At 44.6% G+C, this 273,003-nt stretch overlaps 2 protein-coding genes across 2 annotated transcripts; one reads left to right on the top strand and one right to left on the bottom strand.

Moving 5' to 3' along the window:
- Positions 1-46,547: 46,547 nt before the first annotated feature.
- Positions 46,548-197,333, top strand: LOC121276826 (coiled-coil domain-containing protein 152-like). Its single transcript, XM_041185369.1, has 11 exons — positions 46,548-46,682; positions 50,381-50,398; positions 76,372-76,518; positions 84,383-84,488; positions 121,352-121,420; positions 134,973-135,037; positions 144,424-144,526; positions 158,217-158,344; positions 164,502-164,591; positions 187,074-187,189; positions 197,192-197,333. The coding sequence occupies exons 1-11, from the start codon at positions 46,548-46,550 to the stop codon at positions 197,331-197,333; spliced, it is 1,119 nt and encodes a 372-aa protein (XP_041041303.1).
- Positions 197,334-199,376: 2,043 nt separating this feature from the next.
- LOC121277347 (selenoprotein P) lies at positions 199,377-209,528 on the bottom strand. The gene is made up of 5 exons (XM_041186711.1): positions 209,430-209,528; positions 206,886-207,097; positions 203,682-203,894; positions 201,624-201,741; positions 199,377-200,875 (listed from the first exon to the last, which is right to left on the bottom strand). The coding sequence occupies exons 2-5, from the start codon at positions 207,077-207,079 to the stop codon at positions 200,564-200,566; spliced, it is 837 nt and encodes a 278-aa protein (XP_041042645.1). The 5' UTR covers positions 207,080-207,097; positions 209,430-209,528; the 3' UTR covers positions 199,377-200,563.
- Between the last annotated feature and the right edge of the window lie 63,475 nt (positions 209,529-273,003).

Genomic DNA, 273,003 nt, shown 5'->3' with positions numbered 1-273,003 from the left:
TGGTTGCACTGCTGGACCCTCACTTGGTACAGCAACAATGGCCTCACCGTCACAACAAGGCCAGTCCAGATCCCCTGCTGGCCAGCTGGATGGCTGTGTTTTCAAAGTCCATGAGGACCTTGATTTCAGGCATTCCTCCACCAGTCTGCGACCTCTCGCTGTTGTTGTGTGCCAGCTTGTCCTGCATGAATTGAGATGGAGGGAGTGTAAGCAGTTCGCCTGCCAGGCCAGATGAGAAGCATTCCTGGCATGTGCGAGTGGTGAGTGGTCCCATGGATGGGATGAGGGCAATGATGGTGTGTGAAATAGAGTGAATTGTGATGTCCTTTGAACTGGCAGTGAGTGAGTGCCCTGTGGATGTGTGATGGGTTTGTGAGTGTGTGAGTTGAGAGTGTGAGAAGAGTGACGTACCCTGGCGGAACGGAGGAGATCATTCATCCTTTTGCGGCACTGGGTGGCTGTTCTCATTTGAAGGGCATTGGCGCTGACCACAGCTGCCACCACCTCACAACTCTGGTTGGTCACACCGCTGCCCATCCTGTGGTCAGAGTGGGGGCAGAAGACATCGTGACGGGCCTCCACGCCACCCAAAATGCATTTCAGTGACACGTCACTAAACCTGGGGGCTGCAGCATTTTTGCCTTTTGTGGACATCTTCCTTGCAGCAGCTGTGGGCTGGACTTTAAATATAGCGCCCGGCATGATGAAGCAGCAAGATGACGGTGTGGCAGGTGAACTAGAGCCCACCCACCATCAAAACTGCATGTTTCCTGGGAATGCATGATGTCATGAAGCTATTAATGTAAATATTAGTTGAAAATATTTTTCTTTTAAAATAGAGGTTTAGTCTGTGTCTTAATTGGATTAGAGCTGACTAGTCTGGGTGCTTTGATGTGTACTAGTTTTGATACGTAAGAGAGTTAGAGTGTATTTGCACTTTGCGAATAGACAATTCAAGAAGTGGGGTGAAAACTGACACCTATCTAGCAAATACCAAGCAATATGCTTATATTACTAACAAAATTGGTACAAGGGGTTTTATTGTAGAAGTGTTGGAGTTTAAAGAGGCTGGTGATACAATGAAAATTTACATTCAATGATCAGTGGTAGGTATAACTTCAGCAGTTTTATGTGTGCAGGGCAGAGGCAATGTAACATCAGAAGGCAACGGTAAGCCTCCAGCTGTCTCCACTGGAATCAAAGTGAAAAGAACCTCATTTTGAATCCATAAGGTGAAAATCCTTTACAAAAACAGAATTACCTGGAAAAACTCAGCAGGTCTGGCAGCATCGGCGGAGAAGAAAAGAGTTGACGTTTCGAGTCCTCATGACCCTTCCACAGAACTGAGCGAATATAAGGAGAGGGGTGAAATATAAGCTGGTTTATGGTGAGGTGGGGGTGGAGAAGTTGTGGGGGGGTGGTGTGGTTGTAGGGACAAGCAAGCAGTGATAGGAGCAGATAATCAAAAGATGTCACAGACAAAAGAACACAGAGGTGTTGAAGGTTGTGATATTATCTAAACAAATGTGCTAATTAAGAATGGATGGTAGGGTACTCAAGGTACAGCTCTAGTGGGGGTGGGGTGGAAAGACTAGCGGGGCATAAAAGATTTAAAAATAATGGAAATAGGTGGGAAAAGAGAAATCCATATAAATTATTGGAAAAAACAAAAGGAAGGGGGAAGAAACAGAAAGGGGGTGAGGATGGAGGAGGGAGTTCAAGATCTAAAGTTGTTGAATTCAATATTCAGTCCAGAAGGCTGTGAAGTGCCTAGTAGGAAGATGAGGTGCTTTTCCTCCAGTTTGCGTTGGGCTTCACTGGAACAATGCAGCAAGCCAAGGACAGACATGTGGGCAAGAGAGCAGGGTGGAGTGTTAAAATGGCAAGCGACAGGGAGGTTTGGGTCATTCTTGTGGACAGACCGCAGAAAATACTTTGCCTGGTGTTTGATTCAGTCTATGGGTTGCTATTGCCATAATGGAGATTAGTTTGGGAATTTGTTAAAAGTTATGATACTAGTAATTTGAAGCCACGTGTCTATATATTTTAATCTGTGTAAATTAATAAAATGTTTTATTTAGTTTAATGTAAAATCTTGAGAACTGGTGGTCTGATTCCTGAATTTAGAGTCGCATCTCAAACATAACACTTAAAATGATAGATTATGACAGTTGTTTAAAGTTTCCCTCTGGCATTTTTAAATAACTCCGTTTTACCAACTGCATTGGTCATAACAATGATTAATGAGGCAGGTTTGGGACGATGCAATGTGAAAAGCTGCCAATGCAGCCAGCGGGTAAAACATAGTTTTTCCTGCCCATTACCACACTTTGTGCAAATCTAGGTCGATTCTGCCCACTGTGTTAAGTCTCAGTGAATGGCTTAGTTAATTGCCTAAACTATTCCCTAATTTTCCTTAAACAGAAGGTGGGAAGGCTTCTAACTTTTGAGCTCACTTGCCTTCCATTATCTCGGAATCGGTCGAATGAGGTCAGGGCCTGACCTCATGTCATCACAGCCGATTTAATGTCCAATCAGGAGGGACATCCTTCCACCTCCAAATTGTAAAATTTTGCCTTATGAGTAACCAAACTGAAACTCAAGGTTCTTCAAATACTCTGCTGTAGGAACTAGCTACCTTCTGAATGAAACAAATTAACATCAAGACCTTCATTATAGATCAATGGCAGCACTTTTACAGTTCCTGTGTTATTGATCAGCAGAGTAATCAATATTAGAGAAAAGATGAGGGCCATAATATCATCAAGAATCCATTCAGATGGTTAGGTCTATAATACCCCACTTCCGCTGGTACCTTGTCAACAAGATTTCTGTAAAAGAGAACAGAAGAATCTGACTCCAGAAACAAAGAATATTGGGGCATTTTTATAATGCCATCAAAATTAGAACATAATATCATAGGTTCTATGGTCTCAAAGTTCCTTGCGAACATTGAATACAGCTGTAAAGCTGACAGGTGTTAGGCATGATGAGAGATGTGTGAGTGCAAATTCTGTGCTGGAAGTGTACAATCCAGGATATTGATGAAGGCTCCTGTACAGGCACCCGGGCACACCTGAAACAGGCGTTGCGATCTTTGCCGCTGCAAAAAGGTGATCCAACACCCTTCAGCCTCCAAAATGCATTAGAGACTTACTTCAGCATGTGCCATTCTGGCGACTGTCCTCTGACAGGCACATTTTTATTTTTCTACTTTCCATAGATTGCAGGGTATTTCTGGCCACCACACAATTTTTTTTTATTCGTTCATGTGATGTTGGCATCGCTGGCTAGGCCAGCATTTATTGCTCATCCCTAATTGCCCTTGTTCAGAGGCTATTTAAGAGTCAACCTTAAGCTGTGGGTCTGGAGTCACATGTGGGCCAGAATAGGTAAGGGCAGCGGATAATTCCTGCCGCCACACCTCATTTCCAATTGTCTTGCTCTCTGACCACATCCCGGATCAAAAAACTGTATCTGGGGCCACTATCAGAGAGCCTCCACACGACCAGTGAAGTCTTGAAAAATATGGGCTCCTGCACTATATTAGGTGAACATCTTGTATACAGTTAAGCTCATCGACTTCTGCATCTTTTGAAAGGCATTACAGCTGTCATCTTGTTAATTGTAGAGATGGGTTTCATCATGGGGACATAGGATTTAGGAGCAGGAGTAGGCCATTCAGCCCTTCAAGCCTGATACGCCGTTTAATAAGATCATGGCTGAACTGGTTGTGATCTATGCTCCAATTTTCCATCTGCCCCCACATAACCCTTAGCTCCCTTGTCTTTCAAAAATCTGTCTAACTCTGCCTTGAATAAGTTCAATGATCCAGCCTCCACTGATTTCCGGTAAAGTCCACAGAATAATGACCCTTTGAAAGAAAAAAATTCTCTCATCTTCGTCTTAAACAGTAGATCTCTTATTCTTAACCTGTGTTCCTTGCTTCTATTCTCTCCCACAAGTGGAAACATCCTCCCGGTATCCACGCTATCAAATCCCCTCAGGATCTTAAATGCTTCAATATGATCACCTTTCATTCTTCTAAACTCCAATGGATATAGCCCCCACCTTTTCAACCTTTCATCATAAGGTAAGCCCCTCATCCCAGGAATGAGTCGAGTGAACCTAATGTCAATAAAATCTTTCTGTTAAAATTACTGATCCTTAGTTTAGATAAACATATAAGAATTTTTAGGAATTAAAAAAAACAATAGGCCTAATAAAATCAACCCTTACTGACAGAAAACATCCCCTGCTTCTCTTCATATCAGATCTTTCAATTTTCAGAAATAGTACATGCTGTACAATTGTCCGATGCGAAAATAACCTCCTTGATTTCAGCTCCTCTCTATGACTGGCTGACGAGAGAACTTTTATAATAGCAAGAAAAGTTCCATGACCAAATAGAAGTTTTCAAGATAATGAGTGGTTTCATAGAATAAATAGAGAAAAATTATTCTCTTTTGAAAATGGGTCAATAACTAGATGCCAAATTATTGGAAAACAATGTTCAGGAAAGGTGAAAAGAACTTTCTTGTCAGGATCAAGCAAATTGAAAAGACACTTGAGGGTGAGGAATTTGTAGGGCTGAGGACAAAAACAGAGGGTGGGCGGAATGGGGCAAATAAGGTGGGGCTAAGGGGGAGGCAATGGTGTAATGCTAATGTTGCCAGACAAGTAATTCAGCAGAATCACAGATTCACACAGTGCAGAAGAGGCCCATCAGCCCATCGAGTCTGCACTGACACGAGAAAAGCACCTGACCTACCTACCTTATCCCATTTACCAGCACTTGGCCCACAGCCTTGAATGTTATGACGTGCCAAGTGCTCATCCGGTTACTTTTTAAATGATGTGAGGCCACCTGCCTCCACCACTCTCCCAGGCAGTGCATTCCAGACTGTCACCACCCTCTGGGTAAAAAGGCTTTTCCTCACATCCCCCCTAAACCTCCTGCCCCTCACTTTGAATTTATGACTCCTTGTGACTGACCCTTCAACTAAGGGGAACAGCTGTTCCCTATCCACCCTGTCCATGCCCCTCAAATTCTTGTACACCTCAGTCAGGTCTCCCCTCAGTCTTCTCTGCTCCAACGAAAATAACCCAAGTCTACCCAACCTCTCTTCATAACTTAAATGTTTCATCCCAGGCAACATCCTGGTGAATCTCCTCTGCACCCCCTCCAGTGCAATCACATCCTTCCTATATTGTGGCGACCAGAACTGCACACAGTACTCCAGCTGTGGCCTCACCAAGGTTCCCTACAACTCCAACATGGCCTCCCTTCTTTTGTAATTTATGCCTCGATTGATAAAGGCAAGTGTCCCATATGCCTTTTTCACCACCCCACTAACATGCCCGTCCATCTTCAGAGATCTATGGACACACATGCCAAGGTCCCTTTGTTCCTCAGAACTTCCTAGTGTCATGCCGTTCATTGAATACTTCCTTGTCAAATTATTCCTTCCAAAGTGTATCACCTCATACTTTTTAGGGTTAAATTCCATCTGCCACTTATCTGGCCATTTGACCATCCCATCTATATATTCCTGTAGCCCAAGACACTCAGCCTCACTGTTAACCACTCAGACAATCTTTGTGTCATCCGCAAATTAACGAATCCTACCTCCCACATAGGCATCTATGTCGTTTATATAAATGACAAATAATAGGGAACACAGCACAGATCCCTGTGGTACGCCACTGGACACTGGCTTCCAGTCACTAAAGCATCCTTCTGTCATCACCCTCTGCCTCCTACAACTAAGCCAATTCTGAATCCACCTTATCAAATTACCCTGTATCCCATGTGCATTTGCCTTCTTTATAAATCTCCAATGTGGGACCTTGTCAAAGGCTTTGCTGAAATCCACATGAACTACATCAACTGCACTACCCTCATCTACACACCTGGTCACCTCCTCAAAAAATTCAATCAAACTTGTTAGGCATGACCTCCCTCTGACAGAGCCATGCTGACTATCCCTGATCAAACCTTGTCTCTCCAAATGGAGATAGATTCTCTCCAATAGTTTCCCTACCACTGACGTGAGACTCACTGGCCTGTAATTCCCTGGCTTATCTCTACAACCCTTCTTAAATAATGCAACCACATTAGATGTTCTCCAGTCCTCTGGCACCTCCCCCATGGCCAGAGAGGAATTAAAAATTTGGGTCAGAGCCCCCGCGATCTCCTCCCTTGCCTCCCTCAGCACTCTGGGACACAAATCATCCAGACCAGGAGATTTGTCCACTTTTAAACCTGCCAACACCTCCAATACCTTGTCACTCCTTGTATCAAGTTGCTTAAGAACCTCACAGTCTCTCTCCAAGAGTTCAATATTTTCATCTTCATTCTCTTGGGTGAAGACGAACGTGAAGTATTCATTCAACACTCTAGCGATATCCTCTGGCTCCACCCATAGGTTGCCCCCTTGGTCCCTAATGGGCCCTACTCTTTCTCTGGTTATCTTCTTCCTATTGATATACTTATAGAATATCTTGGGATTTTCCCTACTTTTACCAGCCAGAGCTTTCTCATATCCCTTCTTTGCTCTCCTAATTGCTTTCTTACGCTCCACCCTGCACTTTCTGTACTCCACTAATGCCTCCGCTGATTTGCTTCCCTTGGACCTGCTAAAAGCCTCTCTTTTCCTTCTCATCGTAACCTGAATGTCTCTGGTCATCAGAGATAAAAACAAAAAACTGCTGGAAATTCAAAACAAAAACAGAATTACCTGGAAAAACTCAGCAGGTCTGGCAGCATCGGCGGAGAAGAGCAAAGTTGACGTTTCGAGTCCTCATGACCCTTCAACAGAACTGAAGTGTCTGTTGAAGGGTCATGAGAACTCAAAATGTCAACTTTGGTCTTCTCCGCCGATGCTGCCAGACCTGCTGAGTTTTTCCAGGTATTTCTGTTTTTGTCTCTGGTAATCCATGGTTCTCTGGGCTTGTTACTCCTTATCACCCTGGAGGGAACATGTTGAGCCTGTACCCTCCCCATTTCCTTTCTGAGCACCCCATACTGCTGCTCTATAGATTTCCCCACAAGTAGCTGTTCCCAGACTACCTTGGCTAGATCCTGCCTTGTTTTATTAAAATCCATTCTCCCCCAATCCAAAACATTTTTTGTAACTTGTCTATCTCTTTGCCCATAACAAACTTAAATTGTACCATGTTGTGGTCACTATCACTAAAATGCTCCCCGACCACCACCTCAGCCACCTGTCTGGAGTCATTTCCCAGAATTAGGTCCAGCACTGACCTAATTCCACTTGGTGGAATTTAAAAATTCAATTCATAAATCTGCATTTAAAAGCTAGTCTCAGTGATGGTGACCATAAAGTTCCTGTGGACTGTTGTAAAAATCCACTTGTTTCACTAATGTCCTTCAGAGAAGGAAACGACTATCCCTTCCTGGACTGGTCTGCATTTAACTCCAAACCCACAGCAATGTGGTTCACTCTTGACTGCTACTCAGTTCATGGGCAATTAGGAATGGACAACAAATGCTTGCCTTTCCAATAACGCCCACATCGCACAAAATAATAAGGAAAAAGTTACAGTTGGGACAGAGTTGCTCTCAGAGTCTTCAACATTGACTCCTGACCATATTAAGTATCATGGCATCAAGTCAATCATGGGAAAGGAAACCTTCTGCTGATTACCACTTACTGCCCCCACACAGCTGAAACAGTACTCCTCCATGTTGAACATCACTTGGATGAAGCACTGAGGGTGGCAAGTGTGCAGAATGTACTCTGGGTGGGGGACTATAATGTCCATCACCAACAGTGGCTCAGTAGCACCACTACTTACCGAACTGGCTGAGTCATGACGGACCTAGCTGCTAGATTGGGTCTGTAGCAGGTGATGAAGGAACCAACAAGAGGGAAAAACATACTTGACCTTATCCTCATCAACCTGCCTGCCGCAGATGCATCTGTCCATGACAGTATTGGTAGGAGTGATCACCGCACAGTCATTGTGCAGATGAAGTCCCGCCTTCACGTTGAGGATACCCTCCATCATCTTGTGTGGCACTACCACCATGCTAAATCAGTTAGATTTGAAACAGATCTAGCAACTCAAAACTGGGAATCAATGAGGCATTGTGGGCCATCAGCATCAGCAGAATTGTATTCAACCAAAATCTGTAGCCTCATGGTCTGGCATTTCCCCCACTTTATCACTACCATCAGGCAGTATCCAGTGTCTTCAGACGTTTCTTGATAACATGTGGAGTGAATCACATTGGCTGAAGACTGGCATCTGTGATGCTGGGAGCCTCAGGAGGAGGCCGAGATGGATCATCCAGCCACACCTCTGGCTGAAGATCTTCGCAAATGCTTCAGCCTTATCTTTTGTACTGTTGTGCTCAGCTCCCACACCATGAAGGATGGACATATTTGTGAAGCCTTCTCCTCCTGTTAGTTGTTTAATTGTCCACCACAATTCAGCACTGGATGTGGTAGGACTGCAGATCTTAGATGGTCCAAATTTCAATCCAAGGCACACATCATCCTGGATTGGAACGATAATCGCCATTCCTTCACTGTTGCTGGGTCAAAATACTGGAATGGTCTGCACTGAGTGCTGTCTTAGGCTGCATTTGAGTGCTTCAGTTGGAGTTTGGTGAGTGAGGGAGTTTTAAGGGTTAATTTCTATCTACAGTTTGGTCTTTATTTAATTAAGCATTTAATTAAAAGTTGATCTTTGAGCTGGGAGAAGGTGAGTTTTAGTCCAGCTTTAAAACAGGACTCATTCAGGCTCTGCTTGCAGCTAGTTAATTGAATAGTTAGCTTAGACAGGTTTTGAGAAGCTAGATTCAGGGAGCATAAACCAGGCCATCTACAGTGCTGCCTTGTCTGTACTGGAGTGCTGCCTTGGGCTGCATTTGAGTGCTTCAGTTGTAGTTTGGTGAGTGAGGGAGTTCCCTGAAGAGAGAAGGAGGTGATCCTTTCATTTTCTACCTTTCCTCAGAAAGAAGAGCAGCGGCCTTGGTAAGTAGTGCTTAGTGAGTATTTCTACTGTCCTTAATATTCCCTAAACTAGAGGAAGTAAAAGTAAAGGGAGTAATTTAAGGGTAAGTCATGGCAGGGTAGCTGGGTCACATGGAATGCTCCTCCTGGTTGATGTGGGAAGTCAGGAACACTTCTGGTGTCCATTGTGACGTGTGCTGGAGGTGTCTTCTGCTGCAGCTACTTAAAATCTGTGTTTCGGATCTGGACCAGCAGCTGGAGTCACTGGGGAGCATCTGCAGTGGATAACATGTACAGTGAGGTTGTCACACCGCAAGTAAAGAGTGCACAGGCAGATAGGGAATGGGTGACCGCCAGGCAGAGTAAAGGCACAAGTAGTACAGACTCACTGGGTCCATCCCTAACATATTTTCCATTTTGGATGCTGCTAGTGGAGATGGTTTCTCAGGGAAGGCAGCGAGAGCCAAGTCCGTGGCACCACAAGTGGCTCAGCTGCACAGCGGGGGTGAAAAAAGAATGGGAGAGCAATATTGATAGGGGATTCTATCGTAAGGAGAAAAGATAGATGTTTCTGCGGCTACAGGCGTGACACCAGGATGGTATGTTGCCTCCCTGGTGCCAGGGTCAGGAATGTCACTGAGTGGCTACAGGACATTCTGAAGGGGGAGGGTGAACAGCCAGAGGTCGTGGTCCATATCAGTAACAATAGCATAGGTAAAAAGAGGGATGAGGTCCTGCAAGCAGAATATAGGAAGCTAGGAAATAAATTAAAAAGCAGGACCTCAAAGGTTGTAATCTCAGGATTACTCCTAGTGCCATGTGCTAGCGAGATCAGGAATAGGAGAATAGATTGGATGAATGTGTGGCTGGAGAAATGGTGTAAGGGCGAGAGATTTAGATTCCTGAGGCATTGGGACCGATTCTGGGGATGATGGGACCTGTAAACAGAGAGGGATGTGGGCTTTGCTGGCTGGGCCAGCATTTATTGCCCATCCCTAGTTGCCCTTCAGAAGGTGATGGTGAGCTGCCTTCTTGAATGCCTGCAGTCCATGTGGTGTAGGTACACCCACAGTGCTGTTAGGGAGTTCCAGGATTTTGACCCAGTGACAGTGAAGGAACGGCGATATATTTCCAAGTCAGGGTGGTGAGTAGCTTGGAGGGGAACCTCCAGATGGTGGTGTTCCCATGTGTCTGTTGCCCTTGTCATTCTAGGTGGTAGTGGTCGTGGGTTTGGAAGGTGCTATCTAAGGACCCTTGGTAAATTTCTGCAGTGCACCTTGTAAGTGGTGCACATTGCTGTTAGTGTGCGTCAGTGATGGAGGGAGTGAATGTTTGTGGATGTGATGCCAATCAAGTGAGCTGCTTTGTCCTGGATGGTGTCCAGCTTGTTCAGTGTTGTAGGAGCTGCTCTCATCCATGCAAGTGGGGAGTATTCTATCACACTCCTGACATGTGCCTTGTAGATGGTAGTCAGGCTTTGGGGAGTCAGGAAGTGAGTTACTTGTCGCACGATTCCTAGCCTCTGACGTGCTCTTGTAGCCACAGTATCTGTATGGATAGTCCAGTTCAGTTTCTGGTCAATGGTAACCCCCAGGATGTTAATAGTGGGGGATTCAGTGATGGTAATGCCATTGAACATCAAGGGACGATGGTTGGATTCTCTCTTGGTGGCCATTGCCTGACACTAGTGTGGCGTGAATGTTACTTGCTACTTGTCAGCCCAAGCCTGGATATTTTCCAGTTCTTGTTGCATTTGAACATAGACTGCTTCAGTATCTGAGGAGTCTCGATTGGTACTGAACATTGTGCAATTATCAGCGAACATCCCCACTTCTGACCTTATGAAGGAAGGAAGGTCATTGATGAAGCAGCTGAAGATGGTTGAGCCGAGGACACTACCCTGAGGAACTCCTGCAGTGATGTCCTGGAATTGGAGTGCCTGACATCCAACAAACACCTTCCTTTGTGCTAGGTATGACTCCAAGAAGCAGAGAGCTTTCCCCCTGTTCCCCATTGACCCCAGTTTTGCTAGGGCTCCTTGATGCCATGCTTGGTCAAATACTGCCTTGATGTCAAGGGCAGTCACTCTCACTTCACCTCGGGAGTTCAGCTATTTTGTCCATGTTTGAACCAAAGTTATAATGAGGTCAGGAGCTGAGTGGTCCTGGCGGAACCCAAACTGGGCATCAGTGAGCAGGTTATTGCTTAACAAGTGCCACATGGTAGCACTGTTGATGACCTCTTCCATTACTTAACTGATGAGCAAGAGTAGACTGATGGGGCGGTAATTGGTCGGGTTGGATTTGTTCTGTTTTTTGTGTACAGGACATACCTGGGCAATTTGCCACATAGATGGGTAGATGCCAGTGTTGTAGCTGTACTGGAATAGCTTGGTTAGAAGCACAGCAAGTTCTGGAGCAGGGTCCTTTAGGGAACAGTGACCATAACATGATAGAATTCTTCCTTTGGTTGGAAAGTGAAGAAGTCTAATCTGAAACTGGGGTCCTAAATCTAAACAAAGGAAACTATTAAGTATGAGGCATGAGTTGGCTAAGATAGATTGGGGGGCTTCATTAAACTGCATGACAGCAGATAGGCAATAGCTAATATTTAAGGAACAAATGTTCGCATCGCAACAGTTATATATTCCTTTCTGGCGCAAAAACATAACAGGAAAAGGGATCCAACCATGGCTCACAAAATAAATTAGGGATAGTGTTAAATCCAAAGAAGAGTCATAAAAAGGTGGTAGAAAAAGTAGCAAGCCTGACGATTGGAAGCAGTTTAGAATTCAGCAAAGGAGAACCAAGAGATTGATTAAGAGAGGAAAAATAGAGTATGAGAGTAAACTTGCAAGGAACATAAAAGAGGACTTTAAAAGCATCTATAAATATGTAAGAAGAGAAAGATGGGTGAAGACAAATGTGGGTCCCTTACAGTCCGAAACAGGAGAATTTACAATAGTAACAAGGAAATGGCAGAGCAATTAAACAACTACTTTAATTCTGTCTTCACGGAGGACGACACAAATAACTTCCCAGAAATACTAGGGAACCGAGGGTCTAGTGAGAAGGAGAAATTGAAGGGAATTAATATTACTAAAAAACACAGTGCTGGAGAAATTAATGGGACTGAAAGCTAATAAATCCCCAGGGCCTGATAATCTACGTCCCAGGATACTAAAGGAAGTGGCCATGAAAATAGCGGATGCATTGGTTGTCATCCTCCAAAATTCTGTAGATTCTGGAAGAGTCCTGCAGATTGGAGGGTGGCAAATGTAACCCCACTATTTAAAAAAGGAAGGAGGGAGAAAACAGTGAATCGCAGAACCGTTAGCCTAGGGAAAATTATAGTGCCCATTATAAAGGATGTGCTAACAGGGTACTTAGAAAATATCAATGGGATTGCACAGTTAACATGGGCTTATGACAGGGAAATCATGTTTGACAAACCTACTGGAGTTCTTTGAAGACTTAACTAGCAGAATGGATAAGGGATATGGTGTATCTGGATTTTCAGAAAGCATTTGATAAAGTCCCACATGAAAGGTTAGTGTGTAAAATTAAAGCACATGTGATTGTGGATAATATGTTGGCATGGATTGAAAATTGGTTAGCAGACAGGAAACAGAGCAGGGGTAAATGGGTCTTTTTTGGAATGGCAGGCGATGACTAGTGGGGTACCCTCAGGGATCAGTGCTTGGGCCCCAGCTATTCACAATATACATCAATGATTTGGATGAGGGAATCAAATGTAATATTTCCAAGTTTACTGATGACACAAACTAGGTGGGAATGTGAGTGGTGAGAAGGATGGTAAGAGGCTTCAAGGCGAGTTAGACAAGTTGAGTGAGTGGACAAATATATGGCAGATACAGTGTAACATGGATATGTGTGAAGTTATCTACTTTTGTAGGAAAAACAGAATGGCAGAGTAGTATTTAAATGGCGATAGATTGGGAAATGTTGAGGTACAAAGGGATCTGGGTGTCCTTGCACACCAATCACTGAAAGCCAGCATGCAGGTGCAGCAAGCAGTTAAGAAGGCAAATGGTATGTTGGTCTTCTTTGCAAGAGGACTTGAGTACAGGAGCAAGGATGTCTTACTGTAGCTGTACAGGGCCTTGGTGAGATCACACCTGGAGTACTGTGTGCCATTTTGGTCTCCTTACCTAAGAAAGGATATACTTGCCATAGAGGGAGTGCAGCGAAGGTTCATCAGACTCATTCCTGGGATGGCAGGATTGTCGTTTGTGGAAATATTGAGTTGAATAGGCCTGTATTCAGTGGAGTTTAGAAGAATGAGAGGGGATCTTATTGAAACTTATAAAATTCTGACAGGACTGGATACAGGGATGATGTTTCCTCTGTCTGGGGGTCCTAGTCCAAGGGGTCACAATCTCAGGATACAGGGAAGGCCATTTAGGACTGAGATGAGGAGAAACTTCTTCACTCAGAGTGTGGTGAACCTGTGGAATTCTCTACCACAGAGGGCTGTGGAGGCCAAATCACTGAATATATTTAAGAAGGAAATAGAGAGATTTCTAGATTCTAAAGGCGTCAAGGGGTATGGGGAGAAAGTGGGGGAATCACGTTGAGATAGAGGATCAACCATGATCATGTTGAATAGCGGAGCAGACTCGAAGGGCTGAATGACCTACTCCTGCTTCTATTTTCTATGTTTCTAACTCCCTTCCTAACAGCACTGTGAGTGTACCTCAGTTCAAGAATGCACTACCTTCTTAAGGGCAATTAGCAATGCTCAATAAATGTTGGCTTAGTCAGCAGTGCTCACATCCCATAAAAGAATTTTTAAAAGTGGCAACTTATCAAATGCCTTTTGGAAATCCAAATACACTATGGCCAGAATCCTTGGGTCGGCAAGTGGGGGCGGGGTCCGCTCACCGATGCGTCAAATGACATTCAGGTCTTGAGTCAGCTGCGCACCCACCGAACTGTCAAAGGCCTATCAAGGCCATTTAAACAGCAATTAAACTAATTATCTGAGCTGCCCATCCAACCTTAAGGTTGGTGGGCAAGCAAAGAGCCCAGTCGGCCTTCGCATTTATCATGAAACCTCATCCACGGTCGGGATAAGATTTCATGAAGGTTTTTAAAGTTTAAGAAAAATTTTCAATAAAATTCATTGACATGTCCCAGCTCAGGTAAAACATTTTTGGTTTCTTTATTGAAATTTTCAATAATCAAACTAATCTCCCTGAGGCAGCCCACACAGAGAACACCCAACGCTTCCGGGTGCATGTCACGCTGGGCGGGCCTCAATTGGCCAGCCCACTTAAAATGGTGGTGCGCAGCCAATCATGGGCGGCAATCAGCTGTGCGCGCAACTGCGTCCACTCCCATCCAACCCCCACGATTGGGAGAAAATTCTCCCAGATACGTATTGGTTTCGCTTTATCCACCATTCCTGTTACAACCTCAAAGAACTGTAATAAATTTGTCAAACTTGACTTCCCTTTCACAAACTTGTGTTGACTCTGCCTGATTGTATTATGATTTTCTAAATGTCTTGCTACTACTTCCTTAATAATGCATTTTAGCATTTTCCCAATGACAGATGTTAGGCTAACTGGCCTGTAGTTTCCTGTTTTCTGTCTCCCTTCTTTCTTAAACAGAAGTGTTACATTTGGGATTTTCTAATCCCCTAGAACCTTGCCAGAATCCAGGGAGTTTGGCAGATTACAACTAGAGTTGCGGCCCTAGGATTCAGGCCATCAGGTCCAAAAGGACTTGTCAGCCTTTGGTTGCATTAGATTTTGCAGTACTTTTTCTCTAGTGATTGTGATTAAAGCAAATTTGGAAATATTACATTTGGCTCCAACATCAGAATCATTAATATAGATTTTGAACAACTGTGGCCCATGCGCTGATCTTTGCGGTACCCCACTAGTAACAGACTGTCATCCTGAGAATGACCTGTTTATTCCTATTCTCTGTTTTCTGTCCATTAACCTAATTCTCAATCCATACCAGTGTATTACCCCCAATCCCACGTGCTCTAATTTTGTTTACTAACCTCCTGTGCGGGACCTTATCAATAGCCTTCTGAATATCCAAGTACACACATCCACTGGTTCTCCTTTACCTATGCTACAGGTAACATACTCAAAAAACTTCAACAGGTTTGTCAAACATGATTTTCTTTTCATAAATCCATGTTGACTCTGCCTAATCATATCATCATTTCCCAAGCCTCTAGTTATCAAATCCTTTACAATAGATTCTAACATATTCCCTACTTTTGAAGTCAGGCAGGTCTGTAGTTCTCTATAATCTCTCTCCTTTCTTCTTAAATGGTGGAGTTACATTTGCTACTTTCCAGTCTGCAGGAATCTTTTCAGAATCTATAGAATTTTAAAAGATAACCACCAACACATCCACTATCTCTATAGATGCCTCCTTCAACACTCTGGGATGTAGCTCATCTAGTCCAGGGGATTTATCAATCTTCAATCCAATTAATTTTTCGATTACTGCCTCTTTATTGATACTAATTTCTTTCAGCTCCTTATTTTCACAAATCTCTTGGTTCCCAAGTATTTATGGGAGGTTTTCTGTGTCTTCCTCTGTGAAGACAGACACAAAGGGCAGAATTTTATGGACCCTATGGAACGGATATTCCGTTCCCGCCGAAGTTAATGGCGTTTTGAACAGCTTGTTGCATTTTATGGCCCTGTCACCGCTGCGATGTCGCCGTAAAATTCTGCCCAAGGTAATTGTTTGGTTTTGCCACCATTTCCTTTTTCTCCATTATAAATTCTCCTGTGTTACAACCACAACAGATGTTATTCGCTGAACAAGCCAAATCCCAGAAGGAAACTTGTCTTACTGATCATCACTTTTTTTTTTGTATATTGAAACGCGGGGAAAACTACTAATTCCAGAAGCATAGAACCCAAGTAACAATTTTAGGATTTTAAAATTAGAAGATTTATTAACAAGAAGAAAAAAACTTAAGCTCACAAAATTAAAATTACACAGTTAAACAGTCTTACAAAACATTCCCCAAAAAACCCACTTGGTCAGAACACACAAGTAAACAACTTGCCAGCAGCTCCCTTACAGATTTTAATCATAAAAATTCTGTAATCCAAGGCAAAAACTGCTGTCACTTTAGTAAAGAATACCACACGACTCTCACTGACTTTCACTTTGGAACCGAAGGAAGTTCAGAAACAGACTGCTTTCTGAAAACAAGGACCTTTCTGGCTTGAAACTGGATGGTTGCTTCAAATTCACAACTTTTCTCAGCCTCAGGACATCTCCCCAGACAGCCAACAACTCAACATCTTTCCTTAAATATCCTTTTCCCCTTTGATCTTAGACTTCATTGTTCTCAACACCTCTTTGAACTCAATTTTTCCAAAATATAAAAATCTTTCAAGTCTTCCTATCGCCTCCACTTTTGGGTAAAATAAAATTTAATAACCTTCTCTTATTTACGATGAAACCTTTGTAAGTTGTAAAAGTCCCTTGTCACTTCTAAACATCCATTGAAACTTAACAGCTGAAAAGCCAAGTTTCTACTTAACTTACAATGCAAATGTCAAATCCAACCTATTTACTCGTACATTCAACTTCACCATAGCCTCTCATTATAAATGCATGCATTTAGTCCCTTACCCTTGATCTCTCTGCTCCCACCGATAAACCGTCTTTACTAACCTTCCCCCAGATTAATTACACATCCTTCTTTACAGAATACCACCATTTTCCCAAAAATCTTTTTTAAAAATCCATCTTCACACCTGTCTCCACTTGAAATGGACTCACATTTGTCCTTGCTAACCTTTTCCTCTTCACATGCCCAATGACGCTTTCACAGTCCACCTTTATGCTTCTCATTAGTTTGCATTATATTCCCTTTTCCCTTTCTTTATCAGTTTCTTGGCCCTCCTTTGCTGGATTCTAAATTGCTCCAAATCCTTGAGATTACCACTTTTTCTGGCAGCTTTATAATCTACTTCCTTCAACTAAATGTAATCTTTAACTTCTTTTGCTAGCTATGGTTGACTCACCTTTTCTGCTGGGTTTTTGTGTCTTAGAGGAATGCATATTTGTTGTAGATCACATAATACTTATTTAAATACTAGCCATTGCCTGTCTACCATTAAATTTTTTGTGTATTTCCCAATCCACCACAGCCAACTTGTCCCTCATACCTTCATAGTTTCCTTCGTTCAGGGTTAAGACAGTAGTTTCAGAATGAACTAATCACTTTCAAACTTAATGTAAAATTCTATTATATTATGGTCACCATTTCTTAAATGCTCATTTACCGCAAGATTATTAATTAGCCCTTTCTCATTACATAATATTAAATCTAAAATATCCAAATCCCTAGTTGGTTCTTCGGCATACTGCTCCAGAAACCCAACTTGTACACACTCCAGGAATTCATCCTCCACAGCTTTGGTGCTAATTAACTTTGCCCAGTCTGTTTGTAAATTGAAGTCGCCCATTATTACTGTATTTCCCATTTTACAGGCAGCCCTAATTTCCTGATTTACACTGTGTCGAACATTACCACTAGTTTGGTAGCCTGTAAACAACTCCCACCAACGTTTGCTGCCCTTTGCTGTTTCTTAGCTCCCGCCCAAACTGATTCTACATTTTGGTCTTTTGATCTAAGATCCTCTCCCTGTAATATAATTATCTCATCCCTTAATTAACAGCACTACCCCACCTCCTTTTCCTTTTTGCTTACCCTTCATAAATGACAGATATCCTTGAATATTCAGTTCCCAGTCTCGGTCACCCTGTAACCATGTCTCCATAATGGCAACAAAATCATACCCATTTATCTTCATTTGTGCCTTTAAATCATCAATATTATTGCAAATGCAGCATGCATTCACTTAGAGTGCTCTTAACTTTGTCTTTTTAACATTATTCTGCATTCTGATCTTTTTTGATGCTGGCCTTCGCTTCACTTGCCTTCTGATTTTGTTTACTGCTTTTCTGCTTCCCTCCAATCTAAGCTCCCTCTCAGTTGCCCATCTGGCGTCGTGCTGGGATCTAGTCTGCACTGTGGTCTGCTTCACACTGGGTGCTGCTCCGCGCTGGGAGCTGCTTCACACTGGGGTCTGCTCGGGTCTGGTGGATTGCTCCGCACTGGGTGCTGATCTGCACTAGGGTCTACTCTGCATTGGATGCCGATCTTCAGTGGATTCTACCCTGCAGTGGGGGCCACTCCATGCTGGGTTCCAATCTTCACTGGAGTTTGCTCTGCACTGGGGGCTGCTCTGCACATTTTTAAAAATATCATTCATGGGATGTCGGCGTTGCTAGCCAGGCCCAGCATTTATTACCCTTCCCTAGTTGCCCTAGTTCAGAGGGCATTTAAGAGTCAACCACATTGCTGTCTGGTGTCACATTTAGGCCAGACCAGGTAAGGACAACAGATTTCCTTCCCTAAAGGACGTTAGTGAACCAGATGGGATTTTATGACAAGCGACAATGGTTTCATGGTCATCATTAGACTTTCAATTCCAGATTTTTATTGAATTCAAATTCCACCATCTGCCATGGCGGGATTCGAACCAGGGTCCCCAGAGTATTACCCTGGGTCTCTGGATTCCAAGTCCAGTGACAATACTACTGCGCCATCGCCTCCCCCAGTCCATCTTCACTGGGTGCCAATCCACACTGGGGTCTACTCCGCACTGGGGTCTGCTCCACACTAGGGTCTGTTCCACACTGGGGTCTGCTCCACACTGGGGTCTACTCGGCACTGGAGTCTGCTCCACACTGGGGTCTACTCCGCACCGGGATCTGCTCCGCACTGGGTGCTGATCCACCCTGGGGTCTGCTCCGCACTGGGTGCCGATCCACACTGGGGTCTACTCGGCACTGGGTGCTGATCCACACTGGGGTCTACTCCGCACCGGGATCTGCTCCGCACTGGGTGTTGATCCACACTGGGGTCTGCTCCGCACTGGGGTCTGCTCCACACTGGAATCTGCTCTGCACTGGGTCCTGATCCACACTGGGGTCTACTCGGCACTGGGTGTTGATCCACACTGGGGTCAGCTCCGCACTGGGGTCTGCTCCGCACTGGGTGTTGATCCACACTGGGGTCTGCTCTGCACTGGGTCCTGATCCACACTGGGGTCTACTCGGCACTGGGTGTTGATCCATACTGGGGTCTGCTCCGCACTGGGGTCTGCTCCGCACTGGGATCTGCTCTGCACTGGGTCCTGATCCACACTGGGATCTACTCGGCGCTGGGTGTTGATCCACACTGGGGTCTGCTCCGCACTGGGGTCTGCTCTGCACTGGGGTCTGCTCCGCACTGGTATCTGCTCCGCACTGGGGTCTGCTCCGCACTGGTATCTGCTCCGCACTGGGGTCTGCTCTGCACTGGGGTCTGCTCCGCACTGGTATCTGCTCCGCACTGGGGTCTGCTCCGCACTGGGATCTGCTCCGCACTGGGTGTTGATCCACACTGGGGTCTACTCGGCACTGGGTGTTGATCCACACTGGGATCTGCTCCGCACTGGGTGTTGATCCACACTGGGGTCTACTCGGCACTGGGTGTTGATCCACACTGGGGTCTACTCGGCACTGGGTGTTGATCCACACTGGGGTCTACTCGGCACTGGGTGCTGATCCACACTGGGATCTGCTCCACACCGGGGTCTGCTCCGCACTGGGTGCCGATCCACCCTGGGGTCTGCTCCACACTGGGTGCTGCTCCGCACTGGGTGCCGATCCACCCTGGGGTCTGCTCCACACTGGGTGCTGCTCCGCACTGGGTGCTGCTCCGCACTGGGTGCCGATCCACACCGGGGTCTGCTCCACACTGGGTGCTGCTCCGCACTGGGTGCTGATCCACACTGGGTGCCGATCCACACTGGGGTCTGCTCCACACTGGGTGCTGCTCCGCACTGGGATCTGCTCCACACTGGGTGCTGCTCCGCACTGGGTGCTGCTCCACACTGGGTGCTGCTCCGCACTGGGTGCCGATCCACACCGGGGTCTGCTCCACACTGGGGTCAGGTCTGCACTGGGGGTGGCTCCGTGCTGGGGATCAATGTCAGATATATTTTGGCTTTCATCGGAGATTTTATCTTCTTCTAATTTTCTTTGAGTTTCTTCAGGTGGGCTGAAGTGTTGGAGCAAGGACATTACAGAACCAGAGCAGTGGGGTAGAAGGAGCAGCCGTTGGTCTCCCAGACAGTTTGAATCCGGCCGGCTCCATCTCAGCCCGGGATTGGGGGGGGGGGGGAGGTGGTGTGTGGTAAGCTTGGGGAAGGTCTGTGCATCAGATTATTTTCTGTTATTGATTATTCTACAGCGCAGGGAATAATAATACAACATAAACCATGAATATTAATATTAACGTTTCTCAGAGATTGTATCGATAGTTTCATTTACATTATTCCATGCCCAGACACTCCCATTCCCCGGTTTGGTTTGCTCCAAACTTCGGTTATTTTTGGCGGGAAGAACTTTACACGCGAGAGAAAACCCGAGATAAAGAGAAAACCCGGGATAGAGAGAGTGAGAAAACCCGAGATAAAGAGAAAACCCGGGATAGAGAGAGTGAGAAAACCCGACATAAAGAGAAAACCCGGGATAGAGAGAGTGAGAAAACCCGAGATAAAGAGAAAACCCGGGATAGAGAGAGTGAGAAAACCCGAGATAAAGAGAAAACCCGGGATAGGGAGAGAAAACCCGAGATAAAGAGAAAACCCGGGATAGAGAGAGTGAGAAAACCCGAGATAAAGAGAAAACCCGGGATAGGGAGAGAAAACCCGAGATAAAGAGAAAACCCGGGATAGAGAGAGTGAGAAAACCCGAGATAAAGAGAAAACCCGGGATAGAGAGAGTGAGAAAACCCGGGATAGAGAGAGACCCGGGATAGAGAGAGTGAGAAAACCCGAGATAGAGAGTGAGAAAACCCGGGAAAGAGAGAAAATCTAGGATAGAGAGAGTGAGAAAACCCGGGATAGAGAGAAAACCCAGGATAGAGAGAAAATCCAGGATAGAGAGTGAGAAAACCCGAGATAGAGAGAAACCCGGGATAGAGAGAAAACCCGGGATAAAGAGAAAAGCTGGGATAGACAGAGTGCAAAAATTGGGGATAGAGAGAATGAGAAAACCCGGGATAGAGAGAAACCCGGTATAGAGAGAAAACCCAAGATAGAGAGTGTGAGAAAACCCAGGATGGAGAGAAAACCCGGGATCGAGAGAGTGAGAAAACCCGGGATAAAGAGAAAACCCGGGATAGAGAGTGAGAAAACCCCAGTGAGAGAGAATACTCCGGATGGAGAGAAAACCCGGGATAGAGAGAGTGAGTAAACCCAGAATAGAGAGAATGAGATAACCCAGATGGAGAAAAAATCTGGGAAATAGAGAGTAAGAAAACCGGGTATAGAGAGAAAATCCGGAATAGAGTGAGAAAACCAGGGATAGAGAGAAAACCTGGGATAAAGAGAAAATCCGGGATGGAGAGAGTGAGAAGACCCGGGATAGAGAGAAAATCTGGGATGGAGAGAAAATCCAGGATAGAGAGAAAACACAGGATAGAGAGAAAACCGGGGATAGAGAGAGTGAGAAAACCCAGGATAGACAGAGTGAGTTAACCCGAATGGAGAGAAAACCTGGGAAATAGAGAGTAAGAAAACCTGGGATGGAGACAAAACCCTGGATAGAGGGGGTGAAAAAAACTGGGACACAGAGAGAGAAAACCTGGGATAGAGAGGATGAGACAACCCGGGATAGAAAGAGTGAGAAACCCAGGATAGAGAGGATAAGAATACTTGGGATAGAGAGAAAACCCAGAATAGAGAGAAGTGAAAAACCCCTCGATAGAGAGAAAATCCATGAAAGTGAGAAAATTGGGATAGCAAGAGTGAGAAAACCCAGGATAGAGAGAGAGAAACAAAACCTGGAAAATTGAGAGAGAGAAAACCCGGGATGGGGAGAGAGAGCGAAACCCATGAGAGAGAGAGAAAACCCAAGACAGAGGGAGAAAGGGAAAACCTGGGACAGAGAGAGAAAACCGAGAGAGAGAGAAAGAAAACCCAGGATAGAGAGAGAGAAAACTGGGATAGAGACAGAGAGAGAGAGAGGGATAAAACCCAGACCAAAGACAGAAACATAGAGAAAACCCGGGACAGAGAGAGTGTGAGAGAGAGAGAGAGACAAAAAAATCCAGGATGGAGAGAGAGAAAAACCCAGGATAGAGAGGGAAAAAAAGCTGGGATATTGAGATTAACCTGGGGTAGATGGTGGCACAGTGGTCATGTAACTTGACTAGGAATCCAGAAGCCCAGGCTAATTCTTTGATGTCATGGGTCTAAATCCCACCATGGCAGCTGGTGGAATTTAAATTCAATTAACAAATCTGGAGTTATAATAACAATGACACATAATTAATTGTCATAAAACCCATTTTGTTTACTAATGCTCTTTAGGGAAGGAAACCTGCCACCCATTCTGGCCTACATGTGACTCCAGATCCACAATAATGTGGTTGACTCTTAACTTCTTTCTGAACTGCTCTAACAAGCCACCAGTTCAAGGGTAATTAGGGATGGGCAACAAATGCTGGCTGTGCTGGCGATGCACACATCCCATGAAGGAATAGCGAGAGTAAGCCAAATATCCTTGGGATGCAGGGAGGGAGGGAGAAAGTATCCTGATGGGCATCAGAGAGAGTTAGAGATCAAAAAAATGGACATTCCTCGGAAGTAAAAGGTAGAAAGCTATCCTGATGGGCTACAAAGGCTGTTAAAATGCCATCTCTTGGGTGGAGTTAGAGATGGATAAATTACCCCTGAGGAGAGAGAGGGAGTAGCTGATAGAATTTATACTTAATGGGAGATAGTTGAAAAAATATCACCCAGCGAACATATACTTAGTTGTTCTTATTTTCTTAACAAATTCAAGAAATTAGTTCAGTGTAACTCAGAAAAAAAAATTACAGATCTCTTGAGGATTAAACTAAGAAATAATTTCAGGATTTTGTAACAGCCGAGCAACTAAAACAAGAAAATGAAGAAAGTAACTCATGCAGCAAATCTGGATAAACTGGTAGAAAACTTTGCCCTTCTGGAACAGGTAAGCAGATGAGGAAAGTTAAAGGTTAACACTAGGGAGCTAGGAAATATGGTGCAAACCCAGAATGAGTTCAAGTTTCATCTTTTCCTCAAGCAGAGAAAAACTAGAGAATAGATCTTGCGGAAATATTTAAAATGAATCAGTTGATGGATAAACACAAGTTGGGTTTTCTCAACATATGGAGAGAGAATCCTTTCTTAAATGTAACAGATTTCCATTTTTCCATTTTCATTCTTCAAGACTGGCAGTTCGACATACCCAAAACTGGACCAGATGGTTAGTCATCCGAGCAACGAGGCTTGTGACGTGTCATTTATGTGTAACCATTCGAGCATAGCTCTCAGCTAATTAATTAATCCTGGTATTCCATTTTAGTTTGATCACCTCAAAGAGCTGATGGTTAAATTTCCTTCTCCCGGCCTCCCAACATGTTCACACATGCATCCATTTTAACACTCGATTTTTAGATGTGTTGGGGCCTCAATAATATCTAAATATTGGGGCCCAATGACATCAGTCAGACCTGATGTAATTTTAACTGCCAATGGCAGCAGTGATGCCCATTTTCAGACCAGTGAGAAAGACCTGGCAGGAGAAAGGTCCTAGACCAGAAGATGCAATGGTACGTTGAGGTTTTAACATTTGTTTCTTTGGTGGGCTAGGCATAAACCTACAAGGAAACCTTGGATCTCTGTTATCATTGTTGGTGATCTTAGATCAGGTTGTCCTTGGTTAGGATTGATATAAATTGCTGGAGGCAAGGCTGTTGGTAAACTTTAACCTTTGATTGAACATTATCACAGAATCTTTACAGTGCAGAAAAAGGCCATTCAGTCCATCAAGCCTGCATTAGTTCTCTGAAAGAGCATTCTACCTAGTCCCATTCCCCTGTTTTATCAATGTTTTCCTGCACATTCTTTCTTTCAGAGAGCATGAATGCCTTGATCGAACCTGCCTCCCCCACCCTCTCAGGAATTTCATTCCAGATCCAACAAAAAAACTTTTCCTCACATCACTTTTACTCCTTTTGACAATTATTTTGAATCTGTGCCCTCTAGTTTTTGATGCTCCCTTGAGTGGGAATAGTTTCTCACTATTTATCCTGTCCACCCTGCCACGACTCACTAGGGATAGTGTGCTGCAATATCAAGTCCCACTACTCACCGAGCCATGACAAGTGTGAAAAAAAGTTCGATCAACCTACCCAATTGTTTATCTTAGGTTAACAGATTACAAGCACCAGCTTTGTAAACTTAGTAAGTAAATAACTGCTTATTGAACAAATTGTCTTTAAACAGTAGCAAAACAAAGAAATATGAACTGCTAATTTCTAACTCTGTAACCTAAACCCCTTCTTAAAACCCTATACACACACACAAGACAGACAAAAACATGGATTTTAAGGGTGGGATAAAACAGTTCAATAAAATCAATTCCAGAGTACAGGATTTGAAGGGTTGCTTTTGACCAATGTCTTCCAAATTCCTTTCCATTCTTGGTTGATGACATGAGGTAGTCTTCCAGCAATTTCAGTATTTAGTTCACTGGTTAAGCACTTGCCTTTTAATGTCTCTAACAGTGACTTTCCCCTTTGCCTCTTAACAGGGGTTTTCAGAGAGAGGGAGAGAGAGCAGTTTATAGCGATATGAGGAGAAAAAGCCAGCTAGTTATTTTTGTAGAATTACGAGAATCTTCTACACACAGGGCAAAGAGGTTTGAGGTCTTTTTCCTTTCAGGCTAGGAGCTATTCTGCTGCACTGGTCTCACACAAATCCTGGTCACCTGGTCAGGAGCCAATTAAAACATTGTTGCCAGGCAGTTCCCCATTAGACCAGACTCCTCCTCTACACCATCCTGTCTTTCATGGCACACTTTGTTCCAGGACAGCAACATTATATATATCCCTGACACTGTTCCAGTAGACATGGTTTTCAAACTGCAGTCATTGTTATTTTAATCCACGGAAATAAAATGATATGTTCTTTACTATACCCCTCATGATCTAGAACACCTCTATCAAGCCTTCCCTTAGCCTTCTTTTCTCTAAGGAAAACAGTCACAACCTCCCAACCTATCCTCATAGCTACAGTTCTTCACCCCTGGAATAATTCTTCTGAATCTCCTTTGTACTTTCTCCAATGCCTTCACATCCTTCCTCAAATATGGTGCCCAGAACTGGATGCAGTACTCCAGATGAAGCCTAACTATTGTCTTATACAAATTCAACATGACCTCCTTATCTTGTACTTAAAGTTCGTATTAATAAAGCCTAAGATACTATGTGCTTTATTAACTGCTCTCTCAACCTGCCCTGCCACCTTCAATAACTTATGTAAATATACATGGAGGTCCCTCTGTGCCTGCACCTCCTTTGGGGTTTCTGCCTTTATTTAATACTGTCTTTCCATATTCTTCTTGCCAAAATGAATCATCTCACACACTTCTGCATTGAATTTCATCAGCCACTTGTCTGCCCAATCTACCAACATGTCTATGTTCTTTTGAAGTTCAAGACTATCCTCATCACAACGTTGACAACGTTTCTAATTTTCATATTGTTAGGAACTAGAGATAATTTAATTAAGTTGTATTGGTATTTGTGGGTGTTAGGAATGAGTTTAGCTTTAAGTTTAAGTTTGATTTGTGTTTCTGTATTGGTGTTTTAAGAAAGGGGGGAACTTAAGTTTTATTTTCACTTTAAAAGATTCTTGCATTTATCATGAAGATATTAATGTATATAATGTTATTGAAAATTATTTTAAATTGGACTTGTAATAGGGGCTGTGTCTGTGTGTGTGAGTGTGCGTGTCTTAATTGGATTAAAGCCAGCTAATCTGGGTGCTTTGATGTATAGTAGTTTGGAGATGTTAAACAATAAATTAGAGGGTACATTTGCATTTTGTTGAATGAACCAGTCAAAGACTGGGGGTGAAATCTTGAATCTATCTGAGAGATACCAAGTAATATGTTTATATTACTAATAAAATTGGTGCTATGAAAGGGGTTTTATTGTTGGAAGAGGTGGAGTTCAAAGGCCCTGGTGATACAATGAGAACTTGCATTCAAAGGGAAGGCTAGGTATATACAGAAGGAGATTTGTGTGTGTAGATCAGAGGCATATAATATATAAGCAGCCTGTAAGCCTTACAACTGTCTGCAAAGGCAACAAATTGCAAGGGACCTCATTTTGAATTTGTAAGATAAAATGTGCTTTGCTTGGTGTCTGTTTAAGCCTATGGGTTATTGTTGCCTTGGTGAAGATTTAGGAGTGATTAATTTGGGGATTTGTTTAAAAGTTATTATGGTAGCAATTTGTAGACATGTGTATGTGTTTAATTCATTGTTAAATTAATAAATGTTTAATTTATATAAAAAACCTCTGGTGGCTTGGTGATTTCATTTCTGAATTCAGAGCTGCATCTCAAACATAATAATTGAAAATGTAGGTTATGATTGTTGTTTAAAGTTCCCTCTAGGATTTTAAGTAGCTCAGCTTTTACCAACTGCTGTGTTATAACACATTCTAATGAGATTTTATGACTCTTGAAGGGGAGTTAAAACAAACACAAGGTAGAAAAAACTGTGCTGTTACCTAGCAACAGGAGGCTTACACAGGGGAAAAGCAGAGCAGCAGTTTTTTTAGTTCAGTTGGAACCAGGAGAGGCTGGACACAGCAGAGGAAACTGCAGAGACAGCAGATTTCCCATAAGAAAAGGAGACGTCCCAGAAAGCAGGGAACAGGTTGTTAAGAACTAGAGACAGTTTAAGTAAATTCGATTTGTGTTTGTGGGTGTTAGGAATGAAGTTTAATATGTGTCTCTGTATTGGTATGTTAAGAAAAGGGGAAAGTTAAGTTTTAGCTTCACTTTAAAAGGTGTCTGCATTTTAATTAGATTTAATGACTATTGAAGGGAAGGTAAAACAAACACAAGGTAGAAAAAACTGGATGTTGCCTAGCAACAGGAGGCCCACACGGAGGAACCAAAAGCAGTTTGAGTGCAGTTGGCCAGTGTGCTCTAAAGTTGAAAGGAGTTGCCAGCAGAAGCAGTATAGGAGAGGGACCAATAACAAGTCCCAAACTAAAGTTGAAGCTCTGGAGAAGAGCCATCGGGACTCGAAACATTAACTCTGTCTTTCTCTCCAGATGCTGTCAGACCTGCTGAGTTTTTCCAGCAATTTTTGTTTTTGTTTCAGATTTCCAGCATCTGCAGTATTTTGCTATTACCATAAAGTTGAAAGGAGTTGCCAGGAGAAGCTGGACAAGAGGGAGCTGCAGGAAGCAGGTTTCCCCAAGAACAGAAGAGGGGTCCCAAGAAGACCTTCTAGTCAAAGGAAAGTCAGGCAGTGAAGTTAAAAGGGGCAGAGAGAAAGGCTCCAAGTTTAAAGGGAGAAGCTGCAGGATGCAGATTTAAAGCATTATAGGCTTGCAGGAAGCCTGAAAATCTAAGGAGACAGCTGAAGGTCTGTAACTCTTTGCTATGGGCATGTGAAGCAGTGGTGTTCTGTTGGCACGGCTGAATCAGTGAGAGGGATTGCGTGGAAGGAAGCTTGAATGCATGTGGTGATCCATGAGAACTCGAAACCCTGGAGGTGGACCCCAGTGGAAGGAGTCTTTGAAAAAGTATTGGTTGGGGAAAAGATTCCAAAGCAAGTTCTTCGAGAGTAGAGATTGGATGCCCTTGTGTGAAAGACGGAGTTCAGTGAGATTGATTGGCTCATGGTGTGACAAGTGTGTGGGAGAGTTGATGAGAGATTCATGGCATCTGTTTGGGGTGACATCTGTCACTTGATTTCAGAGTGTGGTGTGCCTGACCACAGGTCACTTATTGGTTTACATGGACTGTGTACTTACTGTGAGCCTTAGAGTATAAGATGACTTTTGTAACCTGTGTTATCTTTAGGAATCTGAATACATCTGTAAAGGTATAGGTGTGCGTGCTGGAGTATTGTTATATAGTTCATCTTTTGTTTTTTTTATTCATTGATGGGATTTGGGCTTCGCTGGCAGGGCCAGTATTTATTTCCCATCCCTAGTTTCCCTTGAGAAGGTGGTGGTAAGCTGCCTTCTTGAAACGCTGCAGTCCATGTGACGTAGGTATACCCACAGTGCTGTTCCAGGATTTTGACCAGCAACAGTGAAGGAATAGCAATATATTTCCAAGTCAGGATGGTGAGTGGCTTGGAGGGGAACTTCCAGGTGGTGGTGTTCCCATCTATCTGCTGCCCTTGTCCTTCTAGATGGCAGTGGTTGTGGGTTTGGAAGGTGCTGTCTAAGGAGCCTTGGTGAATTCTTGCAGTGCATCTTGTAGACGGTGCACACTACTGCTACTGTGCGTTGGTGGTGGAGGGAGTTAATGTTTGTGGATGTGATGCCAGTGAAGCGGGCTGCTTTGTCCTGGATGGTGCCAAGCTTCTTAAGTGTTGTAGAGCTGCACTCATCCAGTCAAGTGGGGAGTTTTCCAACGCTCCTGACTTGTGCCTTGTAGATGATGGACATGATTTGGGGAGTCAGGAGGTGAGTTACTTGTTGCAGGATTCCTAGCCTCTGTCCTGCTCTAGTATTTATATGGCTAGTCCTGTCCAGTTCAGTTTCTGGTCAATGGTAACCCCCAGAATGCTAATAGTGAGGGATGCAGTGATGATAATGCCATTGAACATCAAGGGGCGATGGTTAGATTCTCTCATGTTGGAAATGGTCATTGCCTGGCACTTGTGTGGCACGAATGTTACTTGCCACTTGACAGCCCAAGCCTGGATATTGTTCAGGTCTTGATGTATTTGGACATGGATTGCTTTATTATGTGAGGAGTCACGAATGGTGCTGAACATTGTGCAATCATCAGCGAACATCCCCACTTCTGATCTTATATGGAAGGAAGGTAATTGATGAAGCAGCTGAAGATGGTTGGACCGAGGACATTACCCTGAGGAACTCCTGCAGTGATTTCCTGGAGCTGAGATGACTGACCTCCAGTAACCACAACCATCTTCCTTTGTGTTAGGTACCACTGCAACCAGTTGAGAGTTTTTCCCTTGATTCCCATTGACTCCAGTTTTGCTAGTGCTCCTTGATGCCATGTTCAGTCAAATGCAGCCTTGATGTCAAGGGCAATCACTCTCACCTCACGTTGGGAGTTCAGCTCTTTTGTCCATGTTTGAACCAAGGTTATAATGAGGTCAGGAGCTGAGTGTCCCTGGCGGAACCCAAACTGGGCATCAATGAGCAGGTTGTTGCTAAGCAAGTGCCACTTGATAGCATTGTTGATGACCCCTTCCATCACTTTACTGATGATGAAGAGTGGACTGATGGGGCAGTAATTGACTGGGTTGAATTTGTCCTGCTTTTTGTGTATAGGACATACCTGGTCAATTTTCCACATAGTCAGCTAGATGCCAGTGCTGTAGCTGTACTAGAACAGCTTGGTTAGGGGTGCGGCAAGTTCTGGAGCACAAGTCTTCAGTACTATTTCCGGCATATTGTCAGGGCCCATAGCCTTTGCAGTGTCCAGTGCCTTCAGACATTTCTTGATATCACGTGGAGTGAATCGAATTGGCCGAAGGCTGCATTTGTGATGCTGGGTACCTCAGGAGCAGCCCGAGGTCCCCAGCATGTTAAAATTCATCAGCTGGCTCTGGTGACTCTGTTCAGTAACTTCCCTCCACATTTCTAAACAAAAAATAAAAGTTATTATCTGCAAATCTTATCTTACAAGTCTTATCTGCAAATTTTGAATTATACCAACTCTGAACATACTATCTTTCAGCATAATCTGTTGTCATGTGATCTATATTACTGATGATGTAGATTGTCTATTTACACATTTAGCATTTTTACACCTCCCCCCAAATCTCTATTAAATACATTATTTACATTATTCCGACATCTCCTTCAAGTCTCTGGCATCATCCCTAGTTCACAGAGATAAGCTTTGTGGTGTGGTTTTACCAATCTCTCCAACCTTATTCTCAGCTCTCTCAAAAGATATATAGGATTCAAGTTCTCCATGTTTTCTCTTAAACTCGGTAGAGTGGTATGTGAATCATCAGAGACTCCCGGCTCTCTGTTCAAGTTGTCTTCCTGATGTTCTGGGTAACTTATCCATTCCATTGATGGTCTTCTCCTTGTGGATACAACTGTGCTTCTGTCTCTTCCTCTGATTCCATTTTCAGTCTACAAGATAAGATCACGGAATAGTGTTTTTCCCAAAACCTGGCCTTCGTGATTCTGGTCACGAATCCATACTAATTCACCTGCTGGATTTCTGGTAAATTAACCACTCTATAGCATTGATTATAGTTTCTGGTTTGATTTGCGTGTTACCCATCCTCTTTTTCTCTTACTCTCTATATCTGTTGCTTGGACATGCCATCAATGTGTGAGGAAGAACAGGAAGTTGAGTCCGCAGTCATCTTTCCATTAGACATTCGGATGGAGCCAGACCATTCTGGAATGGTGTGAAACAGCAGTGGCTCAACAGTGCCAAGTTAATATTATCATTTTTCTTCAACAAAGCCTTTACCGTACTTACTCCTCTTGTATCTGGGTGAACTAGTTGTGTGGACAAATCTGTAAGTTTCTGTGAATCACAGAATTGTTATGGCACAGAACTGCTGAAAACATTCATTTTGCAAACTGTGGGATATTGTCTGAAATGACTGGATCTAAAATGCCATGTGGAGCGAAAATCGCTTTTAGTAATTTAATGACAACTTCCGAGATGGAACCTTGAAGACATTTAATCTCAATCCATCTGGAGTAATAGTCAAAAACAATGAGGAATGCCTTCCACTTGAGCTCAAAGATCTATTCTGAGGAGTTCCCACGGCCTGGATGGAAATGAGGATACCATTAGTGGTACAATAGGTGTTGCAGTTTGAAATCCCTAATGCAGTTTGAATTTCCCCTAATGATTTTGAGATCCCTGGGCACTGAATGAAATTTTGCGCTCTGTCATGACACATTACATTGCCCAAATGTATTCTCTGAAGAATCTCAAGTCTGAGGACTCCAGGTATGACCAATCTTTCATCATAAAGCAGCAAGTCATTCACAGTACTAAGATGTCTTCATTGCTTGAAGCATTGCTTCAGGATGAGATTATTTGGACCATATTCTGGCCATCCATTGATGCAGTATTCCTGACTTTTTGCACATTCCTCATATCCCTTTTGTGCCTTTTGAGTTTCGTCTAGCCTCTGTGTTGTTGCAGATAGAAATTTTGTGGTCAGCGAGGTATAGGACTCAACATCTTCAATGAAATTTATGTCCTCTTGTTCAGGCTTTTCAACAGGAAAGCTTGAAACGCATCTGCTGTTGTTTGCTGTTTTCATTTGCCCTATTCGATTGTGGCATTGAATCTCATCAGTCTCAACTGAAATCTCTGGACTCATGGTGGCATCTTTGCTAACTCTTTAGCATTTAATAAAGAGACCAATGGATGTGGTCTGTCTCAATGGTACACCTTAGGCTAAGACGTGGTCAGCAAACTTCTCACAGGGCTGTTTTGCTGCTAATGCCTCTTTTTCGAATACAGCGTAGCTTTGTTCCATTTCAAGCAATGATCGAGATGTATTCTACATTGGTCTACATTTACCATCCTCTGAATTTGAAAGAGTACTGCTCCTAGTCCAGTCGGTGATGCATCTGCAGCAACTATCATTGGCAGTTCTGGATCATAGTGAGCCACTATGTTTGGTGAAATGAACATCTCTTTTATCTTATGGAATGAAATTTGTTGATGTTCTTCCCAACACCATGCTTGGTCTTGCCTAGGCAATTGTTGCAGTAGTTAATTTACATGTGTCAGCACCTTTAATTCAAATTCACGCATTTGAGGAACCTTTTACTAGGGTCATTATTGATTGTGTAGGATCCCTCCCTAAGACTAAAAGTGGAAATCAGTACTTACTGACAATAATGGATGTGTCTACAAGGTTTCCTAAAGCGATACCTTTGAGAAATATTACAACAAAGAGAATTGTGGAAGAGTTTACTAAATGTTTTACAAGATATGGTTTACCAAAAGAAATACAATCAGATCAGGGCTCAAAGTGCATGGGTGGAATTTTCCAAGCCTGCTGGCGGTGGGCGTGATAGGTGGCGCGCGTGGAAAGTATGGCACAACCTGCTTCACGATGGCTTGAAGGCAGGTCGTGATCATCCGCTCAGCTCGCTGATGGTGGGCCACATTTCCTGCCATCAGTTGGCAGGGAGCTAGTTTTAATACATTAGCATATAATTAAAAGACCATCCCGCCAGGCTCTTGGAACTCCACCGTATCGTCCATTCACGTGTTTCACAACAGCACTTGGTGGCCTTCACTTTGGGGGAACAGAGGTGAGTGAGCAGCAGCATTCTCCACAGCTTGCCCATTGCTTACAGGCGTCAGGGGTACCGGGTGGCAGGGCAACTGATGTCTGGCCCTAGAGGTGACTGCTGAGGGGTGGGGATAGTATTCGGGAGCAAGTACTGACCAGCCTCAGAGGTGACTGCTGAGGGGGAACGGTGTTTGGGGGCAAGTGCTGATCAGCCTCGGCGGTGACTGCTGAGGGATGGGGGGAGGGGAGGATGTCAATTGTTGCCCTGGCGCTGCATCCTGCACATAGGCAATCAAGGTGGGGGGGCAGTGTAAGCAAGGGGAGTAACCATGCATTAGGGACACCTGTGTAAACTGACGATGCCCCTGCAGCTAAGACAGATCAGGCGCAGCCACAGTGATATGATTGGGGTTAGGCTCCTAGCCTGCCCACCCATGCAAGCAACCCTGAGGCAGCAGAGGGCCAGCAGGTGCTCCATACCTTACCTGCCCCCCGCCCCAATCACACCCCCCACCCACACAGATTTTGAATCTGCCACCACTTTAATGGACCGTGGAGCAAGTGACTGCACATGTTGTACAATCTCCTCGCCATTGCTGGCCATGTAACAGTCACTGCTGGAAGTGGTTCCTTGCAATCTCAGCATCCTGATTTGGACCAGTTTCCCCCATGTCGCAGGTTAACAGGACAGCCATGCAGCGCATTCATCTCTGGCTATCTGAGGGGTGACCAGCACTCTCTGGGAAGCATTAAGGGGCAGTCATACAGGGCCAAGAAAGGTGCTTAGTACAGCCATGATAACCACGTCTCTCTCTCTTTCATGCTGCAGGAGGAGCACCTCAGGACCTTGGATCTTGGTGACCTAGCTTGTATGCCTGATGGCCTACAGAGATCATAGAAGATGGAGGAGAGAATGACTGAGACTCCTGGATGTGCAAAGGCAGGAGCAGCAACCTCACGAAGAAGGGGCAGCAGGTTATCCTGCACACGGGGCAGCAGGTTATCCTGCACACGGTGCCCAGGAGCGATAGTGAGCCATGGCTGGTCGGCGTCTAGCGACACCCAGGGTCTATAGACGCGGCCTGCCATTCCTGCAAATGACTGCGCATTCTAGAGGCCTGGTGGCTCACATCTGCCACTTACTGCAATACTTGGCGCTGAGGGGATATGGAGGGCATCCACTGCCATTGGCTGTGAAAGTGACTGTGGTGCTCAATTTCTATGCCAGTGGCTCCTTTCAGGGCTCCACAGGTGATCTCTGTGGGATTTCACAATCCGCCACCCACAAATGCATCCATGAGGTCACGGATGCCATCTTCTCCATGGCACACAACTTTGTGCATTTCGCCTGGGACTGGGACAGCCAGGATGCAAAGGCCATTGGATTTGCCCTGATCTCGGGATTCCCACAGGTGCAGAGTGTGATTTACTGCACTCGTGGCACTCAGGTCTCCATTGCTATACTCAGTGGACTTCAACTGCAAGGCTTCCACTCACTGAACGTGCTGTTGGTATCTGACCACCAGAAACCCATCCTGCAGGTATGCACATAGTTTCCAATGAGTGTGCAGGACGCCTACATCCTGAGTCATTTGCAGATCCCTGCAGTCTTCCAGGGTCCACAGAGGCTGCAGGGTTGGATCCTTAGGGACAAGGGCTACCTGCAGAGGCCGTGGCGGCTGACACCCATGCGGCAGCCTCAGACTGCAGCAGAGCGACGCTATAATGAAGTTCATGCAGCAGCTCACAGCTTGATGGAGGAGACCATTGGGTTGCTGAAGATACGGTTCTGGAGCCTGGACCAGTCTGGTGGAGCCCTGCAATACAGTCCGCAGAGTGTGTCATGCATCGTCGTCATCTGCTGCGCCCTTTACAACCTGGTGCTGCAACGGGGAGAAGAGCTGGCTGAGGAGCAGATGGAGGAGCTGCACATCTCCGATGAGGACGCCACCGACATGGATGAGGCCCTCGCACTGGCTAGACGAGGCAGGCTCACTCGGGAGGCCCACACAGCTGCCAGATTTGTGGAGGATGATGATGACATGCAATGAGGTGTCCCCATAGATCCCCACATCACAGTTGTGAACGTTTGACTCCAGTCTGGCTTTTTGCAGCGCCAATACCCTCTGTGAGAATGCTCCTGTCATGGAGATGCAGCGGAGGCCCTAATATTTGCTCAATCACGGGAGGATGATGACAACATGCAGTGAGGACACTTCATAGATCTTCACATAATCTCTGAGAATGTCTGACTCTTGTCTGGCCAAGGGCAGCTCGTCTGTGGTCCCTGATCAGGGCCATCTCAGAGATGTAGCCAAGAAACTTTAGACACATCTGATACTGTGTCCGCCTTCAGCACCTCAGCCCATCAGGAGCTGGTACACAGCATCACTGGTCACAGATGCTGGTGTGATAGGGGCCAGCCCCACCTTGAAGGTGCTGAGAGCACACAGAGAGTATGACAGAACTCTCTGGGGCCTGCCTACTACATTCTGGCAGCAATGACCAGCACCGCCAAGGTGCAGGCATCAGTAATGTTTCCAGGGAGTGTGAGGCTGGACCATCACTGTGATCTGAAGGCTGTACAGAGGACATGGAAGAGACCCTGAACTGAGACACCTGCCTTTTATCTTGTGCTGAAAGGTTTCACATCTGAGTGACAAGAACACTGCTCATCAAAACAAGGAGCCACAGGCAGGGTGACATTCTTAGCAGTTTATTGACAACAGTGAACAGTGTGTACAAGTGATTAACACCCGTGGCCAAGCTGTACAAACACTTTTACCTAACATTCCTAACCCTGCCGCTACATCTTGGTGCTCCCCGGACATCCACTGCATAGGTGGAGGCAGCCTGCTGACTGTGACGCCCTTGGTGGGCATCCTCTGGAGGTTCGAGACTTGGAGAGCCCCTGGCCTGCTTTCAGGATCTTGCTGTGTGGCAGTGGCACCCTCTTTAGCCTGTGAAGCTGGATCTGCGGAGATCACAGGAAGATGGGATTCGGATGGGCCGGTCACTCCCAGAGTCATCTGGGTGGATGGCCCCGGAGCGTGCACCTGCTGAGCCTCCTCCCTACGGGTGCCCAACGGCCCCTGGCTGACTCTGTGAGCAGAAGGGGTAGCTGGAATGAGATCGAGCTGCTCAGCACCCCTCTTGCATACACACTGTTGGAGGCCAACTATGGCATCAGCGATGTAGTTAAGCCCACGCAGCAGTGCAGGAGTGATGTCCTGGACCAAGGTCTCCATAGCAGCCACAATCCTGCCAGGATTCACCTTGGTGCATTGCAATGCCGGCGCTATACCTCAGCCTGAAGACGGACAGATTCCTCCATCGTGCCTTACAATCTGAGGATTGCAGCAGACATCCCTTCCTGTTGTCCCCTAGCTTGCCTGTGAACTCCAGCAACTGTGACATGACTGAGTCCAGAGGCTCGTCATCTGACTTGGACTCAGATTGTGATCTCAAGGCTACTCGAAAGCTAGGTACCACCAAAGTGTGTGCCTCTGCCCTGGTAGAGGGTGTTGGGGGAGCGCTGTGACAGGACTTCAGGAAGGGTGTCTTCAGATTCCTCTTCAGAGTTTTCTTTGGAGCTTGATTGGAGCACTGGGTCATGGACTCTGTCAACTGTTTGGCAGATATGCCTGCGAAAGCAAGGGGAGATAATTAGTGTATGGCAATGACCTGTGAAAGAGGACACATTACTCACGGCATGGTTGTCTGATGGATGTTGCACTGCTGGATCCTCACTTGGTAAAGCAGTGCTGACCTCACCGTCAGCACAGGACTGGTCCGGTCATTGCTGGCCAGCTGGATGGTTCTGTTTTTGAATTCTGTCAGAACTTTGATTTCTGGCATTCCTCCACCTGTCTGTGACCTTTCCCTCCTGTTGTGAGCCAGTTTGTCCTCCATGGATAGAGATGGGGAGAGTGTGTCAAACTTCTGCTGGGCCAGATGATAAGTTTGCCTGGCCTGTGTGGATAGCGAGTGGTTCCATGGATGGGATGAGGACAATGACAGTGTGTGTGAAAGAGTGAATGGTGATGTTCCTTGCACTGGCAGTGAGTGAGGGCCCTGTGGATGTGTGATGGTTTTGTGAGTGTGAGGGTAGGGAGTGATGAAAAAAGTGACTTACCCTGGTGAAACGGAGGAGACCATTCATCCTTTTACGGCACTGGGTGGCTTTCCTCCTCTGCAGAGTGTTTGCGCTGACCACGGCTGCCACAGCCTCCCAAGCCGGTTTAGTGACATTGCTACCCATTCTGTGGCCAGAGCGGGTTAGAGCAAATCCCATTACGCCTCCATGGCAACCAGCAGTTGTTTGAGGGGCCCGTTGTTGAATTGGGGAGCTGCAGTCTTTTTGCCTTTGCTGGCCATGTCTCCCGGACAGTGGTGGTGAGCTGGTGGCGATGAGTGCTTTGCTGGCGGCTGCCATTTAAAGATGGTGGCAGGCGTGATGCAACAGCGGGGTGATGGCAAGAGGGTGAATAAGACCCCACCTGCCATGGAAATGGCATGTTTCCTGGGCATGCATAAATAATGAGGTGGGCTCGGGAAGATACCTGCCATTTTCGTTGGTAGGTAGGACTCCATTTTACCTGCCTGCTACCGCACTTAGTGCAATTCTAGCAAAATTCCGCCCCATGTCACAGCTCTTTAAGGAAGCAATGAACAGTTTGGGGATAAAACAGTTTAAGTCAACAGCTTACCATCTTAAATCACAAGGGGCTTTGGAAAGATGGCATCAAACTTTAAGAACCATGATGAGGCCGTATAGTCAGGACTATCCACAGGATTGGGATAGGGAAATTCCATTCTTGTCATTTGCTATTAGGGATGTTCCTAATGTATTGACTGGATTTAGTCCTTTTGAGTTAGTTTATGATCATGAGATAAGGGTACCACTGAAGTTAATTCATGAGAAATTAGTGTGTCAAAATTCGCAAACTACTCTCCCAGATTATATATCAAACTTCAGAGAAAGATTGAACAGAGCATGTGAGTTAGCTAGGGATCACTTAAAAATATCACAGCAAGTGATGAAAGTGAAGGCAGATAGGAGAGCCACAGCTCATAGCTTTGTTGCTGGGGAAAAAGTGTTAGTTTTGTCATCAGTACAATGTGACTCGTTAAAGGCAAGGTTTAGTGGGTCTTTTCGGATTGAAAAGAAGCTGAGTGAAGCCAATTATTTCATCAATATTCCAGGTAGAAGAAAGAAGCAGAGGGTGTATCATATAAATATGCTTAAAAAGTACTTTGACAGGGAAGAGGACCAAAAGGAGGTGTTAGTGATGGTGGATAAGGAGAATGAGGTAGAAATGCAGGTTTCTGAAATTGATTTTCCTCCAATCAAATTGGATAATGGGGCAGGGGTATTTGAAAATTTAAATGTAATATTGAGTTACCTTCCAGACAAGTGTCAAATGATTTGGAGGAGCTATTGCAGTCACACAAAGCTATTTGTGGGAATAAACTGGGGAGGACACATGATGTGAGTGTAGAAGGACAAATTTAGCTATACATGATGTGTCTGTAGAAGTTTCATCTCAGCTAAGGCTTATAGATTAAGACCAACAAAGTTATCACAAGTACAGAAAGAAATTGAATTCATGCTTCAAAGTTACATCATTGAGTTTAGTTGCAGTAACTGGAGTTTGCCTATTGTGCTGGTATCAAAACCAGGTGGAACACAAAGATTGTGTGTGGACTATCGAAAGGTAACTGCAGTGACAAAAGCCAAATCCAGCCTATACCACAGTTGGAAGATGATTGTATTGAGAAAGTGGGACATTCAAAGTTTATCACAAAGATTGACTTGCTGAGGATATTGGCAAGTAGTGTTATTGGAGAGAACAAAAGAGATATCAACCTTTGTGTTGCCAGATGGACTATATCAGTATAAAGTCATGGCATTTGGTATGAAAAATGCACCTGCAACATTTCAAAGACTGACAAACAAGTAATTGCAGGACTGAGCAGTTGTGCTGTTTATAGTGATGACTTGATAGTTTTCAGTCAAACATGGGAGGAGCATTTACAATATCTGGAATAATTATTTACTCGACTACAAGAACCTAATTTGGTGATGAACTTGGCTTAAAGTGAATTTGCAAAAGTGCAAGCTACCTATCTAGGCCATACCATTGGACATGGTAAGGTGGTTCCGAGTGACTTGAAAGTCAAAACTATCGTGGATTTCCCCATGTCTACAGCAAAAAAAGAAGTTTTGAGATTTCTGGACATGTGTGGGTTTTACCGGAAATTTGTACTAAATTTTAGCAATGTTAAAAATAATAAGTTTCAATGAATACAGGAGTGTCAGAAGACATGTGACAGTTTAAAAACTGCATTGACTACAACATCAGTTTTGGCAGTACCCAATTTAAGCCAAGCAATTGTAATTGGCCATTGACTCCAGTGATGTAGGCATTGGGGCTGTACTATTGCAAGAAGATCAAACTGGAATATTTTTAGTGAACGTTGAATGTCCAACAAAGAAAATATCCAACGATTGAAAAGGAGACTCAGGGTCTGGTGTTAACGTTGCAGGATTGCAAGGTTTATGTTGCAAGCAATTCATCAAAAGCAATTGTTTACATAGACCACAATCCTTTAAAATTTCTGGACAGATTTCGAGACTGAAGTGCAAGGCTGCTCAGAAGGATTTTATTACTGCAACCATTTAACCTACTGGACGAGAAAATCTAATTGCAGATGCATTGTCGAGAGTTTAAAGCTCAGAGGGAAATTGAATATTTAAAACCTGGACACTGGACTGAAATGACTTCTGTTTGTACCAAGGATTTGTATAGTTATGTTAATGCAGGTACCTGGTAATGTAATAGGGTATAATATAGATAAGTACAGTAAGTAGTGTAAGATGGGTTAAGAAAATGAAGCTGCCCTTTTAAATTACAATGGTTCATTTTCTCATGAGGATGGAGGTGTCATGAAAGTATAAAAATTTTCATAATATTTTTCTGGTTTATTGTGAAGTAGGTTTATGGGGGTACGTATAGTTGGGTCTGTCTGTGATTTAGTTTCATTTGGAGTCAAGTAAACCACAAGCTTTAACTCATCAAAAGAAGCTAGATGCTTGAAATGCTAATGAGTAAACATGGATGCTGGCGTAGCATGTAATGTGTGAAGAGAATTTTCATTTTTAGATTGATGAAGGGAGATTTGGATTTCAAACAGATTTTTTCTCTTTACAGCTAGCCAGATAAGCAAGGCTAAGGAATGTGTTTTCATTTTTTCTAAATGTCACTGACAATAAATAGTAGCAACATGAAAGGTTTTATATTGTGAGGAAGATACACTTTCAAAGACATATGAAACAATAGAATTTACATATTAAAAGATAGAAACATATATAAAGGAGAAGGCTATGTGAGCTCTAACAGAAGTATTTGAAAAAGCCTTAATGAATCCTCTGGGATTTGTGCATAAGTCTGCTCTCTATTGAAACTGAAGATGGAGAAAAGCCATTTGGAATTCCATTGTCCAGGGTACTGTTAATTTTCTGAATCTCTTTAAAATCCAAAATCTATTTTTGGACAGTTGCCTTAAAGGGGCTGTAACTGGGAGCCAGATTAATTAGGCATTTTAGGGATTGTCACAGTAGTAATTGTAGTCTTATGTATATGCTTGACATCTTTTATTTTGTTAATAAATATTTTAATTAATTTCTTTTAAATCTCTACAAATCTTGGTGGACTTATTACTAATGAATTCAGTGCACACATCTTGAAATAAATACAAATTGCAAAACCATTGTGATAGCGTGACCAAATTTCCCTCGTGGATTTGTCACACATCATCTGCCACGTCTTAACAACCATCGATGGATGAGCAGCTATATCATTCTCTGCAATCTATATAAATGACTTGGATGTGGGGAACCAACTGTAATATTTCTAAATTTGTTGATGACACCAAACTGGGTGGAAATGTAAGTTGTGAGGAGCATGCAAGGAGGCTTCAAGAGCTCTTGGACAGCATAGGTGAATGGGCTAGAACATGGCTGATGGAATATAATGTGAATAAGTATGAAGTTATTCACTTTGGTAGCAAAAGGCAGAATATTTCTTAATTGGTGAGAGGTTGGGAAGCGCCGTTGTCCAAAGGGACCAGTATGTCCTTGTTCATGAATCACGATAAGTTACCGTGCAGGAACAGCAAGCAATTAGGAAGGCAAATGGTATATTGGCTTTCAATCCAAGGAGATTTGAGTACAGTAATAAAGCTGTCTTGCTGCAGTTGTATAGATCCTTGGTGAGACTTCACCTAGAGTATTGTGTACAGTTTTGGTCCCCTTATCTAAGGAAGGATATATTTGCCAAAGAGGGAGTGCAGCGGAGGTTCACCAGATTAATCCCTGGGATGGCAGGATTATTTTATGAGGAGAGATTGTGGAGATTGGATACGTATTCTCTAGAGTTTCAAAGAATGAGTGACCTCACTGAAACATACAAAATTCCTACAGCGTGCGACAGGGTGGATGTAGATAAGATGTTTCCCCAGGCTATTGATTCTAAAAGCAGTCGACATAATCTCAGGATAAGGGACAAGCCATTTAAGACTGAGACGAGGAGGATTTTTTTCACTCAGAGGATGGGTGAATGTTTGGAATTCTCTACCCCAGAGGGCCGTGGGAGCTCAATCATTGAGTATGTTGTTGGGAAACATATCTTCAAGAACTGTATTTTCTTTCAAAAATTTGGAAGGACTTTGCATTATTTGGACACTTGGGATTTTTTTTGAAAAAGGTCACAAGTTCACCTTGGACTGTGAACAAGCAAGTCTTTTCCAAGAAATCACCTGACCAGAATGGCACCTGAGGGGGGAGAGCTATTTGCTATTTGAACTGCAATCACTTTATTGCTGGAAAAAAGGCAAAGGCCTGATGATTTATTGGAAATCACCTGTCAGAGGAGCTTTATGTTTGAGCTTTTTTTCTTAAAACTCAGTTGGGGATTAACTGAGAAGGGGAGATCTGCCCAGCTCGCACTCTCTTTGCCTTGCTTGAAATAGAGTAGTTATCAGTGGAACTTTTTTGTCTTTGGAAATCCAAGTGGCTGAGATGAGAAGGATTAATCTGACTCTAATTTCCCCCATTTTGAAGCCCCATTGGTGAGAACTTCCAGGCATCCACTGGAACTAGTGAGCTGTCTTCACATGAGGGAGCTTCAGATCAAGTGTCGAAACCCTCTGAACTTTATCCTTTGTTTTTAAAAGTATTTTCTCCAATCACCCATCTCTGCAGAGACTGTTTGTTTGTCCTTTGTTTGTGTGTGTGTGTGGTGTGTGAGCACATATGCACAGATGCATCCTGGGGAATTTTAAGAGGAATAGATAGTTCCACTTCCAGATTACAAATTGTGTTGATCAGTTCTTGCAACTTGTTTAAAAAAAGATGCTTATTTTTAATAAATCAGTAATTCTAGGTTTATTAAAAGAAGCCTGGTTGAAGTTTCTTTTATTCTGCATCTAACAGTAGCAAAGGTTATTTAGTGGCTATTTTGGTGAGTAAATTTAACTTTTAAACTAATGGTGCGACCTGTCAAGTAGTTGGGCTAGATAAAGTGCACACTCTTCCCATCCCTGTCGTAACAATGTTCAAAGCAGAACTTGACAGATTTCTGGAGACTAATAACATCAGGAATATGGAAATAGCATGGGAAAGTGGTGTTGATGTAGATGATCAGCCATTATCTAACTGAATGGTGGAGCAGGACCAATGGCTGAATAGCCTACTCTTGTTCCTTTGATCCTATATTCCCATGTTCTTGGCTTCTCAATTCATCTACTTTACAGGTGAGTTGTGGACCTGTGCAAGCTTTTTGGCTTAACAGTGAACTGTTGGTCTTGGATCATATACAATGTGATTGACTTTCCTTTGTACTGAAGTCTAGCCTTCAGTTGAACACTTCCTGGACTGTGGAGTCATGTGGTCAAAGGCTGGGGGAAGTCTTGCTTTAGCCACTTTTCTGTACTCGAAAGAACTGAAACTCTTGCTCCAGTGCCTAATTTGAAGTTTGTTTTATGTCCTTGACCATATTATCTGCGCCTTCCCATTAGATTCTGTAACAAATAAACAGAAAATAGGAGCAAGAGTAGGCCATTTGGCCCTTCGAGCCTGCTCCACCATTCATCATGATCATGGTTGATCATCCAGTTCAATAGCCTGCTCCCGCTTTCTCCTCATATCCTTTGATCCCTTTTGCCCCAGGAGCTATATCTAACTCCTTCTTGAAAACATACAATGTTTTGGCCTCAACTACTTTCTGTGGTACCAAATTCCACAGGTGCACCACTCTCTGGGTGAAGAAGTTTTTCCTCATCTCAGTCCTAAATGGTCTACCCCATATCCTCAGACTGTGACCCCTGGTTCTGGACTCCTCCACCATCGGGAACATCCTTCCTGCATCTACCCTGTCTAGTCTGGTTAGAATTTTATAGGTTTCTATGAGATCCCCCCTCATTCTTCTGAACTGCATCGCATATAATCCTAACCGACTCAATCTCTCATATGTCAGTCCCGCCACCGCAGGAATCAGTCTGGTAAACCTTCGCTTCACTCCCTCTATAGCAAGAACATCCTTCCTCAGATAAGGAGACCAAGGCTGCACACAATATTCCAGGTGCGGTCTCACCAAGGCCCCTGTACAATTGCAGCAAGACATCCCTGTTCCTGTACTCGAATCCTCTGGCTATGAAGGCCAACATACCATTTGCCTTCTTTACCGCCTGCTGCACCTGCATGCTTACCTTCAGTGACTGGTGTACGAGGACACCCAGGTCTCATTGTACATTCCCCTCTCTCAATTTATAGTAATGTCTCCCAAGAGTGGCACTTCGTTGTCTTGTTCATCTTCAATTTCTTGAATACTAGATGATTTAAGTTGTTTCTCATTAAATTTCTGTGTTATGAGCTTTTTGCTGTGGCTTACAGATTTCATATGTCCTCTCCTTTTTCAGGAATGCCATTTTGCATTTTTGACAGAGGATTCTTTGTGCAGGTGCAACCTTTTCCTGCCACAGTGAGAACACTAAGTAATGGCAGCTACCATGCCCTCTTGGCTCTTTCCCTGTTTTTGAGTAGGTGCGCTGCTATTTCTGTGTCCTACAAACTGCACTCTCATTCGTTTTTCTCCACAAAATCTCTTTGTCGCCTTGAATAAATACACAATTTTGCTTTCTCACTTTTGCCTGCCTTGTTAACTGCACAGCTGTCAATAGACTGTAGAAAATCTGATAAAATCTTCTCTAAGACAACTACAACAATGCGATCCCAAATTAATTCGCCTTTCAGAGCTCCATATTCGTAATTCTCAGCTAGTCAATATAAATAGTTAATGAAGAAATCTACGCTGTCTCCCGATTTTTGGATATGTCTATTGAACTTCACCCCTTCTATGATGGTGTTTCTTCTAAAGCTGAAATCAAAGGGTTTTATAACCTCTTCATATGTCGTTTTCTCTTTGTTTATGTCCTGTCTGACTTATGACATCTGCACTACTGCCTGTGGCATAGAGAAGGGTACTGACTTGTCCCTTGCTCATCTTGTCTGGTCATCCTGAAGCGGCTCCTCACTTGGTAGACCTACGGTGCCAGTTCTGCCACTTCTTGACTTGATCCGGGCCTTCTACGTGGTCAAAGCACTCTGGTAAACGTAAAGTTTTCTCTGTGGCTTTTCTTCATTCTAGCCTGTCTTCAAGTTCTGTTGACAGTTTCATTGCACTGTCCTTTCTTTGCAGTTGTTTCTCTTGCTGCTTTTTCCACTCACTGGGCTCTTTACTTGGTGTTTTTCCCAAAGTCTTTTCCGCTGCCAACATCTGTTATCATCGTGGGTTTAGATGAAGTTGTCTATGGTCAGGATTGATAGAAACTGCAGGAGGCAAGGCTGTTGGTAAACTTTACCTTTTATTGAACTTTCTACTAACTATGTATAGCACAAGGCTTAGCAGGAGGCTCCACATAGAATTATCAGATTACACTGTTGTCATGTGATTGTATATCATTGATGATGTAGACTGTCTACTTACACATTTAACATTAACCCTTTACACCACATGATCTCCCATTCTCCCACTCCAGGCTTCCTGTTCCTGACTGCAATCATCTCTAGATGCTCCTTCACCACTTATCTGCATGTTACTGATGGTATCTGATAGTGCTCCCCCCTTGCAGACCATGTAATAGTGCCCATACTGGTCGAGCAATGGAAAGATAAGATGTCCCATGTCTCAATCCAGTGCTGTCATGAGCACATCCAACTCACCAAGTCCCCTGTACACTACACTCCCACCAGAATTAAAATTGCAGATAAAGTCTCAGGAAGGTTTTTGTCTTTACTGCCGCATAGTATCTCAAGTGGCCTAAAATCATATCCTGCAATTTTTGTGTGTTTATCTTATATATCATGTTAGGTAAATGAAATTTTGACTGAGTTTAAAATAGTTTAGGTTAAATAAGCAACAACATTCATCCAAGCCAATGCTTTTTATTTCATTTTCTCCTAATTTTACATTTGCTGTTGATGAAAAAAAAATGTTGGGCAAAATTTTCCCAAAATGAAACTAAGTGCAGTGGCAGGCGGTTTCAGCGGTGCCCCGCCTGCCATCTGTAATGGTGGCAACTCACACCCGATATTGTGTTTGGAGCCTCATTAATTATGCAGAGGCACATTTCACTCCAGATTGTGTTGGGAGCTGATTCGTCTGCCTGCTGTCATCTGGTGGGTTTGAAGGTCTGGGCATCATATTTAAACACCAGTCCAATACACAATCTCAATCTCTCCAGCCCACCAGAGATGTCTGCAACCCATAAGAGAAAGGCCGAGAGCCTCAGCATGAAATCTGCACTCCGCTTCACCCACCAGACCTCCAGGCCTTGGTCAGAGGAGTGCAGGAACAACAGCATGTGTACTACCCCATGGATGGCTGCAGGAAGTACTGCAACCTCTCCTCTCGGGCCTGGTACACCGTAGCTGTGCAGGCCAGCATGGCTGCTACCTGTGCCTGAAGTGCCACCCAGTGCAGGAAGAGGATGAATGATCTCATCCGCTCTGCGTAAGTCATTCTTCAACACCCTCCAATATCAAATTCATATGGCATCATGCACTCAAACAGCCACTTTCTTCAGGGGTCACACGCAGCCATTATTGGGAGACACGTATCAACACTCATTCTCCCACTGAGATGTTCACATCACCGCCATCCCATCTAACATGCTGTTCACACTCCATCCTCTGGCCTTTCTGGGGCGGGCTCACCATACACAGGGGACATGCACCTCACCCAACCTCTGCTTCATCCCTTCTCATCACATGCTTTTCTTTCTTCTTCATACAGGCAAAGCTGGCATAGAATTGGCATGAGAGTGCACAGCCTGGGGGAGGGATGCCCGAGATCCACGCTCTTAGTGAATTTGAGTAGGCTGCAGCCGGGCTGGCTGGGGAGGACAGGGATCATTCCTGTAGGGAACGGGAGATCAGGCTCTCCAACAAACCTAGTACAGATCACAGATCCATCACCTCATCAAATCCTGACATTCACAGTGAGTCACATGCAGTCTTTTCTAGTTCATGCTCATTAACTGAAATTGTTTTCTATTTTCTAGGCACAAGCAAATAGAGGCCCCCAAGCCATTCCAGCACCACCAGTGCAAGCTCCTGGACCTCATCTGAGGAGGAAGCTCCAGAAGAACCATCACACACACCCTCCACCAGTCAGAGACACACACTTCGGTGGAGCACAGATATTGATTAGGCTTGGGCTCACATTCTGGGGAACACCTCACTGATAAGTCCCCACAACAGTCAGAGTCAGGGACAGGCCAGGTCCCTGGCACTTGGAAGCTGCTGGAAACCAGCCACCCACTAGGTCCGAGTCAGATGATAAGCCTCTGGCCAAATCTATGCTGCAGTGACAGGCGGTGGAACATCAGGCAGAGATTCAGCAGTCACTCAGCAGATTAGGGCGAATGATGGAGGAGTTGTCTATTTTCTGTCTGATGCAAGTGCTTAGAGGTCACCTTGGGAAGGCTGGCAACCACTATGGAGACCTTGGTCCAGCAGGTCTTGCCATATTTGCGCTCCACCCTGCACTCCATGGCCACACACCCTAGTGGGCATCATCAGGATGTAGGCGACATGGGGATGTGGCACCTTGACCACCCTCCAGAAGTACCAACTCCTGCAGGAGTCAGGGTGGGGCCCATGGGCATCCACAGGGAGAATGAGCGTCAGCCGGACATCCCGGGGGCCTCCTCTCAGGTCACTTCAAGGGTGTGCAACCGCTCATAGCCCCGACTGCCTATGATCCCATTCATTCTAGCTTCTCAGACCACTGAGGGTGCTTCTGCCCCTGATTAGGTGACTTTTATCAGGCTGGGGTCCTCCAAACCACAGCCTACCAGAGGACCTCCGCCGAGGTCATCACAGACATCAGGACGTAGAAGTCAGCAGGCTGCCTCTACCTTTGATGTGGATGTCGGGGCTGCACCCAGGTGTAGCGATAGAGTTAGAGAAGTTAAGAAAAATTGATGTCACTTTTGGGTCACAGGTGTACTAGACATATAACTAAATTTCACTTTTATTATTATATTTGATGATTATACAAATGTTCCTGTCAACTGAAGGCATTGTGATTTTGTACTTTCAAGTCCTCTTGTTTTGAGGTTTAGCCTTCCTCCCACTCAGTGATAGTGTCCCACTGTGAGATTCACATTCCTCTGGTGTCAACCTTAGTTGAACTAGTATCCGCACCCCTTGTGAGATGTCAGGGAGGTGTATTTAAATCTTTATTGGAAGTGTGTGAAGTAAGCGTTTCTCACCCCTTCTCCCTCAAAAAACACCATTGATTGAGGACAGCTCATCAGCATTGACAAATCGTGACATTTGTGTATCCTCGGTGGTAGTAGCAGAAGAAAAGACGTGCATGGGAGGAGGAGATCCCTCAGCATGTCCACATCTTAGTTGCAGCAGTGTTGGCATCATTAGATGGCAGTGAAGGCTTCAAGCCTTTCCTTGCATCGCTCTTGTTCCTAAGTGGGCTCTCAGTTTCCAGAGTGAGTTTACTCACAGGGCCCCACAGACCAAAGCAAAGATCATGGCCTGGCGATTCATGCGGTAAGTGTGAATGCGGGACTCGTTTTTGCTGCAAGTGGGTGGACATCCTGTGTTGAAAGAAGATGGCTTTGAGGGCTAGCAGAAATGTGGCCGTATTCCGGCACCTGACTTTACTCTTCCTGGAACCTGTTAGCGATTAAAGTATCATAGGCACATCTCTCATGGCTTACTTTCTCCATAGCATGTTCACGCTCATACTGACCCTCAGCAGCTTCCCAAGGTTCCTGGGCCTCCGGATCTTCATCCTCCGATGAGCTCCTTTTCTCCTCCAGGTCAGGGGGTCAGCTCTTTGCATAGCGATGATGCGGGAAACCCTGTTGGGAATGTATTGGAGTGAGACACCTGAGCTGTCCAAGCATCTGAAATGCATCTTTAGAAGCCTTATGGTCTGCTCTATAAGAGAGCATGTGCAGCTGTGAGCAGCAGTGTAACTCTCCTCAGAACAACTGAGGATGATGCATTGGTATCATCACCAAGCTTCAGTGGATACCCCTTATCCCCAAGCATCCATCCCTGCAGACATAATGGCCCTTTGAAAATGTCAGGCACCTGGCAGTGACTTAGGATGTAGGAGTCGTGGCAACTCCCAGGGTACCATGCACAAACATGCAGGGTGAGCACACACCAGTTGCATATTGATGGAATGATAGTCCTTGCGGTTTATAAACATTAGGGCGTGCTGCCATGGAGCCTGCATAGCTACTTGGGTGCAGTCTGTTGCACCCTGCACTGTAGGGAAGCCTGAAATGGCAGCGAAGGCAGTGACTTTTGCAGCCTGGCTATCTTTGTCCAAACAAATTGGACAAAATTATGGGCCTTCCTTTAAAGGGCATCTGTGATCTCCTTTACGCATCAATGTGTTGTGGACTGAGTGAATCCGCACAGGTCCCCTGTTCATCCTTGGATAGAACCAGAGGCCACGAAATAGTGTGCAGTAGTCACCTTCAAAGCCACTAGCAGGGGATACCTTCCAACTCCACGAGGTGTCAGGTCTTCACAAAGAATGTGGCATATGTGATATACCAGATCTTAGGACATACGCAGATGTGCACGGCCTTGCCTCTCGCTCATTTGTAAATAGGAGACTCTTGGACAATAAACCCTAGGTCTGACAAGTCGCCCCGTTTTCTGGGTCTCTCCTCCTGCTCATGCTGCAGCAATGCTCGACCATGTCCCTCCTGTTGAAGATACGTGCGGAGTTGCCTCTCCATCCTTCGCCCCCTCCATTGAATTAGGATCCTGAGAAAGGCAGCTCAGAGGATGACACATTCGGAGACTTTAAGGGTTCATAGTTTTTGCTGCTCTACTTGCATGGTGGCTGATGTCACCTTGTCCCTGAGACACTAGCACACACATCCAGATGACCAAAATGGCATTGCAGATATGTAACATCTTGAGCCCTGCATGGGATGCTAAAGTTTCAGTGAGATGAGTGACCCAACCTAGCTCTGTGCTCCAATCTCTGATGTGGCATATTAATGACTTGATTGAATGTCATATATGATACAGCTGTGTCTCCCTCACTATGGCCTGCATTCCTAAATTCTGCATTCCTGTATGTTACAATTGAGATGCAGCGACTGTGATGTGTAGCCACTGAGTTCTGAGTAGCTCTTTGACAGTGCTAATGAAGCCATTGGCTTTAAGTGACTTTCATCGCAAGAAGGTCTTCCTCCATTCTTTCTAAGCAGACTCTGCTCACTCCGGTGGCAGTAAGAGGTTAGAAGGTGACCTCAGAGAGGGCCCCCTGGTGTTCAGCCTTCCCCCTGACTGCCATTCTACAACCTTCCCTCCCTGTTGCACCCCCCCCCCCCCCCCCCGCCCCCACCCCACCCCCTGCCTCCGGTGTTTGCCCTTCCCCCTGACTGCCATTCCACCGCCTTCCCTCCCTGTTGACCCCCTCGTGTGTTTGTCTGCCTGACCCCTCACCTCACTGCCCAATCCCGGCTGAAGTGCTAGGCGTGAAAGTGGAGGCCTGCATGAGTGCCACAGCACAGTATCGCAGATATGTTCCACTCACCTCGAAGTTACCAGCAAACTGAGGTCCAATTTGTGCACGCCACCCTTTTTCAAACAGATTTGAGGCCGATGTAATTTCCCACTGGTGTGATGGAAGATTGGAAGGCGTGGCAAGATTTCAGCGAGCAGCTGTTTCGATGAGCATTCATAACATGCTAATGAGTGTAAATGGTGTTCGCACCAATAGTCAGCAGGATAACTGATCCGCCATGGAAACACCATCCGGAGAATTGCAACCTGCTTTTCCAATTTTTTGCCTCCTGCTGGATTCTCCGCTCCTACTCGCCATGAAACCCGCCATGAGTGGGATGAGAGCATTCCACCTGTTGTTTTGGCCCCTTTAACAGTGTTCCCATTCTTTCAATGCAGAGAAAGCATTTCATGAGGTAGGATGGAAACATTTGTTCCATGTACTCCAAAGGTTTTGGCTACTCATTTTTAAAATTTTTTATGGTGAATGTTTACTAGTGATCTTGAGTAATGACTTTGTTCTCTTCCATTGTTCAACTATGTCATGGAATGTGCAGGAGTTTCATTCTGCTGTTTATCTTGGCACTGATTTCATGAAAGCAATAGATATAAATCTGGAGAACTAGTTTCTCTGCCTGTAAACCTGAATTCCTCTGGTTGTGGAGATGGTAGTAAACTTAGAAACAAGCTATTTGGCCAAGTAAGCCTGTTCTATTTGATTGATCTCAACCTCACCTTTCAACTTTTCACCATCTGCCTCAAAACCTTCATTTTATACCAAGATATCTAAGGTGCTAATTTCCTTTGTGTATTATAGTTAGAGAGAAGATAATTATTCATTAAAATGTGTAAATGTTCTGATTTAGTTAATATTACTCCTGGAGGTAAGTAAATCTAACTGAGTTTAGATCAGTTTATTATTTGTTCATTGGGTATGGATAACATTGATAATACACCCCCCCTTACTTTCAGTCACTGGACCTCAGAAAGTGGCAATGGTCTTTTTGACCCATTGATGATAAAGGAGTGAGTCAGGATGGCGTGACTTGGAAGAAAAGGCAGAAGCGAAAATGCTCCTATTGCTGCCTTAGTCCTTCACAATGATAGCGGTTACCAGGGCTGGAAGTAACTTTGGTGAGTTTCTGTACTGAGTCCCACAGGTAGTAGATATGCTGGACTGGACTAACAGACAGTTCAACCAACTCGGAAAGTATCCCCATTGAGAAGGACTTTTAATGGGTTGACTCAGCTTTTGTGTTAATTATGTTCGCTATAAGAGGCCCGGATTGCTTTTGATATCTGTCAAACTTTAATACTGAACTTCATAGCAATTAGCTTACAACTGGCAGCATTATTTTCAGTCATTCAGGGGATGTGAATGTCTCTCGCAAGGACTGAATTTATTGCCCATCCCTAATTGTTCTCGAGAAGGCGGTGTTGAGACGAAACTTGAACCATTTCAGTTCGTGTGGTGTAGATACACCCACAGTGCTCTTAAGGAAGGAAATTCCAGGGTTTTACCCAGCAACAGTGAAGCAACCACAATATAATTCCAAGTCAGGATGGTGTGCGGCTTGGAAAGGAGCTTGAAGGTGGTAGTGTTCCCATGCATCTACTGACCTTGTCTTTCTAGGCGGTAGAGGTTACGGGTTTGGAAGCTGCTCTTGAAGGAACCTTGGCAAGTTGCTGCACAGTGGCTTGTAGATGGCACACATGTTTCCACTATGGGTCAGTGTTGAAAGGAGTGAACGCTTAAAGTGGTGGATGGGGTGCTGATCAATGGGGCTGCTTTGGCTTGGATGGTGTCCAGCTTCTTGAGTGTTGTTGGAGCTGCACTTATCCAGGCAAGTAGAGAGTATTCCACCACACTTAGAGGGCATTGAGAAAAACTGTGATTGTAAAAATATCTAGGCTATACAAGATAAGAATGGACCTCATGTCTTCCTCGAAGAACATTGGTGAACCAAGTTAATTTTTGATCACAAGAAATGAGTGATTCAGGGTCAAATTGACTGGTGTTACGTCACAAATGAACAGATTTATTGGAATACTATCTGAACACTATACAAAATTGAATTTATTGAAATCCAATTTGAACACTATATTTCAATACTCTTTCTGGAGTTGCTCAATTCACATAAACACAAACAATTTCAATAGGAGTGCTATTTGTGCTCCAGAACTAGCTGCACTCCTAGCCCAGCTGTTCCAGAACAGCTACAACACTGGCATCTTCCTGACAATGTGGAAAATTCCCCGGATATGTCCTGTCCATAAAAAGCATGACAAATCCAACCCAGCCAAACCACCCTATCAGTCTACTGCCAATCATCAGTAAAATGATGGAAGGTGTCATCGACAGTGCTGTCAGGTGGCACCTGCACAGCAATAGCCTGGTCACTGTTGCACATATTGTGTTCTTCCAGGGCCATTTAGCTCCTATCCTCTTTTACCCTTGGTCCAAATATGAACAAAAAAGAACTGAACAGAAGAGGTGAAGTGAGAATGACTGCTTTCAGCCTCAATGCAACATTTGATCAAGTATGGTATCATTGGAGCCCTAGCAAAACTGAAGTCAGTTGGAATCAGGGGAAACTCGCCACAGGTTGGAGTGATACCTAAAAGGAGGAAACTGGGATTGTTGAAGGGCAATCATCTCAGTCCCAGGACATTGCTGCAGGAGTTCATCAGGCTAGTGACCTAGGCACAAACATCTTCAGCTGCTTCACCAATCATGATCAGAAGTAGGGATGCTCACTGATGATTGCACAATGTTCAGCACCATTTGCAACTCCTCAGATACTGAAGTAGTTGGTCTCTATATATGCAGCAAGACCTGGACAACAATCAGGCTTGGGCTGATAAGTAGCAATTAAAATTCTAAATTCCAGACAATGACCGTCTCCATCCAGAGAGAATCTAACCATCCCCCCTTGACATTAGCTGGCATTACCATCACAGAGTCCCTCATTATCAACATCCTCGAGGTTACCATTGACCAGAAACTGAACTCGACCAACCATATAAATACTGTGGCTACAAGAGCAGGTCAGAGGCTGGGAATTCTGCAAAGAATAACTTATCTCCTGACTCTCCAAAGGCTGTCCACCATCTACAAAGCACAAGTCAGGAGTGTAATAGAATACTCTCCATTTGCCTGGATGAGTGCAGCTCAAACAATACTCCGGAAGCTCGCCACCATCCAGGAAAAAGCAGCCCACTTGATTGGCACCCCATCCACCACCTTCATTCTTCAATCCCTTCACCACTAACGCACAGTGGCAGCAACGTATACCATCTACAAGATGTACTGCAGTAGCTTGCCAAGTCTCCTTCAACAGTGCTTTCCAAACCCATGAGCTCTAAACCTAGAAGGACATGGGCAGCAGACACAAGGGAATGCCACCACCTGCAAGTTCCCCTCCGAGCCACACACCATTCTGACTTGGAACTAGATCACCATTCTTTCACTGTCGCTGGGTCAAAACTCTGAACCTCCTTCCTAACAGCACCATAGGTGTACTTACAGCACATGGGCTGTGGCTGTCAAGAAGGTGGCTGTCCATCATGTTCTGAAGGGCAATTAACAATGGCAACAAAAGCTGGCCTTGCCAATGACGCCTGGATCCTATCAAGGAGTAAAATAAATTATTGTTTGTATTATGAAATAGAAATAGTTTAAGTAAGTTATATGTGTACTTGGTTGTGTTAAGAGTAAGGTAAATCTTCAATGTTTAAGTTTGATTTGTATTTCTGTTTTTGTTTGTTAAGTAAAGGAGTTGAGTTTTAGTTTTATTTTAAAAGGTGCCTGCATTCTAATGAGATTCTTATGACTCTTGAAGAGAGTAAAGCAAACATGGTTAAAAAAACTATGCTGTTGCCTAGCAACCAGAGGCCCCACAGAGATAGAAGGGTAGTTTGAGTTCAGTTGAAAGCAACTGCCAGAGAGACTGGACAACAGAGGGACAGATAACTAGTCCCAAGCTGAAGTTTTAACCAGGTTTCCAGAGAGAATGGATACTGGATGAGGGAACTGCAGAGAGAATTGATTTCCCAAAAAAACTGAAAGGCCCCAAGGCAAAGGAGTGAGAGAGAAAGGAAGGGTCCCAAGAAGATCTTCTAGTCTAGTCAAAGGACAGGAAACTAGAAGAGGTTTCATTCTGTGCAAGTGAAAGCAAGGAGCAGAGAGGAAGGCTCCAAGCTTCAAACTTAAAAAGAAGACAAATTGCAGGAAGCAGATTTAAAGCAATATTGGCTTGGGAGAAGCCTAAAGTTCCAAAGAGACAGATGTGTTCTGTTGACAACGGCTGAGTCAGTGAGAGAAAGTGCATGGAAGAAAGCTTGAATGTACTTGTTGACCCAGGCAAGAGGAACATGGGAAGGAGAGTTCGAAACCCTGGAGGTGGACCCTTGTGGAAGGTGTCTGTGAGAAAGCATCAGTTTGGGAGAAGATTGCAAAGTGAGTCCTTGGAGAGTAAAGATGGGAAACTCTTATGTGAAAGCGGAACTCAGTGAGACTGGTTAGCTCATGGTGTGACAAGCATTTGGAGGGGAGATGAGGAGAGATCCATAGCATCTGTCTGGGGTGGCATCTGTCACTTGGTTTCAGAGCTTGGCGTGTCTGACCACAGGTTCCCTATTGGTTTACATGAATTGTGTACTTACTGTGAACAGAGTATAAGATAGCTTTTGTAACTTGTATAATTCTTACAAATCTGTATATATCTGTAAAGGTATAATTGTGGGTAAAGGAGTATTGTAATATATTTCATTTTCATTTTTCTTATTTAATAAGTATTTTAATCTTTTGTTAAAGATTCATCAGCTGGGACTTCTGTGACTCTGTTCAGTAGCCATGCTCCACATATCGAAACAAAAAATAAAAGTTAGGATCTATCAGGCCGGGTTCCATCTTGGGATCTGGCTTGTCCAGTAGTAACATCAGCTGGGATCATAACATCTGACAATACTTTAAAGGAAGATCACTGAAAATTCAAGAGAAATTATGGGAATGGCTATTCTATATTTTCTCTCGTGTTTCCATTGAATTTACAGTAATAACTCATTTATATAGAGCTTTTAACATAGTAAAACGTTAAGCCAGCTGCTTTGTCCTGGATGTTGAGCTTCTTAAGTGTTGCTGGGGAGTCAAGAGGTGAGTTACTCGTCACATAAAGGTATCTGTAAATAGTTCCGAACTTCGTGAGGTCTGTAGGGTCATGAAATTATTCTGGTAGTTCTTGGATAGTAGGAAGTGGATAGTTGTCTGGAATAATAGATTTGTTGACTGCCTTAAGGTTGCCTGATTTGTAAATTGTCTAATTTTACCATTTTGTCAAAGTTCAATATCCACGGCGGTAAGTCTATTCACTCGATGTCATCTGTTCAAGTTGTTTCAGATCCTTTGATGCTTTAGCACGGATTTCTAATGGCAACTATCTCAAATTTTGTAAAACTGGTGGAAGTAATGTGTCAATGGGAGGAGCATGACATTACCCCTTAATCTCCACAAATTTGGTAAATAAAGACGGATATTGGTCTGTATAGTCTACATCATCGATTATGTTAATGTTTGTTGAAGTGGGGTCTACAATTTTTTTTTTCTTCATTCACGGGATGTGGGTGTCGCTGGCTGGGCCAGCATTTATTACCCATCCCTAGTTGCACTTGAGAAGATGGCGGTGAGCTGCCTTCTTGAACCGTTGCAGTTCATGCGGCGTAGGTACACCCACAGTGCTGTTAGGAAGGGAGTTCCAGGATTTTGACCCAGTGACAGTGAAGGAATGGTGATATATTTCCATGACAGGATTGTGAGTGACTTGGACGGAAACTTTTAGGTGTTGGTGTTCCCATCTATCTGCTGCCCTTGTCCTTCTAGATGGTAGTGGTCATGAGTTTGGAAGGCAGTGGTATTGTCACTGGACTTCTAATCCAGAGACCCAGGGTAATGCTTTGGGGACCTGGGTTCGAATCCTACCACACAGCAAATGGTGGAATTTGAACTCAAGAAAAAAAAATCTGGAATTAAAAGTGTAATGATGACCATGAAACCATTTCCAATTGTCGTAAAAACCTATCAGGTTGACTAATATCCTGTAGGGAAGGAATCTGCAGTCCATACCTATTCTGGCTTACATGTGACTCCAGACCCACAACATTGTGGTTGACTCTAAAATGCCGTCTAAACAAAGGCAATTAGGGAGGGGAAATAAATGCTAGTCTAGCCAGTGATGCCCACATCCCAAGAATGAATATAAAAAAAAATGTACTGTCTAAGGATCCTTGGTGAATTCCTGCAGTGCATCTTGTAGTTGATACAGACTGCTGCTGCTGTGCATCAGTGGGGGAGGGAGTGAATGTTTGTGGATGTGGTACCAATCAAGTGTGCTGCTTTGTCCTGGACAGTGTCAAGCTTCTTGAGTGTTATGGGAGCTGCACTCATCCAGGCAAGTGGGGAGTATTCCATCACACTCCTGACTTGTACGTTGTAGATAGTGGACAGGCTTTGGGGAGTCAGGAGTTGAGTTACTCATCACAAGATTCCTAGCCTCTGACCTACTCTTGTGGCCACAGTATTTATATGGCTGGTCCAGCTCAGTTTCTGGTCAATGGTAACCCCCTGGATGTTGATAGTGGGGTATTCAGTGATGGTAATGCAATTGAATATCAAGGGGTGATGATTAGATTCTTTCTTTCTTTTTGCAGATGTTCACTGCCTGGCACTTGTGAGGCATGAATGTTACTTCCCACTTGTCAGTCCAAGTACAGATATTGTCCAGGTCTTGCTGTATTTGGACATGGACTGCTTCAGTATCTGAGGCATCGCAAATGGTACTGAACATTGTGCAATCAGCAAACATCCCTACTTCTGACCTTATATGGAAGGAAGGTCATTGATGAAGTAGCTGAAAGTGATTGGGCTGAGGACACACCCTGGGGAACCTCTACAGTGATGTCCTGGAGCTGAGATGACTGACCTCCAACAACCACAGCCACCTTCCGTTGTACTAGATATGGCTCTAACCAGCAGAGTGTTTTCCCCCTGATTCCCATTGACTTCAGTTTTGCTGAGGCTCCTTAATGCCACACCCACTCAAATGCAGCCTTGGTATCAAGGGCAGTCAACCGTCACCTCACCTCGGGAGTTCAGCTCTTTAGTCCATGTTTGAACCAAGGCTGTAATGAGTGGCCCTGGTGGAACCCAAACTGGGCGTCAGTGAGCAGGTTGCTTGACAGCACTGTTGTTGACCCTTTCCATTACTTTACTGATGCTAGAGTAGGCTGATGCGATGGTGATTGGCTGGGTTGGATTTTTCCTGCTTTTTGTGTACAGGACATACCTGGGCAATTTTCTACATAGCTGGGTAAATGCCAGTATTGTAGCCGTACTGGAACAGCTTGGCTAGGGGTGTAGCAAGTTCTGGAGCACAAGTCTTCGTACTATTTTGAAGCCAAACTTTTAGATAAAGCTATGTAGTCCATAGAATGCACACCTGTCTAGGATGAGGTTTCTGCAGCATACTGAAATTGTGATTGCTCCAGAAACAATATAATTGGGCCATTGTAAGCTTGAAGAGTGCCTAATGGGAGTGAGATAAAGTTCTGAAAAATACCAATGATAGAGTTTGAAGCTCAATATAGATACTTGCGCATCAACATCAATGAGAAGCGACAAATGCCTACAATCTGAACTTGAGTATTCCTTAAAATAACCTGGTGCTTCCCCATTTGTGATGGTATACACATGCCAAACCTCACTCTCAGAAGAGACTCCTCCATATTGAACAGATGACAACATGCAGACCTTCGTGAGGTGACTCCACTCTAAACATGAGTGACACTTTTTTTCCCACTCAAGCTGGGCACGGTGCTGTGCACCAATGAGCATTTCCACAATTTGGGCACATGTTTGAAGATATCTGACTGTGATGGGCTCTCTTACATTTCTAGTGGAATGTATATCATTCAATCATCACAGTTTTCTTTGGCCTGAAGTATTTTTTGAGAGGACCTACCCTGGCATCAACCATAGACATATCTTCTGCTTGAGGTAATGGGCAAGTATTGCCTTCTTGTGGGCTGCTGTTACATCCCAGACCCTCCACCTCTGTAATGAGCAAAGAGGTCTTGAACCCTGATATCCATCGACTCCACGGCATGATAAAAGCAAAAAACTGTGGATGCTGGAAATCCAAAACAGAAATAAAAATATTTGGAAAATCTCAGAAGGTCTGGCAGCATCTGCGGAGAGGAACACAGTTAACGTTTCGAGTCCGTATGACTCTTCAACAGACTCCACAGCATGGGTCGATATCTAGATGAAGAAAGGAAAGGTGCAGGTCAGGAACTGGTAAATTTAAAACTATTCTCCGTTGTGCTCATTGCCAGTTGTGTTTAATGCCTTGGAGGTATGCAGAGGTGATACACTCCATACTATATGCCTGTACAAGAGTTTTATTCAATGCCCTCAAACTTCCAGCTCTTTTTCAGTTTAGTTTCTCTTTCTCATTCATCACATCCAGGCTTAACTAATCACACACAGAACAGATAGCAGACACGCATAATGAAACACAACAATTGAATGCTAAAGATTCTGATTCCAACGCAGCAGAAACTTGGACCATTCCACCATAGGCCAATTCCATGAGAGAACTGGGGGATTGAACCTTGATGGAGGGTCTGGTGACCAGTGTCTCAGCTTTCATTGCATCACAGGTAGAGCCCTTCTTAGTGCTGCAGTGAAAGTTCAGACTGCATTCATGAGATTGATGGTAGCAGCCATGTTGGCTCAGCTTACTGTATTGTGGCTGTGGATCTCAGTGCTCAAAAGGGCAGGTAGGCTCTCACAGCAGTCCAGCAATCTATCCTACAGCAGATTACAAGGATTGCTGATGTGCTGCCCCACAGGAATGGCAGTGGCTTTGTGGTGCACAAACCTGCTGTCCTCTCTCAGAATGACAGCATTCATGCTACCACACCTGCCAGTGCCATTGCTGTGCCCATACTAAAGGAGAAGGCAGAGTCACAGTCCAAAGCTGGACGTTCTAGGCCAAGAGCTCTTGAGTATATCCTACAAAGCCATCTGCAGTCTGCCCCCATGAAAGTCAACAGTCTTCTACCTGCTGCAGCCATTGGGGTAACACTGCATAAAAGTAGCTGGTCAGTCAAGGGCACCTACATGACAGGCAATAAGAGAACGCACAAGGGTGAATAATTCATTTTTGCTTGTATAATTAGATGTGTTGTTCAGTAAAGATATTTTTGAAAGTTTTTGTTGGTGGCTTTTACTGCTAGTGGCTAATATGATGTTGTGACATGGAGTGTGAAATGGGTGTGAGAGAGGTGATCGGTGGTTCCACATTGTGATGGGGAAATTTTTGAAGGGGAAACTGAGCCCCATAAACCACTATGTGACATTCGATCCATTTACACAAGAGTGTATGATATCTCCTCTCTGCATCTCCTGTTCCTCCTCTTCTTCCCTTCCTCCTCATAGAGCTTAGCTTCCCTGCCTTCTCCTACCCATTCTCTAGTGCTGTTGCAGACTAGGAGGCAATGAAATCACTGACTCATAGCTGGGTCAGGTAGTCATCTGTCATCCTTGGCAGCTACCCTACAGTGGCATAAGAGTACCTCCCGGATCTGAGCACAGAGCTACTATCAATTCTGCATAAGGAAAAGTTACTGAAAACCACCACTCCTGGAGTGATCCTTTAATTTGCACAAATTCAGATTGCAAGCCTGATCGTTGGTGAGTGATGTATCAATTTGTGGGCTGGACTTATGTAAAGCAAGTTGCCAATCCTGCCGCTGGATTAGTAATTTGGCTGAGATCAGGATAGTGCTGGATCAAGCTGTACCAACATGCAGAGGGCGTAGCTGCATTTGCCCTTCTTACACCTACACGCTGTGTGGGCTGCATAGAAAGTGGCTGCTGCACAGGTTACAGCCTGGAAACTAAAACAACATTCTGCAAAATAGCCAAAATATTTACCTTTGCTGAACTTGTGTTACTTACACTTTAAATGTTGCTATTTTGAGGTTGCTCATAGTAATTTCCAGGCATACAGTTAATTATGAAGCGTTAAAATAAAATAATCTTATTTTGAAATGTCTGTGCCAGAATCAGATTATATTTCATGAACAAAACAAGACAATTGCATCAATTCCCATTATGATACAAAGAACTATTCGTCCAATATTCCTGATAAATGCGTCACAATGATATATACTTTTCTCTGTGTTTGGTAATTTTTTTTTGTTCACTGTCAGAATTCTGGGAAAACAGTGGAAACTAATTGAATCCAATCTCCTATAATCTACTTTTTGATTTGGATCTATAAAGATTCATGCACCAATTTCATATTATGACTTAAAATATAACAAGCTGCTCTGGAGATGAGTTGTAAATATGCATACAACACAATTAACTATTGCCTCAGCTGGCTGACTAAAGAACTGAATTCATGCTGTCTTGGGTCATAAATAACTGTACATTTCAAAGGTCAGAAAACATGATTTCCAAAGAAAAGTAATTGAACTGTTGAACTATCCTTTTAGAGATAGTAGCCAGGTTGTATAATCTTCTTTCTAGTTATATACATATGGTAAACATGAAGCCCGGAATGGGGCTACCAGTGGCAATTCGCCAAAGAAAGCCACAAAATCACATACATTATTCGCTCTTAAGTGGCTGCAGGTTACAATTGGAGAGGTACAATCAGTTAAAGGTAAGTGGCTGTATGTGGGGCTTCAAATACTTTCAGTCTTTGCGAGGGCTGAAAAGGCTGAAAAATTAATCATGAGCTATTCCAATGGGTGTATAGGACAAATGCTGGCAACCAAAATAACAAAATAAATGGAAGCAAAATACGAACATATGAATTAGAAGCAGGAGTAAGCCATTCGGCTCCTTGAGCCTGCTTCGCTATTCAATAATATCTGATCCAATTGTGCCTCAACTTCACATTCCGACTACCCCCAATAACCTTTGACTCCCCTGTGAGTCAAGAATCTATTTACCTGTGTCTTAAAAATATTCAATGACCCTACCTCCAGTGCCCTCTTGAGAAGAGAGTTCCAAAGATTCACGAGCTTCTCACAGAAAAAATTTCTTCTCATCTCCGCCTTAAATGGGAGACCTTTATTTTTAAACTGTGTCCCCTAGGTTTTTTAGACTATTCTTCCAAGGAACATCACTGGCTAGGCTAGCATTTATTGTCCATCCCTAGTTGCCCTTGAGAAGGTGGTGGTGAACTACCTTTTTGAATCGCTGCAATCCACGTGGTGTAGGTGCACCCAAAGTGCTGTTAGGAAGGGAGTTCCAGGATTTCAACCCAGCGACAGTGAAGGAACGGCGATATAGTTCCAAGTCAGGATGTTGTGGAGCTTGGAGGGGAACTTGCAGGTGGTGTTCCTTTGCGTCTGCTGCCCTTGTCCTTCTAGGCTGTTGAGGTCGTGGGTTTGGAAGGTGCTATCAAAGGAACCTTGAGAGTTGCTGCACTTCATCTTGCAGATGATACATACTGCTGCCACTGCGCGTTGGTGATGAAGGGTCTGAATGTTGTAGTGGTGGATGGGATGCCAATAAAGCGGGCTGTTTTGTCCTGGATGGTGTCAAGTTTCTTGAGAGTTGTTGGAGCTGCACTCATCCAGGCAAGTGGAGAGTATTCCATCACACTCTTGACTTGTGCCTTGTAGATCAAGGATGGCTTTGGAGAGTCTTTTTTTATTCATTCATGGAATGTGGGCTTTGCTGGCTATGTTAACATTTATTGCCCATACCTAGTTGCCCTTGAGAAGATGGTGGTGAGCTGCCTTCTTAAACCGCTGCAGTCCATATGGTATAGGTACACCCGCAGTGCTGTTAGGAAGGGAGTTCCAGGATTTTGACCCAGTGACAGTGAAGGAATGGCGATATATTTCCAGGTCAGGAAGGTGAGTGACTTGGAGGGGAACTTCCAGGTGGTGGTGTTCCCATCTATCTGCTGCCCTTGTCCTTCTAAATGGTAGTGGTCGTGGGTTTGGAATGCGCTAAGGACCCTTGGTGAATTCCTGCAGTACATCTTGTAGATGGTACATGTTGCTCGACTGCTCTGCAGACAATGACCTTCCAAAGATAAAATGTACTACACTACACTACTGTGCATCAGTGGTGGAGCGAGTGAATATTTGTGGATGTGGTGCCAATCAAGCAGGCTGCTTTGTCCTGGATCGTGTCAAGCTTCTTGAGTGTTGTGGGAGCTGCACTCATTCAGGCAAGTGGAGAGTATTTCATCACACTCTTGACTTGTGCCTTGTAGATGGTGGACAGACTTTGGGGAGTCAGGAGGTGGATTACTCATCACACAATTCCTAGCCTCTGACTTGCTCTTGTAGCCACAGTGTTTAAAAGGCTCATCCAGTTCAGATTCTGAAGTGCCACTTCATAGCACTGTTGATGGCCCCTTCCATTACTTTGCTGATGATCGAGAGTAGACTGTTGGGATGGTAATTAACCGGATTGGATTTGTCCTGCTTTTTGTGTATAGGACTTATCTGACAGCCGGGTAGATGTCAGTGATGTAGCTATACTGGAACAGCTTGGCTAAGGGTGCAGCAAGTTCTGGAGCACAAGTCTTCGGTACTATTGTTGGAATGTTGTCAGGGCCCATAGCCTTTGCAGTATCCAGTGTATTCAGCCATTTCTTGATATTATATGGAGTGAAACAAATTGACTGAAGACTGGCATCTGTGATGCTGGGGACTTATGGAGGAGGCTGAGATGGATCATCCACGCAACATTTCAGGTTGAAGATTGTTGCAAATGTTTCACCCTTGTCTTTTGTACCAATGTGCTGGGCTCCTCCATCATTGAGGATAGGGATATTTGTGGAGCCTCCTCCAGTTAGTTGTTTAATTTCCACGACCATTCATGACTAGATATGGCAGGACTGCATAGAGCATAGCGGTCTACAGCACAGAAAAAGTCCATTTAGCCCATCAAATCTGCGCTGTTCAAACAAGTACCTAACTATTCTAATCCCATTTTCCAGCACTAGGCCCATAAACTTGTATGCCATGGCATCACAAGTACACATCCAAATACTTCTTGAATGCTATGAGCGTTTCTGCCTCTACCACCCTTTCAGGCAGTGAGTTCCAGATTCCCACCACGCTCTGGGTGAAAAAATTCTTCCTCACACCCCCTCTAAACCTCCTACCCCTTACCTTAAATCTATGCCCCCTGGTTATTGATCCCTCCACCAAGGGGAAAAGTTCCTTCCTGTCTACCCTATCTATGCCCCTCATAATTTTATGCACCTCAATCATGTCCCCCCTCAATCTCCTCTGCTCCAGGGAAAATAACCCCAATCTATCCAATCTCTCCTCATAACTAAAACTCTCCAGCCCAGGCAACATCGTGGTAAATCTCCTCTGCACTCCCTCTAATCACATCCTTCCTACAATGCGGATTCCAGAACTACATGCAGTACTCTAGCTGTGGCCTAACCAGCATTTTATACAGTTCCAGCATAACCTCCCTGCTCTTATGCAGATCTTAGATTGCATCACTTTGCTCTGTCTATCACATACTGCTTTCACTGTTTGGCATGCAAGTAGTCCTGTGTGTAGCTTCACCAGGCTGACACCTCATTTTTAGGTATGCCTGGTGCTATTCTTGGCATGCCCTCCTGCACTCTTCATTGAACCACGGTTGATCCCTCAGCTTGATAGTAATGGTAGAGTGGGGGATATGCTGGGCAATGAGGTTACAGATTGTGGTTGTATACAATTCTGCTGCTGCTGATGGCCCATAGCACCTCACAGATGCCCAGTTTTGAATTGGTAGATCTGTTAGAAATCTATCCCATTTAGCATGGTGCTCATGCCACATAACACAATGGTAGTGCCACACAACATGATAGAGAGTATCCTCAATGTGAAGATGGGACTTTGTCTCCACAAGGACTGCAGTAGTCGCTCCTACAAATACTGTCATGGACAGATGCATCAGCCACAGGTAGATTCATGAAGCCGAAGTCAAGTAGGTTTTCCCCTCTTGTTGGTTCCTTCACCACCTGCTGCAGACCCAGTCTAGCAGCTATGTCCTTTAGGACTTGGCCAGCTTTGTCACTAGTGGTGCTACCAAGCCACGCCTGATGATGAACATTGATGTCCCCCATGCAGAGTACATCCTGTGTCCTTGCCATCCTCAGTGTTTCCTCCAAGTGATGTGGAGGGGGAGTGCATGGAGGAGTACTGATTCATTAGCTGAGAGGGTGGTGATATGGTAATCAGCAGGAGGTTTCCTTGCCCATGTTTGATCTGATGCCATGTGACTTCATGAGGTCTAGATTCGATGTTGAGAACTCCCAGGACAACTCTCTTCCAACTTTATACCACTGTGCCACCACCTCTGGTGGGTCTGTTTTGTCGGTGGGACAGGACATACCCAGGGATGGTGATGGTGGTGTCTGGGACATTATCTGTTAGGTATGATTCCGTGAGGATGACTATTTCAGGCTGTTACTTGACTAGTCTGTGAAACAGCTCCCCCCAATTTTGGCACAAGCCCCCAGATATTCATTCGTAAGGAGGACTTTGAAGGGTTGACATGGCTGGGTTTATAGTTGTCGACTCCAGTGCCTAGGTCAATGCCAGATGATCCAATAGGTTTAATTCCTTTTTTAGGCTTTCTAGTGGTTTTGATACAATTGAGTGACTTCCTAGGCCATTTCAGAGGGGAGTCAAAAGTCAACCACATTGTTGTGGGTCGAGGGTCATATGTAGGCCAAACCAGGTAAGTACGGCAGATTTCCTTCCCTTAATGACATTAGTGAATCAGATGGGTTTTAGCAACAATTGATTCATGGTCACAATTTTCAGGACTAGGTTTTTAATACCAGATTTATTAGCTGAATTTAAATTCCACTAGCTGCCTTGGTGGGACTCAAACCCCTGTCCCCAAAGCCTTGGCCTCTGGATTATTTGTCCGATGACATTACCATGATGCTGTTGCCACCATCACCTCTCCACCCCACCCAACCCCCTACTAGTTCTGGTCTCTCCCACAAGGGAAACATCCTCTCAGCATCCACCCTGTCAAGTCCCCTCAGGATCTTATACGTTTTAATAAGATCACCTCTCAACCTTCTAAACTGCAATGGATACCAGCCCAGTCTATCCAACCTTTCCTCGTAAGATAAACCCCCTAACCCAAGTATCAGTTGAGTAAACCTTCTTTGAACTGCTTCTAACCCATTTATATCTTTTCTTAAATAAGGAGACCAAAACTGTACACAGTACTCTGGATGTGGTCTCACCAATGCCCTGTACAACTGTAGCAAAGTATCCCGAACTTTTATGTTCCATTCCCCTTGCAATAAATGACAACATTCCATTTGCCTTCCTAATCACTTCCTCTACCTACATACTAACTTTTTGTGATTCATATACCAGGACACCCAATTCCCCCTCTACCTCAGAATTCTGCAATCTCTGTCCATTTAAGTAATATGCTGCTTTTCTATTCTTCCTGTCAAAGTGGACAAATTTACATTTTCTCAGGTTATAATTCCATCTGCCAATTTTTTATGTGCTCACTTAACCTATGTCCCTGTGCAGACTCCTTTTGTCCTCTTCATTACTTACTTTCCTACCTATCTTTGTGTCATCAGCAAATTTGCAACCATCATTCAGTTCCATCATCCAAGTCATTAATATAAATTGTAAATGGTTGCGGCCCCAGCACTGATCCTTGTGGCATTCCACTTGTCACATCTTGCCAACCCAAAAATGACTCATTTACCCCTAGTCTTTGTTTCCTGTTAGCTAACCAATCCTATATCCAAGCTAATGTGTTAAGCCCTTCTATTCATATTAATATGTTAACCCCAACACCATGGGCTCTTACTTTGCTTAGTAACCTTTGAGGTGGCACTTTGTCAAATGCCTTCTGGAAATCTAAATACAGCACATCCAAATTGCTTGTTAAAGAACTCCAATAAATTGGTCAAACATGATTTCTCTTTCACAATACTATGTTCACTCTGACTGATTGCTTGAGATTTTCTAAGTGCCCCACTACAACTTCCATAATAATAGATTCCATGACAGAATAAATGCGGAGATAGAAAATGGAATCAGTGTGGAATCTATGAAGTAAAGCAGCACCTAAACTAGTATCAGTAATGGTTACCATTAAGTTATTGGATTGTCATAAAACCCCAACTGATTCACAAAAATTCTTTAGGGAAGGAAATCTGCTTTCCTTACCTGGTCTGATCTACACGTGACTCCAGATTCACAGAGCATTGCGATTGACTTTTAAATTGCCCTCTAAAATAGTCTAGCCAGTCAGTTCAATCAAACCACTCCAAAAAAGTGCAATTACAATGAAATTAGGTGGCCCACTCGACGTTGATTGTTGTATGTGATTTGGTCACAAAAAAAGGCATGGACAGTAAATGTTGGCCTTGCCAGTGATGCCCAAAATCCATGAATTAAAAAAAAAATCAGCACAACAGACCTTGCAAACATTATTTTTTATTCTTTGGGATGTGGTCATTGCTGACACAGCAATCATTTGTTGCCCATTCCTAACTGCCCTTGAACTGAGTGGCATGTTAGGCAATTTCAAAGGGTAGTTAAGAGTCAACCACATTGCTGTGGGTCTGGAGTGACATGTAGGCCAGACCAAGTCAGGAAAACAGGTTCCTTCCCTAAAGGACATTTGTGAACCAGGTGTGTTTTTAGTTTCATGGTGACCATTCCTAAGAATGCCTTTCAATCCATATTTCGCATTAATTGAATTTAAATTCCACCAATCAATTCACTGTTCATGCCTTTTCTTTGTGACCAAATCACATACAGCAATCAACACCGAGTGGTCCACCTAATTTTATTGTAATTGCACTTTCTTGGAGCGGTTTGATTGAACTGACTGGCTAGACTATTTCAGAGGGCAATTTAAAAGTCAATCACAATGCTCTGTGGTAACTGAAATCCCGTGGTGGGATTTGAACGCACGTCCCCAGAGCATTAGCTTGGGTTTCTAGATGAATAGCTCAGTGACATTACCACTATGCCACCATCTCCTTCCCACTAACATGGAAACAGAGAAAATGGGAGCAGGAGTAGGTCATTCAGCCCTTCCAGCCTGCCCCACGATTCAATATGATCATGGCTGATCCTCTATCTGAATGCCGTACTCCCGTTCTCTCCCCATACCCCTTTAAGCCAAGAATGTCTGGAAATCTATTTTCTTCTTAAATGTATTCAGTGCCCGACCCTCCACAGTCTTCTGCAGTAGAGAATTCCACAGGTTCGCCACTCTCTGAGTGAAGAAGTTTCTCACCATCTCAGTTATCCTAAATGACCTACCCTGTACCCTGAGACTGTGACCCCTTGTTGCAGATCCACAACCAGAGGAAGCATCATCCCTGCATCCAGTCTGTCCAGTCCTGTCAGAATTTTATATATTTCAATGAGATCCCCTCTGATTCTCCTAAACTCCAGTAAATACAGGCTTAGTTGACCCAGCCTCTCCTCATACAACAATCCTTGCATCCCAGGGACCTGTCTGGTGAACCTTTGCTGTACTTCTTCTCTATCAAATATATTCTTTCTTAGGTAAGGAGACCAAAACTGCACTCAATACTCCAGTGTGGTTTCACCAGGGCCCTGTACAGCTGCAGCAAGACATTTTTTTAATTCATTCATGTCATGTGGGCTTTGCTGGCTGGGCCATCATTTATTGCCCATCCCTAGTTACCCTTGAGAAGGTGGTGGTGAGTGCCTTCATGAAACGCTGTAGTCCATGTAGTGTAGGTACACCCACATTGCTGTTTGGAAGGGAGTTCCAGGATTTTGATCCAGCAACAGCGAAGGAACAGTGATATATTTCCAAGTCAAGATGGTGAGTGACTTGGAGGGGAATTGGCAGAGAGCCAGGAAGCAAAAGGTTTAGGTAGGGGGATGTTTCTGTGACTGGAAGTCTGCTTCCAGTGGGGTTCCACAGAGCTCGGTGCTAGGGCCCTTCCTACCCCTTCTGCCTCTGCCCCCCCAACCACCACTCCCCCCTCTCCCCAGTCCTCCCACTCCACCCAGACTCCCCCGGCTTAGTTTCTCCCCCTTCCTGACTTCTTCCTACACCCTTGCCTTTTCCAAAACCTTTAGTCCCTCTCCCCATCGACCCCTTCCTCCAGCCTTACTCCTAACCTCTTCCTGAATCTTTCCTCCACTCTTATTTCCTCCTCCACCCTTCCTCCCTTCTCTCCACCCTTTCTGCCTGCCATCCAGGACATCCTTCCTTCTCCACGCCCCCTCCTCCCCCGGACACCCTCCCCTCTCCACACCCCTTCCTCCTCCTGGACACCTTCCCCCTCCTCTGTACCCCAGTTGCCGCCTTCTTCCCTAGTACCCCCTCCCTCCATTCTCTCCATTCCCCTGACCTCACCACCCCCCAACACTTCTCTCCCAGTCGATCCCAGACTTTCGCCCCCCACACCCTCGACCATCATCCGTTGTGAGCATTAACAGTGACTTTCCAACTTCCGTGCCTGCTTCACAGCACAGCCATGTCCATGAGAATCCACCCAGCATGCCATGGACATTCCTCCAGTGTGTTGCTGCTGTTGGGCTCCAGCATCTTCTGCTCCTCAGATGTCCATAATGTGAGCAAGGCCCTGGCAGGTAAGTCCTGACCTCTGCACGTGACACTTGTCATGACGTGTTCTACATCAGCGTGTTTTCCCGCCGACGTGGGCAGATGATCCAGCAGGTGGGAGGAACGATTCCGGTGGTAGGCCCAATAATGATACGCTGATGTATTACAATGTCCGATGGCGGACTGAGTGGACGATCGCAAACTGGTTTCATGCCGCCGTGAAACCGATTGCACCATATTGTCCACTCACACCACCGAACATTACCAACACCGGCGGGCACAGAAAATCCTGGCCTGAGTCTATTTTTGGTGTACATAAATGCTTTGGACTTAAATATAGAGAGTATGTTCAAGAAGTTCATGGGTGACACAAAAATTGGTAGGCTATCTTGAGGAAGATAGCCGTAAACTGCAGGAGGTTATCAATGGACTGATCTGGTGGGCAGAGCAGTGGAAAATGGAATTCAGCCCGGAAAAAAGTGTGAGGTAATGACCTTGGGGAGGGCTAACAAGGCAAGGGACCATACTATGAATGGTAGGACCCTGGAAAGTACTGAAGATGAGAGGGACCTTGGTGTGAAATCCATAGATCCCTGAAAGTAGCAACACAGGTAGATAAGGTGGCTAAGAAGGCATATGAGATACTCGCCTTTAATAGCTGAGGATAGAATACAAGAGCAGGGAGGTTATGCTGGAACTGTATAAAACGTTGGTTGGGCCACAATTGGAGTACTGGGTGTAGTTCTGGTCACCACATTAGAGGAAGGATGTGATTGCACTGGAGAGGGTGCAGAGGAGAATTACCAGGATGCTGCCTGGGCTGGAAGGCCTGAGCTATGAGGAAAGATTGGATAGAACAAGAACAAAGAACAAAGAAAAGTACAGCACAGGAACAGGCCCTTTGGCCCTCCAAGTCTGCGCCAATCATATTGCCCGTCAACTAAAACATTTTGCACTTCCAGGGTCCGTATCCCTCTATTCCCATCCTATTAATGTATTTGTCAAGCTGCCTGTTAAACACCACGATCGTACCTGCTTTCACCACCTCCTCTGGCAGCGAATTCCAGACACTCACTACCCTCTGCGTAAAAAACTTGCCCCACACATCTCCTCTATAGTTTTCTCCTCTCACCTTAAATCTATCTCCCCAAGTAATTGACTCTTCCACCCTGGGAAAAAGCTTCTGACTATCTACTCTGTCCATGCCGCTCATAATTTTGTAAATATCAAGTCGCCCCTCAATCTCCATCGCTCTAGTGAGAACAATCTGAGTTTCTCCAACCTCTCCTCATAGCTACTAACCTCCAGACCAGGTAGCACCCTGGTAAACCTCCTCTGCACCCTCTCCAATGCCTCCATATCCTTTTGGTAATGTGGCGACCAGGATTGCATGCAATATTCCAAGTGTGGCCGAACCAAGGTTCTATATAGCTACAGCATGACTTCCCAGCTTTTATACTCAATACCGCTGCCAATGAAGGCTAGCATGCCATATGCCTTCCTGACTACCTTATCCACCTGCGTTGCCACTTTCAGTGACCTGTGGACCTGTACAGCCAGATTCCTCTGCCTGTCGATGCACTTAAAGGTTCTGCCATTTACTGTATAATTCCTGCCTGTGTTAGACCTTCCAAAATGCATTATCTCGCATTTGTCTGGATTAAGCTCCATCTGCCATTTCTCCACCCAAGTCTCCAACCGATCTATATCCCATTGTATCCTTTGACAATCCTCTTCACTATCTGCAACTCCTCCAACCTTGGTGTCGTCTGCAAACTTACTAATTAGCCCAGTTACATTTTCCTCCAAATCATTTATGTATACTACAAACAGCAAAGGTCCCAGCACTGCTCCCTGTGGAACTCCACTAGTCATAGCTCTCCATTCAGAAAAGCGCCCTTCCACTGCTGCCCTCTGTCTTCTATGACCAAGCCAATTATGTATCCATCTTGCCAGCTCACCTCTGATCCTGTGTGACTTTAACTTCTGTACCAGTCTGCTTGTCAAAGGCCTGACTGAAATCCATGTATATGACATCCACTGCCCTTCCATCGTCGATCATCTTTGTCACTTCCTCGAAAAACTCGATCAAGTTAGTGAGACATGACCTCTCCTTCACAAAACCATGCTGCCTCTCACTAATACGCCCATTTGCTTCCAAATGATAGTAAATCCTGTCACGAAGAATCTTCTCCAATAATTTCCCTACCACTGAAGTAAGGCTCACCGGCCTGTAATTTCCTGGATTATCCCTGCTACCCTTCTTAAACAATGGAACAACATTGGCCATTCTCCAGTCCTCTGGGACCTCACCCGTAGCCAGTGAGGATACAAAGATTTCTGTCAAGACCCCAACAATCTCCTCCCTTGCCTCCCTCAGTACTCTGAGGTAGATCCCATCTGGCCCTGGGGACTTATCCACCTTAATATTCTTCAAGACACCTAACACCTCCTCTTTTTTGATCTCAACATGATCCAGGCTATCTACACACTCCTCCCTAGACAAATCGATGGTTAAGTCCTTCTCTTTGGTGAATATTGATGAGAAGTATTCATTTCGTATCTCTCCCATTTCTTCTGGCTCCACACACAAATTCCCACCTCTGTCCCTGAGTGGGCCTATCCTTTCCCTGGCTACCCTCTTGTTTTTTACATATGTATAAAAGGCCTTGGGATTTTCCTTAATTTTTAAAAAAAATTTTTTTTTTTTTTTTGCTGCTCACTGCCTGTACCAAGGTCCTCCTCTCACACAGATAAAAACAAAAAAAACTGCGGATGCTGGAAATCCAAAACAAAAACAGAATTACCTGGAAAAACTCAGCAGGTCTGGCAGCATCGGCGGAGAAGAAAAGAGTTGACGTTTCGAGTCCTCATGACCCTTCGACAGAACTTGAGTTCGAGTCCAAGAAAGAGTTGAAATATAAGCTGGTTTAAGGTGTGTGGCGGGGGCAGAGAGAGAGAAAGAGAGAAGTGGAGGGGGTTGGTGTGGTTGTAGGGACAAACAAGCAGTGATAGAAGCAGATCTATCTTCTTCTGATCTGCTTCTATCACTGCTTGTTTGTCCCTACAACCATACCAACCCCCTCCACTTCTCTCTTTCTCTCTCTCTGCCCCCCCCACACACCTTAAACCAGCTTATATTTCAACTCTTTCTTGGACTCGAACTCAAGTTCTGTCGAAGGGTCATGAGGACTCGAAACGTCAACTCTTTTCTTCTCCGCCGATGCTGCCAGACCTGCTGAGTTTTTCCAGGTAATTCTGTTTTTGTCCTCCTCTCACACTCTCCTCTAGGTGCTGCTGACTGCCTATCCCAGGGACCCCCTCTCGTTCTCTCCTCCGATAGGCTGGGGTTATTTTCCTTGTAGCAGGAAGGTTGAGTGTGGGCCTGTTAGTGGCATATAAGATTGAGGAGCATAGATAGGGTAGATAGGAAGGCACTTTTTCCATTAGTAGAGGGGTCAATAACCAGGAGGCATAGACTTAAGGTAAGAGGTAGAAGGCTAAGAGAGGAGTTCAGGAGAAATATTTTCACCTTGAGGGTGGTGGGAGTCTGGAACTCACTGCCTGAAAGGTGGTTGAGTCAGAAACTCTCGTAACGTTTAAGAAGTATTTAGATATTCGCTTGCGTTAACATAGCCTCCAAGGCTATGGGCCAAGTGCTAGAAAATGGGATTAGTGTTGTCAGATCTTTGTTGACTGGCGTGGACATGATGGGCTGAATGGCCTTCTTCTGTGCTGCAAACATCAATGAGTCTATTTATTAAAGAAGAAAAAATGGACTATATTACAATACTCCTTCACCCACACTATACCTTTACAGATATATAAAGATTTGTAAGGAAAACACAAGTTACAAAAGCTATACTATACTCTCAATGTTCACAGTAAGTAACAGTCCATGTAAACCAAAAGGCGACATGTGGTCAGCCATACCACACTGAAACCAAGTTACAGATTTCACCCCAGACAGATGCTATGGATCTCTTATCAGCTCCCCCAGACACTTCCTACGCCGTGAGCCTCACTGAACTCCGTTTTTCACTGTGGGTATCCAACCTCCACTCTCCAAGAACTCACTTTGGAATCTTCTCCCAAACTGACACTTTCTCTCAGATGCCTTCCATAAGGGTCCACCCTCCGGTGTTTCGAACTGTCCTTCAGATGTGCCCCTCCCCTGGGTCACCAAATGCATTCAAGCCTTCTTCCGCACACTCTCTGTCTCTCGACTCAGCCATCAACAGTACACCACTGTTTCATATGCCCATAGCAAAAAAGTTCTTCAGTTACCTTTTTGGACATTCCGATTTATCAGAAGCCTTTATATTGCTTTAAATTTGTTTCCTGCAGTGTTTGTCCCTTTAAGCATAAAGTCTTTCTCTGCTCCCCGTTCTTAACTTCACTTAACAGGACTTTTTCCAGGTCCCTGTCCTTCCTTTGACTCAAAGGTCTTCTTGGGACTTTCTCCTGTTTCTGTCTTACTCCTTTGGCCTTGGGACCTTTCTTCTTTAGCTTGGGGCTTGCTATCTGTCCCCTTTGCTCCAGCCTCTCTCTCACAGCTACTTTCAACCAACTTTAGCTTGGAACTGGCTATCTTCCCCCTTCTAGATTGCTTCTACTCTGTAGCTGTCTTCAAAACCAACTGAACACAAACAGCTTCCAAATCTAATTGCTATTTTTAGGCGTGTGTCTGTGTGTGTGCACATGCGTGTCTGCGTCTGTGTGTGTTCATCTGTGTGCGTGTGTGTCTGCGTGCCCTCGTGTGCATCTGCGTGTGTGTGTATGTCTGTGTGCGCACGTCTGCATGTGTGTGTGTGTCTGTATGTCTGCGCATGTGTATATGTGTGTCTGCGTGTGTGTGTGTGTGCGTCTGTGTGCATCTGTTTGCATATGTGCCCGCGCGTGTGCACATATCCGTGAGGGACCTGCCTCTCTGGACCCCTGTTGCTGGACAACAGCCCAGTTTTCTATCTTGTGTTTGCTTAACTTCTCACAGTTGTAAACTCTCATTAGAAATGCAGGCTTCTTTTAAAGTGAAACTAAAGCTCAACTTGATCTTCTCTTAATACACAGACACGGAAATACAAATCAAACTTTAACATTAAAGCTAAAATTCATTCCTCACACCCACAAATACCATTATAACTTACTTAAACTCTCTCTGTTTCCTAACACCTGCCACTTACCAGACAAACCTAATTGTTGTCCAAGTCTTGTTGATTTGGGCACGGGCTGCTTCAATAAGGATGGCAGATTTCATGCAAACATACGAACCAGGAGGAGGACTAGGCCACTAGGCCCTTCAAGCCTGCTCTGCCATTCAGTAAGATTATAGTTGATCTGATTGTAACCTCCTGCCTACCCTGATAACTTTTCACTCCCTTGTTAATCAAGAATCTATCTAGCTCTGTCTTAAAAATATTCTGTTTCCACGGCCTTTTGATGAGGAGTTCCAAAGACTCACGACTCTCTTAGAGAAAAGAAATTCTCATCTCTGTCTTAAATGAACGATCTCTTATTTTTAAAGTGACCCCTAGTTCTAGATTCTCCCACAAGAAGAAATCATGACCCTTCAGGATCTTAAAAGTTTCAATCAAGTCACCTCTTACTCTTCGAAACTCCAGTGGATACAAGCCTAACCTGTCCAACCTTTCCTCATAAGACAACTCACCAATTCCTGGTTTTAGCCTAGTAAATCTTCTCTGAACTGTTTCTCATACATTTGCATCTTTCCTTAAATGAGACCAATACTGTAGACAGTACTCCAGATGTCTCAGTGTCCTGTACAAATGAAGCATAATCTCCGTACTTTTATATTCAATTCCCCTCGCAGTAAACAATAATATTCTATTAGCTTTCCTAATTACTTGCCGTACCTGCACACTAGCCTTTTGTGATTCATACACTAGGACACCCAGGTCCCTCCTTCCCTAAAGGGTATTACTGAACCAGATGTTTTTTTCTAAACAACTGTTGACAATGGCTTCATGGTTACTATTACTGAATTTAATTTCCGCTAGCTGCTGTGATGTCCCCAGAGCATTAGCCTAGGCTTCTGGATTACTAAAATAAAGGCAAAATACTACGGATGCTGGAAGCCTGAAACAAAAACAAAAAGGTTGGAAAAACTCAGCAGGCCCGACAGTATCCATGGAGAGAAAGACAGAGTTAACGTTGAGTCTGTATGACTTGAAGCTCTAAAGAAGAGTCATATGTACTTGAAATGTTAACTCTGTCTTTCTCTCCATAGATGCTGTCAGACCTGCTGAGTTTTTCCAGCATTTTTTGTTTTTGCTTCTGGGTTACTAGTCCGGTGACATTACTGCTACGTCACCGCCTCCCCTTGCTGTGGTTGTACAGCAGTTGAAAGTTTTGGAATCTGGGTTCTGTCAACATTAAGGATGGAGGAAGATATGGTTTGTCACTGATGGGGCTTCTAGGCTGTAAAACTTTGTAAGCAAGTCCTGGTGATACAGGAATTCTGCAGCCTGTGAGCACTGAGGAGAGATACCGGGATCTGTCAATACTGCATTTAGAACATCCTGTTGCATATGAACCCTGGGAGTGATGGGTTTATAACAGTTGTAAATCATGAACAATATTGAATTATCTCAAAATATTTCCCTATTTCTAATTCACTTATCACAGTTTAAAATGTTTATATTTTAATCAGTAAACATAGCAAATGATAATCATAAGCTTCTGAAGACACATTGACAATACAGGGCCTTAATGGCAGTAAAGCCTCCTCAGGACTGCCTCTCCCTGCACCACCCCAGCTCAATCTACCAGACAGATTAGCATGAGAGTTGACTGAATCCTTGCCTTATCCAACTAGTGGGTGATAGCAGGGTATCTTTTTGTTGCCCATAGCTCTCCTGTGGCACTTAAATGAAGCCCAATTCCAAATAAGGTTTGGACCTGCCGTAGGCCTTTTGGGCAGGCAGCACAGCTGCCCTGCCAACCTTGAAGTTTGAACATAAGTCAAACTACACCCACTCTTCCCTGATACATCCAGTGTGTTTAAAAATAGTGATTGGTAGAAGGCTTAGAGGGGAGATGAGGAAACATTTTTTTCACCCAGGGTGTGGTATGGTTCTGGAACTCACTACCTGAAAGGGTAGTAGAGACAGAAATCCTCAATTCACTTAAAAAGTGTCTGGATATGCACCCTAAGTCCTGAAACCTCCAGGGCTACAGCCCAAGTGCTGGAAAATGGAATTAAGCTGGGTGGCTCATTTTTCAGTTGGTGCAGGCATGATGGGCAGAGTGGCCTCCTTCTGTACCATAAATTTTTTCACATTTTCTGAATGTCTGAGAAGGGAGAAATGTGCAGGGAAATGGGGAGAGGATAGGGGAGTGGCAGAACATGAATTTCACCTTGGGATTATCATGGACACGATTGGCCAAATGGCCTTCTGAGTTGTAATGATTCTATGATCCTGATAACGATTCTATCAGTGAACATCCCCACTTCTGAGGTTATGATGGAGGGAAGGTCATTGATGAAACAGCTGAAGATGGTTGGGTCTAGGACACTACCCTGACGAACTCCTGCAATTGTGATAATGTGTATATTTTTATTTTTCAGTGTTTATGTATATATTTTGTGTAGCTAAGAGTAAGCTGTGTCTATGTGTGTCCAGGGTTAGTCAAAGATGAGGTTGTTAGAACTAGATTGTCTACAGAAGGGATAAAAGAGGAGAGGCGGTTGTTTAACAGGCAAATATCCATTTACTGAATCAAGCAGAAGACATTCTGTGAATCACAACTGTTTATCGTTAAACTGTAGTTCAGTTTAAATACCAGTTTCCACTCTTCCCTTCTGGATCCTCTCCCTGTCCAGAAGCAAAGCCCCTCTGAATGAAGAAATTTTTCCTCATCTTAGTGAGGTGGCAGCACTGGTCAGCAGCCATGATGTGTGGTGCACCTGGGTCCAGTGCCGTACGAGGTTTAATGACCTGCTATACTCAGGAAGGTCCAGTACCGTGAGGGCATAGATCAGTGTGTTGAAGTGTTACGGTCTGCCACCTTCCCTCCCGTGGAGCTCAGGGGTGCTGGAGCTGGCCAAGGGGGTGAGCACTGGCTGCTTGGACTGAGTGCCGTGCGGCTCGAGGGCCATGACTCAGGTGGTCCTCAGTAGGGATTGGCCAGACTGCAATGGCACCACAGGTAGAGAGTGGATTAATCAATGATCCTCCACTCTTTCAGGAGAAGACGGCCCATAACAACATTGAAGAATGTCAGTCCAGCAGAGGCCCCCAAAACCTCCTAATCCTCACGAGGCACGAGCAGGAGATGGAGACCTGGCACACACCTCGGTCAACTGGCCACGGAGAGGCTGAACGTCAGGCAAAGGTAAGAGGGCAGTACACAGAAATGAGAGTTTTGGATGATTCTGATGTAGTCTCATCATTGATGAGAATCTCAAAACTAGATTCCCAATGGATCATTGAAAGACAGTGGCTCCATGATGCAGATCTCCATTGTCTCACCAGGGTTCATGGCATACACAGTGACAGTGCAGTGACTTAAACGAACGACATATCATTGTTCTCCCTTAGATTCGCCACCACGCACCCAATCACAGGACCCCAAAGAGCCACCATGACACCAGAGGACCTCCAGGCTCCAGATGCACCTGCGTCACACCCACTCTGAACCAGCACAGATACCAGCACCTCAGTGGGCATTATATCCTCAGCTAGAATGTCAGTGCACAACGGTTTGGGCACTTCACACTCACTTGAGGTGCAGGCAGAGGCAGAGTGCCCAGGGTGCTGGCAGTAGGAGGGCTGCTGGAGACCAGGACGATGTTGAGTTGAAGGCAGATAAGCCTCTGGAGTTGTCCAGTAGGCGGCAGGTGCTGGATTTCCAGCGAGATGTGCGGAAGGATCTGGCAGAGATCCATGTGGTATGCATGTCATGGTATCAATTAGGGAGAGTTCAAGCGGAGTATCAGCACTGTGTTGACCCTCATGGCCGATCACACTACTTCCTCTATTGAGAGTGTGGCAACTTTCATGGAGAGGCAGCTCCAAGAACAGAATCAGCGGCTCCTGGGATTGCGCTTAGACCTGCAAGCCCTCGTACAGGCATTGACCTCAGTATCCCAGCTATCCCATCAATGGCGAGCAGGGAGATCCAGAACAACCTCACATTGGCACATGAGCTGCCTGTCATCTGTGGGTTCCAGCCAGGGTGCTCTGGATGATGGCAGCAGCTCCTCCACACCTCTGCCAGTGACTGTGGCATCTGATGAGACTGCAGCAACAGGGGAGTTGCCAGCCATGGCAATGGCCACTCCCTCCCAGGTGGATCCAGCACAGGCTCCACTGGCCAGAGGACGACCACCAAGGTCATCAAGGCCAACCAGATGGCAGAGTCAGCAGGCTGCCTCCAATGCCACTACCAGCGAGGGGGGGAAGCACCAAGACGTAGCAGTCACAAATGTAAGTTTAAGGCACCATGAGCACAAGAGGGACTGGTCACAGGTGATCTTCTACTGTGCAGTGTTGTGCATGTACTGGTCTGGGGCTGAAGACCAGAGACCTGTTAATTTGTTTGAACTTTCAAAACGAGAGTAAAGAAAATTTATCATAATGGCCTGAATGTGCTTCACATTTTTTTTATTTACTGGTTACGCCAGTATGAAATGCTGGATGTGGGTGGCTCTAAACTTTATTGCACAGACACTGAGTGGACTTTGGTGTCAAAGGAAATTGTCATCTGGGATGGAGGCAGCAGCCCTGGCGTGAGGTGGTAGCACTTACTTGGCAGCCTAGCTGAAGGAGCGTTGGACTAAGGCATCCCTGCCTCCTTGGAGGTGATAGATGTCTGCCTCCACACTCTCGTCACCATGCTAGTCTTTGGGCTCACTACTGAATTCTTTGTGGGCTGTGGAGCTGCATCAAGATCCTCTTCCTCCAGTGGGCCTCCCTTTGCCAGTGCCAGATTGTGGAGAGCACTGCATGCAACCATGATCAGTGACACCCGCTCTGGGGGGTATTGTAGTGTTCCTCCTTAACGGTCCAGGTATTGGAAGCAAATCTTCAGAAGACCTATGGTCCTATCTATCACCGCCCTTGTGGAAGCATGGCTCCTGTTGTACTGCTGCTCTGCCTCTTTTCTTGGGATGGTGGAGAGGGGTCATATGCCACCTTTCCATGGGATAGCCCTTGTCACCCAGCAGCTATCCAGTCAGGCTGCAGACTGAATAGTCTCAGCTCCTGCGAGTATCTCAGGATGTATGTGTCAATGGGACCTGCCTGGGTACCTTGCACACACTTACAAAATCTGCATCCTGTGATCACACACTATCTGCACATTCATGGAGTGGAAACCCTTCCTGTTAACGAAGGCACCCGGCTGACGCCTTGATGGCCAAATGTGTGCAGTTGATGGCATCTTGGATGTGGGAGAACCCAGCGATCGCTGTAAAGCATCTAGCCCACTCAGCCAGGCTGGCCTCATCCATAGAGAAATGAAAGTCAATACCTGCCTGAACAGAGCTTTTGTCACCAGTTTGATGCAACTATAGACAACTGATTGGGAGAATTCACACTGATCCCCTACTGATCATTAGAAAGAGTCAGATGCATAGAAGTTGAGGGCCACTGTGACCTTTAGAGCCACTGGCAAGGGGTGTCCACCCACACATTCGGAGGTGATCTCAGGGCCAATCATCTGGCAAATGGAGGTCATGGCTTCCCTGGAGAGGTGGAGCCTCCTTCAGCATTGTACCCCTGACATTGAAGTAGCTGCACCACTGCCTGTAAACCCTAGCAACAGGATAGTGACATCTTCTGCAGTCCCTAACACCTTGGACTACCAACTGGCCTAGCACCCCTTGTGCCTGCCCCTCTCCTTCCACAGGTCATTCCTCCGCAAACTGCATTGGGTCACGTGGTCTCCTCTCCCTTCTGCCCCGGTCTTCCTCCTCAGAGGAAGTGCTGCCAGCAGAGACCACAATCGCCATTACCAGGGTCACAGGAGGCAATCTGATACCTGGAAGGGCCCACACAGTCTGAATCCTCTGAGAGCCTTGGTGACGCCAAGGAGACCTGAAATGAAGCCTGCAAATGCTAACAATGAAGCCCCAAACAGAGATGAAGCTGCCAGTCACCATCAACAAACCATCTACAGAATTCCTCACTACTCACACTGGCAATGCTGCTGAACATTTTTATCCCACACATGGATGAGGTTTTGCAAATTGTCAGCTGGCCACTGCCCATTTTGCCCATGTGACGAGCACAAAATCTGTGGGAAAAATAAAATTGGCATCAATTGCCTTTTGAATGGCCTCTTAATTAATGGCAGGTACAGCTCCAGCTCCCACTTATGCCCACTGACCGAAATATCACATGAGTGCACCATGACATCAGGACACTCACCCGACATCATCACATGCTATTTTACACTCAAGCAGGTCAGGCCGCACCCTCCACTCTGCAAAAAATTCTGCCCTAAGTCAGTTATATTCAGTTCCAAAAATACTTTATTATTAATTTTACTTCTTGATAAAGACCAGGCCAGAGCCATACCTTGCTTCCTCTTGGCTAGAGAAGTGACCCGAGTCCACATCTCCACCACATTTTTCCATTGTTCGTATGATTCCAGTTCTGAAAAGACTGGTGGGTCATCATGGTTTGTGACCTGGCAACATGATTCAGCATTTCACCTTAAAAGCCACCAGGAGCTTTGCTTTTGTCAGAAACAGGGATTGCTTTCTGTTTTCTCTATCTTCCCACCTGAGGCAATCAAGTTCAATCCTCTGCTACCATGGTGGATTAACAGGTGGATATCCATTTGTCGAATCAGGCAGCAGAAGACACTCTGTGAATCACAGCTGTTCGTTGTTAAACTGTTGTTCAGTATAAATACCAGTTTATCCACTCTTCCCTTCTAGATCCTCTCCCTGCCCAGAAGCAAACCCACTACTGGGGAAAATACCAGCTCTTAAGCACAGGCTTCAATGAGCATCACTATACCCCCGACCTTCCCCTCTCTGACACTGAACGTTCAGTACTCAGCAAAGGACTTAGTTTCATATCCTTATGCCCTCATCTCAATGAATTTCGGGCTCGGCACGATGCTGAACTCTTCTTCCGTCACCGTCGTCTCCGTGCTCACTTCTTTGGGCAGGACTCCTCTCCCCATTCAACGGATCCTTTTACCCGCCTCCAATATTCTTCCTCCACCTGGACCCCTCCCTCTGGATTCTTACCTTCTCTTGATCTTTTCATTGAGAACTGTCGGCGTGACATTAGTCATCTCTATTTCTCTGCTCCTCTCATCCACTCTAACCTGTCTCTCTCTGAACTTGCTGCACTCCATTCTCTCAGGTCCAACCCTGACATTGTAATCAAACCCACTGACAAGGGCGGTGCTGTTGTTGTCTGGCGCACTGACCTCTACCTCGCGGAGGCACAGACACTTCTTCCTACCTCTCCCTGGACCATGACCCCAACACTGAACATCAAGCCATTGTTTCCAGGACTGTTACTAACCTCATCTCCTCTGGAGATCTTCCTTCCACAGCTTCCAACCTGATAGTCTCCCAACCTCGGGGATGGCCCGCTTCTACCTCCTATCCAAAATCCACAAACAGGACTGTTCCGGCAGACCGATCTTGTCAGCCTGTTCCTGCCCCAAGGAACTCATTTCTTGCTATCTTGACTCCATTCTCTTTCACCTTGTCCAGTCCCTTCCCACCTGCATCCGTAAATCCTCTGACACCCAACATCATATCAACAATTTCCAGTTCCCTGGCCCCAACCACCTTCTCTTCACCATGGAAGTCCAATCCCTCTACACCTCGATCCCCCACCAGGATGGTCTGAGGGCTCTCCGGTTTTTCCTCGAACAGAGGCCCAAACAATCCCCATCCACCACTACTCTCCTCCGTCTGGCTGAACTTGTTCTCACACTGAACAATTTCTCCTTCAACTCCTCTCACTTCCTCCAAATAAAAGGTGTGGCTATGGGTACCCACATGGGCCCCAGCTATGCCTGTCTCTTTATGGGGTATGTGGAACATTCCTTGTTCCAATCCTACTCTGGCCCCGTCCCACAACTCTTTCTCCAGTACATTGATGATTACTTCGTTGCTGCTTCATGCTCTCGTCTGGACCTGGAAAAATTTATTAATTTTGCTTCCAATTTCCACCCCTCCATCATTTTCACATGGTCCATCTCTGACACTTCTGTACCCTTCCTTGACCTCCCTGTCTCAATTTCTGGTGATAGACTGTCCACCAATATCCATTACAAGCTTACCGACTCCCACAGCTACCTCGACTACAGCTCCTCACACCCCGCTTCCTGTAAGGACTCCATCCCATTCTCTCAGTTCCTTCACCTCCATTGCATCTGTTCTGATGATGCCACATTCAAAAACAGTTCCTCTGACATGTCTTCCTCCTTCCTTAACCGAGGTTTAGCACCCATGGTGGTTGACAGGGCCCTCAACCGTGTCCGGCCCATCTCCTGCGCATCCACCGTCACGCCTTCTCCTCCCTCCCAGAAACATGATAGGGTCCCCCTTGTCCTCACTTATCACCCCACCAGCCTCCGTATTCAAAGGATCATCATCCGCCATTTCCGCCAACTCCAGCATGATGCCACCACCAAACACATCTTCCCTTCACCACCCCACCCGGCGGCATTCCGCAGGGATCGTTCCCTCCGGGATTCCCTGGTCCACTCTCCATCACCCCCTACACCTCAACCCCCTCCCATGGCACTTTCCCATGCAACCACAGAAGGTGCAACACCTGCCCCTTCACTTCCCTTCTCCCCACCGTTCAAGGGCCCAAACACTCCTTTCAAGTGAAGCAGCATTTCACTTGCACTTCCCTCAATTTAGTCTGCTGCATTTGTTGCTCCCAATTCGGTTTCCTCTACATTGGAGAGACCAAACGCAGACTGGGTGACCACTTTGCAGAACACCTTCGGTCTGTCTGCAAGCATGACCCAGACCTCCCTGTCGCTTGCCATTTCAACACTCCACCCTGCTCTCAAGCCCACGTGTCCGTCCTTGGCTTGCTGCATTGTTCCAGTGAAACTCAATGTAAACTGGAGGAACAGCACCTCATCTTCCGACTAGGCACTTTACAGCCTTCTGGACTGAAAATTGAGTTCAACAATTTTAGATCATGAGCTGTCTCCTCCATCCCCACCCCCTTTCCGACCCCCCCCCCTTTTTATTCCAATAATTTATATAGATTTTTCTTCTCCCACCTATTTCCATTATTTTTAAATGTATTTCCATCCATTATTTTATCTCTACCTTTTAGCCTTTTTCAATTCCTTCACCCTACCCCCACTAGGGCTATCTGTACCTTGCTTGTCCTGCTTTCTACCCTTAATTAGCACATTCCTTAGATAATATCACCACCTTCAACACCTCTTTGTCCTTTTGTCTGTGACATCTTTTGGTAATCTCCAACAATCACTGGCTCTACTTGTCCCACGCCCCCTTAAACCAGCTTATATTTCACCACTCTTCTATTTTTAATTCTGTTGAAGGGTCATTCAGACTTGAAACGTTAACTGTGTTCCTCTCCACAGATGCTGCCAGACTTGCTGAGTTTTTCCAGGTATTTTTGTTTTTGTTTTGGATTTCCATCATCCGCAGTTTTTTGCTTTTATCTTCAATGAGCATCACCTGCTCTCAATTCACCTGAGGCATGTCCTGATTTATTCTTAAAGGGACCTGCATTTCTTACATTGTCAGTGGTATCTTCTTACGTTTTGTTATGAGACTTTATGGTTGATTTTAACTTACAGGTAAACAGAATAGAGTTGAAATTTGCATGTAGGAATAAGTTTTGAAATTGATTTGCAGCTGTTGCAATTCAAAGGATTTTGAAAGGTAGAAAAGAACATTTGCATTTTACTGGAGATTTGTGAGTGAACAGGAGCAGGCGTTTTAAAATTTTTTTGACCCAAAAATAGTGGTGAAATAGGAACATGGAAGTTTTAATATTCGGGAAACTGAATTTTCAGATAGACATTTGAAGAAAATGGAGGACTAAGATGAAAGTGGTGAAAAGGGTATTTATGACAGTGGGGACTCAGCTATAGTGAGTTGCTGTGGGCTCCCTCTCTCTCTGAGATCTCCTTTCAACAATTAGCAGGGTCTTCTTCCACTCAACTGCAGTACAGGTCAATTTTCCAGGAAGAGATGTTTATATTTTACTGGAACACCTTATCTCAATTCAAGGCCTAGTCTTCAAAATTAAAACACTAATGCCTCTATCTGGCCTGTAATCTCTGTTGTTTTCTGTGATGGCATTTGCTTTTTTTCTCTCTGCTTGTTGAGGTTTATTTTAGAAATACTGGACGAAAGTTCCTTTCCCAGTCCAGGTCATTGTATTGCAAGACCTGATGGGCGGCCTTGTCAATCATTGCCCTAAATTTATTTAAAAGGTTTTTTTTGCCTACCTGATGTAAATGTGCTGCCATCCACTTTGCACCTAAAAAAGGATAGAACAGAATAGGTTCTAAATAGTGGAAAGCCAGAAACTGGAGGCCTAAGAGACTTGGGGATCCAGGTCCGTAAATCAACAGAACCTCATGAATAGCCACAGAAAATAATCACAAAGACTTATGGCGTTTATACCTGAGGATTAGATTACAAGGGATAGAAATCTTGCCACAGCTATACAAAGTCCAGATTAGACCACATTTTCTAAACCCGCGACTTCTACTACCAAGGAGGATAAGGACAGTAGGTCCATGGGGACACCACCACCTGCCAGTTCCGCTCCATTCCACATACCATCCTGACTTGGGACTATATCGCTGTTCTTTCACTGTTGGTGGATCAAAATCCTGGAAATCCCTGCCTAACAGCACTGTGGGTGTACCTGCACCACATGGACTGCAGCTGTTCAAGTAGGAAGCTCACCACCACCTTCTCAAGGGCAGTTAGGAATGGGCAATACATATTATCCTTGCCAGAGACATTCATTTTCCATGAACTAATAAAAAAAAGCTGTATCATGTTCCCTGTAATCTTTTATCTAATAGACAACAATAATTTGCATTTATATAATGCTGTTAAAGACAAATTTAGCTCTCAAAATGTCTCATAATGCAGAGGGCTAAATGCAATTTTTATCCAAAAGGCAGTTCATCATCAACCTGCTATTAATAATTAGGACATATGATTTTATACTGGTGTGACTTTTAAGTATTTCTTTACATCCCTTAGAAAATAGCCAAAACTCAGGGGAGAAACAATCTCTTGGAGATTCAGCTGGAGGAAGCAAATCGTTTAGTCAAACTAACACAGACTAAGGAAAACTGTATGAAAGAAGGTAACTAGAGTTGGATTGGTGCTAGTGTTTCTTTGTTTGCAGCCTTACCTTGAATTTTTCCTTAAGATCTCTTAAATTTGTTGGAGTAATTGAGTAATCCATTTCATGGCATTTACAGTACTCTATCCAAAACAGCTCATGGGAGATTCACTAGCTGAATCTTTTGCACCCCTGACAACAGAAGTATGGAAGGTATTGGACTACACTAACTCTATTCACTGAGGTGAAATACAAGCTCAATGGAAAATCACAGAATATTGACTCAATAAAATATCTTAATTAGACTCTTAGGGGGTTAATTTGGATAGACCCGAAAATGGGTGTGGAGAACACAATGCATGATTAATGTCTGTTCAATGTAATGCAGGCATTTCATTTACATGGGGCTGGATTTCACAGTATTGCTCACCCCAAGCCCCCAAACCCTGTTGCAAGAATTGGCTGGCAGCCTTTGCACCCAAAAGAATCCTGTCCCACAGCCGTAAGTGCTGCCACTTGCTAAACGAGCAGAGAGTGGCACCTTCCCACCTCAGTGGACGTCCTGCCCTCAAGAGCTGCCAGGCAATCTGATTAGCTGTCAGGTCTAGCAGTCCCAGCAGCACCAAATACCAGTAGTGGATGCTGCCATGACTGCAAGAAGGCCCACGAAGAAGGCAGCCATGGCTTCCGGACCCAGGTGAGTCGGAAGTTGGACAGGGAGGGATTGGGCAGCCTGGGGAAGCGGGTGGTGAAGGGGCATGTTTTGGCAGCCAGGTGGGGAGGAACTCTGGGTGTGTAACATCTTGGGGAGGGGGAGATGCTCACAATGTGCAAAGAGCATGGTTCCTATAAAGGGCTAATAGCTATTATACTAATAGCTAGTATATAGCATCAGTGATGTCAGATCATATGTCTGGAGAACTCAGACCAATGCCTATTGAAGGAGCTTCATGCTACTCTGTCCTTGTACATCCTTGTAAATAGCTAATAAACGTTTCGAAGTTCCTTGGTGCATTGTTTCCAGTAATCTCTGTCAAACACATCCTGGGCTCATTTCTGATATTACTGCAGGCACCCCGCCGAATGCTGTGCCCCCTTACTTCCTGCCTTTACAAAAAATTTTTTTAAGAAATGGCCTGCCCACTCCTGCCTGACTACCCATGCCAACCATTTTATGGCATGGGCAGTGCATTATCTGGGTCAGTTGGCTTGCTAACAAGTTCAATTGACCTTTATTTACTTATTTAAAAGTGGCAGGCAGGCTGCTGATTTCAGCCTCTGTCCAACTACCATCTTCTAGGGGACCGCTTGGGGGTAGGCAGGAAAGTGCTGGGCTTGCTATCCCTCATATTTCAAATGCGCACTTCCCACCACCCCCCCCACCCCCCACCCCCGACCCACCCACCAACCTCGCCGAAAATACACCTGATGGAGGGCCATCAAATCCAGCCCATAAATCTTTGTTGGTCAGCCAGCACTACACACACTGTTGATTAGCTGCACTTATCATCAGAACCCAGAAGCCATACTTGCTTCTGCAGCTTAAAGCTAGCGTGCTCTGTTTAAAGCTAGCCTGCACTTTTTAAAGGAGATGGGCTGGAGCAGGCCTTTTTGAGCTGAATTTGACCTGAGAAGGATGATTGGACATGGGAGAGCATGAGCACCCAGGCTTTTCGATGCTGCACTGGAGGTCTTGGTGGAGGAGGTGGAAAGGAGAAGAGATATCCTGTATCTGCAAGGGGCAGGAGGCCCTCCAGACACATGGTGAAAAGTCAATGGGAATAATTAGGAGTTGAGTTCAATCCCAGGAATCTGAACATAAGACCTGGATGAAGTGCCACAAGATATTTAATGACCTCACACAAGTGGTCAAGGTAAGTGAATTCATCTTCAAATGTCATAGCGGAACAACTGCACCACTAGTCCCAGCCACTGCTCAAATCACCAAACATCTATCACTCAGATAATAGCAATATCAATCAATCAGGATTCACAATACAAAAGCAAAATACTGCAGATATTGGAAATCTGAAATAAAAACAGAATGTGTTGGAAAACCTCAGCAGGTCAGACAGTATCTGTGGAGAGAAATAGAGTTAATGTTTCAGGTTAAGTGACCTTTCATCAGAACTGTAACAGAATCAGGACTCATACCAGGCTTCACCTCATCCTCACACAGTTAGCACTGTTGCAAACCTCACACCCACATCTCTAAGCTTACACATACTGCCAGGTATTTAACTATGGCAACCCCATCACCTAAATATATGGCATGGCACTGACTGACATATCTCCCTCTCTTTTGCAGGACAAAGTGGTGCAAACCAGAGGCAACAGGAGTTAACCAGAGCATGAGAGGCGTGCCTGCATGTTCTAACCCCATGGAGCAGACAGTGCTAGCCATTATCGTAAGTCCTATTGCTGAGATCGTGATCAATGGCAGGACTGAAACCATTGAAGATGACAGTATGCTCATGATCTCAGCCTCACAACCCTCTGAGAGAAAAAATGTTCTCCTCATCTCTGTCTTAAATGGGCGACCTCTTGTTTTTAAACAGTGACGCCTGGTTCTCGATTCTCCCACAAGAGGAAAGATCCTTTCCACGTCCACTCTTTCAGGATCCCTCAGGATCCTATGTTTCAGTCAAGTTGCCTCTTACTCTTCTAAGCTCCAGTGGGTATAAGCCTACCCTGTCTAACCTTTCCTCATAAGACAGCCCGCCCATTCCAGCTATTAGTCTAGTAAACCTCTGAACTGCTCCCAATGCATTTACATCCTTCCTTAAAAAATGCTGTACACAGTACTCCAGATGTGGTCTCACCAATGCCCTGTATTTAAGCATAACCCCTCTACTTTTGTATCCAATTCCCTTGCAATAAACAATAACATTCTATTAGCTTTCCTAATTACCTACTGTACCTGCACACTAACCTTTTGTGATTATTGTATGAAGACACCCAGATCCCTCTGAATCTCAGAGCTCTGCAATCTCTCACCATTTGGATAATATGCTTCTTTTTTTATTCTTCCAGCCAAAATGGATAATTTCACGTTTTCCCACATTATACTCCATTTGTCACATCTTTGCCCACTCACTAGATGTGTTTTTGGAACAATGATAGTTGCCATGGTCACCATTACTGAGGTTAGCTTTACATTCCAAATTTTTTAATTAAATTTTAATTCCACCGGCTGCAATGGTGGAATTTGAACCAATGTTCTCAGGGCACTAGGCTGGGTCTCTGGATTACTATTCCAGTGACAGAGCCACCATCTTCCCCCAGATGGTGTACACCATCAAGGAGCATGGAGGAGACTGGCAACCAACTTGGCACAGGGCTTTGCACAGAGCTTGGAGCCTATCCTTTGCAACATGGATGTGATGGCTAACTCTACCAGCACACTTCTGGACCCAGACTTGATGCAGTATCTAATGACTCATGTCTCAGTTTCCATTGCAGTACAAGCAGATTTCACCAAAGGTCTGAGACACAAGGGAGAACTCCCCTGCTCTTCTTGAAATAATTTTGTGTGATTTTTTTATAAACATATGAGAGGCCAGATGGGGCCTTGGTTTAATGTTTCATCTAACATGGGTGAGACTTCCATATACATCTTAGTGCTTAAACCTTACCATAATTCATGGGTTCACTACAAAGTAAACTATTTTTTAATGCAGCAGATTGTAGTAATCTATCAGCCTTCTCTGCACAAAAGAATATATCAGTTAACTTTGCCATGGAATATTCTTTCTGGCAGAGATATTAGGAATTTCAGATTTTTTGCATACTGTAACAGCGACTATGCGCGAGATAGAAATAAATTATTTTGAGGGCTCACATATTTCTTCCTCAAACTGTGATCCTGGTTTTGCTTTGTTCTTTGCTTCTTCAACCACTAATTTTTCTTTGTTTTTCTGAAGGGGTTGATTATCATTAAAATATGATTCAGTGGTTCTTGGCATCACAGCAGTGCTTTGCCCAAATAACATTTTCCACACATGATCCTAATTATTAATCATTAACAGGCTATCTATCTTCCCTGCTTCAAATCTCATACACCCTACTCCTTGCCAGCTGATAGCACTTACTATTGATTCAGAAGGTTGTGAATTGAAGACCCATTTCAAAGCCTTGTGCTCAAAATTTTTGGCTGTCTCCCTGATGCAGAATTGATAAAATGCTGCCATTAGTCAGAGGTTCTGTCTTTCGGAAAGAAATTAAACTGAAGCATGGTCTTTCCTATTAGGTGGATGTAAAAGATCAATTGGCATTATTCCTAAGATTAGTACAGGAGTTCTAAATGGTTACCTTAGCCAATATTTATCCCTCATCCAACATCACAAAAACAGATTATCTGGTCATTGCTTCCTGTGGGAATTTGCACAAATTAGTTGCCATAGAACCACAGAAAAGTTTCCATTCCTACCTTACAACAGTGATTACACTTCAAAAGTATTTCTTTGGCTGTAAAGAGATTTGGGATGCCCTGAGGTTGTGAAAGGTGCTACATAAAGTCTTTCTTTCTTTTAAGGTGCATTATTATTAGATGCAGCATTCCTCCTGTCAGGATTTAATGTGTATTAAATTTACAAGGATGAATTAAAAGTTGCAAATTAGCAAGTAAAATAACTAAATAAAACATTCTACACTGTTAACAATAATATAGCATCCACAATCCACCAATGCTATGTAAAGCACAAAATTCTGATGATCCATTTAAATAATAAAAGAGAATATGACACAGTGGCAATGATGGAAGGACGTGGCTTTACAATGATGAGGACTGGGCACTTAATATTCAGGTATACAGCGTTCAGAAAAGACAGGGAAAGATAAAAGGTAGGTGGAATAGCAGTACTGATTGGAGAAGACATTGTAGTGTTGAAAAGAGAGGATGGGCCATAAATTCCAACTAGCATCAGAAAGTGCTGGCTTGCAGGAATTAGAAGAAATAAATACCTACTTACCTGGTCTTGAAAATTACGTTGACACTTCTGCTTGTCGGAGTTACTTGGGGCCTACATCGAAAGACTCCTCGCAGGCCCCAGCGAAGCCTAGTTCCAGTCAATTCAAGGAGGCTGTGCCCCTTTTTTATGAAACTTGCTGCCGGAAAGCAGGTAAGTTTAAAGGGCCAGAGAAATTGACAGGCCAGGGAAAGGCAAGTGTCGAAGGTGAGTGGATAGGATTTAGAGGATGGTCTGGGAGGGTAGGTCAGAAGTCCGGGGAGGTGGGGGGTGTCATAGGCGTTTACAGTAAAGAAGGAGGATTCTCAGCCCATCGTGCCTACGCCGGTCAATAAAGATCTGACTACACTAATCCCATTTTCCAGCAGTTGATCCAAAGTCCTAGAGGCTATGGTAACGCAAATGAATATATAAATACTTATTAAATGTTACGAGAGTTTCTGACTCAACCACCCTTTTAGGCACTGAGTTCCAGATTCCCACCACGCTCAAGGTGAAAATATTTCTCCTCAACTCCCCTCTTAGCCTTATACCTCTTACCTTAAATCTATGCGCCCCCCAGTTATTGACCCCTCTACTAATGGAAAAAGTGCCTTCTTATCCACCCCATCTATGCCCCTCATAATCTCATACACCTCTATCAGGTCTCCTCTCAACCTTCGCTCATCCAAGGAAAATAATACCAGCCTAACCAATCTTCCCTCATAGCTCAGACCTTCCAGCCCAGGCAGCATCCTGATAAATCTCCTCTGCATTGTCTCCAGTGCAATCACATCCTTCCTATAATGTGGTGACCAGATCTGCATGCAGTACTATAGTTGTGGCCTAACCAGCGTTTTATACAGCTCCAGCATAACCTCCCTGCTCTTGTATTCTATGCCTCGGCTAATAAAGGCAAGTATCCCATATGCCTTCTTAACCACCTCATCTACCTGCCCTGCTACCTTCTGGGATCTTTGGATATGCATTCCAAGGTCCCTCTGATCTTCAGTACTTTCCAGGGTCCTACCATTCATAGTTTAATCGCTTGCCTTGTTAGCCCTCCACAAGTGCATTACCTCACACTTTTCCAGGTTGAATTCCATTTGCAACTCCTCTGCCCACCTGACCAACTTATTAATATCATCTTGCGATTTACAGCCATCCTCCTCAATATATGCCATTCTACCAATTTTTGTGTCATCCGTGAACTTCTTGACCATACTCCATACATTTAAGTCCAAATCATTGATGTGGTTCACAAACAGCAAGGGTCCCACCACCGAGCCCTGCGGAACCCCACTAGAAACAGACTTCCAGTCACAGAAACATCCCTCTACCATCATCCTCTGTTTCTTACCTCTCAGCCAATTTTGGATCCAACATGCCAATTTACCTTGGTTCCCATGGGCTCTTACTTTCTTGACCAGTCTAGTCTGCCATGAGGGACTTTATCAAAAGCCTTGCTAAAGTCCATGTATATCACTTCAAATGCATAACCCTTATCAACATTCCTGGTTACATCCTCAAAAAAGTCGATTAAACTTGTCAAACACGACCTTCCCTTAACAAAGCCATGCTGACTATCCCTGATTAATAAATGTCTCTCCAAGTGCAGATATATTCTGTCCTCAGAATTATTTTAAGTAACTTCCCCACCACCGAGGTTAGACTGACTGGCCTGTAATTTTTCTGGTCTATCCCTTCCTCCCTTTTTTAATAATGGGACAATGTTAACAGTTCTACTGTCCTCTGGCACCTCACCTGTGGCCAGAGAGGATTTGAAAATTACTGCCAGGGCCCCTGATATCTCTTCCCTTGCCTCCCACAGCCTGGGATACATTCATCCAGGCCTACAGGTTTATCCACTTTTAAGGTCGCTAAACCCACTAGTACCTCCTCTCTCTCTATGTTGATTTCCTCTAATATCGGTCAGACGGAGGTCCGGGGATGTGGGATGTCAATTGGAGGTGTAATGGGGGGACAGTGGTTAGAAGTGTGTGAGGGGCTGGATCCGCAGTAACGAGGGGGAGGTGGGGTTGGGGGTAGGGGGTCCAAGGTTGGTTGGAGGTCTGGGGGTGTTGTTGGGTGATCGGATGTCCGGGGGAGGTCGTGGGTGGGGTCTGAGGGCTCGGGGTTCCTGGGGTGGGGGTCCGAGATCCAAGCTGGTTGCTATTGGGGATCTGAGGTCTGGGGGGCTCGTCGGGTGGGGTGTCTGAGATCTGGAGGGGGTTGTGAATGAGGTGGGTGGGAGATGGAGGTCCAGGGGGAGTGAGAAGTCCAGGGGGGTTCCAAGGTTGGGTGGGGAAGTCGGAAGTCCTTGAGGAGTGGAGGGGGTTCAGAGGTCAGTTGAAGGTCTGGGAGTGTGGGTCGGATGGTGGTGTGGAGCACGGGGGTCAGAGGACCGGGAGAAGGGGGGAATTTGGGGGTGTGCCAGAGTTCGGAGGATGGGGGTTGTCGGAGGTTGGGGGAGTAGGGGATCGGAGGTCGGTGCACTGGGGAGCAGAGGTCAGGGTTGTGGGGGATTGGAGGTCGGGGGTTACGGTATTAGAGGTCCGGGTGTTGGGGGTGCTGGAGGGCGGGGGTTGTGTTGGGGTGTCAGAGATTGGGAGTGTCGGAGGTCAGGGGGTGGGGGTAGTCCTGTGGGGGTGTGGGGGGAGTCCCATGGGGTTGGTCCGGGTCTTTACAATAGTTACACAGAAGTTAGAAGAGATTTTAATTCTTCAAACTTTTTCTGATTAGCTATTGGTATATAACCCTGATGGAACCATCCAAAGTTTGTGATTTAAACAACATTTTCGGATGGCTCCCAGTGTAGTGCAATTGTCCAAAGGAAGTGTGCACTTCTGGGAATTTGCCATGCAACTCCTTACCTGGGAACTTCCCAAAGGAATTCCCCAGCGCATCTTTGGGGTACCCTCCAAATCCGATGCTGGGGAGCTCAGAAGTTACGGGCTGGTGGCTTTGAGGGGATAAATCCATTCGGTTAGAGTTGAGAAGCAAAAAGGCGATAATCACATTACGGGGGATTTCTATAGGCCTCCAGATAATGAGAGAGTGAGTATAGTGATTGTAGATATAACCTTTCCTACTACCTTTAGGGGTCGCATGATTGTACTGATGAATGAGCCCTAAGCACAGGCAATCTTAGGGGTGGAGTTTTTCTAATCGTTGACCTGGTTTAAGCATGTAACTTCTACAAGAGCTCTGTAATAAAGTTATCTGTTTCAAGTTAGAAACCTGTCCGGTACATCAAGTATATTACAATTGGCAACGAGGATAAATAGCTCCGAAGCTACATCTTGCCTTGTGAATATGAGTACATCAATTCTTAAGGAAAGAAAGAAAAGTATACTTACCAGTCATGCCACTCCAGCTTTATGACTCGTTCATGAAAGCCAGAAGCCAGCACATAGAGCACCTAGGTTTTTATTTCGTGGCGAACGGAACAACAGTGGAGGAGAAATAGAAAGAAATTCTTTTAAGTGTCTGTGGTAGCAAGACATATAACCTCATCTGTAGTCTAACTGCCCCGAATGCGCCCAATTTTAAATCTTTTAATGAGCTGGTAGACTTCATGAAGACGCATTTTCAGCTGAAGACATCGGTAATTATGTAGAGGTTTAAGTTCAGCTCCAGATGGGTGAGCCCATCACAACTTATATCGTGAAGTTGAGACAATTGACTGAGCACTGCAACTTCAGAGATGCACTCAATGACATGTTGCAGGACCAGTTGATTTGTGCATACACAATGATGCCATTCAGCGCCGTTTACTTGCAGAAGTTAATATTGATTTGAAGTGCACCGTGGAAGTAGTGCTAGCAATGGAGAGTGCTCATAGGGACTCACAAGCTTTACAGAGTGTGCAGTCTGGTGCCGTTCTTCAGTTGGAGAACCTACTGCCGGCCATGGCAGGAAAACCAGAGACAGCTGCAAAGAGGGAGACAGTCTCTGCTGTTCAAAACACGAAAAGGCATAGTGGAAGCATCTTACCAGCAATTCAGAAATTAATGTTACCGATGCAAGGTCACCATGTACTGGAAACCTGCAGATTTAAGGAGGCAGAATGCCACTACTGCCACAAAAAGAGCATGTAATAAAGCAGTGTAGGGCAAAATCGAGACAGACAGCAGACCAAGATGATTGAAGTGCACAATATAACAGAACCAGAAGCTGCTGATACAGATATCTATTCCCTATACAATGTGAAAGCAGTAAAAACTGAACCAATCACCGACATCCTTAAAGTGAATGGGGAGTCTCAAGTCATGGAGGTAGACACGACAGCCTTGACCACAGAGATGGGAAAGCACACATTTAAGTACCTAAATGAAGGTACTAGCTGCTGAATCTGAGGCAAACCACGGCTCAGCTGAAGACATATACTGGAGAGTCAATACAGGTAAAGGGTATTGCCATGGTACCTGTGTTCTATAAGCAACAGAAGCCCAGCTTCCAGTGATCTTTGTAACAGGTGAAGGACCTATCCTTCTGGGCCACAACTGGATACAAACCGTTAAGCTCAACTGGTCAGAAATTTTTCAAATGAGAACAGAAGGAACTCCTGGGCTGTTAAGGAAGCACGGCAGCGAATTTTGTGATGAATTGGGAGAGATAAAAGGTTTACAAGCAAAAATATATGTAGATTGGAGGTGACACCCCAGATTGTTAAGGCCAGACTTGTGCCTTATGCCCTAAAGGAGAAGGTGGATGCAGAATTGTGCTGCTTAGAGAAGCTCGGCCAGTCCAAATCAGATCAAACTACTTGCATTTGCGGAGACTGAAAATTAACTGTGAAGAAGGCTGCTAAATTAGATATATATCCTATCCCAAGGATTGAAGATTTGAATGCTAAGCCGGCTGGAGAAAATTCCTATGCTAAACTGGACATGAGCCATGCATACCAATAGCTAGAGCTGGACAGCCCATCTAGAGGGTATGTAACCATCAACATGCACAAGGGCCTGTGTCAATATACATGCCTACCCTTTGATGTATCTTCTGCATGTGCAATCTTCTAAAGGACCATGGAAAGCCTATTGCAGGGACTTCCCCATGTAGTTGTGTACCTGGATGATGTCCTGATCACAGGATCAGCAGAAGCTGAATATTTGGTCAACCTAGAAGAGGTTTTAAGAAGATTTTTGGAAGCTGGTATACGATTGAAGAAAGAGAAGTTTACTTTCCAAGCAACTGAAGTCACTTACTTGCGTCACTGAGGCGGATGCCATGGGGTTGCATCCAGTAGAGGAGAAAGTCAGGACAATCAAGGAGATGCCCTCTCTTACAAATGTCACTGAACTCAAGTCTTTGTTGGGCATGATAAATTATTATAGTCATTTCTTGCCAAACTTGTCAACAATGTTAACACCTTTACATTTACTGTTGAAGAAAGAACCATCGTTGGTCATGGAATGCACAACAACAAGAAGCCTTTTAGAAGGTCAAGAAGTTATTACACTAATCATGCCTACTAGTACATTATGACCCATCAAAAGAATTAATATTAACTTGTGACACATCTCCTTACGGTGTGGAAGATGGTTCCAAAAGGACAATAGGCAATGCCTCTCTGCAGCTGAGAAAGGTTATTCACAACTTGAAAAGGAAGGTTTATCAGTAATATTTGGAGTGAAGAAATTCCATCAGTATCTGCATGGTCGACATTTTGCCTTGTGTCAGATCATAAGCCACGAATGGGTTTATTTAGGGAAGATAAAGCCATTCCGCCATAAGCCTCAGCCAGAATTCAACATTAGGCTTTGATTTTATTGGCGAATGAGTACATCTTTATGCACCATCCAGCTGTGCATATTGCAAATACAGATCCACTCAGTCATCTTCTGTTACCAGATAGCATTGTACACGCTCCAGTGCTACAAGAAGTTGCACTTGTGTTAAATTTCTTGGACTCTTTACCAGTCCGTCTGAAGCAAATAAAGAATTGGACAAACTAGGATCCAATTTTGTCAAAAGTCCGAGACCAGGTATTGCAACGATGGTCAAATTCACCAATGTCTGAAGAGATAAGACCATTCCATGCCTGTAAAACTGAGTTAAGTTGTCAAGATGGAATCTTGTTGTGGGGATCAAGTGTTGTCATCCCTACACAAGAAAGAGAACGACTCTTGGCAGAGCTTCACAGTGCGTATCCAGACATTTCAAAGATGAAGATGCTTGCACAAAGCTATTTCTGGTGTCAGGCATGGATAGTGACATAGAAAGAATGTTAAAACACTGTCCCCAGTGTCAGCAAGAACAGAAGTTGTCCACTTCAGCTCCACTGCATCCGTGGGAGTGGCTTGGTTGACCCTGGGATAGACTACATATAGACTGTGTAGGTCCATTTTTAGGTACAATGTTTTTATTGAACATCGATGCACATTCTAATTGGATGGATGTGCATGAAGTTAGATTACCAACATCATTGGCAACTATTGAAAAGCTACATCAATGTTATAGTATACATGGCCTTCCAGAAGTCATTGTTTCGGATAATGCTACTGCCTTCACTAGTACGAAATTCCAGAGATTCATGAGTTTAAATGAAATTAAAGATATTAAAACAGCACCATATCACCCCTCATGAAATAGGTTTCCAAAAAGAGCAGTGCAAACTTTCAAATCAGGAATGAAGAAGTTCCCTGAAGGAACGTTAGAAACTTGAATTTCCCGTCTTCTTCTCGATTATCATATGAATCCTCATGCAACCATGGGTTCAACACTGTCTGAATTACTGATGAAATGTTGCCTTCATACAAGGTTAAGTCTGATGTTTCCAAACTTAGAAGGGAAGGTACAAAGAACCAGAGTAGTCAGAAATTGAATCATAATATTCATAGATTTGCTGTGGGAGATACAGTTTTTGTGCAGAATTTTGAAAATGGTCCGAGTTGGGTTCCTGGTATAATTGGCTATGAAACTGGGCTTTTGTCATACCAAGTGGAAATGGAAGACCGGATTGTTCGAAAACATATTGATCATTTAAGGAGTAGAGAGACTTTCCAACAACCAGCTATTCTACCTGTAATTGATGTCAAACCTTCAATCCCTGAAGTGACAGGTCAACCTAGAATAGACATACCTGATGTCTCTGTTGAATTACCTAATCCCAAACTGCCATTGTCTCTGGAAGTCCCTGATGCTGCTGTTCCTGATCATGCCAACCCAGTGGGAAAATCTCAAGCCATAGATGTACACCATTCTAACCCAATTAGAAAACCTAGAGACTTAATCTTTAATTGCATGGCCTGTGTATTTATGTATATGTTGTAGATAAATATATTCTTTCTAAATCAGAAATAAAAAAAAGGGGAGGAAATGTAGTGATTGTAAGTATAACCTTTCCTACTGCCTTTAGGGGGTCACATGATTATACTGACAAATGGGCCCTAAGTGCGAATAATCTTAGAGGCAGAGTTTTTTTATTTGTGACCTGGTTCAAGCATATAGCTTCTACAAGATCTCTGTAATAAAATTATCTGTTTCAACTAAGAAACCTATCTGGTACATCAAGTATATTACAGAGAGATAGAGGAAAAAATCTGCAGAGAAATCACAGAAATATATAGAGTGGTGATATTAGGTTACCTTAATTGCCCAAATATTGATTGATATAGTGTTAAAGGGTAAGGAACAGGAGGAATTTCTGAAATGTGTTCAGATGAACTCCCTTAACCAGGATGTTCTCAGTCCAACTCGGAAGGTGGCATTGTTGGATCTGGTACTGGGGAAAGAGCAGGGCCAAGTTGACCAAGTGTCTTTGGGAGAACACTTGGATAAGAGTGATCATTGTATCATAAGTTTTAGATTAGCAATTGAGAAGTGCAAGGAACAATCTAGAGTCCAGTTCTGGTCACCCCACTTTAGGAAGGATGTGAGCCCTTTGAGAGATGAAGAGAAGATTTATCAGAATGGTTCCAGGGTTGGGGGATTTCAGCCACAAGGTTAGGTTGTGGAGAAGCTGGAGTTCTTCTTCTTGAAGCAAAGGTGACTGAGGGAGATTTGATAGGTCCGTGCAAAATTATGACAAGTTCAGATAAGGTAGACAAATAAAAGCTGTTCCCATTAGCTGATACTACAAGGACTAAGCGATACAGATTTACGGTTTTGGGCAAGAGATGCAGGGGAAATATGAGGAAGAACATTTTTATGCAGGGAGTGGTGATGGTCAGGAGCTTGCTACCTCTGAGGGTGGTGGAAAGGACAACAAGTGATTTCAAAAGGAAATTGGATGGGCGCATGAGGGAGATAAACTTATAGGACTATGGGCATGGATTGAGGGGAATAGGATTGATGCGATTGCTCTACAGAGAGCCAGCACAGAAAAAATGTGCTAATTTTCATATTCTGTGCCTTAAGTGGCTCTATGGCCTGAATTTTTGCTCCCGGGTCAGAATCACAGCGCTGGGACAATTCCTAGTTCTGAAATTCCCAAACCTGACCTGAGAGTATATGCCCTGGAAGGTCTGATTTTCATTTTGGGGGTGCAGGTGAAAATGGGAGCCTTGGAGTCTGAACCTGGAGGCTGCAAGGTGTGGAGACGGGTTAGGCAAAAGGTACTTTGTCGAATATTTTTTTAAAAACGAAAAAAAGCTCATCAGCCCTTAATCTTGACACCCCGACATACTCCCCATGCCCCATCCATGCCAGCCCTTGCCCCCTCCCACTCCCTGTTGCATCTCATACTCTCCATGCCAACCTATGCCCCAGTGCCCCCCAAGATCCTTTATAGCCTCTATGCCAACTTAGTGCTAACTCATTTCAACCATGCCCACCCATCACCCCCTAACTAATCAACATTTGCCTTTACATTAACCAGGCTAACTCACCCAGTATCCACAGTAAGCAGACCCTAGGACCCATGCTAAGATTCAATAAAGTTCTTAAGTGTCTATTGATGAATTCATGATTTCAAACAAAGTAACACTGTCATTGATAATGAATCATTCATTATATTTAACTTCCTTTAAATCATTATAAAAACAAGCATTGGAATTCACTGGCCTACTTCAAAGTGTTTATACCCACTTGGAGCAGTTAACTGAGCTGTGAACTGACTGTGACCCCACTGTGATATTGAAAAGTTGTGAACTCAGTCATGTAGCACCAATCCAGTAATGATAATCCTCAGGTTTATGTTAACCAATAGAGAGAAATAGCAAGCACTGACAGTTTCCTCAATTATTTATAGGGCAGGAGTTTTAAATGCTTTTGTAGCTTGACAGTTCTCTTGGGAGCTCCTTTTAATACCTCTGTTGACAACTCCTTTTGACAGCTCTATTGACAGTTCTCTTGCCAGTTCCAATGAGCTGGACAGCTTGAATGAGCTTAACAGTTCCAAGAATACAATTCCAATGTGTTTATCCACCTGTTACACACATTCATGCTTGATTTAACAATCCCAAGGGGCATGCTACTCTTATCAAAACGCTCCTGACCTCCCTCAAATGTGTCCCAGGACCATATCCAGGAGGGTAACCAACCTCTCCAAAAGGGCTCCCTGCCTCTCCAAATAACTCCAGCAGGTTTAAACCTTCCCCAGCAGGTCTAAAGCCCACAAGTTATGTTTTGAATATCCCAGTAGCAAAAATTAGATCATACGAATAAGGCCATTCGGCCCCTCGAGCCTGCTCTGTCAATTAGTAAGACCATGGCTTATCTGATAATAACCTCAAGTCTGCATTCCACCTACCCCTGATAATCTATCACCCCCTTGCTTACCAAGAATCTTTCTGCCTCAGCCTTAAAAATACTCAATGGCTCTGCTTCCACCACCTTTTCAGGAAGAGAGTTCCAAAGACTCACGACCCTTGAGAGAAAACATTTCACCTCATCTTTTAAATGGGTGACTCCTTATTATTAAACAATGACCCCTAGTTCTAGATTTTTCCACAAGAGGGAACATCCTCTCCATCTGCACCCTGTCAAGTTCCCGCAGGATCTTATATGTTTCAATCAAGTCACCTCTTACTCTTCTAAACTCCAGTGGATACTAGCCCAGCCTGTCCAACCTTTCCTCATAAGAGCCATTCTAGGTATTAGTCTGGTAAACTTTCTCTGAACTGCTTCAAACACATTTACATCCTTCCTTAAATAAATTGACTAATACTATACACAGTACTCCAGATGTGGTCTCACTAGTGCTCTGTATAACTGAAACATAACCTCCCTTCTTTTGTATTCAATTCCCCTCATGATAAATGATATCATTCTATTAGCTTTCCTAGTTACTAGCCTTTTTTAAATTCATTCATGGGATGTGAGAGTCTCTGGCTAGGCCAGCATTTATTGCCCATCCCTAATTGCCCTTGTTCATTAGGCATTTAAGAATCAACCACATTGTTGTGGCTAGACCAGGTAAGGACAGCAGATTTCCTTCCCTAAATTACATTAGTGAACCAGGTGGGTTTTTACAACAATCTGCAATGGTTTCATTAATTCCAGATTTTCATTGAATTCAAATTTAACCATCTGCCATCGTGTGATTTGAACCCATTACCCAGGGTATCTAGATTACTAATCCAGCAATAATACCACTATGCCACCACCTCCCCTTTTGCAATTCATGCACGAAGACACACAGATCCCTCTGAATCTCAGAGCTCTGCAATCTCTCACCATTTAGATAATACGCCCCTCTTTTATTATTCCTGCCAAAGTGGACAATTTCACATTTTCCCACGTTATCCTCCATTTGCCAGATCTTTGTCCACTCACTTAACCTATCTATATCTTTTTGTAGCCACCTTATATCCTCTTTACAACTTACTTTCCTACCTATATTTGTGCCATCAGCAAATTTGGCAACCATCCCTTCCATCCCTTCATCCAAGTCATTTATAAAAATTGTAAACAGTTGAGGCCCCAGCACTGATCCCTGTGGCACACCACACATTACATCCTGCCAACCTGAAAAATACCCATTTATGCCTACCCTCCGCTTCCTGTTAGCCAGCCAATCTTCTATCCATGTCAATATATTACCCCCTATACCATTAGCCTTTATTTTCCGCAATAACCTTTGATGTGGCACTTTATCAAATGCCTTCTGGAAATCTAAGTACAGTGCATCCACTGGTTCCCCTTGATCCACAGTACATGTTACAACAAAGAACTCCAATAAGTTGGTTAAATATACTTTCCCTTTCACAAAACCATGTTGACTCTGCCTTTACCCTGAACTTATTCAAGTGCCCTGCTATAGATTCTTTAACAATAGTTTCTAACATTTTCCCTACAACAGATGTTAAGCTAACTGGCGCGCAGTTTCCCACTTTCTGTCTCCCTCCTTTTTTGAATAATGGAGTTACATTTGCTATCTTCCAATCTAATGGAACCTTTCCTGAATCTCGGGAGTTTTGGAAAATTAAAACCGATGCATCAACTATCTTACTAGCCACTTCATTTAAAACCCTAGGATAATGTCCATCAGGACCCGAGCATTTGTCAGCCTGCAGCTCCAAATATTTACTCAGTACCACTTCTCTAGTGATTGTAATTTTCCTGAGTTCCTGCCTCCCTTCCACTTCCTGATTTATAGCAGATTCTGGGATGTTACTTGCATCCTGTATAGTGAAGACTGATGCAAAATACCTGTTCATTTCAAATGCCATTTCCTTGTTTTCCATTATCATAGAATCACAGCACAGAAGAGGCCCTTCAGCCCACTGAGTCTGCACCGACACGTGCGAAACACCTGACCTACCTACCTAATCCCATTTACCAGCACTTGGCTCATAGCCTTGAATGTTATGATGTGCCAAGTGCTCACCCAGGTATTTTTTAAAGGATGTAAGGCAACCCGTCTCCACCACCCTCCCAGATCGTCACAACCCTCTGGGTTAAATAGATTTTCCTCACATCCCCCTAAACCTCCTGCCCCTCACCTTGAACTTATGCCCCTTGTGACTGACCCTTCAACTAAGGGGACCAGCTGCTCCCTATCCACCATGTCCATGCCCCTCATAATCTTGTACACCTTGATCAGGTCACCCCTCAGTCTTCTCTGCTCCAGTGAAAACAACCCAAGTCTATCCAACCTCTCTTCATAACTTAAATGTTTCATCCCAGGCAACATCCTGATGAATCTCCTCTGCACCCCCTCCAGTGCAATCACATCCTTCCTATAATGTGGCAACCAGAACTGCACACAATACTCCAGCTGTGACCTCACCAAGGTTCTATACAACTCCAACATGACCTCCCTACTTTTATAATTTATACCTCGATTGATAAAGGCAAGTGTCCCATATGCCTTTTTCACCACCCCACTAACATGCCCCTCCACCTTCAGAGATCTTTGGACACACACGCCAAGGTCCCTTTGTTCCTCAGAACTTGCTAGTGCCATGCCATTCATTGAATACTTCATTGTCAAGTTACTCCTTCTAAAGTGTACCACATCACACTTTTCAGGGTTAAATTCCATCTGCCACTTATCTGCTCATTTGACCATCCCATCTATATCTTCCTGTAGCCCAAGACACTCAGCCTCACTGTTAACCACCCAGCCAATCTTTATGTCATCAGCTAATTTACTAATCCTACCCCCCACATAGCCATCTATGTCGTTTATATAAATGAAAAATAATAGGGGACCGAGCACAGATCCCTGTGGTACGCCACTGGACACTGGCTTCAAGTCACTAAAGCATCCTTCTGTCATCACCCTCTGCCTCCTACAACCAAGCCAATTTTGAATCCACCTTATCAAATTACACTGTATCCCATGTGCCTTTGCCTTCTTTATAAGTCTCCCATGTGAGACCTTGTCAAAAGCTTTGTTGAAATCCATATAAACTCCATCAACTGCACTACCCTCATCTACACAGCTGGTCACCTCCTCAAAAAATTCAATCAAATTTGTTCGGCATGACCTCCCTCTGACAAAGCCATGCTGACTATCCCTGATCAAGCCTTGCCTCTCCAAGTGGAGATAGATATTCTCCTTCAGAAATTTCTCCAATAGTTTCCCTACCACAGAAGTGAGACTCATTGGCCTGTAGTTCCCTGGCTTATCTCTACAACTCTTCTTAAATAGCGCAACCACATTAGCTGTTCTCCAGTCCTCTGGCACCTCCCCCGTGGACACAGAGGAATTAAAAATTTGGGTCAGAGCCTCTGCGATCTCCTCCCTTGCCTCCCTCAGCAGTCTGGGATACAAATCATCCAGACCTGGAGAGCTGTCCACTTTTAAGCCTACCAACGCCTCCAATACCTTGTCACTCCCTATATCAATTTGCTTATGAACCTTGCAGTCTCTCTCCTCAAGTTCGATACCTTCATCTTCATTCTCTTGGGTGAAGACGGAAGTGAAGTATTCATTCAACACTCTAGCAATGTCCTCTGGCTGCACCCATAGATTGCCCCCTTGGTCCCTAATGGGCCCTACCCTTTCCCTGGTTATCCTCTTCCCATTGATATACTTGAGAATATTTTGGGATTTTCCCCACTTTTACCAGCTAGAGCTTTCTCAAATCCCCTCTTTGCTCTCCTAAATGCTTTCTTAAGCTCCACCCTGCATTTTCTGTACTCCACTAAAGCCTCTGCTGATTTGCCTCCCTTGTACTTGCTAAAAGCCTCTCTCTTCCTTCTCATCGTAACCTGAATATCTCTGGTCATCCATGGTTCTCTCGGCTTGTTCCTCATTCCTGGCACCCTAGAGGGAACATGTTAAGCCTGTACCCTCCCCGTTTCCTTTTTGAAGACCCCCCCCCCCCCCCCACCAATACCCCCCACTGTTCCTCTGTAGATTTCCCTCCAAGTAACTGTTCCCAGTCTACTTTGGCCAGATCCTGCCTTACTTTACTAAAATCCACTCTCCCCCAATCCAAAACATTTTTTTGCAACTTGTCAATTTCTTTGTCCATAACAAACTTAAACTGTACCATGTTGTGATCGCTATCACTAAAATGCTCGCCTACCACCACCTCAGTACCTGTCTGGCTTCATTCCCCAGAATTATGTCCAGCAATGCACCATCCCTTGTTGGACCCTCTACATATTGACCTAAAAAGTTCTCCTGTACACATTTCAAGAAATCTACTCCATCCAAGCCCTTAACACTATGTCTATCCCAATTAATGTTGGGAAAGTTGAAATCACCTAATGTAATTACCCTATTGTTATTGTATTTACACACCTCGACAATTTGTGCACATATTTGCTCCTCAGTTTCCCACTGACTATCTGGGGTTCTATAATAAACACCTGATAATGTGGTTGCCCTTTTTTATTCCTAAGCTCTACCCACAAAGCTTCATTCGATGCCCCCTCCATGATATCATCTCTCCCAATTCTCCCATCTATCAATTCTCCCAACTCACTTTTTATAGGACCAATGCTCGCTTTGTTAACTCATTTCTTTTTAAAATATTTGTAGAAACTCATACTATCTGTCTTTATATTTCTTGCCTGCTTTCTCTTGTACTCTAATATTTCCTTCCTTATTAATCTTTTAGTCATCCTTTGCTGTTTCTTATATCCTGTACAATCTTCTGGCCTTCCAACTATCTTTGTCCCACTTATATACTTTTTCTTTTCCATTTGATACTCTGTCTAACCTTTCTAGTTGACCATGGATGGTATGTCTATCCCATGGATTTTTTCTTACTCATTGGAATGTATCTATTCTGTGTATTCTGAAATATTCTGTTGAATGTTTGCCAGTGCATCTCTATCCCTTAACCTAATTTGCCAATTCACTTCAGCCAGCTCTGCTTTCATGCCCTCATAATTGCCCTTATTTAAGTTTAAAAACAAAGTCGCAGACCCACTCCTCTCTCCCTCAAACTGAATGTAAAATTCAATCATATTATGGTCACTGCTACCAATGGGCCCCTTCACTGTGAGGTCATTCATTTATCCAATCTTGTTGCACAATACCAGGCCCAGTATAGCCTGCTCTCTGGTTGGCTCCAGAATATGCTGTTCTAAGAAACTATCCCTAAAACATTCTTTGAACTCCTCATCTCGGCTAACTTTGCCCATCTGCCTTTTCCAGATCAGCCTGAGACAGTTGCATTTTCACCTTTGCAATTGACTCCGTGTACCATGGATGTGCAATTTAAAACCCAGCCCAAACCCATGGAAATATTGGGTGCCATTTTTGGGGGTGGTACTTCCAGATCCAGGGCTACACTGTCATTTTCATAATAATGAAGATGTTCTCACTTTATTGAAAATTCAGGCCTATCACTCTATCGACCAGATGTTAGTGGTCCCGAATGGAACCAAACAGAGGCAGGATCCCCCAAAAAGGCCACCAAGCATGGTGGCCAGAGGTCCCACCTCTGTTTCCACCTTTGGTTATTTTCAGGAGGGTGGGAGAGGGAGCTGGCAATGCAATGCGCTCCCTCCTATGAAGGATGCAACTGAAAGCATCGTGAATTCATTGAGAGTCTTTCCTACGTAACTATTTTTAAACATTTTAATGGAGGTGGCTGGCCTTTAATAGCTGTTGGGTTTTACACCAGCTGCATGGAGACTTGAACCATGGATTGGAGGTGAGAAGAATTTAAACAATAAGTAAAATGTTTTTGCCTCCTTCACAGCTAGTCATTAAATGCTGTAGCATGAGTTCAGTATCTGTGTTCATTAAGGTGAGTTATGACATTGTTGTGACTGGAAAATAAACAATGTGTTTGCCAGATTGTTATTCCTGCCAACTGGCAAGCTGCCAAGTAAAATAGCAACATTGTAAATCTGAAAATATCTTCTGATGTGTTTAAAAAAGTTTGTTTAATGGATAAAAAGGTAGAATACATTTCACACTATTGAAAGGGTAACTTAGTATGACCAACAAGTGTAAATGTATAATCTATGCCTGTTAGTTCTGAAGTCTGTTTGTTTGCTCAGAGAGTTTTATGGGCTCTTAGCTGTTATCCAACTGCCTAATCATTATACCATTCTTTCACATTGTCTATACAGCTGCTTGGAAGAGTCTGTTTACTTACTTAGAGAGCCTTATCGGCTATTCAATGACTTCTAATTGTTATATTAGGGCTTGTGAGTTCTGTTCATAAAATGAATAATGGGTGAGGGGGGTGAGTGGCAATGGTGAGCAAAGGAGAGAGTGAGGGGTGAGGGCATGATAGGCCAGGGTGAGGGAAGGTTTAAAATGGTCAGAAGGTTCAACTGTGCATGGGTGAGCCACTGATTTCTTCAGAAACACCAGTCAAGGACTTTTTGGGAATGGACACGGGCCTTTTAACCTGTCTGCTCTTGACTCAGAACACCCCCACTCCTGCTTCAAACCTGCTGAATTTGGCGACATACCTGTCTTCGGGTCACTTAGGGCCTGGAACCCCAGAAAATCCCACCTTCCAGCAGCCTCAAGACTGAGGTGGGATTGTGACAGCGGGATTAGTCCTGTTTCCTGATTCTCGCCTCTGACATTAATATTTGGACCTATGAGTCTGTGAAAGACCGGCACCAGCAGATGATGCATAAGTCTTCTTTTTTCAGTTCTTTTAGCAACTCCAGCACATCATGCTTATATACTTAAAAGTGCCCTGGGTTACAGGTGCAATATTTGTTTTAGCAAAAGAATAACTAACTCAGAATACTTGGTCTATAGCTGTGAACAATATCATAATTACAGTTCAATAGGAAAGAGATATTACTCATGCTCATTTATAAAATGACAACCAATTACTTTCTTTGGCCTTCAATATATCTGTTGAGTAATATGGTTTATCTTTTTCTGGTTCCACCTGTAGTTATTGTCAATGTTTCCATTTTCTTTTTTTATCTTGAAGAGTGATTTAGCTCAAAGAGAATGGAAGGAACTACAAAAGCAATTGACGAAATAATGTATTTTCATCTGGATATAAAGTGAAAGGAAATAATAAACATGAGTAATCCGTTGACTGTGACTGGCTTTAAATTGGAAAGGTCTTTCTTGAGAGCTCTTTCTGTGTTTTGATGCCATCATAAAAGGGCTGGAAGATAATCACCAAAGAATATAGAAACATATTCTTGTTAATATGCTAGATAAACACACAAGAGAGAAAGAAAGAGGTTATGCTGATACGATTAGGTGAAAAGGGGTAGGTGGAGGCTAATGTGGGGCATAAACACCAGTAGAGGCCAGTTGGGCTGAATGGTTGTTGCTGTGTGTGCATTCAATGTAATTTTGTGTCATTTTTCGAAGTAATGAATAGTTTTCGGTAAACAGCCAATGGATTAAACCTGTACTGAATGTTAGAGCTGATGTGCATGCTGATTGTGAATTAATCTGCGGTAATATTATTATTTTTAATAAATAGATCTTACCATTTTCCCACACTCTTAAAATTGTTCCTGTAAAGAAGTGTAACATATTATCTGTCTTAGCTTTAAAAGTTTTTTTTGCCTTATTAAGTGCTTGGTAACCAGCAATTCTCTAGACAGTTGCAAATTTGCTTAGGATTTCCTAAATTTACAGAACACATTAAAGAGAAGTCTCTCCGTCAACTCAGCAAAATGGGAATTTTAAAAAATTCGTTCATGAGATGTGGGCTTCGCTGGCTGGACCAGCATTTATTGCCCATCCCTAGTTGCCGTTGAGAAGGTGGTGGTAAGCTGCCTTCTTGAACCGCTGCAGTCCATGTGGTGTAGGTACACCCACAGGGCTGTTAGGAAGGGAGTGACAGGATTCTGACCCAGCGACAGTGAAGGAACAGCGATATATTCCCAAGTCAGGATGGTGAGTGACTTGGAGGGGAACTTCCAGGTGGTGGTGTTGTTCCCATCTATCTGCTGCCCTTGTCCTTCTAAGTGGTAGTGGTTGTGGGTTTGGAAGGTGCTGTCTAAGGAGCCTTGGTGAATCCCTGCAGTGCATCTTGTAGATGGTACACACTGCTGCTATTGTGCGTCAGTGGTGGAGGAAGTGAATGTTTGTGGATATGGTGCCAAACAAACGGACTGCTTTGTTCTGGATGGTATCGAGCTTCTTCAGTGTTATGGAACCTACACTCATCCAGGCAAGTGTGGATTATTCCATCACACCCCTGACTTGTGCCTTGTAGATGATGGACAGGCTTTGGGGCATCAGGAGGTTGTTACTCATACAATTCCTAGCCTCTGACCTGCTCTTGTAGGCACAGTATTTATATGGCTAGTCCAGTTCAGTTTCTGGTCAATGGTAACCCCCAGGATGTTGATAGTGGGGGATTCAGTGATAGTAATACCATTGAGCATCAAGGGGCGATGGTTGGATTCTCTTTTGTTGGAGATGGTCATTTCCTGACACTTGTGTGGTGCAAATATTACTTGCCACTTGTAGGCCCAAGCCTGGATATTGTCCAGGTCTTGCTGCATTTGGAAATGGACTGCCTCAGTATCTGAGGAGTCTTGAAAGGTGCTGAACATTGTGCAATTATCAGCGAACATCCCCACTTCTGACCTTATGATGGAAGGAAGGTCATTGAAAAAGCAGCTGAAATGGTTGGCCCTAGGAGTTTTCCCCCTGATTCCCATTGACTCCAGTTTTGCTAGGGCTCCTTGATGCCACACTCGGTCAAATGCTGCCTTGGTGCCAAGGGCAGTCACTCTCACCTCACCTCGGGAGTTCAGCTCTTTTGTCCATGTTTGAGCCAAGGCTGTAATGAGATCAGGAGCTGAGTGCCCCTGGCAGAAACCAAACTGGGCATCAGTGAGCAGGTTGTTGCTAAGCAAGTGCTGCTTGATAGCACTGTTGATGACCCCTTCCATTACTTTACTGATGATAGAGAGTAGACTGATGGGGTGGTAATTGACCGGGTTGGTTTTGCCCTGCTTTTTGTGTACAGGGCATACCTGGGCAATATTCCACATAGCCGGGTAGATGCCAGTGTTGTACCTGTACTGGAACAGCTTGGCTAGGGGCGCGGCAAGTTCTGGAGCACAAGTCTTCAGCACTATAGCCAGAATATTGTCAGGGCCCATAGCCTTTGCAGTATCCAGTGCCTTCAGCCATTTCTTGATATCACGTGGAGTGAATCGAAGTGGCTGAAGATCTCTGGAGGAGGCTGAGATGGATCATCCACTCGGCACTTCTGGCTGAAGATTGTTGCGAATGCCTCAGCCTTATCTTTTGCATTACTGTGCTGGGCTCCTCCATCATTGAGGATGGGGATATTTGTAGAGCCTCCTCTTCCAGTGAGTTGTTTAGTTGTTCACCACCATTCTCGACTGGATGTGGCAAGACTGCAGAGCTTAGATCTGATCGATTGGTTGTGGGATCACTTATCTCTTTCTATCACTTGCTGCTTATGCTGTGTGGCATGCAAGTAGTCCTGTGTTATAGCTTCACCAGGTTGACACTCATTTTTAGGTATGTCTGATGCTGCTCCTAGCAAGCCCTCCTGCACTCTTCTTTGAACCAGGGATATACACCAAGTTTCTGTTATAATATGCCTTTGAGACACCACTAAGAGGGAAATGTGTCATGTGCTCCAGTCTTAGTTACACTTTTGCTTTGAGCAGAGCATGCACACACACAGCCTTAATGCCTTTCTCCTCCTTCCATAACCCCAGTACCTCACTGAAGCACTGAAACAGTCATCATCAGAAGCATCAACATTGCAATTTTATGATCCTCAGGAAACAACTAACCTGGAGATAGATACCTCACAGAAAGATCTGGGAGCATGCATTCTGCAAAAAGATGAACAATTTGCATCAAAATGTCTGTCTGAAATACAATCCAACTCATACCTATCTACTTGGTAAAAGATTTGTGGTAGAGCCACTGGAGATGATTTGGTGAAAACCATTGACCAGTGTACCACTAAGATTGCCAAGTCTGTTGATAAAGATTCAAGGTTATGACTGTAAGATTATGTACAAGCCAGGTAAACTTGATGATCACATCGAAAACACTTAGCAGATGACGTCACCCAGTGAAAACAGAAGATATATCCTTAGATCTACTAGTTGACTTAGAGTCATAAAGTCATAGAGGTCTACAGCACAGAAAAAGGCCCTTCGGTCCATCGAGTCTGCACCAGTCAAACAAGTAAATAACTATTATAATCCCACTTTCCAGCACTAGGCCCATAACCTTGTATGCCTTGGCATTGCAAGTGCACATCCAAATACTTATTAAATGTTATGAGGGTTTCTGCCTCAACCACCCTTTCAGGCAGTGAGTTCCAGATTCCCACCACCCTCTGGGTGAAAAAATTCTTCCTCACATCCCCTCTAAATCTTCTGCCCCTTACCTTAAATCTATGCCCCCTGGTTATTGATTCCTCCTCCAAGGGGAAAAGTTCCTTCCTGTCTATCCTATCTATGCCCCTCATAATTTTATACACCTCAATCATGTCCCCCCTCAATCTCCTCTGCTCCAGGGAAAATAACCCCAATCTATCCAATCTCTCCTCATAACTAAAACTCTCCAGTCCAGGCCACATCATTGACAACGAACTTGAAGATGTTCTCCAAACTGATCGGGTACACTTTGCACAATGCAAATGCCAGCAGCTAAAAGAAGAAATGTTGAAATGTTCCACTCAAGGAAATTGTGGAAAACCATAATTGAAGAATGGCCTGATTCAATACACCATAGTCATGAACACGCAAGACCATTTTAGCCTTATTGGGACAAGCTAGGCATCTGCAGGGAGTTATTTTTAAAGGCAGGCAGGTCATCATATCAGAATATTTGCAACCTAGTATTCTTCAACAAGTGCATCACTCGCACATGGGAATAAATCAGACAATAATACTTGCAAGACAGACAGTCTATTGGCCAGGTTGACATTGAAGTCGTCATCAAGATAACCGAAAGGACAGACCCAGCAGAGGTGGCAGCACAGTGGTATACAGGTGGGAGGGAGTTGCATGGACTCCAGATGGACTCTAGATCCCATGAACTTTCATGGCATCAGGTCAAACATGGGCAAAGAAACCTCCTGCTGATTACCACGTACTGCTGCACCATCCCCCGACCACCTCCCCACCACCCCCCCAACACACCACCCCCCACACAGCCCCTCCCCCCACCACCACCACCACCACCCCCTCCCCCCCACCCACCCCCCACCACCCCCATGTCCTCCACTGATGAATCAGTTAAATACCACTTGAAAGAAGCACTGAGGGAGGCAAGGGCACAGAATGTACTCTGGGTGGGGGACTTCAATGCTTATCACCAAGGGTGGCTTTGTAGCACCACTACAGATTGAGCTGGCTGAATTCTAAAGGGTGTAGCTGCTAGACTGCATCTGTGGCAGGTGGTGACAGAACCAATGAGGGAAAAACATTCTTGGCATCATCCTCACCAACCTGCCGCCGCAGACGCATCTGTCCATATCAGTATCGTTAGGGGTGACCTCTGCACAATCTTTGTAAAGACAAAGTCTTGCCTTCATATTGAGGATTCCCCCATTGTGTTGTGTGACACTACCACCATGCTAAATAGGATAGATTTCGAACAGATCTAGCAATTCAAGACTGGGCAATCATGAGGTGCTGTGGGTCACCAGCAGCAGCAGAATTGTACTCGAACACAATCTGTAAACTCATGGCCCGGCATACCTCTGACTCAACCATTACCACCTAGCCAGCGGATCAATCCTGGTTCAATGAAGAGTGCAGGAGGGCACACCAGGAGCAGCACCAGGCATATCGACAAATCAGGTGTCAGCTTGGTGAACCCAAAACACAGGACTGCTTGTGTGCCAAACAGCATAAGCAGCAAGTGATAGGCAGATTTAAACAATTCTACAACCAACAGGTCAGATCAACTTCTGCAGTCCTGCCACATTCAGTCGTGATTGGTGGTGGACAACTAAACAACTCATTGGGGGAGGAGGCTCCACAAATATCCCCATCCTCAATGATGGAGGAGCCCAGCACATCAGTGCAAAAGATAAGGCTGAAGCATTTGCAAGAATCTTCAGCCAGAAGTACTAAGTGGATGACCCATCAGCCTTCTCCAGAGGTCCCCAGCAGCACAGCTGCCAATTTTCAGGCAATTCGATTCATTCCATATCATATCACAAAACGGCTGAAGGCACTGGATACTGCAAAGATTATGGGCCCTGACAATATTCCAGCAATAGTACTGAAGACTTGTGCTCCAGAACTTGCCGCGCCCCTAGCCAAGCTATTCCAGTACAGATCCAAACCTGACTTCAAGCTTCAGGGGCGTCGGGATGGTTGGGGTTAAGGGCAGCCCTGCTGTTGAGGCGACTGGTAGCAGGCGGTGTGCAAGGGTAGCCCTGCCGTAGAATATAGCGTACAAACATTCGGGGTGGGGGTAGGGTGGACGAAGGAAGTGGCCATGCATTAGGAAAATCTGTATAAATTGACCATTCCTCTGCAACTGAGACGGTTCAGGCGCAGACATGGTTGGGGTCAGGCCCCTAGCTTATCTGCCCACTCAACAACTCAGAGACATCAAAGTGCCATCAAGTGCTCCAGAACATCCCCCCATCCGCCCCCCGACACACTACAAAGTTATGACCATTTTAGTGGGCTGCAGAACAGTTGGATGATTGCATACATTCTACATTCTCCTCGCTAAAGCTGGCCATGGAGCAGTCACTACTAGAGGCGCTCACAGCCCCATGCAATATCAGCATTCCGGTTTGGACCAATCTCCCCCATGGTTCAAGCTAACAGGGCAGCCATACAGTGCACTAATTTCTGACCATCCAAGTAGTGGCCAGCACTCTCTGGGAAACGTAAAGCAGCCATCACACACCCATGCTAACCACGTGTCTCTCTCTTTCACTCTACAGGAGGAGTACATCAGGATCATGAAGCCTGGTGAGCTAGCTGTATGCCTGATGGCCTACAGAGCGCAAAGACAATGGAGGAGAGGGTGACTGAGGCTCCTGGCTGCGCCAAGGCAGGAGCAGCAACCTCAGGAAGAATGGGCGGCTGGGGCTCCTGTTCATGCTGCCCAAGAGCCACAGCGAGCCATTGCAGACCAGTGCCTAGCGACACACAAGGTCTATAGATGCCACTTTCATTCCTGTAGATGATTGAGAACCAGCTTCGCCAAAGTCTGCACATGTCTAGGGAACTGGTCAGTCATATCTGCCAGCTTCTGCAGGATTAGGTGCCATGAGGACATGGAGGGCATCCACTTCCAGTGACTGAAAGTGACCACGGTGCTCAATTTCCACACCAGTGTCTTCTTTTAGGGCTCCGCAGGTGACCTCTGTGGGATCTTACAACACTCCATGCACAAATGAGGTCATGGATGCCACCTTTGCAAGGGCACACTACTTTGTGCATTTTTCTCTGGACTAGGAAAACCAGGATGCAAGAGCAGTTGGATTCGCCCAAACCTCAGGTTTTCCACAGGTTCAGAGTGTGATTGACTGCACTCCTGTGGCACTCGGATCTCCATTGCAACTCACGGTAAACTACATCAACCGCAAGGGATTCCATTTGCTGAATGTGCAGCTGGTGTATGATCACCAGAAACACATCCTGCAGGCGAACGCATGGTTTCCAGGGAGTGTGCACGATGCTTACATCAGTGTTCACGATGTTTACACAGATCCCTAGAGTCTTCCAGGGTCCACAGAGGCTGCAGGGATGGGTCCTCGAGGACAAGGGCTACCCATAGACGCCGTGGCTGATGACACCCATGCGGCGGCCTCAGACTGCAGCAGACTGACAGTATAATGAGGCTCATGCTGCAGCTCACAACTTGGTGAAGCAGACCACTGGGATGCTGTAGATGAGGTTCCGGTGCCTGGACCATGGGACCCTGCAATACAGTCCACAGGCGGTGTCACGCATCGTCCTCATCTGCTGCGCCCTTTACAACTTGGTGCTCTGTGGTAATCTGAGGTGTAATACACCTTTAAGAGACTGTGAGCAGATTAACCACATGACTGTAAGACCCAATAGCTGTGCAGCGCGGGCTACCATGTAAATGTTAGTCTAGAGTAGGGTCTGCCTAGAGAAGCAAACATCATGTTGTTTGTGTAAATAAATAGTATGTGCTTCATTTCATATTGACCTCTGTATGCCGTATATTGTAGTCGATTCGCCTGCTGACAGATAAGCGTGCAACTGCTTCACAAGCAAAGCAACCCATTGTTAAAACATAGCAACTGGCGATGAGGCAAAACACCACCAGTTGATGACACCAAGGAAAGCTATGAAAATTGGACTGCACTAAAGTAGCCATCCCTGCAGGCCGATCGTAAGTACATTACAATTATAAACCCTCACTGTAGTCATCGAAGACATCGCCTTCCAATATGCCACAATTTGGCTACATCCAACCGTTTGATCAGATTATCAGGGCAGGAGAAGAGGCAGGCGATCCTCTTGTTGACATGTTGCAGTAAAACGTATGGCCTAATTCGTATCCTGTTGGCACCCAACGCCCCAGATTCCAAGAGTTTTGATGAGTTGGTGAATCTAGAGAAAGGCCATTTCCAACCGAAACCCTCGGTAACAATGCAGCGTTTTAAATTCAATTCAAGGTGTTGCAACCCTGGAGAGACAGTTGCTTGCTATGCAGCAGCCTTAAAACAATTGACAGAGCTGTGAGTTCAGGATGTCGATTAATGACATAGAAATATATAACTAGAAGCAGGAGTAGGATATTCAGCCCTTTGAACCTGCTCCACCACGCAATATGATCATGGCTGATCCTCTGTCTCAACTCAATATTCCTGCTTTCTCTCCATACTCTTTGATGCCCCTAGCATCCAGATATTTATCAATTTCTTTCCTGAATATACTCAGTGACCCAGCCTCCACAGCCTTATGTGACAGAGAATTTCACAGGTTAACCACCCCCTGAGTGAAGAAATTTTTCCTCACCTCAGTCCTAAATAGCCTGCCTGGTATCCTGTGGCATCTGGATCTAGACTCCCCAACCAGGGGAAACATCCTCCCTGCACCGAGTTTGTCTAGCCCTGTTAGAATTTTATACATTTCAATCATCCCAACTCATTCTTCTAAACTCTAATGAATACAGGCCCAGTCGAACCAATCTCTCCTCATAAGGCAGTCCTGCCATCCCCTGTATCAGCCTAATGAACGTTCGGCATTCCCTCTATGGCAAGTATATCCTTTCTGAGGTAGGGAGACCAAAATTGCACGCAATACTCCAATTGTGGTCTCACTAAGGCCTTGTATAACTGCAGTAAGACATCCCTACTTCTGAACTCAAATCCTCTTGCAATGAAAGCCAACATACCATTTGCCTTCCTAACTGCTTGCTGCACCTGGCTGTTTACTTTCATTGACTGGTGTACAAAGGCACCCAGATCCCTTTGTACATCTACATTTCCCAAGGTATCACCATTTAAATAATACTCTGCCTTTCTGTTTCTCACATCGAAGCTTATAACTTCACATTTATCCACGTTATATTTGTAGGGGGTGGTGGTGTGTGTGTCAGTTCCACATCTGACTTCTGAGTGGTTCGAATCGGTCCCACTCCCTGGGTTCAAGACCTTGGACTTATTTGGGAGTTGTGACAAAGTGCAGCAGACAACTGGTTTTGGTGCAAGAAAAAAACTGAGTTTATTGAAGTCACAAATGAACTTATAACATTAGGATTACACTGAAATTACACAGACCTACAAAGCACACTTAGTTAAGAATGGGAACACACAGCATAATGAGGGAAAATCACGCTACTAATTCCCTTACCCTTGTCCTACCCTCAAAACCTAACTAAATTGAACTAGGAGAGGTCAGGGATCATGCTCACCAACCCAGGGTTCTTCGATAGTTCAAAATCCAGCCAGGTAAGCTGGTTGCAGATTTGGGGTACGCTCTTTGTGTCCTCTGGGGCCTGCCGTCCCCACGTGGTCCTGGTCTGTGGAATCTGTGAAGGTTCTTCAGTTGGGTGGAGGGCGGCGGTTGTGGGTGGTCGATCTTCATGGAGGGCTGCGGTTGCAGACTTGTTGTCTTCAGTTGAGCCTGCCACCCCATGCCCCTCGCCGTGATGTTGCCTGCGGGCCTGCAAACCTCCAGATCTCCTTCCCCCATTTGGCTCAGCTCCCTGCTTAAATTCCTCACTGCCTAAAAACAAAACCGCTCACTTCAGATCTGCTGGCCCAGTTATACTGTTTTTTTTCGAATTTCTTATCTCAATCCAAATCAAGGTTAGTTCTTTGTTTGATTTTGGTGGGCTTCCTGAGTGATTGTTGTCTCATTGTTTTTAATGGGCTCGCATGATGTTTATCATTGTCTTCCTGCCCCCGTAACTAGTCGTGAATTGAAAGCCGTTGTATGTGTGGAGTATTGATGGGGTTGCATAATTGCATTGATTGTGGTCATCCTGCCCCCGTAGTTAGTAGCAATTATTTATGCAAGATTTTGATGGGCATTAGTTTCGTGTTGATTGTTTTAAAGGGAAGAATGTGTATCCTGTCTCCTCTCATTGTCTGGTTTCAGGTAAAAGTCCAAAAGTCATATCCTCGTTGATGATATGAAAAATGTGGGAATTTTGAGAACCCTTCATACTGCATCTGCCATTTGTTTGCCCACACACACTACTTGTCTAAATCACCCTGAAGCTTCCTTGCATCCTTCTTACAACTCACAACCCTGCCCAATTTTGTGTCATCAGCAAACTTGGAAATATTACAGAGATAAAAAAAAACTGCAGATGCTGGAAATCCAAAACAAAAACAGAATTACCTGGAAAAACTCAGCAGGTCTGGCAGCATCGACGGAGAAGAAAAGAGTTGACGTTTCGAGTCCTCATGACCCTTCGACAGAACTTGAGTGAATCCAAGAAAGGGGTGAAATATAAGCTGGTTTAAGGTGTGTGTGTGGTGGGGGGGAGGCGTTTGGGTGGGGGGAGAGAAGTGGAGGAGGTTGGTGTGGTTGTAGGGACAAACAAGCAGTGATAGATAGAAGCAGATCATCAAAAGATGTCACAGACAACAGAACAAAAGAACACATAGGTGTTAAAGTTGGTGATATTATCTAAACGAATGTGCTAATTAAGAATGGATGGTAGGGCACTCAAGGTATAGCTCTAGCAACCCCACCCCCACCCCCACTAGAGCTATACCTTGAGTGCCCTACCATCCATTCTTAATTAGCACATTCGTTTAGATAATATCACCAACTTTAACACCTATGTGTTCTTTTGTTCTGTTGTCTGTGACATCTTTTGATGATCTGCTTCTATCTATCACTGCTTGTTTGTCCCTACAACAACACCAACCCCCTCCACTTCTCTCCCCCCACCCAAGCGCCACCCCCCCCCAACACACACACCTTAAACCAGCTTATATTTCACCCCTTTCTTGGATTCACTCAAGTTCTGTCGAAGGGTCATGAGGACTCGAAACGTCAACTCTTTTCTTCTCCGCCGATGCTGCCAGACCTGCTGAGTTTTTCCAGGTAATTCTGTTCTTGTTTTGGAAATATTACATTTGGTTCCCTCATCCAAGTCATTTATATATATTGTGAATAGCTGGGGCCCAAGCACTGATCCCTGCGGTACACCACGAGTCACCGCCTGCCATCTGGAAAAAGGCCCACTTACTCCCACTCTCTTTTTCCAGTCTGTCAACCAATTCTCAATCCAATGATGATAACCACAGTGTGGCAGGAAGGGAGAGAGCATACAAATTTAAGAGCACACCAGTAGGTAAAGCCAGAGACTGCAAAATGGTAAAAAGAGAGAGTTAAATGCTCTGTATTTTACTGCGCATAGCATTCATAGCACAATGGATGAATTTTTAGCACAGGTAGAAATAAATATATATGACCTGATAGCCATTACAGAGACATGGGCCGGGATTTTCCAGCCCTGTTGTGGCGGGATCTGCTGCAGGAGATTCGGCGGCCAAGCCAAAAGTCCACTGAATTTCAGTGCAACTGGACGATCCCAGCGGTGGATATGGAAAAAAAATTCTGCCCATGGTTGCAAGGTGACCCAAGGAGATAAATATTGAAGGTTATTTGACATTTCAAAAAGACAGGAAGCTAGGATAATGTGCTGAGGTAGCTGTTTTAATTAAGGATGTCATCAGTACAGTAGTGAGAGATGAGCTTAGCTCTAAAGAACAAGATGTAAAACCAGTCTGGGCAGAGATAAGAATTGGAAAGCTAAGTGGTCACTTCTGGGAATAATTTATAGGCACCCTAACAGTAGTTACATGATAGAACAGAGTATACATTGCAGGAATTCACCAAGGCTCCTGAGAGAGCACCTTCCAAACCCACAACTACTAACATCTAGGATGACTAGAGCAGCAGATAGATGGGAACACCACCACCTGGAATTTCCCCTCCGAGTCACTCACCATCCTGACTTGGAAATATATCATCATTCCTTCACTGTCGCTGGATCAAAATCCTGGAACTCCCTCCCTAAGAGCACTGTGGATGGACCTACACCAGATGGACTGCAGCGGTTCAAGAAGGCAGCTCACCATCTCCTTCTCAAGGGCAACTAGGGGTGAGCAATAAATGCTAGCCTAAACAGCGAAGACCACATCCCCTGAATGAATTAAAACAAATAAGTGGGGTTTGCAAAAAAGGTACTGCAATAATCATGAACGGCTTTAATCTGCTGCAGATTGTGTGAATCTAATTGGCAAGGGTGGCCTGGAAAATGAATTAATAGGGTGTGCTCGAGGCAATTTCTTAGAGCAGTACATTCTAGAGCCAACTAAGGAGCAGGCTATTCTAGACCTGGTAATGTGCAATGAGACAGGGTCAATAATCCCATGGTAAAGGACACTCTATCTGACAGCAATCATAACATGATAGAATTTCACTTTCAGTTTGGAAGGGAGATGTGTAGGCCTAAGCTTAGTGTTTTAAACCCTAAATTTGATTTTGCTACCAAGAAAAAATCACATTTTTAGGTTTCCCGATCTGATTCCTGCCTCCACTGTGAGATGAAAATCCAGCCCCTGGGGTACTGTGTGCTGTTTCAGTTCCCAATTTGAGAAAGGATGCACTTGCATTGGAGATGGTACAGCAAAGTTTCATTAGATTGATCCCTGGGATAAGAGGGTTGTCCTATGATGAGAAGCTGAGTAAATTGGGTCTATATTCTCTGGGGTTTATAAGAATGAGAGATGATCTCATTGAAACAAACAAGATTCTGGAGAACAAAGAACAAAGAAAAGTACAGCACAGGAACAGGCCCTTCAGCCCTCCAAGCCTGCGCCGATCATATTGCCTGTCAACTAAAACATTTTGCACTTCCGGGGTCCATATCCTTCTATTCCCATCCTATTCATGTATTTGTCAAGCTGCCTCTTCAACTCCACGATCATACCTGCTTCCACCACCTCCTCTGGCAGCAAATTCCAGACACTCACTACCCTCTGCATAAAAACTTGCCCCGCACCTCTCCTCTATAGTTTTCTCCTCTCACCTTAAATCTATCTCCCCTAGTAATTGACTCTTCCACCCTGGGAAAAAGCTTCTGACTATCTACTCTGTCCATGCCACTCATAATTTTGTAAACTTCTATCAAGTCGCCCCTCAATCTCCATCGCTCTAGTGAGAACAATCCGAGTTTCTCCAACCTCTCCTCGTAGTTAATAACCTCCAGACCAGGCAGCATCTTGGTAAACCTCCTCTGCACCCTCTCCAATGCCTCCATATCCTTCTGGTTATGTGGCAACCAGATTTGCACGCAATATTCCAAGTGTGGCCTAACCAAGGTTCTATACAACTACAGCATGACTTCCCAGCTTTTACACTCAATACCCCTGCCGATGAAGGCAAGCATGCCATATGCTTTCCTGACTACCTTATTCACCTGCGTTGCCACTTTCAGTGACCCGTGGATCTGTACACCCAGATGCCCATCAGTGCACTTAAGTGTTCTGCCAATTACTGTATAATTCCTGCCTGTATTAGACCTTCCAAAATGCATTACCTCGCATTAGTCCGGATTAAACTCCATTTGCCATACCTCCGCCCAAGTCTCCAACCGATCTATATCCCGTTGTATCCTTTGACAATCCTCTTCACTATCTGCAACTCCTCCAACCTTAGTGTCGTCAGTGCAACTCCTCCAACCTTAGTGTTGTCTTGACAGGGTAGAAACTGAGAGGTTGTTTCCCTTGGCTGAAGAACCTAGAACACGGCAGCACAGTCTCAGGATGAGGAGCTGACGATTTAGAGCTGTGTTGAGGAGAAATTTCTTCATCCAAAGGTTTGTGAACCGTTGAAATTATCTACTCCAGAAGGTTGTGGATGCTCCATTGTTGAATATATTTAAGGCTGAGACAAATTGATTTTTGGTCTCAGGGAATGAAGGGATGGGGAACGGATGGGAAAATGGAGTTGAATGCCAAAGATCAGCCATGATTGTATTGAATGGTGGAGTTGGCTCAATTGGCTAAATAGTCTACCCTTGTTCCTGTATCTTCTGTTCTTAAATGGGTGGAACCGTTTCCACCTGAGTGTCAGTAATCAGAGGACAGAGATTTAATGTAATTGGGAAAAGAGACCCATTTCTTTATGCAGCGAGTTGCTATGATCTGGAATGCACTGCCTGAAAGGGCAGTGGAAGCAGGTTTAATTGTAACTTTCAAGAAGGGAGTTAGATAAATACTTTAAAAGTATAATGCTTCTCAACCGCACTAAATTTGTTAGTGTGATCATATCCTTAGCTTTCTTTGTCCCCCCCTTGTATTAAAAATTATACCCTTTATGGTATGCTTCCATTCTCCACTCTTTTTTCCTAAAATGTATCAATTCACATTTATCTGCAGTGATTATTTTATCTCATCATAGACATTATGTCATTGGTCAGAAGTTTTAGCTCGTCAGGCAGGCATGTGAGCGTGAGATGATCATGACGACGTTGGGCGAGCGTCCCGAGGTCATTGCGCACTCGCACGATATTTTGGTTGGCGAATGCGCTGCTGAGTCGGCAGCATGCCCGCCAACAATTTAAAGGCCTATTAAGGCCATGAAAGTAATAATTGAATTAAAATTTTCATTGCCCGTCCAACCTTACGGCCTTTGGATTTTTTAGGAAACCTCATCCACGGACGGGATGAGGTTTCTAACAGCTATTAAATATTAAATGAAAATTAAAAATTTTAACATTTCATTAATAACATGTCCTTGCTTAAGTGACAGAGTCACATGTTTTGTAACATTTTAAAGTTTTATTTTTAATTTATTAAATCTTCATCTCCCTGAGGCAGCTCATGTGCGCATGTATGAAGTTCCCCACTTGCTCTCCTCCCCCCCACACAGGCAGTGCTGAGCGCTGCAGCATGCGTTTCACGGTAGGCGGGCCTTACTTGGCCCACCAGTGTGAAAATACACTCGGACCCCGATCGCAGGCAGCGGTCAGCTTCCCAACTGCTCCCCCTCACCTGCCGAGCCCGCCCGACGAGGGCAAAATCCTGGCCTATGAGTATCCTGAACAAACGTGCATGAAAAGCATAAATACCTCTGCATGAACAAGTAAAATATGCTAGCCCTAAACAGCAAAACTGAACCCAGCAGCAGAGACTTATAGGGCTGAAATTTCTGGCTGACGTGCGGGTGGCGGGTGGGTAAGTGATTTTTTAAAAAACCTCATCCACTGGTGGGATGAGGTTTGATTTCAGATTTTAAAAAGTTTAATATTTGTGTATTTCATTAACATGTCCCATCTTGTGTGACATTTTCAGATGAGGGGAACATGTTAATGACTTTTTTATTTTTCTACTTTTCAACTTCCACCACATTTCAGCGATCTCCCGGAGGCACCACTTAGCCTCAGGGAGATGTGCGCTCTTTCACGCGCATGCTCTCGCAATTGGGGAATCCCACCCCCACCCCCCGCTCACATGGGAAGCACTTCCCATTGGGTGAGCCTTAATTGGCCCACCCACGTAAAATGGAGGTGGGGCCGTTTCGGCGGCGGTGATCGGATGCCTGCCAGCCACCGAGTCGGTCAGGCCCGCTCGCCCATCAAGGCCAGAATTCAGCCCATAATTTCTGAACTAGTGCTTGTACTGTTGGAAATCCTTGTAACTAGTATTTGTTTTTCAGAATGTGGTTTGCTGCATGGAGTGATAACGGAACTGCAGGGGACCATCCAAAAACAATGTGACCTGAGAGGTGAGGGCTCATGGTAAATTAGATTGAGAAAATTTAACAGCGTATGAAAATGGAACTTTGTTCCTTTGATTTTGGTATTTTCTCTGATCTTTCCTCCTCTTAATCCCTTTTCTTCCTCTTGCAACAAAAGCTGGTAAAGACATAGGAACAGAAATTAGGCCACTTGGCCCATTGAGTCTGCTCCACCATTCAATCATGGCTGATAAGTTTCTCAACCCCATTCTCCTGCCTTCTCCCCGTAACCTTTGATCCCTTACCAGTCAAGAAACTATCTATCTCGGTCTTAAATATACTCAGTGACCTGGCCTCCACAGCCTTCAGTGACAATGAATTCCATAGATTCACCACTCTCTAGCTAAAGAAGTTTCTCCTCATCTCTGTTCTAAAAGCTCTTCCCTTTACTCTGAGGCTGTGCCCTCGGGTCCTAGTCTCTCCTACTAATGGAAACATCTTCCCCACGTCCACTCTATCCAGGCCTTTCAGTATTCTGTAAGTTTCAATCAGATCCCCCCTCATCCTTCTAAACTCCATCGAGTATAGACCCAGAGTCCTCAAACGTTCCTCATATGGTAAGCCTTTCATTCCTGGGAGCGTTCTCGTGAATCTCCTGTGGACCCTCTCCAGAACCAGCACATCCTTCCTGAGATACGGGGCCCAAAAATGCTCACAATATTCTAAATGTGGTCTGACCAGAGCCTTATAAAGCCTCAACAGCACTTCCCTGCTTTTATATTCTAGTCCTCTCAAAATAAATGCCAACATTGCATTTGCCTTCCTAACTACCAACTCAACCTGCAAGTTAACCTTAAGAGAATCCTGGACTAGGACTCCCAAGTCCCTTTGCATTCCAGGTTTCTGAATGCTTTCCCCATTTAGAAAATAGTCTATGCCTCTAATCTTCCTACCAAAGTGCATGACCTCACACTTCTCCATGTTGTATTCTATCTGCCACTTCTTTGCCCATTCTCCCAACCTGTCCAAATCCTTCTGCAGTCTCTCAGCCTCCTCAATACTACCTGTCCCTCCACAAATCTTTGTATCATCTGCAAACTTAGCCAGGATGCCCTCAGTTCCTTCATCTAGATCATTAATGTATAAAGTGAAAAGTTGTGGTCCCAACACTGACCCCTGCTGAACTCCACTATTCACCGGCGGCCATCCTGAGAAAGACCCCCTTATCCCAACTCTCTGCCTCCTGCCAGACAGCCAATCTTCTATCCATGCTAGTACCTTGCCTCTAACACCATGGGCTCTTATCTTACTGAGCAGCCTCCTGTGCAGCACCTTGTCAAAGGCCTTCTGGAAGTCCAAGTAGATAACATCCTTTGACTCTCCTTTGTCTAACCTACTCGTTACCTCCTTAAAGAATTCTAACAGATTTGTCAGGCATGACCTCCCCTTGATGAAACCATGCTGACTTTGCTCTATTTTATCATGCCCTTACGAGTATTCTGAAATCTCATCCTTAATAATGGACTCTAAAATTTTACCAACGACCAAGGTCAGGCTAATCAGCCTGTAATTTCCCGTCTTTTGCCTCACTCCCTTCTTAAACAGGGGGGCTACATTAATGATTTTCCAGTCCTCTGGGACCCTCCCTGACTCCAGTGATTCCTGAAAGATCACCATTAACGCCTCTACTATCTTTTCAGCTATCTCCTTCAGAACTCTGGGGTGTAATCCATCTGGTCCAGGTGATTTATCCACCTTCAGACTTTTCAGTTTTCCTAGCACCTTCTCCTTGGTAATCGCCACCATACTCACCTCTGCCCCCCCTGACTCTCTTGAACTTTGGGGATGTCACTCGTGTCTTCCACTGTGAAGACTGATGCAAAGTACCTATTCAGTTCCTCTGCCATTTCTTTGTTCCCCACTACTACTTCTCCAGCGTCATTTTCCAGCGGCCCAATATCCACTTTTGCCTCTCTCACCCTTTATATATCTAAAAAATCTCTTGCAATCTTCTTTTATATTACTGGCTAGTTTACCCCCATACTTAATCTTCTCCCTCCTTATTTCTTCTTTAGTTGTCCTCTGTTGGTCTTTGTAGGCTTCCCAATCCCCTGTTTTCCCACTGCTCTTCACCACATTGTATGCTTTCTCTCTAGCTTTTATGCTGTCCCTGACTTCCCTTGTCAACCATGGTTGCCTCGTCCTCCCTTTAGTATGCTTCTTCTTCCTAGGGATGAATTTTTGCTGTGTCTCCCAAATTACTCCCAGAAACTCCTGCCATTGCTGATCCACTGCCTTTCCTGCTAGGCTCATCTCCCAGTCAATTCTGGCCAGCTCCTCCCTCATGCCTCTGTAGTTGCTTTTATTCAGCTGTAAAACCGTTACATCTGATTCCAGCTTTTTCCTCTCAAATTGCAGGGTAAATTCTATCATATTATGGTCAGTTCCTCCTAAGAGTTCCTTCAGCTTAAGCTCCCTTATCAAATTTGCCTCATTACACACCACTAAATCTAGAATTGCCTGTTCCCTAGTGGGCTCCACCACAAGCTGCTCCAAAAAGCCATCTCGTAGACATTCCACAAATTCCTTTTCTTGGGATCCACTACCAACCTGATTTTCCCAGTCTACCTGCATATTGAAATCCCCCATGATCACTGTAACCTTGCCTTTCTTACACGCCTTTTCTATCTCCTGGTGTATCTTGTGCCCCACATCCTGACTACTGTTCAGAGGCCTGTACATAACTCCCATTATGGTTATTGTACCTATGCTGTTCTTCAACTCTACCCATACAGATTCTACATCATCTGACCCTACGTCATTTCTTGCTATCAATTTAAATTTCATTTCTTACTGACAATGCAACTCCACCCCCTCTGCCAACCTGCCTATCTTTTCGATAGGATGTATATCCTTGGATATTTAGCTCCCAGTCCTGATCCCCTTGTAGCCATGTCTCCGTAATGCCCACCACTTCATACCTGCCAATTTCAATCTGCGCCACAAGCTCATTCACCTTATTTTGTGTATTGCATGCATTCAGATACAACACCTTCAGTCCTGTATTTCCCGTCCCCTTTCTCATTGTCGTCCCTTTATCTGATGTGCTTGAAGTCAGATTCCTAGCCCTTTCCAAACACTCTGTCCTATTTTGTGTTGTGGGGTCTTTAATAGCCTCTCCTGGGCTCTCCTTTCTTTTCAGTTTTTTCATAATTTCCTATGAAGTTGAATCCACCCCCCACACGCTAACCTGCTGCTTTGTTTCCCATTAGTCATACTTCTTGGAGTTTTACCCTTCCCTCCCCCCACCACTTTCTAGTTTAAAGTCCTGTTGACCACCCTATTTACCCTTTTCGCTAGAACATTGGTCCCAGATTGGTTCAGGTGGAGACTGTCCCAATGGTACAGATCCCTCCTGTTCCAGTAGTGTTGCTAGTGCCCCATGAAATGGAACCCCTCTTTCCAGCACCATTCCTTTAGCCACGTGTTTACTTCCCTTATTCTCACGTCCCTATGCCAATTTGCACGTGGCTCAGGTAGTAATCTAGAGATTATAACCATTGAGGACCTGTTCTTTAATTTAGTTCCTAGTTCCTGATAATCCCCAAACAGGTCCTCTTTCCTAGTCTTACCTATGTTATTTGTCCCGACGTGGACCACATCAACTGGATCCTCCCCCTCCCTCTCCAATATCCTTTCAAGCCGGTCAGAAATATCCCTCACCTTGGCACCGGGCAGGCAACATACCATGTGGGACTCTCGATCGTCACTAACACAGCGAAGATTGAATCACAGAATTGTTGCAGCACGGACGGAGGCCATCCAGCAATGAACAATTCACCTCGTGCCATTCCCTACTTTCTCTCCGTAACCCTGCACATTCCTCATTTTCAGATAATAGTCCCTTATGAAAGCCTTGATTGAACCTGCCTCCACCATACTCTCAGGCTGTGCATTCCACACCTTAGCTACTTGCTGCAGCCTGTTGCTCTTGCTTCTTTTGCCAATTACTTTAAATTGGTGCCCTCTTGTTCTCAATCCTTTCATGAGTGGGAACAGTTTCTCCCTGTCTATTCTGTCCTGACCCCTGATGATTTTGAATACCTCAATTAAATTTCCTCTCAGCTTTCTCCATGGAAAACTGCCCCAACTTCCCCTGTCCATCTTCATAACTGAAGTTCCTCATCCCTAGAGCCATTCTTGTGTATCTTTTCTACAGTCTCTCTCCAAAACCTGCACATCCTTCCTAAAGTGTGGCTCCCAGAACTGGACCCAATACTCCAGCTACATGGGTACAGGGTGTAATGATGTGGAAGATGACGTGTGCTAGCCAGACCAAATCCATGAGGGAAACTTGTTCATGCTATCACAATGGTTTTGCAGTTTGTATTTATTACAAGAAGATATGTGTGCTGAATTCAGATATAATGAATCCACTAAGACCTTTAGAGATTTTTTAAAAATTAAATTAAAATATTTATTAACAAAATAAAAGATTTCAAGCACATAAAGTCTACAATTACTTACTGCTATAACAAATCCTAAAATTCCTAATTGACCTGGCTCCCAGTTATGTACCCCCTTTAAGGCAACAATCCAAAACAGATTTTAGATTTAAAACAAAACCAGCAAGTTAACGCATTTAACACACACTTGACAGTGGAATTCCAAATGGCTTTTCTCCAACTTCAGTTACTTTACATAAACAGACTGAGGCGCAAATGGCTGGAGGCTTCTTGAAGGCTGTTTCACACACTCCTATTAGATCTTACAGGGCCCTCTCCTCACATAAGACTACAACATCTGGGAGTCAGTGGCACAGTGGTATTGTCACTGGACTGGTAATCCAGAGACCCAGGGTAATGCTCTGGGGACCTGGGTTTGAATCCCACCATGGCAAATAGTGGAATTTGAATTGAATAAATATCTGGAATTAAAAAGTCTAATGTTGACCATGAAACCATTGTTGATTGTCATAAAAACCCATCTGGTTTACTAATGCTCTTTAGGGAAGGAAATCTGCTGTACTTACCTGGTCAGACCTACATGTGACTTCAGACCAACAGCAATGTGGTTGACTCTTAAAAATGCCCTGTGAATAAGGGCAATTAGGGATGGGCAATAAATGCTGACCTATCCAGCAATGCCCACATCCCATGAACGAATGAAAAAAACCCATAGCTTTTCATTCTCTTTTATATATGTTTCTCTCTTTAATATGTAAATTCTATTGTTCCATATGTCTTTGAAACTGTATCTTCCTCAAAATATAAACACTTTCATGTTGCCAATATTGACAGTAATCTTTGGGAAAATAAGCATCCCTTAATCTGTTTACTGAGTATGAGTACATGCACCAACTCACAAGCACAGCTTTAGCTGTTTTGCTGCATTAAGCAGAATTCTGCTGCTCAAATGACCCGGGGCAAGGAGTCACCAAATCTCTTCTGCCTTCTTCGATTGCCAGTGCTTCTCCTGAGCACTCACCACTTAAAGTCTGCCAACTGCAGCTCTTTCTCTGCTCCTCTTTTTTCTTAACTGGGACCTCTCCAGGTCCCTTACCTGGGACTTCCTTTGGGACCTCTCATTTTCCCCTGCCTTGGACTCTTTTCTGATATGGTGCCCTAATTCTGGGTCCCATAACCCAATTTTTCATGTCATTTTCTTTTTGCGCAGGCGTGTTGGGCCCGTCTTTGGCCTGAAGAACTCAAAATCTGAATTGTACATGCGCAGCCCACCCACAATCCACATATTATGGAAACTACCAAGGATTGTCAGGACTATCCTGGCATTCCTCCAATTCTCCAATTAAGTACGTCTGGCTTTTGTAACAGTATGCTTTTAAACAACTCACCCACGTGACCCTAACATGCCAGCATAGATAAATTAGTGAATCATAGAAGGACATTACGATTAATCCTGAATTTATCAATAAAAGCATTTCCCACACAATTCAGGGTGTTGCATAACTTCCTCTACAGTTGCTCAGACTTATTTAGCTGACTCAGCTAAAAGAATGGAAATTGAACTGTGGAGGCAGGGAACATTTTTATTTCTCATACAAAATAAAATGGAACCTATATCCCTGAATGAAATCATTGCCTATCTGCTCAGATCTTTACTCAGTTTGGCTAAACGTTTGTATAACAGCATAAGCATGCCGTTAATGCACAGTAGCAATATGAAACAGCTAGCTTCACCTGTTGCTCAAATTTTTGAGATACCTTGCCTTTCTGGGATATCCCGAGATAGACTGGGCACTTTTCAGGGCCTGAAGTGATGGCCTTAGGCCTGTTGATGACTTTATGCGATCTGAGCAACAGATGATGCTAGCTGTTTCATGCTGCTATGCTGCAGTAGCAGCACGTGTGGTATTCACCACTATCAGGATGCTGCCATCAAGCCAAAAAGGTGTTTTGCCTATCACAGAAATGAGCAATGTGGTAAATGAATGTCAATGCTAGTGTGATGCTAAATATGTAGTCCGTTCGTCTCAAAGACTGGCGGATCGCAGCGAGCAGCATGTCCCTTCCACTGTTCACAATGGGCAAGGTACAGACCATACCAAACGAGCCCATGTTTGCACAATTCAGAATCACAGTGCAGAAGAGATCCTTCGGCCCATCAAGTCTGCACTGACACGTGAGAAACACCTGACCTACCTACCTAATCCCATTTACCAGCACTTGGCCCATAGCCTTGAATGTTATGACGTGCCAAGTTCTCATCCAGGTACTTTTTAAAGGATGTGAGGCAACCCGCCTCCACCACCCTCACAGGCAGCGCATTCCAGACAGTCACCACCCTCTGGGTAAAAAGGCTTTTCCTCACATCCCCCCTAAACCTCCTGCCCCTCACCTTGAACTTATGCCCCCTTGTGACTTCTTCTCAAGACAATTTCTTTAAACATAGTGCTGACAATATTAAACTTGACGGTACATGGGGTGGTTAAAGCTGACTGACATTTTGAGGGAGAAGACCGATAAATACATGATGGATAGATTTTTTTTATTCATTCATGGGACGTGGGCATCATTAGCTAAGCCCATCCCTAATTGCCCTTGTTCTGAGAACATTTTTAAGAGCCAACCGCATTGCTGTGGGCCTGGAGTCAGACTAGGTAAGAACAACAGATTTCCTTCCCTAAAGGGCATGAGTAAACCAGGTGGATTTTTACAACAAATGACAATGGTTTCATGGTCATCATTAGGCTTTTTAATTCTAAAAAAGAATTTCAGCATTTGCCGTGACAGGATGCAAACACAGGCCCCCAGAACATTACCCTGGGTCTCTGGGTTACTAGTCCAGCAACAATACCATCGCTTCCCCTTAAAAGGCCACTTAATTGTTAAAAAGCCAATTGTGCTTGATTTCGTTGTGTGGTCAAAACAGGCAGGCGGGTAGCCCACTTTTAACAAAACCTCATCCAAGAACAGAATAAAAAGGGTCAGCAGCATTGCCATTGTGAGTAGTGAGGAGTTTAGGAGATAATTTGCTGCTGATTGCTTATCGCAAATTCACAGAATTTTAATGGCACAGAAGGAAGCCATTCGGCCCACCGTGTCTGCACCAGCTCTCCAAATGAGTATTATGGCCTAGTGCTACCATCCTGCCTTTTCCCCATATCCCTGCACATTGTTTCTATTCAAATAATCATCTAATGCCCTATTAAATGACTTGACTGAACCTGCCTCCACCACACTTCCAGGCAGTGCATTCCAGACTTAAACCACTCATTGTGTGAAAAAGTCTTTTCTCACATCACGTTTGCTTCTTTTGCAAATCACTTTAAACGTGTGCCCTCTCGTTCTTGATCTTTTTACGAGAGGGAATAGATTCCCCCTACCTACTCTGGAAACCCCCCTCATAATTTTGAACATTTCTATCAAATCTCATCTTAGCCTTCTTCTCTCCAAGAAGAACAGTCCCAACCTGTCCAATCTATCTTCATAACTGAAGTTTCTCATCCCTGGGACCATTCTTGTAAACCTCTCCTGCACTTTCTCCAATGCGTTCACATCCTTCTTATAATGTGGCACCCAGAACTGTACACAATACTCCAGCTGAGGTCTAATGAGTGTCTTATATAAATTCAGCATAATCTCCTTGCTCTTGTACTCTATGCCCCTATTAATAACTGAGGATATTATATGCTTTATTAACTGCTCTCTCCACCTTCCCTGCCACCATCAATGATCTATACACCCAGCACATATACACCCAGGTCCTTCTGCTCCTGCCACCCCTTTCAAAATTTCACTCCTTCTTTTATATTGTCTGTCCATGTTCTTCCTACCAAAATTGCATAGCTTCACACTTCTCTGCAATGGACTTCATCGGCCACCTATCTGCCCACTCCACCAACTTGTCTATGTCCTTTTGAAGTTCTAAACTGTCCTCCTCACGGTTTACAACACTCCCAAGCTTCATATCATCTGGAAATTTGGAAATTGTCCTCTGCACTCCAATATCTAGATCAGTAATATATATCAGGAAAAGTAAGGCCCTATTACGGACCCCTGGGGAACTCCACTACAAACCTTCCTCCAGCCTGAACAATATCCATAGACCATTTCTCTCTGCTTCCTATTTTTCAGCCAATTTTGTATTTGTGTTGCTACTGTCCCTTTTATTCCATGAGCAACAACTTTTCTCACAAGTCTGTTATGCGGCACTGTGTCAAATGCCTTTTGAAAGTCCATGTACACCACATCAACAGCATTACCCTCTTCGACCTTTTCTGTTACCTCTCCAAAAAACTCCAGCAAGTTAGTTAACTACAATTTCCCCTTTAGAAATCCATGCTGGCACTTCCTTATCAACACATATTTTTCCATGTGACTACTAATTCTATCCCTAATAATTGTTTCTAGAACCTTGCCCACCACTGAAGTTAAACTGACTGGTCAGTAATTGCTTGGCCTATCCTTACAACCTTCTTTGAACAAGGGCGCAATGTTTGCAATCTCCAGTCCTCTGGCATCTCCCCTGAGTCTAGGGAAGACTGAAAAATTATGGCGAGTGTCCCTGCAATTTCTATTCTCACTTCTTTCAACATCCTTGGATGCATCTCATCCATTCCCGGTGCCTTGTCAGCTTTAAGTACTGACAGTCTATTCAACACTTCCTCCTTATCAATGTTGAACTCTCCTAGTGACAGAGTTTATTCGTCTGCCACCATATCTTCTTGGTAAAGACGGATGCAAAGTATTCATTTAATACCTCAGCCATGGCCCCTTCGTCCATGTGTGAATTCCCTTTTAGGTCCGTAATCGGCCCTACTCCTCCTTTTACCACCTTTTACTATTTATATGCCTCGGGCCCACTGATCTTGACAACTTCACCTCTGTTCTGAGCTTCATTCTTAGCATTTCTAGGCTTCATGTCAGGACTCATTGGTGCCTCCAAGGCTGCTGGAGAATTTTGACCATGCGGACCCTTCCAGGTATTGGACAGCCATCTGTTACCCTAGTAATGGGGATTGTGATCTCCACTGGAGGCAACTCCTCTGAGGAGGGAGAGAGGAGCAGAGGGGAGAGGAGGCCAGATGTTCCTATGCAGCTTCCAGGGGAGCCACCTTGGGAGGAGAGGCACAGGCACGGGGGGGGGCGCGCAGAGTCAGCGGGTAGTCCAAAGCAAAAGGGGCCACAGAAGACGCCACTATCCTGCTGCCAGGGTTTATAGGCAGTGATTCAGCTACCTTAATATGTCTGGGGTGCAATGCCAAAGGAGGCTCTGCCTCTCAAGGGAGACTGTGACCTCCATTTGTCATATCACTGGGCCTGAGATCACATCCAAATGTATGGGTGGACATCCCATTCAAGTGGCTCTGAAGGTCACAGTGGCCCTCAACTTCTATGCCTCTGGCTCTGGTCAGCAGGGGATCTTTGTGGAGTCTCCCAATGCGCAGTCCACACTTACATCAAGCTGGTGACAGAAGATCTGTTCAGGCCAGCCAGGCTGAGTAAGCTAGAGAGGTTGCAGCGATTGCTGGATTCCCCGGCAACCAGGGTGCAATCGACTGCCCACATGAGGCCATCAAGGCGCCACCGGGTCAGCCGGGTGCCTTGGTCAACAGGAAGGGCTTCCACTCGATGAACGTCCAGATAGTTTGTGACCACAAGATGCAGATTCTGCAAGTCTGTGCACGGTACCCTGGCAGCTCCCATGAGGCTTATATCCTCCAGACATTCACAGGTGCCAAGGTTATTCAGTACTCCAGCTCGACTGGATAAATGGCTGCTGGGTGACAAGGGCTATCTGTTGAAAAGGTGGCTTATGACCCCTCTCCACCACCCAAGAACAGAGGGAGAGCAGCGTTATTATAGGAGTCATTGCTCCACAAGGACAGAGATAGAGAGGACCATAGGTCTTCTGAAGATACGTTTCTGATGCCTGGACCATTCAGGGGGACCAGTGTAATATTCTCCAGAGTGGGTGTCACTGATGGTGCTTGAATGCTGCGCTCTCCACAATCTAGCTCTGGTAAGGGGGGACCCACTGGAGGAAGAGGATCTTGAGGCAGCCCTACAGGCCGCAGTGGTGAGTCAGAGGAGGAGCACAGTGAGGAGAATACTGAGGACGTGGAGGCAAACCTTTGGAACCTTCATGGAGACAGGGACACCAGGGATGCCTTGATCCAACACTCCTTCAGCTAGGCTGTCACTTCATCCCAGGGGTGCTGTCTCCATCCTGGATGTTTGAGATGATTCTTTCCTTTGAACCCAAAGTCCACTCAATGCCTGTGCAATAAAATTTAGAGCCACTCACGTCCAGCATTAGGTACTGGCGTGCCCTGAACCTACTAAACAAGTGAAGCATACTCAAGCCATTAAGACAAAAGTAAAATGCTTTTAATTTTGACACATATCAAATAAACAGAGCTCTTTCTGATGTTAATGGCCACACCAGTAAACATATTAACAAAACATGGCAGAACAGAAGATCACCCGTGAACAGCCCCTCTTGTGCTCATGGTGCCTTAAACTTACGTTTATGAGTGCTATGCCTTGGTGCTCCCTCCTCGCTGGCAGCAGTATTGGAGGCAGCCTGCTGACTGTGCTGACTGTGCTGCCCCATTGGCCTTGATGAGCTTGGTGGTTGTCTTCTGGCCAGTGGTGCCTGTGCTGGCCCCACGTGGGAGGGAGCAGCCAGTGCCACAGCTGGCATCTCCTCAGTCATCGAAGCCTCATCAAATATCCTGGTCACTGACAGAGGGGCAGAAGAGCTGCTGCCATCATCCAGAGCATCCTGAGAGGGGTCCGTAGTGACAACAAGCAACTTGTGCACCAACATAAGGTCGGTCTGGACCTCCCTGTTCGCCATTGATGGATGGGCACCTAGCTGGGATACTGGATGCCTCATTTTTCTCTCACACTAACACTGAGAACCTGAGGTCATTGCCAGTGTGAGGGCTTGCAGGTCCGAGCGCAACCCCAGCCCAACTCCTGCTTCTGTCCCTGGCATTGCCTCTCCACGGGAGTCACCATTCTCAATGGAAGAGGCAATGCGTTCAATGATGAGGGTCAACTCAGTGCTCATGCTCCGCATAGACTCCTCCACAACAGAGACCATGGCATGCCTACCCTCATGGATCTCTGCTAGATCCTCCCACACATCCTGCTGGACATCCAGCATCTGCCGCCTAATGGACTCCAGAGGCACATCATCTGCCTTCGGTTCAGCATGCTCCTGGTCTCCAGCAGTCCTCCAACTGCCAGCGCACTGGGCATTCTCTGCCACTGCCTGTTCCTCAATCGATTGTGAAGTGCCCTCACCGCTGTGCACCGACATTCTAGACAATGATCTAAAGCCCACCAAGGTGTTGGTACCTGCGATGGTGCCTGGATCAGAGAGGGGTGTGACGGAGGTGCATCCAAAGCCCTGTGCTCCTCTGGAGCCAAGGGTGGCTCTTCAAGGTCCTGTGTTCGAGTGCATGCTGGCGAATCTAAGGGAGAACAATGATTTGTCATTAATTTATGCCATCACACTGTCACTGTGCATGCCAGGCACCCTGGTGACACAATGGAGATCTGCATCATGGTGCCACCATCTTTCAGTAATCAATGGGGACTCCAGGTTTGAGGGTCCCATTAATGATGAGGCTACACAAGAATATTTGCACAGTCCGACACTCTCGCCTCTGTGCACTGCACTCCAACATTTGTCAGAGGCCCCTGCCTCTCCAAGACTGGCTGACCGAGGTGGGTGGTGGCTCTCCAGCTCCAAAGCATCCATTTCGTACCTTGTCAAGATTAGGAGGTTTGGAGGTCCTATGCCTGTCTTTGACCTCTCTACGCTCTTATGGCTTTTCTTTTCCTGAATGGACAGAGGAGCATTGGTTAGTTCACTCTCTACCTGCAGCATCATTGCAGCCTGGACAACCCCACCTGAATAACATCTCGCAGGGCACATCCTAGTTGTGGCCCACGACCCGCAATGCACTCAGTCCAAGCAGTCAGGGCTCAGCCCCTTGGCCAGCTCCAGCGTCATTGACATAAAAACAAAAAACTGCGGATGCTGGAAAGCCAAAACAAAAACAGAATTACCTGGACAAACTCAGCAGGTCTGGCAGCATTGGTGGAGTAGAAAAGAGTTGTCATTTCGAGTCCTCATGACCCTTCAACAGAACCAGCATCATTGACAGTTGGCGCTCAGACTCTAACACCCCTGAGCTCCACGGGGGTGTGGCCAGCTCTTAACACTTCACCACACTGATCCATGCCAACTCGGCACTCACCCTTGATGAGCGCAGCAGATCATTGAACCTTTTGCGGCACTGCATCCATGTGCGCCGCCCAACATTGTGGCTGCTGAACTCAGCTGCCGTCTCTCCCAGGCTTTTTTGGGTGTTGTGCAGTGGCCTCCTCCTGCCATCCCTGGGTACGAGAGTGTCCCGCCTGACACCAACTTCCTCCACGAGGACCGTGAGGCACTTGTCTGAGAAACAGGGGGCTGAGTACCCACCCAACTTGCCCTCCTGCCTGACCTTTCCTGCCGCTGGTGAGGCCATTGCTCCAGTCTCTGAACCGACTCTAAAGATTCTACCCTGGCAGCCTTCTGGGAGCTGCCTTTACTGGTTTTAAAGTGCTTGCTGGATTGCCATTGGATTCGGCGCCTGAAAGGCTCCCACCGCTGCCCGGCCTATCCTGAGCATTTGGAAGATGCGTTTCATGCTGGGCAGACCTTAATTGGCCATCCCGCATGAAATTGCAGTTGCAACACGACTGCGGCCAGGAGCAGATTCCACACCCACTCCCAATCTTGCCGACTTAGTGCACATGCCAAGCATGAAATTCAAGCAATGGAATAGTTACAGCACAGAGGGAGGCCGTTCAGTCTGTCATGACTGTGCTTTCTGAAGGAGCAACTCACCTAGTGCCATCCCCTGCCATTTGAATGGAAGAAGGCATAGATACCTTCAGAGAAATGGCCTTTTTCCTGTGCTGGAAAACCTGTGGGAAAAATCTCCCCTCCATTTGCTTTAAAATTAATCGGTTAGTTTGTTATTCTTATTGAGAAAAGTTATATATATTATGCTTTTATTTTTGAAATGATTCCTCAGTTAAATTAATACATTTTTGAAAATCTCTTTTTACAGATGAAAATGAACATTATAGAAAATGTATCCAGGATCAAGAAGAGAAGCTAAGAGTGGTTAAACAGGTAAGATCTGGAAAATACAACTTTACCCTAGATTTTATGATGTAAAGGTTCAATTTGATGATGGGGAGTGTTCTTTAATGGGTGCAGCTGACTATCAAATTTCTGCTGTTGTGAATTTATTACCAGTAATCTGACACTTAAATATGTAATGCATAGAATTTAACCGGGGGAATGGTGGCATAGTGGTAATGTCAATGGACTAATAATTCACGGCAGCTGGTGGATTTTGAATTCAATTAATAAAATCTGGAATTGAAATGGTGACAATTTTAAGAGAAAGCCCTGACTCTCTCCCTACTTTTAATAGCACCATTATAACCATTAACATCTAAGAAATTATTTCTTTGGCCACAACACTGAATGGATTAGCCATATCAACCTCATGGCTACAAAAGGAGGGCAGAGACTGGGTAATCTGCAAAAAGCAGTTTAGTTCCTAATCCCCTTAAAACCTCTCCATAATCCTCAAAGTGCATGATGAAATGCTAATTACTCAACTCGATGTCTGTCACAAGAAGCTCACCAGCACTCAGGACAGAGCAGTTCACTTGTTCAGCATATCTGTCACTAAACTTAATTTTCGCTTGTCCAAGGAAAAGGGGATAAAGGATTGGGCACATGTCTGCCACTCGTTGCACTCCAGAAACTTCATTGGCTGAATTTTTATCCTCAAGGCAGGTAGCAGTAGTTGGAAAAATTCCCAGCTCGCCCACCAGCCTCGGGAGAAAGTGCGAGGAAGAGCAGGATTTTCATTCTGGGGGAATGGGTGTTGGCTGCAGTCAGGCTAATTGACCTGGGAAGAAGTTCAAGGCAGCCACAGGGGCTGCTGGTGCAGAATTGGGGTGTTTTAAAGTGTGCTGTGGGACTTTGCCCCAATTATATTAAAAACATAAAGCCCTGCAGGCCTCACCCCTGACACACCCACACACTCCCCATGCCCCCATCCATGCCACTTCTTTATCTTGAGTAAATAAACATTTTGCGATTGACAGCACAGGTCAGAGAGCCAGAGCTGTCAATCAAGCATTGTTTCCCTGGAGCTCAGGTGTTTCAGCACTCCAACTGATGCCTAGGCTCTCAGCCTGGTCTCACGAAGGCCCTGTACAAATGTAGCAACACTTCCCTACTTTTATACTCGATTCCCCTTGCTAGAAATGCCAACATTCCATTTGCCTTCCTAATCACTTGCTGTACTAGCAAACTAACTTTTTGTGATTCATGTATCAGGACACTCAGATCCCTCTGTACTGCAGAGTTCTGACAGCTCTATCAAATCTCCCCTCAGTCTCCTTTGCTGCAAGAAGAATGCCAGCTTCTCCAACCTAAACTTGGGGCTAAAATCCCACATCCCTGAAACCATTCTGATAAATTTCCTCTGTACTCTCTTAAGATGCTCACATTTTTCATAAAGTTTAGTACCTAAACTGGATGCAATGGTCTAGTTGTGGCCTAACCAGAGCTTTATAAAGAGTCCACAAAACCTCCCTGCTTCAGTTATGAAGCCCAAGAGCCTATAAGCTTTTCTAACTATTCTCTCATTATGTCCTGCCACCTTCAAGGATTTGTGCATATGGACCTTGAGGCCCCTTTTCTTGGCACAGTCTTTACAATATTAAAAGCTTCACTGTATTCCTTCTGCCTAAATGTATCACCTCTTGTTCCCATGTGACGCAGAACTTACTGCTCCACTCTAGACACATTGGATATGATGCAGGCCTCCAGCCACTTCCTAGGTGCTCTGGTGGGACCTCTGCATCACCTGCCCGATGGAAGCTGTCATCCAAAATTTACCCCATTGTATGCGACATTTGTTCAAGTGGTATCTGAAATGAGACTTTCAGTCAGCACATTTATTGTCTGATATTTCTACGTTTACTGTACAAATAATAAATGCAGACACTATGGCCCAGATTTTCATAACAGGGTCAAGTGCATGGAGAAGGGAGAAGGTCATGAGACCATAAGACGTTAGAGCAAAAGTAGGCCATTCCGCCCATCGAGTCTGCTCTTCCATTTAACGAGATCATGGCTGATTTGATAATTCTCAACTCCACTTTCCTGCCTTTCTCCATAACCCTTGATTCCCTTACTGATTAAAAATCTGTCTATCTCAGCCTTGAGTTTACTTAATGACCCAGCCTCTACAGCCCTCTGCAGTAAAGAATTCCACAGATTCCCGACCCTCTCGGAGAAGAAATTCCTCCTCATTTCTGTCTTAAACGTGTGACCCCTTATTCTGAAATTATGCCCTCTGGTCCTCGACTCTCCTACAAAAAGAAACAACCTTTCAGCATCTACCCTGTCAAGCCCCCTAAGAATCTTATATGTTTCAATTAGGTCGCCTCTCATTCTTCTAAACTCCAATGAGTACAGGCCCAACCTACTCAACCTCTCCTCATAAGAAAATCCTTCCATACCTGGAATCAACCTAGTGAACCTTCTCTGGACTGCCTCCAATGCCAGTATATCTTTCCTTAGATAAGGGGGCCAAATCTGTTCACAGTATTCTAGGTGTGATCTAACTAGTGCCTTGTATAGTTTTAGCAAGACTTCCCTATTTTTATACTCCATTCCTTTTGAAATAAAGGCCAATATTCTGTTTGCCTTACCTATCACCTGTTGAACTTGTATGCTAGCTTTTTGGGATTCATGCACGAGGACCCCCAAATCCCTCTGTGCTGCAGCTTTCTGCAGCCTTTCTCCATTTAAATAACATTCAGTTCCTCTATTCTTCTTGCCAAAGTGCATAGCCTCACAATTTCCCACAATATATCCATCTGCCAAGTTTTTGCCCATTCACATAACCTGTCTATATCCCTTTGCAGACTCTTTGTGTCATCTTGATTTTTGTGTCATCCACAAACTTGGTAATATCACATTCACTTACCTCATCCAAGTCATTAATATATATTGTAAATAATTGTGGCCCTAGCACTGAAACCCATGGCACTCCACAAGTTGCCAGCCTGAAAATGCCTCCCTTATCCCAATGAGAATCTCTGTCTTCTATTAGTTAGCCGATCCTCTATCCATGCTAATATACTACCCCAACACCATGGGCTCTTATCTTATTAAGTAGCTTTATGTGTGGTATCTTGTTGAAAGCCTTTTGGAAATCCAAATATATTACATCTACTGGTTCCCCTTTATCTATTCTGCTTGTTACCTCCTCAAAGAATTCTAATAAATTTGTCAGGCATGATTTCTCCTTCATGAAGCCATGCTGACTCTGCTTGATTATATTATGTATTTCTAAATGCTCTGTTAATAACATCCTTCAAAATAGACTGTAACATTTTCCCAAGACAAGTGTTAAGCTAACTGGTCTATAGCTATCTGTTTTTTGTCTCCCTCCCTTTTGGAATAAGGGTGTTACATTGGCAGTTTTCCAATCCTCTGGGACTTTTCCAGAATCTAAGGATTCTTGGAAGATTACTACCAGTTCATCCACTATCTCTGTAGCTATTTCCTTTAATATCCTAGGATGCAACCCATCAGGTCCAGGGGACTTATCAGCCTTTATCCACATTAGTTACCCTAATACATTTTCCCTAGTGATAGTTATTATATTTATTTCCTACCTCCTTTTGCCCCTTGATTATTTAGTATTTTTGGAATGCTATTAGTGTCTTCTACCGTGAAGACTGATGCAAAGTATTTATTCAACTCCTCTGCTACTTCCTGGTTCCCCATAATTATGTCCCCAGCCTCATTCTCTAAGGGGCCTATATTTACTTTGGCCCCTCTCTTCCTTTTTTATATATTTAAAAAGCTCTTACTGTCCATTTTTATATTACTTCCAATTTACCGTCAAAAATTATTTTCTCCCTCTGTTTTTTTTGGATATCTTTTGTTGATTTTTAAAACTTTCCAAATCCTCTGGCTTACCACTAATCTTTGCCATATTGTATGTTCTTTCTTTCAAATTGATTCTATCCGTAACTTCCTTGGTTAACCATGGTTGGTTTATCCCCTTCCTAGAATATTTCTCCCTCAGTGGGATATATCTTTGTTGTGATTCATGAACTATTTTCTTAGACATCTGCTATTGTTCATCAAACAACTTTTCTGCTAATCTATATGAAGGTGAAAGTCACCCATAGTTAATAGTCTGCCTTTTTTACATGCCCTCATTATCTCCTGATTTATTCTCTGACCTACAGTATAGCTACTGTTGGGAGGCCAAAAGACTACTCCCACCAGTGTCTTCTTCCCCTTGTTACTTCTTACCTCCACCCATATGGATTTGACATCTTCCAATCTAAGATTATTTCTTGCTATCATACTTATTCCATCTCGCATTAACAAAGCTACCCCACAACCCTTTCCTTCCTGCCTGTCCTTTCGAAAAGTCACACACCCCGGAATATTTAGTTCCCAGCTTTGATCCCCTTGTAACCAAGTCTCCATGGAGGTTATAAGATCATACCCATTAACCTCTATTTGTGCCATTAATTCATTTATTATGCTCCAAATGCTATGTGCATTTAAGTAAAGAGCTATTAGTTTTGGATTTTTACCATTTTGCCTTTTCATTGATTTTGCCTTTTCATCATTTTTTCCCTTTTTGATGCTATTTGCCGCTGTTTTTTTATGTTTCTGCATTCTGTCCCTACCTTTCACACTCTGGGTATCATTACCTAAATAGCTGCTCTGCAAGGCTGCCATATCCTTTTGCTTTGTAAGCCTCTCTCCAGAACCCTCCCCTGCTCAATTTATTTAAAGCCCTCTCTACAGCCCTAGTTATTCAATTCACCAGGACATTGGTCCCAACACGGTTCAATTGAAGCCCATCCCACAGGAACAACTCCTTTCTACCCCAGTAGTGGTGCTGGTGCCCCATCAACTGAAACTTATTCTTCCCACACCAATCTCTGAGTCATGTATTTAACTCCTTGACTTTATTTACCCTATGCCAGTTTTCCAGTGGCTCAGGTAATAATCCCGAGATTATTATCTTGGACGCCCTGATTTTTAATTTAGCTCCTAACTGTCCAAATTCTTTCAGCAGAACCTCCTTTCTAGTCCTATCAATGTTGATGGTACCAACATGGACGACCACAACTGGATCCCTCCCCTCCCGCTCCAAGTTCCTCTCCAGCCCTGGGGAGATGTATTTAACACTGGCACTGGGCAGGCAACACAGCCTTCGGAACTCACACTCATGGCTGCAGAGAACAGTATCTAATCCCCTAATTATACTGTCCCCTACCACTGCTACATTCCTATTGCCTTCCCCACTTGAATGTCTCCCTGTACCATGGTGCCATGGTCAGCTTGCTCATCCTCCCTGCAGTACCCGCTCTCATCCACACAGCTTGCAAGAATCTCGTAACTGTTGAACAATTGCAGGGCCCAAGGCTCCTCAAGCGCTACCCCCTGGATCCCCATACCTGCCTCACCTGCAGTCACACCCACCTGGCCCTGATCACAGACCAAATTTGAATGACCTAATCTGAGTGTGTGACCGCCTCCTGGAGCAAACTGTCCGGGTAACTTTCCCCCTCCCTGATGTGGCACAATGTCTGCAGCTCGGACTCCAGCTCCTCAACTCGGACCCGAAGTTCCTCAAGCTGTGAACAATTACTATAGAAGCGTCAACTCTAGATCACCTTAGTGTCAAGCAGCTCCCATGTGCTGCAGTAGCAACACATCACCCTTCCTGCCATCACTATTGTATTTTCCTTAATTTATTCATTAATTACTCTAGTACCCCTGCTCTTTACAATTGAAGAATCCCCAGCTTTTTACACTTTATTGTAATTTTTTTATGCCAGTATCGACCTCATACTTAACAAAATATTTTAAAGAAAAAGAGAAAAAAAGACTAGACACCTAAACACAAACTAAAGAACTTACTTTTACTTTAAAGACTAGAAACACTCACCAATCCTACTCACCAATCAGCTGTTTTCCCTGCATTCGGGTCAAATTGTGGTTCGTGGCGTCACTATGCCATTGGTCTCACTGCAGGGAGGCCTCTTGATCTGTGCCTTTGATCCTCTCCCACTCACCTTGAGCTCCGGCACTTTGTTTAAGTTATTCAAAAAATATTAAAACAAAAAACAGCCCTCCAGCCCTCAACCCCCAGCCCCGCCTTGCACACACTCTAAATGTCCCATCCATTCCAGCCAAGCTACCTTATATCCCCATCCACTGCCAAGATCCATCCTACCCCCATGCCAACCCATGCCTCTCTACCCACTCCCATGGCCCCTCATTTCCACATTCCCTCCATAAGCCCATGGCCCTTCACAGCCCAATTCCACTTGACTTGCAGCTCATGCCAACCCAATGCCCTTCACTCATCACCTTTTGCTCTTACCTCCTCCATGCCAGCTCAGTTAGCATCCTTTGATAGTTCTTTGTCAGCTGGGCAGTTCATTGATAGCTTGACAGTTCCTTGACAGTTTTTACATTCCTTGACATTTTGTCAGTTCTTTGACAGTCCCTTGACGGCTTGACAGATCTTTGACTGCCCTTGACAATTCCTTGACAGCTTGATAGTTCTTTGACAGCATGACATTTTCTTGACAGCCTGACAGTTCCAATGAGTTTATTTACTTTTGTGCACAATCATTTATTTTTAATAATCCCAAAGGATGCCTTAGTTCTCCTAAAGGGTACCTCACATTTCCCAAAGGTGTCCCAGGACCATATCCAAAGGGATACCTAGCCTCTTTAAAGAGGTACCCTGGCTATTCAAATGAATCCTCCAAGCTCAGATCTCCTCTTACCCGGTCTAATATGCACACTTCAGGTTTCACACTCCTGGCTTACCAAAATCCTACATCAGTGGAGGCAGCTGGTTCTTTAAGTTGCCAGCTGTCTCTATAAACCATGCATGCATGAATCCAAGCCTGACTCTACTCCCGACCCTTGGAAATAGGAAATGCCATGTTTGGTGTCGGGACTGAAAATTTCAAGGATTTTCACCGCGATGGAGACCTTCTTCATCATAGCGAAAATCTGGGCCTTATTGCCAAAAAGGATAAGCAGTATTTATCTCTCTTTAGAAACACTTTATTTCATTCTCGCCATGTATGGAAACTCGCAGCAGCAACAGGCCAGTTTGGAACTTAACATTAATGACATCAAGGCAGCATTTCACCCAGCATTCAGGGGCCCTCGTAAAACTGAAATTAATGTTGATCAGGGAAAACTCTCTAGTGGCTTGAGTCATATCTGGCACAATGAAAGATGGACATGGTTGTTGGAAGCCAAACATCTCAGTTCCAGGGAAGTGGGGCTGTTCACTGATTAGCACAGCATTCAGTTTTGTTTGTAATTCCTCAGATAATGAATGTTGATCAGGGAAAACTCTCTAGTGGCTTGAGTCATATCTGGCACAATGAAAGATGGACATGGTTGTTGGAAGCCAAACATCTCAGTTCCAGGGAAGTGGGGCTGTTCACTGATTAGCACAGCATTCAGTTTTGTTTGTAATTCCTCAGATAATGAAGCAGTCTATGGATAACAATCGAGTAATATTGGTGTCATTTATATGTCGGGCAATGACCATCTTCAACAGGAAGCACCTATCTACAGCATCTTGACTTTCAATGGCTTTGTCACTGCCAAGTCCCCCAGTATCAAGATCCTGGGATCACGATGGACCATAAACTTAACTGAATCAGCACATAAATACTGTGGCTAAACAACAGGTCCATGGCTGTGAATTCTGCAGTAAGTGCCTCACCTCTAATTCCTCAAAGCCTCATCAGCAGCGACAAAATACACTTCAGGTGTGTGATGGAATATTTTCCATTTGCATGGATGCCGCTGCAGTAACATCCAAGAAGTTCAATAAATATACTATTATATATCAAATATAAATAAATATTCCCATCCTTTTGTTTTCCGTCTGTGTTGTTATAAACAAAATGTCAAACAACCAGACAAAACGACATTTAAGTTGTAAATCAGAAATGGCAGTCTTGAACATGTTACATGTTATCTCACAATGCTCCAACCCCCTGATTCAAACCCTCTGTTTGAAAAGTGGAAAACTGAAAATTCAACTTCTTGATTTGCTAATGTGTAATTGGATTCAGAAAAAGGGAGAATGTTAAAAGTAAACTAATTACAATAACACTGAGCTGTAATAAAAAAAAGCATCCAAAGCAAATGTTTTGCCATTAGCACATGTCACTGAAATGAAACAGAGCAGGTTAACCGTTTTGGGTATTGAATGTCTTTTGAAACTTACAGGTTCATTAACTGCTAAAAGAAAATTGATCAAAATAGCTTGTTTTTTGTTTATCCATTCCTTCAAGGGATCTGGTCATCACTGGCTAGGCCAGCAATTATTACTCATCCCTAATTGCCCTTGATAAGATTATAATGCACCACCTTCTTGAACTGCTGCAGTCCATCCTTAACTGGCAACACATCCTCTAGTCCAAACCCTCACTTCTTCCATCACTAATTTACTGTGCAGTTTGTACTACCTACATAAATTGCACTGCATAAATTCACCAAGGTTTCTTTGGCAGTACCTGCCAAATCTACAGCCCCACCACTTAGAAGGACAAAAGAAGCAGGCGCATGGAAATACCATCACCAAGTCCCCCTCCAAGTCACACACCATCCTGACCTATACATATGTTCTCAATCATTTCTGGGCCAAAATCCTTTCAAATACTAAAGCAAAAGCAAAATACTGCAGAGGCTGGGGGTCTAAAATAAAAACAGAAAGTGCTGGAAAAACTCAGCAGCTCTGGCAGCATCTGTAGAGCGTGAAACAGAGTTAAAGTTTCGAGTCCGTATGACACTTCTTTGAAACATAGAAGGGTTCTAAAGAAGAGTCATATCGGACTCAAAATATTAACACCGTTTCTGTCTCCACCGATGCTGCCAGACCTGCTAAATTTTTCCAGCACTTTCTGTTTTTTATTCCATTCAAATACTGTCATGTTTGTTTAGTCTCTTTGCCATGACATGTGAAGCTCTTGGTGATGATTGGAGAGAGGTGAGAAGAAATTTTATAAATACAAGTCTTGTCTTCTGCCCTTTATTTCCAAGACCTAGGATGGCCAACTCCATTAGAGCGTGTCAAGGCATATCCTCTCAAATAACTGAAGAACCAGAATGTAAAAGTGAAGCAGGACAGTACGAGAGGGAATACATTTTTGTTTATAATGAGCAGTAACAAGACTTGCTAAACTGCAAGGCTACAAAATTTGACTCTATAGCTGAGGCAGCCGGCAGCACATGAGCCGCTTGGTCCTAGATAGCAACCAAGGTAATGAGATGGCAGCACCAAATATACATGCTGCCCATCTCCAATTGAATCAATTTGAGCAGGTCACGAATTGTGACCCCTGTGCCCAATGAATGTCAGAGATGAATTTTTAGCCCTGAGCCTCATTACAATATGTTTTCAGGAGAACAAAGAAAATGTTGAGAAGCTGCTGTTAGAGATGAAAACAATGGAACAGGAGCACAAGGTGGAGTGTGCAAAGATTCAGCAAGACCTAAGCAGAAAATGTGAGTATTTAGTATACTATCAGCAGGATACAGAAAGTCAGGGTTTTCTGTTCGTGATAACCAGCCCAAAGCACTCCTGCCACTAACTTTAAAAGGCAAACAAATCCATGCACTGAGCATCAATGATCCCTGCAAATGTTCTTTTTTGTGCCTGACCTGTGTATTTCATTGCATGGTACCTTCAAATTTGCAGCCTTGCACAACCAGTAACTTAAGAAAACAGCTAGTGAGTAAAGTATCTTTACAATTGCATGTACAAAGCTAAGAGGGAACATTGCTAAGCGCAACAAAGGAAAACCGTGGGGTGGATTATTATGGAGGGGTGGAGAGCTCACGCCCCACCCTCCTCCCCACTACCAGAAGCAAAATCGGTGTGCAGCCTACCTGCTCCACGCTAGCCTGCTTCACAGCCATAAAGCGATGCGGGTGAGTTAAATAGGCAGCCTGTGGGGCTTCCATCCCTCACGGAGAAGGAAGTCCTGCCCTTTGGAGCTGCCGGACAATCTGATTGGCCAACAGGTCCATTAGTCCTGGCAGTGCCAAGAGCGCATTAATGGCCGCTGCTGGGACTGTAACGGGAAAGCAGAATAAAGCCCAACGGACCCCTGGAAACAGGTAATTCCAGGGTCTTGGGCAGACAAAGTTTGGACTGGTTAGGGAGCAGGGCAGGGGATGGAGGTGGTGGCTTTAAGGCACCAGCTGGGCAGGAAGAAAGGGGGCGGTTCTATTTTAGGGGGCCATCCCCCAATCTGCAAAGGACTGCCTTGAAGATAGAACACCCCCTTCCTTCCTGTCCTTTGAAGAATTTGTTTACAAAATCGAGCTGCCCATTTCTGCCTGACTGCCCAGGCCAAATGTTTTATGGCATGGGTAGCATATTATCAGGGTCAATTGACTTGGTAACAAGCTGAATTGATTCTTGGTTATTTACTGAAATATGCTGAGCAGGCTGCCAATTTTGGTGCACGCCCAACCCCTCCATATTAAAGGGGTGATCTCGGGAGTGAGCAGGGAGTTACTGGAGTGGGCACCTGCCCTATTTTGCATGCCCTCCTGCCAAAAATACACCGGTGGGGGCACATAAAATGCAGCCCTGGATCACAGTGCTGGTAATCAGCAATCTTAACACTACGTGCGACAAGAATATGGGATAATATTAACTCAGAAAACTGGGCATCCATGAGGTGCTCTGGGCCATCAGCAGCAGCAAAACTATGCCGTCACAATCTGTAACCTCAGGGTCTGCATATCCCCCGTTCTACTATCATTGTCAAGCTGGGTGATCAATCCTGGTTCAATGAAGAGTGCAGGAAGACATGCCAGGAGAAGCACCAGGCATACCTAAAAATGAGGTGTCAACCTGGTGAGGTTACCACACAGGACTACTTGCATGCCAATCAGTGGAAATAGCAAGTGATAGACAGAGCTAAGCAATCCCACAACCAACAGATCAGATCTAAGCTCTGTAATCCTGCCACATCCAGTCGTGAATGGTAGTGGACAATTTAACTCACTGAAATATCCCCATTCTCGTAGATGGGGGAGACCAGCACATCAGTGCAAAAGACAAGGCTGAAGCATTTGCAGCCATCTTCAGCCAGAAATGCTGAGTGGATGATCCATCTCAGCCTCCTCCAGAGGTCCCCAGCATCACAGATGCCAGTCTTCAGTCAGTTTGATTCACTCCACCTGATATCAAGAAACGACTGAAGACACTGGATACTGCAAAGGCTGTGGGCCCTGACAACATCCTGGCAATAGTACTGAAGTCTTGTGTTCCAGAACTAGGCACGGTCAAGCCAAGCTGTTCCAGTACAGCTACAACACAGGCATCTACCCAGCTATGTGGAATATTGTCCAGGTATGTCCTGCCCACAAAACTCAGGAGAAATCAAAAATGCTGGAAAAACTCAGCAGGTCTAGCAGCATCTGTGGAGAGAGCAACAGAGTTGACATTTCGAGTTCATTTGATCCTTCTTCAGAGCAAAGACAAGGGCAGCATATGTATGGGAAGTTCCCTTCCAAGCACCATCCTGACTTGGAAATATATCGCCGTTCCTTCACTGTTGTTGGGTCAAATCCTGGAACTCCCTCCCAAACAGCACTGTGGATGTACCTACTCCACATGGACTGTAGAGGTTCAAGAAGGCAGCTCACCAGCACCTTCTCAAAGGCAATTAGGGATGGACAATAAATGTTGGCCCAGCCAGTGACACCCACAACCCTTGAAGAAATAAAACTAAAAGAAGGCATGCATGGGAGAAATGGATCAGGGTTTTACATCTCCACCGCAGCATGTCTCCCCCTGGTGGATGTAGTGAGCCATTTAAATCTCCATTCACAGAATTACCTGGAAAAACTCAGCAGGTCTGGCAGCATCGGCGGAGAAGAAAAGAGTTGACGTTTCGAGTTCTCATGACCCTTCAACAGAACTAGGCCCTAGTTCTGTTGAAGGGTCATGAGGACTCGAAACGTCAACTCTTTTCTTCTCCGCCGATGCTGCCAGACCTGCTGAGTTTTTCCAGGTAATTCTGTTTTTGTTTTGGATTTCCAGCATCCGCAGTTTTTTTGTTTTTAAATCTCCATTCAGTTCTGCAGGACTGTAATATCCCAAATGGACTGGCAAGGCTGTAAAATCCTGGCCATAGATTTGTGAAAAACAAGTTGTGCCTGACCAAGTTTTTTGAGTATTGATAAAGGAAATGCAATGGTTGTTTAGTATATGGATTTTCAAAAGTATTCATCAAAGTGCTGGCTAGGAGTCTTGTTGATTCTATTTTCAAGTATCAGAGAAAATGTTGTAATATGGGTAGGAAGTTGGCTAAAGGATCGAAGGTGAAGTAGAGCTTAATCAACTGGAGGGATGTTAAAATAATTTTTCTGGTAATGTTGTGACAACATATTGGCATGGATAGAAGATTGGCTAGCCAACAGGAAACAGAGAAAAGGCATAATTGGGTATTTTATTGGTTGTCAGGATGTTATGAGTGGTGTGCCGCAGGAATCAGTGATGGGGCCTCAACTTTTTACAATTCCTATAAATGACTTGGATGAAGGGACCGAAGGTATGGTGGCTAAATTTGCTGATGACACAAAGGCAGGTAGGAAAGTAAGTTGTGAAGAGGACAAAATGCACCACACCACATGGACTGGGATGGTAGGATTGTCATATGAAGAGAGATTGGGCTTACTAGGCCTGAATTCACTGGAGTTTAGAAGAATGTGAGGAGATCTCATTGAAACATATAAAATTCTGGCAGGGTTGGACAGACTAGATACAGAGATGATGCTTCTTCTAGCTGGGGGATCTAGAACAAGTGGTCACAATCTCAGGGGGACAGATAGCTGAAGATGTGAATCCAAATGGTGTGTTGCGTCCCTGGTGCCAGGGTCAAGATTGTCAAAGGGCGGCTGTATAGCACCCTGAGAAGGGAGGGTGAACAGCCAGCAGTCATGGTCCACATTGGTACCAATGACATAGATAGAAAGAGAGATATGGTCCTGCAATCAGAATTCAGGGAGCTAGGTAGAAAATTAGCAAGCAGGACCTCAAAAGTAGTAATCTCCAGATTACTCCCAGTGCCAAGCGCAAGTGAGCACAGAAATAGGAAGATCAGACAGCTGAATGCTTGGTTGGAAATCCGGTGCAGGAGGGGGGGGCTTCAGATCCTTGGGACATTGGGACTGGCTATGGGGGAGATGATGCCTGTACAGGCTGGATGGGTTTCATCTGAACAGAGCCAGGATTGAGCTCCTTGTGGGGCATGTTGCTAGTGCTGTTGGAGATGTTTTAAGCTAATTTAGCAAACGTATGGGAATCGGGAGATAACGTCAGTGATGACTACCAAGCTGCACAGAGTGTTAGGAAGGATGGATAGCACTAGAGTAGGAAAAATTAAGTTAATAGATTTGGCCAGAGTAAATGAGAAAGTGATAGCATCTAAATCATGATTACTTTGCATGCATATGAATACACGCTGTGTGGTAAATAAGATTGGTGATTTACAGGTGCAGGAAATATGATGTTGTGGCTATAACAGAGGCCTGGCTCAAAGCATAGGACTGGGTATTAAATATTCCTGAGTACAAGGGGCTGAATTTCTCCCCTTTGGGGGTGTTGTGTGGGGGCGGGCGGGAGTGAGCACAAACCTGATCAGCTCCCTCGATTGGGTGCGCGCTGCCATTGCGCGTGGGCGGGCCAGTTAAGGCCTGCCCAGCATGTTGCACACCCGGAAGCGCTGGGCAGTGGGGAGGGTGAGATTCCCTGAGCTGGGACCTCGCTCTTTCACTCATGCTCACGAAAGAGTGCCTCAGGGAGATTAGTTTAAGTTATGAAAAATTAAATTAAAAAATAAAAAAACTTTAAGAACAAGTCCCCTCATGTGAAACTGTCACATGAGCTGGGACATGTCCATTAACTTTTTTCAAAATTTTTTATTCAATTAATAAACCTTTCATGAAACTTCATCCCGCCTGTGGATTGGGACATTGAGACTGACTGTGGGGGAGGTGATGCCTGTACAGGCTGGATGGGTTTCACCTGAACAGAGCCAGGGCTGAGCTCCTTAAGGTTGGACGGACAGCATTCTTAACAACTTTAATTACTTTTTAAATGGCCTTAGTAGGCCTTCGACAGTTCGGCGGGCGCACAGTCAATGAGGGCTCCGCCCCTGCTCACCAACTGGAAATTTTTTACCAAGGTGTTTGGGAAAGATAGAAAAGGAATAAAAGGAGGAGGGGTGATGCTATTGATCAAGGAGAGCATTGCAGTGCTGGAGAAAGTGCATGACCCAGAGGGGTCAAGGACAGAAACTATTTGGCTAGAGCTGAGGAACAAAAAATGTGCAATTAAATTTCTTGATATAGATCTATAGATCACCAACTCGGGGGATGGATGTAGAGGAACAACTTTGCAAGGAAATTACAGTGAGGTGAAAACTTATGGAATAGCTATAATGGGGGACTTTAATTATCCAAGACTGGGATAGTAGTAGTGTAAAGGGCAGAGAGGGGCAAGTGGTAAGGAAAATTTTCGGTAGCAGTATGTTTCCATTCAAACAAAAAAGGAGGCTCTGCTTAACATGGTTCTTGGAAACGAGGTGGGCCAAATAGATCAAGTGTCAGTAGGAGAACATTAGGGGACAGTAATCATTCTATCATAAAGTTCAGGCTGACTATGGAAAAGGACAAATAACAGCCCAGAGTAAGAAAAATTAACTTGGGGGAGAGAAAACTTCAATGGGATAAGAATAGATCTGGCCTGAAAAATTGGAGTCAAAGGTTGGCAGGAAAAATGTAGCTGATCAATGAATCTCTTCAAAGAAGAAATAATTCAGGCACAGTCAAGGTATATTCCATTGAAATGGAAAGGTAGTTTAAACAAATCCCGAGCTCCCTGGATGACAAAGGAGATAGAAATTAAGATAATGAAGAAAAAGTGTGCTTACAACGGATACGAGAAGTAAACTACAGCTGAGAACTATGGATGACCAGAGATGACCAGAGAACCAGAGAACCATGGATGAGCAGAGATATTCAGGTCATGATGAGAAGGAAAAGAGAGGCTTTTAGCAGGTACAAGGGAAGTAAATCAGCGGAGACATTAGTGGAGTTCAGAAAGTGCAGGGCGGAGCTTAAGAAAACAGTTAGGAGAGCAAAGAGGGGATATGAGAAAGCTCTAGCTGGTAAAAGGAGGGAAAATCCCAAGATATTCTATAAGTATATTAATGGGAAGAGGATAACCAGGGAAAGAGTAGGGCCCATAAGGGACCAAGGGGGCAACCTATGGGTGGAGCCAGAGGACATCGCTAGAGTGTTGTATGAATACTTCACATCCGTCTTCACCCAAGAGAGTGAGGATGAAGGTATTGAACTCGGGGAGAGAGACTGTGATGTTCTTAAGCAAAATGATATAGGGAGTGGCAAGGTATTGGAGGTGTTGGCAGGCTTAAAAGTGGACAACTCTCCAGCTCTGGATGACTTGTGTCCCAGACTGCTGAGGGAGGCAATGGAGGAGATCACAGAGGCTCTGACCCAAATTTTTAATTCTTCTCTGGCCATGGGGGAGGTGCCAGACGACTGGAGAAGAGCTAATGTTGTTGCGCTATTTAAGAAGGGTTGTAGAGATAAGCCAGGGAATGACAGGCCAATGAGTCTCACATCAGTGGTAGGGAAGCTAGTGGAGAAAGTTCTGAAGGAGAGAATCTATCTCCACTTCGAGAGACAATGTTTGATCAGGGATAGTCAGCATGGCTTTGTCAGAGGGAGGTAATGCCTAACAAATTTGATTGAATTTTTTGAGGCAGTGACCAGGCGTGTAGATGAGGATAGTGTGGTTGATGTAGTTTATATGCATTTCAGCAAAGCCTTTGACAAGTTTCCACATGGGAGACTTATAAAGAAGGCAAATGCACATGGGATACAGGGTAATTTGATAAGGTGGATCCAAAATTGGCTTAGCTGTAGGAGACAGAGGGTGATGACAGAGGATGACAAGAAACCAGTGTCCAGTGGCATTCCATAGGGATCTGTGCTCGGTCCCCTATTATTTGCCATATTTTTATAAACGACATAGATAACTATGTGGGGGGTAGGATTAGTAAGTTTGCGGATGACACAAAGATTGGCTGGGTGGTTAACAGTGAGGTTGTGTGTCTTGGGCTACAGGAAGATATAGACAGGATGGTCAAATGGGCAGATAAATGGCAGATGGAATTTAACCCTGAAAAGTGTGAGGTGATACACTTTGGAAGGAGTAATTTGACAAGGAAGTATTCAATGAATGACATGACACTAGGAAGTTCTGAGGAACAAAGGGACCTTGGCGTGTGTGTCCATCGATCTCTGAAGGCAGAGGGGCATGTTAGTGGGGTGGTGAAAAAGCATATGGGACACTTGCCTTTATCAATCAAGGCATGGATTACAAAAGTAGGGAGGTCATGTTGGAGTTGTATAGAACCTTGGTGAGGCCACAGCTGGAGTACTGTGTGCAGTTCTGGTTGCCACATTATAGGAAGGATGTGATTGCGCTGGAGGGGGTGCAGAGGAGATTCACCAGGATGTTGCCTGGGATGAAACATTTAAGTTATGAAGAGAAGTTGGATAGACTTGGGTTATTTTCGTCGGAACAGAGAAGACTGAGGGACGACCTGATGGAGGTGTACAAGATTATGAGGGACATAGACAGGGTGGATAGGGAGCAGCTGGTCCCCTTAGTTGAAGGGTCAGTCACAAGGGGGCATAAGTTCAAGGTGAGGGGCAGGAGCTTTAGGGGGATGTGAAGAAAAACATTTTTACCCAGAGGGTGGTGAGGGTCTGGAATGCACTGCTTGGAAGTGTGGTGGAGGCAGGTTGCCTCACATCCTTTAAAAAGTACCTGGATGAGCACTTGGCACCTCATAATATTCAAGGCTATGGGCCAAGTGCTGGTAAATGGGATTAGGTAGGTAGGTCAGGTGTTTCTCACGTGTCTCTGCAGAATTGATGGGCCAAAGGGCCTCTTCTGCATGGTGTGATTCTGTGAGAACCAGGGTGAATACAGAAGGTTTAATGGGGAGGTGAAGAAACAAATAAGTGAAGTAAAGAGAGAGTATGGCAACCACAGTGACCTGAAAGAGAAACTCAAAGTGTTCTATAGGCATATAAATTGTAAAAAGGTGGTGAAAGGAGAAGTAAGGACAATGTGGGACCAAAAAGGGTATTTACACATGGAAGCAGAGCATATAACTGATGTATTAAATGAATAATTTGCACTTGTCTTTACCAAGGAAGAAGATGCTACCGAGGCCATGGTAAAAGAGGAGGTATTTTAGACACTAGAAGGGTTTAAAATTGAAAAAGAAATGTTGGGTAGGTTATCTGTATGTATTTTTTATTCATTCACAGGATGTGGGCTTTGCTGGCTGGGCCAGCATTTATTGCCCATCCCTAGATGCCCTTGAGAAGGTGGTGGTGACCTGCCTTCTTGAAAAGCTGCAGCCCATGTAGTGTATATACACCCACAGTGCTGTTAGGGAGGAGTTCCAGGATTTTGACCCAGCGACAGTGAAGGGACGGCGATATGTTTCCAAGTCAGGGTGGTGAGTGACTTGGAGAGGAAATTCCAGGTGGTGCTGTTACCATCCATCTGCTGCCCTTGTCCTTCTAGATGGTAGTGGTCATGGAACTGGAAGGTTCTGTTTAAGGAGCCTTGGTGAATTCCAGCTGTGCACCTTGTCGATGGCGCACACTGCTGCTACTGTGCATCGGTGGTGGAGGGAGTGAATGTTTGTGGATGTGGTGCCAATCAAGCAGGCTGCTTTGTCCTGAATGGTGTCAAGCTTCTTGAGTGTTGTGGGAGCTGTGCTCACCCAGGCAATTGGAGAGTATTCCATCACACTCCTGATTTGTGTCTTGTAGATGGTGGACAGACCTTGGGAAATCAGAAAGTGAGCCACGCATCGCAGGATTCCTAGCCTCTGACCCGCTCTTGTAGCCATAGTATTTATATGGCTAGTCCAGTTCAGTTTCTGGTCAATGGTAACCCCTAGGTTGTTGATAGTGGGGGATTCAGCGATGGTAATGCATTGAATATCAAGGGGCAAAGGTCAGATACTCTCCTGTTGGAGATGGTCATTGCCTGACACTTCTGTGCAGAAATGTTACTTGTCAACACATTTGTCAGCCCAAGCCTGGTATTGTCCAGGTCTTGCTACATTTGGACATGGACTGCTTTAGTATTTGAGGAGTCGCGAATGATGCTGAACATTTTGCAATCATCAGCGAACATCATTACTTCTGACCTTATGATGGAAGGAACGTTATTGATGAAGCAGCTGAATATGTTTGGGCCAAGGACAGTATTCTGAGGAACTCCTGGAGCTAAGATGACTGACCTCCAACAACCACAACCATCTTCCTTTGCACTAGGTATGACTCCAACCAGCGGAGAGTTTTCCCCTGATTCCCGTTGACTCCAGTTTTGCAAGGCTCATAGATGCTACACTCGGTCAAATGTGACCTTGATGTCAAGAGCAGTCACTCTCGCCTCATTTAAAGTTGATAAGTCACTGGGGCCAGATGAAATGCACCCAAGGATACTGTGAGAAGTGAGTTTGGAAATTGCGGAGGCACTGGCCATAATTTTAGTCTTCTTCAGACTCAGGAGTGGTGCCAGAGGATTGGAGATTTGTAAACCTTACACAATTGTTCAAAACAGAGTGAAAGAGGATGAAAGAAGAAAAACTCTGACAGAGCTTAATCCCTCTTAATATCCTAATCAATTTATACTCTTGCACTATGAAGAGAACTGTAAACATTTTCACGTGAGCATAGGCAGGTTAACAGCTCAGATAGATTGATATCAAATGTAATTAATATTACAAAAACTGACGGAACACATATTGGAAGGATTATAATACTAGATAATAAAACTTTAATGAGTTTAAGATAAGAGCGAGTGTAATTTGTTATATTTATTTAAAAAGGCATTTTTATAAATAGAAAGAAAAATAGAAACAAAAATAAAGAATAATGCTGAAACTATAAATCACAGAACCACAGAATCATAGAATCACACAGTGCAGAAGAGACCCTTCGGCACATCGAGTCTGCACCAACACGTGAGAAACACCTGACCTACCTACCTAATCCCACTTACCAGCACTTGGCCCATAGCCTTGAATGTTATGACGTGCTAAGTGCTCATCCAGGTACTTTTTAAAGGATGTGAGGCAACCCGCCTCCACCACCCTCCCAGGCAGTGCATTCCAGACCGTCATCACCCTCTGGGTAAAAATGTTTTTCCTCACATCCCTCCCATGACTTCCTGCCCCTCACCTTGAACTTGTGCCCCCTTGTGACTGACCCTTCAACTAAGGGGAACAGCTGCTCCCTGTCCATCCTGTCCATGCCCCTCATAATCTTCTACACCTCGATCAGGTCGCTCCTCAGTCTTTTCTGCTTCAACAAAAGCAACACAAGTCTATCCAACCTCTCTTCATAACTTAAATGTTTCATCCCAGGCAACATCCTGTTGAATCTCCTCTGCACCCCCTCCAGTGCAATCACATCCTTCCTATAATATGGCGACCAGAACTGCACACAGCACACCAGCTGTGACCTCAACAAGGTTCTATACAACTCCAACATGACCTCCCTACTTTTGTAATCAATGCCTCGATTGATAATGGCAAGTGTCCCATATGCCTTTTTCACCACCCCACTAACATGCCCCTCTGCCTTCAGAGATCTATGGACACGCAAGCCAAGGTCCCTTTGTTCCTCAGAACTTCCTAGTGCCATGCCGTTCATTGAATACTTCATTGTCAAATTACTCCTTCCAAATTGTATCACCTCACACTTTTCATTTATCTGCCCATTTGACCATCTCGTCTATATCTTCCTGTAGCCTAAGACACTCAACCTCATTGTTAACTACCCGGCTAATCTTTGTGTCAACCGCAAACTTACTAATCCTACCCCCCACGTAGTCATCTATTCATATAAATGACAAATAACATGGGACCGATCACAGATCCCTGTGGCATGCCTCTAGACACTGGTTCCCATTAACTGAGGCATCCTTCTGTCATCACCCTCTGCCTCCTACAACTATGTCAATTTTGAATCCACCTTATCAATTTACCCTGTATCCCATGTGCATTTGCCTTCTTTATAAGCCTCCCATGTGGGACCTTGTCAAGGGCTTTGCTGAAATCCATATAAACTACATCAACTGTACTACACCTGGTCACCTCCTCAAAAAATTCAATCAAATTTTTTAGGCATGACCTCCCTCTGACAAATCCATGCTGACTAGCCCTGATCAAACCTTGCCTCTCCAAGTGGAGATAGATAATCTCTTTCAGAACTTTCTCCAATAGTTCCCCTACCACTGACGTGAGACCCACTGGCCTGTAGTTCCCTGGCTTATCTCTACAAACCTTCTTAAGTAGCAGAACATGTTCCCTCTAGGGTGATAGGAAGGAGAAACAAGCCCAGAGAACCATGGATGACCAGAGATATTCAGGTTACGATGAGAAGGAAGGGAGAGGCTTTCAGCAGGTACAAGGGATGCAAATCAGCAGAGGCATTAATGGAGTACAGACAGTGCAGGGTGGAGCTTAAGAAAGCAATTAGGAGAGCAAAGAGGGGATATGAGAAAGCTCTGGCTGGTAAAAGTAGGGAAAATCCTAAGATATTCTATAAGCATATCAATGGGAAGATTGTACAAAAACAATAGGGTAATTATATTAGGTGATTTCAATTTTCCCAATATTAATTGGGATAGACATAGTGTTAAGGGCTTGGATGGAGTGGATTTCTTGAAATGTGTACAGGAGAACTTTTTAGGTCAATATGTAGAGGGTCCAACAAGGAACGGCGCAGTGCTAGACCTAATTCTGCCGAATGACCCCGGACAGGTGGCTGAGGGAGTCGTGGGAGAGCATCTTAGCGATAGTGACCATTAGCTGTTCTCCAGCCCTCTGGCACCTCCTCAGAGGCCAGACAGGAATTAAAAATTTGGATCAGAGCCCCTGCGATCTCCTCCCTTGCCTCCCTCAGTGGTCTGGGACACAAAGCATCCGGACCTGGAGATTTGCCCACTTTTAAGCCTGCCAACACCTCCAATACATTGTCACTCCCTATGTCAATTTGTTTAAGAACATCGGAGTCTCTCTCCTCGGGTTTGATACCTTCATCCTCATTCCCTAGCGGTGTCCCCTGGCTCCACCCATTGATTGCTCCCTTGGTCCCTTATGGGCCCTACTCTTTCCCTGGTTATCCTCTTCCCATTGATATACTTATAGAATATCTTGGGATTTTCCCTACTTTTACCAGCCAGAGCTTTCTCATTTCCCTCTTTGCTCTCATAATTGCTTTCTTAAGCTCCACCCTGCACTTTCTGTACTTCACTAATGCCTCTGCTGATTTGCTTCCCTTGTATCTGCTAAAAGCCCCTCTTTTCCTTTACATCGTAACTTGAATATCTTTGGTCATCCATGGTTCTCTGGGCTTGTTACTCCTTCCTATCACCCTAGAGTGAACATGTTGAGCCTGTACCCTCCCCATTTCCTTTTTGAACACCCCCCCCGCCCCAACTGTTCCTCTGTAGATTTCCCCACAAGTAACTGTTCCCAGTCTACCTTGGCCAGATCCTGCCTTTTTTACTAAAATGCACTCTCCCCCAATCCAAAACATTTTTTTTTCAACTTGTCGATTTCTTTGTCCATAACAAACTTAAACTGTATCATGTTGTGGTCACTATCGCTAAAATGCTCCCCCACCACCACCTCAGCCACCTGTCCGGCTTCATTCCCCAGAATTGGGTTCAGCACTGCACTGTCCCTTATTGGACCCTCCAAATATTGACCTAAAAAGTTCTCCTACACACATTTCAAGAAATCTACTCCATCCAAGCCCTTAACACTATGTCTACCCCAATTAATGTTGGGAAAGTTGAAATCACTTAATATATTTACACTACAGTTTTTGTTTTTACACACTTCCACAGATTGTACACATATTTGCTCCTCAATTTCCCGCTGACTATCTGGGGGTCTATAATAAACACCTAACAATGTGGCTGCCCCTTTTTTATTCCTAAGCTCTACCTACAAAGATCCATTCAATGCCCCTCCAAGATATCATCTCTCCTAACTGACTGCTTAACTAATAATGCAATGCCTCCTCCTCTTTTACCCCTTCCTCTGTCTCGCCTGAAGATTCTATATCCCAAAATGTTGAGCTGCCAATCCTACCCTTTCCTCAACCATGTCTCAGTGATGGCTACTATATCACAATTCCACGTGTCGATCCTCACCCTTAACTCATCCGTTTTACCTGTAATACTCCTGGCATTAAAGTAGAGGCCATCCAGTCCTTGCCTTACTCCCTTGAAGCTTATTGCGGCTGTACTCCCTCTGACTTGATTGTTTTACTATATTATGAAGTGTCCCTATTCTGCTTGCATTCTGTGTCCCCTCCCCCTGCTGAATTAGTTTAAACTCCTCCCAACAGCACTAGTAAACATGCCCGGAAGGATGTTAGTCCTGCTTTGGTTCAGATGTAGAGCATCCCGCTTGTACAGGACCCACCTTCCCCTGAACCGGTCCCAGTGATCTAGGAATCTAAAACCCTCCCTCCTGCACCAACTCTTAAGCCACATATTCATCTGCGCTATTCTCCTATTTCTGAGCTCGCTAGCATGTGGCACTGAGAGTAATCCAGAGATTACTACCCGAGAGGCCTTGCTTTTTAGTCTACTGCCTAACTCCCTGAATTCTTGATGCAAGACCTCATCCCTCTTTCTACCTATGTCATTGGTATGAACATGTACCATGACCTCTGCCTTATCACCCTCCCCCTTCAGAATGCCCTGCAGCCGTTCAGTGACATCCCAGACCCTGGCACCAGGGAGGCAACATACCATCCTAGAGTCACGTTGACGGCTACAGTGGTGCTTATCTGTTCCCCTGATTATAGAATCCCCTATTACTATTGCTCTTCCTCCCTTCCTCCCCTCCTTTACAGACAGGCTGCTTGTGGTGCCAGTAGCTTGGCTCTGTCCGCACTCCCTGGAGGAACCAGCACCTTCATCAGCCTCCAAAATGGAATAAATGCTATTTATTAAGCCGCAGTTCATTACATTTTATGTATCATTTTCTAATTCTACTTTTGCTTGTTAATATTTGGATAAATTTTTTGCCAGTTGAAATAAAGGAGGCAGAACTCAATGGGATTATTGACAAAAAGGAAACAGAGATTCAACTACTGAATAGACAGATAAGTTCTCAGGACAGAGAGAAACAAAGTGAGATCATCAAATTGCAGATGGAGGTAAGAACAGAATTATTGTGTAAAAGGGAACTTTCTTGCAAGGGTTTTTGAAGGTGAGGATAGGGAGAAGACACGGGCCTCAGGTTTCCCCACTGGCTTGATTAGTAAATAAAGTGAGTAGCTGAGTCATAGAATTAAAAGTCCCCTTAGCAATGTATTCCATTAACACGATGCTAGGTTGCATAAGTACATTGACAAAGCCCAGCGTTACTTCATCAACACCTCCCTCAACCTCTCCACTGTCACTGATTTCTCAGCCTGCTTGTCTGACATCCAGTACTGGATGATCAAAAATATCCTCCAGTTAAATACTGAGAAGGCCGAAGCCATTGTCTTTGGCCCCCACTCCAAACTCCATTCCCTAGCCACTGACTCCATCCCCCTCCATGGCAATTGTCTGAGACTGATGGAAACGGTTCAGGGCCTTGGTGTTTGCTTTGATCCTAAGATGACCTGCTGACCACATATCCTCTCCAACACCCAGACCATCTATTTCCATCTCCGTAACATTGCTGTCCCTCAATGTTGCTGGCTTAAAATCCTGGGACTCCCTTCCTAACAGCACTGTGGGTGTACCTATACCACATGGGCTGCAGTGGTTCAGGAAGGCGGCTCACCATCATCTTCTCAAGGACAACTAGGGATGGGCAATAACCTAGCCAGTGTCACTGTCATCCCTTGACATAATAATTTTTAAAATGTTCTACTCCATCACTACCTCAGTTAAAACCTTGCTCCTTAAAACCGTGGCAGCCGGTGGAATTTAAATTCAATTAATAAATCTGGAAAAATAAAGCCAGTCTCAGGAATGGTAGCCATGGCAACTATCATCGATTGTTGAATCTGGTTCACTAACATCCTTCAGGGAAGGAAATCTGCCATCCTTACCTGATCTGGCCTACATGTGACTCCAGACCCACAACAATGTGCTTGACAAATAACTGCCCTCTGAAATGACCTGGCAAGCCACTCAGTTCAAGGGCAACAAATGCTGTTCTTGACTGTGATGCCCACATCCCATGGAATAATAAAGAAACAAGAAGGGCAGAAACATTGGTTCAAGATTGGGTTTTAACATGCTTGGGTGTTTTCGTTCAGAAAGCAAGTTGGTGAAAGATAGAACTGGAGCCAATCTTTACAGACTTCTATATTTATTTACAGAGCTCCCCATCAAAAGTATACACAACGAGCACTGCATGACCTCTGCTGCAACCTGCTAATACTGTCAGGGTGAAAGGTGGATGCTCGCACATTGTGGTGCAGTGCATAGAGGGAGAATGATGAGGACAGTGCTCTTACCCTGCACACCCTCATCAAATCATTAAGCATCTTCCTATGTTGTACCGCTGTCCAAGGGATTGTTTAGGAAGCACAAACAGCCCCCTCCCTCCACAGGGTTCACACTAACAAATTTAAGGACTTCCTGACCATGAGACCATGACTGCTTTTGCCTCATTTTCCTAAAAGACCTTAAGGTCCACTCTCAAGTAATTACAGGGTTACTCCCATGGGAATGTGCTGCAGGTAACTTTATTATATGAAGTGGGATTTGTGTTACTGGTCAATCCACAAAGATCCTAATAAACTGACCCTGGGAGCTCTGGCCATGAAACCCATGACACCTAATAACTGGAAGGAGTGTTGAGTGTTCAGCTTTTCTTTGTGGGACCAGGAGGCACAAATGTCCCACAAGGACAGTCAGGGCCATTACTGTCTCGGACTTTCCCCACCACCACAACACTCGATCCTTTGTGCAAGACACTGATGAACCTGTCCACCCTGCCACAAATGCCAGGTGGGAGGTTTCTAGGCCACTTGATCTTTAAATGCCAGCAGCTAGCCAAGCTGCTTGCTGTGGGAGGGCAACTTGCCAATGGGATGTAAATCAGACCCAGCTGTTAAAATTGCTTGCTTAGTTAGTTTATTTCCCAGAGCTAAACTCTTTTCTCAAACATTTCCAGAAGAGGGGTGTGTGTGTGTGAGTATTCTCTTAAAATTAAATTATGCTGGTAATTCTTAGAAAATACACGCTTCTTCATTCTCAGAATATATTCACAGCATGCTGTAATCTCAGAGAAAGCACTGTTCTCATCAAAGATAATAATTTCCCCAGAATATTCATATAAGATAACTGATGAAAGCTAATTCAGGTGCTTCTAACATTTATTTGAAGTTAATTTTCAATACCATGTTAATATCAGACTTAAATTTTTCTAATGCTTCATTCACACACTGGCTTTATAACAAAGAGTTGGAGAAGTGGACTGCTGCACCCAGTTCTCTGTTAATGGGGTAGCTGGCAGCTCTATGTGAGAAACCAAATTCACAAATTTACTCTTGAAAGGAGACTTTTTGCTTAAGTATTATAGCTGACTGTCATGCTTCACAAATGTATTTTTAAGTTTGTCATTTTATTTTTAAAATGCAGAATCACAAAAACCTAATTCTGGTTTTCGATATGTAATGGGACTCAGATCTCCACAGCAAGCCTATGGCTGTGCAGGCAACTGCAACAATTAGGTCTCACACTTGTCATGGGATGAGAAAAATATAAAGAATGGAAAGAAACGATTTGGCCCATTATGATTCCATTGCTTCATTTTCCAAAGCAATCTAAAACTAAATCCACTGCCCTCTATATTCCGGTGCTTCAAATATTTATCCAACTTTATAGCAAAAGGTGCAATGGTGTTCTCTTCAACCATTCTGTGTGGCAAAACATTCCATATTAAAACACCCTAAGGATAAAAATATTTCTCCAAATTCTCTACTGGCACTGCCAGCGACAATTAATTCCCAATCACAGAATCACAGAATCACACAGTGCAGAAGAGGCCCTTTGGCCCATCGAGTCTACACCGACACTTGAGAAACACCTGATCTACCTACCTAATTCCATTTACCAGCACTTGGCCCATAGCCTTGAATGTTATGACGTGCCAAGTGCTCATCCAGATACTTTTTAAAGGATGTGAGGCAACCCACCTCCACCACCCTCCCAGGCAGTGCATTCCACACCGTCATCACCCTCTGGGTAAAAACATTTTTCCTCACATCCCCCTCATAACCTCCTGCCCCTCACCTTGAACTTATGCCCCCTTGTGACTGACCCTTCAACTAAGGGGAGCAGCTGCTCCCTATCCACCCTGTCCATGCCCCTCATAATCTTGTACACCTCGATCAGGTTGCCCCTCAGTCTTCTCTGCTCCAATGAAAACAACCCAAGTCTATCCAACCTCTCTTCATAACTTAAATGTTTCATCCCAGGCAACATCCTGGTGAATCTCCTCTGCACCCCCTCCAGTGCAATCACATCCTTCCTATAATGTGGCGACCAGAACTGCACACAGTACTCCAGCTGTGACCTCACTAAGGTTCTATACAACTCCGACATGACGTTCCTACTTTTGTAATCAATGCCTCGATTGATAAAGGCAAGTGTCCCATATGCCTTTTTCACCCTAACATGCCCCTCTGCCTTCAGAGATCTATGGACACACACGCCAAGGTCCCTTTGTTCCTCAGAACTTCCTAGTGCCATGCCGTTCATTGAATACTTCCTTGTCAAATTACTCCTTCTAAAGTGTATTACCTCACACTTTTCAGGGTTAAATTCCATCTGCCACTTATCTGCCCATTTGACCATCCTGTCTATATCTTCCTGCAGCCCAAGATACTCAACCTCACTGTTAACCACCCAGCCAATTTTTGTGTCATCTGCAAACTTACTAATCTTACCCCCCATGTAGTCATCTATGTCGTTTATATAAATGACAAATAATAGGGGACCCAGCACAGATCCCTGTGGTACCCCACTGGACACTGGCTTCCAGTCACTAAATCATCCTTCTGTCATCACCCTCTGCTTTCCTACAGCTAAGCCAATTTTGAATCCACCTTATCAAATTACCCTGTATCCCATGTGCGTTTGTCTTCTTTATAAGTCTCCCATGTGGAACCTTGTCAAAGGCTTTGCTGAAATCCATATAAACTACATCAACTGTATTACCCTCATCTACACACCTGGTCACCTCCTCAAAAAATTCAATCAAATTTGTTCAGCATGACCTCCCTCTGACAAAACCATGCTGAATACTCCAGATCAAACCTTGTCTCTCCAAGTGGAGATAGATACTCTTCTTCAGAGTTTTCTCCAATAGTTTCCCTACCACTGACATGAGACTCACTGGCCTGTAGTTCCTTGGCTTATCTCTACAAACCTTCTTAAATAGTGCAACCACATTAGATGTTCTCCAGTCCTCTGGCACCTCCCTCGTGGCCAGAGAGGAATTAAAAATTTGGGTCAGAGCCCCTGCGACCTCCTCCCTTGCCTCCCTCAGAAGTCTGGGACACAAATCATCCAGAGCTGGAGATTTGTCCACTTTGAAGCCTGCCAACACCTCCAATACATTGTCACTCCCTATATCAATTTGCTTATGAACCTCGCAGTCTCTCTCCCTGAGTTCGATACCTTCATCCTCAATCTCTTGGATGAAGATGGACGTGAAGTATTCATTCAACACTCTAGTGATGTCCTCTGGCTCCACCCATAGATTTCCCCCTTGGTCACTTATGGGCCCTACTCTTTCCCTGGTTATCCCCTTCCCATTGATATACTTATAGAATATCTTGGGATTTTCCCTCCTTTTACCAGCCAGAGCTTTCTCATATCCCCGCTTTGCTCTCCTAATTGCTTTCTTAAGCTCCACCCTGCACTTTCTGTACTTCACTAATGCCTCTGCTGACTTGCTTCCCTTGTACCTGCTAAAAGCCTCTCTTTTCCTTCTCATCGTAACCTGAATATCTCTGGTCATATATGGTTCTCTGGGCTTGTTACTCCTTCCTATCACCCTCGAGGGAACATGTTGAGCCTGTACCCTCCCCATTTCCTTTTTGAACATCGCCCCACTGTTCCTCTGTAGATTTCCCCCCAAGTAACTGTTCCCAGTCTACCTTGGCCAGATCCTGCCTTATTTTACTAAACTCCACTCTCCCCCAATCCAAAACATTTTTTTGCAACTTGTCATTGAGTCTAGTTGCAGTAACTGGAGTTCGCCTATTGTACTAGTACCAAAACCGGATAGAACGCAAAGTCTGTGTCTGGACTATCGAAAGCTGAATGCGGTGACAAAAGCAGCTTCATATCCCATACCACAGTTGGAGCATAGCATTGAGAAAGTAGGGCAATCAAAATTTATCACAAAGATCGACTTGCTAAAAGGACATTAGCAGGCACCATTGTCGGAAAGAGCAAAGGAGATATCAACTTTCGTAATCCCAAATGGACTATATCAGTTTAAAGTCATGCCATTTGATATGAAGAATGCACTGTGACATTTCAAAGACTGACAAACAAAGTAATTACAGATCTAAGCAATTGTGCAGTTTATTTTGATGATCCATGCTTTTGGGATCAGTAGCTTTTCCTCCTCATTTTCAAAATGCAAAAAAGTTATGATCAGTAAGACAGGGTTCCATCTGGGATCGGGCTTGTTTAGCAAATAATGTCAGCATGAGTGGACATAGAGCGTGGGTGGAAGGGCAGAGCTTGGCATGAAAGGCAATAGGGGATGGATGGGGGGTGTAACTTGGTATAGGAGGCCTGAGGGGGCCCTTTTGAACTTAGCTTTTAAAAGGTCCCTCCATGCATGCTGATGTTCACAACTCCTCTAAGGTGCTGTGAACCACAATTCTTTAAAAACATGGCCCAACTCCATGAACATTTGTGGAGGAGTAAGAGATACCCATCTTCACAATGGAGCTGGCCAGGTCGGGAGTGCCGGATATGGGCTTCTGACAGGAAGCCGCCTATGCTCTTTACAGGGACTCCCAAAAATTAGACAGCCTGGGAATGGGTTCAGGAATCCTGGAATCGAAACCCAGCTGCTATTTTTATATGGTTTCTGATTCAACCTGAATTGGTGAAAATCCAGGCTGATGAGTTCAGACAACATTACATTTAGCATTACATTAAATGCTAAAAGGAGATTAGATTGGGATTAAGCTGCAAAGATTGACATAGTGTTGGAAAAGTGAGTGGTTGTTGGCCAAATAACTTTTTGCAGTTGCTAAAAAATCTTACGTTTTCAAAGGAGAAAGGATTTTTTTCAACTTTATATTTCATAATGATTAAGGCCTGTAATTATAATTAATGCAGTTTAACACCAAGCTACTGAAGATCCAGAGCTCTTCAATGAAATCACCACATCAGGATTCTTCTGCATTGTCTCAGCATATCTTTAAGAGGGTGAGTTCTCATACAGTTCAGTTTCCTGCATAGGCTCAGAACCAGAACTGCTGAATTTATGTGTATCATTGTTTTTATAAACTTGGTGTGATGTTGCTTACACCCAAAGGACTTTTGATATCTGTCCATCCCATTTATTGATCATTGTTCTGCAAAAGCTTTTCTTGATTGCCAGGGATTTTACTCCTAATTGCTGTTCAATGGTGTCTATTGAAAACACAAATGAGTGGGTGGGTGAGGGTGAAATTTATTAAAGATAGACAGGTGTGTTCCTATTTCCAAGAACTCTGATCAAGCTGGGGTTTGAACTCTTGACAATGGGTTGGGAATTTTAGCCTTTCTACTCAGAGAGCTGTCAGACCATGGAGAAAATAGTTTTCATGAAAAAGTGTTAAAGATAAAGATAGAAGACTTGCCTTTATATAGTGCTTTTCACAATCACCAGATATTTCTTTTGAAGTACTTTTGAAGTGAAGTCATTGTTGTGATGTAGGAAACATGACAGCCAAGCTGCGCACAACAATCTCCCACAAACAACATGATAATGACCAGAAAATCTGTTTTTGTGATACTGATTGAGGGATAAGTATTGGCCAGAGCGCTAGGGATAACTGTCCTTCTCTTCATCCGTTCTCTTCTTTTCCATCCACCCAAGCAGGCAGATGGAGCCTCAGTTTAACATCTCAGCTAAAAGACAGCAATTCCCCCATGGGCACATCCTCAGTACAACACAGGAGTGTTAGTCTTGATTTTTGTGCACAAACTCTGGGGCGGTATTTTCCATTCCCATTGGCAGCAGGTTTGGTTGGCAGCGTGAGCAGACAATATGGCGAGAAGGCCAAAAACCAGTGTTATGCCATCTTAAAACCAGTTTGCAATTGTCTGCTCTGCCCATCATTGGCAGGCCGTGTTTCCCGCTGTCCAACATCGGGGATTTAATTTTAATGCATTTGTATCTTATTATTGTGCTTACCTTCCGGAATCATCCCCTACATCAACTTTACCACCCTCGTCAGCTTGACTTCAGAACGGCGTGATTTACGACAGCCCCTTTAAGAGGTGTGCACCTGACAAGCTGAACTTTGAGGGTAAGTGCACATAACTTTTTCGTGAGGATCGCCCGTAGGACATCAAGGAAGAGGCGCCCTACATTTGGGACGCACAGGCAAGTCGCTTTTTCACGGCTGGCTTTCAGTGCGGTGCCAGGGCAAGGCTCTGGTGTGGGTGGGGCCAGGGAGGGGAAAGGCAGACAGATTGAGGGAACTACACAAGCACATGCCAAGGTGGGTGGGGTGAGGTTGGGGGCGTGAGGGAAGTGGCCATGCATTTGGAAAAGCTTGTCAAAAGTGAGCATTCTTCCTCAGCTGAGACCGTTCAGCAGCAGCTCCATTGGCATGCTTGGAGTCGGGCCTCTGAAGCATTTCTGCCCACTCAAGCAACATAAAAGCATGAACATGTCACCAAATGCTCCCTTTTCAGCCCTTGGGCACAGACTGCAAATTAATGTGTGTTTTAGGGGGCTACAGAACAATTTGATGACGGGCAAATTGTATAATCCCCTTGCGAAAGGTTATCATGGAGCAGTCACTAGCTTTTCACACCAGCAACCACACTTAGTGCAATTCTGGGATGATTCTATCCCTGGATTGGGACTTCAACCCAGAATCTTGTGAGTTAGCAGGAGTGCTACTAACTGAGCCAAAGCTGAACACTCACGTGTTTGCCAAACTTTTTTCCATTTGTTTATAATCATGTGATGCAATGAAATAAGTCATGTCAAGTGTAGATGTTGGGTAGGAGTAGGCCATTCAACCCCATATAGAATCTTACATTACGGCCATTTTGCCCATCCTATCTGTGCTGAATCTTTGAAAAAGTTGCCCCATCATTACACCTAAAATTCTGCAAATTGGTCAAGGAGTCAGAATAATTTACAGCACAGAGGGAGGTCACCTGGCCCTTTGAGTCCACGGAACAATTCAGTCAGCCCCACTCTGCTTGATCCGTGTTGCCTGGCAGGTTTATTTCCTTCAAGTGCCATCCAATTTCCTTTAGTGAAATCATTGATTATTTTTGCTTCCATCACCCTCATGGACAGCGAGTTCCAAGTCATTACCAATCATTGTGTGGAAAAGTTCTTCCTCACGTTCCCTCTTCATCCCTTGCCCGAAACCATAAATCTGTGTTCCTTGGCTGATGAGAACAGTTTTCCTTATCTACCTTATCCAAACCTGTCATAATTTTGTGCACCTCTATCACATCATCCCTCAATTTCCTTTGCTCCAAGGAGAACAACACCAGCTTTTCCAACCTAACCTTGTAGCTAAAATTTCCCATCCCTGGAACCATTCTGGTAAATCTCCTCTGCACCTTCTCAAGGACTCTCACATTCTTCCTAAAGTGCAATGATCAGAATTGAATGCAATATGCTAATTGAAACCTAACCAGAGCTTTATGAATCTCCAGCAAAACTGCCATGCTTGTGTACACAATGCCTTTATGTGCAATTAAGCCCAAAGTCTCATTTGCTTTGCTAACCACTCTCTCAATCTATCCTGCCGCATTCACCCCTTGGTCCCTCTGTTCCTGCACACCCTAAGGAACTGTGCCATTAAATCTAGCAATATAGGAGCAGGAGTAGATCATTCAGCCCATCAAGCCTGCTCTGCCATACATATGATCATGACTGATCATCCACTTCAATGCCTTTTTCCCACACTATCCCCATATCCCTTTATGTCATTAGCAATTAGAAATCTGTCAATCTCTGCTTTAAACATACTCAATGACTGAGCTTTCATAGCCCTCTGGGGTAGAGAATTCCAAAAATTCTCAACCCTCTGATTAAAAAATAAAAATTCTTCTGGTCTTGGTCCTAAGTGGCTTCCCCCTTATTTTGAAATTGTATTCTCTGGTTCTAGACTACCCAACCAGGGGGAACATCTTATTTGCATCTACCCTGTATATTCCTTTAAGTATTTTGCAGGTTTCAATGAGATCATCTCTCATTCTTCGAAACTCTAGAGAAAGCCTGGTGAACCTTCATTGCATGCCCTCCATGGCAATAATAGGTAAGGGGATCAAAACTGCACACAGTACTCCAGGTGAGCTCTAACCAAGCTTCTATACAATTGAAGCAAGACTTAGTTACTCTTGTACTCAAATCCTCTTGTGATAAAGACCAACATACCATTAGCCTTCCTAATTGCCTGCTGCACCTGCATGTTAGCTTTCAGTGACCTATTGACAAGGACACCCAGGTCCCTTTGTACATCTACACTTTCTAATCTCTTACCATTCAAGAAATACTCTGCGCGTCTGTTCCTCCCACCAAAATGGATAACCTCACATTTTTCCACATTATATTCCATCTGCCATGTTCTTGCACACTCACTAAGTTTGTCCAAATCCTCTTGCAGCTGCTTTGCTTCTTCCTCACAACACACATTCCCACCTAGCTTTGTGTCATCCACAAACTTTGAAATATTACATTTAGACTCATAGACATTTATAGCACAGAAGGAGGTCATTCAGCCCATTCTGTCCACGCCACTCAACAAAGATCTGACTACACTAATCCCATTTTCTAGCACTTGACCCATAGCTTTGGAGGCTATGGCACACAAATAATATCTAAATATTTTTAAAATGTTATGAGAGTTTCTGGCTCAACCACCCTTTCAGGCAGTGATTTCCAGACTCCCATCATCCTCTGGATGAAAAGATTTCTCCTCAACTCCCCTCTTGGCCTTCCAGCTCTTACATTAAATCTATGCCCCCTGGTTATTGACCCCTCTACTAATATAAAAAGTGCCTTCCTATCCACCCTATCTATGCCCCTCATAATGTTATACACCTCTATCGGATCCCCTCTCAACCTTCATTGCTCCAGGCGAAACAACCCCAGCCTATCCAATCTTTTCTCATAGCTCAGACCCTCCAGCCCAGGCAGCGTCCTGGTAAATCTCCTCTGCACCCGCTCCAGTGCAATCACATCCTTCCTATAATGTGGTGACCAGAACTGCACACAGTACTCCATTTGTGGCCTAACCGATGTTTTATACAGTTCCAGCATAACTTCCCTGCTCTTGTATTCTATGCCTTGACTAATAAAGGCAAGTATCCTAAATGCCTTCTTAATCACCTTATCTATCTGCTTTGCTACCTTCAGGGATCTGTGGATATACACACCAAGGTCTTCAGTACTTTCCAGGGTCCTACCATTCATAGCCCCTTGTCTTGTTAGCCCTCTCCCTTCCCAAATGCATTACCTCACACTTTTCTGGGTTGAATTCCATTTGCCACTGCTTTGCCCACCTGACCAGTCCATTGATATCCTCCTGCAGTTTACGGCTATCCTCCTCACTATACACCACCCTACCAATTTTCATGCCATCCACGAACTTCTTGATCATACCCCCTATATTTAAGTCCAAACCATTGATGCATAAACAGCAAGGGCCCCAGCACTGAGCCCTGTGGAACCCCACTAGAAACAGACTTCCAGTCACAGAAATATCCATCTAACATCACCATCTGATTCCTGCCTCTCAGCCAATTTTGGATCCACTTTGCCTTGGATCCCATGGGCTTTTCTTTCTTGCCCAGTCTGCCACGAGGGACCTTATCAAAAGCCTTGCTAAAGTCCATGTAGACCACATCAAATGCATTACCCTCAACAACAGTCCTGGTTACTTGCTCAAAAAATTCGATCAAATTTGTCAAACACAAAGGCTTCACTTAACAAATCCATGCTGACTATCTCTGATTAATCCGTGGCTCTCCAAGTGCAGATACATTGTGTGTAATTTTCCTAGGTTTGCACTAAGCGCGGTAGCAGGTGGGTAAAAAGACGTTTTACCAGCCGGCCGCGATGGCAGGTTTTCACGTCGTGTTGTCCAAACTTGCTTCATTATTTATGCATTCCTGGGAAACACACCGTTTTTATGGTGGGTGGGCTCTTATTCACCACCTGCCATCACTCCGCTGTTGCATCATTCCGACTGCCACGTTTAAAAGGCAGCTACCAGCACACCGCTCATTGCCACCAGCTTACAGCTGCTGCCTGGGAGACATGACCAGTAAAGAAAAAAAGACGCAGCCCCCCCCAGTTTAATGGCAGATTCCTCAAGTGATTGCTGGATGATGTGGAGGCCCTCCGGGATGTTCTGTACCCCTGCTCTGGCTGCAGGTTGGACAGCAACATGGCCAATCTGGCTTGTGAGGTAGTGGCAGCTGTGGTCAGTGCCAATGCCCTTCAGAAGAGGACAGCAACCCAGTGCTGCAAGAGGATGAATGATCTCCTCCATTCCGCCAGGGTAAGTTATTCTTCTCACACTCTCAACTCACACACTCACAAACCCAGCACACACCCACAGGGCCCTCACTCACTGCCAGTTGAAGGGACATCACCATTCACTCTCTCACACACACCATCATTGTCCTCATCCTGTCCTTGGGATCACTCAACACCCACACAGGCCAGGCACATTTATCATCTGGCCTGGCAGGCGTCCTGCATCCACTTTCTCCATCTCTATCCATGCAAGACAAACTGGCATGCAACAAGAAAGCGATGTTGCAGACCGGTGAGGAATGCCTGAAATCAAGATCCTCACAGACTTTGAAAATAGAGCCATCCAGCTGGCAGGCAAGAATCGGACCAGTCCTGTACTGATGGTGAGGTCGGCGCTGCTCTACCAAGTGAGGTTCCAGTAGTGCAAAATCCATCAGACAACCATTCTGTGATTGATGTGTCCTCTTTCACAGGCCATTGCCATGCACTCATTATCTCTCCTTGTTTTCACAGGCACATCTGCCAAACAGCTGACAGAGTCCATGACCTAGGACCTCCAATCAAGCCCTGAAGAAACCCCTGAAGGGGAATCTGAAGGCACCCTCCTTGAAGTTTCGTCACAGCGCTCAACCACACCCTCCACCAGCGCAAAGATACACACCTTGGTGTCACCTAGCTTTAGAATAGACACGGGAACACAATCTGGAGAGCACATCACACTGTTTTATCCACAGCAGGCAGTGGCAGGGACATCCCAGGTCCCTGGCATTTGGAGGACTGCTGGAGGCCAGAAATTTGCTGAGTCTGAGTCAGATGAGGAGTCTCTGGTCTCGGTCACATCACAGTTGCTGGAACTGCAAAGGCAACTCGGGAGCACCAGGAAGGGATGTCTGCTGCACATGTCTGCTGCACTCCTCAGATTGCAAGGCACTGAAAGGTCTGAGGAATACTCTGGTACAAAATTTCAACACTTGGTATCCAGATGCAATATTCAAGTGGTTCCTTTAATACGCATGCGGGGAGCAAATGCTGGGTCATCCAGGCACTTCTCCACCAAGGTTGAAATGAGCAGAGTTTATACATCTTTTACTATCAGTTACAACTTAATGGTATTCATTAGACAAAGGCAACAGCACAATGACCCCCTGGTGGGTTGATAATTGTGTTCCTGTACAGTAATTGCAGTGCAGAGACTGGGCATTGTCCTTTTTGAAGATGTCTATCAGACAGTGTGAAAAGGCCTTCCCCATTTCTTGATTGAGTTATCCTGTGTCCCTGTCCATGTGTCCCCCATTTCCTAATCACAAATTTACAGCTGAGCCCATTGTACAAGTTTATAGCTTTCATGTAAGGCTGCGACTGTTTGTGTATGCTTTGGTGCCCTAGCTGCTGGTCCTGGCTAGCACTTTGAAATAAATCCAAATTTTCTGCATCTTCAGCACGATGGAGGAGTCTGTCCGCCTTCAGGCTGAGGTGATAGCACTGGCATGCCAACGCACTGAGATCAACACTGATAGGATGGCGGCCAAGGAGACCTTGGTCCAGGACGTCGCTCTGCATTGCCGCATCTGCTCAACTCCGTTGCTGACGCCATAGTTGACCTACAACAGTGTGTGTGCGATAGGGGTATGGGGCAGTTCGGTCTCACTCCAGCTACCCTTATCTAAGGAAAGATATACTGGCATTGGAGGCAGCCCAGAGAAGCTTCACTAGGTTGATTCCAGGGATGGAAGGATTTGCTTATGAGGAGAGGTTGAGTAGATTGGGCCTGTACTCACTGGAGTTTAGAAGAATGAGAGGCGACCTTATTGAAACTTACAAGATTCTTAGAGGGCTTGACAAGGTGGATGCTGAGTGGCTGTTTCCCCTTCTGGGAGAGTCTATGACCAGAGGGCATAATCACAGAGTAAGGGGTCACCTACTTAAGAGAGAAATGAGGAGGAATTCTGTTTTTCAGAGGGTGATGAATATATGGAATTCTTTATATAGGAGGGCTGTAGAGGGTGGGTCATTAAGTATATTCAGGATTGAAATAGACAGATGATTAATCTGTAAAGGAATCATGGGCTATGGGAAAAGGCAGGAAAGTGCAGTTGAGAATTATCAGATCAGCCATGATCTCATTTAATGGCAGAGTAGACTTGATGGGCCGAATAGCCTATTTCTGCTCGTCCCTCTTACGGTCTTACCCCCTCCCCTGAAGGAGTCAGCCAGGGGCCCTTGAGCACCCATAGGGAGGAGGATCAGCAGGTACATTCTCCAGGCCCATCCACCCAAATGTCTCTTGGAGTGACCAGCCTATCCGAATCCCCTCTTCCTGTGACCTCAGCAGCTCCAGTTTCACAGGCCGAGGAGGGTGCCACTGCCACACAGCAAGACCCCAAAAGCAGGCCGGGGCCCTCCAAGTCTCGGTCCTCCAGAGGATACCCACCAAAGTCATCACAGACAGGACGTTGCAGTCAGCAGGCTGCCTCCACCTCTGCTGTGGATGTCTGGGGAGCACCAAGACGGAGAGGCAGGGTTAGGAAAGTTAAGGAGAATTAGTTGCACAGTCTGTGCACAGATGTTAACCATTTGAACATATTGTTCACTATTGTCAATAAACTCTCAAGAATGACTCCCTGCCTATGGCTCCTTGTTCTGATGAGCAGTGTTCTTGTCACTCAGATGTGAAACCTTTCTGCACAAGATAAAGGCAGGTGTCTCAGTCCAGGGCCTTTTCCCAGTGTTCTGTGCAGCCTTCAGACCACAGTGATGGTCCAGCCTCACACTCCCTGGACACATTACTGATGCCTGCACCTCAGCGGTGCTTGTCATTGCTGCCAGAATGTAGTGGGCAGGCGTCACAGAGTTCTCTCATTCTCTCTGTGTGCTCTCAGCACCTTTAAGTTAAGACTGGCCCCCGTCTCTTCAGCATCTGCGATCACTGATGATGTGCTCCAGCTCCCGAAGGGCTCAGGTGCTGAAGGCAGACAAGGCACCAGACGCTTCAAAAGTTTCTTGGCTGCGCCTCTATGATATGACCCTGGTGATGGAGTGCAAGCAAGCTGCCCTCGGCCAGACAGGAATCATAAATTCTCAGAGGCTATGTGAAGATTAACAGAGTATCCTCATTGCATGTCATCATCATCCTCCTGCAATCAAGTGACTATTAGGCTCTCCACTTCATCTCCATGACAGGAGCATTCTCACAGAGGGTATTTGTGCTGCCATAAGCCAGACTGGAGTCAAATGTTCACAAATGCAATGTGAGGATCAATGGGGTCACCTCACTGCATGCGGTCATCACTCTGCACAAATCTAGCAGCTATGAGGGCCTTTGGAATGCGTCTGTCTCATCTAGCTAGTGCGAGGGCCTCAATCGCCTCTGAGGCTGGGCAACAGTCGCACCCTCTACCCCCTGACAACAACAACAGGCGCCTCTGAGGCTGGGCAGCAGGTGCCCCCAGACACCAACCACTGCCCCCCTCCCCCCCCCCCCCGCAACTCCCCCACCAAAACAGTCACCTCTGAGGCAGGATGGCACTTCACCAAGGCCCCCCCACCCTGGCAAGCCGAGGAAAATGACGCTGTTCACTCACCTCAGGACTCCCAAAGTGAACACCACCAAGTGCACATTGCCTGTGTGCCATTGTGAAACACGTTGACATGCTTTCCCGTTGATGTGGACTGACGATCCAGCGGTGGTTCACGACCCTGGTGGGATGGCCTCTTAATGATATGCTGATGTATTACAATGAGCTCCCCAATAACTGTTAGCAGGAAACATAGCCCGCCGTTGGCGGGCTGAGCAGAAGATCGCGACCTGCTTTCCCATCACCGTGAAACTGATTGTGCCATATTGTCCGTGCACGCCACTTATGACACCCGCTGCCAGCAGGCATGGACATTTCCATCTATCCTGTCCCTCAGGATTCTTTCTGGTAACTTCTCCACCACCGAGATTAGACTGACTGGCTTGTAATTTCCTGATCTCTCTCTTTCTCTCTTTTTTGATAACCAGACATTAATAGTTTTCTAGTCATCTGGTATCTTGCAATGCAGAGAGGATTTGAAACTTACTGCCAGGGCCCTGACATCTCTTCCCTTGCCTCCCTCAACCGCCAGGGATACATCTCATCTGGGCCTGCAGATTTATCCACTTTTAAGGCCTCTAAACCCACTAGTATTTCCTCTCTCTCTATGTTAATTTCCTCTAATATTTAACAGCCCCCACCCTAATGTCTATATCTGCTTCATCCTTTTCCATTGTGAAGACCGGTGCAAAGTATTTATTGAGGACTGTACCCACATCTTCTGGGTTCATGCAAAGATTACCTCTATGGTCCCTAATTGGCTCTACTCTTTCCCTAGTTATTCTCTTGCTCCTTATATATTTAAAAAACCCCTTTGGGTTTTCCTTTACTCTACCTGCCAATCTTTCTCATGCACTCTCTTAGCTTTCCTAATTTCCTTTTCAAACTCCCCCCTGCACTTTTTATTCTCCTCTAGGGACTCTGCCGTATTGAGCCCTCAGTATCTGCCATGAGTTTCTCTTTTTTTCTTAATCCTAACCTTTATACCTCTTGACATCCAAGGTGCTCCAGACTTGGTCCCACCCTTTGTCTTTATGGGAACATACTTGCCCTGTACTCTTGCTATTTCCTCCTTGAATACCTCTCACTGCTGTGACAGAGTTTTATCTGCAAATAGCTGCTCCCAGTCCACTTGGGCCAAATCGTATCTCATCTTAGTAAAATTAGCCTTTTTCCAGTTTAGAACTTTTATTCCTGGCCCAACCTTCTCCTTTTCCATTTCCTAAATCTAACTAAGTTATGGTCAATATCTTCAAAATGCTCCCCTCCTGATACGCCTTCCACCTTTCCAAATATTAGGTCCAGAACTGCCCCCTTCCTTGTTGGGCTTTCTACATACTGGCTGAAAAAGTTCTTCTGGGTGCAACTTAAGAATTTTGTTCTCTCCCTACCTTGCACACTAAAGCTATCCCAGTTTGTATTTGGGCAGTTAAAACTCCCTACCATTTCTGCCTTATTATTCTTGAAATTTGATTATATATTTGATCCTCTATCTCTCTCTGACTATTTGGGGGCCTAGAGCACACACCCAACAGCGTGTTTGCCCCTTTTGTGCTTTTTTTATTTTTACCCATATGGACTTATTCGATGATCCTTCCAAGATATCATCCCTCCTCGCTGCTATAATTGATTCCTTGATCAATATTGTGACCCCCTCCCTCCTCTTCTATCCCTGTCTCTATTTTGTCTGAATACCCTATAACCAGGAATGTTGAACTGCCAATCCTGCCTTTCTTTTAGCCAAGTCTCGGTCATAGCTGTGATATCATACTCTCACGTGCCTAGGTGTGCCCTCAGTTCATCTGTCTTATTCCTCAGGCTCCTTGCATTAAAATATATTCCATTTAGCCTTGTTAAACTCACTTCTTTGTTATCTAGCCTGTGTTTCCTCTGCCTTCCAGACTCACTCACTAGTGTTTTAACTTTTAATTCCATCTCAGCTTCTCCCCCCTCTGAACTACTTTTCAAGATCCCATCCCCCTGCCAATTTAGTTTAAATCCATCCCAACAGCATTAACAAACCTCCCTGTGAGGATGCTGGTCCCATTGCTGTTTAGATGTAACCCATCCAACTTGTACAGGTCCCACCTCCCCCAGAAACAGTCCCAATGCCCCAGGAATCTAAAGCCCTCCCTCCTGCACCATCTCTCCAGCCACACATTCATCTGCTCTATCCTTCTGTTCCTATACTCACTACTGCGTGACACTGGGAGTAATCTGGAGATTATTACCTTTGAAGTCCTGATTTTCAATTTCCTACCTAACTCCCGAAAGTCTGCTGGAAGGACCTCATTTATCTTTCTTCCTCTGTCATTGGTCCCAGCATGGACCATGACCTCTGGTTGTTCACCTTCAGAATGCCCTGCAGCCGCTCCGTGACATCCTTGACCCTGGCACCCAGGAGGCATCATACCATCCTGGAGTCATGTCTACGGCTGCAGAAGCACCTGTCTACTCCCCTCCACTAACGAACCCCTACTACTATTGCCCTTCCACCCTTCTTCCTCCGTCCCTAAGCATGGCCTTGGTTCTGGTTGGACTCCACAGAGGAACCATCACTCTCATCGTTTTCCAAGGCCGAAAATCAGTTTGCGAGCTCTCTCCCTCGGGGGATTCCCTCACTACCTGCAAGGTCCCCATCTTGTGTCTAGCGGTCACCCATTCCCTCTCTGCTTGCACTTGTTGAAACGTGCTATCCACGAACCTCAGTCTTGTGAATGTACTGTTGTGTCCCCAGCCGCTGCTCAAGCTCCAAAGCCTGGACCTTGAGTTGCTCCAGTCAGAGGCACCTCCTGCACACATGGGCCAGGATTTTGCCCTCATCGGGTGGGCTCAAGTGGTCAGGAAGCCAACCACGATCAGGGCCGGACCACGATTTCACGTTGGTCCAATTCAGGCCCGCTCAGCGTGGAAACACATGCTGCAGTGTTCAGTGCTGCCGGGGTGAGGGGGGGAGGAGGGCGAGCTGGGAACTTCATGCATGTGCAGGTGTGTGCAGGAAATGAGGCACAGACCTGAGGGAGGCGATGGTGTAGCAGCATTGTCACTACACTACTAATCCAGAGACCCATGGGGACATGGGTTTCAATCCCTCCACGGCAGATGGAATTTGAATTCAATAAAAAAATCTGAAATTAAAAAGTCTGATGATGACCACGAAATCATTATTGATTGTTGTAAAAACCCATCTGGTTCACTTATGTATTTTAGGAAAGAAAATCTGTCATCCTTACCTGGTCTGGCCTACATGTGACTCCAGACCTACAGCAATGTTATAGACTGTTAAATGCCCTCTGAAATGGCCTAGCAAGCCACTCAGTTGTAATAAACTGCTACAAAGCCATTAAAAAGGAATGAAACAGGACGGATCACCCGGCATCGACCGTGGCACCGGAAATGACAACGGCAATCTCAGCTCTGTCGACCCTGCAATTCCTCCTCACTAACATCTGGGGGCTAGTGCCAAAATTGGGAGAGCTGTCTCACAGACTAGTCAATCAACAGCCTGACATAGTCATCCTCACAAAATCATACCTTACAGATAATGTCCCAGACACCACCATCCCTGGATATGTCCTGTCCCACAGGCAGGACAGGCACAGTAGAGGTGGTGGCACCATGGTATACAGTCGGGAGGGAGTTGCCCTGGGAATCCTCAACATCTACCCTGGACCCCATGAAGTCTCATGGCATCGGTTCAAACATGGGCAAGGAAACTTTCTGCTGATTACCACGTACCACCCTCCCTCAGCTGATGAATCAGTGCTTCCTCCATGTTGAACACCATTTGGAGGAAGCACTGAGGGTGCAGAATATACTCTGGGTCGGGGACTTCAATGTCCATCACCAAGAATGGCTTGGTAGCACCACTACTGCTCAAGCTTGCTGAGTCCTAAAGGACATATCTGCTAGACTGAGTCTAGGACAGGTAGTGAGGAACCAACAGGAGGGAAAAACATACTTGACTTCATCCTCACCAACCTGCCTGACACAGATGCATCTGTCAGTGACAGTTTCGGTAGGAGTGACCACCATACAGTCATTGTGCAGAAGAAATCACATTGAGGATACCCTCCATCGTGTTGTGCGGCACTACCATCGTGCGAAAACTGGGCATCTGTGAGGTGCTGTGGGCCATCATCAGCAACAGAGTTGTACTCGAACACAATCTGTAACCTCATGGCCTGGCCTGGCATATGCCCCAATCTACCATTGCCGTCAAGCCAAGGGACCAACCTTGGTTCAATGAAGAGAGCAGGAGGGCATGCCAGGAGCAGCATCAGGCAAACCTAAAAATGAGGTGTCAACCTGGTGAAGCTCTAACACGGGACTATTTGCATGCCAGACAGCATAAGCAGCAAGTGTGAGACAGGGCTAAATGATCCCACAAACACTGAATCAGACCTAAGCTCAGCAGTCCTGCTGTATCCAGACATGAATGGTGGTGGACAATTAAACAACTCACTGAGGAAGAGGCTCCACAAATATCCCCATCCACGAAGATGGAAAAGTCCAGCACATAAGTGCAAAAAATAAGGCTGAAGCATTGGCAACAATCTTCAGCCAGAAATGCTGAGTGGATGATCCATCTCAGCCTCCTCTTGAGGTCCCCAGCATCACAGATGCCAGTCTTCAGCCAATTCGGTTCACTCCACATGATATCAAGAAATGGCTGAAGGCACTGGATACTGCAAAGTCTATGGGCCCTGACAACATTCCAGCAATAGTACTGAAGATTTCTGCTCCAGAACTTGTTGCGCCCCTCGCCAAGCTGTTCCAGTACAGCTACAACACTGGCATCTACCCGGCTATGTGGAAAATTGCCCAGGTATGTCCCGTACACAAAAAGCAGGACAAATCCAACCCGGCCAATTACTGCCCCATCAGTCTACTCACGATCATGAGTAAAGTAATGGAAGGGGTCATCAACAGTGCTATTAAGCGGCACTTGCTTAGCAATAACCTGCTCAGTGACACCAAGTTTGGGTTCCACCAGGGCCACTCAGCTCCTGACCTCATTACAGCCTTGGTTCAAACATGGACAAAAGAGCTGAACTTCCGAGGTGAGGTGAGAGTGACTTCCCTTGACATCAAGGCTGAATTTGACCAGGTGTGGCATCAAGGAGCCCTAGCAAAACTGGAGTCAATGGAAATCAGAGGGAAAACTCTCTGCTGTTTGGAGAAATACCTAGCGCAAAGGAAGATGGTTGTGGTTGTTGGAGGTCAATCATCTCAACTCCAGGATATTGCCACAGGAGTTCCTCAGGGTGTTGTCCTTTGCCCACCCATCTTCAGCTGCTTCATCAATGACCTTTCTTCCATCATAAGGTCAGAATTGGGAATGTTTGCTTATGATTACACGATATTCAGCACCATTCGCAACTCCTCAGATACTGAAGCAGTCCATGTCCAAATGCAGCAAGACTTGGACAATATTCAGGCTTAGGCTGACAAGTCGAAAGTCACATTCATGCCTCGCAAGTGTCAGGCAAAGACCATCTCCAACAAGAGAGAATCCAACCATTGCCCCTTGATGTTCAATGGCATTACCATCACTGAAACCCCCACCATCAACATCCTGGGTGTTACCATTAACCAGAAACTGAACTGGCCATATAAATAATGTGACTACAAGAGTAGGTCAGAGGCTAGGAATCCTGCGGTTAGTAACTCACCTCCTGACTCCCACAATCTACAAGGCACAAGTCAGGAGTGTGATGGAATACTCCCCACTTGCCTGGATGAGTGCAGCTCCCACAACATTCAAGAAGCTTGACACCGCCCAGGACAAAGCAGCCCACTTGTTTGGCACCACATCCACAAACATTCACTCCCTCCACCACTGACACACATTTGCACCATCGACAAGATGCACTGCAGGAATTCACCAAGGCTCCTTCACAGCATCTTCCAAATCTATGACCACTACCATCTAAAAGGGCAAGAGCAGCAGATAGATGGGAACACAACCACCTGGAAGTTCCCCTTCAAGTCACTCATCATCCTGATTTGGAAATGTATCGCCATTCCAGCACTGGCGCTGAGTCAAAATCCTGAAACTCCCTCCCCAACAGCAGTGTGGGTGTATCTACACCACATGGACTCTAGTGGTTCAAGAAGGCAGCTTGACATCATCTTCTCAAGGGATATTAGGGATGGGCAATAAATGCTGGCCCACATCTCGTGAATGAATTTAAAAAAATGGAGATCTTAAGAAATAAAAATAAAGATTTTAAAAATGTTACAAAACATGTCCCCTCATGTGACTTTCATGAGCAGGGGCATGTTATTAATGAAAAGTTAATATTTTTGATTTACTTATATTGCTGTTGGAAGCCTCATCCCATCCGTGGATGAGATTTCCTGAAATATCCAAAGGCCGTTTGGCCTTTTCACCTGCCCGTCAACCTTAAGGTTGGACAGGCAGTAAAAAATTACAATTAATTTGGAGTTTAATGACTTTAATAGACCTGATAATTGTTAGCGGGTGCACTGCTGACTCCCACCCATGTGTGCCCATGAAATATCACGCGAGTGTGTGATGATGCCTGGTCGCTCACCCGACATCATTGCATGATATTTTACACTCGTTCAGGTGGGGTGCATGCCCACCCAATGAGGTAAAAATTCTGGTCACTGTCATCCAGAACTCCACAAGCATCTAGGATTTCCCATATAGCGCAGGATGTGCAAATCACGGGATTGAACTCCCCAGACATATCTTAACTAAATAGAATATGGACCCTTGGCTTTATTTTACCCTTATCCTACTTGAGTATAGACTAGGTGCTAGATCTCTAGGTAGACTATATCCTCTAGGTGCTGCTGACTGTCTGTCCTAGGTTTCTCCCCTTGCACATCCAAATCATTGATATATATTGTGAACAGATGGGGCTCAAGTACTGATCCCTATGGTACTCCCCCTGGTCACAGCCTGCCACTGTGGGAATGGCCCATTTATTCCTACTCTCTGTTTTCTGCCTGTTAGTCAATCCTTAATCCATACCAGTATATTATGTCCTATCCCATGAGCTTTAACTTTGCTAACCAACCTCGTGTGGGGGATGTTATCAAAAGCCTCCTGAAAATCCAAGTATACTTCTTCCCCTTTATCAATTCTGTTAGTAACATCTTCAAAACAATCCAACAGGTTCATCAAACATGATTTCCCTTTCATAAATCCATGTTGACTGCCATATCAGATCATTATTATCCAAGTGTCTATTAACGACATCCTTTATAATAGATTATAGCATTTTCTCTGCTGCTGATGTAAAGCTAACAGGTCTGTAGTTCCCTGTTTTCTCTCTCCCTCCCTTCTTAAATAGTGGAGTGACATTTGCTACCTTCCAATCTGCAGGAACTATTCGGAAATTACAGGATTTTGGAAGATGATCACCAATGCATCCACTATCTCCATAGTTACTTCTTTCAGCACTCTAGAATGTAGAATATCAGGTCCCAGGGACTTAGCAACCCTCAGTCCCATGAATTTCTCCAACACAACCTTCTTATTAGTACAAATTTCCTTCAACTCCTCATTCTCCCTAATCCGTTGGAACTCTAATTCTGGGATATTTCTTGCATCTTCCTCAGTGGAGACAGACACAAAGAAATCATTTAGTTTCTCTGCCATTTCTCTATTCCCCATTATAAATTCTCCTAACTCTGCCTTTAATTGACCCACGTTTGTCTTAGCCAAACACTTACTTTTTATCTCCCTATAGAAGATTTTACAGTTTGTTTTTATGTTTTTTGCTAGTTTGCATTCATATTCTATTCTTCCTTTTTTTTTTATCAGTTTCTTGGTCCTCCTTTGTTGTATTCTGAAATTCTCCCAATCCTTAAGTTTACTCTGCTATTTCTGGCAACTTTATATGCCTTTTCTTTTAATCTTATGCAATACTTAACTTCCTTTGTTAGCCAATGTTGACTGACTTTCCTTTTTGGGTTTTGTGCCTTGAAGGAATGTATAGATGCTGTAAACTATGTAATAATTCTTTAAAGACTGTCCATTGCCTATGTACTGTCATACCTTTTAATGTATTTTCCCAATCCACCTCAGCCAATTTGCCCCTCATACCTTCATAGTTTTGTTTGTTCAAATTTGATACCCTGGCTTCAGATTGAATTACCTCACTTTCAAACAGAATGTAAAATTCTATCATATTATGACCACTCATCCCTAAAGGTGCTTTTATAATTAGATTATTAATTAGCTCTTTTTCGCTACATAATACTAGATCTAAAATAGCCTGTTCTCTAGTAGGTTCGTCAACATCCTGCTGTAGAAAACGATCCCTAACACACTCAAGATACTCGTGTTCCACAGCATTAGTACTCATTAGGCTTACCAGTCTATATGCAGATTGAAGTCACCCATGATTACTGTATTACGTAAGCTACTGCTTCTCTAATCTCCTGATAAATACTATAGCCCACACTACCACTACTGTTTGGTGGGCTACAAACAACTCCTACCAATGTTTGCTGCCCTTTGCTGTTTCTTAGCTCCACCCAAAAAGATTCCACGTTATGTTCTTCCGAGCTGAGATCCTCCCTTACTAACGTCCTGATCCCATCCCTGACTATCAGTGCAAAACCTCCGCAACTGCATGAACATATCTCCCTGTGAGGATATTAGACCCAGTCCTGTTGAGGTGTAATCCATAAGTTCCACCTGTCCCAAAAACCAGTCCCAATGCCTGAGAAATCTGATGCCCTTCCTTCTATACCAATTATCTAGCCACATATTCAGTAGCTCAATCCTCCTATTGCTATGCTCGCTAGCATTTCGCACTGGGAGTAATTCTGAGATTACTTCCCTTGAGGTCCTGCTTTTTAATTTTCTTCCTAATTCCCTAAAATCAGCTTTCAGGACCTCATCCCTCTTCCTACCTATGTCATTAGTACCGATGTGGAACATGATCTATGGCTGTCCACCCTCACCCAGAAGGAGCTGCTCTGTGACAGCCTTGACCCTGGCACCAGGGAGGCAACATACCATCCTGGAGTTACATTTACTGTCACAGAAACACCTGCCTGATCCCCTGACTATGGAATCTCATATTACTATTGCTCTCCCACTCTTTTTCCTTTCCTCCTGTGCAGCTAAACCAACTGTGGTGCCACAGACTTGGCTGTGGCTGCATTCCAATGAGGAACCACTGCCCACACCAGTATAAAAAAAATGGAAAACCGCTTATCAAGCAAGATAGACTCAGGAGGCTCTTACTCCAACTGCCTGGTTCTCTAAGACTGGATGGCAGTCACCCATTTCCTCGGTCACCCATTCCCTCTATGCCTGCATGCTCCTAACCTGCTGTGTGACCACATCCCTAAACATGCTATCCACGTAATTTTCTGCCTCGCTGATGCACAACAGTGACTCCAACTGCCGCTTGATTTCTGTAACCCAGAGCTCAAGCTTCTACAGCCTCTGACACTTCCTACAGATATGTTCATCTAGGACACATGGTGCATCTATGACTTCCCACATACTGCAGGATTGCTTAAAAAAGAGGCATTTTTCTCAAAGCTTCACATCTTGCACTCATCAGGACAATTCCCAAGAAAATGCCAATGTCAGGGGAAACAACAATTTATACTATATGAGAAGGGAATGCCAATTGGTTGGTGAGTGAACTCTGATTGGTAGAGGTGTTGCTATAGAGATGGCACCAGCTGATGGTGACTGATGGTTAACTGCCAAGCATTGTTTGAAATGTAAACTCGGCAGCTTGACTCTGATTGGCCAAGACATTTCCCTGGGGAATGAACCAGTGAATGTTTGTAATTTATTTTGTTTAGCTGAAGCAGGTGCAATGTGTGTGCATGTTCTTTCTGTCTGCAAAGAACATGGCCCTGCGTATTAATATATGTAGCTTCCAGTACGGGCAAATGCACCACACTGCAAGCCCAGCTGACAATCTTAAATTGGTTGACAGCATAATTATTAGCACACTGAAGATTATTTAGCAAATGTCCAATCATGGAATCACATCTAATATTGGTCACTGTGTTTTGAGTTTTGCAACGCAGTGTAGCAGGAAGGGATAGAGAGTACACACTTTCTTATCTGAATGTGCACAACATTCATAGCAAAATGGTTGAATTATTAGCACAGACAGAAATAAATATGTATGATCTGATAGTTATTACAGACATCTGGTTGCAGGGTTAGCAAGGCTGGGACCTGAATATTGAAAGATATCTGACATTTTGAAAAGATAGGAAGCTAGGAAAAGGTGGTGGGGTAGCTCTGTTAATTAAGGATGTCATTAGTACAGTGGCGAGAGATGACCTTAGCTCAGAAAAACACTCAGTCAGATTAGTTTGGGTAGAGATAAGAAACAGTAAAGGTAAGAGGTCACTTTTGATAATAGATTATAGGCTCCTGACAATAGTTACACTGTAGGACAGGGTATACAAGAAGAAATAAATGGGGCATGTGATAAAGGTAATAATTATGGGTGATTGAATCTACATGTAGATTGGGTGAATCAGATTGGCAAAGGTAGCCTGGAAAATGAGCTCGTAAAGTGTATCTGGGACAATTCCTTCGAGCAGTACATTTTAAATCCTATCAGGGAGCAGGCTATTCTGGATCTGGTAATGAGCAATGAGGCAGGCTTAATAAATAACCTCATAGTAAGGAAGCCTCTAGGTGACAGCGATAACATGATAGAATTTCATGTTTAGTTTGAAGGGGAGAAGTGTGGACCTGTTTTAAACCTGGATAAAGGTAATGAAAAGTTTATGAAAGCTAAAGTAAATTGAGAAACTAAATTAAAAGGTAGGACCGCCGAGATATAGTGGCAGACTTTTAAGAAGATATTTAACGACTCTCAGCAAAGATTTAACCCAGTGAGAAAGAAAATTATTTGAGAAGGATGCGTCAACCAAGGCTTAATAAGGAAGTTAGGGAAAGTATCCAATTGAAACAAAATTTGTACCAATCTGCAAAGATTTGTGGTTGGTCAGAAAATTTTCAAATTTTAAGAACCAGCAAAAAATAACTAAAAAATAATAAAGAGGGGGAAAGAAAAGTATGAGAAGAAACTAGCTAGAAATATAAAAACAGATGATGAAAGTACTAGTGTTGGTCCTCTGGAGAGAGAGCCTGGGGAATTGATAATAGAAAACAAGGAAATAGTAGAGGTTTGAACAGGTATTTGTGTCTGTCTTCGCTGTAGAAGACTTAAGAAAACTTCCCAAGGATACTCAAATCAAGAGATGAAAGGGAGGGCGGAATTTAAAAGAATCACCATCACTAAGGAAAAGGTACTGGAAAAACTATTTGACCTAAAGGCTGACAAATCTCCAGGACCAGATGGCCTGAACCCTTTGGTCTTAAATGGAGTGGCTGCAGAGATAATGTATGCATTGGTTATAAACTTCCAAAATTCCTTAGATTCAGGAAGGGTCCCCGTGAATTGGAAAATAGCAAATGTAACATCTTTATACCAGAAAGGAGGGAGGCAAAAAATAGAAAACTATAGGCCAATTAGCCTAACATTTGTCATAGGGAAATTGCTAGAATCCATAATAAAGGAGGTTATAGCAGAATTCTTAGCAAATCATAATTTAATAAGGCAGAGTTAACATGCCTTTGAGGAAGAGAAATCATGTTTAGCTCATTTATTAGAGTTTTTTGGGGAAGCAAGGGGAACCTTGGTGTATTTGGATTTTCAGAAGGCATTTGATAAAGTGCCACATCAAAGATTTCTTGTTACATCAAAGATTGCCCTCTGTAGGGGGTAGCATATTAGCATGGATTAAGGATTGGTTAGCTAACAGGAATGTAACAAATGGAGTGCCATAGGGATCCGTGCTGGGGCCACAATTATTTACGATCTACATCAATGATTTGGAGAAAGGGATCGAATGTATGGTAAGTAAATTTGCTGATGACCCAAGATAGGTAGGAAAGTAGGTTGTCAAAAGGAGGTAGAGAGTCAGCAAAGAGACGTAGACAGGTTAAGTGAGTAGGCAAAAATTTGGCAGATGGAGTATAATGTGGGAAAATGTGAATTTGTCTGCTTTGGCTAGAAGAATAGAAAAGCATTATTCAATTGGAGATAGATTGCAGAACTTGGTGGTGCAGAGGGATTTGGGCATCCGCTGTGGGGACACACACCAAAATCCTGGCCATAATTGCGTTAGAAACTTAGAGCAGGTTCACATGACTCATTCTTGGGATGAGGGCGTTATCTTATGAAGAAAGGTTAAACAGATTGGGCCTATGCCCATTCGAGTTTAGAAATATGGGAGGTGTTCTAATTGAACCACATAAGATTCTCAGGGGACTTTAAGGGTCAATACCAGGAGGATGTTTCCACTTGTGGGAGAGACAAGAACTAGGGGACACAGTTTAAGAATAAGAGATCTACCATTAAAGATAGAGTTGAGGACGACTTTCTTTCTCTCAGAGGGTTGTTAGTATGTGGAATTATCTTCCCCTGAAAGCAATGGAAGTTGGGTCATTGAATTATTCAAGGCAGAATTAGACTAATTTTTGATAGACAAGGGAGACAAGGGTTATGGGGGGCAGATAGGAAAGGGGTGTTGAGACCAGAACCAGATCAGCCATGTCCTTACTGACTAGTGGAGCAGGCTTAAAGGGCTGAATGGCCTCCTGCTCCTAAGTCCTATGTTCCTATGAAACTCATTCTTCTAAACTCCAGAGACCTAATTTATTCAACTTGTCATCATAGGACAACCCTCTAATCCCAGGGGCCAATCTCGTGAACCTTTGCTGTACTGCCTCCAATGCAAGTGTACCCTTCCTTAATATGGAGACCAAAACTGCACACAGTATTCCAGGTGTGGTCTCACTAAAGCCTCGTGCAACTGTCGCAAGACTTCTTTATTCCGGTACTTCAATCCCCTTGCAATAAAGACCGACATGCCATTTGCTTTTCTAATTGCTTGCTGTACCTGCATGCTAACTTTTTGTGTTCCTTGCACAAGTACATCTGAGTCTCTTTGAACATCAACATTTACAAGGTTCGGGCCTTTTAAAAAATATTCTGCTTTTCTATTCTAAATGACCGAAATGAATACCTTAACACAAAATGAATACTCCATCTGTCACCTTGTTGCCCACTCACTTAAGCTGTCCCTATCTCTTTGCAGCCTCTTGGTGTCCTCCTCACAGTTTGCATTTCCACCGAGCCTTGTATCATCAGCAAACCTAGATATATTACTTTATTCTCTTTGTCTTTGCCATTAATATAGATTGTAAATATCTAAGCCCCAGCACTGATCCTTGTGACATTCTACTAGTCACAACCTGACAACTTAAAAATGCCCCATTTATCCCCATCTTTTCTCCCTGTCTATTAACCAATCCTCTATAGATGCTTATCCATTAATGTTTATGTACATACGAACATATGAATTAGGAGCAGGGGTAGGCCATTCGGCCTCTCGAGCCTGCTCCACCATTTGATAAAATCATGGCTGATCTGATTGTTGCCTCAACTCTACCTACCTATCCACCCTCTGGACCCTTTAACTCCCTTATCAATCAAGAATCTCTTAATGGTTGTTGTGGGAAAGTTGAAATGATCAACAGGTAGATTGTCAGTTTGTTTCTCTTTGTGACAGAAGCTACAGCATTTACAAGAAGAAAAAAACCGAGAGATTGCAGCCCTTCGTCGGACCATTCGTGAACTTGAACAGCAGCGAGATTACACTCAGGACTCGCACCTTAAACGTCGAAGGTGTTAGTATCAAACTATTTTGATGCAGAGTCTTGCTAAAAATTAGCAAAAGGCTTGAACTGAGGCCGCAATGTTGTTGTCCTATCTCTGACACACACGTGTTTTATGAGGATCTCTGCTGGGAGTGGAGAAACACCATTTGTGACCTCAGGTTTCTGCTTTTGCATCCTTCCATTGTTTGTTTGACCTATTTTGAGTAAATACTGTAATTCTGATTAAATGTTTTAATAAAATTCAGATAGTGGAGAAGGTAAAAGATAATATTAAGAAGATCAAGAATTTTAACAAATGTACTGAAATTATTATGGAATTCCTCCTGCTTTATGCATCCTCATTAAGATCCAACACTTTTGGAAGAATTTTAACGTGGAAGTGAGTGTGGATTTGGGTGTGGGTAGCAGGTTCAGACAGAAGGGGCCAGGATTTTATAGTCCCGACCAGGATCAAATGGAGGTGGGACAGAAAAAAAGACCGCCGAGTGGGGTGCTGGATGTCCCTCTCCCTTCCTGTCTTCAGCCACTTTCATGAGGGCAGAGGAGGGAGCAGACCCCCGAATCTGCCCGCTGCTATGAAGGATTAAACTGACAGTGTCATGGGCTTATTAAGAGCCCACCGCAGGTCAGGTTTATAATTTTCATGGAGGCAACCGAACTTTATCGACTGTCGGGTTTTACACCAGCTGCATGGAGGTCATGGTTTGGAGGCGGAAAGAGCTTAAAAGGTAAGTGAAATGGTTTTGTTTCTTTTACAGTTCATCATTAAATGCTGCATAAGCTGTGTCCATGTTCAGTAAGGAAAGTTATAACAGTGCTATGTGTGGAAGCTGTAACTATACCTAAATGTGATTGCCACATTGTTACTTCTCTCACCCTGCAAACTATCAAGTATTGCAAAAACACAAACACAAAAAATGCTGTTGGGTCTGACAGTATCTGTGGAGAGAAAGACAGAGTTAGCATTTCGAGTCCATATGACTCTTCTCCAAAGCTAAAGGGAAGTAGAAATCTGGTGAAATATATACTGTTTGAGGGGGGTGGAACAGGTGAAGCTGGATAGAAGGCTGGATAGGTGGACGCAAAGGAGGGATTGCAAAAGGTGTCATAAACGGAAGGTAAAAAGGGTGTTAATGGTGGTGGTACTGGCTAAAGGAGGTGTTAATGGTGACATTAAGAGTAGAAAGCAGAATGTGATAATGGCCAGACCAGGGTAAGCACTCTGGAAAGAACAACATGAGCAAGTGACAGATGGCCCTAGTGGGGGTGGGGTAGGGTGGTGGGGGAAAAAATTAAAAATAGGGTAAAAGCTGGGGATAAAACAATGAATAAAAATGGAAATAAATTTTACAAAATAATAATAATGAAAATAAGTGGAAAAAAATGAATAAAAATTAAAATTTTTAAATAAAAATGAATATTGGTAAAAAAGGATCCAAAAGGGGTGAGGATGGAGGTGAGAGTTCAGGGTCTGAAGTTGTTAAACTCAATGTTAAGTCTGGAAGGCTGTAAAAGTGCCTAATCAGAAGATAAGGTGCTGTTTCTCCAGTTTACGTTGAGCTTCACTGGAACATTGCAGCAAGCCAAGTACGGACATGTGGGCATGAAAGCAGAATGGGGTGTTAAAATGTCAAGCGACAGGAAGGTCTGGGTTATGCTTGTGGACAGACTGAAGGTGTTCTGCAAAGCGGTCACCCAGTCTGTGTTTGGTCTCTCCAATGTAGAGGAGACCGCATTGGGAGCAACGAATGCAGTAGACTAAATTGAGGGAAGTGAAAGTGAAGTGCTGCTTCACTTAAAAGGAGTGTTTGGGCCCTTGGATGATGAGGAGGGGGGAAGTAAAGGGGCAGGTGTTGCACCTTCGGCGATTGCATGGGAAGGTGCCGTGGGAGGAGGTTGAGGTGTTGGGGATGATGGAGGAGTGGTTCAGGGTGTCCCAGAGAGAATGAACCTTATGGAATGCTGAGAGGAGGAGTGAAGGGAAGATGTGTTTTGTGGTGGCATCATGCTGGAGTTGGCAGAAATGGCCGAGGATGATCCTTTGAATGAAGAAGCTGGTGGGGTGAAAAGTGAGGACAAGGGGGACCCTATTATGGTTCTAGGGGGGAGAGGAAGGTGTGGGGGTGGAGGCGCGGGAGATGGACCAGACATGGTTGAGGACCCTGTCAACCACCATGGGTGGGAAACCTCAATTAAGGAAGAAGGAAGACATGTCAGAAGCACTGTTTTGGAAAGTGACATCATCAGAACAGATGCAACAGAGGCAAAGGAACTGAGAGAATGGGATGGAGTCCTTCCAGGAAGCAGGGTGTCAGGAGCTGTAGCCGAGATAGGTGTGGGAGTCGGTAGGCTTGTAATGAATATTGGTGGACAATTAATCATCTGAAATTGAGACAGAGAGGTCAAGGAAGGGAAGGGGAGTGTTGGAGATGGACCATGTGAAAGTGATGGAGGGGTGGAAATTAGAAGCAAAATTGATAAATTTTTTCAGGTCCAGACAAGAGCATGAAGTGGCACTGAAACAGTTCTGAAGTCTGTTTGTTTACTCAGGGAGTTTTATGAGCTCTTGGCTGCAATACAACTGCCTAATCATTTTTTCAGGTGCTACACATTGTTTGTATAGTTGCTTTGAAGAATCTGTTTATTTACTCTGGAGTTCTATGGGATATTCAATGGCTTCCAACTGTTATAATGGGACTTATAAGTTCTGTCCATAAAGTGGACATGGGTGAGTTGAGGTTGAGGGTGGCAGACTGAGGGAATTAGAGTGTGAGAGTGAGAAGGTGATAAAGGGGATAAATGGGTGAGAGTGGTAGGCTGAATGGGGTGAGGGAGGAATGAGGAGGTGAGGGGGTGAGGGTGAGGGAGTGAAATGAGGGTGTAGGGTTAGGCAGTATTTAAAGTGGACTTAAAGTTCAACTGAATATCAATGAGCTGCTGATTGCCTTGGAAGCACCACCATGAAGCTTTTAGGGAACGTGGAAGGCCTCATAACCTGCCCGTTCTGGACTCGGCTTGCCTCCTTCTGCTGGCATTCTTGAGATGGAGGTGGGATTGCAACATCAGGATTAGTTCTGCCTCCTAATTCCCAGTTTCAACATGAAAATCCAACCTGAGGAATTGACAATGTATTGGGAATTCTGCTCCAGCCTTCATGACTTCCACATCTGACTCCAGTGCATTAGGATACCATGCATAACCCTTTGAGGGAGGTGGGTTGTCAATTTCCAAGTGGCATTCTCTCAGTTAGAGCAACATTTACACAGTTTTCACTTTAATATCAGGTCCACGGGTTCCCAGGCTTCCTGAAAACTCGCCAGTGAATCTAAGGCAAATTCATAATATTATTTGTGAGGGGTTGAAGCAATCTCCAGCAAACATGCCAAACACTGGTAATTTCTTTCCTGTTTGTGGAAATGAGTTATTCATGCTGATTTTACTGAGGGGTTATTTTGTATAACTTTCTACACTTTGGAGTTTTTCACTGTGACATCAGGAGGGGTGCTGCTTATACTGCTTTAGAATGGACCTTGGATGAGGATTAAGATGTCCAAAAACAATACAAGCAGCAGCCTACTGCTCACAGACCTGTAGCTGCACACCAGAGCAACAGTGGAAAGAAGTCTAAAAGAGGGGAAATCAGGAGAAAGAGAACCAGCAGACATGGAGAGTACATCCTCTCACTGGTACCAGCAAAAAGATGCAGCTCCTAAGAGGACCTATGAAACAGGACTTAGAGGCAAGCTTCCTTGTCATACCTGAACAACAGTGATTCAAGAGGCTCAATGTCAGATGCTTGCATGGACGAGCAGGCTAGGAGCCTGACCCCAGTCATATCACTGTGGCTGCGCTTGATCTGTCTTAGTTGCAGAGGCATGGTCAGGTGTCCCTAATGCTTAGCCATTTCCCTTGCTTGCCCTGCCGCCTACCTCAATTGCATGGCATGCAGAGCCAAGGCAGCACTTGACCCCCTCCCCTGCCGGCTACCTTAGTAGTTGGCTCCAAGGCTGGCCAGCACTTGCCCCAGACACCCCCCACCCCTCAGCAGTCACCTGTGGGGCCAGGCATCAGCTTCCCCCGCCCCCTTGCACCCCTGAGGCCCATAAACAACAGGCAAGCTGTGGAGAATGCCGCTGCTCACTCACCTCAGATTCCCCAAAGTGAAGGCCACCAGGCGCACATCGCCTGCGTGCTGTTGTGAAACACGTCAGTGTGCTTTCCCACCGACCTGGACGGATGATACGGTGGGGTTCCAAGAGCCTGGCGGGATGGCCTCTTAATTATATGCTAATGTATTACAGTTAGCTCCCTGCCTACTGATGGTGGGAAACATGGCCTGCCTTGGCGGGCTGAGTGGAAGACTGTGACCTGTCTTAATGCCGTCGTGAAGTGGATCCCACCATATTTTCCGCGCACGCCACCTATCACACCCGCTGCCAGTGGGTTCAGCAAATTCCGCCCACTGGTTAGGCCTCAGCTGGAATATTGTGTACAGTTCTGGGTGCCACACTATAGGAAGGATGTGAACACATTGGAGAGAGTGCAAAAGAGGTTTACAAGAATGGAACCCTGTGATATATTGGACAGGATGGTCATAAAGAGAGAGGAAGTACTCGAAGGGTTGAAATCCTTGGAAGTTGATAAGTCACCAGGGCCAGATGGATTGTTTGCGAGGCTGCTGAAGGAATTCAGGGAGGAGATAGCAGATACTCTGAGGATGATTTTCCAATCTTCACTAGATACAGGGGAGGTACCGGAGGACTGGAGAAATGCAAACGTAGTTCCATTGTTTAAAAAGGGATTAAAGGAAATACCAAACAATTATAGGCCAGTTAGTCTTATATCGATGGTGAGCAAATTAGTAGGATCAATCCTGAGAGATAGGATCAACTGTCATGTGGAAAGGCATGGACTAGTCAGGGATGGTCAGCATGGATTTGTTAAAGGAAGGTCTTGCCTCACAAATTTGATTGAATTCTTTGAGGAAGTGACAAGGAGGGTTGATGAAGGTAGTGCAGAGGACGTTGAATTTTAGAAAGGCATTTGACAAGGTCCCACATGGCAGATTGGTCAGGAAAGTAAAAGCCCATGGGATTCAGGGTAATGTGGCAAACTGGATATAAGGTTGGCTTTGTAACAGGAAACAAAGGGTAATGGTCGATGGATGCCCCTGTGAATGGAAAGTTGTCTCAAGTAGTGTTCCACAGGGCTCGGTGTTGGGACCCTTGCTGTCTGTGTTATATATTAACGATTTGGACATGAATGTGGGGTACACGATTGGGAAATTTGCACACAAAGATTGGCCGAGTGGTGGATAGTGTAGAGGATAGCCATAATCTCCAAAATGATATAGAAGGGTTGATGGAGTGGGCGGTAAAGTGGCAGATGGATTTTAACATTTAAGTCATACATTTAGGGAGGTCAAACAGTTACAGGGATTACACAATAAATGGGAATATACTAAGAGGGGTAGATGAATTGAGAGATCTTGGCGTACAAGTACACAGGTCCCTGAAGGCAGCAGTTCAAGTAGACAAGGTTGTAAAGAAGGCATATGGAATGCTTTCCTTCATTGGCAGAGGTATAGAATATAAAAGTAAGGATATAATGTTGGAATTGTATAAAACACTGGTGATGCCACAACTGGAGTATTGTGTGCAGATCTGTTCATCACATTACAGGAAGGATGTAATAGCTCTGGAGAGAGTGCAGAGGAGGTTAACAGGAATGTTGCCATGAGGAGAGATTGGATAGGTTGGGGTTATTTTCCTTAGAACAAAGGAGGCTGAGAGGTGACTTGATTGAAGTGTACAAAATTATGAGGGGAATAGATAGAGTGGACAGGATAAAATTGTTTCCCTTGGTGGAGAATTCTAGAACCGGGGGACATAGGTTCAAGATAAGTGGCAGAAGGTGTAGGGGGGACATGAGGAAGGACTTTTTTATGAAGTGGGTAGTGGGTGTCTGGAATTCACTGCCCAAGGTGGGGTAGAGGCAGAAACTCTAAACTCTCTTAAAAAGTACCTGGATCTGCACCTTAAGTGCTGCAAGCTGCAGGGCTATGGGCCGGGTGCAGGAAGGTGGGATTAGAAAGAGCACCTGGGTGTCCTCAGGCTGACATGGACAAGATGGGCTAAATGGCTTCCTTCATTGCTGTAACATTTCTATGGTTCTGTGGTTCTAATGGTTCCAGGGATGAGACACTTTATTTATGAGGAAAGATTGGAGAAATTGGGACTGTTCTCTTTGGAGAGGAGAAGGCTGAGAGGAGACTTGATAGAAGTTTTCAAAATAATGAGGTGTGTGGACAGAGTAGATAGGGAGAAACTGTTCCCACTCATAAATGGATCGAGAACCAGAGGGCACAGTTTTAAAATGTTTTGCAAAAGGTGTAAATGCAAGGTGAGAAAAAATTCTTTTCTCATAGCGAATAGTTAGGATTTGGAATGCACTGCCTGGAAGTGTAGTAGAGGTAGATCCAAATGAAGCATTCAAGAGAGCATTGGATGATCATCTAAATAGAAACAATGTGCAGGGTTACAGGGAAAAGATAAGAGATTGGTTCTAAGTTAAAATGCTCAGAGAGCCGGTGCAGACACAATGGGCCGAATGACCTCCTTCTACACCATAATAATTATGTGATTCTGTGACCTATCTGTCACTGCAGGCAGGGTCCACGTCCTCGCCAGTCAGCACTCTCCTCAAAGTGAGTGAGGGGCTGAATGTGGGCCACCCCACCCCTAGCAAGGAACCTCTCCCTGCGGCTGTGAGCAGGCTTCTCCTGCATGAAAACAGAGAGAGAGTGTGAGCAGGACACATGGCTCTGCGTGGAATATTTGTTTGGTGAGCAGGGACCATGGGCGGGATGAGGATACGAGCTCCAGAGGTTACAAGCCTGATGCAGATGTGAGGATGTGTGTGAGACTTAATGGTGTTCTCCCTTGAGGTGTGAGATTCCTGTGGGTTGTGATGGGTTTGTGAGTGTGTGAGTTGAGAGTGATGAGAAGAGTGACTTACCTTGATGGAACGGATGAGATAATTCATCCTATTTCTGCACTGGGTGGCTGAACTCTTTTGCAGGGCACTGGCCCTAACCACTGCTGCCACCACCTCCCATGGAGGATTTGTGACCTTGCTTTCTGGCCTTTGCCTAGACCAACTTAGAAGACATTGCAGCAGGCCACCACTGCATCCAGTAGGCGCTCAAGGGATGTGTTGCTAAATCTGGGGACAGCATTTTGGCAGCCATCAGTATGCAGCAGCTTCCTATCCCTTGAAGAGTGCTGGCTCTTTGCAGGGCCGGCTTTTAAATATGGCGCCCGATTTACTGAAGGCCTGATGTGATGGCGGGGTGGCCGAATGAGAAGATGCCTTGCCAGCAATCTAGCATGTTTCCTGAAAACGAGTGATTAATGAGGCAGTATTGGGGCAATACGGCGTAAAAAGCTGCCATTGCGGCCAGTGGGTAAAACATCCTTTTTCCCATCTGCTACCGCACTTACTACAAATCTGGGACAAATTTCACTCTAGGTGTTTAAAACAGCACATCTTGGCGTCAAGACCAGGAATTGATATGAAACCTCTCTGAGGTTGTGCTGTGCGGTCCATTTGTGTAAGTTGCCTCTTGCTGGTGAAAGGTGAGGGACTCAATTAGAGATAATTGTTGGAGAAGGTGGGACAACTTGAAAATTACTTTGACAGATTAACTAAAACTGGAAAGCATATGTCATATTAAAAATTTTGCTTTTTCACAATGTCAGCAGTAATTCACACCCAATCCACAAGTAAATTCAAGCAAATTAGTTGCATTCATGTTGAAGACTTAAGCTTGCAAATTACATCCTGTTTGATTGTGCTGCGATATCTCTTATCATCTTTTGTCATCTCTTTGCAGCCTTTGACATGGTTGACCACATCATCCTTCCCTGCTCTGTCTAACTTTGCCTAGCCTCTGATATGCCCTAGCAAGCCACCCAGTTGCACCAAACCACTACAGAAAAATCAAAAAGGAATAAAACTGGACAGGCATCGACTTAAGGACAAGGGCACACCTAGCCCTATTGATCCTGCAAAGCCCTCCTTACTAAATTTCTGAGGGCTCGTGCCAAAATTGGGAGAGCTACCCTACAGCCTAGTCAAGCAACAGTCTGACATGGTTATTAAGACAGAATCATACCTTACAGAAAATGTCCCAGACACTATCATCACCATGCAAGGCTATGTCATGTCCCAAAGGCAGGACAGACCTAACTGAGGCGGAGGCACAGTGATATACAGTCGGGAAGGAGTTGCCCTGAGAGTACTCAACATTGTCTCCGGACCCCATGAAATCTGATGGCCTTAGGTCAAACACGGGCAAGGAAACCACCTGCTGGTTCCCATCTATCCCTCTCCCTTAGCTGATGAGTCAGTAATCCTCTATGTTGAACACCATTTGGAAGAAGCATTGAGGGGGGAAAAAGCATAGAATATACTCTGGATTGAGGACTTCAATGTCCGCCACCAAGAGTGGCCCAGTAGCACCACTACCAACTGAGCTGGCTGAGTCTTGAAGGAAATATCTGTCAGACTGGGCCTGCAGCAGATGAAGAAACTAACAAGGGGAAACAACCTACTTGACCTGGTTATCATCAGTCACCCTGTCGTAGATACATCTGTTCATGACAGTATAGGTAGGAATGACCACTGCACAGCCCTTGTGAAGACAAAATCCTATCTTCACAGTGAGCATACCCTCTAACGTGTTGTGTGGCACTACCACCGTGTAAAATGGTATAGATCCAGAACTGACCTGGAAGCTCAAAACTGGACAGCCATGAAGTATGTGGACCATCAGCAGCAGTAGAATTATATTCAACCACAATCTGTAACCTCATGGCCTGGCATATTCCTCACTCTATCATAACGATGAAAGGCCTGGATAGAGTGGACGTGGGGAAGATGTTTCCATTAGTAGGAGAGACTAGGACCCGTGGGCACAACCTCAGAGTAAAGGGAAGACCTTTTAGAACAGAGATGAGGAGAATGGTGAATCTATGGAATTCATTGCCACAGAAGGCTGTGGAGGCCAGGTCATTGAGTGTATTTAAGACCGACATAGATAGGTTCTTGATTGGTAAGGGGATCAAAGTTACGGGGCGAAGGCAGGAGAATGGGGTTGAGAAACGTATCAGCCATGATTGAATGGCGGAGCAGACTCGATGGGCCGATTAGCCTAATTTCTGCTCCTATGTCTTATGGTATTATGGTCTTACGAAGCCAGGGGATGGTAACTGTATATCCAGGTGCCTGGGCCCTATACTCTGTGATGTGCTCCCCAAAGCACACTACAGCTCTATTTCACTCTCCTCAAGGGTTGCCTGAAAACTTCTATTATCTCCTACCTTGGTTTAGTTTCCATTTGGTGAAGTGCCTTTACAACCCTGTGAAGTGCTGTGGGGTATTGTATTTTGTTAAAGCCGCTATTGAAATGCAAGTTGCTCTTGTTGGAATTAAAAACAGAAAATATTGGACACACTTAACATCTTTAGCAGCAACTGTGGAAAAAGAAACAATTAATTGGGGGAATTTTGTGTACTCCCCACCCCAACCCTGCTGGCCTGTTTAGGGGGAGGTGTAAAATGGGACAAGTGGCTAGTTCACCACAGTCCAGTCCACTCCAGAGTTACCCCCCCCTCTAATACAATGGCAGCTGAAGCATCAGCCAACCTGCCTACCCTTAGGCCTACCGAGGCCCTTAACTGGCCAATTAAAGACTAAAGGATATTGGACTAAAAGACGGAAAGGAAAGGGGAAGCCATCACCTTTGGGGGGGGGGGGTGCCCTGTGCCTATTTGGGCACAGCCTCCAAGATGGTACTACACCCTCCCCCGCCTCATTCCTCCCCCCCATCCCCTGGACTCAAGAAACCAACCCCCTCCGTAAGTTCCCTGATCCCTCACCAAACAAAAACCATGCACTCACCTGTAAGTCCAGCATGCATGGCTCTCTTCCTCGGGATTGCTTGCAGTCCTACCAGTGGCCATTGCTGTGTTCTGGCGCTTGTGGGACTACTCAGCCGCCGGCCAATTGGGGTGGCTAAGCAGCCTTTTCTCAAGTTGCTCGACTCAAGACTTGTCTACCAGGGGTTCAAGCAATACACCCGCCTGTAAAATTCACCCCAATCTTTTAGGTTGATGACCTTTCCTCAGAACAGTTCTGATGATCGGCCATCAACCTGAAATATTAACTCAGTTTCTCTAATCACAGATGTTGGCAGACCTGCTGAACATTTCCAGCATTTTTTGTTTCTATTTCAGGGTTCCAACATCAGCAGTATTTGACTTTAATGGCCTGAATTTAATGGCGTGTGAGGTGATACACTTTGGAAGGAGTAATTTGACAAGGAAGTATTCAATGAATAGCATGGCACTAGGAAGTTCTGAGGAACAAAGGGACCTTGGCTTGTGTGTCCATAGATCTCTGAAGACGGAGGGGCATGTTAGTGGGGTGGTGAAAAAGGGATATGGGACACTTGCCTTTATCAATCGAGGCATAGATTACAAAAGTAGGGAGGTCATGTTGGAGTTGTATAGAACCTTGGTGAGGCCACAGCTGGAGTACTGTGTGCAGTTCTGGTCACCACATTATAGGAAGGATGTGATTGCACTGGAGGGAGTGCAGAGGAGATTCACCAGGATGTTGCTTGGAGTGAAACATTTGTTATGTAGAGAGGTTGGATAGACTTGGGTTGTTTTCATTGGAGCAGAGAAGACTGAGGGGCAACCTGATGGAGGTGTACAAGATTATGAGGGGCATGGACAGGGTGGATAGGGAGCAGCTGTTCCCCTTAGTTGAAGGGTCAGTCACAAGGGGGCATAAGTTCAAGTTGAGGGGCAGGAGGTTTAGGGGGGATGTGAAGAAAAACTTTTTACCCAAAGGTGGTGACGGTGTGGAATGCACTGCCTGGGAGGGTGGTGGAGGTGGGTAGCTTCACATCCTTTAAAAAGTACCTGGATGAGCACTTGGCACGTCATAACATTCAAGGCTATGGGCCAAGTGCTGGTAGATGGGATTAGGTAGGTAGATCAGGTGTTTCTCACGTGTTGGTGCAGACTCGATGGGCCGAAGGGCCTCTTCTGCACTGTCATTCTGTGATTCTGATTCTGTGATTCTGGTGGGTTCAGCGGGAGTGGGTGGGGGCAGAAGCGGCGCTGATCACCTCCCGCTATTGGCTCCACACCAGCATTTTACATGGACAGGCCAGTTCAGGACCACCCAGCATAATACACGAGCATTAGCGCTCAGTAGGTGCGCGCGAAAGAGCGCTTCAATCTCCCTGAGGCACAGAGCTACCTCAGGAAGATTGAATCGATGTTGAAATAATTAAATAAATGGTGTAAAAATTTATTTAAACTTGTTCCCTTATGTGACTGTATCAAATGAGATGGTACATGTTTTTATATTTAGGAAGATTATTTATTTATTAAAAGCTTTAGGAAAGGGATGAGGTTTCCTAAAAGACACGAAGGCAGCTTGGCCTTTTCGTCTGCCAGCCAATCTTCAGGTTGGATGGGCAGCATTACCAAGTAAATCAATTACTTTCTTAATGGCCTTAATCGGCTATTTACATATCAGCAGGCACGCAGTCAACTCTGGCGCGCGCCCGCTGAATGAAATATCACGGGACTGTGCAATGATGTCAGGATACACGCCCAACGTCATCGGGTGTCATTTAACGCTTCAATGTATCAGACCCGCCCCCACATGCCAACTGAAAAATCCTGCCCCATGTTATTATTGGAGTCTAACTTGGAATGCAAGATACCGTTCACACAGGATCCATTTAAGGTGCTCTTAAACTACACCAATAATGTTATTGTGAAATGGTTTTGGTTCCCATCAGTGCTAATATTTTGCAGTGTGAATCTAGTGTCAATTTTTGACTGCAGTATGAAATGAAGCAGATTCAGCCTCGCTGAATGATTCTGCTTTGATCCAGTCATATTAAACGCTAATTCTAGATTTACACAACATAACTTTAGTGTAGGGGAAAGCAAAATCTGTATCGTGTAAATTGATCATTAAATTAAAATATTGAAATTCAGAGTGGAACTTCAATGTCTAAAGCAATTCTTCCAATTCCAATTGCCCTGTATTAAACATGACTCGACCATTGGTGGATCTCTTCACAGAAAAACAAGACTGTGCCAACATTGCTTTTCAGAAACAGAATGTTTATTGATATCTTGTTACAGAATACTTCCAGTGCATTACAGATTTTCCAGGATATCTAATTCATCAACATTTACCATACAGGGATTCAGGTACACTAGGGTCAGTGGTTTCCCTGGTAACCATCATGAAATATGGCACCTGCTTTCAAATAAACCACAAATGGTCTTTCATTTCTTCACAATGAGGTCTTCTGTTATTACCAATAAAACCAAAAGCCTACTCGATAGTGATCTATGATCTTAATAGAGGATTTCTTGTCCATATTTCAAATTCGAGAATAGAGCAGGACTGAGTTGGAATTGCAACTTCTATGTGAATGACGCCAACCTCTTGTCAGACTGGCTCTATCTAATTGCAGTTAACTTAGGCATCATTTACTAATTGGTCTTAAAAAATGTTCTTACTTGTTATAATTGAAAGGAAAAGTAATTCAGAGGAAGACAAAAAGTAGAAAAATCTTATTCTTAAAATTTTTGTAGGAAAAAAATGATCGATCAGAAGTACCAATACATCAATTTGTTTGCAAAGTTGTTACACAGAATGCAGATTAGCTTCTCTGCTTCACTTATCTTCCCTTTGTGTTTGCCTTACATCAAACAGCAGCTCCTATAGAATAGTTTGTGCTGCTCTTCTCACAGAGGAAACCACAAGGATTGGGAAAATAAGCAACAGCGACAAGGACTAACCGGAACCTTATACTGATTGGCCTCATAATACTGTTTGGTAGCAGATCATCCCTCAAGGTGAAATAGAGGGGTTGGAATGAACCTTAAAGCTGAAATTCAACATGGAGTTTTCAAAGCTTTATGAAAATAGACAGCAATTTACATTCCAAAGGGATTGTTTACTGCTGCCCATTTTTTCATTCTCATCTTTTACCTCCTTGTCAAGATTTTCGTTGGCTCTGCCTCACCTAATCTTGCTGTGGTCAGAGAACAGGGATCAGGCGTCATTGTCAGGATTCAGAGAGGCTGGCCTCGTCCAGCCGTCCCTGTTCCTGTCACAGTCAGGATGATGACTGTGTCCTGCAGCGTCAAGTCACTTCGTTATCGGAGGACTTGCCACTGAGCAGCTGACGGCAATATCAACATCATCTCATTCCTGTTAGCTCTGACAGGCCATTGGGTTTTCATTTGAACTCCTTCTTTCAGCTTGATTTGTTTTTTCACAGATGTTGCTGTTGTTGTGAGCCATTATCTGCCACAGAGTCAGGAGTTCCTGCTTCTAAGTCAGCTTTGTGGTTGTGCTGATGGTTTTTGTGGTGAAGTTTTTGGTGCTGGTCATGTTGACCTTGCCCTAACTCTCTGAAATCTGTCCGGTTTCGGTGAAGCCGATCTCCTGCTAGATGCTTATTACCTTTTTTACGGACATTGTGCTTGTGGTTCCGATGTGAACGATGCTGCTCAGTGTCAAGGTCACTTTTGTCAGGTTTTATTTCTTCTGTTGCGTTTCTTGCATTACATGAAGGAGGATGGTGCTGCAGGTGCAAGGACAGGACATTTCAAATGGTGTAAAGGTGGCCCTCATTTCTAATTGCATTAAACTAGCATCAGGTAGGTAAGTAAAACAAAGCTATCTGATCATCATCACATTGCTGTTTGTTGGATCTTGCTGTGCATAATTGCTGCTATGTTTGTAACATTACAACAGTGATTACAATTCAAAAATACTTCAATGGCTGAAAAATGCATTAGTATTTTTTGCAGTCATGAAAGGTGCTATAGATATGCAAAGCCTTTTCTTTTCTTTCTGGCCATGATTATGCTGATATTATTTATTCTTTCATGGGATATGGGTGTCACTGGCAAGGCCAGCGTTTGTTGTCCATACCTAATTGCCCTTGAATCGCTTGACCATTTCAGAGGGCAGTTATGTGTCAACCACATTACTGTGGATCTGAAGTCACATGTAGGTCAGACCAGGTAAGGACGGCAGATTTCCTTCCTCAAAGTACATAAGTGAACCTAATGGGTTTTCATGACAATCAATGAACGTTTCATGATCACCATTTCTAGTTTCATGGTCACTTTTTCCTAGTGTGCTCATTCTACCCTTGGCTTTTCTGTCTTTCCCAGTCCAAATGACTGTTCTGCTCGCCAGCCCTCAATCCTTATCCATCCAACTATTCAACTCTCCAGCCTGTGCCCTAGGTTATCTGTCTGCAATGTCACAGCACACCTCCTAGAATTTGATGAATAAAATTAAATTCATGGTTTAATACCTACCTCCAAAGCACAGTTAGCGCATATTCCTTGACAATATGTTTTCATAATTGCATACTCTACATATGGAAATGATAGGATGGTGTACGGCAGTTCCAGGTGGTAGGTCAGCTTTCCACAGCTGTTAAAAAAATGAGCAGTTTGTTAGATTTTTACATAGGATGATTAGACATTTAAATAGAGGGAGTTCAATGCACTAGTACTGTAGCTGTTGGAAGGAAAGCAATATCTGCCTCTTGTAATATTCAACTTGTAAAATAATTGTGGAGCAATTGTTTGGCAAAAGGACATTGACAAAACATTGCAGAAGGTTGCAGCAATCTTTCAAAGATTACCCTGGAACATTTTTGAACCTGTGGATGGTGTCTACTTTTAAATTGTGAAAGCAAAACACTGCTGATGCTGAAAATCTGAGATAAAAACAGAAAATGCTGGAAGTACTCAGCAGATTTTGGAATACCTGTCGAAAGAGAAGCAGAGTTAATGGCCAGGATTTTCCCATCGGTGTGCGGGGGCGCGGGGCCCGCTCACTGATGTGTAAAATGACATGCGGTGACATCAGGCAGAACTCCCGACGTCACCACGTCCCATTTAAATTTTCAGGTAGGCGGGGGCTCGGCAAAATCAGCTGTGCGCCCGCCGATCTGTCAATGGCCAATTGAGGCTATTGACAGAGTCATTGAAGTAATTAATGGACCTGCCCGTCCAACCTTAAGGTTGGTGGACAGGCCGGGAGCCCTGGCGGGAATCAGAAAAAGCATGAAGCCTCATTCATGGGTGGGATGAGGTTTCATGTAGATTTTTAAAAATTTAATTAAAGTGTTTTTAAAAGTTATGGACATGTCCCAACTCATGTGACAGGGTCACATGATGTGACATGTCAGGGAATTTTTTTTTCTATTTTTAATATTTGTTAATGTACAGCCGATCTCCCTGAAGCAGCACTTTGCCTGAGGGAGATGAGTGCGCTCTTTTGTGCGCATGCACAAAAGAACGCACTTTTGGCTGAGGGATGCCCCCACACCCGCATAGGGAGCACATCGCGCTTCTGTGCGGACGTCACGCTGGGCGGGCCTTAATTGGCCCGCCCACGTAAAATGGCGGCGTGCCCCAAATCAGGGGCGCCGATTGGTGGCGCACCTCTGCGCACTTGCTCTTCAACATCCCCCCCTAACGGGGGGAAAATTCTGCCCAATGTTTCAGATCAATGATTTTTCATCAGAACTGGAAGTTCTGTAAAACAGTCACCCAATCTGTATTTAGTCTCTCCAGTGTAGAACAAACTGCATTGTAAGCAGCAAATACAGTAAACTAAGTTGAAAATACAAGTAAATCACTGTTTCACCTGGAAGGAGTATTTGGGATCTAGGGCAATGAGGAGAGAGGAGATAAAAGGTTAGATACTGCATCACCTGCACTGCGTGGAAAGATGCGGTGGGAAGGGGAGGGGTGAAAGACCATGTTGAAATCCCAATTTATACTTGTATTGGAAGCAGTTCAGGGAAGGTTCACTGGGCTGATTCCTGGGATGAAGAAGTTGTCTTATGAGGAAAGGTTGAGCAGGGTTGGGCTTATACTCATTGGAGTTTAGACGAATGAGAGGTTCTCTTATTGAAACATAAGATTCTGAGGGGGCTTAACAGGGTAGTTGCTTGGAGGATGTTTCCTCTCGTGGGGAATTTATAGCTGAAATCCAAGTTTAGACTTATCAGTTTGGAGAGATGTTGAACAAAAGACAGGAATTTCACCACAGGGAAAGCGGACAAATCAGATTGATATTGCTCTCATTCCTGAAAAGTTCAGATGCCTGTCATTTAGTCCCAGTTTAGTCTTATATGTCCTGATCAAAGAGGGGCAGAAACTAATCTGAGAATCTTTATACTGTTCACAAAAATATGATCATCTTTTCAAGATACACTTATATTATAAACACAATGAGTTCCATGGAGCGTATAGCTTCATTGAAATTTGTGGTGAGAAACTGTGCATACAGTATATTGATAAGCTGCTGACTGATTTCAAAAATAAACTATTGGATAGCCATATAATGATGTTACAAACCTATCATAGATCAGGAAATCATCCTTATTGCCTTGGAGCAGCTCCCAAATATTGGTCCGATTAACGTCTTGTTGGTACACAGGAATTTGTTCTGTCACCTTTGACTTTAGGTGTTTGTATTTTTCACGCGAGTCTTTCCCTTGGTGATTTACCACCATGAAGGAAATGTTCACAAATCCATGTTGGTTTAGTTTTTGTTGCAGGTGCTTCAAACTGAAATGATAAATTAATTTAAAAATCACAAACTGAAGACTAATGTAATGTAGCTAAGGTTTATGAGTTGGGATGCTATTTAAATGCAAGTTATAAAGTAATAGTTGATTAAGGTAAAGGAAAAGGAGAAATATCTTTATACAAAATGTTACCATTTTTTTTTGGAAGAAAGCAATAGTTTCACCTGGGGCTTCCAAACCTGGGAGAGTATTCCACTAATTTACAATCCTGGCTGTAGCTTTTTTAAAAAACTATTCTTGGGCAGCCCTGGCAAGGGAGTATATATTGTCCATCTCTAATTGTCCCAAGAGGCATTAGTATTTAATTACATAGGGCTGGATTTAATGGAGCCCACAGGCTAGATGACGGCCGGGCCTGCGCATCCCATTCCCGCCGGCAGGAAATCTGACCTCTGTTAAGTCAGTGGTGGGAGTGGGCTCTTGTAGGGAACCCACCCACTGGCTAATTATGCTCATTAATGAGCCACTTAAAGGTCATTATCCCTAAGACATTATGATTCTCCTTAACTTGCATGGGCTCCACATGCCTCCTGAAGGCCACCCAGCAAACCTGTTATATTTGCCAGCAGCCTCCTGGGGGTACGTCTTTCAAAGGCACTTGGTGCCCAATCAAGGGATCTGGTATTGGGAAGTGGGGTTTCCCGCTGCGAGCCACCACCATTTCTCTTGCATCTGACTTACCTCCCCCCTCCTCCTCTTGTCAGCGACCCCCTCACTGCGACCTCCAAACCATCCCACTCACCTCTCTCTTGAGATCCCACTACGATCTCTGGTAAAGGCCTCACTATAGTACCAGAAGCAGCCATCACTCCTAGTGGCGCTGCCTGTACCGGAGAGCTGTTGACTTCTAATTGCCTGGCAGCTCTCGAGAGGGCGGGATTTTTACCACCGGGGTCTTAACTCCCAAGGAATGCTGGGCACTTAAGCATCTAATTTGGTCAAGGCTCCCCCACTGGAGTATCTTTCTATGGTTCCCCATCTAGTGGGCGGGACCCATGTCGGGAACACCTAAATCCAGTCCACAGTGTGAGACTGAAGTCACATGTGGACTGGATCAGATCGGGGTAGTAGGCCCTCTTCCCTGAATGGAGTTAGTGGAAGTTGTTGGGTTTTTATAACAATCTGGCAACTTTCCTAATGGTTTCTTTTTATTGTGCTAAGCCACGGATTTAGAGAGTTCAGTCTCACATCTTATCCTAGTGAGATTTAAATTTAAAGCATCTGGGATACGAGACAATACCATCTTTTCTAGGCTACTATTATTTACATTCCATAGTTTCCTGGGATGGGCGAGGGATTGGGAAAAAGAGATGGGGGCGGGGTGTCACGGTAGGGGATGGTTGGATTCCATTCTTAGACCAAAAATTTCACAGTTCATGGTTTTATGTAAGTTAGGGGGAGTGGGGTGTGATTTGTTGGGGTTGGAGTTCAAATCAGCTTGACGTGGTCAAGAAAAATATAAAGAAAATTTATGATGATGCTATTATTTCCTCTGTTCCTTAAAGTCATATTTTACTTGAAGAAAGTTGAATAATGTAATTGTATAACCAAAGCGGTTTTAATAAAGCAGCACAAGATTTTAATTTTACAAAATTTGAATTAACAGTTAATTGAATTAAGCATCTTCAAATTAATACTTTCTCCCACTATAATAGGTAGTACTTTGTACAAAAATGTTTGCCCTCCAAATATCCCTTTTAACAATATAATACCGATGTTGGGGTACTACGTGCAGACAGAGACACCAGTCCAAAACCCACAAGCGGCTTCTCTAAACTGCACATAAAATAAATAAACTACCTGGTTATGAATGGAGATGAGTTTAGAGGGATGGGTATGAACAGAGATAACTAAATATGTGTAGAACACAATGGCTGGGATTTTCAATTCAGGATCGGGAACCCAGCGTCCAGAGAATTTCTGAGTCCTGACCCCGCATTGCAGCTGTCTCATTCACTCAATGCTAACTATAAATGTAAATACCCTGTTGAGCTGGTGGTGAGCTGACTGCCCAATTAGTGGTGCCTAGCACTGCTGGGAGGTGGGAACTGACTGCTGAACTGATGTGGAACAATGATTACATAGATTTTAAGCAGGTCTTTAACAAACAATGGCAAAAAGTCATATGGTAAGTCTTGTGAATGTATGGTATTCCTCAAAAATTTTTCAAAACAGTTTGAAAATATCTGTAACAAGTCATTGAGCATTATTAGAATAGATAGGAGACTGATGAATGGTTCAGATTAACTGTTGGGGTGAGACAAGGATAATTTATTTAATCTTGTATAGGAAGTAGCTATAACTCTTCCATGGTATTCGTATGCACAATCAAACTGGTGTGGATAGGTTGTGTAAAATTCCATTGTGGTGTGAATAAGTGTTGCAGGCTAATGGTGAAAATTGAAATGAGAAAATTCTAGCTTTCTGCCACTGGGGAGCAGTATTTTCCCGAAGGTCACAGAGGGCCTCTATTTGCAGAACTAGTTTCAGTAAACCTTGGAAAGGGCATGAAAAGTTTTGAATTACAGAATGATACAGCACACTGTAGCTCTGCCAACTCTTTGGAAGAGCTATCCAATTATAGGGTTAGTAAAAAAACTGGTGTGGCAAACTGCTGAGAGCTCCCTGCGCCAACACTTTAAGATGGTAAAGACATAATCAAGTGGAATGCAGTGTATCAATCTGATCAGAGAGTCTTTATTTATCATTGCTTGCCAGACTTTGTTTAAAGTCTGAGCAAGGGGTAATCATTTAAAAAAACTAACCTCAAGACCCGCTGAAAGTTTGCCAGTTTGTGAAGAATTAACGACTTGAAAATTTTGCTTGTCAGGCCACTATGTGCATGTCCCTCCTCCATTCCCAATGACTTTGGGTATACTGAATAATTTTATAGTCCATCCAGAAAAATATGAAACATGATTCTAACTTTTGATGTAATTGAGAACAAATGTGCTTAATTTGCAGTACTTACCTCGCTGCCTGGAGCAGACAGAAATGTCAGCTCGCCTGGAGCAGTGCCACCACAGTCACTTTACCCAGAGAATCATCCATAGGTGTTTTCTCTCCAATGGTCCATACTGCTGGTTTCTCACATTGTCCCCGACTCTCTGCCCACCCCACCAGGAGTAGGCAGAGAGTCAGGGCAACACCCAGCCCTTTTTGCATTAATGCACAAGGCTTTGGCTGAAAGAAAAATATTAACTTCACAGTTAGATTTAATTTTCATAAATTTTGTGACTGCATAAAACACCCTTTGGGTTTAGCATGTATTTACAGATTTTGATTTACAGAAAATCCACTTGTGGCATTTTTTTTTCAGAATGAGATAGAGCTTTTTTTTAGACCAATATCAATCTCAGGTACACCACAGTGAGGGGAGAGTTTTGATTGAGAGAAAAAAAATAATGCATCCCCACAAAAACAGTATTTTGGACCAATTAAAGCTTCTCAATTCATTGGGATTAGGATATAACCCAACCCAAACAACCCAAAACGTTAAGTTCTTCAATTTCATCTCAGTTGTCATGCAGCCTGGTTGACATTAAAGTAGTTAAAACAAAATGCTACAAATACTGAGTTAGCATGAATCTGTCCCAGAGAATAATAGATTCATTTTTGGAAAATTAGGCTTTGCCATTCCATTTCTAAATCCACTGTTTAATAACGATTCAAATCCCACTTGTGTCATATAGATTCTAGGATCTTTGCTGGTGATTTTGGGATCATGTTCTGTGATTCCATCCATTTATCATTAGTCTAATTAGCTTATGGTAACTGAAAGAGTTAGTATTAATGGGAATTCAGCGAATTCATCCCTTTCTCCGTGATACTGAAATTCTGAAAACAAACCAGAAAATGTTAGAATCATTTAGCATGTCAGACAGCATCAGTGCACAGAGAAATACAATTAATGCTTCAGTTCAAAGAACTTTCACCAGAACTGAAAGGTCATTGATCTGAAATGTTAATTCTGTTTCTTGTTCCACAGATACTCCCACAACTGGAGTGCTTCCAGTATTTTCTGGTTTGATTTCTACAGCTGGAGTGTTTAAGCCTAAATGTTTGAGGAATTGTGTGCAGTTGATGAAACAGCCACATTTACATAACTTTTAAATTAGCTATATTTATAGTTTGAAACTGGCAGCGGATGGACTTTGGTCTCTTCATTAACAATGTTATTTAGCTTTTATTTGTAACTAGAACTGAGATATGAATCTGTGTAGAATGATAGATTGTTGCTCCACTAACACTCAAACAGAGGATTTTCTATTCATGCAACATATCTTGTTTTTCAAATGGTATGTGAGGCTTTTTCATATTTGTTTTTAAGTACTGAAATGCCGATTCTATGTAATTAAAAAAATGAAGTAAGTTGGGAGCAGTTTTCCATGTAAATAAGGTATCTCTCTTTATCTTTTTTGTAGTGCTGCTTCTGATTTCATTGCCTTTTGACTAGGATTGCTACAGTTATTAGTGTTGTGTGTTTGGTGGTGGCAAAATTGCAATAACCTAGAATCTTTAGGCTACCAAAAAAGTAGATTTTTCATTTTTTGCAGCCAGATAGTAGACCTGACTGTCGTATAACCACAATCAGTCCTTCAAAAACATTAATGGTTGTCGATCATAGATTGCAAAACAAAACTGTCAAATATAAAATGTTGTGTAGCATTTTTGTGCATTAGATGGCATTGAAAGAAGGTGAGACCTAGGTAACTATAAAAAGACAAAACACTTTTAAAATGGACCCTGTTGGACATAGAAGATTTGCCCACATACTCTACAAACTATGACTTCGCCTGCAGACATCTGCATACAAAAAAAATTAAGTTCTAATTGTTGACACTGAACAGACAGGAGCAGTGCTCTGTGAAGTTTTATGGCTAGAATTCTGGCAGTTACCATGTATTTGGATGCCTGTGTTAAGCACTGACAACTCATGTGATGCTATAACAAAAGCTCTTTTCATACTTATTGTGCAGCAAGAGCATAGATTCTCCTGTTATTAGATAAAAATAATTTATGCATATAGTGCAATCCAACTCTACCAAATTTCAAAGGATGTGAGTGTGGAAAGATGCACCAAAGAAAAATCTGGTTTTAAAATAGGAGACACATAACAACTCCTGGAAATTAATACAAGAACAGCGGGAATCAGTCAACATAATTAGTTAATTACTTCAAATAAATTTTAATAAACTCAAACTTAGACTAGTAACTCCAATCAATGTTGGATTGTTCCAATAGGACTTTTCATCATAAGTGGTGTGAACAAATCCAGTGCATTAATTAAGTAAGTAGAATAACATGACTGGTTAAGAAAAAAGATAATTTTCATTATTCACGCTTAGTTAAACTTGGCAAATTTTCAAAAAATTAAAACTGAATTACTCAGACAAAGTAAGGAAAAGCTCCTAATCCATTAGACTCTATCTACTTATTTTAAAAGTTTAATGTAAACCCATAATATGAAGATTAATTGGCTTAATGAAAAGAAGAATTAAATGTTATGCCTTACGTTTTTTTCCGTCTTCTTATTTAGTTCTTATTCCTGCTCCGATTCGTTTTCTCTATTGGGTTCTCAGTGGTTCCCTTCTATTTATACTCCTGTTGTTGATCTCTGTCTCTTTGCAGTCACAGGATTTGGCTCAAAGTTCACATCTGTCAGCCATCTAATAATAGGAAAACATGCATCTTATGTGCCCACTTCCCCTTTTCTGTGTTTTTACTTCTGCAAAGCTACTGTTTCATTTTATGAAAAAAAGAACAACAGTTCTTAGTTACTTTCTCAAATCTTTCATAATGTTATTAACAACATTTTTACCAATTAAATGTATTTCAAGGTCCCTTTGGGATGTAGAGTATGCTGAAAAAAATAACTAGTTTAAAACTTCCTCCAGAGTTTCTTGAGATTTCTCAGAGAAAATCTCCAATATCACATAAAGCAACTAAAATCTGAGAAACAAGGTGGACCTATGGAATTTACTGCAAATATGAGGAATTTTTTTTGGAATGACAGGCTTTGGAATAATGGATTTCATTCAACAGTGCAAAGATCCTTTTAATAATTAATCCCTACTTAATCTTGAAGCAGGTAAATGCCACTAGATTTTAAACAAATCTAAGCAGAAATATTTAATAATATCCCAAATTGTCTCCATCCTCCCTGGTTCCCATACAATTATACACTAGCTCACACTAACAGTACAAGGTACAACAGCAACATTTTTTATTCATATAGCACCTTTAACATAATGAAATGTCCCAAGGTTCTTCAAATGAGCATTATAAAAAAAGTGGTGCAGCCTTTGGTCATCCGAGGAAGCGAGCATTTGAAGATCATGGCATCAAAACTGAAACTAAGTTCACGGTCTTCCATGCGGTCATGATCCCTACCTTACAGTAAGGGACTGAAATGTGGATAACATACAGGAGGCACCACAAAGCGTTGAAGTCACACCATTGATGCTGCCTGAAGAAGATCTGACACATTGGCCAGAATTTTCCCGTCGGCGATTTGGGGGCGGGGCTCACTCGCCAATGGGAAAATGATGCAGGATGACGTCGGGAAGAACCCCCGATGTCATCCCAGTCCCTTTACATTTTCAGGACGGCGGGCCGACAGCGAAATCAGCTGTCCGCCTGCCGACCTGTCAATGGCCAGTTAAAGGCCCTGCCCATCCAACCTTAAGGCTGGCAGGCAGACCAGGAGCCCCAGTGGGCTTCTGATAATACATGAAACCTCATCCACTGGCGGGATGAGGTTTCATGTTCCTTTTTAAAAACTTTAATAAATGTAATGTGATATTTATTAACATGTCCAATCTCATGTGACATTGTCACATGAGGGGGACATGTTAATACTATTTTTATTTTTCTATTTTTTAAGTTTTGTACACTGTCACTAATCTCCCTGAGACAGGACTTTGCCTCAGGGAGCAGTGCGCACTTTGACAGCTGGGAATTCCCTCCCCCTCTCCCGCACAGGAAGTGTTACCCATCAGGCAGGCACACTGGACAGGCCTTAATTGGCCCGCCCACTCAAAATGGCGGCCGGCCCCGTTTTGGCAGCGGGGGTCAGCTGTCCACCCGCCGCTGAGCCGCTGGGGCCCGCAAGCCCACCAAGGGCAAAATTCTGCCCATTAAGTGGTAGGACAGATACACCAACAGCAGTGTCAAATGAACATACGAAATAGAAGCAGAAGTGGGTCATTCTGCCCCTCGAGCCTGCTCCACCAGTCAATAAGATCATGGCTGATCTGTTTGTGTTTCAAGTTCCACATTCTCATCTACCCCTAATAACCTTTGATTCCCTTGCCTAACAAGTATTCATCTATCTCTGCCTTAAAAATATTCATTGACCCCCACCTCCACCTCCTTCTGAGGCAGAGAGTTCCAAAGTTGCACTGCACTTTGAGAGAGAAAATTTCTCCTCATCTCTGTCCTAAAAGGGCGACCCCTTATTTTAAACGGTACCCCCTCGTTCTGGATTCACCCACAAAAGGAACATCCTTTCCATGCCCAAAGACCATTCAGGATCTTGTACACTTCAATCAAGTCACTCCTCACTCTTCTAAACTCCAGTGGAAACAACCCAGCCTGACCAACCTGCTGACTGGGATTTTCCGGCCCCATTGCGGGTGGGACCCGCCGTGGGTGAGGCGGCCCCCCAGTCAGAAGTCCATTGACTTGCGGCGGGACCAGAAAATCGTGACGAAGGGCCGGTGCGGAAATTCCTGCCCATCATCATAAGACAACACCATCACTAGCAGGCACCGCAAGAATTGAGGATATGATCATCTGCTATTAGTTTCGTTGGATAGGTCACACAGTTTGGATGTCAGATATCAGTCTCCCAAAGCAAATCTTCTTCCCCAGTTCAGTCAGGCAAGACGCACCAGAGGAGGACAGAAGAAATGCTTCAAGGACGTACTGAAAGCCAATATGAAGAAATGCAACATTGACATCAACTCCTGGGAGACCACGACCCTGGATTGAACCAGTTGGCAGCAGTATCTGTGGGAAGAATCCCAGCATTTTTAGACCTAATGATAACAAATTAAACAGGAAAAACATGGGCGGCAGAAAGAACACACCGTGACCCGAATTAATGATACACGACCAGACATCCCACAAGACAACAAATGCCCTACTTGCCATTAAGTCTGCAGATCCCAAACTGCCTCATCAGCCATTTTCAGACTTAAGGAAGGCAATCATCCTTGCTTGTGAGGGATAGCCAATAATAATAATAATAATAATAAATGTATGACATTAAGCCACATAAGGGTATATTATGTCAGATGACCAAAAGTTTGGTCAAAGAAGTGTCTTAAAGGAGGAAAGTGTGAGTAGAGAGGCATAGAAGAGTAGGGAGGGAATTCCAGAGCTTGAAGCCTAGGCAACAAAGGCATGGCAACCAATTATAATTGGGAATGCACAAGAGGCCAGAATTAGAGGAAGCATAGACATCTCAAAAGGTTGTGAGGTTGGAGGAGATTAAAAATATAAGGTGGAGAGATTTGAAAATAAGGATGAGAATTTTAAAAGCAATATGTTGCTTGACTGGGAGCCAATAAATGTCAGCAAGCGCTGGGATGGTAGGGAAACGAGACTTACTTTGCGTTAAGACATGGGCAGCAGAGTTTAGGATGATCTCAAGTTTACAGAGTGTAAGATGTTGGAGACCAGCCGGGAGTGCATTGAAATAGTAAAGTCTAGAGGTAACAAAAGCATGGATGAGTGTTCAGCAGCAGATAAGTTGAGACAAGGAAAGTTGGGTGATGTTACGGAGGTGGAAATTGGCAGTTGTAGAGATGAGGTTGGAAGCTCATCTCAGGGTCAAATGTCACACTTAAGCCTGAATTTTCGCAATGACAGAGAGCCTCTCAATTGTTGCGAAAATGGCAGAAGAGGTCAGAATATGGAAGGTTCCCTTCTGAACATGGCACTTACCATTTTCACAGAGGCAGAAATGGTTCTGGGTTGGGTTTTGCACCTGCATTTTTTAAGGAGGCAGCTGCCAATATAAAACAGCAGCTGCCTCCAGTCATGAATGATTTTTGTTAGTCAGGAGAGGAAAACAAACATTTGTAGATTAGTAAGAGCAGATCTAAACTTTGTGGAGTCCTTTGGAGAGGTGAGGTATCCATTTGGATATGGTTCTGGAACACCTTTGGGATTGTTAAAATTGGACATGAATGTGTGTAAAAAGAGCATAAGCTCATTGTAACTGTCAAGGGAGCTATCAAGAAGAACTGTCAAAGGGCATAGGTTAGCGTGGAAAGTAAGAGGGGTTATGGGGTTTGGGTAGCGGTGTATAGGTTGGCATAGAGGTATGAGAGGCCATGGGGTTTGGTATAGGGGATGAGGTGGCATGGGTTGGCATGGATCGGGCTTAGGCACAGTGGGGGGGTGGTGAGGGAGTGTGAGGGATGAGGTTTTATGGACTGTTTTTTGTTTTAATGCTTTATTTAAAATCTTTGACAAAGTACCGATGCACCAAGGCAGGCCTTTTGCCCCTGAATCGGTCAGCCTCCACATTTATTCTGGGAGATTTGGTCAGACTCACACAGAACCCCGCTACCCCAGAATGGAAATCTCAACTTCTGGGGTACTTTCTCCTTGATCAGGTTTTTGGAGCCGGGAGATGTCCTGACTTTGTGCTCCCAAACCTAGGGTGAAAATTCAGGCCCAAGGCTGCAAACAGGTGGCTTAATCTCAGACTGTTACCAGGGAGAGGGATGGAGTCGGTAGTTAGGAAACAGAATTTGAAGCACAGACCAAAAACAATAGATTCAGTCTTCCCAAACGTATTTGCAGACAGAGTGGGTGGAATTTTCCATCAATGAGTCTAGGTGCAGTGATGGGTGGTTTCGGCGGTGCCCACTCCACTAGTCAGAGAGCCAGGAATTCTTGCCTGTTTCTGGGCTTGGAGGGTCATTAATTATGCACAGGTGAGTATTGGCCTGAATCACCTGCTGAGTGGGGAGCTGATTCGTCCGCCAGTCATCAGCTGGCGAGGTCGACATTCTGGGTGCCATATTTAAATGCCAGCTCAACACAATATCTCACTCTCTCCAGCCCACCTGCCTTGCAGACACGTGCAGCAGAAGAAGCCTTCACCCTCCTTCACCAACCATGCCCTCCAGGCCTTGATTAGAGGAGTGTAGACGCACAGGCCCGTCCTGTATACCACGTATGGCTGCAGGTAGCAGAGCAGCCTCACCTCTCTGGCCTGGGAGGTTGTCACAGAGCAGGTTAGCGCAGTTGGCAACGGCGACCAAAATGCCATCCAGTGCAGGAAGAGGATGAATGATCTTATCTGGTCTGCCAGGGTAAGTCATCCTTCAACTCCCTCCAATATCAAACTCTCATCCTGGCATCATGCACTTAAATAGCTACTCTCTTCAGGGAATCTCACACAACCGTTAACAGGGGATACATATCAACACCCATTCTCTCATCGAGACTATCACATCACCACCGTCCCATTTATCATATTGCTCACACTCCATCCTCTGGCTTTTCTGGGGAAGGCTTAACACATACAGGAACATGCACCTCACCCAACCTCTTCTCCATCCCTTCTTATCACATGCCTTTCCTTCTTCTTCATACAGGCCAAGCTGGTGCGCAACAAGTGCGAGAGATCACAGACCAGGGGAAGGGATGGCCGACATCATTACCCTCACTGAGTTTGAGAAAGCTGCAGCTCGGTTGGCTGGGGAGGACAGGAATTGCTCCTTTGGGGAAGGGGAGATCGACCTCTCCCAGCAACCTAGTACGGATCACAGCTCCATCACCTCATCAAATCCTGACAATCACAGAGAGTCACATGCAGCCTCATATAGCTCATGCTCATTAACTGAAGCTCTATTTTCTATTTTCCAGGCACCAACAGATCGAGGCTCCCAAACCAGTCAAGCACCAGTCTGAGCCCCTGGACCAGGTTCGAAGAGGGAGCTGTGAAAGAACCTTCACAGTGCTCACATGCACCTACAACCAATTCAGAGACTTACGCATTGGTAGGGCACAGCTGTAGATTAGGCTCGGGCTCACTTTCTGGAGAACACCTCACTGACACACCTCCACAGCAGCTGGAGGCAGGAACAGCTCAGGTCTCCGATACTCAGAGGGCTGCTGGAGACCAGCCACTTTCTCAGTCTGAGTCAGATAATGAGCCTCTGGAAGCAGCCGGCAACTCAATGCTGGAGACGCAACGACAGGCAGGGGAACATCAGGCAAGATTCGACAGTCACTCAGCAGACTAAAGTGAAGGATGGAGGAGTCCATCTGCCTTCTGTCAGATCTCATGGCTCCGACCTGCAAGCACCTGGAGGTTGCCATGGGAAGGCTGGTAACCATCATGGAGACCTCGGTCCAGCAGGTCTTTCCAGATTTGTGCTTGGCCCTGCACTCCACGGCCACACACCCTGGTGAGCATCAAGGTGTAGGCGACATGGGGACGAAGCACCTTGACATCCCTCAGGGTGCACCACCCCTTGCAGGAGTCAGGCCGGGGCCCTCAGGCACCCACAGGGATGATGAACGTCAGCCAGACACCCCGGGGGCCTCCTCTCAGGAGACTCCCAGGGTGTGCAGCCGTTCACAGCCGCCTCTGCCTGTGACCCCACCTACTGCAGCTTCTCAGGTCACCGAGGGCACTTCTGCCCCAGAGCAGGTGACCCTTATCAGGGTGGGGCCCTCCAGGCCTCAGGCCACCAGAGGACGTCCGCCAAGGTCATCACAGACCTCAGGATATAGCAGTCAGCAGCTGCCTCCACCTCTGCTGCGGGTGTTGGGTATGTATCCAGGCATATCGGTAGAGTTAGGAAAGTTAAGAAAAACTGCTGTCACTTTTGGGTCACGGGTGTGCTATAACTGTAAAGAAATTGCACTTTTGTGAATACATTTGATGGTTATGTGAATGTTTTGGGCAACTGAAGACATTGTGATTTTGTGTTTTTGTTTTGGAAGTTAGCCTTCCTCGCACTCAGTGATAGTGCCCCACTGTGAGATTCACATTCCTGTGATGTCAGTCTCAGTTGAACAAGTCTCCACATCCTTGTGTGATGTCGGGGAGACGTGGTTAAATCTTTATTTGAATTGTGTGATATAAACGTTTCTCATTCCTGCAAATGGCATTCACAGCACTAGGTCAGCGGGATAACTGACCTGCCAAAAACCCACCATCGGGAGAATCGCAAGCTGTTTTTCTGCCTGCGGGTTTCCGACTTTTTGCCTGCCGCTGGATTGCCGCTCCCACCTGCCATGAAAGCTGCAATGGGCGGGATGGGAAAATTTTGCCCTTTGTCACAGAATCATAGAACTTTGTAGGATACAAGGATGCCCATTGTGCCTGTGACAGTTCTCTGAAGAAGCTAAACGCTTCCTTTTAAATACTACTATTTGATCTCTTAAGGCAACAAACATAGTCAATAGAAGAGAGGATTAGAAATTGAACCAAGCCCAACACTGGGCACAAGTCACCACATGAAAACTGATGAGCAAGATGATCACACAAAATTGGTCTTCCCACATCATCATGTGTGAAGTGATTCATTTTCGTAGGCAGAATGCAGAGAGACAATATAAAATAATGGGTGCAATTCTAGACGGGGTGCAGGAGGAGAGGGACCTGGCTATATATATATACATAAATCATTGAAGGTGGAAGGACAGGTTGAGAGTGTGGTGGAGGCAGGTTCAATTGAGGCATTCAAGAGGGAATTGAATCATTATCTAAAAGGAATAATGTGCAGAGCTATGAGTAAAAGCAAGGGAATGGCTCCAAGTGAATTGCTGCTTCAGAAAGCCAGCATACATAGTCAAAGATCACCAGGGAGTGGGGCATAGATTGGGATGGAGCAAAGCAATGGCTGTCAGTTGACCTGCAATTTTAAATACTCCTGCTCCTCTGATTCACAATACAATAAGTAAAACATTTTTCACTTTCCCTTTTGCTGGCAGCCTCCAGCAGTCCCTTTGAAAACCACTGGCAAAAACAGATACAAAAGAAAAATGTGTCATTAGTATCTATAGCTATAATATATAGTGAAAGTGGAAATGCAAGGTGAGGCAAACATTAAGATAACATTTATCCTTCTGCTGTTATGTTTTATCCAAGGTCTCTTATAACGAAGAAGCTACTTTGAGTTAAAACCATATTTGAGCTAGGCAATAAGTAAAAGTAAAATCACAGAATTTACAGCACAAAAATAAATCATTCAATCCAACTGGTCCATATTTCATACAATCCTCCTTCCACTTGATTCCATCAAACCCTATCAGCACAAATTATGATGTGAGCCTCACATCATGTAAAGGAATTATTGGGTTGGGTGCTTGGGCCCAGATAGGAGTTCAGGCCAATTTTGAGGCACAGAATGGAATCATTCCCTGCACCTGAAGGCCACTGATTGTGACAAATTATTTCTTGGCTCTCAGCTACATTATCACAGTGAGCTGCCAGTACCTAGACACCTCCAAAGGCAGTTCACCTGACTGAGGTGTTCAGTTTGGGGCTACCTGCCCCTTTGGAAGTAGCAGTTGGGAGGAAAGAGTTGTAAGGGGATAATGGGAAGGCGGGTTTGATTGTGGCTATCAGGAGTGCTGTGGAACTAACAAAACAAATAATTGAACTGACTTCTTATCAGTGGCTGTTGACTAGGTCACATTAATGCCCAGAAAACCTGAGGCTTGCTCTGCTCAACTGAAAGCAGCCCACCTTGGGTCCTAATATGAAAAGGGACTGATGCTGTTTTAAGCAGCAGTTCCAGTCATCTGAAATGGCTCAACTCAGCCTTAGATCAAACATTTTTCAGGTGTCTTTATAGAGACCTAGGCCATTGTGCCCTGAGATTATGCCTTTCCATGCCTAGTTTTCACACAATGAGGTCCAGTTTCTACATGGTATTTCTTGGAAGTCTCAACAGAAGATAGGTTTTTTTTCTCATCAACAAATCTCAGCACATGCTTGAAACCAACAAAGTGTGCCTAGGAGAAGGTAGATCCTTGTGGAACACAGGTTTACAAAATTGCTACCATAAAAAACTGTTAAACTGAAGTAAATGTTTACAAAAGGACAGGTCTTACTCCAGGTACTGGCTTTTCAGATGGATAGACTGTAGTTTCAAAGAAGAGGTGGTGATGTAGGTGAAATGACCAATTGAAAAGTTGTATTGGCTGTCACAGAAGTAACACAATCATAGTGCTGGAAACTCCTGGTGGTCTGTTTACCCCTGGCTCCAAGTGCTCTCCTAAATCCTGGGGCTGGCATCATCTAGATCATCAGGATGGGACAGCCACTCCTGTGAGTCCATATTATTGACAGCTACCCCGAATCACTATTGAGATATGGGAGTGATGCCACAAAGATTCTTCCCCTCTGAGCTGCTCAGATATTTGTGGAGGAGTCTATAAAGATAGGTCCAAGTGAGTGATCGATGTGAGCACTGGACCTCATCTTCTGTATCTGTAGTTATTGTCCTGCACTTGTCTTTTTCATTGCCCCTATCGCCGCAGCCAGCAGGAATAATGACAGAGCCAGAACATAAACTAAAAAAAATATGGTGAGCAGAGGGTAACCTGAAGAGGACTGCTCAATCAAAGATGTTGCTGCCCTAAAACATCTCTCTCTCAACACATGTACCTAATAACCTTCATGTATCTATCGCCTGTGTGCAGATTCTTGACTAGGAACTCACAGATTCACAGCCCTGTCTCCATCGCCAATTCTCTATTGCCTCAGGACTTGGCAAATGGACCCTGGCAAAGTCTGCATGTAACTTTGCTTAACATGGGGATCTTGGGGAACTGTCATTATCCACCCAATTTTGATGGGTTAGTAGTCAGATATCGGTGATATGTTGAGTCACGATGACTGGGACAACCTTGCCGCTGCAGCCTTCTTCTGCCTTCTCATTCAATAAGGCACTCAGTCTTCCTTCGTCTGATCTGCCGTTGAGACCTTTTTGGGCTGCACTTTATCTGGCACCTCCCCTGACCTTGCCACCATGGTTCACTCCACCAGGTGCAAGAAGCTCCTTACGGCATCAATTAAGGAATTGTCATAACGCACAAGCCTCGCTATCATGTCAAGGTGGCAATTCACAGTGTGACAAACTGTGCGCAAATGATGGACTAATCAATAAAACCAAGTCCAAGATTTTAAGCAGAACATCCAATGGCTGACATCCCAATTCCTATCATAGCTTTATTCAGAATGGTATAACTGAAGCTTCAATAACCTTGGGCTTCAGACTCAGCAAACTGAATCCAACACTTAGAATAACAGCAACACCAACAGACTGTATTTGCTTTTATTCATTCACGGGATGTGGGCTTCGCTGGCTGGGCCAGCATTTATTGCCCAACCCTAACTGCCCTTGAGAAGGTGGTGATGAGCTGCCTTCTTCAACCGTTGCAGTCCATGTGGTGTAGGTACACCTACAGTGCTGTTAGGGAGGGAGTTCCCAGATTTTTACCCAGCAACAGTGAAGAAACAGCTATATATTTCCAAGTCAGGATGGTGAGTGACTTGGAGGGGAACTTCCAGGTGGTGGTGTTCCCATCTCTCTGCTCCCCTTGTCCTTCCAGATGGTAGTGGTTGTGGGTTTGGAAGGTGCTGTCAAAGGAGCCTTGGTGAATTCCTACAGTGCATCGTGTAGATGGTACACACTGCTGCTACTGTGCGTCGGTGGTGGAGGGATTGAATGTTTGTGGATGTGGTGTCAATTAAGCGAGCTGCTTTGTCCAGGACAGTGTCAAGCTTCTTGAGTATTGTGGGAGCTGCACTCATCCAGGCAAATGGGGAGAATTCCATCACACTCCTGACTTGTGCCTTGTAGATGGTGGATAGGCTTTGGGGAATCAGGAGGTGGGTTACTCATTGCACAATTCCTAGCCTCTGACCTGCTCTTGGAGCCACAGTATTTATATGGCTAGTCCAGTTCAGTTTCTGGTCAATGGTAACCCCCAGAATGTTGATAGTGGGGGATTCAGTGATGGTAATGCCATTGAACATCAAGGGGTGATGTATGGATTCTCTCTTGTTGGAGATGGTCATTGCCTGACACTTGTGTGGCACGATTGTTACTCGCCACTTGTCAGCCCAAGCCTGGATATTGTCCAGGTCTTGCTGCATTTGGACATGGACTGCCTCAATATCTGAGGAGTCATGAATGGTGCTGAACAGTAAGCAATCAACCATTTGATGTAAGGAAGGTCATTGATGAAGCAGCTGAAGATGATTGGGCTGAGGACATTACCCTGAGGAACTCCTGCAGTGATGTCCTGGAGCTGAGATGACTGACCTCCAACAATCACAACCATCTTCCTTTGTGCTAGGCATGACTCCAACCAGTGGAGAGTTTTCCCCCTGATTCCCATTGACTCCAGTTTTGCTAGGGCTCCTTGATTCTGTTATCTGTCAAATGTGGCCTTGATGTCAAGAGCAGTCACTCTCATCTCACCTCGGGAGTTCAGTTCTTTTGTCCAAATTTGAACCAAGGCTGTAATGAGGTCAGGAGCTCCCCTTTTGCCAATGATCTGCTCCTAAGCTTGTATCAGGCTGTGCTGAGGAAGTTCCTAAGAGCAGCAGGCAAATGTTAGGAGCTGGAACAGGTGACAAAGATAGCTCATGACACAACAATGATATTGGGAATGAAAAGGTGAAGTTATCAGAACAGGTTATATAGACTGGTTTGTATCCCTTGGGTTTAGAAGATTAAGGAGTGATATCATCAAGGTGCTTGAAACGATTAAAGAGTTTGATTGGGTAGATTAAGAGAAACTGCTGGGGATTGGAGTCCAAAACAAGAGGAGAAGATCATAATAATTAGAACCAGACTGTTCAAGGGTGATGTCAGAAAGCATTTCTCCACCCAATGTGTGGTGGAAATCTTGAACATTCTGCTGCAAAGAATGCAGCTGAAGCTGGCAGGTCAATTGAAAATTGAAAACTGAAAACTGAAATTGTCCGTGTGTTAAGAGTTATGGACTCAACTCAGGTAAATGGAGTTAGGATACAGATCAACCAAAACTGTTTGATAATACTGTAGTTTAATTTCTGAGTTATTTTCCTCTCTCTCTGTTGCCCCTTTCCTGGCCTCAAACTTCCCATTGTACTCACTGACATTAGCTGGATGTTAAAAGCTGGGGCTTAGCCACAGATTACAAAATCTAATTTTGAGCTGCAACCATTTTCCATTGGTATTTACAGACCTTTTTCTTTGCTATCTTTGGATAAGTCATAATTTTCTTATATGTGTTTTTTCATATGCAGCCATAAGTCCTTCTCCTTTCTGCCTGCAGTATTTGGACAGGACTTTTCTTTTATTGTTCACTTATTTATTAATCCACTTAGTAGAATCATAGAATAGAATCATAGAATTGTTAGAGCACAGAAGAAGGCCATTCGGCCCATCGTGTGGGTGTTGACTCTCCTAAGGAGCAATTCACGTCCTCCCACTCCGCCACTCTCTCCCCACATCCCTGCACATTCCTCCCTTTCAGATATTTAGAAAGTTTAGAAAAATTTACAGCACAGAAGGAGGCCACTCCGCCCATCATGTCTGTGGTGGCTAAAAAACAAGCCACCCAGCCTAATCCCTTTTTCGAACACTTGGTCCATAGCCCTGAAGGTTAATTCAGATGCATATCCAAACACCTGTTAAATGAGCTAAGGGCTTCTGTCTCTACTACCTTTTTAGGAAGTGAGTTCCAGACCTCCATCAACCTCAGTGTCATGGGGTAGAATCTTCGGCTGGGCAAATGGGGGCGGGACCCACACGCTGAGGCATGAAATGACATGCAGTGACGTTGGGCATGCGTCCCGACATCACCGCGCATCATTTAGATTATCAGCTGTGCGCCCCCGAACTCTCAAAGGCCTAGTAAGGCCATTTATAAAGCCAATAAAGCAATTAGCTGAGCTGCCCGTCTAATCTTAAGATTGGCGGGGGGGCAGACAAAGAGCCCAGGCAGCCTTAGCATTTTTCATGGAACCTCATCCATAGGTAGGATGAGGTTTCATGAATGTTTTTAAAGTGTTTGGCAAATTTTAAATAAAATTAATGGACATGTCCCACCTCATGTGACAGTTTCACATGAGGGGATATGCGCTGAAATTTTTTTTTTACCTTTATTCTATGTTTTATAAGTGTAAGTAATCTCCCTGAGGCACCTCTGTGCAAAACAGCGCACTCCCCCATTCAGGCAACACCCCCCCTCCTGCCCGCACAGGGAGTGCTCAGCGCTTCCTGGCACGTGCCATGCTGGGCGGGCCTTAACTGGCCCACCCATGTAAAATGGCGGCACCCAGCCAATCGAGGGTGCCGATCGGCTGCACGCCTGCCCGCACCAGCCTCCACACAACCCCCCTTGATCGGGAGAAAATTCTCCCCATGTTTTCCTCAACTGAACTCGTTGGTTTTGGAAATGGATTTCTCCTGCTCCTTACATCAGTCCACTCTCAGTTTATCTCCCCCTCCGACATCCTTCCCCTTCTCTTATCCACTCACCTCTCTCTCACCTTTCCTCTCCCCTTTCCTCCTACCCCTCCTTTCACTTCTTTATTCCCTTCCCTCTCTGCTCCTCTCTCCCCTCCCCTTCCAGCTTCCAGAACTTACTTCCCCCTATACAATCCATTTCCTCTTTTCACAACTGTTCCTTCTTTTACTGCTGTTAATAGACTGATCTCCATTTTATGCCTCTCCCCTTGCCTCACCTTGCACTCTCACCTTCACTATCATAAGTTCAGAAACTCTTAGTGTTGACATACAGAGGCAAAAATCCTGACCATTAACACTGGGGGCTCGCTGAAAGCTGTTTGATGCAATCGTCACCAACTCAAGAGGAGCAGGAGGCTAGGGTTAACTTGTGATGAACAGAGTTTATTTCCACTGCTTGAGGAGTCAGTGACGTGGTGCCATCAATTTAAAATGATCACTACAAGTGTGAGGACAGAGGTTAGGAGGAATTTGTTCATGCAGAAGCTATTTGGAACATAAATGCTTTGCCACATGGGACATTGAGACAGAGAGCGTTACATTTAAGAGAAAGTGAGATAATTATTTAAAGCAGAATAATTTGCAGGGGCAGGAGCAGGCACTGGGATTCATTTTGGATTTTCTTGCAAAGATCTAGCACAGATACGATGCATTGAAGCTGAATGCTTTCCTCCTGTCCTGTAAGGGTTTTATGTTCATTTTGGTGAGAAAGTAGAGAATTTTTTTAACTTATGCAGCAGAATCTTAGCATCTACAGGGCAGAGCAAAATAGTCGAAAGATGAAAGGAGTGGCATGATTTTTAAAAGCTCCTGAGAACATTTTGGAAAAATCTGGCGACAATTTTGGACTAATTCAGCGACTGTATTCGATCAGTGACAGCAATTTTTAAATTCTTTTTCACATGAAATGGGCTTCGCTGGCTAGGCTAGAATTTATTGCCCATCCCTAGTTGCCCTTGAGAAGGTGGTGGTGAGTTGCCTTCTTGAGCCGCTGCAGTCCATGTGGTGTAGTTACACCCACAGTGCTGTTAGGAAGGGAGTTCCAGGATTTTGACCCAGCGACTGTGAAGAAACGGCGATATATTTCTAAGTCAGGATGGTGAGTGACTTGGAGGGGAAGTTCTATGAGGAACTTCTAAGCACTGCAGATAGCCTAGATGAATATAGGAAGTGCAGGGATGAAGTAAAAAAGGAAATAAGGAAATCAAAGAGAGGGCATGAAAAAAGGTTAGCAAGTAAAGTTAACGATAACCCAAAGATGTTTTACCAATACATTAATGCTAAAAGGTTAGTTAAGGAAAAAGTGGGACCTATCAGAGATAAAGATGGAAACTTGTGTGTAGATGCAGAGGCTGTGTGAAGGGTTTTGAATGAATATTTTGTCTACGTGTTTACAAAGGAAAGGCAGAATGTAGATATAGTAGTCCAGGAGGAGCACTGCAAAATATTGGACGGGATAGTCATAAAGGGAGAGGAAGTACTCAAAGGGTTGAAATCCTTGAAAGTTGATAAGTCACCAGGGCCAGATGGATTGTTTCCGAGGCTGCTGAAGGAATTCAGGGAGGAGAAAGCAGATGCTCTGAGGATGATTTTCCAATCTTCACTAGATACAGAGGAGGTACCGGAGGACTGGAGAAATGCAAACGTAGTTCCATTGTTTAAAAAGGGATCAAAGGAAATGCCAAACAATTATAGGCCAGTTAGTCTTACATCGGTGGTGAGCAAATCAGTAGAATCAATCCTGGTAGATAGGATCAACTGTCATGTGGAAAGGCATGGACTAGTTAGGGGTGGTCAGCATCGATTTGTTAAAGGAAGGCCTTGCCTCACAAATTTGATTGAATTCTTTGAGGAAGTGACAAGAAGGGTTGATGAAGGTAGTGCAGTGGATGTTGTGTAAATGGATTTTAGCAAGGCATTTGACAAGGTCCCACATGGCAGATTGGTCAAGAAAATTAAAGCCCATGGGATTCAGGGTAATGTGACAAACTGGATATAAGATTGGCTTTGTAACAGGAAACAAAGGGTAATGGTCGATGGATGCCCTTGCGAATGGAAAGTTGTCTCAAGTAGTGTTCCACAGGGCTCAGTGTTGGGACCCTTGCTGTTTGTGTTATATATTAACGATTTGGACGTGAATGTGGGGGGCACGATTGGGAAATTTGCAGATGACATGAAGATTGGCCAAGTGGTGGATAGTGTAGAGGTGATCTCCTTCATTGGCAGAGGTATAGAATATAAAAGTAAGGATATAATCTTGGAATTGTGTAAAACACTGGTGAGGCCACAACTGGAGTATTGTGTGCAGTTCTGGTCATCACATTACAGAAAGGATGTAACAACTCTGGAGAGAGGGCAGATGAGGTTTACAAGAACGTTGCTAGGGTTAGAAAAGTGTAGCTACGAGGAGAGATTGCATAGGTTGGGGTTATTTTCCTTAGAACAAAGGAGGCTGAGAGGTGACTTGATTGAGGTGTACAAAATTATGAGGGGAATAGATAGTGGACGGGATAAAATTGTTTCCCTTGATGGAGAATTCTGGAACCAGGGGACATAGATTCAAGTTAAGTGGCAGAAGGTGTAGGGGGGACATGAGGAAGAACTTTATTACGCAGAGGGTAGTGGTGTCTGGAATTCACTGCCCAAGTTGGTGGTAGAGGCAGAAACTTTAAACTCTTTCAAAAAGAACCTGGATCTGCACCTAAAGTGCTATAAGCTGCAGGGCTATGGGCCAGATGCAGGAAGGTGGGATTAGAAAGGGCACCTGGGTATCTCAGGCTGACATGGACAAGATGGGCCGAATGGCCTCCTTCTGTGCTGTAACTTTTCTATGGTTCTATGGTGGTGTTCCTATGTGTCTGCTGTCCTTATCCATCTAGGTGGCAGAGGTTGCGTGTTTGAAAGGTATTGTTGAAGGAGCTTGGTAAATTGTTGCAGTGCATCTTGTAGATGGTATACACTGCTGCCACTCTGCTTCAAGGGAGTTAATCTTTAAGGTGGTGGATGGTTGCCAGTCAAGTGGGCTGCTTTATCCTGGATGGAGTTGTGCAACTATTACTTGCCATTTATCAGTCCAAGCCTGGATATTGTCCAGGTCTTGCTGCATATGAACATGGACTGCTTCAGTATCTGAGGAGTTGCGAACGGTACTGAATGTTATTCAATCATCAGTGAACATCTTTTCTGATCTTATGGTGGATGAAAAGTCATTGATGAAGCAGCTGAAAATGGGTGGGCCGAGGGCACTACCCTGAGGAACTCCTGCAGTGATATCCTTGGGCTGAGATGGTTGACCTCCAACAACCACAACCATCTTCCTTTGTGCTAGGCATGACTCCAACCAGTGGAGAGTTTTCCCCCCAATTCCCATTGACTCCAGTTTTGCTAAGGCTCCTTGATGCCACATTTGGTGAAATGCTGCCTTGATGTCAAGGGCAGTCACTCTGACCTTACCTCAGGAGTTCAGCTCTTTTGTCCATATTTGAACCAAGGCTGTAATGAGGCCCTGGGCTTCCTGGGAAGGCAGGAGGTGCTGTTTCCCAGGGATGCCAGCAGGATGCCCTCCCGTCTGACCACAGCAGCCTAGGAGGAGTCTGCAGCAGAGATTAATACCCGTGGGACCCACAAACAAACCAACTAGCAGTGTGGGAGGAAGATGAATGATCTACTGCAGTCTGCCAAACTGACACTCTCATAAGGGCATCAGGTGGTGTAAGGGTTAGAGTGCACAGGGATGTCACACACAACCGGCAGATGGGACTTCAGAACTGAATGTGTGCCAGCCACCTTATCCTCTCAATCTCATATTAATTGCAGGATAAATGGCTTCTTAATCACTTAGTGGGGAGGTCGGAGCTGCCTTGGCCATGCATGCTCCTGAACTGTTCATGCAAATATTGGGATGACAATCAATCCTTCTGTCTTTTTGCAGGAGAAGGACGCCACAATAAGCGCGAGCGGGCCAGGAGAGGAGGGAGAATAGCTGATATCAGAGTCTTGACCTATTATAAGGAGATGGAAGGCAAGATAACCAGGGAGGAGCAGGCCTTTGCCTGTGCTGAAGATGAAATAGGACTCCCGCAGGAAGCCAACAAGGATGCCTCCAGTCTGCAGTTGTCAGCTGCACCCACTGACTGTGTGATGTCTTTAATTTACAAGTCTTTTAGTCAATCAATAAATATTTCCATTTTCTATTCCAGGTACCAGCAAGAAACAGGGAAGGAGTGTCAGCCAGATCAGACACAGTCCCAGCCCTAGCCCCTAACTCAACACTGAGGAGGATCCTTCAGAATTCTCAGAGGAAGCAACATCATGGCATTCACCTGCACCCTCCACCAGCACAGATACACTCACCTTGGTGGGTCAAAGTTCTAGAGTCACAATCTGGTGGACACATCACTGACACGGCTCGACAGTTGACAAGGCAGTGACAGCCAAGGCCTCTTGACAATCAGAGAACGGCTGGAGACTAGGCTCAGCCCCATGCAGATAATGAGCCTCTGGATTCAGCCCTAAAAGACCCCCTGAAGATGCTGAGACAGGCAGAGGAACATCATGCAGAGTTGCCAGAGGCCATGTGCACAAAGGCTACGGGAGTCTGTGCACATTCTGTCTGCTTTGGCATGCTAGCATTTGGCTGCCCTCAAGGAAAGGGTGGCTGTAGCAGGATGACCAGAGGCTGCTGGATATATGCTCAGACCTGCAATCCATTGCTCTAGGCATTGGTGGCAGATAGGCAAGAGACGGCTAGTTCTGGATTACAATCCTTGTAGTATCCAACGGCATCAGCCATTTCTTGATTTCTCGTGGAGTGAATAAAATTGGCTGAAGATTGGTAATGCACTTGGGGAGGGCTAACAAGGCAAGGGATTATGCTATGAATGGTAGGACCCTGGAAAGTACTGAAGATCAGAGGGACCTTGGTGTGCGTATCCACAGATCCATGAAGACAGCAGGGCAGGTAGATAAGGTGGTTAAGAATGCATATAGGATACTTGCCTTTATTAGCTGAGACAGAGGATACAAGAGCAGGGAGGTTATGCTGGAACTGTATAAAACACTGGTTAGGCCACAACTGGAGTACTGCATGGAGGGTCTGAACTATCAAGAACCACACATTGCTGTGGGTTTGGAGTCACATGTAGGCCAAAGCAGGCAGATTTCCCTCCCTAAAGGACATTAGTAAACCAGATATTTTTTAACCAGAATCATTAGCCTTTTAATTCCAGATGTTTTTCATTGAATTCAAACTTCAACATCTGCCATGGTGGGATTCAAACCCAGGTCCCCAGATCATTACTCTGGACCTCTGGATTACTAGTTTAATGACAATACCACTACGCCACTGTTTCCCCATAGTTGCAAATGCTTCAGCCTTATGCTTTGCACTAATGTGATGAGCTTCCCCATCATTGAGGATGGGAATATTTGTGGAGCCTCTTTCTCCTGTTTGTTGTTTAATTGTCCACCACCTTTCACAACTGGATGTGGCAGCACTGGAGTTTTGATCAAATCCATTGGTTGTGTAATCGCTTAGCTCTGTCTATTTTTCCTGTGACAGAATTGGGCCAATCCGGCGACTCTATTTAAGCTCCTACAGGCACTATGGCAAAAAGTGATGAGCGACCTATGAACTGTCTCAGTGAGGTTCCTCGGGTAGGATGAACCTTCAAATTTATCCGTTCTAACTCCCTCTTCTTAGGACCACACACCTAGCAGCTGGTTTAAGATTGTGTTTAAACATTGTGAGTTTAAACCCGCATCCGCTGCTTCACTGCACAGTCAAGTGATACATGACTTGGACATCGCGTTGGAATTTCAATCTGGCCAACCTGCAATGAACATTAAGTGTGTGCGTGGCTGGGGTCTTTTCCCTCTGTTGACCAATAGTCAGCACAGGCTACACATTGAGTTCCTGCCTTCCCTTCATTCTTCAGATTTTCTTGCTTGTGTGCTCAACTTTCAGGCCAACACGCCAGGAGTGTTTGTGTCCATTTATGCCACATAACTTTTAACTATTTTTTTATTAAGCCATATTGTCCACAGGACCTTGTACTCATGCTTCAGCTGTGCAGAGAGAGAGAGAAAATGGTCTTCTCAGATTGACAATTGCTAACAGGCAGCCATGAGAACAAGGCTTAGATCTTCTACAGGATCAGACAGTGACAGATGGCCCTAGCAGGGTTGTTGCCCACCACCCTTATACAGCATATATTTCACCACATTTCTACTCTTTATTTCTGAAGAAGAGTCATCTGGACTCAAAACGTTAACCCTGTCTTTCTCTCCACAGATGCTGTCAGACCTGCCGAGTTTTTCCAGCAATTTTTGTTTATGTTACATTCCATCTTGTTAAGGGAGATGGGTGGAGTCACCTGGATTCTCCCCTGCAGCAGCAAGGTGATCGGAGATTTATCGGATTGAGGTTCAGCCCCGAGACACCAACACCCAGAAAGAACCCTGATTCCAAAAGACATCAATGAGAATCATTTATACTCTTTCCTGTCCTTTGCAGATTTACAAATTGCAGAGGTTTTTTTTTAAATTCCAGTTATTTCCAGTCCTGTCTTGTTGACATTTGAAAAGCTGATATGTGAAGTTTCTCTTGGAAGGGAGGGAGGTTCTCTGTGTGTTTTTCCTGTTTAAGCAACGGTTGTGCTAACTCGGAATTTGCTCTCAGGGCTTGGGGCCAACTCAAGCTGAATCTCAAACTGAGAGCCGTGCCAAAGTACAATGTGAAGTTGTCTCTGTCAGCAGTTCTGCCATCAGCTGATACCATCTCTTCACTTTGTTTTGTTAGTTCTGAGAGTTTGTCCTTCATTAAAGGACAAAGAAAGGAAACTGTGCTTAGCTCAACATTGGCTCTAAAATCCCCAGGAGGTTTGTTGCTCAGAGAATAGTCTTACAATAAATGAAACATTACCACTACCAGGACCATTGACCTCGATATTAAACCCCCCTTCCCATGACCGCCCTATGTTGGGGGGGAGCTGGTCATGAGGGGCAGTGTGTTACAGTTCACTCAGGGGCTCAAGTTGCTGTGGCAACATACACTTTTACATGCATGTTTTACTCATGGTCATTGCTGGGGCCTCAGCTATTTACAATCTATAATAATGACTTTGACAAAGAGATCAAGAGTGATGAGTCTAAGTTTACAGGTGATACAAAGCTAGGTGGGAATGTAAACTGTGAGAAGAACACAGAGAGGCTAAAAGTGATGCAGATAGGTTTAAATGAGTCAACAACAAGGTACAGATGTGGGGAAGTGTCGGGTTATTCACTTTGGTAGTAAAAATACAAAAGAATAATATATTTTAAAAGGTGTGAAACTTGCAAATGTTAAATTTCAGAGGGATTTGCATGCACTCGCACAAGGAACACATAAAGTTAGCATGCAGGTACAACAACAAATTAGGAAAGCAAATGGCATGCTGGCCTTTACTGCAAGAGGATTGGAATACAAGAATAAAGAAGTCTTGCTACAATTGATGGGGCTTTGGTGAGACCACACCTGGAGCTGGACTTTCCTTTCGGGCTCGTAAAATGCAAGTTGGGTCCTTTTGCAGCTTCCGAAACATAAACCCGACTCGTGTCTGACTTTGCCCAGGATTTTCACTTTTTGACGCAAGCAGCTGCTTCCGTGTGCAATTTGCAAGCTGCAATGCAGTGTGGGAGGAGTGTGGATGTGGAGCGGACTGGTTGGAAGACCCACCTAAGTTTCCTGGGTCAGCAGCCTAGCCATAAAAATTTGGTGGGATTTTCCGGTCCCATCAGCAGTGGGCATCATGGTGGGCAGGGCAGGACAATGTGGAGAACAGCCAAAAGTCAGTTTCCCGCCAACATGAAAAAAGTTCAGAATTTTCCACTCCTGATTTGCATGGCGGGTCACATAACCTGTCATGCAATGTCGGGAACTGTATTTGCATTGATTTGAATATCATGAATACTCGCTGTAAATCATGGTATAATGTGCCTCAAGATGGGGATGGGTTAGCTCTGCATGGGGCATCGGGACATCAACACCAAATGGTGCAGGCGGGAGGACAGAGATATCAGTTCCTATAATGATGGGATCAAGGATTAAGGGGGAGGAAAGAGAGTGATTGGAGGGACGGAAACCTGCACATGATGGGAGTGGGGGGGGTTGAAGCTCGTCTGGCCTGGTCAATCGACCCACAAGTGCAACAGTCGTCTCCTCTCACAAGCTCTGGCAGTCTTCCCTGACAAATGTTTTCATTCCTTGTTTTTGTACTGCATCATTGGATCAGCATGAAAACTGGTGGTGCTGAAATTTTACTAATTCCTGCTGTTCCAAATGGAGAAGAAGGCACAGCTGAGACAGATTGGGAACAGTCAAACCCAATTTAGGGAATGTGGCACCTTAACTCATATTGCACATTCCTGAGGGAGCATAAACCCGATTGGGGCTATTGTAAGTTTGGCTTCCAAAGACCCTTCGTCCCTCTCATGGGAAATCCCGAGTGTCAGAAAGAACCAACTGGAAAAGGGCCATGTGTCAAAATGCATATCCTTAATGGCCCTAAGACCTCTAAAACACGCAGCTGGCAGTTTAAGATTTTGAAGGCCTCCTCCTCCACAAAACTGTCATAACATGAGTGCAAGTTGCGGCTGCTGTGTATTCCAAGGAATACAGTCTGAGACTGCCCTGAGTGAGGCTTCTGTTGCCTGGCAGAACTCAATGTGATCCAAGCCCCTGTGTTAAAGCCCTGGCATGCCTGTGCCGTTTGTGGGGGCTTGGTCGGGGGGGTGTCCCCTACCGGTGATCCAGAAGGCTGTAATAGAGCTCCAAGGGACTAAGTGGGGATGTAATGTCTGGGATGAAAGTGACCCATGGGCTTCACAATGACTCCCAAGTTAGCGATTGGAAGGTGACCATTGCAGGTTTATGTTCATTCATATTTCTGTTCAGTGTTTCTGCAGACACAGACATGAGTGCCTCATGGATGGAGCAGGCAACGTTGCATTCACCTTCCAATCAGGCAACAAAGGAGGAGAAGAAAGGCCCATCGCTGTTAAGCCAGGCTAAGGGAAGAGCCTCACCCTGATGAACAAGGGCCATTGGGGCCCTCTTAAGACCCAAAAGTTAAGACTGATAGAGCCATTGAGCGGAGGCATCTGGCAAGACCAAGGGTTACAGAAGGCACCTCTCGTACATCCAGATGAGTGAGAGACAGTGCCGTTGATGCTTTTGCATGTCTAGGGATGTGGTGTCTCATATCTGCCACATTCTCCAGGAGGAGTCGATATCACAGGGTCTAGCAGACCATCTATTGCCATTGGCTTGAAACTTGATCACCGCTCTGAACTTCTTCACTCGTGGCTCATCCCCAGGACTCTGCAGAATTTCTCAAGCATCTGCTCACAAATGCATTCACGAGGTTACGGACACCCTATTTAGCACAATTACGTCCAGTACTCCCTAGATGAAACCAGCCAGGCTGCCAGAGCAGTGGGATTTGCAGCAATCTCCAGATACTCTGAAGCTCCCATGACTTGTACATCTTGTGCCACTTGCAGGGGTCACAGATCTTCCAGGGCTCTCAGCACATCCAGGATTGGCTCCTCGTTGACAAAGCTACCCGCAAAAGACGTGACTGATGGCACCCATTCGGCGGCAACAAAGTACCTCAGAGGAGAGTTAGAACGCTGCTCATTTTACAACACACTCATTGATTGGCATTTTGAAGATGCGTTTTCGAAGTCTGGACAGGTCAGTCAGCACTCTCCAATACTCGCCCCAGAGGGTCTCACACATCACCGTGGCTTGCTGTGCACTATACAACCTGGCCCTCCAAACCAGAATGAGAGATGGAGAAGCTGCACATCTCCTCCGATGATGAGGATGTCAAGAGGGCTGAGTTCAATGAGGGTGAGAAAACTGAGGCTCCAGAGGAAGAACCCATAGCACGGACCAGACGAGGCAGGCGTGCACATGAGATGCTCATAGCCACTAGGTTCCAGGAGGATGATGACGATTAGCTCCTATTAGCCTCTTAAACCAGTGGCCTCCATGCTGGGTACACCTTACCACCTAATCAGGTCAACATGGCACATCCATCTCTGAATGAAGAATAACAATCTTGCATCATGATGTCCTCATCCTCGGAAGGTACGGCAGCCTTGGGTGCACGTGGCCTTTCTGTTATGGGATAATAACTGCAACACGGCGTTTTGTGTAGAGTTGAGATGGTACAGCCTCTTCAAGCATCTTGCCAACATTCCGTTGCCTACGGCAGCCTTCAAGAGGCAGAAGCAACGCTGCAATCTTCGGTGCTCTCATGGCAGAATGCCTGCTGTCTGGTAAGGCGCCTCAAGGGGGACAATCATCACTCAGTGGTTCTTGCCTTCATGTGTGAGTTCAATTCTGAATCCGCACTGTGTTATGTCCGCACAGGCATTCATTCAAGCAAGACAAGTGTTCAGGCCTCATCATCATACTCAATCCCCAGTGTTAGATATTCTTCAGGACGCAATCAACTATAACGAGTGAGAAGAAGGAATTGAAAGAAATTAGTGGCTTGAATTTTACTGTGGGTGAATCGTGGGCACGTGCGATCGGCGGGCCTGGGACCGGTCAGGAAACAGACCGCCAACCACGATTGGCCCCTGACCACGATTTCACTCTGGCTGGCCAATTAACAGCCAGCCAATGTGACATGGGTGCTGAAAAGCTCAGCCCTGCTGGGGTGGGGGCAGGAAGAGGGCGGGCAATGACATCACCGCGGGTGTGGGTGAGCGCTGTGAGAGAGCTCCATGAAGGCAGACAGCTGCCTCGGGGAGCTGTAGACCTTGAAATCATTAAATAAAGGTTGAAAAAGCTGCCAAAAAAATCCATGCATCACAATCAAGCACCTGAAAATATACCTAATAAGAATGCTGTCCACAGATATTTGCTTTTATTTTATTTCATAACTGAGCTTTCATCCTGCCGTTGGATGAGCTTTGATGAAAAACGCAAAGTCCGTTTGGCCAATTCGTCCATCTGCCAACCATAAGGTTGGATGAGCCATGAAGAAACAGAGACAATTGCGTCAGTTAAGGGCTTAATTGCCCCCTTAATTGTCTGCGGCCGAGCTTCCGACTTTTGCGTGCGCCCACCGAGTGAAATATTGTGCGAGTGCGCGATGACATCGGGACTCTCGCCCGATGTCATCTCGTGGGATTTTACTGCCCGATCGGGTCAGATGCATGCCCGCCCACAGTACACAAAATTCTGCCCATTACTGAAAAAACAGTGCTGGGGAAATTAATGGGACTGAAAGCTGATAAATCCCCAGGGCCTGATAATCTACATCCCAGGGTGCTAAGGGAGGTGGCTATGGAAATAATGGATGCGTAGGTTGTCATCTTCCAAAATTCTGTAAATCTGGAACCATCTGTGTTAGGGCCGAGTCCAGAGGCTCATCATCTGACTTGGACTCAGCAGCAGACTGGCCTCCAGCTGTCCTCTGAGTGCCAGTGACCTTGGATGTCCCTGCCCCCGCCTGCTGTGGACCCAGATCTGTGCTGTGCTCACCAGATTGTGACCCCGAGCCTGCTCTACATCCTGCTTCCACCAAGGTTTGTGTACCTGCATTGGAGGGTGGAGGGTGCAGGTGAACACTTGGATGGGTCTTCATTCAGTGTGTCCTGAGGACCCTCATCTGAGGTGGTATGGGGTCTTGGGCTGATGGGCTGGCTGCCACTGGGCCTCTTCCTTTTGCTGCTGGTGCCTATCAAAGAGAGAAGAGTCTGGCAGCATAGTCAATAACATTACAGAGCACTCAGTTTCATTTGGTGAACGATGAACTGGTGATGGGTCCTCATTTGCTTAGGAGACGTCAGTTTCACCTTTGGAACAGGCACGGTCCAGGTCCTCAGCAGCCTGCTCTGCTGCGTGCTCTTCAAATTAAGTGAGGGTCCTGAGCTCAGCTATCCCCACTCTAGTCTAGGATCTCTCCCTTTTATGGTCAGTGATCTTCTCCTGCATGAAGACAGATGGACAGACCATGAGCAGGATGGATGCCAAGGCAGATGATAAGGTTTCCTGCCTTCTTTAGGTTCTGATTGGACCTGTGTAAGGACTGAGGACGTGAGCCGCACAGAATGTGAGAAGAGATAAAGATATCAAAGTGCCTGTTCGAGAGACAGTGGTGATGTCCCTTGTGCTGGTAGTGTGTGAGATTCCTGTGGGCTATAACCCTGCGATTGCCTGATGTCCTCATGAGAGTGTGAGTTGAGAGTGAGGGGAAGGTTGACTTACCCTGCGGAGCAGATGAGATCATTCATCCTCTTCCTGTTCTGGATGGCTGTCCTCCTCTGAGGAATGTTGGCGCTGATTGCCGTGGGGATCTGCTCCCAAGCTAGCGTGGTGAGGTTGGTGAGCGTCCTTCTGACATCATGGGATAAAGGATCTCCCAGTGTGCCTCCACAGCATCCATAAGTGCCCCAGTGCATTGTTGCTGAACTTGGGTGGAGTTGGCTTCTTCCCTTTCGGGACTATCACTCTCCACAGCCAGAATTAGACTGCAGCGAGTGAATGATGTGCACAAGTGCAGTTTAAACATAGCACCTGGAAAGATGATCTGATGAGGTTATGATGGGACAGATGAATCCCAGCTTGCCCTGCCACGAGATAAGACATGCTTCACGTTCATGCATATATAATAAGCTGAAAAGCATCAATCTGGTGCGTAAAGATGTGCCTCTTTTCCCACCACCACACTTAGCCTCTGGAGCGGAAAGTTCTGCCTATTGCTTTTGCATCTCCTAAACCTGACTCCTCATGCCCCCATCATACCCCATGCCCCCTCCATGCCGCCTCATAATCCCCATGCCACCATTTTGGAAGAATGGAAGAAATGGTGGCATGGTGGTACTGTCATTGGACATGTAATCCAGAGACGTCGGCTAATTTTCTGGAGACAAGGGTTCAAATCTTGCCATGGCAACAGGTGGAATTTGAATTCAATTAATAACCTGGAAATGATAGGCTCGTCTCAATAATGGTGATCATGAAAGCAACACCAATTGTTGTAAAAACCAATCTGGTTCACTAATGTCCTTTAGGGAAGGAAATCTGCTGTCCTTACTTGGTCTGGCCAACACGTGACTCCAGACTCACATCAATGTGGCTAACTCTTAACTGCCCTCTGAAATGGTGTGGCAAGCCACTCAGTTCAAGGGCAATTTGGGATGGGCAACAAATGCTGACCTTGCCACTGACACCCACATGCCATAAAAGAATAAATAAAAATAAAAATCCCCTTCCGTGGATCCCATGTATCCTCCTTAGCCACTCACCCAGTATCTGCCCAGTGTAGTGCTCAGGGGCCATGCAATTGCAATGGGTGTAGGTGAAAAAAAACCTGCAACAATCTAATTAAACTCTCATTCAACCCTCTGTCATTCATAATGCATAAAAAGCGCAGACCTATGGAAAAAAGTATAACACCTTAAGTGGGCATTAAATTGTGGAAACAAAGAACCATGTAATCAGGAACCACATCAAAGGCAGATTATGTTATATCAACCTCATAAAAATATCAATGACTCCCCTGAGCAACTTTGTCAACAGAGCGGAGTATTCCAGAAGCTTTTGGAACTCAGCCAAACATTCATATTCACCACAGCTATCAAAACATTGGCTTTTAGTTCCAGACCCTGAAACTAAAAGACAGATAGTGTCACATTTCCATTTCAGAGTAGATTTACCTGCACCACATGGACTGTAACAGTTGAAGAAGGCAGCTCGCCACCATCTTCTCAAGTGCAACTAGGGATGGGCAATAAATGCTGGCCCAGCCAATGTAGCCCACCTGCCATCAATGAATTTTAAAAATCAATTGAGTGGAGCAGGTGCTTTTTTCATTTTCGGAAGTAGGTCAATTTTCTTCAAAGTTAAAAGGTCCCTACACATTTAAATCACTATCCAAGGCAGGATAGGAGAGTTTTCCAGCACATTTTGTATGTATGGTGGCAGTCTCCAATGGGAAGTACTATAATGCATCCCAACACTTAACTTTATTGAACAGGGCCCTATGACCAATCACTACTTTAAAAGCACATCTATCTCCAGATTTGATAGAGATGTTCAAAATCATGAGACGGCTGGACAGAGTAGATAGGGAGAAACTGTTCCCACTTGTAAAAAGATCAAGAGCGAGAAGACACAGATTTAAAGTGATTTGCAAAAGTGAGAAAAAACTTTTTCATACAGCGAGTGGTTTGGGTCTGGAATGCACTGTCTGGAAGTGTGATGGAGGTAGGTTCAATGGAGGCACTCAAGAGGGAACTAGATGGTAATTTGAATAGGAACATTGTGCAAGGGTACAGGGAAAAGGCAGGGCAATGACATTTGGTCATAATGCTCATTTGGAGAGCATGTGCAGGCATGATGGGCCAAATGGCCTCCTTCTGTGCCATTAAAATTCTTTGATTCTGTGAAAACAGTCCCAACATCTCCAATCTATCTGCATAACTGAAGTTCCTCATCCCTGGAACCATTCTTGTGAATCATTTCTCTCTAATGCCTTCTCTTCTTTCCTAAAGTGTGGTGCCCGGAACTGGATGCAGGTATTTAAAATCATGAGGGGTCTAGACAGAGCAGGTAGGGAAAAGCTGCTCCCATTGAGGGAAGGATCTAGAACAAAAGGACACAGATTTAAGGTAATTGGAAAATAAACAATGGAGCGAAGAGGATAAACTTTTTCAAGCAGCAAATGGTAGGGTCTAGAAAGCCCTGCCTGAGAGTGTAGTGGAGGCAGGTTCAATCGAGGTATTCAAGAGAGAATTGGATTATTAAATTAAAAGGAAGAATGTACAGGATTAAAGGGAGAAAGTGGGGGGAATGGCACTATGTGAATAGCTCATTCGGAGAGCCACGCAGACACAACAGGCTGAATGGTCTGATCTGTGCTGTATCCATTTTTTGATTCTGTGAGGGTACCCTCCATCGTGTTGTGTGGCACCACCACTGTGCCAAATAGGATAGATTTTGAACAGATCTAGCAACTCAAGACTGAGCAACCATGAGGCGCTGTGGCCCATCAGCAACTGCAGAATTGTACTCAGTCACAATCTGTAAACTCATGGCCCAGCATATACCCCACCCTACCATTACCATCAAGCCAGGGGATCAACCCTAGTTCAATGAAGAGTGCAGAAGGACATGCCAGGAGCAGCACCAAGCATACCTAAAATTGCAGCGTCAATCTGGTGATGGTACAACACAGGACTGCTTGTGAGGAGGAGGTGGTGTAGTGGTATTATCACTGGGTCGGTAATCCAGAGACCCAGACTCTAGGGACCTGGGTTTGAATCCTGCCATGGCAGATGGTGGAATTTGAATTCAATAAAAAATCTGGAACTAAAAATCTAATATTGACCATGAAATCATTGTTGATTGTTGTTAAAAACCCATCTGGTTCACCAATTTCACTTTAGGGAAGGAAATATGCTGTTCTTACCTGGTTTGGCCTACATGTGACTCTTGACTCACAGCAATGTGGTTGACTCTTAAATTCCCTCAAGGGCAATAAATGCTGAATGAGTTAAAAAAAAACTTCCCACTTGCCTGGATGAGTGCAGCTCCAACATCACTCAAGAAGCTTGACACCATCCAGGACAAAGCAGCCCACTTGATTGACACCACATCCACAAACATTCATGGTCTCCACCACCGACACACAGTAGCAGCAGTATGTACCATCTACAAGATGCACTGCAGAAATTCACCAAGGCTTCTTAGACAGCATCTTCCACGACCACTACCGCCTAGAAGGACAAAGGCAGCAGATAGATGGGAACACCACCACCTGCAAGTTCCCCTCCAAGCCACTCACCATCCTGATTTGGAAATATATCACTGTTGCTGGGTCAAAATCCTGGAACTCCCTCCCTAATAGCAGTTCAAGAAGGTAGCTCACCACCACCCCTTGTCAAGGGCAATTAAGGATAGGCAATAAATGCTGGCCTAGTCAATGACACCCACATTGCATGAATGACTAAAAAAAATGTTGAATTCTCATATGTCAGTCTGTGCCTGTAACTCACCAATCTTATTTACCACACTCTGCATTCACATATACGCACAATAACCCCAATTTAGACTTTATTACTTTCTCCCTTGCTCTGAACCTAATAACTTACCATTTCTGATTCTCGTGCTATCTATCTCTCTCAGTATTCTGTGCACCTTGGGACATTACTCCCTGGTTCCAAACCCCCCGCCAATAGCACTAGCAAATTGTTGTAAGGAACTCAGTCCCAGATCTATTTAGGTGCAACCCGTCCAGCCTGTACAGGTCCCATCTCCCCCAGAGCTCGTCCCAATGTCCCAGGAATCTAAAGCCCTCCCTCCTCACCACCGTTCCACAAGTGTACTCACTTGTGTGTGGTATTGGGAGCAATACGGAGCTTATTATTTTTGAGATACTGCTTCCTAATTTCCTACCTAGCTCCCTAAATTCTGACTGCAGGTCCACATCCCTCTTTCTTCCTATATGGTTCATACAAATGTGGATGACAGCTGTTGGCTGTTCACTCTCCCCACTGAGGTTGCTCTGCAGCTATTCTGTGCCATCTTTGCTATTCCCCTGACTATTGAATCACCTATTGCTATTGCTTTTCCAGTCTTACTTGTACCTCCCTGTACTCATGGTGTCATGGACTTGGCTTTAGCTGCACTCCCCAGATAAAACATCACACTCATCAATGTTCAGAACTGAATTCTGGTTGTGGAGTGGGATGCACTCAGTGGACTTCTGTACTACCTGCCTGTTCCTTCTTGACTGCCTGGTGGCTACCCATTCCATATCTCCCTGCATAACCTTAAACTGTGGAGTGACCACATCTGCAGTACAATGCAGCATCTAATAGTGACATTTGAATGTGTTAAAATATTTAAAACTCACTTATCATAATGTCCCCGGTTCCTCTGCAGGCTTCAAAGAACAAAGACCAAGAAAAGTACAGCACAGGAACAGGCCCTTTGGCCCTCCAAGCCTGCGCTGATCATATTGCCCGTCATCTAAAACATTTTGCAATTTTGCACTTCTGGGGTCTGTATCCCTCTATTCCCATCCTATTCATGTATTTGTCAAGCTGCCTCTTAAACACCACGATCGTACCTCCTCTGGCAGCGAATTCCAGACACTCACTATCCTCTGCGTAAAAAACTTGCCCTGCACATCTCCTCTATAGTTTTTTCCTCTCACCTTAAATCTATGTCCCCTAGTAATTGACTCTTCCACCCTGGGAAAAAGCTTCTGACTATCACTCTGTCCATGCCACTCATCATTTTGTAAACTTCTATCAAGTCGCCCCTCAATCTCCGTCGCTCTAGTGAGAACAATCCGAGTTTCTCCAATCTCTCCTCATAGCTAATAACCTCCAGACCAGGCAGCATCCTGGTAAACCTCCTCTACACCCTCTCCAATGCCTCCATATCCTTCTGGTAATGTGGTGACCAGAATTGCACGCAATATTCCAATTGTGGCCTAATCAAGCTTCTATACAGCTGCAGCATGACTTCCCAGCTTTTATACTCAATACCTCTGCCGATGAAGGCAAGCATGCTATATGCCTTCCTAACTACCTTATCCACCTGCGTTGCCATTTTCAGTGACCTGTCGATCTGTACACCCAGATCCCTCTGCCCGTCAATGCACTTAAGGGTGCTGCCATTTACTGTATAATTCCTGCCTGTGTTAGACCTTCCAAAATGCATTATCTCGCATTTGTCTGGATTAAACTCCATCTGCCATTTCTCCGCCCAAGTCTCCAACCGATTTATATCCCGTTGTATCCTTTGATAATCCTCTTCACTATCTGCAACACCTCCAACCTTAGTGTCATTTTCAAACTTGCTAATTAGTTCAGTTACATTTTCGTTGAAATCATTTATGTGTACTACAAACAGCAAAGGTCCCAGCACTGATCCCTGTGGAACTCCACTACTCATAGCTCTCCATTCAGAAAAACACACTTCCACTGCTACCCTCTGTCTTCTATGACTAAGCCAATTCTGTATCCATCTTGCCAGCTCACCTCTGATCCTGTGCGACTTTACCTTCTGTACCAGTCTGCCATGAGGGACCTTGTCAAAGGCCTTACTGAAATCCATGTATATGACATCCACTGCCCTTCCATTGTCAATCATCTTTGTCACTTCTTCAAAAAACTCAATCAAGTTAGTGAGACATGACCTCCCCTTCACAAAACCATGCTGCCTCTCACTAATACGCCCATTTGCTTCCAAATGGTAGTAAATCCTGTCACGAAGAATCTTCTCCAATAATTTCCCTCCCACTGACGTAAGGCTCACCGGCCTGTAATTTCCTGGATTATCCCTGCTACCCTTCTTAAACAATGGAACAACATTGGCCATTCTCCAGTCCTCTGGGACCTCACCCGTAGCCATATCTCCTTTCACTAACTTCAACACCCCTGTGTTCTTTTGTTCTTTGTCTGTGATATCTTTTGATTATCTGCTCCTATCACTGCTTGCTTGTCTCTACAACCACACCCCCACCCTCCACTTCTCTCCCCCCACCCAAACCCCACCCCCCACCTTAAACCAGCTTATATTTCACCCCTCTCCTTGGATTCACCTAGGTCTGTTGAAGGGTCATGAGGACTCGAAACATCAACTCTTTTCTTCTCCGCCAATGCTGCCAGACCTGCTGAGTTTTTCCAGGTAATTCTGTTTTTGTTTTGGATTTCCAGCATCCGCAGTTTTTTGTTTTTATATATCTACAAAGATTTCTGTCACGGCCCCAGCAATCTCCTCCTTTGCCTCCCTCAGTACTCTGGGGTAGATCCCATCTGGCCCTGGGGACTTATCCACCTTAATATTCTTCAAGACGCCTAACACCTCCTCTTATTTGATCTCAACATGATACAGGCTATCTACACACTCTTCCCTAGACAAATCAACCGCTAAGTCCTTCTCTTTGGTGAATACTGATGAGGAGTATTCATTTAGTATCTCTCCCATTTCTTCTGGCTCCACACACAGATTCCACCTCTGTCCCTGAGTGGGCCTACCCTTTCCCTGGCTACCCTCTTGCTTTATACATATGTATAAAAGGCCTTGGGATTTTCCTTAATCCTGGTTGCCAGTGACTTTTCATGACCCCTTTTAGCCCTCCTGACTCCTTGCTTAAGTTTCTTCCTACTTCCTTCAGTGGTCACAACTCTCCAAGGAGGTACTATTTTTAAGACTTGCAAAGCCAACACCAGCATAGAGAAATAGCGTGCTGGAGAAAATTCAATTTTCCTCAAGGGCTCACAGCGGTGATCCTGACATCAGGAGAGGTGTGGATACATTTTGCATCCAAGACCTTCCAACCTACAAAAAAGCCAGATGAAAATAGCATGGGGTTGGGAAATTTGATTTTGCTGCCAAAAGAAAATCACATTTTAGGTTTCCTAATCTGATTCCTCATCTCCATTAGGAGATGAAAATCCAGCTCCCTGAGTACTATGTGCAGTTTCAGTTCCCCTATTTGAGAAAGGATGTACTTGCATTGGAGGTGGTACAGCAAAGATTCATCATATTGGCCCCTGGGATGAGAGGGTTGTCCTGTGATGAGAGGCTGAATAAACAGGGCTTATATTCTCCAGAGTTTAGAAGAATGGGAGGCAATCTCATTGAAACATACAAGATCCTGAAGGGCTTGACAGAGTAGAAACTGGGAGGTTGTTTTCCCTGACTGGGGAATCTAGAGCATGGGGCAGAATCTCAGGATAAGGGGCCAATCATTTAGGACTGAAATGGGGAAAAATTACTTTACTCAAAGGGTTGTGAATCTTTGGAATTCTCTTACTCGGATGGTTGTGGATGTGCTAGCATTGAATATATTTAAGGTTGGGATAGAAAGTTTTCTGGTCTCTCGGGGATTGAAGGGATGTAGGGAATAGGGAGGAAAATGGAGTTGAAGCCCTATATTAGACATGATCACATTGAATGGTGGGGCTGTTTGGCCTTCTGCTGCTCCTATTTCTTATGTTCTTATAAGGGTCACTAGATTAGGATGAAGGGATTGCTTTATGAGGAAAGATTGAATAGATTGGGCTTATCCTCATTTGAGTTTAAATGATTTAGAGATGATCTTATTGAAATATATAAGATTGAGGGAGCTTGACAGAATAGTTGCTAAGAGGATGTTTCCTCTCGCAGGGGAATCTAGAACTAGGAGGTACAGATTAAAATTAAGGGATTACCCATTTAAGACAGGGATGAGGAGGAATTTCTTCTCTCAGAGTGTCATGGGGGAGAATTTTCCCACACGCTGATGCACAATGATGTCAGGTGTGTGTCCTGATGTCACCGCGTGTCATTCCGATCTTCCGTTCAGCGGCCACGCACTGGAGTCAGCTGCGCACCCACCAAACTGTCAGAGACCTGTTAAGGCCATTAATAAACCAATTGAAGATATTGACAGGGCTGCCAGTCCAACCTTAAGGTTGCCGGGCAGGCGAAGAGCCCAAGCGGCCTTCACATTTTTCATGAAACCTCATCCACGGGCAGAATGAGGTTTCATGAAGAGTTTATTACATTAATAAATATTTTTTGAACATTTCCCCTGTCACATGACGGGACATGTGTAATTGATTTTCTAACTTCTATTTAAAATCCTCATTATGAAATTAATCTCCCTGAGACAGCTCCGTGCCTCAGGGAGATTTCTGCGCCCTTCACGTGCATTCAAGAAAGAGCGCAGACCCCAACTCTCCCCTCTCCCCCCCCCCCAGCACAGGTAGCATTGAGCTACCAACAGGCCTGCCCAATGGGGAGAAAATTCTCCCCATGATCTTTGGAATTCCTTACCCCAGAGAACATTGGAGGCTGGGTCATTGAATATAATCAAGACTGATTTTTGAAGTATTGGGAAGATAAGGGCTAAGGGGACTGTCTGTTAAGAGGAGCTGTGGCCAAGATCGGATCAATTAATTTTTGGATGGCTTTGTAGGCTTGAGGGGTTGTATAGCATATTCCTGCTTCTGTTTCTTATGTTCTTATAACAGCAAACTTGGCGATTAAAGAATAATTATTTAAATAAACTGAGCTGGCTGGTTGGGTGAAAACACTTAGTAAATGCAATGGTGTAATGTTTTGGATTTACTGTCAGTACTTGACACAGTGATAAAAGGGATGATCAGAGTACAGATCAACCAGCAACGGAATAATTATATCAAGGTTACAAAGATTGAGAAATCACTGTGCCCTTAGGGTGACAAAAAGAGCAATGGAAAACCTTACTATCAGTTTCTGATGATTCGAAAATCACCTGTAAACCTTTGCCCTGCCCAAAGTCAGACTGACTTCAGCAAGAATGGTTTTATTGACTCAGATATAGGCTTACTTGGTCGTCTCTCCTTCTTGTGAAAGCATGTGCATGAATGAACACTTATCTTTAAGGAGTTGAGTTTAACAATGTAAACTGAATAGGGTCAACCTGTTACCAGTAATGTGCAGGAACTTAGAAATATTTCTTTTTATCAGGATCTCTCAGAGGTGGGAAGGTTCCAGAATATTTCCTGAAAACATTCCCACTTCACCTGATGCCTTTTTAAAGCCATTGTTTTTGTGCTTTGTAATAAATTTAGCACATGCGCCAATTCCAAAAATTAGGACCACAATAATAACTTGCATTTATATGTCATCTAATGTAGAAAAAATGTCACAAAGCACTTCAGGGAAATGTAATCAGACAAAATTTGTCTCTGAGCCACATGAAGAGAATAAGAGCTTTGTCAAGAACGAGGGAGCACAGATTTAAAGTAATTAGGAAAAGAAGCAAAAGTGATATGAGGAGAAACTTTATGATGCAGTGACGTGGTTAGGGTTTGGAATGCACTTTCTGAGAGTGTGGTGGAGGCAGATTCAATTGAAGAATTCAAATGGGAGTGAGACTGTTACCTGAAAAGGAAGAATGTGCAGGGTTGTAGGGTTGCAGGGAGAAGTTGAGGGAATGGCACTAGGTGAGTTGCTCATTTGTAGATCCTGTGCAGACACAATGGGCAAAATGGCCTCCTTCTATGCCCTAACAATTCTGTGATTATAGGTAGGTTTTGGATAAGGTCTTAAAGGAAGGATTGTGAAATGGAGAACTGAAGAAATTTAGGAGATGAATAACAGAGCTTGAGGCACGATAACAATAGGGTCAAGGGTTAGAGGGGGAGGAAAGAGAGTGATTGGTGGGACAGAAACCTGCGCATGGTGTTCCTCCAGGAAGATGGGAGGGACTTGGATGGTCATGGGTGATTGGAGTAGTGGGGATGGGGTTGTTGAAGCTGGTTAGGTAGTAAAATTTCGTCACTACCATTTTCCAAGCCGATCCAATGATGCTGTACAAATACAAGCAATGAAAGAATTGCCAGTGGATGTCTGTCTGAGCTTGTGAGAGGAGTAAACTACTGCACTTGTGGACCGATTGAAGAGGCACTTTGCCAATTTCCACTTTTCCAAATGGAGAAGAAGACACATTTGAGACAAGTTAGGAACAGTCAAATCCCAATTTAGGGAATATGGTTAGTAATATCCTCAAAACATTCCAACATCATCAAACATGATTTCCCATTCATAAATCCATGTTGACCACACCCAATCAGATCATTATTATGCAATGTCCATTTACCACATCCTTTATAATAGATTCTGGCATTTTCCCACTACTGATGTGAGGCTAACAGGTCCGTAATTCCCTTTTCTTCCCTCACTCACTTCTTAAATAGTAGGATGACATTTGCTACCTTCCAATGTGCAGGAACCGTTTCAGAATCTAGAGAGTTTTGGAAGATGATCACTAATGCATCCGCTATCTCTATAAATACCTCTTTCAACACCCTGGGATATAGAATTTTTAAAAATTCATTTCACGGGATGTGGGCTAGGCCAGCATTTATTACCCATCCCTAATTGCCCTTGAGAAGGTGTTGGTGAGCTGCCTGCTTGAACTACTGCAGTCCATGTGGTATAGGTACACTCACAGTGCTGTTAGGGTTGGAGTTCCAGGATTTTAGCCCAGCATTCAGGACCTATGGACTTATCAACCTTCAGTCCCATTAATTTCTCCAACACAACCTTATTACTAATACTAATTTTCTTCAATTCCTCATTCTACATAGTCCCTCGGATCTCTAATACTGGGAGATTTCTTGCATCTTCCTCAGTAAAGAAAGACACAAAGCAATCATTTAACTTCTCTGCTATTTCTCTATTCTCCATTATAAATTCTCCTGACTCTGCCTTTAATGATCCCCATTTGTCTTAGCCAAACATTTCCTGTTTACATGCCAATAGAAGCTTTTACAGCCTATTTTTATATTTTTTGCCTGTTTACATTAATATTCTATTCTCCCTTTATCTGTTTCTTGGTCTTCCTTTGCTGTATTCTATAATCCTCCCAATCCTCAGGTTTACTACTATTTCTGGGAACTTTTCTTTTAATCTTATACAATCTTTAACTTCCTTTGTTGGCCACAGTGACCGACTATTCTTTTGGGCTTTTGTGCCTTGAAGGAATGTAAAATTGCTGTAAACTATGTAATCATTCTTTAAAGACTGGCCATTGCCTATGTACCATCATACCTTTTAATCCATAATCTTTCTTCTTTTCAATGCACTCAGCTTCTTCTTAAAATTATGTAGAGAGATATTCAGGTTACGATGAGAAGGAAAAGAGAGGCTTTTAGCAGATACAAGTGAAGCAAATCAGCGGAGGCATTAGTGGAGTACAGAAAGTGCAGGGTGGAGCTTAAGAAAGCAATTAGGAGAGCAAAGAGGGGATATGAGAAAGCTCTGGCTGGTAGAAGTAGGGAAAATCTCAAGATATTCTATAAGTATATCAATGGGAAGAGGATAACCAGGGAAAGAGTAGGGCCCATAAGGGACCAAGGGGGTAATCTACGGGTGGAACCAGAGGACATTGGTAGAGTGTTGAATGAATATTTCACATCCATCTTCACCCAAGAGAATGAGGATGAAGGTATCAAACTCAGGGACAGAGACTGCGAGGTTCTTAAGCAAATTGATACAGGGAGTGACAAGGTATTGGAGGTGTTGGCAGGCTTAAAAGTGGACAAATCTCCACGTCCGGATGATTTGTGTCCCAGACTGTTGAGGGCAGCAAGGGAGGAGATTGCAGGGTCTCTGACCCAAATTTTTAATTCCTCTCTGGGAGGTGCCAGAGGACTGGAGAACAGCTAATGTGGTTCCACTATTTAAGAAGGGTTGTAGAGTTAAGCCAGGGAACTACAGGCCAATCAGTCTCACGTCAGTGGTAGGGAAAATATTGGAGAAAATTCTGAGGGAGAGAATCTATCTCCACTTTGAGAGGCAAGGTTTGATCATGGCTTTGTCAGAGGGAGGTCATGCCTAACAAATTTAATTGAATTTTTTGAGGAAGTGACCAGGTGTGTAGATGAGGATAGTGCAGTTAATGTAGTTTATATGGATTTCAGCAAAGCCTTTGACAAGGTCCCACATGGGAGACTAACAAAGAAGGCAAATGCACATGGGATACGGGGTAATTTGATAAGGTGGATTCAGAATTGGCTTATTTGTAGGAGGCAGAGGGTGATGACAGAAGGATGCTTTAGTGACTGGAAGCCAGTGTCCAGTGGCGTACCACAGGGATCTGTGCTGTGTCCCCTATTATTTGTCATTTATATAAACGACATAGATGACTATGTCGGAGGTAGGATTAGTAAGTTTGTGGAAGACACAAAGATTGGCTGGGTGGTTAACAGTAAGGTTGAGTGTCTTGTGCTACAGGAAGTAGCCAGGGAGTGGTGAATCTATAGAATTCATTGCCACAGAGGGCTGTGGAGGCCAGGTCATTGAGTGTATTTAAGACGGAGATAGATAGGTTCTTGATTGGTAAGGGGATCAAAGGTTACGGGGAGAAGGCGAGAGAATGGGATTGAGGAACTTATCAGCCATGATTGAATGGTGGACCAGACTTGATGGGCCGAATGGCCTAATTTCTGCTCCTATGTCTTATGGTCTTATGGTATAGACGGGATGGTTAAATGGGCAGATAAGTGGCAGATGGAATTTAACCCTGAAAAGTGTGAGGTGATACACTTTGGAAGGAGTAATTGAACAAGGAAGTATTCAATGAACGGCAGCACTAGGAAGTTCTGAGGAACAAAGGGACTTTGGCGTGTGTGTCCATAGATCTCTGAAGGTGGAGAATGCCCTTTGTCATTCATCGTGAGACCAGGGACCTTAAGGTGATTCAGCACCTGGTTTGAAATACAACCAGGATCCAGTGAGGAGGGCAATTTCTATTTAAAAATTTCTACCTCATTTTGTTTTGAAACGAGTTGATCGATTTACATATAAAGGGATAATTTTAACATGCCATTAATGGGGTGGTGAAAAAGGCATTTGGGACACTTGCATTTATCAATCGAGGCATAGATTACAAAAGTAGGGAGGTCATGTTGAAGTTGTATAGAACCTTGGTGAGGCCACAGCTGGAGTACTGTGTGCAGTTCTGGTCGCCACAATATAGGAAGGATGTGATTGCACTGGAGGGGGTGCAGAGGGGATTCACCAGGATGTTGCCTGGGATGGAACATTTAAGTTATGAAGAGAAGTTGGATAGACTTGGGTTGTTTTCATTGGAACAGAGAAGACTGAGGGGCAACCTGATCGAGGTGTACAAGATTATGAGGGGCATGGACAGGGTGGATAGGGAGCAGCTGTTCCCCTTAGTTGAAGGGTCAGTCACAAGGGGGCATAAGTTCAAGGTGAGGGGCAGGAGGTTTAGGGGGGATGTGAGGAAAAACTTTTTTACCCAGAGGATGGTGATGGTCTGGAATGCGCGGCATGGGAGACTGGTGAAGGCGGGTCGCCTCACATCCTTTAAAAAGTACCTGGATGAGCACTTGGCATGTCATAACATTCAATACTATGGGCCGAGTGCTGGTAAATGGGATTAGGTAGGTAGGTAGGTCAGGTGTTTCTCACGTGTTGGTGCAGACTCGATGGGCCGAAGGGCCTCTTCTATACTGTGTGATTCTGTGATTGTGTAGAGCGAATCAAATTGAATGGACACACATTACTGTCTTGTCAGTAACAGATGCTCCCTGTTACTTCTTGTGAATCTGGCCTGAGAATCTGTAGAAAGTAATGCCATAGTCTCCCTACTCTTGCTGTCCTTTTAATTTAATTTAATGATTAAGGGCCTCAAAATTCCCTGCTCTTGGTGTGGTTCTGAGTTCAGAACTTAGACGTAGAATCTATCCTGCTGCCACTTGCCTTGGCAGAATGACAATAACAGGTGGTGCTTGGATTTGCAAGAATTTTAATGAATAGTGATAACGTGTAAAGTGTTTCTTACAGTGATTACATGGGACCCTGTGATTATTGAATTGTTGAGAGAGACACTGTAAGCTCAAACATTGCCATTTCTGAATGGGTCAGGCAATTCAAAAGTTACAAAGGTCAAAATCTACCTTCTATAAACAACAATGTCAATTGATGCTCTCACTGAAGAACATTCAGTCCCACTGGGCACATGAAGAGATAACAGAGATTATAGTGAAAGAATGGTCTTCTGTTATTTATAAAGAAGGATACTTTTTCTGCCACAATAAATTGATAGAGATGGAATTTCCATCAGAAAGTCATTGCAAGTTGTTGATAAGTTTTGTAACATTCGAATCTTACAGAGCCATCCAAGATTAATCAACAGAGTATGATTCGGAAAAAGAGTAACTAACAGCATTCAAACTGATTTGACTCAGGTGGAGGTTAGAGAATTTCTCAGGGGCTGGGCAACACAATAAACTTAATCCTGTGTGAAGACACCAGTCTAGAAATGAGAATTGCTGTTATCAGCAGGCAAATGTTCCTTTCTCCACTATTTTAATGCAGATGCTACATGGGTAATTTCAAATAGACTAATGATTCTGCTATAAGAGGCCAAAGGACTGTCAAATGAAAACATTCCCAGAAAATATGTCTTAAGTTGTCATGGGTTTTATTTTTTTTGTATACAAAAGAGAGGGAAAAGGTATGGATTCTTGTGAAGCTCTGCCTCCATTAGACTGCCTGCTTTTTCTCCTTTCATGGAATGTGAGCATCACTGGCAAGGCCAGCAGTTGTTACCCATCCCTAATTGCCCTTGTTCAGAGGGCACTTTTAAAAGTCAACAACATTGTGTGGGTCTGGAGTCACATGTAGGCCAGGCAAGGTAGGAGTGGCAGATTTCCTTCCCTACAGGACATTAGTGAACCAGATGGGTTTTATAACAATTAATGATGGTCATCATGGCTTTATATTCCAGGTGTTGTGGTGAGATTTGAACCCATATACCCAGAGCATTAGCCTGGGCCTCTGGATTACTAGTCCAGTGACATTACCACTACGCCACCATTTGCTCCCTTCTCTAGGCAATAGTATCCTTTAGAAAGTGTGGAACAGACATTCCTACTTCTATCATATTTAAACTACTAGAAGATGATATATTCAAAGGTCTGAGTACCTTTATTCCATTTGCACTCATTAGTTCAGTGAAGGCTGACCCTGATGCTGAAGGGAATGAGGTTTTACCTGTGAGTCTGTGCTGCCAAGCAGCAAGCGCTGCAGCAGTATTTTGCTTTGGTGATTTCTTATTCTGCAATTAACTGCAGCAGAAGAGGAATTTAATCCCTGTGAGTACACTGAGTTGTGTTTGGAGACTCCATTCCCTGACTGCACACTGCCATAGGGTCATTTGGCCCATCGTGCCCTTTCTAGCTCTCTGCAGATCAATCTTGTCAGTCCCATTCCCTGTTTTAACCCATAGACCTGAGTTTATTTTCCTCAAGTGCCCATCCAATTTCATTTCAAAATTATTGCTTGTTTCCACTTACACCAGCCTTGTGGACAGTGAATTCCAGTTCTTAACCACTTGCTGCATAAAAAAACTTATTCTTCAAACCACAACCCGGCTTGTATCTCTGGCCCAAAACTTTAGATTTCTGTTCCCTAGTTCTTATACCATCAACTAGTACACACAGTGTTTCTTTCTCTACCTTGTTGAAACCGGTCGTAGTCTTGTACGCCTTTGTCAAATCTCCCTGAACTTCTTTGCTTAAATGGGCAGAACTCCTGCTGTTTTTATTATTTCATGGTGTTAGCATCACTGACAAGATCCCTAATTGCCCTTGAAAAGGTGGTTACGAGCCACCTCTTGAACCGCTGCAGTCCATCTGCTGTAGGTACATCCACAGTGCTGTTCGGGAGGATGTTCCATATTTTTGAGCCAAATACATTGAAGGAACAGCAATATGGCTCCAAGTCAAACTTGGAGAGGAAGTTGCAGATGGTAGTGTTCCCGTGCATCTTCTACCTTTGTCCTTCTAGGCGGTAGAGGTCGCAGGTTTGGTAAGTCCTGTCAAAGAAAGCTTGGCGAGTTGCTGTAGTGCATTTTGCAGATAATAAATTTTGCCCTCAGATGGCGGGTGGGCCCCAGCGGCTCAGTGCCGGGCCGGCAGCTGAACTCTGCTGCCGAACCGGGGCCGGCCGCCATTTTGAGTGGGTGGGCCAATTAAGGCCCGCTAAGCAGCCTTCCTGACAGGAAGCGCTGTGCACTTCCTGTGCTGGGGGTGGAGGGATTCCCCATCTGTCAAAGTACGCTCTTTTGTGCATGCGTGCGAATGAGCGCACTACTCCCTGAGGCAAAGTGCTGTCTCAGGGAGTTTACTGAGAGGTAAGAAAAGTCAAAAAATAGAGAAATATTAAAATTATTAACATGTCCTCCTCATGTGACAATGTCACACGAGATGGGACATGTTAATAAGAAACACATAAAGTTTATTAAATTTTAAAAAAGCGCACGTGAAACTTCATCCCGCCAGTGGATGAAGTTTCATGAATAATCTGGAGCCCGCTGGGGTTCCTGGCCTGTCCACCACCCTTAAGCTTGACCGGGTAGGTCTTTAACAAGGTTAATTACCCTGTCAATGGCCTTAATTGGCCATTGACAGGTCGGCGGGCGGACAGCTGATTTCGCTGAAGATTTAAATGGACCGGGATGATGTCAGGGGTTCCTCCCAACTTCATCCCATATCATTTTCCCCTCAGCGAGGGGGCCCTGCCCCCAAATCGCCAAGGGGAAGATCCTGGCCAATACGTAGAAAAGCCACTGAGAGAGAGTGGCGAGAGAGGGAATCTGTCCAGCCAACAATCTACCACCACTGCTACTGGGCAACAATGATATCCTCACTGTGGAAGAGCCTGTAAGGGCTCACAAACTATCTGAAAACTCACAGCCAACACTTACATCTCCGTTAAACCCAGCCATCCACAAAGAAGAATTATCCTCAATGTGAGGAATTACCAATGTACAATGTATACAAAACTTGATAAATTTAATTTTATGTGTTTAATTAATTTTTAGTTTTTAAATAATAAATAATCTAGTCCAGTTCTGGGTGTCACACTTTAGGAAAGGTGTGAAGTTATTGGGCTCAGGAGGCAGGAAAAAGATATTTGGATAAATACATGAAGGTAAATAATTTACAGGGGGAAGGAGAAAGAGCAAGGAAGAGGGGTTAATTGGATCCTGGTGGTGGGACCATAAATCATAGCAGCAGAAGTAGGCCATTCGGCCCATCAATTCTGCTCTGCCATTCAATGAGATTATGGCTGACCTGATAATCTTCAACTCCACTTTCCCACCTTTTCCCCAATAACCCTTGATTCCCTTACTGATTAAAAATCTGTCTCTCTCAGACTTGAATATACTTAACGACGCAGGCTCTACAGCCCTCTGCGATAAAGAATTCCACAGAATTCCCCCTAAGAATCTTATGTGTTTCAATAAAGCTGCCTCTCATTCTTTTAAACTCCAATGAGTACAGGGCCAACCTACTCAACCTATCCACATAAGAAATTCCCTCCATACCCGGGATCAACCGAGTGAACCTTCTCTGGACTGCCTCCAATGCAAGTATATCCTTAGATAAGGGGACCAAAACTGTTCACAGTATTCTAGGTGTGGTCTAACTAGTGCTGTGTATAGTTTTAGCAAGACTTCCCTATTTTTATACTCTATTCCCTTTGAAATAAAGACCAACATTCCATTTGCTTTCCCTATTACCTGCTGAACTTGTATGTTAGCTTTTTGTGATTCATGCACGAGGACCCCCAAATCCCTCTGTTCTGCAGTCTTTCTTCATTTAAATAATATTCAGCTCCTCTATTCTCCACGCCAAAGTGCATAACCTCACATTTTCCCACATTATATTCTATCTGCCAAGTTTTTGCCCACTCACTTAACCTGTGTCCCTCTGCAGACTCCTTGTGTCATCCTCACCACTTTCCTTCCCAACTATTTTTTTGTGTCATCCTCAACCACAGTGATCGGACATTCCCTCATCCAAGTCATTAATATATATTGTAAATAATTGTGGCCCCAGCACTGATCACTGTGGCACTCCACTAGTTACAGGCTGCCATCCTGAAAATGCCCCCCTTATCCCAGCTTTCTGTCTTCCATTAGTTAGCCAATCCTCTACCCATGCTAATACACTAGCCCTAACACCGTGGGTTTTTATCTTATTCAGCAGCCTTATGTACAATACCTTATCGAATGCCTTTTAGAAATCCAAATATATTACATCTACTGGTTCCCCTTTATCTATCCAGCTTGTTATCTCCTCAAAGAATTCTAATAAATTTGTCAGGCATGATTTCCCCTTCATGAAGCCATACGGACTCTGCTTGATTATATTACGTATTTCTAAATGCTCTGCTATTACATCCTTTATAATGGACTCTAACGTTTTCCCAATGACAGATGTTAAGCTAACTGGCCAATAGTTACCTGTTTGTTTGTTTTGTTTTTTGTTTTTTTTAATTCCCTTTTTGAATATGGGTGTTACATTGACAGTTTTCTTAATCCTCTGGGACTTTTCCAAAATTTAAGGATTCTTGGAAGATTACTACCAGTGCATCCACTATCGCTGTAGCTACTTTCTTTAATCCTAGGCTGCAACCCATCAGGGGCCCCATTAGTTTCCCTAATATTTTTTGTCTAGTGATAGTTATTGTATTTATTTCCACCCCACCCCCACCCCACTTTTGACCCTTGATTATTTAGTATATTTGGAATGCTTTAGTGTCTTCTACCATGAAGACCGATGCAAAGTAGTTATTCAATTCCTCTGCCATTTCCTGGTTCTGCATGATTATTTCCCCAGCCTCATTCTCTTTGTTCACTTTGGCCTTTCTCTTCCCTTTTATATATTCAAAACAGCTCTTACTCTCCGTTTTTATATTACTTGCTAGTTTATTACTCAAAGTTTATTTCCTCTCTATTTTTTTGTTGCCATCTTTTGTTGGTTATTTTGTTGGCTTTTACCTCTAAGCTTTGTCACATTGTATGTTTTTTCTTCCAGTTTGATACGATCCTTAACTTCCTTGGTTAACCATTGTTATCCCCTTCTTAGGATCCTTCTTCCTCACTGGGATATATCTTTATTGTGAGTCATGAACTATTTTCTTAAATGTCTGCCATTGTTCATCAACCGTCTTTTCTGCTAAACTCCCTTCCCAGTCCACTCCAGCCAACTCTGCCCTCATTCCTTTGTAATTACCCTTATTTAAGTTCAGCATAGTTGTTTCCAACCCAAGTTTCTCACTCTCAAACTGAATGCTAAATTCTACCACATTATGGTCACTGTTTCCTGGGGAAATCTTATACTCTGAGATCATTTATTAAACCTGCCTCATTACACATTACCAGTTCCAAAATAGCCTGATTCCTGGTTGGATCCACAACATATTGTTCTAGGAAACTGTCCTGAATACACTCTATGAATTCTTGCTCGTGGCTACCTCTGCCAATTTGTTTTTTCCAATCTACATGAAGATTAAAGTCACCCATGATTAATGTACTGCCTATTTTACATGCCCTTATTATCTCCTGCTTTATTCTCTGCCCTACAATATAGCCACTGTTAGGGGGCCTATGTACTACTCCCACCAGTGTCTTATTCCCCTTGTTACTTCTTATCTCCACCGATATGGACTCTACATCTTCCGATCCAAGATCATTTCTTGCTATCGTACTTATTCCATCTTTGCTAACGAAGCTACCCCACCACCCTTTCCTTCCTGCCTGGTCTTTCGAAAACTCACATGCCCCTGAATATTTAGTTCCCAGCTTTGATCTCCTTGTAACCACATCTCCGTAACAGCTATAAGATCATACCCATTAACCTCTATTTGTGCCATTAATTCATTTATTTTGTTCCAAACACAATGTGCATTTAAGTAAAGATCCATTAATTTTGCCTTTTTACCACTTTTTCCCCCTTTGACCCTATTTGCTGCTGTTTTTTATGTTTGTGCACTCTGACCCTTCCTGTCACACCCTGGTTATCATTACCTAAATAGCTGGCCTGCAATGCTGCCATACCCTTTTGCTTTCAAAGCCTATGTATCCCCTTTCCAGAACTTTCTCCCACCCATTTAGTTTAAAGCTCTCTCTACAGCCCTAGCTATTTGATTTGCCAGTTTACTGGTCCCAGCACGGTTCAAGTGAAGTCCGTCCCACCGGAACATCTCCCTTCTACCCCAGTACTGATGTCAGTGCCCTTTGAACTGAAACCAATTCCTCCCACACCAATCTTTGAGCCATGCATTTATCTCCTTGACTTTATTTAGCCTTTGCCAGTTTTCCAATGGCTTAGGTAATAATCCCGAGATTATGCTCTTGGAGGCTTTGCTTTTCAATTTATCTCCTAACTGTTCAAATTCTTTCAGCAGAACGTACTTTCTAGCCCTATCCCAAGTTCCTCTCCAGCCCTGTGGAGATGTCCTTAACCCTGGTACCGGACAGGCAACACAGCCTTCGGGACTCACACTCACAGCTGCAGAGAACAGTATCTATCCCACTAATTATACTGCCCCCTATCACTACTACATTCCTATTTCCTCCCCCCACTTGAATGTCTCCCTGTACTACAGTGCCGTGGTCAGTTTGCTTATGCTCCCTGCAGTCCCTACTCTCATCCACACAGTGTGTAAAAACTTCATAACTGTTGGACAATTGCAGGGGCTGTGGCTCCTCAAATGCTACCTCCTGGGTCTCCATATGTCCCTCACCTCCAGTCACACCTTCCTGTCCCTGATCACAAACAAAATTTGAATGACCTAATCTGAGGGGTGTGACCACCTCTTGGAGCAAAGTTTCCAGGTAGATTTCCCCCTCCCTGATGTGGCACAATGTCTGCAGCTCGGACTCCAGCTCCTCAACTCAGATCCGAAGTTCCTCAAGCTGCAAACTCTTAATTCAGATATGTTCGCTCTGGATCACCTTGGTCTCCAGCAGGTCCCACATGCTGCAGCAGCAACACATCACCTGCCCTGCCATCACTATTGTATTTAATTTAATTTATAAATTAATTATTCTAGTATCCCTGCTGTTTACACTTGAAGAATCCCCTGTCCATAGTAAAGTCTATAATGTTATTGGAAATTATTTTAAAATAAAGTTCTAATGGTGTCAGTGTCTATGTGCGTGTATGTGTCCTAACTGAATTAAAGCCAACTGGTCTAGAGGCTTTTATGTATAAAAGAGAAGTAGATTTGAAATTATAATTAGGTAAACATAGGGAAGTTTCAAGGTGAAGTGAAAAGGGAACAATTTTCATTTTGAAATAAACCATTCAAAAGAATGGGTGAAATATTCCACATACCCATAAGAAGCCAGACAATGTGTTTACTTTTTCCAAAGCTTACGAATAAAATTGGCGCTATGGAAAGAGTTTTATTGTTAGAGGAGGTAAAGTTCAAAAACCTAGTGATACGTTGAGAATTTGCATTCCAAGAGGAAAATATGTATGAAGGAAGAGAAGAGAAGGTAAAAGAAGAGGGATTCTAAGATCTAAAGCCTCCAGCCTGTAAGCCTCAAGCCACTGTCTGCAAGGACCCAGAGATGAAAGAAATTCATTTTGAATGTGACTGTCCAGAGTGTTCTTTGCCAGGGGTCTGCTTAAACCTATGTGTTTTACTACCTCGCAGAGGCTGAGCGTCAACTCGCAGACACTTCCTCGTACCTCTCCCTGGACTATGACCCCACCACTGAACATCAAGCCATTGTTTCCAGGACTGTCACTGACCTCATCTCCTCTGGGGATCTTCCTCCCACAGCTTCCAACCTGATAGTCCCCCAACCTCGGACGGCCCGCTTCTACCTCCTACCCAAAATCCACAAACAGAACTGTCCTGGTAGACCGATCGTGTCAGCTTGCTCCTGCCCCACAGAACTCATTTCTCGTTATCTTCATTCCCTTCTCTCTCCCCTTGTCCAGTCCCTTCCCACCTACATCCATGATTCCTCTGACACCTTACGTCACATCAACAATTTCCAGTTTCCTGGCCCCAACTGTTTCCTCTTCACCATAGACGTCCAATCCCTCTACACCTCCATCCCCCACCAGGATGGTCTGAGGGCCCTTAGCTTCTTCCTCGAACAGAGGCCCGAACAATCCCCATCCACCACTACTCTCCTTCGTCTGGCTGAACTTGTTCTCACACTGAACAATTTCTCCTTCAACTCCTCTCACTTCCTCCAAATAAAAGGTGTGGCTATGGGTATCCGCATGGGTCCCAGCTATGCCTGTTTCTTTATGGGGTATGTGGAACATTCCTTGTTCCAGTCCTACTCCAGCCCTCTTCCACAACTCTTTCTCCGGTATATCGATGATTACTTCAGTGTTGCTTCACGCTCGCATCGGGACTTGGAAAAATTTATTAATTTTGCTTCCAATCTCCACCCCTCCATCATTTTCACGTGGTCCATCTCTGACACTTCCCTTCCCTTCCTTGACCTCTCTGTCTCATTCTCTGGTGATAGACTGTCCACCAATATCCATTACAAGCCTACCGACTCCCACAGCTACCTCAACTACAGCTCCTCACACCCCGCTTCCTGTAAGGACTCCATCACATTCTCTCAGTTCCTTCGCCTCCGTCGCATCTGTTCTGATGATGCTACCTTCAAAAACAGTTCCTCTGACATGTCCTCCTTCTTCCTTAACCGAGGTTTTCCACCCACCGTTGTTGACAGGGCCCTCAACCGTGTCCGGCCCATCTCCAGCGCATCCGCCCTCACACCTTCTCCTCCCTCCCAGAAACATGATAGGGTCCCCCTTGTCCTCACTTATCACCCCACCAGCCTCCGCATTCAAAGGATCATCCTCTGCCATTTCCGCCAACTCCAGCATGATGCCACCACCAAACACATCTTCCCTTCACCCCCCCGTCAGCATTCCGTAGGGATCGTTCCCTCCGGGACACCCTGGTCCATTCCTCCATCACCCCCTACTCCTCAACCCCCACCTATGGCACCTCCCCATGCCCACACAAAAGATGTAACACCTGCCCCTTCACTTCCTCTCTCCTCACCGTCCAAGGGCCCAAACACTCCTTTCAAGTGAAGCAACATTTCACTTGCATTTCCCCCAACTTAGTCTACTGTATTCGTTGCTCCCAATGCGGTCTCCTCTACTTTGGAGAGACCAAACGTAAACTGGGCGACTGCTTTGCAGAACACCTGCGGTCTGTCCGCAAGAATGACCCAAACCTCCCTGTTGCTTGCCATTTTAACACTCCACCCTGCTCTCTTGCCCACATGTCTGTCCTTGGCTTGCTGCATTGTTCCAGTGAAGCCCAACGCAAACTGGAGGAACAGCACCTCATCTTCCGACTAGGCACTTTACAGCCTTCTGGACTGAATATTGAATTCAACAACTTTAGGTTTTGAACTCCCTCCTCCATCCCCACCCCCTTTCTGTTTCTTCCCCCTTCCTTTTGTTTTTTTCCAATAAATTAAATAGATTTTTCTTTTCCCACCCATTTCCATTATTTTTAAATATTTTAAAAATCTTTTATGCTCCCCCCACCCTCACTAGAGCTATACCTTGAGCGCCCTACGATCCATTCTTAATTAGCACATTTGTTTAGATAATATCACCAACTTCAACACTTATGTGTTCTTTTGTTCTTTTGTCTGTGACATTTTTTGATGATCTGCTTCTATCACTGCTTGCTTGTCCCTACAACCACACCACCCCCTCCACTTCTCCCCCCCACATACACACACACCTTAAACCAGCTTATATTTCACCCCCTCCTTGGATTTACCTAGTTCTGTTGAAGGGTCATGAGGACTTGAAACGTCAACTCTTTTCTTCTCTGCCGATGCTGCCAGACCTGCTGAGTTTTTCCAGGTAATTCTGTTTTTGTTTTTGATTTCCAGCATCCGCAGTTTTTTTGTTTTTATCTGTGTTTTACTGTTGCCTTAATGGAGGTGTAACTGAGAGTCAGATTAATTAGGGGATTTTTTTAGAAGTTATTATCATAGTAATTTGTAGACATATGTATGTGCTTAAAATCTTTTAATTAATAAATCTTTAATTTAGCTCTATCAAAACCCCTTGAGACTTAGTGGTCTTATTATAACTGAATTGAAAGCCCACATCTCGAAACATAAAAATGGAAAAAATTGGTTATGACAATTGTTTCAAGCTTCCCTCTGGGATTTGAACTCCTCCACATTCACCATTGGCTGTGTCATAATACCCCCACTCGTTACACTTTATTGTAATTAATTTTGTTTACACCAATATCAATCTTATGCTTAACAAGCTATTTTTAAGAAAAAGAGAGAAAAAAAGACTAGAGACTTAAACACAAACTAAAGGACTTACCTTTACTTTAAAGGTGACAGGGGTAACAGGTTTGTAGTGAAACATTTTCCAACGTAGTAATATAATTAATAAATATTGCTGAAAAGAGACATGTTGCCAACGCTTTTCATCTTGCACTCATTATGACAAATTAGGGTTGCCAATGTAACCACATCTATTCCTGGAGATTTCATTGGTTGGCCAACCTTGTGACATACTGTCTTCCTACACTAACTGGAAAACAAAAGGACTCATTACCTAATTGATTGATGCTTGACTGTCAGCCAAACAGCCTTTCCTCCTCTCATTTTTAATATTTTTACAACTGGTAAGAAAATGATTCAAGGAAAATTACAAAAAAATGTTTAACGGTGATAATTTTCCTCCGGGGTTGCACACAGCGGCGTCCCAGAGGTTGATCTCAATTGCTGGAGACTCCAGGCCAGTCCTGGAGGGTTGGCAACTCTAGATCACATTGTGGTATAAACTGCTGTGATGGTTCGAAATTTGTCCTGATGAGCGCAAGATTAAAAAGCGTCGGCCACATGTCTCTTGTTTCAGTAATATTGAAAATCTGTACTACCAAGCAACTCTAAATATAGTTTTTGTTATGATTTTGTACCATTCTATGAACTCTGATTTGCTGGAGATTGAATTATACACAACTGATGTTTATAAACTAAGTCTCAATTTATATTAGATTTGGAAAAAGATCTTTCGTCCAAGTTTTCTGATCTTTAAGAGTTTGTCTCCTGATTCACGAGGTGGCGTCGCTGGTGCTCCCTGAGCTGCCTATCAAACTGCAGCCAAGGCGGTTGTACATCTGCGCATGAGCCCATCAAGGGCAAACGTCACCGAGTTCGGAGCAGTTCGCTGGTACGCATGTGCGGACTGTCGGCCGACTCCTTTTCGCGGGAGCGGGCCGTCACTACTCATGCGCGGATTGGCCGTGCTTGGCTTTCAGCTGGAGCGCGGCGTCCGGTCAGCCAACGTCACGCAGCCACCGAACTGAAGCAGGCCGCCGCTGACCGTGACTGCGCATGTGCGGGCTGGCTGAGCGCGCTTTTCCCTAACGGTCCTCGTGAAGCGCGTGCGGCCGAGGGGGGGGGGGGGGGGGGGGGCAGACTCTTCCACCGCGAAGCACTGAGGAAAAGGAGATTCTCACAGAAACTGCTTCCCTCAAACAATTATCACATGGACCATCTTGGAGGAGTGTTCAGCCATCGCCAGCTCCAACCTGAAGTGGCAACTTGAGCCAAACGGCATAAATCTGAGCGTAGTGACTGAGCAATTCCTCAGCCCCTGAGGCAGACCCATGTCTGCACGCGGCAAGACCTGGACAGCCTCCATCATCACTGACTGTGCCTCCACTCAAGGATAACGTCTCGTCAGGGTTGCGAGCTTCTGCCATGGGTTTTCACATGGCTGAACAGGCCCATTCTCCACCTGCAGATCTTTGGGCGGCGCATGGGGCACGACTGCCCTACACGGTAGCGGGATTTGGAACGTGGGACTTGCTTCCCTCTTCTCTCCTTCTCGGCCGCTGCTCTGCCTTATCAGCCAGATGTTTGGATGCAAAGCGCGACGCAGCTGGATGGATGGGTTGTCACCACTTTGAATGATCGGTAGCAAGCTCCTCCCAGTCAAGAGTTCATAGAATGGCACAAAATCATAACAAAACCTGTACTTAGAGTTGCTTGGTAGTACAGATTTTCAATATTACTGAAACAAGAGACATGTGGCCGACGCTTTTTAATCTTGCGCTCATCAGGACAAATTTCGAACCATCACAGCAGTTTATACCACAATGTGATCTAGAGTTGCCAACCCTCCAGGACTGGCCTGGAGTCTCCAGCAATTGAGATCAACCTCTGGGACGCCGCTGTGTGCAACCCCGGAGGAAAGTTATCACCGTTAAACATTTTTTTTTTTTTTGTAGTTTTCCTTGAATCATTTTCTTACCAGTTGTAAAAAATATTAAAAATGAGAGGAGGAAAGGCTGTCTGGCTGACAGTCAAGCAGCAATCAGTTAGGGCTCAGCCAGCCCGCACATGCGCAGTCGTGGTCAGCGGAGGTGTCCGGGGCAACTGCTGCCCTGGCGTTGGATCGCATGCACAAGCAATCGAGGGGGGTGGGGGTCGGGGTGGGGTGGGGTGGGGGGGGGTGGGGGGGTGGTGGGGGCAGGGTGGGCGAGGGAAGTGCTCATGCATAGAGTCATAGAGGTCTACAGCACAGAAAAATGCCCTTCGGCCCATCAAGTCTGCGCCAGTCAAACAAGTACCTAACTACTCTAATCCCATTTTCCCGCACTAGGCCCATAACCTTGTCTGCCATGGCATCACAAGTGCACATCCAAATACTTCTTAAATGTTATGAGGGTTTCTGCCTCTACCACCCTCTCAGGCAGTGAGTTCCAGATTCCCACCAACCTCTGGGTGAAAAAATTCTTCCTCAAATCCCCTCTAAACTTCCTGCCTCTTACCTTAAACCTATGCCCCCTGGTTATTGATCCCTCCACCAGGGGAAAAATCCCCTCCTGTCTACTCTATCTATGCCCCTCATAATTTTATACACCTTAATCATGTCCCCCCTCAATCTCCTCTGCTGCAGGGAAAATAACCCCAGTTCAAGCAGACAAGGTTGTAAAGAAGGCATATGGAATGCTCTCCTTCATTGGCAGAGATATAGAATATAAAAGTAAGGATATAATGTTGGAATTGTATAAAACACTGGTGAGGCCACAACTGGAGTATTGTGTGCAGTTCTGGTCACCACATTACAGGAAGGATGTAATAACTCTGGAGAGAGTGCAGAGGAGGTTTACAAGAATGTTGCCAGGGTTAGAAAAGCGTAGCTACGTGGAGAGATTGGATAGGTAGGGGTTATTTTCCTTAGAACAAAGGAGGCTGAGAGGTGACTTGATTGAGGTGTACAAAATTATGAGGGGAATAGATAGAGTGGACAGAATAAAATTATTTCCCTTGATGGAGAATTCTAGAACCGGGGACATAGATTCAAGATAAGAAGGCAAAAGGGGGGACATGAGGAAGAACATTTTTACGCAGAGGATAGGGGGTGTCTGGAATTCACTGCCCAAGTTGGTGGTAGAGGCAGAAACTTTAAAGTCTTTTAAAAAGTACCTGGATCTACACCTAAAGTGCTGTAAGCTGCAGGGCTATGGGCCTGGTGCAGGAAGGTGGAATTAGAAAGGGCACCTGGGTATCCTCGGGCTGGCATGGACAAGATGGGCCAAATGGCCTCCTTCTGTGCTGTGACTTTTCTATGGTTCTATGGTCTATCCAATCTCTCCTCATAACTAAAACTCTGCAGCCCAGGCAACATCCTGGTAAATCTCCTCTGCACTCTGTCTAATCGCATCCTTCCTACAATGCAGATTCCAGAACTGTACGCAATACTCTAGCTGTGGCCTAACCAGCGTTTTATACAATTCCAGCATAACCTCCCTGCTCTTATATTCTATGCCTCAGCTAATAAAGGCAAGTATCCCAATGCCTTCTTAACCATTTTATCTACCTGTCCTGCTACCTTAAGAGACTGGTGGACATGTACACCAAGATCCTTCTGATCCTTGGTACTTCCCAGGGTCCTGCCATTCATTGTGTATTCCCGTGCCTTATTTGTCTTGCCCAAGTGCATTGCCTCACACTTATCTGGATTAAATTCCATTTGCCCCTGATCAGTCCATCTGACCAGCCCGTCTATATCCTCCTGTAATCTAAGGCTATCCTCCTCACTATTTACCACCCCACCAATTTTCATGTCATCCGTGAACTTAATGGTCAACCCTCCTACATTCAAGTCTAAATCGTTTATATATACCGCAAACAGCAAGAGACCCAACACCGATTCCTGTGGAACCCCACTGGCACAGGAATCCAGTCACGAAAACACCCCTCAACCATCACCCTCTGCTTCCTTCCATTCAGCCAATTTTGGTTCCAATTTGCCAAATTGTCTTGGATCCCATGGGCTCTTACCTTCCTTATCTTCCTCTCATGCGGGACCTTTTCAAAAGCCTTGCTGAGGTCCAAGTAGACTATGTCAAATGCATTGCCCCCATCTACACACCTGGTCACCTCTTCGAAAAACTCAATCAAATTGGTCAGACGTGACCGCCCCTTAACAAAACCATGCTGACTATCCTTGATTAATCCCTGCCTCTCCAAGTGTAGATTAATTCTGCCCCTCAGAATTGCTTCCAATAGTTTCCCCACCACTGAGGTTAGACTGACTGGCCTGTAGTTCCCAGGTTTATCCCTTCCTCCTTTCTTGGATAACAGGACCACATTGGCTGTCCTCCAGTCCTCTGGCACCTCTCCTGTGGCCAGAGGTGTATTGAAAATTATTGCCAGCGCCCCTGCTATCTCCTCCTTTGTCTCACTCAACAGCCTGGGATACATTTCATCCGGGCCTGGAGATTTATCTACTTTTAAGCCCGCCAGACCACTTAGAACCACCTCCCTTTCGGTGCTAATTTCTTTAATTATATCACAGTCCTTCTGCCTGATTTCCATACCCAAGTCGTCCCTCTCATTTGTGAACACTGACACAAAGTATTCATTTAGAACCCTACCTACGTCTTCCGGCTCCACACACAAATTACCACTATGGTTCTTAATGGGCCCTACCCTTTCCCTAGTTATCGTCTTACTCTTAATGTATTTGTAAATTAACTGGATTTTCCTTCATTTTACCTGCCAATGTTTTTTCATGCCCTCTTTTTGCTCTCCTAATTTCCTTCTTAAGTTACCCTCGACACATTCTATACTCCTCTCAAGCTTCCACTGTTTTGAGCCCTCGGTATCTACCATAAGCATCCCTTTTTCTCCTTATCCAATCCTGTATATCCCTAGACATACAGGGTTCCCTGGATTTGTTGGTCCCACTCTTTGTCTTAACTGGAATATGTTGGTCCTGGACTCTCCATATTTCCTTCTTGAATGAATCCCACTGCTCTGATGCAGATTTACCTAAAAGTAGCTGCTCCCAGTCCACTCTGGCCAAATCATACCTGATCTTATTAAAATCAGCCTTCCCCCAATTTACAGAATCACAGAATCACACAGTGTAGAAGAGACCCTTCGGCCCATCGAGTCTGCACATATGAGAAACACCTGACCTACCTATCTAATCCCATTTACCAGCACTTGGCCATAGCCTTGAACATTATGACGTGCCAAGTGCTCATCCAGGTACTTTTTAAATGATGTGAGGCAACCCGCCTCCACCACCCTCCCAGGCAGCGCATTCCAGACTGTCACCACCCTCTGGGTAAAAAAGCTTTTCCTCACATCCCCCCTAAACCTCCTGCCCCTCACCTTGAACTTATGTCCCCTCGTGACTGACCCTTCAACTTCAGCTGCTCCCTAACCTCCCTGTCCATGCCCCTCATAATCTTGTACACCTCGAGCAGGTCACCTCCCAGTCTTCTCTGCTCCAATGAAAACAACCTAAGTCTATCCAACCTCTCTTCATAACTTAAAAGTTTCATCCCAGGCAACATCCTGGTGAATCTCCTGTGCACCCCCTCCAGTGCAATAACATCCTCCCTATAATGTGGCGACTAGCACTGCACACAATACTCCGAACTGTGGCCTCACCAAGGTTCTATATAACTTCAACATGACCTTCCTACTTTTGTAATCTATGCCTTGATTGATAAAGTCAAGTGTCCCATATGCCTTTTTCACCACCCCATTAACGTGCCCCTCCACCTTCAGAGATCTATGAACACACATGCCAAGGTCCCTTTCTTCCTCAGAACTTCCTAGTATCATGCCATTCATTGACTACTTCCTTGTCAAATTATTCCTTTCAAAGTGTATCACCTCACACTTTTCAGGATTAAATTCCATCTGCCACTTCTCTGCCCATTTGACCATCCCATTTATATCTTCCTGTAGCCCAAGACACTCAACCTCACTGTTAACCACCCGGCCAATCTTTGTGTCATCCGCAAACTTACTCATCCTACCCCCCACATAGTCATCTATGTCGTTTACATAAATGACAAATAATAGGGGACCCAGCACAGATCCCTGTGGTACACCACTGGACACTGGCTTCTAATCACTAAAGCATCCTTCTGTCATCACCCTCTGTCTCCCACAGCCCAGCCAATTTTGAATTCACCTTATCAAATTACCCTGTATTCCATGTGCATTTGCCTTCTTTATAAGTCTCCCATGAGGGACCTTGTCAAAAGCTTTGCTGAAAACCATATGAACTATATCAACTGCACTATCCTCATCTACACACCTTGTCATCGCCTCAAAAAGTTCAATCAAATTTATTAGGCATGACCTCCCTCTGACAAAGCCATGCTGACTATCCCTGATCAAACCTTACCTCTCCAAGTAGAGATAGATTCTCTCCTTCAGAATTTTCTCCAATAGTTTCCCTACCACTGACATGAGACTCACTGGCCTGTAGTTCCCTGGCTTCTCTCTACAACCCTTCTGGATTTCTGGCCCATCCTTAGCCTATTCCATTACAACCTTGAATCTAATGGAGTTATGATCACTATCTGCAAAATGCTCCCCTACTGATACCTCTACCACTTGCCTGGCTTCATTCCCTAAAATTAAGTCCAGGACCACCCCCTCTCTTGTCGGACTTTCTACGTACTGGCTTAAAAAGCTCTCCTGGATTCTTTTTAAGAATTCCGATCCTTCTAAACCTTGCACACCATGACTAACTCAGTTAATGTTGGGGAAGTTGAAATACCCCACTATTACTACCCTATTATTTTTATACTTCTCTGAAATTTGCCTACATATCTGCTCTTCTATTATTCTCTGATTGTTTTGGGGGCCTATATTACACTCCAAAAAATGTGATTGCTCCAGTTCTACCCATATGGCTTCATTTGAGGAGCCTCCTAAGATGTCATCCCATCCTTACTGCGGTAATTGATTCCTTGATCATTATTGCAATACCCCCTCATCTTTTACTTCCTTCCCTGTCTCGCCTGAAGACCCTATATCCTGGAATATTGAGCTGCCAATCCTGCCCCTCTCTCAACCATGTCTCCATGACAGCAATGACATCATACTTCCGTGTGTTAATTTGTGCCCTCAACTCATCTGCCTTATTCATCAGACTCTTTACATTAAAAGAAATACCATCCAACCTTGCCAAACTTCTTTGTGCCTTAACTGGCCTATCATTTCTGTGCCTTCCAGTCTCATTCTCTCTTCTAATTTTGGCTGTGCATCTCCCCCTGCTGAACCTCCTCTCAGGATCCCATCCTTCTGCCAAGTTAGTTTAAACCCTCCCCAACATCACTAGCAAACCTCCCCGCAAGGATGTAGTTCCCATTCCGATTCAAGTGCAACCCATCCGCCTTGTACAGGTCCCACCAACCCCAGAAACAATCTCAATGTCCCAGAAATCTAAAGCTCTCCCTCCTGCACCATCTCTTCAGCCAATGCATTCGTCTGGACTAACCTCCTATTTCTATAATCACTAGCATGTGGCGCCGGAAGTAATCCAGAGATTACTACATTGAGGTCCTGTTTTTTAATCTGCTTCCTTGCTCCCTAAATTCTGCTTGCAGGACCTCATCCTTTCTACCTATGTCATTAGTACCAATATGTACCTCGATCTCTGTCTGTTTGCCCTCCCCTCTATGCAATAGGGACCCCTGTATAAACTGACCATTCCCCTGCAACTGAGATAGTTCAGGGGTTGGGCTCCTAACCTGCCCACCCACGCAAGCAATGTGGCGGCATCAATGTGCCATCAAGCCCTCCAGACTTCAGCCCACCCCCCACCCTGGTACAGCAGTTGGACCGCACAAGTTGTACAATCTCCTCACTAACACTGGCCATGTAGCAGTCACTGCTGGAGGTGCTCACAGCCTCTTGCAATCTCAGCATCCTGGTTTGGACCAGTGTCCCCCATGTCGCAGATTGACAGGGCAGCTATGCAGTGCACTCATTTCTGGCCATCCGCATAGTGACCGGCACTTCCCGGGAAGTGTTGAGGGGCGGTCACACAGGGCCAGGAAAGGATGCTAAGTACACCCATGATAACCATGCTGCAGGAAGACCGCGTCAGGATCATGGATCCTGGTGACCAGCTGTATGCCTGATGGCCTACAGAGAGTGAAGAAGACTGAGGCTCCTGGCCATGCAAAGACAGGAGCAGGAGCTTGAGGAAGAAGGGGCTGCTGGAGCTCCCACACATATTGCCCAGAAGTGACAGCAAGCCATGGCTGGTCGGCACCTAGCGACACCCAGGGTTTATAGACACCACCTGCCATTCCTACAGATGACCTGAGAGCTAGTGGAACGAAGACTGTGCATGTCTAGGGACCTGGTTGCTCATATCTGTCACTTACTGCAGGACTTGGTGCCAAAGGGACATTGAGGGCATCCACTGTCAGTGGCTGTGAAAGTGATCGCAGTGCTCAATTTCTGTGCCCGTGGCACCTTTCAGGGGTCCACAGGTGACCTGTATGGGACCTCAGAGGCCGCCACCCACAAATGCATCCATGAGGTCACAGATGCCATCTTCCCAAGGACACACAACTTTGTACATTTCGCCAGGAACTGGGACAGCCAGGATGCAAGGGCCATTGGATTCGCCCAGAACTCGGGATCCCCACAGGCGCAGGGTGCGATCAACTGCACATATGTGGTGCTCAGCTCTCCATTGCTATGCATGGTGGACTACTTCAACTGCAAGGGCTTCCACTCACGAAACGTGCAGCTGGTATGCGACCACCAAAAACACATCCTGCAGGTCTGCACATGGTTTCCAGGGAGTTTGCATGATGCCTACATCCTAAATCACCCGCAGATCCCTGCAGTCTTCCAGGGTCCACAGAGGCTGCAGGGTTCGCTCCTTGGAAACAAGGGCTACCCGCAGGGGCCATGGCTGATGATACCCATGCGGCAGCCTCAGACTGCAGTAGAGCGATGCTATAATGAAGCTTATGCTGAGCTCGCAACTTGGTGGAGCAGACCATCAGGATGCTGAAGATGTGATTCCGGTGCCAGGAATGGTCTGGCGGTGCCCTGCAATATAGTCCACAGAAATTGTCATGCATCATTGTCGTCTGCTGCACCCTTTACAACCTGGTGCTCCAAGGGGGAGATGAGTTGGCTGAGGAGGACATGGAGGAGCTGCATGTCTCCTTGGATGAGCAGGGATGAGAGTGAGGGGGTCCTCGGTGTGGTGACGATGATGGGGATGAGGCTCTCACACTGGCTAGATGAGGCAGGCATGCTCGGGAGGCCATCATAGCTGCCAGATTTGTGGAGGATGATGGCAACATGCAGTGAGGTGTCCCCATAGATGCTTACATCGTAGTTGTGAATGTTTGACCATAGTCTAGCTTATAGAGCACCAAAAGCCTCTGTGAGAATACTCGTATCATGGAGATGCAGTGGAGGCCCTAATAGTCGCTCAATCACTGGAGGATGATGACAGCGTGCAGTGAAGGCACTCCTTGAATCTTTACATAGCCTCGTGAATGTCTGACTCCTGTCTGGCCGAGAGCAGCTTGAGAACAGTCACTATCCACCACCACCCTCCTCCATCTGGCTGAACTTGTTCTCTCACTGAACAATTTCTCCTTAAACTTGTCTCACTTCCTCCAGATAAAAGGTGTGGCTATGGGCACCTGCACGGGTCCCAGTTATGCCTGTCTCTTTATGGGGTATGTGGAACATTTCTTGTTCCAGTCCTACTCAGGCCCCCTCCCACAACACATTTTTTGGTACATTGATGACTGTTCCGGTGTTGCTTCATACTCTTGTCTGGACCTGGAAAAATTTATCAATTTTGCTTCCAATTTCTGGCCCCTCATCACCTTCACATGGTCCATCTCCAACATTTCCCTTCTCTTCCTCGGCCTCCCTGTCTCCATTTCTGGTGATAGACTGTCCACCAATATTCATTACAAGCACATCGACTCCCACAGCTACCTCGGCTACAGCTCCTCACACCCTCCTTCCTGTAAGGACTCCATCCCGTTCTCTCAGTTCCTTCACATCTGTCGCATCTGTTCCAATGATGTCATTTTCCAAAATGGCGCTTCTGGCAGGTCTTTCTTCTCCCTTAACTGATGTTTCCCCCCGACTGTGATTGCCCTCAGCCGTGTCTGACCCATCTCCTATGCCTCTGCCCTTACACCTCCCCCTCCCTCCCAGAACTATGAGAGGGTCCCTCTTGCCTTTTTCACCCCACCAGCTTCCGCATTCAAAGGATCATCCTCTGCCGTTTCCGCCAACTCCAGCATGATACCACTACCAAACACATCTTCTTCTCACTGCCCTCCCCTACCCTGTCAGCATTCCGTAGGGACCATTCCCCCATGGACACCCTTGTCCACTCCTCCATCACTCCCAACACCTCATCCTCCTCCCGTGGCACCTTCCCATGCAACCGCAGAAGGTGCAACACCTGCCCCTTTACCTCATCCCTCCTCACCATCCAAGGGTCCAAACACTCCTTTCAGGTGATGCAGCGCTTCACTTGCACTTCCCTCAATTTAGTCTACTGCATCTGCAACTCCCAAAGTGGTCTCCTCTACATTGGAGAGACCAAACGCAGACTGGATGACCATTTTGTGCAATACCTTCAATCTGTCTGCAAGCATGACCCAGACCTCCCTGTCGCTTGCCATTTCAAAACCCCATCCCCCCACCCCATCCCCTACAGGGCCATCTGTTACTTGTTCCATGTTGTTCATTCACACAATGCCAACCTTGTTCTGCTATAATCACATTTTGCTTTCTTATGTTAATGCCACTATTGGCACCATTTTTTAGCACTCACCACTATAATTAAACTCACTTTGTCCTTTAGTTCATGACCTCCTTTGTCCCCACCAATTGTTGGCCTTCTATCCAGCTCCACTGGCCCCACCCCCCCCCTTAAACAGTATAACTTTTATCAGATTTCTACTTCTCTTCAGCTCTGAAGAAGTGTCTTATGGACTTGAAACATTAACTTTGTTTCTCTCCCCACAGACGCTGTCAGACCTGCTGAGTTTTTGCAGCATTTTCTGTTTTTGTTTCGGATTTCCTGCATTCGGAGTATTTTGCTTTTGTCTTAATGCTCTGGGGACCCGGGTTTGAATCCCGTCACGGCAGATGGTGAAATTTGAATTCAGTAAAGATCTAGAATTGCCAATTGTCATTAAAACCCATCTGGTTCACTTTAGGGAAGGAAATCTGCTGTCCTTACCTGGTCTGGCCTACATGTGACTCCAGATCCACAGCAATGTGGTTGACTCTTAAAAATGCCCTCTGAGCGAGGGCAATAAATACTGGCCTAGGCAGCTACGCCCACATCCCATGAACAAATAAAAAAAAGGTCTGTTGAAAAATATCCAGTGTTTGATGGACTGGAAAATTTTGCCTTCCTGAAACAACTCAAGGGAGTCCCCCACCCCCACGACCCCCTTTAGCGCATAGGTTAAGCACCATCTTTATGCATCTGCTTAGCAATATATCTCTGAACTATTGCTTTAATCAATATTTATCATTCTTCCTGAAATGTTGCCTCTTTTGAGGGGATTTGGCTCCACCTTCTGGTATCTCACTCAAGTGCCAATACACATGAACCATGGTAATGCATGTTGGCAAGCCACTTTTTCTGGGGAATCATTGCAGCTAAACTCAATTATAGAAATACAGTAGCTATAGCAATATTTCCAGATTTGTTTTTTTTCAAATTGAGTTTAAATCATTAAACAACCATGCTGAGGTTTAAACTCGTTTCCCTCCACCCTCTTCTCAAGAGAGTCGAGTACTAAATAAAAATTTGAGTACTAAATCAAATAAGAGATGAAAATTAAAGAATTGACATGTGGTGATTTCATAAACACTCTTGTAGGTTACAAGGCACCTTTTGCTACACACACGTCTGGCTAAAGTGATGTTTGGAAAGGTTGCAACTTCAAGCTGAAAAGAGAGGCCTTATGAATAACTACAAAGAAGAGAAACTGAAATAGTTGATAAAAGAACTCAACTTTAAGATTGAAAGAGAGAAGTTGTTATATAACAGGTAAATTTGATCTATTTGTACTTTAGATTTAGTGGGTTACAACATTCTTGGAAAATATGGTAGACTGCTGAAATTATTTGTAGAGAATAATAATAATAGAAACATAAACATAGGATACAATCCTCATTATAAAACAAGAAATAATTAAATTGTAGGGAAAAACAGGGTCTAGTAGTCTTATGAGATCAGAGAAAGGGCATAGTCAACTCTGAATATTTTATTCCACATAATTTATTATTGAAGGAAATAGGAAGCAAATAATTTTTAAAAAAATGATTAGAAGGAAGTGTGTCATTGAATGTCCTGCAATATGTTTGGGTAATGTGGTTGCTATTTGGATTTGGATAGCTGACAGTGGGCAGAGTCTTCTGTTCTGGAGTATAAGTTAGGAGCTAGGAGTAGAAGTGAAAGTGATTTCTGCTTGGGGGCTGGATGGCTGGCCATGCGTGATCACATGCTGGTCAGCTCATTAGATATGCATGCGCGAGCAGCTCAGCAAATCTTGCGTCAGGGTGCACAGGAAGTCATTGCCCCCGCCATTACCTCATGGGGTCAAAGATCTGTCTGCCATATTTAAAGGGCACCCAGACAGGCATTCGAACACATGAACATATGGACAAAGAGCAAGAGCAGGACACCCGGCCCCCTCAAGCCTGCTCCACCATTTAATAAGATCATGGCTGATCTGATTGTAGCTTCAAATCCACATTCTCACCTACCCCAAAAACCTATCACCCCTTGCTTAACAAGAAACAATTTACCTCTGCCATTAAAATATTTAAAGACTCTGCTACCATTGCCTTTTGAGGGAAAGGGTTCCAAAGACTCACGACTTTCTGAGAGAACAATTTTCTCCTCACCTTTGTCTTAAATCGACGTCCGTTTATTTTTAAATAGTGACCCCTAGTTCTAGATTCTCCCACAAGGTGAAGCATCCTTTCCACATCCACTCTCAGGATCTTATATGTTTCGATCAAGTCGCCTCTTACTTTTCTAAACTCCAGTGGATACAAGCCTATCCTGTCCAACCTTTCCTCATTAGACAACCCGCCCATTCCAGGTTTTAGTCTAGCACACCACAATTTATATCTCGCCAACCAGAAAAATGACCTATTTATTCCTACTCTCTGTCTCCTGTTAGCTAGCCAACCTTCTAACCATGCCAATATGTTACCCTCTATGCATGAGCTTTTATTTTCTTTTGATGTGGCACCTTCTCAAATGCCTTCTGGAAATTTAAATATGGTACATCCACCGGTTCCCCTTTATTCACAGTACTTGTTACTTATTCAAAGGACTCCAATGAATTGGTTAAATACGATTTCCCTTTCACAAACCCATGTTAACTCTGCCTGATTACCTTGAATTTTTTCAAGTGTCATTCTATAAAGTCCTTAATAATAGCTTCCAATATTTTCCCTATGACAGACATTCAGCTAACTGGCTTGTAGTTTCCTGCTTTCTGTCTCCCTCCCTTTTTGAATAAAGGTGTTATATTTGCCATTTTCCAATCTAATGTCCAATCAAATCTAGGGAAATTTGGAAAATTAAGCCAATGCATCAACTATCTCGCTAGCCACTTCTTTTAAGACCTTGAATAAAGTCCATCAGGACTTGTCAACCTGCAGCTCCAACAAATTGCTCAGTACCACCTCTCTGGATTACCACATACCATCCTTCCTCAGCTGATGAAGCAGTGCTCCTCCATGTTGAACACATCATGGAGGAAGCTGTGAGTGTGGCAAGGTCGCAGAATGTACTTTCGGTGGATGACTTCAATGTCCATCACTACGAGTGGCTCGGTAACACCACTACTGACCGAGCTGGCCAAGT

The sequence above is a fragment of the Carcharodon carcharias genome, chromosome 4, assembly GCF_017639515.1.
Source record: "Carcharodon carcharias isolate sCarCar2 chromosome 4, sCarCar2.pri, whole genome shotgun sequence".
NCBI classification, from domain to species: domain Eukaryota; kingdom Metazoa; phylum Chordata; class Chondrichthyes; order Lamniformes; family Lamnidae; genus Carcharodon; species Carcharodon carcharias.
Note: the sequence above shows the minus strand (reverse complement) of the source record. Positions and strands in the feature narration are given on the sequence as shown.

Excerpts from the sequence above, each read along its gene's own strand:
- LOC121276826 (XM_041185369.1), top strand. The coding sequence starts at position 46,548 with ATGGGGATGTGGCACCTTGACCACCCTCCAGAAGTACCAACTCCTGCA. Across the intron at positions 76,519-84,382 it reads AGGCTGAACGTCAGGCAAAG|AAAATAGCCAAAACTCAGGG; the intron begins GTAAGAGGGCAG and ends TACATCCCTTAG. Across the intron at positions 158,345-164,501 it reads TCATCAAATTGCAGATGGAG|TTTAACACCAAGCTACTGAA; the intron begins GTAAGAACAGAA and ends TAATTAATGCAG.